General features: G+C 41.1%; 6 protein-coding genes and 1 long non-coding RNA gene across 15 annotated transcripts; 5 read left to right on the forward strand and 2 right to left on the reverse strand.

Annotated features, from left to right (window-relative positions):
• Positions 1-4,069: 4,069 nt before the first annotated feature.
• On the forward strand, positions 4,070-37,595 carry LOC124131208 (ralA-binding protein 1-like). Of its 4 annotated transcripts, none has more exons than XM_046494310.2 (14): positions 4,070-4,167; positions 7,486-7,612; positions 12,218-12,362; positions 14,381-14,459; positions 15,794-15,923; positions 17,867-17,989; positions 19,091-19,294; positions 20,291-20,409; positions 23,185-23,315; positions 25,605-25,806; positions 26,292-27,087; positions 27,559-27,648; positions 31,318-31,520; positions 32,075-37,595. In XM_046494310.2, exons 2-14 carry the CDS (start codon positions 7,534-7,536, stop codon positions 32,219-32,221), a joined length of 2,448 nt encoding a protein of 815 aa, XP_046350266.2. In that variant the 5' UTR covers positions 4,070-4,167; positions 7,486-7,533; the 3' UTR covers positions 32,222-37,595. The 4 variants fall into 4 exon arrangements, with proteins under 4 accessions (XP_046350266.2, XP_046350267.2, XP_048251127.1 ...); XM_046494311.2 differs by having other exon boundaries at positions 7,486-7,573; XM_048395170.1 differs by lacking the exon at positions 4,070-4,167 and adding an exon at positions 5,212-5,264.
• A 2,024-nt stretch (positions 37,596-39,619) lies between these two features.
• LOC124131292 (dynein light chain Tctex-type 5-like) lies at positions 39,620-42,036 on the reverse strand. Its single transcript, XM_046494480.2, has one exon. It carries the CDS (start codon positions 40,552-40,554, stop codon positions 40,030-40,032), a length of 525 nt encoding a protein of 174 aa, XP_046350436.1. The 5' UTR covers positions 40,555-42,036; the 3' UTR covers positions 39,620-40,029.
• A 6,139-nt stretch (positions 42,037-48,175) lies between these two features.
• On the reverse strand, positions 48,176-202,115 carry LOC124131209 (centrosomal protein of 78 kDa-like). 2 transcript variants are annotated; one of them, XM_046494315.2, is made up of 15 exons: positions 202,014-202,115; positions 200,471-200,665; positions 198,698-198,798; positions 197,914-198,083; positions 194,136-194,208; positions 192,036-192,139; positions 57,406-57,580; positions 55,577-55,690; positions 54,321-54,385; positions 53,945-54,052; positions 53,104-53,216; positions 51,982-52,177; positions 51,316-51,393; positions 50,555-50,751; positions 48,176-49,657 (listed from the first exon to the last, which is right to left on the reverse strand). In XM_046494315.2, exons 2-15 carry the CDS (start codon positions 200,620-200,622, stop codon positions 48,640-48,642), a joined length of 2,664 nt encoding a protein of 887 aa, XP_046350271.2. In that variant the 5' UTR covers positions 200,623-200,665; positions 202,014-202,115; the 3' UTR covers positions 48,176-48,639. The 2 variants fall into 2 exon arrangements, with proteins under 2 accessions (XP_046350271.2, XP_048251129.1); XM_048395172.1 differs by lacking the exon at positions 202,014-202,115 and adding an exon at positions 201,802-201,883.
• LOC124131211 lies at positions 147,528-156,574 on the forward strand. Its single transcript, XR_006860616.2, has 2 exons — positions 147,528-148,009; positions 156,320-156,574. It is a non-coding gene; the product is annotated as an uncharacterized LOC124131211 (long non-coding RNA).
• LOC124131210 lies at positions 157,758-159,757 on the forward strand. Its single transcript, XM_046494316.2, has one exon. The coding sequence runs from the start codon at positions 158,825-158,827 to the stop codon at positions 159,737-159,739; it is 915 nt and encodes a 304-aa protein (XP_046350272.2). The 5' UTR covers positions 157,758-158,824; the 3' UTR covers positions 159,740-159,757.
• An 8,630-nt stretch (positions 202,116-210,745) lies between the features above and the next one.
• LOC124131214 (dnaJ homolog subfamily A member 1-like) lies at positions 210,746-231,774 on the forward strand. Of its 2 annotated transcripts, none has more exons than XM_046494317.2 (6): positions 210,746-211,022; positions 219,309-219,481; positions 220,783-221,071; positions 223,752-223,979; positions 225,312-225,542; positions 226,830-231,774. In XM_046494317.2, the coding sequence occupies exons 2-6, from the start codon at positions 219,350-219,352 to the stop codon at positions 227,147-227,149; spliced, it is 1,200 nt and encodes a 399-aa protein (XP_046350273.1). In that variant the 5' UTR covers positions 210,746-211,022; positions 219,309-219,349; the 3' UTR covers positions 227,150-231,774. The 2 variants fall into 2 exon arrangements, with proteins under 2 accessions (XP_046350273.1, XP_046350274.1); XM_046494318.2 differs by lacking the exon at positions 210,746-211,022 and adding an exon at positions 217,866-217,884.
• A 17,179-nt stretch (positions 231,775-248,953) lies between these two features.
• LOC124131216 (ras-related protein rab-11.1-like) lies at positions 248,954-271,955 on the forward strand. 4 transcript variants are annotated; one of them, XR_006860619.2, is made up of 8 exons: positions 248,982-249,093; positions 249,312-249,486; positions 253,435-253,546; positions 263,745-263,828; positions 264,577-264,770; positions 265,955-266,035; positions 266,957-267,177; positions 267,213-271,955. XR_006860619.2 is itself a non-coding variant. In XM_046494321.2 (7 exons), the coding sequence occupies exons 2-7, from the start codon at positions 249,429-249,431 to the stop codon at positions 267,082-267,084; spliced, it is 657 nt and encodes a 218-aa protein (XP_046350277.1). In that variant the 5' UTR covers positions 248,954-248,974; positions 249,312-249,428; the 3' UTR covers positions 267,085-271,955. The 4 variants fall into 4 exon arrangements, 3 of the variants coding, with proteins under 3 accessions (XP_046350277.1, XP_046350276.1, XP_046350275.1); XM_046494321.2 differs by lacking the exon at positions 248,982-249,093 and adding an exon at positions 248,954-248,974 and having other exon boundaries at positions 266,957-271,955; XM_046494320.2 differs by having other exon boundaries at positions 248,974-249,089; positions 266,957-271,955.
• The last annotated feature ends 13,736 nt before the right edge of the window (positions 271,956-285,691 follow it).

Consider the following 285,691-nt stretch of genomic DNA (forward strand, 5'->3'; position numbering starts at 1 on the left):
CACAATTCAAGACATATACATGGTCAGTCCTTCAAGACATACGTGGCCAGTCCTTCAAGACATACATGGTTAGTCCTTTAAGACAAGTGGTCAGTCCTTCAAGACATACTTGGTCAGTCCTTTCAGACATACGTGGTCAGTGCTTCAAGACATACGTGGTCAGTCCTTCAAGACACACGTGGTCAGTCCTTCAAGACACACGTGGTCAGTCCTTCAAGACATATGATTATTTCTCTGAAAGGAGTAATTATTAGGGGACCAACTAGTTGTTCTTCAGTTCATTCAGCATGTTCAGTGAGTAGTTTTCTTTTTTTGTTGGTAAAACCAGGAACAAAATGAACTGTTTCTGCTGTTTCCTCGAACTCATCTTCAGAATTCAAGATGACCTGTTGCTCTACATATGGTTCCTTTGCTTTCAAAAAAAGACAATGGGGTTCGTGGCCTTGCGTGCAAACTCCCTGGTTCTTGCAGTGAAGTCGTTCCATGCTGGCGCCATTAGTCTCTAGCACCACATGCCTCACACACGCCTTGACAAAGCAGATATGTGAACACACCAGCTGGTTATCCTTCTCGTCTCTCTGGGCAATAGTGTCAGGGGTTAGGCTGTGGTGCAACATGTATGCTATTCTGTGTGCCCTCATTTCCTTGCGACCACGCCAGTTCACCCACATTCGGCCATAACCGGTCTTGTCCTTACACCCAGTCCAAACACGACACCCCTCGTCTGTCTCCTTCGATTTCTTCGTCATCATGGACTTTAATTTCGTCCTGTAACTCTGATCCCAGCAAGATTCCTCGTGGGGCAGTTCCTTGCTCCCGCCTTCTGCCATCTTGACATACAAATCTTCCTGATATTCCGGGACAAGCTGATGAGGATGTGGAACAAGTCGCGGAGATTTGCTTGCACCGCCACTGTCAATCTAACACGCGCTCCAACCCAGCGTGTGCTACATAAAGCTTTATTGATGTGCGGAGTTTTAAACCGGACGTCAAGATAAAACTGGTCTTGGGTGTCATTGACGATGTGTGGTTTGCGCCTGAATTGCCGTGACTTTATCTATGTGTCCCACTCTGGGAAAGGGGAATGGGCATTATTACCTATATGGATTATATATGGGTAATAACTATGAAATAACTTTACGACAAAATAGGTTGTGACGTTATTCACATGGCGTCATTTATAACATTATGTCACATTTGTCACTTCGAAATTGACATGATTCCACAGACACCCAGCTACGGACTGATTTTACTCTTTCACCTGTGTTTATGATATACAGTAGACATCTTATTTCATGACGAAATTCTACCGCTCACCAGAATGTGCATTATGTACTATATGGTCACTTGGCTAGACTGACATTTAGTCCCCAAAATAAATTTATCTTATCTCAAAATATATATCTACAAAATATAAAATAAAATAAAATTGGAGCCCAGAACAATGTTTAATTTCAATCTAGACTTGCAAAATTATTCTGGATTTTTTCTTATTTTTTTACTCAAAAAACACCTCAGACACCTCAATAATTTGAATAAAGAAGAAAAGATTGAAAGATAATTTCAATGTAACCACTGTAAGTGTTATTTACTTCAAGCATTTTGGTCACCGCAAAGTGTTTAAATTTCAGTTCAATTTACATAAATTTCGAACATTGTCACGTTTCCAGAGACACCAAGTGACGTCTAAGAAGTCACATCTCAGACTGTCACATTCCACGTTTCCAGGCGAGATGGAAACTCCCAGTTGACCAAATATTAACTGAGTTTGACACATACATCATAGCTCTTTGAAAAGCTCTCAAAACTCGAAGACTTCGCATGTAGATCCGATATACAGTATAGGCTCGGAGTCAGTATAGTGTCTGAGAGGGGTATCGATGGTGTCATGGTATCCCAGTGGGCTAGCACTGATAAGACAGTATCAGTCCGGACTAGTACAATCAATCGCACACGCGCACGTATGCACGCACATATGCATGCACATAAGTCCAATAATCTTGAACGCGACGTCAAACCCCATTTGACCTCGCTTTGAATCTAGGGATTTCACATAGAGGCTCTGAGGAGCCCTTGATTTTCACACTCAATTTCGAGCATTGTATCAAATTTAATATTGTAGTAAAATAATACCACTGTAAGTCCATTGAATGCAGAAGAGGGTGAGTGTTAGATTGGTTGAAAATACTTAATGGCATGTATGAAAGAGTTATCTGATATTTCTGTTCTGATGAGTGAGTGAGTGAGTATGGTTTTACGCCGCTTTTAGCAATATTCCAGCAATATCACGGCGGGGGACACCAGAAATGGGCTTCACACATTGTACCCATGCCGGGAATCGAACCCGGGTTTTCGGCGTGACGAGCGAACGCTTTAACCACTAGGCTACCCGACCGCCCCCTGTTCTGATGAGAAAAGCAATCAACGTTCGAACAGTACGTCCATAAGATGGTACTTGTTGTTATCCTGCCTGACGCTCGGAATTAAGGGGGTAAAAGAAGGACTTGTCGGCTCGGAGTCAGTATATACTGTGTCTGAGATATCATGAGTGACTCCGATTTGAACGTCACGTTCAACCCCATTTGGCCTGATGATCACCTACAACAACCGTGACATGGAGAGACAAACCAGAGATTAATGGTGTCTTCCGAATCTGCCCACAACCCTGTATGCCCGCACTAAGGTTGGAAACGTAATCACATAACGGAACGTATCGTAATTCCATTAGAGAATATAAATTCCTTTTTAAACGAACCAAAATGTTTTGATTGAAATAGTCTAACAAATGCAACACAATTTACCAACCAAACGTGTTTATTCATAAAAATGTTAGCAACCAGTCATATCGCATTTTTTCGTTACCCCCGGTATATTTTGTAGATATTTTAAAGAAGATAGGACATAATTGCAAAAGGAACTAATACCTTTTGTGTGAAAGTTCCCAATGGGATTTTCTTTTTATGATAAAAGTTCCATTATAATCAACACGTATATCGGAGATGAAAATAAATAAATAAGTATTTTTCATGTCGGGAATGCTTTGAGTGTATATGTTGCTGAAGACAGGAAGTTTTTATTGGAACCTCATACATGTAGCAACCGAGATGAAATAACTGATGGGAATACAAGTGTGTATGCCTAGTGTCTGCAGGTTTTGATAAGAAAATAGAAACACACATTTAGTCAGTTTGGCAGCATTGCGACAACAATTTGACGATTCATTAAATAGCTTTATTTAGTTCCCAGCGATACAACTATGTTGTAATATATATATTTTTTAAGAACCAATGTTTAGAGTTTTCAATTTGTGCAATTTTATTCGCCTATAAACGCAACAACACGCAGACTGGCCTTTGCCCGGAATTTACACAACAAACGAGGGCGGTGGGGTAGCCCAGTGGTTTAAGCATTCGCTTGCCACGCCGAAGACTGGGTTCGATGCCCGACATGGGTACAATGTGTGAAGCCCATTTCTGGTGCCCCCACCGGGATATTGTTGTATTATTGCTAAAAGCGGCGTAAAATCACAATCACTCACTCACACTACACAAGTTTGCTCCTTCGGCTTCGTACTTGGTTCAGGGGCGGAATAAATCCTATGGGGTATAAATAAATACATATTCACATGTTCAACGTGACATTCCAGTGTGTCATTTCTAAAGTTATATTTGAGCAAGGGCCTCATATGGTGTTGTTTTAATATTTCCCTATAAGAGTCAATCTTGCTCATCATTTTGGGATAAAATATGCCTCTTCTCATGAAAAGGAGAACATGCATTTACGAGTGGCGGTCACGCGCGCTATAACGGGGTTTGACGATAATTGGTCTTCGGCAATCGTCTTCTATTATGATCATTTAGGTTTGGGGAATTCTTTTTATATTGATTTTCTTTTTATATATATAAAAATAAATTACGATACATCCTTAACAGACGTCAAACTGTGTCACACGGATGGTCTGTACAATAGACTTGACCTTCATTTTGTGTTTTGCTTCTAAGCGACAAAAATCATTCTTATTCGAAACACAACTCAAACCTTTTCCTTCCGTCATGTATTCAATATAACAATTCCACTTTCGTTTCATTGAAAAGGTGTGGCCGTTCTTTTTGTACAACCCGGGGATTCCATTGTTATTTCCGGGAAGCGAAGAAATCACTTATTCTGGTAAATTATTTCGCCGATTTGTACTGTTATGGAAATGTATTTGCAGTTACGCTCCATGCAAGTTACAGTATCTGTATCAGTAACATTATGCACGTGAATTTCTGTGCATGTTTGTCTTTGTCACGGTGTATTCTGTGAAAACGTAATGTGACGTCTGCTAGGCAGGTCCGATGAAGTCACCAGCACCTCCAGTGACTCATAAACTTACACACTCAGCGATCGATAAGAAATGCAAGACCTGTACTTATTTTATAACAAAAGGACGAAACTCATATATTGGAAGCAGAGTTGTTAGAAATAGTATGATGTCACGTTGAGAGGCTAGCCTGTGACAGCCGATGCTGTTGTGGCGGCAGCATCGTTTCAGGGCATATTGAAGAGACGTGACCCTCAATAGAAATACTCCCAACTATGAATATTCGATCTCAACTAGACAGTTGTTTGGAGCTTCCTATATCGCTAATGTTGGCTTAGGCTGTGACTATCGTTTCATAAATCTTGTGTGCCTCTTCGAACATTAGGGTTAGTTGTGTTAGGGTTTGGGTAGGTTATCCCCAACTCTTTCCTTAGCTCTTGGATCCCATTCCCGAAAAAACACCCCTTTCTGATCAAACACCCCTTACGATCCTTAAGGGTTGGGCGATCCTCCTCGCAGTGCTAATTGAAATCCAAGAAAGTGCGCTCGCCAATACTCCCAACGTATGTTAGTTTATTGTATGATATTATTAAACTCATATAATTTTGATTGTATTAACACTGCAGTGTCTACATCCAGTTTGCATTGACAATAATCATATGATTGTAACACAGATAAAGCTGATTCTTAACTTCATTAGGCCTTGCTTCTCATGTTTCCTTGTTCTAAACTGATGTTTCAAATTCCAACATAAACAAATTATCAATGTTATTTTCTTTCTATTCACACCAACAGATATATCTGCATTGCACAATGACTCTTATTATTTTATTTAATATCTCGGCATACTTGTGCATGTGTACTAGTCTTTGATTACACATGCATGACTTTTCAGCAGTCATCTGTTTCTGAACTGATGGATCGATGAATTAACACCTGTGATGACTCAGAGCACTTAATGGTGGGACACATGTTATAAGGGGAAGAATAATATGGGTAAATCTCTTTTTGCAAAGTATGATGACTAGTATGTATATTGCAACTGAGTAACTGAGTGCTTAATAGATGCATGGTAGATTTTCTTTTGGCCTATTTCTAAAAAATAATATAAATTTAAATATTCAGATGCAACTTTTATTTTTGATATAAAAAGTAACATTTAAAATCAGTTGTTTTATTATTTCGAACATTATTTCTTCTTAAAATATTTGTAAAGGCACGGATGTAAACTTACTATATAGATCATTGGTAAAGGCCTGTCAAAGATGTCTGTGTGCTGCAAATGTAGGTATATCACTGATTTTATTAAATTGAAGTCCATGGTAGTATTTGTTGAGATTTGAATGCTTGAATTGTTGTGGGAAATAACACAAATGCTGATAAATAAAATGAGTTTGCATCATTTCATCGATGCAATATGTTAGCCCAGACTGACAGAATGCCTGGCTGTTTTCTGACGTAGAAAATACCGTGGCAATATACCGTTTTTCATGACGTTTTTCCCGCTATCTTCCATAGTGACAATTCGTCTTGTAGTTGAAGACTCAACAAATGTTGATAATATAAACTAATAATCACTACAAAATATGTGCTAGTTAAAAATATTCAGTTGTAAACGACCGTTTTTGAACGAAGGTGCAACAGGATAACTCTTTGGCTGCGTCTCTACATGTCAGAAGTTGGCGCAGCGCGCATAGATCCGGGGACCAGACCGGAAGCGACAGTTTGGACCGTCGCTTATATCATTTCAAAAGGAGAGTTATTGCCCTTTGGAACAAAAAGATCGCCCATTGCATGGTGTTAAGATGGCTATGACTATGAGACTTGGGGCTGCCCCCACAACACTCTGTGATTGAGATTGTAATGTAGGCATGGTAAAAATCCTCTGTATGTCCTGTTATAACATAAAACAATCTAAAGAAGTGGTGCAGCTCCTAGGCAATATAAATGTATGTTTTAATATGACATTGTAAAAGAATTAAAAAAGATTCAAAATTGTTAGAAAATGGCTGTTCTATTGAGCGGGGCATAAGGGATTTATTCTGCCTCCCAGAAATCCACACACAGCCTGACTTGCTCGTGGCGGGGTATAAGAGATTTATTCCCCCATTGAAAATTTTATTTCCCTCCAAGCTGGGATACATAGTATGTTATGAAGATCACATTGACCAATCAGATTTCATGATTCTGACAATGAGGTATTATAATATAGTTTGTGTGTGTGTTTTCACAAAGGGAAGACGACTTGATACGAAGATGCCACTGGTGGTGTAGTAGTGATCTTTCTTCAAATGATTCAGGTGGTCATAGTGTTGTGATTTTAATTTATTGAAGAGTTACATCCCTTAGAGAAGCCAGGATTTGCTGGTCATGTTTCCGATCTTTTTCCGATCATCGATCAGCAGGATGCTCATGCTGGGGGGTTTAACAGATGATGCATTGGTGTATCATCCCACTAATACTCCCTACTCACTCATGTCCCTGATGTGCCCCACACAGCAATATTCCAGCTACATGTATATGGCACTGGCCCTGAAAAAATCTGGGCCAGACAAACCAGTGATTAATATCATGAGCAATACACTGTCAGAGTATGACATGCGCGGGGGACCTGTTCTAACCCAGATTCCCAATGGGGCCCATGCTTGTGAGTAAATCAAAGTAATACATCACTAGACTTCCAAGTTGCCAATTTCAGCCATTAAGTCATGAATGTTTTTTAAACTTATCCTATCTCACACTTTGCATTTTTCATTCTTCTTTCGATCCTAAGTGTAACTGTGCTTAAACTTTGGTGTTGGGTTGCTATTTTCCCTCAATTACTAATGTCAATTAGACACGATAGTGGAGGGACCTGTATTCTCTAATATCATACACGTCTCCACAGCATGGCGATAAGGAAGAGAATGAGCTGGCTGGAGAAACCATGTGTTCAGTGCGTGTAGGTTGACTGGCATGAAAAGCATGCACTGCCCAGAAGGTTCGGAGGTGACCATAGTAATGCTACGTGTGTTCAGGTGGATTGCATTTTTAGAAGCTGGAAACCTTTGTTTAGGCAGGTTTCCACTTAGGATCAAAAGAAGAATGAGAAATGCATAGTGTGAGATAGGATAAGTATATAAATATGCAATTTATTGTAAAATTTACAATTTTATTACTCTGACTGTATTGTGTTTTTTCAGCACCAGACATGTCTTTGCTGTAGATGATCAACGCTGTCATCTACCAAGATGAGTTTTGAGAGTCCCGACAATGAAAAGAACTTCCCTGGTCTGTATAAAGCAGGGTCGCTTAGCGACCAGACGTCAGGTATACCACAGGCTTGCTGTCGCCTCCCTCGGTGCATGCGGACTTGTGTTATTACCGTTTGATGTCATGGTGACCTCTGTTGCACATGTTTTGTTTATTGTTCTTTTTACCCATAGATGCCAACTAAATCAGGGATATATACAAAGAAATCCGAGGAATATGTCATGAAATCAGAGAAATATATCATGAAATCAAAGAAATCTGTTATGAAATTAAATATATTTTGAAATCAGAAATATGTAATGAAATTGCAGACATCTGTCATGAAATTGCAGACATGTCATGAAATTGTAGTAATCTATCATGAAATTGTAGAAATCTGTCATGAAATGGTAGTAATCTAGAATCATGAATTGTAGTAATCTATCATGAAATTGTAGAAATCTGTCATGAAAGTAAGTATATCATGAAATCAGGGATAATCTATAATGTTATCAGAGAAATCAATTTCAAGCACTGTCATGATGACAATACAAAAGCCATTTGGAAACCTGTTAATAGTTAAATGGACAAATAAAGACAGTCATAGGGCCAGAACATTTTGTTCTTGTTTCTTTTTGATAAAAAGATCCTGATTGCTGGGTGAGGAAATAAGTAAAATAGATACCACAAAACAAAGATCTGAGGACATCCCATTACGTGTCACGTCAGAACGACCTTTCATCTGACCAATTAGAGATCAAGAGATCATAGCCAGTGGGAAGTACTGCCATACAACTTTGGACGTGTATTAGACATTCTAGAATGTTGAATGGAAGTCACAATGTTTGAAACTACTGTAGTGCCGTAAAACATAAGAAAGCTGCTTTCTGATTGGCTAATGTTGACCTCTTGTTAGTCATTTCATTGGTCGGTCTGAGTTCCCGAAAGGTTGTTCTGACGTGACCCGTAATGGGACGTCCTCAACTAAGATCTGACTTTAATGATACTGACAATATATTTGTTTTGATTTTTTCAAAGAATAACCTGAGTATGTTGTAATATGTGCAGTGTTAGTTAAGCTATCTTTTCATTTTGTCACTTTTAGTGGCGGTTGGATAGCCTTGTAGTTAAAGTGTTCGCTCATCACACTGAAGGCCCGGGTTCGATTCCCAACATGGGTACAATGTGTGAAGCCCATTTCTGGTGTCCCCCGCCGTGATATTGCTGGAATATTGCTAAAAGCGGCATAAAACCATCCTCACTCATACTGACTGGTAGTTCAACAACTTGTTACACAGTTTATTTATAGTGAACACGTAAGTCTGCTTTGCATCGTGTGTATTCACCAATATAAGAAACAAGTCCTTTACGATAAAAAAAATCACTTTTTAAATATGTTTTGGGCTACTGGGGAATCTTTAAAACATGGAAAAAAGGTTTTCAGCAACCATGTTAACAGTCAGGGGGCTGTTTTGTGTGTTGAAATTCAGATGGATTATTCCAGGCTTGTTTTTACACATTTTGTACCCTTTGTGTTGTCAAAGACATGTAAACTGACCTCAAGAAAGACAGAAATAGTTATATATATTTATGGTAATTGTATTTATTTTATTTTGAATTGTTTTTGTAATCTTGAATGGAGGGGAAAATGTTTTTAAAATCTTACATTAAGTAGAATCACTTCATCTACTAACTGCAGCGCTCATATGTTACATTTTGTATTTAAATTTATGTTGTTAGAATCTCAAATGGCTAAGGAATATGAAAACTCTATAATTGAATAAAGACGGTATGTTAGGGACATTGTGCCATGGTTACCAGAAACACAAGTTGGGCTTTGTATAATAAGTGGTATCATATTCAATGAGACCCTCATATGATTCAAACAAACAGACTTCCTGATCCACAATTTCTCAGTAATGTAATGTCCTTTCATGTGCATGTGCATGGGATATTGTGACTCATTTGTCATACAGTGTTGGTGCCTACTGTTTCAGTTTCTGTCATTTTGGTGATGTTGGTGACTGTTGTAGTAAATCTTACATTTCATCCTCATCGTTATCTGGGATTTATCTAGGATTTTAAACTAAGCACCCATGGTGAACAAATATGGGGAAAAAATATCGAAATTGAATTTTGTAATATTCTTATGTTCTTACATCAGCATTCAAAACTAAACATGCAAGTCAATATATGCTGTAGTGGGATCTTTAATGGTACATGGGGTTTTATGCGTCCATGTGACTACAATTGATCTAAATCCCGTGTTTGGATATGACATTGTAAAAGAATTAAAACAAATTCTTCAAAATTGATAGAAAACATATGTTTGATTGAGCTGAGTTTAACTTGTGCTATGTCACGTGACTATCACTGACTCAGAAAAAGCAAAGTTGGGAATAAGGGATTTCTTCTCCGCTAAGAAATCCATGTGCAGCATGTTTTCTCCACTGTGGGGTATAAGGGATTTCTTCTCCGCTAAAAAATCCATGTGCAACCAGTTTTCTCCATGAAGGGGTATAAAGGATTTATTCTCTGGCTGAGAAATCCATGTGCAGCCTGTTATCTTTATGGTGGGGTATAAGGGATTTATTCTCCCACTGAGAAATTTATTTCCCTCCAAGGCAGGATATATACTATTTTATCAAGATCACATGAACCAATCAGATCTCATGATTCTGACATGGAGGTATGATAATTAGTCATAACCCTAATGTTAGAATCTTAAGATTTAGGGGTCCCTAAATTCATGTGCTACTGCAGCAAACCCCAAGGACCCCCGGGGGCATGGGTGGGCCAGAAGTCTAAGGGGCCGCAATTCGCTATGCAGAGTTACGTCCCTTTGGCATGACTGAAACCTGATCCTGGGTTTGATTCCAGGTTTGCCCAAGTTTGTTTCTAGATATGTCAGCATTATACCCGTGATTGTGGGTTTCACCAAACTGTAAGCATCTGGAACCTGCATCACTTCGGTCTTTCCATCCACATTAAGCTGGGATACTGTTCAAAGCGGCATTAAACCTCTCTTCATCATTCACTCACTCAAAGACCCCAGGACCCCGCTGAATTTCGAACACTGCACATAGATGGCTATTACATTCAATGCAATGATGACAAACTGAATGTTATGGGCAAAGCTTCGAGGTTTTGAGTTAAAAGGTCTGATAATCTGAATTGGCACTTTTTATTCAATGGGGAAGTGTTACCAATATTTGCTTCCGATTTGGGCCAAATATCATCCTCTGAGAAGGCCTAGATAAATCCCTGATCATTTTTATCTGATTCTATTATAAATTTCAAAGGTACAAAATCTGTTTGATTAGGATTAAGAAATTGTTTAGCCTCAATGACCTTATAAGAATAATATATGAACAATTAAAGTGTTTGCGAAATTCTTCTCTCAGCTGAAACCCAAGTGTTTTAAGTTTCTTTCCATCTTGTGAGGTCAGCTAATCACATATATAATGTTCCATGATTTAAAGGGCTACTATGCTCCATGATTAGGTGCCCATTTTCGGGTTGGTCTGAATGTTTTACTTAGTGACGTGTGTCAGACTGAGACATTGTCTGTATGTTCGGTAATTATGAACTGCTATCTTAAGCCTATCAGCCCCCGCTGTATTCCGAGATTCTGTGGTCACAGTTATTTTGCAGAAATGCCTACTCGGTGCAGAAATATTTTTACCTTACAGAAAATAGCATTTTGTGCAGAGCACGTGTCGAATTTTGCATTTATCTGCTGCATAATTCGTCAAATACACTGCGGAATTTCAACTTGTTAGTCGAAGCCGGTTTTAACCTGTAATCGGATATTTATTTCGTATTAAAGTAAATTTGACTTTTGTATTATTGCTTTCTGAAAGTGCATGCCACAAGACTTATTAAAATTTGGTTGCAGAATTTACAATAATTACTGCAGAATTTAATTTTTTGGGCCATAGAATACAGTGGGGACTGATTTATATATGATCTAGATGAATTGTCCTCACCAGCAAGGGTTGGAGGATTGTATACTCCACATGGAGCTGAGAATGAAAATTTGCGTGCATACTGGTAAAGGATAGGCATTACAATAGCCATGTTAATCATACGCTGATATGTACAAGTAGGCCCAATTCTCTATCTGGAGCCAGTTAGCCAGTCCCATCAATTTTTATTCATATTACCGGTAGTTCAACTTAATTTTATTTGTCTCTTTGGGGCAAAATATTTTCTCCCTATGGAATAAGTATTTTGCGTTTGGACATTTCATGATTTTAGCAACTTGATAGGATATTCCTCTATATCATTATGAAATTTGAAACAAATCTTTAGGACATTTTGGTTAGTACAGTTAATCCCCTAGAAACTGAACCAATTAGAAACATTGTATTCAACAATGATCAACCTGATATTGTCTTGACTGTTTGTCTAGTCATGCTCAAGCTTGTAGAATTTAATCATGTTATTCATATAACGAGTTTAACTTCAATCACAGGTAAAACTATCAGTCAACTTTTCTGATAGTTCTAGTTTATGTTGAGAAAGGATTCCTGTTGGTGTCCTAGCTTAGTAGCAAGACTAATAATCAAATCTCAAAGTTTTGTCAAGGGAATGAAAATATTTATCACCAGGAATGAAAATACTTATCATCAGAAGTGTTGTATAGATCAGAATCTGATATTTGAACTCTGTTGTGTGTAGTGCCAGAGGAGGACCATGACCGTGCCAGCAGGAAGAAGGACCTGGGGAAGAAGAAGGATGGCAAGAAGGACAAGAAGGAGAAGGGCTACATGATGTTTGAGGAGGAAGACTCTGAGGAGGACATGGTGTCCCTGGACGATGTCAAGTGGGTAGTCTGTTGAGGGGTGGATCCTGTAGTCTGCTGGGGAGGACATGGTGTCCCTTGACGATGTCAAGTGGGTAGTCTGTTGAGGGGTGGATCCTGTAGTCTGCTGGGGAGGACATGATGTCCCTTGTCGATGTCAAGTGGGTAGTCTGTTGAGGGGTGGATCCTGTAGTCTGCTGGGGAGGACATGGTGTCCCTTGACGATGTCAAGTGGGTAGTCTGTTGAGGGGTGGATCCTGTAGTCTGCTGGGGAGGACATGGTGTCCCTTGACGAAGTCAAGTGGGTAGTCTGTTGAGGGGTGGATCCTGTAGTCTGCTGGGGAGGACATGGTGTCCCTTGACGATGTCAAGTGGGTAGTCTGTTGAGGGGTGGATCCTGTAGTCTGCTGGGGAGGACATGGTGTCCCTTGTCGATGTCAAGTGGGTAGTCTGTTGAGGGTTGGATCCTGTTTTTTTCAGTCTATCTGAAGATAGAAGGGTGGATTGTCTGTTATATCTGGGAAGGGGTAGATTGTGTAGGCTGTCAGTGGAAAAAGAGTGGGTGAGATTTAGTGGTGTAACGATACAGAGATACAGTATTGTATCATGATAGGAGGCCCATGATACAATACATTGATTTACATCTCATATTTCTCTGCCCTACAATATCCCATCTTTGATCTCTGAAATTTAAAAACATATGATTCAGGGTTGTGATTCACCAAGAGAAAGAATATCAATATATGAAATGAAAGTACTGTATCGGGATACAAATTGTATCACACCCATAGTATCGAGATACATATCGTACCCGTTACACCTCTTGTGAGGTTATGTCTGGGTAGTGTACCAGGGTTTCACCTAGGCTTTGAATATATTATATAGTGAAAGATTTACTTCTGTGAAGAACTTGTTTGGCGATTGCTGTACTTCAAGCGACATCATAGACCAAACAATCAAGTGACGTCACAGACCATGTACATGATGTAATGTGACCAAACCATCCTCTGACCATGACCTGACCACTGTTCTCTTACTTGACCATCCGCCCTGCTGACAGCGTTAGTGATTGTTTGTTAATCATAGCCAACTCTTTGTAAACTACAGACAAGATTTCATATTTCTTGGGAAAGTTGTAAACTGTGTCTGTTCAAAATTCTAGACAATATGGGCGTCTAGTTTTTGAGCTAGAGTGCAAAAAAGCAGTGTATGAGATTCTCCAAAATTACAGTCAAACAACCAGACTTGCAACTTTGCAAAGTTACCAGACCAGATAAAATGTTGCCAGTCCAGAATTTTCTAGACTAACCAACAAAAGTAACGTTGAATGTTAGTTCTCAGAAAGTAACAATAAACTGGTGGATTGTCAAATTAGTAGCTTTACTCCCAACCATCAATACTGACCGTCCCTCAGTAAAATAGACCACCTCAGACAGTTGGGCAGATGGGTATTTAAAACACTGAAAAATAGGGTTACACTTCATGAACTGCCAAATTATAATGAAAACAGTCAAGGCAAGATATTTTGTGGATGACAACTTGTTTATTTTATTATGATGCAACGTTTTGGTTAGGTCCTTATACCCTTGTCAAGCATTCTTCCTTGACAACTAACAGCATAAGGATCTATACCAGACGTCACATCATTACAGAATAAACAAGTTGTCATCTGTAAAATATCTTGCCTTAACTGTTTACTTACCAACTTCTAAAAATGGCAACAGTTTATGATGAAAAACATTCAGCTTGTGAAACTGTGCACACATGCTATGAAAATCATAATGCACAATACACAGCCTACTTCCACCATGAGGATCCAGGTTAAAATAGGTTTCAGCAACCCATGCTTGTCGATTGACGGGATGGATGGTCAGGCTCACTGACTTGGTTTGATGCATGTCATCATATCCCAATTGCGTGGATTGAGGCTCATGATACTGGCGTTAATCAACAAACAAACAAACAAACAAACAAACAAACAACCACAACCTATGGTTATGTTATCTACATGTGAGGGGATTGTGTGTCTCATGTTCCAGGAGTCCAACCAAGGTGAAGAAAAGCAAACCAGGCTTCAAGTTCCCAGCCAGGAAGGACATTTTCCCCAAGAAAGAAAAGGTAGATTTGTTGTCGGTGACATTCCATTGCTTTGCATAGGCAGATCCAAAGGAGGTGTCCAGGGGTGGTATGTTGTAGCCAATTCCCAGCAAAGTGTCACGACTTTTCTCAGAAGACTGAGGGAATCAATTGCAGCCAAATCTGAACATCAAGGACAAGGGACAGAACTCTGACAGAACAATTTGGTGAAATATAAATGTCAAATTGAGTGTCTATCTCATTAAAATCAGATCTTTTACTTTTATGTGTCGTCACATCTTGATGCAGAGAGACATTGTACAGGAGCAAAAGAACTTATTTTAATGAGATTGAGCATCCCAATGGGCATGTCAATGATCCTGTTAGTTCCCATTATTTGGGACAATCAGGTCTATGGATTTCTGATTCAACAAGTAATAATGTCCTAAATACTTTAAGTCTGAGGGACAAAAAACCGATATGGGTTTCCTATTCCAGCCCATTAAGAATTAGTTGGTATGTCAATTTTGGGTGGGTTTTTTAAGTAACAAATGTTATATTTGGGATAACACTTTCTTAGTAAAGTTCAGATTCTCCTACTTTTGGGTTGAGTCCTATCCAGGATTCGAACCCACACTGCCAGTGTAGGGCACCTAATCGCCAGCACACAACCCAAAACATACGAGAATCTGTACTTTACTAAGAAAGTGTTATCCCAAATATAGCATTTGTTACATTTGACCACTTTCTAAATGGCATTGTGAATTCATAGGGTTTTTAAAGGTTTTTTTCATTGAATTTTGCTTTTTTATATTTGCTTTATGTCTGTAAAAGCTTGCTTTCAAATGGCTGTTGTTGAAGATATGACTGGTTTGTCTATTGTCTGTAGTTAGGCATACACATTTATGCAAGTGACACAACTACAGACAATACCAGGATGCTGATACATGCCATAGTGCACCAAGAGAGAAAAAGGTTGAGGGTTGGGGTTGCAGATTAGGGTTGGTCTGGAAACTGGAAACACAGTTTTTATATTTTGGCCTTACAAATTCAAGAACTCACACCAGTCTGCCACCTTTGCCTCTAGTTTCAAGCCTAAGTGTAGTAAACTGTCTTTCTATGTAGTAATCTTGACAAATAATACTGCATGTGTTACTACTATTAACATCTAATTACATGAGGATGCCAAAATATATGTTTGGGTGTGTAGACTTAGCAAACCAGGTTCTGTGTCTGTAGCCTCTATCTGGAGGTCACAAAACAGTTAACTTTAAATCTCCGACCATCTACATCCAGGAAATATTTTCCTTAAATAATTAAGACAATAACAGTTTCCAAGTGTGCACATAAAAACTGAGATTGTTTCATTGTTTCAGGAAGAAAAGAAGGAGAAGGAAACAAAGAAGGAAGAAAAGAAGAAGGAAGTGAAAGAAGAAAAGAAACACAAGAAGGAGAAAAAGAAACCCAAACATGCACTCCATGAGGTCCCGGCTGTCGCAGTCCAGAGTGAGTTGAATTGTCTGTATTTCCGTGGGGGCGATCCATGTAGGTCCGTATTTCCCTTGGGGCGATCCATGTAGATCTGTATTTCCCTCGGGGAGATCCATGTAGATCTGTATTTCCCCAGGGGAGACCCATGTAGGTCAATATTTCCTTAGGGGCGATCCATGTACATCTGTATTTCCCCAGGGGAGACCCATGTAGGTTCGTATTTCCCATGGGGCGATCCATGTAGATCTGTATTTCCCCAGGGGAGACTGATGTAGGTCCATATTTCCCATGGGGCGATCCATGTAGATCTGTATTTCCCTTGCGACGATCCATGTAGGTCCGTATATCCATAGGGGAGATCTATGTAGGTCAGTATTTACCTAGGGGAGATCTATATACAGTCAAGTCACGTTAATCCGACATCGTTGGTTGCACATGATTGTGTCGGATTAACGAGTATGTCGGATTAACGAAATTAATTGATTTGTGATCGAAAATCGGACGTCTTCACGATAGATAATAACCGTGTGTACCTTGTAATAAAATCATTAAAAACAAAATATATATATTGTTATGTTGTTTATTCATTCATTCCTTAATTTATAATTAATGACAGTGCAAAAATAATAATAATTTTCCCATTTATACATAACAATAGACACATTACTCACTGAATTTATCACAATTTTTTGGTGGCAAAAAGTGACATTTCACATTAGTTATGTCGACAGTAGCATTGGATGGGGCGTTGTCCAACAGCAATACCACGTGGCATTGCTCCAATCGCATTTGCCGATCCACGATCAGTAGCCAGGCTTTGAATATTAATGAAGTCATCCATGCTTTCTTGTTTACATACCAGTCGACCATGGTGAGTCGACCATGTTTTATATACCTGTTCGTATTTTAAACTGGCTTCATGCACATTAATCTGGCTTCAATTTGTAAACTACATTTGTATAGTTTTGTACATACAGGTTTGAATAGCTTTTCCTGTTAATTGTTAAGTTAATCTCTGCAGCCAGTGCGTGCCAAAACACAGGGTTGTGTACTCGCGGGCAGATGACCACGGAGTACGCTGACCACTGTGTCGGATTAACGAGACTGACTAATGAGTGATTTCGGTAATTCGTTGCAAATTAGGTGTGTCGGAGTCGGAGTGCGAGAATGTCAGATTAACGGGACTAAATAGCACTGAATCAATCGGTTCCCATCATTTGCGTCGGATAAAGCCGAGTGTCGGATTAACGAGACTTGACTGTAGGTCAGTATTTCCCTAGGGCAGATCTATGTAGGTCAGTATTTCCCTAGGGGAGATCCATGTACGTCATTATTTCCCTAGGGGAGATCCATGTGGGTCTGTCAGTATTTCCCTAGGGGAGATCCATGTTGGTCAATATTTCCCTAGGGGGGTTCTATGTAGATCGTATTTCGCTTGGGGAGATCCATGTAGATCAGTATTTCCCTAGGGGAGATCCATGTGTGTCTGTCAGTATTTCCCTAGGGGAGATCCATGTAGGTCAGTATTTCCCTAGGGGAGATCCATGTAGGTCAATATTTCCCTAGGGAGGTTCTATGTAGATCATATTTCGCTTGGGGAGATCCATGTAGGTCAGTATTTGCCTAGGGGAGATCCATGTGGGTCTGTCAGTATTTCCCTAGTGGAGATCCATGTAGGTCAGTGTTTCCCTAGGATGGTGTGAGATATTGCTTATAATATCAACCACTGGTTTTTCTTGCCAAGACTTGATTATTTTCAGGCTGACATGATATAGCTGTAATATTGCTGACTGTGATGTAGGGCATTATTAAATGTCTCATATGTTGCCCACTAAACCTGAAGTAGGTCACAGAGGTTAGCCTGGCACTCCCAGTTTCATGCCTTGAACCAGCAAAAAGTATTGCTCACTTATAGATTTGGTAGGTTAATCCCTGATTGACAATGTTGATCATTTCAGGTGAATATGACAAGCCAATATTTGGCGTACCTTTGGCGCTGTCCGTGGAAAGGAACAAGTCACATGATGGAATAGAACTCCCGGCAATATTCCGGGAATGTGTTGACTATATAGAGGAACATGGTGAGTGACAAGTGCTTGTGAGGATGTGTGTTGTATTCTTTGACAAAATAACTTACCCCCCAAGTTTGAGCAATATTTATTCACCTATAACTTGGAAAATCTTCTATTTTTAAACTTATCCTATCTCACAGTATGCGTTTCATCCTTCTTCTTTGATCCTGGTGTGGAAACGATCCATAAACAAGTTTCCTGCTTCAAAAAAACACCTCACCAAAACACATCCCAGTTGTCCCCATGGCCACTCCCATAAACTATGGGTTGTGCTGCAACTGGATCCTATGCGACTTGATCACATAACGTTCCCAGCATACTCATTCTCTTCTTCATCTGCTTGGTTTGAAGACGTGTTTGATTTGAAGAGAATTATATTTAGTTTTGTTTAGTCTGTCTCAATAAACATCAAACGAGAAGGTTACTTTGGACAGTACACTATTATCCTACTTGTCAGAAGTCAGAAACCTCAGCCCTTATGTTGCGATTGTCGTGGCCAATGCACAAACAAAGACTATTGTAAACAGTGCATCAACCTCTCTGAGTCACACTTTCGACTTTACACTCGTAAATGTCAGAAACGGACTACTGATCACCATTCTAAGTCTATATCTAAAGAAATGGCCCATCATCGGCTAAGAAACCTAAACAAACTATGTTATCAGCTATAATATCCCCTGTCTCGTCATCGACTAAGACTTTCCGTAGAGGTGGATATTGTACTGTCTCTTTCCTCATGGTTGATCTCTCCACCTCCTCACGGAGGTTTAGGGGACTAGATCGTCGGCAGTGTTCCCGTTTACAGGTAGTTACAAGTCTTTAACCCAAAAGACCAACTCACTCACTAACTCTAGGTAAGGCAGCACTATTCCCATGCTTGTGGGTTTGAACAAAATGATAAACAACTAAAACCTGCAGCATTTAGGGCCTTCCTCCCACATGAAGCTGACATGCCATGATATTACTGAAATACTGTTCAACGTGGCATTAAACCTCACTCACTCACTCACTCACTCACCCACCCGCCCACTCACTCACTCACTCACTCACTCACTCACTCACTCACTCACTCACTCACTCACTCACTCACTCACTCACTCTGCTGTGCAGGTCTGTCGTGTGAGGGCATCTACCGGATCTCTGGCGTCAAGTCGAAGGTGCAGCACCTGAAGGACTGCTACAACAAGGGGGTGCCGGCGTACCTCCAGGAGCATGAGCCCAACGTGGTGGCCAGCCTCCTCAAGCAGTTCCTCCGTGACCTCCCAGAACCCGTCCTAACTACCGCCAGCATGCCCAAGTTTGAAGAAGCTTCAAGTAAGTATTTAAAGTACACTTATAGTGATTGATCTGAGATTCCAAACTACCAGTCAGTTTCTTTTGCAAGCCATTGCCATCGTGCCATTGGGAAACAATTGTTATTTTGTTTAAACTTAGGATTTTTATTTGTTCTTATTATACCCCCAACCTAAAAGAGTATATAGTTATACCAAGGAATTCCTTCCTTCCGTCCTTCCAATGACATTTTTTGGGGTGACCTATAACTTGAAAACTACAACATAGATACTTTTCAGACTAGGTGAACACTTTTTATACATACAGGAGAGGTGTGGTGTGAGGTTTGGTTTCAATATTTGGGTTTTCTGAAAACATACAGCTTGTTTCTCAGTTTTTGACTCTGAATATTTTTACTTTGACATTTGTGTGACCTATAACTTGAAAACTACTTGAAAACTAGATTCTTTTTATTATTTAGGGAACAGTTTCCATACTAATTAATAGAAGAGGTGCAATGTGCAAAGTTTAATTTTGATATGTGTATTTTCTGAGGAAACAACAATCAAACAGACAAACATACTTAAAGTGACATTTCTTACTACAGAATTTATTACAAAGGTGTTTCAAAGACTTTGAAAGCATTTTTATTGAAGGAACATACATGCACACATCCAATAGCAATATGGCCAAAGGTATCCGGTAAAATGTGTTCCCAGGCAATGTCTTTTTAAATTTTTTGTGGAGCCTATTTTGATTATAACAAGTTACTTTGTTGTTAATTTTCCACCCATAGGGGGAACTATAATGTTTTAGTTTGGGGTGGCTTTTCTTTAACTGATATGGAAGGGCCTGAGAGCAAGTAATGTGCTTGTTCTTTAGTTGTTAGGTTTGTCAGCAGCAAACCCATGCTCAATGATTTCGCCAAAGTGGCATATGTCTAATATCTGCATCACTTTGTGCTCTCCTCTCACATCAAGATAAAACACAGTGGTATAATTTAAATACTGCTCTACCAAAATAGCTTTTACATTGTAGCCATCAAGAATGAGAAGCGGCGTATCGAGCAGTTCAAGAAGTTGATAGAGGAGCTGCCTATTTGTAACCGACTCTTGCTGTCCTGGATGATTGTACACATGACACACATCATTGAGCTGGTGAGTCACACACATTGTACACACGACACACATCATTGAGCTGGTGAGTCACACACATTGTACAAATGACACACATCATTGAGCTGGTGAGTCACACACATTGTACACACGACACACATCATTGCGCTGGTGAGTCACACACATTGTACACATGACACACATCATTGAGCTGGTGAGTCACACACATTGTACACACGACACACATCATTGCGCTGGTGAGTCACACACATTGTACACATGACACACATCATTGAGCTGGTGAGTCACACACATTGTACACATGACACACATCATTGAGCTGGTGAGTCACACACATTGTACACACGACACACATCATTGAGCTGGTGAGTCACACACATTGTACACACAACACACATCATTGAGCTGGTGAGTCACACATTGTACACATGACACACATCATTGAGCTGGTGAGTCACACACATTGTACACATGACACACATCATTGAGCTGGTGAGTCACACACATTGTACAGATGACACACGTCATTGAGCTGGTGAGTCACACACATTGTACACACGACACACATCATTGAGCTGGTGAGTCACACACATTGTACACACGACACACATCATTGAGCTGGTGAGTCACACACATTGTACAGATGACACACATCATTGAGCTGGTGAGTCACACACATTGTACAGATGACACACATCATTGAGCTGGTGAGTCACACACATTGTACACATGACACACATCATTGAGCTGGTGAGTCACACACATTGTACACACGACACATCATTGAGTTGGTGGGTCACACACATTGTACACACGACACATTATTGAGCTGGTGAGTCACACACATTGTACACATGACACACGACACATTATTGAGTTGGTGAGTCACACACATTGTACACACGACACATTATTGAGCTGGTGAGTCACACACATTGTACACACGACACATTATTGAGCTGATGGTTCACACACATTGTACACACGACACATTATTAAGCTGGTGGGTCACACACATTGTACACACGACACATTATTGAGCTGGTGGGTCACACACATTGTACACACGACACATCATTGAGCTGGTGAGTCACACACATTGTACACACGACACATTATTGAGCTGGTGGGTCACACACATTGTACACACGACACATCATTGAGTTGGTGAGTCACACACATTGTACACACGACACATAATTGAGTTGGTGAGTCACACACATTGTACACACGACACATCATTGAGTTGGTGAGTCACACACATTGTACACACGACACATTATTGAGCTGGTGGGTCACACACATTGTACACACGACACATTATTGAGCTGGTGAGTCACACACATTGTACACACGACACATCATTGAGTTGGTGAGTCACACACATTGTACACATGACACACGTCATTTAGCTGGTGAGTCACACACATTGTACACATGACACACATCATTTAGCTGGTGAGTCACACACATTGTACACATGACACACATCATTTAGCTGGTGAGTCACACACATTGTACACACGACACATCATTGAGCTGGTGAGTCACACACATTGTACACACGACACATTATTGAGCTGGTGGGTCACACACATTGTACACACGACACATCATTGAGTTGGTGAGTCACACACATTGTACACACGACACATAATTGAGTTGGTGAGTCACACACATTGTACACACGACACATCATTGAGCTGGTGAGTCACACACATTGTACACACGACACATCATTGAGTTGGTGAGTCACACACATTGTACACACGACACATTATTGAGCTGGTGGGTCACACACATTGTACACACGACACATTATTGAGTTGGTGAGTCACACACATTTCACACACGACACATTATTGAGCTGGTGAGTCACACACATTGTACACATGACACATCATTGAGTTGGTGAGTCACACACATTGTACACACGACACATTATTGAGCTGGTGGGTTGACACATAGCATTGAAAGTCAAGACCTCTGACATAAATAGTCATGTACTGTGTAGCAAAAATAATTTTGTCATAAGATAATTATGAGAACAATAATTTATATGAGATGGCATGTAAGCAGTAAAACTATTTTACTCAAACAAAATAATTTTCAATTATACCTCTTGCAAAGACTAAATTGAATTATTTAAGCATGCCCAAAATATTCCATGACATGCAAATGTGTTTTTCCTTCTTTGTTCTGATACAATATTGGCATTGCTGTTTTCACATGTTCCATCAGTCAAAAGCTTTCATCTTCCCGAAGCAAGGGCGTTAACTGACTGTAAAAGTCCAGTTACCACCCTTGCCGAACATGGCTGGAATTATTGAGTCATATTTTGGCTGGACTAACAGGTCATAGAAGGGACATAACTCATAATCGCCACTGGTGGCACCACGATCAAACCCAGAAATTTCATCCTAGTTCGGCAAGGGTGGAAACTTGACTTTTATAGTCAGTTTATTCCCTTGCCTTGGGAAGATGAAAGCTATGCACCAATAATACTTGGTAAATATTCTTAGCGAATTGAAACTATGAAAATATTATTGCTACACTCAAATTAAATGAACGTCAGCAGAGATAAAATTGTATGTCCCATGACTGCAGGTCAGGAATGTGTCATCAGTCAGACTACTAGTCACCTTCATTCAGCTTGTGATGCTATGTTTTACACTCACTCACTCACTCACTCACTCACTCACTCACTCACTCACTCACTCACTCACTCACTCACTCACTCACTCACTCACTCACTCACTCACTCACTCACTCACTCACTCACTCTGATATTTGCAGCAAAAGCAGAACAAGATGACGCTCCAGAACGTGTCGATCGTGCTGAGTCCAACCATGCAGATCAGTCACCGCGTCCTCAACATCCTCTTCACATATGCCGGACAGCTGTTTGCTGACACCATCGTCAAGAGGTACGTCACTCCCTAGCCAGGCAGTAACTGTAGCAGATTGTATCTTGGTTCCATGGTAATATGACATTTTGTGCGAATGCTGAGATTTGCTCACACCATTTCTCAAAAGGTACATGCTCCAATTCACTATCCATACATTGTTTGGTTGCCCCTGCAAAATATGACTTTCCCTATATGTCCGAGATTTGCCCATACAATTTCTCAAAAGGTACATGCTCCAATTCACTATCCATACATTGTTTGGTTGCCCCTGCAAAATATGACTTGCCCTATATGTCCGAGATTTGCCCATACAATTTCTCAAAAGGTACATGCTCCAATTCACTATCCATACATTGTTTGGTTGCCCCTGCAAAATATGACTTTCCCTATATGTCCGAGATTTGCCCATACAATTTCTCAAAAGGTACATGCTCCAATTCACTATCCATACATTGTTTGGTTGCCCCTGCAAAATATGACTTTCCCTATATGTCCGAGATTTGCCCATACAATTTCTCAAAAGGTACATGCTCCAATTCACTATCCATACATTGTTTGGTTGCCCCTGCAAAATATGACTTTCCCTATATGTCCGAGATTTGCCCATACAATTTCTCAAAAGGTACATGCTCCAATTCACTATCCATACATTGTTTGGTTGCCCCTGCAAAATATGACTTTCCCTATATGTCCGAGATTTGCCCATACAATTTCTCAAAAGGTACATGCTCCAATTCACTATCCATACATTGTTTGGTTGCCCCTGCAAAATATGACTTTCCCTATATGTCCGAGATTTGCCTATACAATTTCTCAAAAGGTACATGCTCCAATTCACTATCCATACATTGTTTGGTTGCCCCTGCAAAATATGACTTTCCCTATATGTCCGAGATTTGCCCATACAATTTCTCAAAAGGTACATGCTCCAATTCACTATCCATACATTGTTTGGTTGCCCCTGCAAAATATGACTTGCCCTATATCTCTGAGATTTGCCCATACAATTTCTCAAAAGGTACATGCTCCAATTCACTATCCATACATTGTTTGGTTGCCCCTGCAAAATATGACTTGCCCTATATCTCTGAGATTTAACCCCTCAGTTTCTCTAAAGTTACATGCTTTCTTGGTGCCTCCTTAAAATAGGCGCAGATAACTGCAGGTTTGCTGATGCTACTGTAATACTAATACATTACTGTTTTGTTATAGTAATACAATGGAAATCACACAGAGACACAACTTTTTAATGAGCAAAGTCAGACCATTTGTTTGAGGCACTGCAAATCCCTACACAGAGTTAAATCCTTTGGCCCCAAAATATCCTCTTGTAGTAAGTTATAAATGATCCCATATCTATGCTTGTGGGTCACCTGGAAATGTTATGTTTGTGCCAAACTTCCATCCTACTTGAAACTGATAGGCCCTGATATACTGAAATACTGTTCAAAGCAATGTTGAACCTAGAGTGCCACACGGACTTGAAAGGTCCAAGGTTGAATTTGGAATCTGTCTTGAAACTGGATGTTGTGCCTTGAACACGTTGAAAAGGCCTTCAATTTTCTTAACTTGCCCCATCTCAAGAAATAACTTACCTTAAATCATAGTTTGAAAAATAACCTTTGAAATCTTTTAAATCTGTATGAGAACTATTTATGGTCAGTAACCAGAGTTATCTCCCTTCCAGTTAATGGAGTTATAATTTAAAATCAATAAGTAATTGAACAGAAAGCCAAGAGTGAAATGAAGTTATGTGTAACTAAATGTTTAGTTTGCATGGCCTTGAATTTTTAGGAGTGAGTCTTGGACAGGTCCTTGAAAAAGATTACAATGTTAGGGAATGAGCCTTGCAAAGAACGTGAAAAGGCCTTGAGTTTTGTGACCAAAATTCTGTACAAACACTTCCGTCTGTCACCCTAACTGTAAATGTGTCCAGCAGCAACTTGTCTGTTAAGGGGCAGTAGGGTAGTCTAGTGGTTAAAGCATTTGCTCGTCAGGCCAAAGACCCAGGTTCAATTCCCACATGGGTACAATGTGTGAAGTCCATTTCTGGTGACCCTCACGCTGGTATATAGCTTAAATGGTGTAAAACCTTCGGACTCTCTAGTTTATTAATGTGAAATTCTGCATGGACCCTGCCAACTCACTCACCCTTGCTCAGTGTGACCAGCATTACCTTCATCACTTGAGGCGATGGGGCAGCCTATCCATAGTCATAAAAGATTCCCTACATGGGTGTCCCCCACCGTCATGTGGCAGGAATATTGCTTGAAGTGATGTAAAACTCTACTAACTTGTTTCTTACAGATATGTACCCCCTCTGAAGCCGGCAACGTCCCGCTGGTCGCTGGAGCTGCCAGACAATCCAGCTGCCTTGGAAGAAGAGCTGGCCAAACAGGAGTCGCTGCTGAATGAGCTGCACCGCGAGCTGAATGCTGGCGTCACTGACTCGGACAAGGAGGAACAGCTGTGGGAGGTGCAGAGAGTGGTCACACAACTCAAGAGGAAGGTAGGACCAGCTTTCCATGTTGTCCCCACACCAGTAACCCTTTGAGTGTTCTATACAGTGTGTATTTGGAATGCAGAGAGTGGTCACACAACTCAAGAGGACTGCAATACTAGCATTCCAAATAACTTTTGCCTTTATCAGCAGATCCCCATTTATTACAGAGGTGATGGGGTGCTTGATCATGCTATTGGTTCAAGCATTTACTTACCATGCTGAAGATGTAAGTTTGATTCTACATATGGGTACAGTGTGAGAAGCCCATTCGTCCCAGGGATTATATGCCTGGAATACTCCTTAAATTTGAAACAACAATGATTGTTTGAGGGTTTATGACAAACAAAGAAATAAGATACAATTAGAAGTTGATGACATGCACCAAACCTTTTCCTGAGAAACTATTGCATGTTTTTTCAGTCTGTCTAAGGGCGTACCTAATGAAGATCATACAACAACATATTTAAGTCAACAAACATTTTCTCTTTCAGATAAAATTCGCAAAGAAAGCTGTTGAGGCTGCAGAAAAGAGAAGGAAAGACATTGAGAGCAAGAAACTGTCCACTCATCTCCCTGAAGAGGAGGAACTTGACCTCAGACCCAAGAAAGCTGAACCCAAAACGTCCACAAAAACTATGGAAACCGAGGAGAAAGAACAGCCAGATGAACCAAAGTCAAAAGAAGGAGAGAAATCTAAAAATGAGGCTCAAGTTCAGAAGGAGGCTGAATCTGAGAATGAGGATGAATCTCAAAAAGAGGCTCAAGCTCAAAAAGAAGCTGAAAAGGAGGAGAAAAAGATCAAAAGGCATTCTGGAGTGAAGGCAGGTACTAAAATAACAGTCGAAGCTGATGTGGTGAAGTCTGCTGAGGAGGAAACAGAAGAAACAGCAGAGGAAACAGTCGAGGAAACGAAAGAGGGGACAGAGGAAGAGCTTAAAAGTGAGGACAGAGGTGCGGAGGAGGAGAAAGATGAAGTCGAGAAGGTTGAAACGAAGGCTAAGAAAGTGAAAGAGACTGAGAAGGTGTCCCTTCATCCACATATTCACTTGTCTAGTGAGCCACTGAAGCCTATCAAGGCTGAACAGCCAGTAACGCCAAAGAAGGAAGAGACTGCGGACGACTCATTGAAGAAGTCCGTGGAGCTGAGGGAGTTGGAGGAAGAGCTACTCGGGGATGGGAAGACGGAGAAGAAAGTGAAGTTCACGGAGCAGGCGGAGGAACGGGTGATGGAAGAGGAGGAGGAGGAATCCGACCTATCAGAGACGGAGGTGGAAGTTGTTGATCAGGGTGAGTAGGGAGGGAAGAAAAGTAGTTATGAATCTTCACCTGCCTTGTGGGGATAGAATAGGTCCCAAGTTGCTATACGTAGTGACAAAACAGATCTTTTTCTCAGGCTCGGTGACGTGTGAGATTCTGTGTCATTGTCCCCCTGACAGGGTGGGTTATATTCCCATGGAGATTCTGGGCAAGAATATAGGTCCCCCGCAACCTATGCTTGTCATAAGAGGCGACAAAATGGAACGTGTGGTCAGGCTTTGTGACCTGGTTGATTGCATGTCATTGTATCTCAATTGAGTGGATCGATGCTCATAATCTCATTCACTGGATTGCGTGGTCTAGACTTGATTATTTACAGGCTGCCATCATACAGCTGAAATATTGCCGAGTGGAACCAGGGTCAAACAACAATGTAGCAGGAATGTTACTCTGTAGTAGCTGTATGAGTCTACTTGTCACACTTTGCTGTGACTGTTGTAGAGTGGGAGCCCATCGATGACGAGGAGATGCAGCGTCTGCTCGAGGAGGAAGAGGCCATGAAGATGGAGGAGGAGGAACTGCTTGCCATAGGTCAGTGGTGGGGGGAACTGCTTGATATAGGTCAATGGTAGGGGAACTGCTCGCTATGGGTAAGTGGTAGGGGAACTGCTCGCTATAGGTCAGTGGTAGGAGGAACTGCTCTCTATAGGTCAGTGGTAGGAGGAACTGCTTGCTATAGGTCAGTTGTAGGAGGAACTGCTCTCTATAGGTCAGTGGTAGGAGGAACTGCTCTCTATAGGTCAGTGGTGGGGGGAACTGCTCTCTGTAGGTCAGTGGTAGGGGGAACTGCTCGCTATAGGTCAGTGGTAGGGGGAACTGCTCGCTATTGGTCAGTGGTAGGAGGAACTGCTCTCTATAGGTCAGTGGTAGGGGAACTGCTCTCTATAGGTCAGTGGTAGGAGGAACTGCTCTCTATAGGTCAGTGGTAGGAGGAACTGCTCTCTATAGGTCAGTGGTAGGAGGAACTGCTTGCTATAGGTCAGTGGTAGGGGGAACTGCTCTCTATAGGTCAGTGGTAGGGGGAACTGCTCTCTATAGGTCAGTGGTAGGAGGAACAGCTCTCTATAGGTCAGTGGTAGGAGGAACTGCTTGCTCTAGGTCAGTGGTAGGAGGAACTGCTTGCTATAGGTCAGTGGTAGGAGGAACTGCTCTCTATAGGTCAGTGGTAGGAGGAACTGCTCTATAGGTCAGTGGTAGGAGGAACTGCTTGCTATAGGTCAGTGGTAGGAGGAACTGCTCTCTATAGGTCAGTGGTGGGGGGAACTGCTTGCTATAGGTCAGTGGTGGGGGGAACTGCTTGCTATAGGTCAGTGGTAGGAGGAACAGCTCTCTATAGATCAGTGGTAGGAGGAACTGCTTGCTATAGGTCAGTGGTAGGAGGAACTGCTTGCTATAGGTCAGTGGTAGGGGGAACTGCTCTCTATAGGTCAGTGGTAGGGGGAACTGCTCTCTATAGGTCAGTGGTAGGAGGAACAGCTCTCTATAGGTCAGTGGTAGGAGGAACTGCTTGCTCTAGGTCAGTGGTAGGAGGAACTGCTTGCTATAGGTCAGTGGTAGGAGGAACTGCTCTCTATAGGTCAGTGGTAGGAGGAACTGCTCTATAGGTCAGTGGTAGGAGGAACTGCTTGCTATAGGTCAGTGGTAGGAGGAACTGCTCTCTATAGGTCAGTGGTGGGGGGAACTGCTTGCTATAGGTCAGTGGTGGGGGGAACTGCTTGCTATAGGTCAGTGGTAGGAGGAACAGCTCTCTATAGATCAGTGGTAGGAGGAACTGCTTGCTATAGGTCAGTGGTAGGAGGAACAGCTCTCTATAGGTCAGTGGTAGGGGGAACTGCTTGCTATAGGTCAGTGGTAGGAGGAACTGCTTGCTATAGGTCAGTGGTGGGGGTAACTGCTCGCTATAGGTCAGTGGTAGGGGGAACTGCTCTCTATAGGTCAGTGGTAGGGGGATCTGCTCGCTATAGGTCAGTGGTAGGAGGAACTGCTCGCTATAGATCAGTGGTGGGGGGAACTGCTCTCTATAGGTCAGTGGTAGAAGGATCTGCTCGCTATAGATCAGTGGTGGGGGGAACTGCTCTCTATAGGTCAGTTGTAGGGGGAACTGCTCTCAACAGGTCAGTGGTAGGAGGATCTGCTCGCTATAGATCAGTGGTGGGGGGAACTGCTCTCTATAGGTCAGTGGTGGGGGGAACTGCTCTCTATAGGTCAGTTGTAGGGGGAACTGCTCTCTATAGGTCAGTGGTAGGAGGATCTGCTCGCTATAGATCAGTGGTGGGGGGAACTGCTCGATATAGGTCAGTGGTGGGGGGAACTGCTCTCTATAGGTCAGTGGTAGGAGGAACTGCTTGCTATAGGTCAGTGGTAGGGGTAACTGCTCTCTATAGGTCAGTGGTAGGAGGAACTGCTTGCTATAGGTCAGTGGTAGGAGGAACTGCTCTCTATAGGTCAGTGGTAGGGGAACTGCTCTCTATAGGTCAGTGGTAGGAGGAACTGCTCTCTATAGGTCAGTGGTAGGAGGAACTGCTCTCTATAGGTCAGTGGTAGGAGGAACTGCTTGCTATAGGTCAGTGGTAGGAGGAACTGCTCTCTATAGGTCAGTGGTAGGGGGAACTGCTCTCTATAGGTCAGTGGTAGGAGGAACTGCTCTCTATAGGTCAGTGGTAGGAGGAACTGCTTGCTCTAGGTCAGTGGTAGGAGGAACTGCTTGCTATAGGTCAGTGGTAGGAGGAACTGCTCTCTATAGGTCAGTGGTAGGAGGAACTGCTCTACAGGTCAGTGGTAGGAGGAACTGCTTGCTATAGGTCAGTGGTAGGAGGAACTGCTCTCTATAGGTCAGTGGTGGGGGGAACTGCTTGCTATAGGTCAGTGGTGGGGGGAACTGCTTGCTATAGGTCAGTGGTAGGAGGAACAGCTCTCTATAGATCAGTGGTAGGGGGAACTGCTTGCTATAGGTCAGTGGTAGGAGGAACTGCACTCTATAGGTCAGTGGTAGGAGGAACTGCTTGCTATAGGTCAGTGGTAGGGGTAACTGCTCTCTATAGGTCAGTGGTAGGAGGAACTGCTTGCTATAGGTCAGTGGTAGGAGGAACTGCTCTCTATAGGTCAGTGGTAGGGGAACTGCTCTCTATAGGTCAGTGGTAGGAGGAACTGCTCTCTATAGGTCAGTGGTAGGAGGAACTGCTCTCTATAGGTCAGTGGTAGGAGGAACTGCTTGCTATAGGTCAGTGGTAGGGGGAACTGCTCTCTATAGGTCAGTGGTAGGGGGAACTGCTCTCTATAGGTCAGTGGTAGGAGGAACTGCTCTCTATAGGTCAGGGGTAGGAGGAACTGCTTGCTCTAGGTCAGTGGTAGGAGGAACTGCTTGCTATAGGTCAGTGGTAGGAGGAACTGCTCTCTATAGGTCAGTGGTAGGAGGAACTGCTCTACAGGTCAGTGGTAGGAGGAACTGCTTGCTATAGGTCAGTGGTAGGAGGAACTGCTCTCTATAGGTCAGTGGTGGGGGGAACTGCTTGCTATAGGTCAGTGGTGGGGGGAACTGCTTGCTATAGGTCAGTGGTAGGAGGATCTGCTCGCTATAGATCAGTGGTTGGGGGAACGGCTCGATATAGGTCAGTGGTGGGGGGAACTGCTCGATATAGGTCAGTGGTAGGAGGAACTGCTCTCTATAGGTCAGTGGTGGGGGGAACTGCTCTCTAAAGGTCAGTGGTGGGGGGAACTGCTCTCTATAGGTCAGTGGTAAGGGGAACTGCTCTCTATAGGTCAGTGGTGGGGGGAACTGCTCGCTCTAGGTCAGTGGTAGGAGGAACTGCTCTCTATAGGTCAGTGGTAGGGGGAACTGCTCTCTATAGGTCAGTGGTAGGAGGAACTGCTCGCTCTAGTCAGTGGTAGAGGAAAGCTGCTCACCTGATAATTTGTTTCTGTTGTGTGTTGATACATGGACTGTCTCATTTAACTGAGAGGTTGGTCAGCTTTTTTTAGTGTAGGTAGAATCAGCTGTAGGCAGAATGAGTGCCACTTTAGGCAGAATGAGTGCCACTTTAGGTAGAATGAGTGCCACTTTAGGTAGAATTTGCTGTAGGCAGAATGAGGTGTCTCCATGATGAGTGGATGACAGTGTTGTATTTTGGCGACTCTTTGACTGTATTGTATATTGATGAATGGGCGATAGTGTTATATAATTATGACTGTTTCCCTGTGTAGGGGATGAGCTGAGACAAAAGATCGAGACCGAGCAGAGCGAGATCGAGCGCCTCCACCAGGAGATCCAGGAGTTACAGTACCTCCGACAAGACTCCGACCTCGAGGACCTCAGCTCCTCCTCCGAGAGCAGCTACGATAGTGAGGATGAGGACGACCTGCAGGACAGTCTCTGTCAGCTCATCCACGACAATGAAGACCTCGAGGTCAGTCACTCATTGAAGTAGGACTTAACATGTTATGTATTCAATGATATTTGGCATCTAATGATCTATTATACATAAGAAGAACAGGTTTATCTCAAGATTTATCTGTTTAATCCATTAGTCAGACAAAACATTTCTGTCACCCTTCTTCACACAAAATCGGCTGCCCCAGTGGTCTAGTGATGGAGTATCTGCCCCGGCAGCAGAAGGGGGTTCGATCCTCTGCCGCGTCATACCATAAGACGTTAAAAGATGGTATTTGTTACCCTGCCTGGTACTCGGCATTAAGGGTCTAAAACAAGGACTGGTCGGCTCAGAGTCAGTATACTGTGTCTGAGTGGGGTATTCATATAGAACTGCTGCATGGTATCCCAGTGGGTTAGCACTCTAAAACCAGCACAAGTCTGAACTGGTACAAGCAGCCACACACGCACATGCATGCATGTCAATATGAACATGCAAAAAATTTGAATGTGATTATTTCAATAATCCATCTGTAGCAAATTGAGGTGATTAGAAAGCTTGTCGTGAACCTTTGGCTCTTTCCATTCCAGAAAAAGAATGCCGAGTTATGTCAGAAGATCCACGAGGAGCGGATGATCTGCCTGAGCGTAAAGCTGCAGATCCGGCTGCTGCAGCAGAAACAGCTGGAGACGTCGCAGACCAGTGTAGGAGGCACTGACAGGGAGACCTTCCTGTAGCAGTTGTCTCCCCTTCTGCATCATGCTACACTGCCAAAGCCTATTAATACCAAGCAGGGAAAAGATATTAAGAGTTATTCCCCTTGGATAGTATGGGCTGAATGAGTTATCTCCCTTGGTGTTATTAGTAGGTGGAGCTGTATCTACACAGGGCCTGTCTACATGAAACACACATGCAGGTGAAGTCGGTTGTCTGGTTCTTCACAGTAAACCCTGTTAGAACAAGGGGTCACTATTGAGGACACTACTGGGTTAAACACACTATTGCTATGCTATTGCAATGGAGGTACAACTGGTACAATAGTTTGATGAGTACATTTACCTTCCTTGTGTTACTGGACATGACGACAAAGCCAAAGTTAGATGCAGCTGATTGGTTGGGAAGTAATTTGGAGTCAAGGCAGGTAACTCTGGTTATTATCTGCTATGTTTTCAGAATGGATGCCCACATCTATGTGCACATGTGTAGTTTGGATAAACTTACGGAAAACTTACGGAGTGACAGTAGATTTCTGTTTGTTTTTTTGTCTATACTGTTGAAAGTGTAGCATGAATTATTAAGTTGATATTTGAATTTGATATATAGAGGATATTTCATGTGTCAAGTGAAATATCATGTTTCTCTCATCGAGTGATGGGGAAAAGGAGATATTTTCATGAGTGGTGTTTTCATGAGTGGTGTAGCCACGATTGGAAATATTTCCTTTACCCCGTTACGAGATGAGAGGAACATGATATCTTACGAGACACATAAAATATCCTCTGTATATCAATTACCCTGGAACATTTTTTATGTGGTTGATGTCACTTGATACTGTCCAGATAAACAGGGTTTCTCTTCATGTAGTTGAACAAATATGTCTTGTTAAGCAAAGTTCTTGTATCGGGTAAGCCATATCTCAGATAGTATGACCAACCACTTACAGAAACTTGACAAAACAAAATTATGAATAATGTCAAAAATTAAGAAATTGTTGCCATAGCGACAAGTATGCCTGTGTTGAGTGCTGGTACAGTGAAGTGGATCTAGTCAGTGATGGAAGTGTGAGAGATGTATAATACCCAGTAGTTGTAGCGATCACTCTACCTCCAGGTGAAAGGGAAAGTCAGTCGACAGTGTTGGCCTCGTAACTTTTCTCAATTTTCTTAATTAATTGGGCACTGGTGGCCCAGTCATATAAGGTGCTGTAAATTGATTTTCACTTTTGCGTCTGTGTGGTGTGCCAGAAACTTATAGTTGTGCGTTTGGATCCAATATTGGTTGATTGCATCATTATTACATCCCATTGACCTAGGAATGATGCTCGTGATATCGACCACTGGTCTGAGGTTCAGACTGGATTATTTACAGGCTGCCATCATATAGCTGGAATATTGCTGACTGCAACTTTGAACAGCAAACAACAAAGGATTAGAATGGATGATTGGCATACCTGAACACAAGGGAGTTTATGACGTGTGTGATCCTAGTGTATTATAAAGGTGCTAGTTTGTGTTGTAATGTCAGGAAACCTGTAGATCTAGCTTCTTGTTCAATGTGTAAAACATTTCAACCGGGTAGAATGTTTGTTATGAGGACATTGTTTTTAAAAAAAATGTTTTCGTTCGAATGTTCATAAATTTTATATGTTAGATATATTTATCATGTCTATCTATCTTGATATCACAGGCTTTTGGGAATTAATAAAACAAATTGTATCTGGGATCTATTAGTACTTATCTGTGGTTTTCGGATCTTTCAACCCCAAATTCACTTATGGGGGATAAATTTTTTTTTTTTTTATTGTTTTTCATGCTGTTTTGAAAAAATATACCAGTAATCTCCAAACAAGATTGCCATTATCGCAAAGGGAGGTAACTCTTAAAATTGTAATTTATAGAAACACTTCTCTCCTGTGGTTCTGTTAAATCGGGCAGGTTTTATTTCATTGTTTTTGTCTTTAATACAGTGTTGGATATTGCAACCATTTTGGAAGATTTTCTTCCTCTTTCAAAGTAATATACAGAACTGCCCTTTTGTTTAGCAGTCCCAGTGATGGTTGCAATAAGACCTACACTTTCAACAACAATTTGATTTTCAGTTTCCTTGTGTTTCATGACCATAGAGTTGCACCCCATTGACGTGGGATCGATGCTCGTGATTTCGACCACTGGTCGGAGGTTCAGACTGGATTGTTTACAGGCTGCCATCATATAGCTGGAATATTGCTGACTGCAACTTTGAACAGCAAACAACAAAGGATTAGGATGGATGCTTGGCATACCTGAACACAAGGGAGTTTATGACGTGTGCGATCCTAGTGTATTATAAAGGTGCTAGTTTGTGTTGTAATGTCAGGAAACCTGTAGATCTAGTTTCTTGTTCAATGTGTAAAACATTTTAACCGGGTAGAATGTTTGTTATGAGGACATTGGTTTTTTTTTAAATGTTTTCGTTCGAATGTTCATAAATTTTATATGTTAGATAATACAGTGTTGGATATTACAACCATTGTGGAAGATTTTCCCCCTCTTTCAAAGTAATATACAGTATTGCCCTTTTGTTTAGCAGTCCCAGTGATGGTTGCAATAAGACCTACACTTTCAACAACAATTTGATTTTCAGTTTCTTTGTGTTTCATGACCATAGAGTTGCTTCATGGTTCAAGGATCAGCTTGTCAGTATGAAGACCCAGTTTTGTTCCCCACATGCTACAATATGTGAAGCATACTTCTGGTGTCCTATTTTCTTTCTCTTTGTTAAGAAGGTACCACATTTGCTGTAATAAGTGCTATTGGAGATTAGAAAATTTAGAAAGGGGGATGCTTATTAAAACTATACACATGCTAGGTTTTTTTTAGAGATCAATCGGCTGTGAACAAACGTCCTTAAAATGTTGACAAAACAAACACTAGTAACTTGCCAATTGTACGCCTCTTCTGTACTTCTGTACTGCTGTTCTGTAATATACACATGAAAATACAGATTGTGATGGAACTTTTCTGTCTTAGTCAGGGGCTGTTATAAGTAGTACTTACAGACTGATCTAGAAGTTGGTCTGGAGGGCTTACTGATGCAGGGCGCTTAATGTGGCAAATATGGTAATGAAAAAAGGCTTACAGATTGCAAAGCATGCTGTTGCAATCATTGGACAAATACTTTTGAACTGTTTTGAAAAGTGTCCGTAACTGAACAACACAAAGACTGACTGTATGGAACAAAGGCGTTCAGAAACTGTGAAAGGCTTGCTCTGTGATGCTGTAGAATTAACCTCATCATGACCAAAAGCCTGTGACAAACAAGCATTCCAGACATACCTGGAGGAAGGAATCCTGAATGACTGCATGTGGAGCTTGTGTTGAGTGTGTCATGTGTCCTTCAGTTCTGTAACTGTCTGTGTGTCCTGCACTGCACATCCTCGATAACTCCCTGGCTTCCATGTACCCATCGCATGTGGACATGTACAGAACTGTGCAGGGGGGACACTTGGTCCACAGCAATCTAGGATTGTCATGAAGCGAGTTAACGGTTCAGGTATTCAATCTCGGTGACTTGGCTGTGTTTGATTGTAGCCCGATGACGTGGATCTTTGCTCATAATATCAGTCATTGGATTGTCTGGTCTAGAATCAGTAATTTTCAGGTCATTTAGCTGGAATAAAAACACAAACAAGTGACTGAAGCCACTGTGTGGTGTAGTTGCTATATTATACCACAGAATTGAGGTACGGCTGGTTGGAGCGGGAGGAGAGCCCTGTGCTCAAATCAATGAGGTCTCAGTTTACATTACATACAGAAATTTTCTGAGCTTACAGCATGTGTGACCATTGTCTCATGCAAATTCATGCATGGAGTATTGTTTGTTTGTTTGTTTGTTTGTTTGTCTTAACTCTGCAGGATTCCAGGTATATTATGGTGACCAGACAATCCAGTGATTGATATTATGAGCAACGTTCCATGTCGTCCGGGTACGATCACATGCAATGAACCAAGTCACCGAGTGTGACCACTTGATCTATTCAGTCGCCTCTAGCAACCAGCATCAGTTGCTGGGGACCAGTTTGACCTGAATCCCACCTCTGTACATCCTAACATCACAGGTGATGGGGAACGTAGTGTACACAAACTCATCACGTACTGACGGTGCACAGTACATACAATATGATTATGATGATTACATCAGCGTTAGCAGCATCATTAATGTGAGGAGGAACATTATTTTGCTATATTTGTAGCTCTCAGAACATCTTCGCCTTGTCTTGTACATAGAAAAGGAAACAGGTGAAGCTTTAAAAAGTTTTTGAAAATACTCAAAGTGGCACATTTTTGTACTGTCCAATCTGATATTGAGGGATATCCTTTCAGCAAATGTTTGGATGTGTATTTATAAAAGTCTTTCTTTGATCACACTGAAATTACCGTATTTGACGTAATAAGCGCCCCGCTCTAATAAGCGCCCACGGCGATATTTGTTAATATATTGGCTAGTGAACAATCCCAATTAGCACCCCTTCCGATTGATCAATTTACACAAGACTTATTTATTTGTGTATAATACGCACTCGTGTGTTATATGCACCCTTAATTATGGGCAATTAAATTCTGGAAAAATTTATCTGTCGTATAGAAACATTTCAGGCTAAAAACATTACTATTCTAATAAGAGCCCCCTATTTCTAATTTTGAGAGCACCCTGGGCGCTTATTACGTTGAATACGGTACTCTTGTTTCAGTTGAAGGAAAATGAAGTAATCAATATTTACTGAATGAAACAATACACATCACCAAAATAATATATTTAATTGATTTTTATTATATTTTAAGGCCACAATAAAGTAATTGTTAGATTTTTATTCCCGCAAATTGTTTTATTGTCCCAAAGTACGTACAGATGAAGAAAATGTATATGCGTTTCACTTCTTTCTGTACTTGTTGAAATACAGTCACACTTAATGAAATAAATAAGAAAATGTAGACTGATGCCTTGAACAGCTTGTTTAATATAGTTACTAGTGAAAACAATTTAAAGAACACCCACATGTGGAACGTTGTGTTACAATACCCACCACCAGACAGATTAACTATAGTCATGAAAAAGTCGCGAGTTGTCTAACTTCTTTTGAGTAGCCTATAATATCTCTTTACATATATAAAAAATGAAAAAGGGATAATGCATTTATTGTGGCCTAATTGTGCTATGATGTACGCACTCATCAGTTGACAAAGATACTTAAGACTATCTTCCTCCCTGATCACCCATCACTGTCATCTTCACCATGTATAAGACATCCTTGTTGATCATAAATGTAATTGTAAATTAGAAATGGAATTATGTCCATGGATCATATTATGGTATATGTGTCAAGTTTCTCAACATAAAGATTATTGTATACAATGTTGACGTTTGTCTTCTGTTATTGCTTGTTGATATATTTATATTGTCATTAATATTTAATAATAATATAATCAAGGTGCATGTGTATTCCTGCCCTGAGTCATGGGCATGGCACTACACGAATATTACTCTGGACATTGGATCAGTGTGTACTCAAAATTACATTCTCAGCCCAGGTTTTACATAATATTACAGTTTCATCGACCAAGTATCAATTCACTGCTGGATGTACAGAGCCAAAGTTCGAACAATTTTCAGCTGAGGAGACACCACATGAAACGTGCAGGGCACAGTCGAAGCTAAATCGAAGCTAAATAAGCTCTCATGTGTCATGTTTGCCTAGACCGCCTCCGTGGCCTAGTGGTAGAGCGTCCGTCTGGAGAGTGGAAGGTCCAGGTTCGATCCCCAGTCGCGTCATACCAAAAGACGTTAAAAGATGGTACTTGTTGTTACCCTGTCTGGCGCTCAGCATTATGGGGCTAAAACAAGGACTGGTCGGCTCGGAGTCAGTATACTGTGTCTGGGTGGGGTATTCATGTTAAACTGTGGCATGGTATCTCAATGTGCTAGCACTATAAAACGGCATCAGTCCGGACTAGTACAAGCAGCCACACAAACACACACACGTACATGCACGTCGCTATATAAGTGCAATAATCTTGGACGCGACGTTAAACCCCATTTCACCTCACCTCACCTCACCTCACCTCACCTCACCTCACCTCATGTTTGCCTAACATCGCCACCCATGCACCTACTTCTGCCACACATATCCCGAAGATTTTATATCACTTCAGGTGGTTGGTAAGGATGATGTGCCAATCTGTGAGGGGTTATCGCCAGTGAAAATAAAGTTTGTCAGATGTTTAACACTGCTTTCAGCAATATTCCAGCTGTATGATGGCAATATCTATATAAATAAGTCAGGACCCCACAATCCAGTGAGCAAAGTTGTGAACAACGATCAACACCATCTGGGTACCATGACACGTCAACCAAGTCGCCGATGCGGACAACCCCTTCCATTTGGTCGCCACTTAAAACCAGAAAAGGTTGAAGTGAAGTAGGATTCACACTGCTGTGAGGAGTCACTGGTAATACACAGGAGACAGGGTGTGCCAAGCTTGCTGGATATATATCAACATTGGGGTGGGGTGGGGATATGTCAAGACCTTTGGATTTGTTTTTCTCCTATGTTCACCTGTTGAATGCTCCTTTAATGTCATCGCTACATCCCATTACATGAATACACAAACTATTTGATTTCAACTGTTTTGTTTCACAATCCAATTAATATCAATGTACTCTATATTAGGTTCACAAACAACACTTGATAAGTTACATGGCAATGGCAGTTTCAAACACACAACACAATACTTCAATGACAGGATGTGATGATACTTTTACTGTTTCAAGAAATATAACTATACCATGACATCTGTTGTCCTCATTACTGATACATCAATCCTGATGCCAGAACGTCACCCATTGTGGCAGAAAGATTATATGAAACAACTTTCCGATATTTGCACATGTGCACTGCAGCGGTTCTCAATGCTGATTGACCAGCTCAAGCGGTATCACATCACAGTGCTTCATTGTTGGTAACAATATCATCTGACGTCATCCAGTGCTGCTGAGGTCACAAATTAATAACATTACATAATCTGAAACATAGGCTGACCTCAGTCTTGTTTCTCTGTAGTCATCTTTCCGAGGCAAGGGAGTTAACTGACTGTAGAAGTCCACTTTCCACCCTTGCCGAACTGAAATTCTGGGCTCGATCGTAGCACCACCAGTGGCTATTATGAGTTATGTCCCTTCTATGACCCGCCTATTGACAAAACAGATCCCACCTCTCATATGACTTCCATATACTTCTGACAAAATGGCGGCACCCGATCAAGACAATCTGATCGATAATCAAGATCTATAATTGTAATAAAACGGGTCTTATTTCGTGAAGTGCATCAAATCACGTGAGCACCTTGATTAAAAACATGAAATGATTTGGAAAATATCTGTTGACACTAAGTTGACAGTAAACATGCTTTGCAAATTCTGCAATCAACTGAAATCTGCACGGCAGTTTACAAACCAGATGTCGATTTTGTTATGCGATTTTGATTGGACTATGTATAGTCTTGTTAGTTGAGCCAAAATATTACTCCAGAATTTCAGCCTAGTTTGGCAAGGGTGGAAACTGGACTTTTATAGTCAGTTAACTCCCTGGCCTCATTCACACAACAGCAAGTTCTTCCTGGACTCAAACAGCGAGTTCACCATGGCCTCACTCACACAACAGCGAGTTCACCATGGCCTCACGCAACAGCGAGTTCACCATGGCTTCACTCTCACAACAGCAAGTTCACCATACATGGCCTCACTCACGCAACAGCAAGTACAAAACTTTCACATAAAGTACACAACTTTGTTATTCAAACAACAGTGAATACACCATAGCGACAGCAAACAGTGAGTCATTTGCGTACTTGACGCTGAGGAAGGAGTCTGATTCCTTGTTCCACAGACACCGGCTGCCGAACTGCATCCCAGACTGCTCCTTGATGTTGCCGATGCTTACCACGGCAACCATCTTGTAGCGGCCACACGACAACGGCTTTATTTTCTCCATAATCGTCCCGGCGAGAGTCTTTGAAAGACGAATGCAAGTCTCGGTATCGTACATCACATCCTGCAGACAGGTTACCATGGCGTCTTCCACCGTTCTCTCAATGGTGCCTGGATTTACCACTTTGGGACTTGGTTGGCTGGCCCCTTGAATCGGTGGCATCCGGTTGCTACGGTTACCAGACTTAGACTTCCTCTTGGTTGGTGTGCTTTTTCTTAATTCTGCAAGTCTGAATGGGCCGTTCTGGCTCATGGTTGAATACACAGGGCCAGACAGTGAGTTGTCTCCCCTTAATGGAGGCATCCTGTGGCCCGACAGACCCTCCATTGGTCAGAGACAAGGGAATCGGGGATACTGTATCTAGTACGACCCTCACTCTAGACAGTGGAGTTATGAAGCCTTGTAGTTTTCAACTTTTGCAGGTGGTCTGAAGTTTTAAAAAAAAGGCACAGCTGAAAATGATCCTGAAAATATGTTCTGGGCAGACATGATGTTTTCAGAACAGAGTAAGGCAATATACAGCTTTAGCCACTTGTTCCAAGCTCAAGTCAAATAAACTTTCATCAGCCTCTATTAAAATTAGACTAACCTTCTTCTGAAAATGATACAAAAAATTAAGGCTAGTAGCCTCAACTGATATTTTTGGGAATAAGGGTTAATTTTAACAGTCCCTGTTTGAATATTTGATGAGGACCACGGTCTTGTCTCACTGGCCAAACCCCAAACTTGTTTGGTCGAGCAAACTTAGGAAATACTGCACGGCACTGAACAACACACTTAGGGGAATGCAAATGTTCTTTTTTGTTGTACCTTCAGTTAATAAACAAGCTGTTCCGTAAACAGTTCCAGATCTGATTTTGGTCATTCACAAGAATTTTTTATGTCATTTAGAAGGTATAAATCTCCAGACAATTACTCCAAATGGTGATGAAAAATTTAAAATTATCCATGTATTAAAACACTACACACATTATACTAATCCTATAAAGTATACTATTACTGATCCCAGAAATCAATACAAGATGTCAACCACAGGCTTCATAAATATGAATGTTCACTATCCCAAATCACACATATTCTGTGACACAATTCAAGACACAAGGATAGTTCTGTTTAAGAGGGCCTTGTTGTCTCTTTAGTAAACATGTCCTGTTGTCTACACATCTGGTGCTCTCCAGCACTGAGTGACTTGGTACAGCCAACATGCAGATTGACCATCACCAGGTCACTTGTCTTCCTGTCTACAAACAACACAACACTTCTGGGATAATTTCCTGCACAATTATCTTCTTTAAGAACAAAAAAGAATTGATGAACAGTACTGGATTGTTCTTGGACCATTCACTTGAATCAGGATTTCTTGGACAATTTCATTTTAAAAAACAGGAGCGTTGTTGAACAATACAGGATTGTTCTTGCACAATTTCCTTGAATCGGGAGATAAAAGACAATTTCATGAAGTGTTGTCCAATTGAACACTAACCGGCTCTGGTTTAACACTTGCTAGTCCATCACTTTACTGAATGCTAAACAAAGCATTCTTCCTTGATTCATCCTTGAATTGTCTTAAACTGCACAGGAACACAAGTCCATCGATTTACTTCCAACTGTCACATCAAGGCAGCATTTTTACCAACAGTCCAGCCAGATCACAGCATCTGACACCAAGAATTTAGCAATCCAACTTTGAATGAGAACATATATTAAACAACGTTTCCTGACAGTTCCCAAGCCTCACCCAGCAAGGCACAGGAGGGTTGTGTTTAGGGGGTGAACAGTGAGAGGGGACTTGATAGCATATCAGATCAAGGTCATTGCAATGGTCAGTGGTAACTTGGCCTGTGGTATGGGACAACAGCTGACCAGGTGTGGACAGTGTCCAGCTCGTTACCAGGCTCGGTGTAGCAGTAACTAAGGCTCACTGGATTAGCACAGTGATTATGCTGGATTCACACAATTACTGAGCTGGATTAACACAAGCTTATCTTGAACCTTATCCCTGAACAGCTTCTTAAGCTACTTAAATCAAATACCATAATCGACGTAATACATGCCCAGGGCGCTCTCAAAATTAGAAATAGGGGCTCTTATTAGAATATAATTTTGGTGAAAGAGTTGAAAGATCGTAAATTTCGTGGTTTATGCTTACAATCTGAAATGATACAAAAGAAAAGTCTGTATTATACACGACAGATGTATTTAATTTCCGAAATTAAGGGTGCATATAACACACGAGTGCGTATTATACACGGATAAATAAGTTGTGTGTACATTGATCGATCGGAAGGGTGCTAATTGGGATTGTTCACTAGCCAAAATATATATAGCAAATATTGCCATGGGTGCTTATTAGATCATGGCACTTATTACGTCGAATACGGTAGGTATAATCTTAAATCTCTGTTATAGGTTATGTACTATTAGACCAAAGTTTATTTACAGATGAAAATGTTTGAAAAAAATGTTTATGCTTCATATTGTTGGATAAAAAAGATATTTTCTGCCACAAAAATTACATTTTTGTAATGTGTTTTTTAGAATATTTTGGCTCATATTTTTAATTTAAAAAACATCTGGTTTTGCAGCTGTAGCTGAACAAATATCTGCTCCCAGGACAACATCCTGGCCCAGTGGGACTCCGGAGTAGAATTGTTCCCAGAAACCTATGTTTGTTATAGGAGTGTAAACAAAATGTGTGGTCTGGCTTAGTGACCTTGTAAACTGCCTGTCATCACACCCCCATGTTGCAGACAGTGATTTGTCTGGTCTGGTCTGATTGGTTTGATGCCTGCACTCAGCAATATTCCAGCAATATGATGGTGGCCTGTAAATAAGCAAGCCTGGGCCCCACACAACAGTGATTGATATGAGCCTTGTCCAGCATGACCCAGCAGTGAGCCAGACCAAACAATCCATCCACATAGTCACTATGTACAGCAAGTACAGGTTGCTGGGGTAAGGGTACAGGTTGCTTGGGTTAGGGTTAGGGTAAGGGTTAGGGTACAGGTTGCTGGGGTTAGGGTTAGGGTACAGGTTGCTGGGGTAAGGGTACAGGTTGCTGGGGTTAGGGTACAGGTTGCTGGGGTTAGGGTTAGGGTTAGGGTACAGGTTGCTGGGATTAGGGTTAGGGTTAGGGTACAGATTGCTGGGGTTAGGGTACAGGTTGCTGGGGTTAGGGTTAGGGTAAGGGTTAGGGTACAGGTTGCTGGGGTTAGGGTTAGGGTTAGGGTACAGGTTGCTGGGGTAAGGGTACAGGTTGCTGGGGTTAGGGTACAGGTTGCTGGGGTTAGGGTACAGGTTGCTGGGGTTAGGGTTAGGGTACATTGTGCTGGGGTTAGGGTACAGGTTGCTGGGGTTAGGGTTAGGGTTAGGGTACAGGTTGCTCGGGTTAGGGTACAGGTTGCTGGGGACCAATAATAACCTTGTCTGGTGCCATCCTCGATTATCAAGGGTATCATATCTCCTTTCTGTTTGGATATAGACCCTGGACCCTTTGTTTTGAGCCCGGTTTGAAGGACACGATCAACTGTTCTTTCTTGATTTATACAAGCGTGGATATCACTAGCAATCTCTCGGCACTTACTGTCACAAATACATCAAGCATGTCCCTGTTTAGTCCTCACAGGTCAGGTGAAATGGGGTTCAACAATGCATTCAAGATTATTGCATTTACATAACGACGTTCATGGACGTGTGTGGCTGCTTGTATCAGTCCCGACTAATGCCAATTAATAGTGCTAGCCCACCGAGATACCATGCAGCAGTTTATCATGAATACCCCACTCAGACACAGTATACTGACTCCGAGCTGACCAGTCCTTGTTTTAGCCCACCAAGATACCATGCAGCAGTTTATCATGAATACCCCACTCAGACACAGTATACTGACTCCGAGCCGACCAGTCCTTGTTTTAGCACACTGAGATACCATGCAGCAGTTTATCATGAATACCCCACTCAGACACAGTATACTGACTCCGAGCCGACCAGTCCTTGTTTTAGCACACTGAGATACCATGCAGCAGTTTATCATGAATACCCCACTCAGACACAGTATACCGACTCCGAGCCGACCAGTCCTTGTTTTATCACCTAATCTTCGAGTGCCAGGCAGGGTAACAACGAGTACCATATGTGCCCAGGGAATCAAACCGCCGACCTTCTGTTCTTCGGACAAACACTCTACCCACTAGAAAAAGAAGTTAAGTACAGTAAACTACGGTTATAACGAACTCAAAGGGACTACTAATTTTAGTTCGTTATAACCGTAATTCGTTATAAGCATATATACAGCATAACTACAGCATATAGTCGGGACTAAAAAGTTATTTCGTTATATCCGTTAGTTCGTTATAAGCGTGTTCGTTATAAGCGTAGTTTACTGTACTCAGAAAAACATGTTTTTCAGCTGAAAATCTTTCACAAAAATGATTCACACATCAACAGTGCCTTGTCTTTGAATGTACATCTGTGCAGAATCCTGTGCTAAGTTTGCGACAAGAAACAAAACAAAGAATGGGTCCAGGGTATTAATCATAATAGTGGAAAAATAATACACTGGATAATTGAGGATGGTATGTTTCAAGCTCACTTAAACAACGTGTACCAACTCACTCACACATAGTCCTGTGTGTCTCGCCCACGTCACAGCATATGTGGCATCTCCTTAGGCAGGTGACTTTATTCAATTATATCTCTGTTCACCCAGCAGTGAGTGGGTACCCGGTAGGATGAGGTGAGGTCAGGTGAAATTGAGTTTAACGTCGCGTCCGACTGAGATACCATGCCGACCAGTCCTTGTTTTAGCCCCTTAATGCCGAGCGCCAGACAGGGTAACAACAAGTACCATCTTTTAACGTCTTTTGGTATGACGCAGAATATCAAAGTAAATGCTCTTGTGTTTAAAACTTAGATGCTTTTTCATGGAACTCATCGAACTACCTGCGTAACTGATACATATGCCACAGAGACGGCATTTGGTCTTTTTCTTTGTGTCATCAAGGTCAAAATACGCCCAAACATTTGAACGTTTGTCCGCTTTGTCGTCCATTTTGAAGTGACTTACGAGTTATCTCCCCTGCATGGGTACTCAAGTCCTGAAAATTGGACTCGAGTCCTAGGCTACCCGACCCGTTATCGGGTACTCGAGCACCCGTCGCAACCCTAGTAATAATGCAGCACTTTGAGCAAACATTGCGTATGGCAGACAATTATTCTTAATCTGTTACACACTGCTGCCACACCACAAGGCACTGCATATAAAGAAGAAACATGTATATAAAAAAAGAAGTGTATTTATTCCCCAGATCAATACACAGACTATATACAGTTGGTGTACTAACTTGTACAGATCTTACATTGTTATCTAGAACACTATCTCACACACAGTGAAAACCGAAAACTGCACTTTCAAACACAAAACTACAGCGGAAACTCATAAGGTTCAGAGCTGCTAACCTGCAACTTGACGACGAGGAATATCAGGAATAAATGCGTCTGAATATATTCTCCGAAATAAAATTGGTAACTATCTGAAGGATTGACAGTATGTTTTGAAACAGGGTCATTGCAAAATCAAGGGGACATAACTCTGTATTGTACAAATCACACTGGAAAAGCATTGACAACTGAGACCAGTTTCTAATGTCAAGATTTTCAATCAAACAACAAACTAAGTTTATGAGGTGAAGGAGGCAAACAATTAAAGAAACTTATTTAGTAAACACAAAACCAAACTGATTGATTCGAGATTTCAATGACAAAAACTGACATATATTTTTACAAAATTTGTAATATACGAGCGTATTTCACTTCATCATATTGGCTGAATTTGGAGCCAACTGCTTCTGACTCCGCCAACATCGTCCTGGTTGGTGTCACTGATATTTTTCTTCCAACCGAAACACTCGATATTGCTGGTATTGTAACGTTTGTTTCCATCTCAGCTGTATCACAGCAGCATCAACAACAACTCATCATGTGATGTATATTTATATTGACTGCAATGCAATAAAGCAATCTGGTAAAGTTGCTTCCACGATCTGATAAATATACAGATGAAGTCCCCTGGGAGGAACTACTTTTAATCAGATCAATACACTGTTGGATGCCTATTAGGAATAAAATATATCTATCATGTTCGCCTATTTGTCACACAATTCAATTTCTATTTCTAATACGTACATCTGGTAAAAAGGTAAGCTTGGTATTTCCATTGAAAACAGCATACTTTTATGAATCCTCTCCTGTAGGGTCTATTTGTTGTTTAATACCGCACTGCTATATTCCAGGTATTGACAGTGGTCTGTAAATAATCGAGCCTGGGACCAGACAATCCAGTGATTGATGTCATGAGCATCGATCCACACAATTGGGAAATGATGACATGCCTCAACCAAGTCAGAGAGCCTGACCACCTGATCCAGTTATCTACAGCAATTCCCCGGGACTGGTTGATGCCTTTGTTATTGTTTTTTCCCCGTTAGTACCCGGATGAAACAGCAGAAATCTAGACCATTTTGCGACCTGTGCTGCACCACTTGTAAGCACATTTGTCACTTTTATTGATAGTATAAGGGCGATGGTCGCATTGATCAACAAAATGAAATACAGTTTTGGAAATAATAAGGAAATGTAGGTATCTTTGTGGGTAGCATTGGTAATGGTGACGAAGTTTTGATAAGTCACTTGCTTTGTAATTGTGCGATTTTCGTTTACACTATTTTGACTTACAGCACAAAGTAAATATTTCACCTCAGCATTGCTTATTTTATTATGTTTATATTCTGGGCAAAACTTTCACTTGAGAAATTTATTAAATGCCAAAATATTCAGTTATTTTACAAATGGACTGAAAATATGTCCATCTGTATTATTAAGATAACAAGTTCCAAACATTTTTATGTTATATAACATCACCAAGTGACTGAAAATTATAGGATTAAAAGTACATTTCTATATTGTTTGGCTTCTAATCGTAGCATAATTAATCTATTGTTGACCGTCTTAATCATTTTTGTTGTTTAATACAGTTGCGTTAGCGAGCAAATCAACTCACGGCTCCAGTAGCCAGTGTCAGAGAGCTGAGGAGAACTCAGAGATTAGTGCCCCTTTAAATTCAAAGCCAATTTGATGGAATCAAGTTGTTTGTAAATAAGTGAAATTTGTTACTGTAGACACCTTATAATGTGGACAGTGTGTTCAGTGTGGATTAACAAGGTTCCCCTGTATCCAGTGTTAGAGTTCCTACCTCTTCAATACATACAATAAAACATAAAAAAAGACAACCAAAAAAAAAAAAAACTTGCTACACATGGAATGAAGAAAATTCAAATTTAAATTCCTAAATATTCAAAATCAAAATATTTTGATTTCACTAAATCTAAATCTCACACAAAAAATACATGAAATATAGAGTATCACAGACATGGCTCCCAATACACAGGACCTGATTTGATTATTTTGAAACTATGATACTAAAACAGCAAAGAAATACATCATGCTACTTGGGCTTTATACTCCCCAGGAAGTTGAGAGTCTCTTTATCCTTAAAAAACACATTCTACCTTGACATTTTACAGTGTCTTGTTTGTAAAAAGTACTGTTAACTACTTAACTAGTCTCAGTGGCAGAGATTAGTGATGTCATTTGACAGTGACATCATCGTAGTCCATGAGCTATGGTCACACAAAACCTGCAAAGTTTAACAATATTGCAAAATAATATACCCCCTCAATGATGGATGCCCATTTTCACACACATGTTTTTGGCTGTTTGAGAGAGTGAATATTGCTATGTTACAATGATGATTACTTGAGATACTTCCCTACTATTGACTGCATGTCCCCATACATTGTGTACTACCCCTCGTCAATAGACTCAACACCTCCCAGGTCTGTCTACACGCTCCCTCCATCACCGTCACACATACACTGATAGGCCATGGCCTGCATCTGTTTACTGAAGCCAGTGTGTATGAAGCACTACAAAGCAGCCAAACGTATTCATGGCTGAAGCTGGAATGTAGGGTAAACAGACCTATGAAATATTATCAATGAAATATTATCAATGAAATATTATCAATGAATATCAATGAAATATTATCAGTGAAATATTATCAATGAAATATTATCAATGAATATCAATGAAATATTATCAGTGAAATATTATCAATGACTACTACAAGGCTATGTGTACATTGCATCTGTTAATAGTTTTGCAACTGGTCATGGTGACCTGTCCTCCCCCTATGTACACAAACAATGTTATTTACACTAAAACATTTTCTACAAACAAAAGCACTAAGCCTGGGACTTGGATACCACAAAATGTTGGAAGGAAACATACAAAGAATAAAGAGAAAGGAAAAGATTGCTCAAAACAGAGTCGAGATTTACATATTCAGCAGCCAGTCTAAAAATCTTCCTCGCTTTCAACAACCTGTGGCGGTGGTGATGGTGACCCCCCAAGGTCAAGGTCATCTCCAAGGTGAATGACCTCTTCCCTCTCACTGACATATGACTGATCAAAACTGTCCATACTGTAGTTAAAATCACTCATTTTGGATCTGTGTTCTGGAGATTCTTTTTCAGGAGAGGCCGCTCGATCAAGCACCTCCATGATATCAGACTGCTCTGAGACATCAAACTGTTTGGAAGCATCCTGACCTTCACCTTGTGACCTTGCTCTGACCTCTGACCCAGTACCATTACCAAAAGGACCCTGGTCTTTATCTGTTCTGGGTTTCCTGTCTTCGGGACGATCTTTCTCTTCCCCTCTTCCTTTCGAGTCTTCTTCTATTTGCCCTTTCTTCTGTCCATCCTGCCCGGTTTGTGCTGACTTCACTGGCCCAGCCTTGCTCTCTGTGCTCTTTACCACCGGGGTCGAGGTCAGCGATCCAGCAGGGGATCCGGCCCCGCCCTGTCCGATGTGTGGGAACACCCCACTTGTATCCTGCAGCAACTTCTCATAAAGGTCATCTGTCCTTGCCGGACCTCCTATCATAGACTCGTTGGTCGGGAAGGGCATCCTTGACCCTGCTGCTTGAACTCTGGCACCAGGTCGAAGGTTATTCTCAGACATGACCGGACCGTAAGTAATGGGAAGCTCCTCTTCAAATGAGCCGACAGTCGGGTTGGCACGGTAGCTGGATGAAATGTCACCAAAATAGGCTGATGTGTTCGGTACAAAAGGCTTAGCACCGAAAGCCATCTGTTCCTGTAACCCTTGAGATGAGGAAGGCTCAGCTTTGGCGATGGGCATGGCTGACGTAGGGACGGACAGGTCCACACCGTTAGTGTGGGCAGGTTTGCTGACGGGAGTGTTGTGTCGCGCGAAGGAGACACCCGACAGCCTGGTGGAGGACAGGTGGTCGAAGGGGTTCATGATTTCAGACTGGTCAAGTCCTGCCATTGTGATCAGCTCACTCAGTCTGCAAAGACAACACAAGCATCAGAAACAACTCACTGAAGGTATTCAGGAGGCACCTCAATTTGAACTAGATATATTTACATCATTGAGCATGCAGCAAGTCCTCCATGCAGCATGTCCTTACCCCTACATGTCCTTATGTCCTAACCCTGCTTCATGCAGCATGTCCTTACATCCAATGCCCTTACCATGCTTAATGCAGCATGTCCTTACACCCAATGTCCTTACCCTGCTTCATGCAGCATGTCCTTACCCTGCTTCATGCAGCATGTCCTTACACCCAATGGCCTTACCCTGCTTCATGCAGCATGTCCTTACACCCAATGTCCTTACCCTGCTTCGTGCAGCATGTCCTTACACCCAATGTCCTTACCCTGCTTCATGCAGCATGTCCTTACACCCAATGTCCTTACCCTGCTTCATGTCCTTACACCCAATGTCCTTACCCTGCTTCATGCAGCATGTCCTTACACCCAATGTCCTTACCCTGCTTCATGCAGCATGTCCTTACCCTGCTTCATGCAGCATGTCCTTACACCCAATGTCCTTACCCTGCTTCATGCAGCATGTCCTTACACCCAATGTCCTTACCCTGCTTCATGCAGCATGTCCTTACACCCAATGTCCTTACCCCCTTCATGCAGCATGTCCTTACCCTGCTTCATGCAGCATGTCCTTACACCCAATGTCCTTACCCCCTTCATGCAGCATGTCCTTACCCTGCTTCATGCAGCATGTCCTTACCCTGCTTCATGCAGCATGTCCTTACACCCAATGGCCTTACCCTGCTTCATGCAGCATGTCCTTACCCTGCTTCATGCAGCATGTCCTTACACCCAATGTCCTTACCCTGCTTCATGCAGCATGTCCTTACCCCCTTCATGCAGCATGTCCTTACCCTGCTTCATGCAGCATGTCCAGAAACTTGTGGAACTTCTTAAATGAGGCCTCCACTCCCTCCAGGAAGCTTTCATCGACGAAGGCGCCGTGTCCGCCGTTCATGCCCAGGTGGACGTCACTGACAATGCCCCCAGCGCTGGCCTTGTGTCGGAGGTACTTCATCTCCTCGCTAAGACGCTTGTTCTCAATACTCAGCTGACAACACAAAGATTACATATGACACAACACAATAGGAGAGGACCAACAGACTCCTATAGTGGCATCATCCTATTGTTTTGCTGGTAAACCTCAATAGTAGTCAAGATGCTGCAAATCCCAGCCTAACCATCAGGAGGAATTCTGGATTTCCCAGATCTTGGATGTTCGTCAACACTTTGAAGAACTTCTCATTTATAATCATCCTTTAAAAAGGCATCTAATGTTGATTTTTGACTGGGTAAAAAACACATTTCTTTATGAAAGGGTCATACAGACATACAACAGGCAGCACTGAATGAAAACAACTGCCGTTGTCTAATTGGTTCATGCGACAGATCAATGATGGAAACTGTTGTATACTCCCCAGGGAGCTGAGAATGATAATTGAGTGCACACTGATCCACTGAAGGGGGTAATAATAATGTACTTTGAGCATCATGTGCAGCATGGAAAAGTGCAACACAAGATTGTTATCATCACCATCATCATCATCATCATCATCATCATCATCATCATCATCATCAGGGATGGACATGGATGCTGCAACATTGGGTGACTCACCCTGAGTTCTCGCTGCTCCGCCTTCATCCTCGCCACACTCTCCTCCTTCACACTCCGTCGCAACATCTCCATCTCCACCTGCAACACAGACACACAGGTGTACAGCCACAGTGTGCTGAACACAATCACTCACCACACTCGCAGGAATTCCAGGTCTGGCAACTGGGATAGGATGACAAGCATCAACCAAGTCAGTGAGCCTGACCACCCGATCCCGTTAGCCGCCTCTTACGACAAGCATATTATCCTCTTACGACAAGCATAGTCGCCTCTTATGACAAGCAATATAGGTAAAGGTATTCAGCATGACCATTGCAGCTGACAATAGTACAACTCCTGCAAGACTAGTTTCCAGATTCTTGAACATAGAAATAGATAATCTGAAAAGCATTTTTATTTGCAAACTTACATGTTCACCACAAAAAATATGCATCCAATTAAATGCAAGAGATAAAAACTACCACTGCTCACTTGGCGAAATATTCATATACATTTTTGAAGAATAAAAATAAAATAATCCTGTACGTCTCTTCTATTTTATTGCTTCCACACCTACTGATTAAGATTGTCAAAAATAACAGAACATGGAACACAAAACATCTGGACAAATGCTAGAAGCTTTCACTGTTTTCTTAAGTTACCACAAAAGAATGTCATTCCACTGACCTTGACCTCTTTTGGGTTGGTCATGTCGATGGAGAGGTTGCTGAAGTCGAGAGGCTGCAGATCCTGGAAGGTGTTGTTGGTCTCGTCGAGGATGCTGTCGTCACGGGTGATGATGACAGAGGCGCTGCGGTTGGTGTCCATCTCGCTGTTCTCGTCAATACTCAGCTTGCCAGGCGTGTGTTCAGGTGGGTAACCCCTGCAAGACATGACAGGGAATTAAAGTCAGGGAGTCCACTTCACTGAATCCAAGAAACTCCAAATTGTTTTAAGGATGTACGCTTATCTGTGAGGTAAAATGGGGTTTTACATCCCGTCCAAATATATTGTACTCATATAGCGACGTGATGCGTGCGTAGCTGCTTGTACTAGTCTGTTCTGATGCTGATTTTATAGCGCTAGCCCACTGAAATATCATGCCGCAGTTTAACATGAATACCCCACTCAGACAGTAGACTGACTCCAAGCCGACCAGTCCTTGTTTTAGCCCCTTTTGCCTAGCTCCAGACAGGGTAACAACAAGTACCATCTTTTAACGTCTTATGGTATGACATGGCTGGGGATTGTACCCCGGACCTTCCGCTCTCCGGGAGGATGCTCTACCATTAGACCACATAGGCCGTCCACTCATCTGTATTAACTCATTCTAAGACATCTAACCTTCAAATTGTATTGTGCATTCTATTGTGTTAGGTGCACTCTTTGACTATCTCACCAACTAGACACTTTACTTGAGGCATATAGGAAATCACACTTTTGCAATATGGTATAAGTACTACCATTTAACTTTTTAGAATATTTTAACAACATACAGATAAAATGTCAAATCTGGAACATAAAAGATATTTTGCAAATATTATAGCAAATGTACTACCACTTTTACCATTGGTTAGATGGCAATTCTGTAGCAGACCATATTTGTGGGGCAGGAAAAAATAGGAAATACTTTCTAATCCTGTCAAATGTTGTGATTTTCCATAAATCTCTGAATTCATGTCCTGCCTTGTTACTTCATACAAAGAATAAATATGCCTTTCACTATTTAGGAACCCATTTATCCAGCCATGCCTGTTAAGAAGGTCTGTATAACTGAGGTCATGTTTATAAAGATCTGTATTGTCTCACTTGTATCTGTTGGCTCTAGCTGCGGTCCTCCAGGGCAGACCAGGGCTTGGGCGGGACGTGTTCAGGAACCCGGTACCTGGTCGGGCTCGGCGCCGGGCGGAGTTGGAGCTGATCTGAAATGAAGTCTGTGTATCAAAACTGGGTCAACTGTTCGAGATTTTTGTCAAGGAGTGGCAGCCACAGAGGCCCAAATCTGTACCATAACCAGTTATAGGTGTTCCAGGACAGCGTCCTTACTTACCAATGTAAACGAAAAGAGATACGTCTACACCTCGAAAGTTTGATTTGGGCGATAAAAATCATAACAACCTGCTCTGCAGAAATGACAAGCAATTTTACTTCCTAAGTCCCCGGTAAGCTACGCTGGTTGTTTGAAGTGACTGAATGGATAGGTGGAGCTGGGAGTTGTGATTGATTTTGTGACCAGACAATCCTGTCATTGATATTGTGAATAAAGAATGTGCAAAGATATTTTTGAAGCTGGATGTGTGGGAACAATTTGTGAAGTATTTGAACAGGTGGGTTCAGAGGAGATGATTGCTGACGACATGTAACCTTAGAATTGACAATATGAAAATCTGGAATCCAATATGGCTGCCACATCACATTTAGATAAGCTGCTGAGATATTGTTGATTGTTGTTTAACGCCGTACTCAGCAATATTCCAGCGGTATGACAGTGGTCTCTAAATAATCGAGTGACTGACATCATCAATGACATGCATCAACCAAGTCAGCGAGTCTGACCACCCGATCCTGTCAGTCCCCTCATATGATAAGCATCAGTTGCTGAAGACAAATTCTACCCCGGGGAAGAAGATGATGGAGTAGAGAAACTCACCCTGATCGTGGTTTTCTTTGCCACGCTATGGTTGAGGCCACGCGTCACACGTCTCCGGCTCCGAACCTTCTTCGGATCAACAGGCTCCTCTGCCTTTATCCATTTGTACTGAGACGAGAGAAGGCAAATATGGAGTAAGAGAGAGGAGTTTCTATGGCAACCTATAGGCCTTTGCTTTCAGTTATATGTAGTTTTAGTTAGAACATCTGACCATCAATTTCTCAATTTGGTCATCCGAACAGAATAAAAATGAGCAACCAAATTCAGCATGCAAACATTTTTCAATTTCAGGATGGGAAAATTTTAAAGGATGGTTTGTAATGAGAAACAAGGAGTTTTTATGTAGTGAGTGGCTAAACATGACGGAGATGCTGACCTCGGTGTCCTGGCCGTTACTGTTGATCATCAACTGCTCCATGATAGAGTGAACCAGGTCTCGGTCTGCAGCACAAAACATGTGGTATACTCCCCAGGGAGCTGAGAAGGCATTTAGAATACTGACTGATTTAATATTGGGCTGATAATATGTAATGTCCTTTGACCACATTGTGTGGTGCAACATAAATATACTTTTGTTGTGAGGGACAGAGTGAACCAGGTATTGGTCTGCAGTATTTTATTTAGCGGTATGAATCAGATTTCAATCAATTAGAGTTGTCTACCCCGTTTACTTTATGTCTCTTAGAGTAGCTAGCTAATGGCGGATGTTTCTGTGACATGAGCAAGTCTCTCACCTCCCCAGTATTACCTTGGCAGTGTTTGTAAGTGCCTTGTATCTGTGTCATGTTACTCTCTGTCTGTTCTTATTAGTTAATCTTGGAGCGTGTATTGGAGCAGGGTGGTAAATACGACGAATATGGTACCTTTATTAGGCATTACTGGCACACTGCTATCATTCATGAAGTTGTTTGTTGTTTTACGCCGCACTCAGCAATATTCCAGCTATATGATGGCGGTCTGTAAATAATCCAATCTGGACCAGACAATCCAGTGATTAATATCATAAGCATCAATCCAAGCAGTTGGGATACGATGACATGCATCAACCAAGACAGCGAGCCTGTCCACCTGATCCCATAAGTCGCCTCTTACAACAAGCATAATCGACTCTCATGACAAGCATGGTTGCTCTCGAACTTGCTGAAGACCTATTCTAACCTGGATCTTCACAGAATGAGGGATTGAGTGAGTGAGTATGGTTTTACGCCGCTTTTAGCAATATTACAGCAATATCACGGCAGGGGGCACCAGAAATGGGCTACACACATTGTACCCATGTCGGGAATCGAACCAGGTTTTCGGCGAGACGAGCGAACGCTTTAACCACTTGGCTACCCGACCGCCCCTTGGATCTTCATGTATCATGCATGAAACAGTAACCTTAATTGTGCATATGGTAGCTTTACTTGCAAAGTGTATGCTGCAGTAAATGTTGGCCAGTTACTGTGTTTTGAGCAGGAAGTGCTTCTGTTTACTGATGGGTCCACGGTCAGTAAATATGAATACTGCCCAGTGCTATACAAGTATACTATTCTTATCGTTATTTTATGATTCAGTTAATCCTATTTTATGTCAGCAAGAAGTTTGCAGTAGTCTGTGAGACCAGTCTGTCATTAGGCTTCTGGTACTGACCGATCATGGGATTGGCTCGGACGTCGAGCACCACGAGGGTGGTGTTGTACTTGAGGACGTCAAGGAGGACGCGGGCACCACTGGTGGAGATACCGCAGCCTTGCATGTCCAGTGCTGGAACACAGGAACATTGTTATAAGACAGAACATTGTTTTAGCACGAGAACATTGTTAAGACAAGAACACTGTTTTAAGACAAGAACATCATTATAAGACAAGAACACTGTTTTAAGACAAGAACATCATTATAAGACAAGAACATCATTATAAGACAAGACTACTGTTATAAGACAAGAACATTGTTATAAGACAAGAACATCATTATAAGACAAGAACATCATTATAAGACAAGAACACTGTTATAAGACAAGAACTCTGTTATAAGACAGGGTCATGATAATACTATGGGTATATGTTGTTGGTACTTGACATCCAGTGATTCACTTCACCATCCTTTGCTCTGTAACATCTTTAGTCAAAGAACAGTGTTAGTCCTGGACCACAGTAGCTCAGGAACGCCATCAGTCCGAGAACACCATTTACTTTGGACCTCATTAGTCCTCAACCCCACAGCCCTGAATCTCTTTAGCCCTAGAACCCCATGAGCCCAAGAACCCTGTTACCCCATAACCCTAGAACCCCATAGCCCTAGAACCCCATAACCCTAGAACCCCATAACCCTAGAACCCCATAGCCCTAGAACCCCATAGCCCAAGAACCCCATAACGCTAGAACCCCATTAGCCCTAGAGCCCCATAACCCTAGAACCCCATAGCCCTAGAACCCCATAGCCCTGTAACCCCATAACCCCATAACCCTAGAACCCCATAGCCCTAGAACCCCATAGCCCTGTAACCCCATAGCCCTGTAACCCCATAACCCTAGAACCCCATAACCCTAGAACCCCATAGCCCTAGAACCCCATAACCCTAGAACCCCATAACCCTAGAACCCCATTACCCTAGAACCCCATAACCCTAGAACCCCATAGCCCCGTAACCCCATAGCCCTAGAACCCCATAACCCTAGAACCCCATAGCCCTGTAACCCCATAGCCCTAGAACCCCATAACCCTAGAACCCCATAGCCCTAGAACCCCATTACCCTAGAACCCCATAGCCCTAGAACCCCATAGCCCTAGAACCCCATAACCCTAGAACCCCATAGCCTTGTAACCCCATAACCCTAGAACCCCATAACCCTATAACCCTAGAACCCCATAGCCCTAGAAACCCATAACCCTAGAACCCCATAGCCCTGTAACCCCATAACCCCATAGCCCTAGAACCCCATAACCCTAGAACCCCATAACCCTAGAACCCCATAGCCCTAGAACCCCATAGCCCTAGAACCCCATAACCCTAGAACCCCATAGCCCTAGAACCCCATTACCCTAGAACCCCATAGCCCTAGAACCCCATAGCCTTAGAACCCCATAACCCTAGAACCCCATAGCCTTGTAACCCCATAACCCTAGAACCCCATAACCCTAGAACCCCATAACCCTAGAACCCCATAGCCCTAGAAACCCATAACCCTAGAACCCCATAGCCCTGTAACCCCATAACCCCATAGCCCTAGAACCCCATAACCCTAGAACCCCATAGCCCTAGAACCCCATAGCCCTAGAACCCCATAACCCTAGAACCCCATAGCCCTGTAACCCCATAACCCTAGAACCCCATAGCCCTAGAACCCCATAACCCTAGAACCCCATAGCCCTGTAACCCCATAACCCTAGAACCCCATAGCCCTAGAACCCCATAACCCTAGAAACCTAGATTACCATAAGTCCCAGATCATCAAGTGGTTACTCTGCCTCCTACTTACCTTTAAGCCACAGGTCGTCCTTGAGAGCCTCCGCCAGCACCGTGGCGCCCTCATCCCCCAGCATGGGGTTGCTGTTGATGGTGATACGGCGGATGCCGGGCATGCGGTCGAGGTCGGGGCGGCGGTACCGAAGGCTGTCACGCCAGGCTTCATTGTGTCGCTTCACTGCCTGGTGCTGCAATCAACACAAACACATCAACACAGGCAACCACATCGACAATTGGGACATGGCTGTCAATATCTTCTGGAGAATCTGAAAAACTTTCAAACTTTGTTGCTGAAATTAATTCCTCATGACCTCAGTTGTCCTCATGACCGGTGAGTGAGTGAGTGAGTGAGTGAGTGAGTGAGTGAGTGAGTGAGTGAGTGAGTGAGTGAGTTGATGAGACTTCACACTATGGCAGTCAAGTGACAGGGTTATAAACTGACGGGTACCCAGGTGGTGACACTGGAAACGACAGCTGATCAACTAATTACCGTAAACTCCCTGCGAGAAATCAGGAGATTTTGTCAATGCACAAGAAACTGTCATGGAATTGTTGTTTATGCTGAAAATTAACATAAATTCTTCAAATAAAATTATTTCAACTGAGCATATTTTCAGAAAATATTGCTGAACATATTCAGGTTACAATGAACTGGCATAGCTAGCAACAGCCATATGACAACTTGAAGTGAGTGCATGTTGTTTTCTGCCTCAAACCAGTGGCTGACGCTGCACATTCAGTTCCAAATTCAATTTAGTGCGGTTAAATCTACAGGTAACCTAGCTCTACATTGAAAACACAGTATGTTTATCTCCATTCTACCATGACTAAATAAAACGCGAACCTAGCTCTACATTGAAAACACAGTATGTTTATCTCCATTCTACCATGACTAAATAAAACGCGAAGTCTTGGGTGTTAGCAAATATATTGAGTAAAGCGGCATGGGTTTAGTCCAGTGTTTTGAGTAGGTTGTCGATGTGAATGACGGAATCACCAAAACAAAATATGGCGCTGTATATACTCAAGCAGTTTGTTTACACCATAATACTTCACTCGAACATATGACAGGCATTGAAAGCATATAAGCACGGCAACTTGGTAAGCTAACATGAGGTGGGCATCCCTAAAGAAAACAAAGCAAGCTTTGCAAGGCGTGAGTGAGTGAGTGTGTGAGTGAGTTTGTGTGAGTGAGTGTGTGAGTGAGTTTGTGTGAGTGAGTGAGTGAGTGAGTGAGAGAGTGTGTGTGAGTGAGTGAGTTTGTTTGAGTGAGTTTGTGTGAGTTTGTGTGAGTGAGTAAGTTTGTATGAGCGAGTGAGTGAGTGAGTGAGTGAGTGTGTGTGAGTGAGTGAGTTTGTTTGAGTGAGTTTGTGTGAGTTTGTGTGAGTGAGTAAGTTTGTGTGAGTGTGTGAGTGAGTAGTGAGTGAGTGAGTGAGTGAGTGAGTGCGTGCGTGAGTGAGTGAGTGAGTGAGAGTGTGTGTGTGTGAGAAAGAGAGGGAGTGAGAGTTTGTGTGAGATTGTGAGTTTGTGTGAGTGAGTGAGTGAGTGAGTGAGTGAGTGAGTGAGTGAGAGTGTGTGTGTGTGTGTGTGTGAGAAAGAGAGAGGGGGAGTGAGTGAGTGAGTGAGTTTGTGTGAGTGAGTGTGTGTGTGTGTGTGAGATTGTGAGTTCGTGTGAGTGAGTGAGTTCGTGTGAGTGAGTGTGTGTGTGTGTGTGTGTGTGTGTGTGAGAGAGAGAGAGACTTGGCCCAGCCTTCCCTTGTGTCATTGACATGTTGATGAAGTCAGCAGTAAACATAGCAAAATCATTCTAACCATAAATTAACATTGACCAGCATGTCTCTCTGTTAATACTCTCTGTAACTGTCGGATTGAAACCTCTTTGCTATCTATCTACAACTGATGAAAATAGCTGTATCAGTGTATTGATCAAACAAAAAATGGACAACTTCGGCAACTTTACACGTTCTGCCAATATTTGTAATCCAGGCAATTCCTAACTTTCTCAGTAATCACAGAAATCTCAAGTCAATTCTTCAGCTACATTTAAAGATGGGCATGTTTCTGCCGGGAGTGATGAAGTTGGTGAAAGTTGTTTGGTGTTTGAAGCTGCTTCGAACGGTCCTTCTGTAATGTCACAGCAATCAGCTAAATGTGGGAGGAATGTGTTAGGTGCTTGTATTTTCTAATACATACTTAATGGTTTTGTCGACCCAAAATTTCACAAATGTGCAAAAAAACTCAAAATTTATGAGGCCAGGCTTTTTTCCTTTTCTTCTTTTATTTAAATCAAAAGAGCAGTTTTTAGAATAGTACTTTTTGTACATGTCAGCAGTACAACATTGATCATACTCGGGTATTTAATAGAAGCCTTGACTGGAATCGGCCGATTAGAAAGTTCACCGTCTGTGACATTCTTTGATGCAAAGAGCGATCAGTTCGGAGTACATGACATGCATAAAATCATACATCAAGTTGTTATTGTTTTTATTCCAATCACTATCAAGGCCAATCCTGAAATTGTGTAATTTCTGTTTAATACAGCATCATTACTGAATTTTCAATTTGAAGAGCCATAAAATCTCTTTGACCGTGAAATTCAGGAAGTTTAGCACCAAAGGCACTTTTGTTCACCAGTAGTATCGAAGCGAGCTGCAAGTTACATGGATGATATTGTCAAGTTTCAACCACCACGTAATAAACCTGTGACTGCTCTTTGAGGCATAGTAAGATGCATGTTATCTAGGTGTTTATATGTATCTATATCTCACTAATTAAAGTGGAACCTGTCAAAACCAGACTCTGACTAATCCAGATCTCTGTAAATAAAGACCAAAATTACAGTCCAATATATACAACATTAATATGACCTTGGCTACACAAGCCTTGGTCCATACTCATTCACAGCGACAGAGAGAGACAGAGAGAAGAGAAGAGAAGAGAGGGAGGAGAAGAGAGAAGAGGAGAGAGAGAGAGAAAAGAGAAAAAAGAGAGAAAAGAGAGAAGAGAGAGGAGAAGAGAGAGAAGAGAAGAGAGAGAAGAGAAGAGCGAGAAGAGAGGAGAAGAGAGCGAGAAGAGAGAGGAGAAGAGAGTGTGGCTTTAAACAAACAAACAAACAAACACATTTTATGATATTCCCACTGGAGCGCCTGGAATCCCTATCAGGAACTTGTTTTAATAATGCTACTGCATCAATTGCATCTGGCAACAAAACACCCTCCCACAGAGCAAAAAGATAACCAGAAAATGTTTTGAAATCTGATCCATTTTGCTCCCGAGGACTCTAGATTGAAATCTCTATCTAAATCCCAGGCAAATATCTTCATGAAAAAACAGTTTTCCACAAGCATCCCCCAACACAAATCCATAATATTGACTTTATAAATTTCCCACTATGACTCCATTGAACCCAAGCACTCTCGGCTTGTTTGATCCTGAACTCATTTTAAGACGACACTCGAGTATTTTACTTCCCAAATGCCCAACCATGGCAAATATTTATTTTTCATTACTTTAGGTGTAAACGGATCGATTTCCTTCGCACAAGGATTTGATAGCAGTGAATCTAATCCACTCGATTCATGAATTGAACATAAAGCTCTGGTACTGGGGCTTGTGGTCTGCTGGGTTTCAACAACTTGGTGTTCCGAGATTCTGTTCTGCAGTCAGGCTGTTTGACAGGATTGTTGTCGGAACAACAAATACATCATTCAAAACCTAGATCTACAATGTAGATCCTGCCTTGCAAGACTTATGTGTTTGTTTCTTGCTTAACGCGGCACTCAATATTCCTGCTGTAAACAGCAGCTTGTAAATATTCAAGTCTGGACCAGGAATTCCAGTAACTGATATCATTAGCCAGCGGTAGAAACTGGCACTTTCCTGTAGTCCTTGCCAAACTGTTAACTAGTAAAGGCATTATAAGGCTGAGTAGAAATTTGCCACTTTAAGAGTATCGGTATATGTTATCATTATAAGGACCAGAGAACTTAAAATGTTAGCTTCTATCGCTGTGAGCAACGAGGGGACGGTGGGGTAGCCTAGTGATTAAAGCGTTCACTCATCATGAAGAAGACCTGGGTTCAATTCCCAACATGGGTACAATGTGTGAAGCCAATTTTCTGGTGTCACACGCCATGATATTTCTCACTCACTGTGAGACAACTATCCACACCTTCAGGGTGAGACCATCTGGGAGTGAGACCACCTGAGAGTGAGACCACCTGAGAGTGAGACCACCTGAGAGTGAGGCCACCTGAGAGTGAGACCATCTGAGAGTGAGACCACCTGAGGGTGAGACCACCTGAGAGTGAGACCACCTGAGAGTGAGGCCACCTGAGAGTGAGACCACCTGAGAGTGAGACCACCTGAGGGTGAGACCACCTGAGAGTGAGACCACCCGAGAGTGAGACCACCTGAACACCTGAGAGTGAGACCACCTGAGGGTGAGACCTCCTGATCTATATAGTCAACTCTTACGACCAGAATATGTTGCAGGGGACCAATTCTAACACAGAATCCATGGGACTATTTATCCAAATACAACATAAACAGATTATATTTGACTGCTAGACTGAACTCACTGAAACTTCTACAAATGAATAGCGAACCTTTCTAAATAATTATTCAGTCAATGGTTCAGCGCACCAACAAAATAAAAATGAAGTCAAACTAATTCAAATTCATAGCGTTTCAAGTAGTTCCTCGTATTGCAGAAAACTAAAGGACATAAAACAAGCGGGGCTTGGGACACATTCTACCGGAGTCCCCACAGGGATCTCATATCAATTTAATAAAATAAATGAATTAAATTCATTTGAGAGTCATCCAAATCAAAAGCCAGCGACAACTTACTTTCATAAAACATGTTGGCAAATTTATATCAAGTCGACTCATCGATCACATTTCAAACTGGTCGTCGTTGACATTCAGAAACAAACGTAAATTTTCTCAGAGCTTTATATTCATCTTCATCACAAACATCAAAGTGGTTTAGTGTTTCAGAGCAAACAATAATCAGCCATCCATTTGGGTCAAGGCTGCCGTGAACTAAAGGGACTAGGGCGGGGGGGTAGCCTAGTGGATAAACCGTTTATTCACTAGGAAGATCCAGGTTCGATTTCCTACATGGGTACATTATGTGTGGAGCCTTCTTCCATTCCTTCTTTCATCCATTCCTTCCTTCTTCCATTCCTTCCTTCTTTCATCCATCCATTCCTTCTTCCATTCCTTCTTTCATCCATTCTTTCCTTCTTCCATCCATTCCTTCCTTCAACCATCCATTCCTTCCTCCATCCATTCCTTCTTCCATTCCTTCCTTCTTCCATTCCTTCCTTCATCCATCCATTCCTTCTTCCATCCATCCATTCCTTCTTTCATCCCTTCCTTCTTTCCTTCATCCATTCCTTCTTTCTTCCATTCATTCCTTCTTCCATTCCTTCTTTCATCCATTCCTTCTTTCATCCATTCCTTCTTCCATCCATCCCTTCATCCGTTCCTTCTTTCTTCCATTCCTTCTTTCTTCCATTCCTTCCTTCTTCCATTCCTTCCTTCATCCATTCCTTCAGTCTTCCATTCCTTCCGTCATCCATTCCCATTCCTTCCGTCATCCATTCCTTCTTCCATTCTTTCTTTCATCCATTCCTTCTTTCATCCATTCCTTTCTTCCACCATTCCTTCTTTCATCCTTTCCTTTCTTCCACCATTCCTTCTTTCATCCATTCCTTCCTTCTTCCATTCCTTCAGTCTTCCATTCCTTCTTTCATCCATTCCTTTCTTCATCCATCCCTTCTTCCACCATTCCTTCTTTCATCCATTCCTTTCTTCAACCATTCCTTCTTAATCCATTCTTTCTTCCATTCTTTTCTTCATCCATTCCTTCCTTCCTCCATAATTTTCTTCTTCATCCGTTCCTTCTTTCATGCATTCCTTCATTCATTTATTCTTCATCCATTCCTTCCTTCATCCATTCCTTTCTTCCACCATTCCTTCTTTCATCCATTCTTCCTTAATCCATTCCAACGTTCATTCTTTTCTTCATCCATTCCTTTCTTCAACCATTCCTTTTTTCATCCATCCTTCCTTCATCCATTCCCTTTCTTCATCCGTACAAACATCTTTACTTGTCAACCTTTTCGTATGACTAATCGTAATGGACTAGTACATTGTTCAACTGAAGTCCTGCTGCCTCACAGCACAAACTACACACATCACAGGCTGCAGCGAGCTACTGTTGTGTATCAAGGTCCACAAGTCAGTCCATGTCCCTCGAGCTCATCTGGCAGCATGTCTCATGTGTGCTAAGACTATTGAAGACACAGGCTGCAGCGAGCTACTGTTGTGTATCAAGGTCCACAAGTCAGTCCATGTCCCTCGAGCTCATCTGGCAGCATGTCTCATGTGTGCTAAGGCTATTGAAGACACAGGCTGCAGCGAGCTACTGTTGTGTATCAAGGTCCACAAGTCAGTCCATGTCCCTCGAGCTCATCTGGCAGCATGTCTCATGTGTGCTAAGGCTATTGAAGACACAGGCTGCACCGCGCTACTGTTGTGTATCAAGGTCCACAAGTCAGTCCATGTCCCTCGAGCTCATCTGGCAGCATGTCTCATGTGTGCTAAGACTATTGAAGACACAGGCTGCACCGAGCTACTGTTGTGTATCCAGGTCCACAAGTCAGTCCATGTCCCTCGAGCTCATCTGGCAGCATGTCTCATGTGTGCTAAGACTATTGAAGACACAGGCTGCACCGCGCTACTGTTGTGTATCAAGGTCCACAAGTCAGTCCATGTCCCTCGAGCTCATCTGGCAGCATGTCTCATGTGTGCTAAGACTATTGAAGACACAGGCTGCACCGCGCTACTGTTGTGTATCAAGGTCCACAAGTCAGTCCATGTCCCTCGAGCTCATCTGGCAGCATGTCTCATGTGTGCTAAGGCTATTGAAGACACAGGCTGCACCGCGCTACTGTTGTGTATCAAGGTCCACAAGTCAGTCCATGTCCCTCGAGCTCATCTGGCAGCATGTCTCATGTGTGCTAAGGCTATTGAAGACACCTCCAGACATCTCAAGGAAAGCTTGAGGACCAATTAGGAACAAAACCCTAAGCTTCTCACTCCAGACTCGAGGCCAACGAGTGAGTTGGTTTGGTTTATCGCCACTTTGAACAATATTACAGTTATACTCGGACCCCATGGTACCGCGGCATTCATCGTATCGCGGCATTTGTGATTTCCGGTAGTTCACGCGGGACACGCCTCTTAGCGGCTGTCTATTAATGCAAATCAGTAACCAGGAACTGCTGACTTCGTAAACAATTTCAATTTCTTCGGAATGTTCCGTCTGCTGTAAGTAAGGAGTTATTAATCCGTTGATATATATTTCTGGCATCTGTTGTAATATTGCCTTACCCCCATCTATCAATGGCCAACGATATAACCCGCAGTTCCCCAAGTAAACTTTCTCTATCGACCTGAACTAGATCATCTGCATATTCATGGCGACTAATGAGGTGACGGAAGTTACGTAGTCCGCACAATTTTTCCCGCTCTGTGCCCAGAAACTATTGGGAGATCATAAGGGCCATAATGCCAAACTTAGAAATACGTTCTTCACTAGTAGCCAAAAGATAAATACATACTTTGGGCATACTATGAGTGCTTTTTATATATTTATTGTTGATTATTGTCATCCAATTTTTTTTAAACAATCTTAAAATATCATTTCTGATATTTTGATGTTGACTTATAAAAATATTTTTCTCTTACTTTTCGGTAAATATGCATTGAATACCTATTGCTGATAACACATTTAGAATTTTACTTGTGCTGTCTTTGCACTTGTCTGGACAAATCACTGATGTCTGGCATGATCATACCAAGTGGTTGGTAGAATTATGTCCTCTTTTTGTCCAATTCGGACCTCCATACACAACTTTTCTCTGTACCGCGATACGATGGAGTTCTCTCCCTTGTCAAACAGAGCGCGAGGCCTGGGTTTTACTCGGAGCTACCAATGTAAATAATGAACTTTTATCAGTAAAATATGCATTGTTTGATAACATGAATGATATCTGATACAGAGAACACGAAAAAACATAAAAGTTAGTGAGTGCATTTTGTTCCGTTTAGCGTACATGACAAGTACCGCGATACCCCGAGGTTGCAGGCTACACAATATTACAGTTACACAGTATTACAGTTACACAGTATTACAGTTACACAGTATTACAGTTACACAATATTACAGTTACACAGTATTACAGTTACACAGTATTACAGTTACACAGTATTACAGTTACACAGTATTACAGTTACACAATATTACAGTTACACAGTATTACAGTTACACAATATTACAGTTAAACAGTCAGTTACACAGTATTACAGTTACACAATATTACAGTTAAACAGTATTACAGTTAAACAGTATTACAGTTACACAGTATTACAGTTACACAATATTACAGTTACACAGTATTACAGTTAAACAGTATTACAGTTACACAATATTACAGTTAAACAGTATTACAGTTACACAATACTACAGTTAAACAGTATTACAGTTGAACAGTATTTCAGTTACACAGTATTACAGTTACACAATATTACAGTTAAACAGTATTTCAGTTAAAAAGTGTTTTAGTTGAACAGTATTTCAGTTGAACAGTATTTCAGTTGAACAGTATTTCAGTCAAATGGCATCTTCCCAAGGCAAGGGAGTTAAATGACTATGAAAGTCCAGTTTCCACCCTTGCCGATATAGGCTGGCATTACAGAGTTATATTTTGGTTGGACTGACGAGTCAATGCATAGTCAAATCAATAGTGCGGATATTTTGTTTGAAGCAAATGCAAGTAATATGATAGGTGGAATCTGATTGGTCAATAAGAGGGACCTTTAAGGGACATAACTTGTAATTAGCACTGGTGGCGCTATGATTGAGCCATAATATTCGGCAAGGATTGAAACTGGACTGTTATAGTCAGTAAACCCCTTTGCCTCGGGACGATGGCCAAACAGTATTGCAGTTACACAGTTTTTCAGTCAAACAGAATTTCAGTTTTGTCGGCTTGATGTGGGAGGAAAGCCTGGAGTGATGTAGGTCACCACAAAAATGGATGCTGACAAACCAAGAAACAGAATGAGAGTGGATATGGGATTCAAACCCACAATCATAGGTGTCTGAAATGCCTAAGGGACACAATCCTGCATGACTGAAGAGGACAGATAACTAACATCTGTTGTGAATTAGTCAGCAATATACCCAGCAAGGTTACAAGAGCTGGTCAGCAGGTCAGCAATTCATCCAGCAAGCACCTGTTGCAGGGAATGAGCTATTACAGTACCACCGCCAGTTTGGTCAGCCCCAACAATTACATTAAATCACACAGATCAATACTTTCAATCAACAGCCTTGTTCTAGCGAACCTAAACCGATTAAGTGTGATTACTGACAATCAATCAGCCAATCAGACAGTAGACACAAGTTGGCAGGAAATCCGGACATTGGCCACACTGCCCTGGATTGAGTGGGCAGGACACGTGGCTGGAATAGCCAGGACGCTGCGTCACAGTGCTGTCATACAACATCCTTCCTTGGACAAAGAGCCAGTAGGGCCAGCAGCACAAGTCTGTGTACTAAGGGATCGGCAGTCTGTCCCTTGTAAAGTTATACTTAGGAACCAAATAATTATATTCATATTTTCGGGGCATTTTTGTAGAAAAATTAATTTGTTCCAGAAAATGCTTGAAATAAATAATTTGGCGTATGTGAGTGATTGGGTGATTGGGTGAGTGGGTGAGTGCGTGAGTGCGTGAGTGGGTGTGTGAGTGTGTGGGTGACAACTTGAAGTGAGTAAATGTTGTTTTATGCCACAGCCACCAGAACATAATCAAGTCTGGATCAAACAAACCAGTGGCTGACAGCATGAAGACCATATTTTCCCTTGATACCCTTCTGTTAGTGAGTGAGTGAGTGAGTGTGTGAGAGTGGGTGAGCAAAAGTGGGTGGGTGAGTTTTATCAATTTATCAAAAGAATAGAGATCACATACCACCCTAAACGGGTTTGAATAAAGTGGGTGAGTGAGTGAGGTTGAGAGATAGTTTAACCCTGCTTTTATATAGAACTACAATTAATTGTTGTATGGCTGTCAGTGTAAACCTGAAGTCACACTAAAGGCCATTGTGTAAACATCAATCCAGCTATTAAATAGATATCAAAGCATGTCAGCTCATTTGACAAATCCCAAAGTGTGGGTCATAAACAGTAACCAAGCTCAACCCAGAAGTGATGGACAATCAGGGCAACTCTTGAATTAAAAAACATGATCAGAGGATCCTGGCATGCCCAAGGGACACAACCCAGCACAGTAAATTCCTCCCCTCCAAACAATGAGAAATGTTGCCATCACAGATACTGCATCTGTGCCAGGCAGATGTGCCTGAGATTCCCCATCTATTCCGCTCTGATCCCTTCAGTGGGTGTTCTTCCATGTCTGCCAGTGTCTGGTCTGCCACGGAGAACACTGCTAAACTGCCCCCATACTTCCTTGTGAGTGGGGGAATTCTGTCCAACAGATGTTGGATCATCTCTCAGGTTTTGCCTATTAAAACTTTTCCCCAGTCAGGAAATAAACAAGCACCAACATCTGCCTTGTAAGCCTGCTGATTAAAAACTAAACGACTTTTTTACAGATTTGATTTCTTTTGTTCTGTCAGCTGTATTCTTAACGATTGCGTGATAGATTGTAAAGTGAAGAAAAACTCTAGAGTGGGAGAAAACCGAACAATTGAATAATAACAGTGGGTGGATATATTCTTTAAGAAATACAAGATTTAAATGTCAGAAGCTTCATATTTCAATCTCTGGAATATTACATATTACAGCAACTGCACAACAGCAGGTGTTGTGAAAATAGTGCCTAAAATTGATCTTGTTTAGAGTAAGTATGGGTTTACTGTATGAAGCACACACTTAATGCCCCCTAATCAATTTCTACACCCACAACAAGTAATCTCTGTAAGAGTCCTGAACAAACCCTGAAAAAATTCTATAATGACCGTTGTAATCGTGGCTCAACAGTGGTCACAGGTCACTGTCTTTCAATCTTTGCACGAACAGCTAGTGTCAGTGAATATGGTTTTACGCCACTTTTTTAGCAGTATTCCAGACTTATCACATGTACCCATGTTAGGAATCGAACCCTTGCTGAACTACGCTGGAGTTCCGGAGTTACACTGTGGATGGATTTAATGAGTCAATGCATAGTCCAATTAAAATCGCATGACAAGCATGACATCCAGTTCGCAAACACCATAGATTTCAATGTGCAGATTTCAGTCAACTGTAGGACCATCAACTGGGTGTCGACAGATATTTTTCAAATCTTTTCATGTTTCTAAGTCATTTGATGTACTTTGCTAGGTAAGACCTGTTTTATTACAATAAAGATCTTGATTATCGATCAGATCGTCTTGACTGGGCACCGCCATTTTGTTTGAAGCAAATGCAAGTGATATGAGAGATGGAATATGATTGGTCAAGACTCAAAAGGAGGGACAAAGAAGGGACATGACCTTGTAACAGCCACTGGTGGCGCTTCGATCAACCTAGTTCGGCAAGGGTGGAAACAGGACTTTTATAGTCAGTTAACTCCCTTGCCTCAGAAAGATGGATCTCTGAGATCAAAATTAACGTGTGTATGATGTTAATAAGTGCCCTCCTTCATCAATCTGTTGCGACAAATATGGTACACCCCTTTCAGCATTATATTCTCCAAATACAACAGCAGGTATAATTACAGAATGGGCATACTTTCTGGCAACTGAAACGGTCTTCAGCGTAATACTTTAATCAATAAAAATTAAGCTAGTTCACTGTCCTGACCTTGCTCTCAGAAAAAGTCAGTTTCAAGAATGGGCCCCTAAAAGGTTTTGGGTTTCCAGTCTTTTGGTGTTGCCTAACATACACAGATACGAGAGACATTGTACATCATGTGCAGTTTGTACCTTTGTGTTGGGGAAAACAGGTTAGAGTTAACTGCCCTTGGTTAAAAAAATCAGGAAAACAAAAAGAAAGTGGGTGGGGGCCAGAAACACAATACTTAGAACTAAAGTGTGCCACCTTGAACAACAAGTTTGATCCATCTTCAAACTCAGTGTATGTATTTTCACAATGAACATGGAGCGGTGGGGTAGCCTAGTGGTTAAAGCGTTCACTTGTCACGCCGAGGATCCAGGTTCGATTCCCTACATGGGTACAACGTGTGAAGACCATTTTCTGGTGTTCCCTGTGTCGATATTGCTGGAATATTGCTTAAAAGGCGTAAAAACATACTCACTCACTCACTTACTCACAATGAGCTACCTCCAAAGGGGTAGTAAATTAGAAAGTTTATTTAATAGAGTATTTATAACTGGCTTTGTATAATAATCTGTATCACAAATAATTATGGTATTTAAAAAAATGATTACTAACGGTCCCCTTCAGGCACCAGGAACTTATTTTTACTCTGAATTTATTATTTTAATGCTGCCATCAGCACACGAATACAAGAAATTTCAAACCATGAAAACACCCACAGAAGCCTCAGGGTCTTTTGGTGTCATGAACGTGTTCGAAATATTCAGTATCCCCAGCTCTGACATTATGATACATCTCTGAACATGAAACCTTAAGGTATGAGAAACACTTTCATGACAAGGACCACACATAGCTGGGAGCAACTGACACAATCGGATCTTGATACACACAGAGTGTTACATCTCACGTCATTGTCATGTATTTCCAGATCTATAATCCCCAGGTAGGAGACAGCATGCCAATCAAATCACAATAACCCTGGCATGCTGGTTGCAGGAGGGATTTCCACGTATTACACAACATTTCCCAGTCATTATCGCTAATGAACATGTGTGGCACATACGGAACATTCAACTACGTCCGAGCCAGTAGGGCAGATGACAGTGGGAAGGGACAAAACAGAAAGAGATTTGTAAACAAAAGGACAGGAAAGACATGACTTTGTGGGAGATTGTTTTATGAAACATTTTATTATTGAATTCAATGTTCATCAAAACAATTTCATTCTGTCAAGCCATGGAAATTGTGATGCATTGAAAGTTCTGTCAAAAGTGACCCTTAAAGTTGACGTCTGGATTTTGACCCCTACATGACCTTGAACTGACCCTTGCTTGTTGTCCCCTGAACACTGACCTAAAATACAGTAACTCTGACTCTAAAAGTTGACCCTGAACTCTGACCCGTGAGTGAGTGAGTGAGTGAGTGAGTGAGGGAGTGAGTATGGTTTTACTTCGCTTTGAGCAATATTCCAGCAATATCACGGCAGGGGACACCAGAAATGGGCTTCACACATTGTACCCATGTGGGGAATCAAAATAGGGACATCGGCGTGACACTAAAACCACAAGACTACCCCACTACACTCTGACTATTGAACACTGACACCTGAATGCTGCTGACCCCTGCCTAGAACCTGTTTCATCTGAGCACTGCACTTCTCCTTTAGACAAAACTGGTTCGATGAAAAACAGTTCATTAGTCACAGATTTCGTTCTTTGGGCAGAGTGTGTGCAAGTGACCACATTCCTTGATTAATATTAATGAGTAATGGTTAGGATATGACAGGTTTACTCAGACCTGTGAGCCGTGCACTGCTTTCTAAACCAACAGTTATCCTATTACACAAGGACCAGTAGTAGCGGTCTCTCTCTGATGGCTTAGTAATCATTCCAGGCAAATATTTGTTGTGTTTTATCTGTTTCATAACATGCTTAGCAAAGTAAACCTTTCTTATAAAAGGAGCTACTATTTCAGGAAGTTTATTAAACATGAAGCCATTTCCTTCCCAATGATAAGGGAAGTGAGAGTTTCAAAGATACTGGTGGACATCAACAGAATCATTTCCTTTTATTTGCAGTCAGTGTATTCTTTGTGGTAATGTCTGGTATCATTTAATGTAGTGTTTTGTTTGTTCTGTTCTTGTGAGATGAGGTGAAATTTGGTTTAATGTCATGTTCAAGATTATTGCACTCATATAGTGTGTGTGTGTGTGCGTGTGCGTGCGTGCGCTTGTGTGTGTGTGCGTGCGTGCGCTTGTGTGTGTGTGTGTGTGTGCGTGCGCTTGTGTGTGTGTGTGTGTGTGTGTGTGCGTGCGCTTGTGTGTGTGTGCGTGTGCTTGTGTGTGTGTGCGTGCGTGCGCTTGTGTGTGTGTGTGTGTGCGCGTGTGCTTGTGTGTGTGTGCGTGCGTGCGTGCGTGCGTGTGCTTGTGTGTGTGTGCTTGTACTGGCACAGACTGCTGTAGGCTTTATAGTGCTAACTCGTCCACTGAGACAAAGCGTACTGATTCCGTGCCAACCAGTCTTTGTTTTATTCCCTTAATTGGACATTAAAACCATTAATATTGCACACAACTTGCGTGTCTACTCAGTTCCTCCTCTTTTACTTGAATCTTCTATGGAAAACTCTGATATAATAAACACATGAACTGACAAAAAGGATTTCTGACAATTTCTTACATGACAAAGTGAATGAGGTGCTGTTGCTCACCGGACTTTGTTTTTGTAATATCATAGATACAATAATAGAAAATTGACAAATGAGTTTACAAAACAAGTTAAAATGTTAAAGAAACCTTTTTTAATAATTGACCATTTAGTGTTTGTATTTAACTCATAGCTAAAATGACTTGAGAGTTACCTCCCTTGTAACAGCTCCGATGCACTTGATTTTTGGTAATTCAATCATGAAGCAAAAATTATATATATAAAAAAGGTCATAATATTGCCCTTGTAACAGATGCTGTTCAGCACTGGAACCAACATGTAACTAAGACCCTAAAAAGGTCCTAAACTGTTACAAAACATGCTAAAATGTACATTGCAAGTTAAACTACCCATTTTTTAAATAGGCTGTCTAAAAATTGTAATTATTTGCATTAAGAGTTAAGAGTTCAACTGCACTCAATTTTTTTAATTTTGACCACTGACATTTAAATATGAAGCTAAAAAATGTACAAAAATGGCCTAATCTCCTCCACAGCACATTGGGTGAATTCTTTCACCAAAACATTACTTTTCTCCTTTCAAATTGAAATTGATTCAATTCAAAGTGATATTAACAGGGTCTCATTTCCGTGACTGACACACACCAGGAGATGGTGCCTTGTCAAACAATTCAATCTCAGCAAGAAAAAGTTCATTTAAACTCACTCCAGTCAAATTACATCTTTAAAACATGTGACACATAGGCTTAGGCTTAATTGAAGACATTGATTCTCACAGAAGCATTGTCAATTACAGGCAAAGTGAAATTGACGTATTCGACACTGAATACACACAACTCATACAGAACCTTGAAGGTAACTTAGTTATACAATTGACTTCTTTAGAACAGCACTGGTCCAAAGCCACCCCGACAAAATTGAAATAAACTAAAAGTGAATTTCCTCGTCAATTTCACTTCAATCTGTCTCATTCACGTCTATTTCAGTTGAAGTGAAATCGACAACCGTAGGTGACTCTGGGAAATTTAATTTCAGCCATCGGCGCACCTACAGAAGAGAATCTCATGGGGTCTGTATGAGTGGACGTAGTGTCTTGTAGGGGATCTCATTGGTCTGTATGAGTGGACGTAGCGTCTTGTAGGGGATCTCATGGGGGCTGCATGAGTGGACGTAGCGTCTTGTAGGGAATCTCATGGGGTCTGTATGAGTGGACGTAGCGTCTTGTAGGGGATCTCATGGGGGCTGCATGAGTGGACCTAGCGTCTTGTAGGGAATCTCATGGGGTCTGTATGAGTGGACGTAGCGTCTTGTAGGGGATCTCATGGGGTCTGTATGAGTGGACGTAGCGTCTTGTAGGGAATCTCATTGGATCTGTATGAGTGGACGTAGCATCTTGTAGGGGATCTCATGGGGTCTGTATGAGTGGACGTAGCGTCTTGTAGGGAATCTCATGGGGTCTGTATGAGTGGACGTAGCGTCTTGTAGGGGATCTCATGGGGTCTGTATGAGTGGACGTAGCGTCTTGTAGGGGATCTCATGGGGTCTGTATGAGTGGACGTAGCGTCTTGTAGGGAATCTCATGGGGTCTGTATGAGTGGACGTAGCGTCTTGTAGGGGATCTCATGGGGTCTGTATGAGTGGACGTAGCGTCTTGTAGGGGATCTCATGGGGTCTGCATGAGTGGACGTAGCGTCTTGTAGGGGATCTCATGGGGTCTGTATGAGTGGACGTAGCGTCTTGTAGGGAATCTCATGGGGTCTGCATGAGTGGATGTAGCGTCTTGTAGGGGATCTCATGGGGTCTGTATGAGTGGACGTAGCGTCTTGTAGGGGATCTCATGGGGTCTGCATGAGTGGACGTAGCGTCTTGTAGGGGATCTCATGGGGTCTGCATGAGTGGATGTAGCATCTTGTAGGGTATCTCATGGGGTCTGTATGAGTGGACGTAGCGTCTTGTAGGGGATCTCATGGGGTCTGTATGAGTGGATGCAGCGTCTTGTAGGGGATCTCATGGAGTCTGTATGAGTGGACGTAGCATCTTGTAGGGGATCTCATGGGGTCTGTATGAGTGGACGTAGCGTCTTGTAGGGGATCTCATGGGGTCTGTATGAGTGGACGTAGCCTCTTGTAGGGAATCTCATGGGGTCTGTTTGAGTGGACGTAGCGTCTTGTAGGGAATCTCATGGGGTCTGTATGAGTGGACGTAGCGTCTTGTAGGGAATCTCATGGGGTCTGCATGAGTGGACGTAGCGTCTTGTAGGGGATCTCATGGGGTCTGCATGAGTGGACGTAGCGTCTTGTAGGGGATCTCTTGGAGTCTGTATGAGTGGACGTAGCGTCTTGTAGGGAATCTCATGGGGTCTGTATGAGTGGACTTATCGTCTTGTAGGGAATCTCATTGGGTCTGTATGAGTGGACGTAGCATCTTGTAGGGGATCTCATGGGGTCTGTATGAGTGGACGTAGCGTCTTGTAGGGAATCTCATGGGGTCTGTATGAGTGGACGTAGCGTCTTGTAGGGAATCTCATGGGGTCTGTATGAGTGGACGTAGCGTCTTGTAGGGGATCTCATGGGGTCTGTATGAGTGGACGTAGCCTCTTGTAGGGGATCTCATGGGTCTGTATGAGTGGACGTAGCGTCTTGTAGGGGATCTCATGGAGTCTGTATGAGTGGACGTAGCGTCTTGTAGGGGATCTCATGGGGTCTGTATGAGTGGACGTAGCCTCTTGTAGGGGATCTCATGGGTCTGCATGAGTGAACGTAGCATCTTGTAGGGAATCTCATGGGGTCTGCATGAGTGGACAAGTGTCTTGTAGGGAATCTCATGGGGGCTGCATGAGTGGACGTAGCCTCTTGTAGGGGATCTCATGGGGTCTGCATGAGTGGACGTAGCGTCTTGTAGGGGATCTCATGAGGTCTGCATGAGTGGATGCAGCGTCTTGTAGGGGATCTCATGGGGTCTGCTTGAGTGGACAAGAGTCTTGTCGGGGATCTCATGGGGGCTGCATGAGTGGACGTAGCGTCTTGTAGGGGATCTCATGAGGTCTGCATGAGTGGATGCAGCGTCTTGTAGGGGATCTCATGGGGTCTGCATGAGCAGACGTAGCGTCTTGTAGGGGATCTCATGGGGTCTGCATGAGCGGACGTAGCGTCTTGTAGGGGATCTCATGGGGTCTGCATGAGCGGACGTAGCGTCTTGTAGGGAATCTCATGGGGTCTGCATGGGTGGACGTAGCGTCTTGTAGGGGATCTCATGGGGTCTGTATGAGTGGACGTAGCGTCTTGTAGGGGATCTCATGGGGTCTGTATGAGTGGACGTAGCCTCTTGTAGGGAATCGCATGGGGTCTGTATAAGTGGACAAGTGTCTTGTAGGGGATCTCATGGGGTCTGCATGGGTGGACGTAGCGTCTTGTAGGGAATCTCATGGGGTCTGTATGAGTGGACGCGAGTCACGTTTGGCTTCCAGCTGATTCCAACGGAGCTATCCACTGACCCAGGCACATTACTGGACACTGGGCGTTGATTGCAGCTTCCTGACGGCAGTGTTGATGTTCATTTAAGTTTGTGTCACTTGGAGGTTCAGGAAATTATGGTCATATTGGAACCCACAGAAATCAATTGACAGTTTTCATTCCAAAGTCTTCAGAAGCTCACCAGAGAATAACCTGCCCCTTGTATGACTATGTGTTATATGAAGAATAATCTATGAGCTACAAAGAATAGCGACTTATCTGTTCCGATTTAGTTAATTCTGTTCCTTGGCAAGGAACTTACATGTTTAATTCACAGATGATCTGCTATTCCTCGTAGGATGTTCTTTTAATACCCATAGTCCTTTTTTGTTAGTATAAATGTAGAAAACCTGCAGATTATTAACTTTATTGTTGGAATGTCACATAAAATCTTAGTGACATCATGAACAAGGGATGACATCATCTTTAGTTATTTTGGTGGAATACATTCATCACATTGTAATGGGTCTTCCCAAACAGTGAAAACAACGGAACAATTGAAACAAACTAGCCAATCAGCATGAAGGAAAACTAATAAGCTCTCACTAATTTCACGCAATCTGTCCCCCTGTGGGTAATATCTCATAATATTGCCTCTTTGCAATTTTGTTGTTTAAATCAGCAGTATTCTAGCAATATGATGGCCAAGGGACACAAGGTATGGACTTCACACATCGTAACCATGTGGGGGGTTAACCTGGGCCTTGTATGTGACAGACTATCATCTAAACCACAGACTACTGTATTGACCCCTACAGCCGAGTATGTCACTCCTGAATGAACAAGCATAAAATACACTTATCCCCCGCCAATATGCCACACCCGGTTGTGTGCAAAGCAAGAAATATTGTACAGTTTACAAGAACTGCTCAGGAAACGGGCACTACAACCATTGTTAAAGTCGTTGCTTGAAATACATTTTTCAAAAATCTCAAACTATCAAAAAGGTACCAGTTCACCACTAGGCCTATCTATGTGTCAAGTTTGGTTAAGATATCTCTCATGGTTTTTGAGTTCTGCTCCTGAAACAAAATATGATGGATGGACAGCACCTTTCACTTTGTAGTAGCTAGGGGATAATAACTTCTTGAGCAAACTTATGAGATTTTTCTTAACATAAACAGGTAACATATATCAGAACTATATACGTCCGTTATTGCACAAAAGTAGAATCACTGGTCTTCAATCAGTTTGTGGCAATATTAACTTCTGTCAATATGTTATTGTAATATATTGTACATGATTGTATTCTTGTATTACATTGTTGTATTGTATTCCTATATTATATTGTTGCAATTTGTTGTAATGTATTGTTGTAATGTATTGTAAGGTGAGGTGAAATTGGGTTTAACGTCGCGTCCAAGATTATTGCACTTATATAGCGACGTGCATGCACGTGTATGTGTGTGTGTGGCTGCTTGTACTAGTCCGGACTGATGCCGATTTATAGTGCTAGCTCACTGAGATACCATGCCGCAGTTTAACATGAATACCCCACTCAGACACAGTATACTGACTCCGAGCCGACCAGTCCTTGTTTTAGCCCCTTAATGCCGAGCGCCAGACAGGGTAACAACAAGTACAATCTTTTAACGTCTTTTTGTATGACGCGGCCCGGGATCGAACCCAGGACCTTCCGCTCTCCGGGCGGACGCTCTACCACAAGACCACGGAGGCGGTCGTAATGTATTGTAACATTTCATCTTTTTGAATTGTATTGTAACATATCACGTTGTTGAATTGTATTGTAATATACTGTTCCTGTTTTTTAATTGTATTGTAATACTTTGTTGTACTGTTTTTTTTAATTGTATTGTAATATATCACATTGTTGAATTGTATTGTAATACTTTGTTGTACTGTTTTTTAATTGTATATCACATTGTTGAATTGTATTGTAATACTTAGTTGTACATACTGTTTTTTTAATTGTATTGTAAGATATCATGTTGTTGAATTGTATTGTAATACTTTGTTGTACTGCTTTTTTAATTGTAATGTGATATACTCTTCCTGTTTTTGAATTGTATTGTAAGATATTACATTGTTGAATTGTATTGTAATACTTTGTTGTACTGTTTTTTTTAATTGTATTGTAATATATTGTTGTAAGTCTTTTTAATTGTATATCATATGGTGTACAGACTTTTTAATTGTATTGTAATATATAGACGTTACATTGTATTGTATAACATTGTTGAAATGTATTGCTGAATTGCATTTTGGTGTTGTATTGTTTTATCATCGTTTGCACTGTATTGTTGGACAAAACATTGTATTCTATATTAATTGTATTGATGTGTGGTTTTGTGCCATATTGCTGAATTATATTGTTGTGTCATATTGTACTGTTGAGTTGAATTTGTGTTCAGTTCTTTTGTCATGCATCAACCAAGTCAGCGAGCCTGACCACCTGATCCCATTAGCAGCCTCTCACAACAAGCATGACAAGCATGAGGTCTTGTGCAACTTGTACTTTGAATGGAGGTGCATTAAAGGTGACGCAGGTTGTAGACCTTCAAAACTTCAACCAAACCATTTGACAAGGCTTTTAAACTGACACACCAATCAGTAGATCCTGCACATGTAGGGGATGCAACTCTGCAGCAAGTTACTACACATTCGGATGCTGAATCACCCATGCCCAACAGAAGAAACACAAAATGTCTCAGAAAGGCGGAACTTTATGAGCCCAGTGATAAAAATGGGATAATTGGGAGCTCCAGTACCTAACATGGATACCCAAGCAGCAGATCCTGGCACAAGTAAGGGAAGCAACTTTGCACAAGTAGCAACACCTTAGACTTCTGGGTCAACCCTACACAATCCACATAACTTTAAGAACTTGAGGTCAAATTGATAAATGGGAGCTCCAGTACCCACCAACACATCAAAGTCCATGATAAAACCCTTATCTGTGCTTGATCGTCGGCATCTCTATGCTCGCACAATGAGACACCAGAGCAGCCCTATGTCTCCAGGAAATGAGATCTCTTAAGACACCATTACTGTCCGTCAATGGAGGCTATATTCAGAGATCTGAGAGCACCATTTTGCTGGCACAGCTTGCCTCCCTACCACAGGCTGCATCCAGTCCTGGAGTAATGTCCTCATCTCGTGGCCGACATTATGAATAGATGATGTGTCGTGGAGGGGATTTACTGGAGCCATTTCACTGCCATACCACTGGCAACCCAGCTGACGACATTGATGGAAATGAACCATTCTCAAACTTAGACGAGACATTTTTTTATAACTTTATGGGAGGCATTATATTGTTAAAATTTTCTTTTCTTTAAGAAACTGCCGAAGGAATCAGTATGCATTTACTGTCGACGGATGTGGTCTTGATGAAGCATGAATATTTGGTAGAATATTGTGCATTTCATCTAGTCAAAAAACAAGGAAACGGAGGAAGTGACTTTCATACTCTGTGTTTCTCAAATGGGGACAAAATAAATTCATGTGAGGAAGTTATTTTTCGTGAACACCTGATGTCATCACTGATTTTCAGTGATCAGTTCATATAATTGTCACCACTATTTTGCTTTTTACACCCTTGAATCCACGGAAAATCAAGACTGATGTTATTCTCGGGCGTTAACGTTTTATAAGCAATTAATATATTTTGGTCTAAACTTTGAAGAACTGTCCTATTCACATAGGCTGACATCCCTGTTATGATCACAGCATCAGTGAGTTTTACATCATGACGGAGCAGCTTTATGTGGGAAGCCCGAAGTGATGCAGGCCATTGTCGTTTACCACTTTGGTGAAACCACGGGTAAGGTGCAGACAAACCTAAAACATAATCAGGGTGAACGAGGATTCGAATCTATGATCACAGGTTTCTGGCATTCCGGAAAGGGAAGTATCTCTGTACAGTGAACTAGGATGCTTCAAAACACTAAGGTTTCAATGGTAGAATGACTTAATGCCTTAAGCCTCCCCCAAAGTTCCCCTCCTGTCTGAGATCATGAGTGATTCCTTGTGGTGTGAATGGTGTCCTCTAAATATTTAATTGTGAGGGAAGCAGGGACTTGCAGCCTTCCCCTGGGGTTGGTTGGTTGGTTGGTTTGTTGTTTAACGCCGCACTCAGCAATGACGGTGGTCTGTAAATAATCGAGTCTGGACCAGACAATCCAGTGATTAATATTATGAGCATCGATCCACGCAATTGGGATCGATGACATGCATCAACCAAGTCAAAGAGTCTGACCACCCGATCCTGTTAGTCGCCTTTTACGACAAGCATAGTCACCTTTTACGGCAAGCATGGGTTGCCGAAGACCTATTCTACCCTGGAATCTTCACGTTCCCCTGGGGAAAAGGTGTCAGTTTATAACATGCTCACAACTCCATGAAGCTATCTGTGAGTTTCTGGGTATTGGGGCACTCCATAGGTTGTTGTTTGTTGTTTAACGCCGCACTCAGCAATATTCAAGCTGTGTGACGGCGGTCTGAAAATAATTGAGTCTGAACCAGAAAATCCAGTGATTGACATCATGAGGATCGAGCTACGCAATTGGGATACGATGACATGCATCAACCAACTTGTCGAGTCTGACAACCCGATTCTGTTAGTCGCCGTTTATGACAAGCATGGTTGCCTTTTAGGACAAGCATGGATTTCTGAAGACGTATTCTAACCCGGATCTTCACGGGTGGCAGTCCGTAGGCAAATAAGTTAACCGATGGGTGGGTGATGGGTGGGTGATGTGTTATTGGTGGTTGTATGGGTGGGTTCGTTAATGGGGTGGGTTAATGGATTGGGTGGGTGATGTGTAGGTGGATGTGTGGGTGTGTGGGTGGTTGGGTAGATGGGTTAAAGATATGTGTTCGTGGACGGGTTATTAAATGGGTCGATTAGTCAACGTGTGGATAGATGGGTCAATGGGTAGGTAGATGAGTTAAGGGTGGGTGAGTGGGTTGGTGGGTGGGTGTGTTAATGGATGAGTATACGTTAATAAATTGGTTAACAGAAAAGTGATTTGGGTAATGGCTATTCACACGTAATCTCATTTAGCTTAGTTTATTATCAGGATTGCTTGTCTTTTCATCTTGAGTTCTAGAGCTCAGATCCGGGGTAGAATAGGTCTTCAGCAACCCATGCTTGTCGTAAAAAGCGACCATGCTTGCCATAAGTGGCGACTAACAGGATAGGGTGGTCAGACTAGCTGACTTGGTTGATACATGTCATCATATGCTCGTGATGTCAATCCCTGGATTGTCTGGTCCAGACTCGATTATTTACAGACCGCCAGCATATAGCTGGAATATTGCTGAGTGCGGTGTTAAACAACAAAAAAACATCATCTTAAAACTTAAAGTTAAAAAACTTGTCAACATGGACCTCCATGTCAAAATGCTGTGATCTGATAGGTCAATGTGATCTGATTGGTTCAAGTGATCTTGATAAAATACCTTATCAAACCTCCATGTCAAAATAATGTGATGTGATAGGTCAATGTGATCTTGATATGTAACAATGTATCCCGCCTTGGAGTAAAATAAAACTTGGGGTACATGTGGTTTAATGTGTCCCTATGTTAGGTATTATACCAATGCGGGAACGCATAAAACCACTTGTGCCTTGTGTGATTAGAACTGCTACATGTTGTAATGTAACCTGCCTGGGAGCAAATAAATTTCTGAGCAGGAGAATAAATCCCTCATATACCCCTTCAAAGAAAACAGGCTCTACGTGAATTTCTGAGCAGGAGAATAAATTCCTCATATACCCCCACAAAGAAAACAGGCTGTACTAGGATTTCTGAGCAGGAGAATAAATCCCACATACGCTGCTAAAAAGCCAAAAGTTTCACATTGCTTATCAGTCACGTGACACAGCGCAAGTTAACCTTAGTTCAATCGAATGTCTGTTTTCCATCAATTTTCAATTTGTTTTAATTCTTTCACAATGGCAGATTGAAACATGTTGGCAAGATAAATTCACTCGGGGTATCTGTGATTTAATGCATCCCTCGTTAGGTTTTATGCAATGAGACGAAGCCAGTGGAATAAACCTAACGCAAGGAAGATAAAACCAAATACCCCTCATAACACTGCTGCAACTTTCATTCTGCCTAATTAGAGCTGCAGCTATACTGGGAAACAAGGTGCTGTTTTCCCCACCGCTAAAACAGTTTAAAGCAGAACCACTCAATCCAAAGCCATGATGAATATTTGATGCTGACTTTCATCCCACCTCGCCACAGGTTTCAAATATAATTGAACACTTCTAAATCTGGAAGAGGCTGACACCTCGTCCACAGATACTTGGTTGAAGTTGTCGTCCGCAGTAAAAACACGTTCAGTTCTTCTTTCTAATCTACGCTCATCTGATTCTGACACTGTTATCACGAGGGACGTCAGAATACGAGATTCCCGATGGGCAGCGGCACTGGCACGAGCAGATCTGGTTTCATCATGGCCATCAATAATTAAGCTGTGTTTATTCTGGGTGTTTTACTGACAGTGTTACTTCATCTGGTGGCCAAACCCAACTGACCCAATTATCCATGGGGTTGTGGTTGTGACTGACAGAGGGAATCACCCCACATCCTGGTAAGGGATCGTGTGATAAGAACGTGGGGCAAAAAATGTTTTAAGGAATTTAACTTTTGATAGTTATTCAGTTTGGAATTTGGAACAGGCAAATCAATGGTTGATAACAGGAACTGCTATATTTGGAAACAAATCATAAGAGTCAACACTTGTACCATTAAGCTACCCAAATTTCCCAAGGGATTTGACTTTCTAGGTTTATCTTTTTGAACAAAACAGGAAAAAGTTGCTTTTTTCCACCTTTTGTGTCTGAAATAATTTTAACACTCAAGCAAGAAGGGCTGGGACTCAAACATGTAACTGGTCCTCCATCTTGAAAGTTGCAGGCCTGTATTTGTAACACATACTAGAGTAGATAACAAACACTTGGACTGAAACTTCCTTTCTCTCCAATATTCATCAAAATCACAATCTCACTCTTTCTTTTCTCTCCTTTTCTTCTGTTATCACGACATTATGGCCAATAACATTTCTCAAAAAAATACCTTCGACTGTGGAATCATAAATCATGAAAAAACGCCTAAACCATAGGGCTTAGAAAAAGAAGAAGAAACAAAGCGACTGCCATTTTGACTGAAATGTAACAGGCAAGGTGATAGCAGGCAGGGTGCTATTGCACACACCGCTTCCTTTCAGAGATAAAAAACTACATCTAGAAAAACATCCTACAACATTACTGCCAAAATAGTGCTGTGCATGGTGTTAAACAACAAACAAACAAGGTCTTAAGTGAAAGCAAAGATTATGGATATCATGTAGCAGGGTTAGAAACTAACAGTTTTTATCCACTAGTCCTTATAATGATAACATATAGCAAAAACCCTTAAAATGGGCCAATTTCTACTAGTCCTTAGGATACCTTTACTATTGGGCAGTTTGGTAAGGACTATAGGACTAGTGTCAATTTCTAATGCTGACGTAGGCCTCAGATCATAATCAGAGGAAAATCTTAGACCTTGGAAAGTACTCAACTCTGGTCAGAGGTTTCAAATCACCATAACTACCTCTGATGGGAAGGGAACATTGGTCAACAGTGAGCCCCGATCACATCACTTCAGCATGAATGGAATGCACTGGCTATTATGTGACATTTGACCAGTCTGCAGATAAAGGTTCAGAATGAGGTCCTCTCAAATATATATCTCACAAAATTCAAAATACTAAATATTTTCAATCAAGTTGATCATGCCAATCAAAACGTATCAACATTACTCAGCAGTGTCATTAAAATTTTGTCAAATAAGGCAGCAAATACAACCATGAAAAGAAAAAAACAAAATGGTCGCTGGAAGAGCAGACGCCAACTACTCAGTGAGGTAAAACAGTTTTTGAACATTTAGCATATACAAGGTGCCTGACTGGCAGGACAGGTTTAATTGAAGAACATTTCTCACAACAGATGAACATTCCTGGCTCAGGTGGAGTGAGAAACTGTGATTATAATCCAACTGGCAGCTGAACAATTCAGTCCCTGAGGGGGAATAAGCAATGTTTTTCGACTGCCACAAGCAGATTTCATCAGTGAAATTTGTTAAAAATTGTTGACAGTTTTACATTAAGGTTGATATAACACTGCGTATAATGCCACTGGTTGACAGCAAAAGCTAAATGCTGCATGACACTCACACCTGATTTACTACATTTTATCGGCAGTTGCCTGCATTTGGGTTGGAGGTTCTGGAATATTTCATGATGAATGAATATACATCCTGGGACTATGGGAACAAACCATAATGGTGCTAGATCTTGATTTTCATCAGGTCAGTCGAGCTGTCAGCACAATTTCCAACATGTTTTGACACAAAAATTACATTTCCCTTGAAAACCTAATACAATCCATTCCAAATGGTTATTTTCAATTTAATTTTACGAGCAACTGGAGCTGCAGGAAAACATGTGTTAATTAATCAGACTAAACTTAAGGGAAGTTGTTACTCTTCTGCGTAGCACGAAGGATTAATTATAAGGTGGGATTACAATATCCCTTCCATGAAACACGAGATCGTAAAATGTCGAAGCTTAAACTGACAATGATTCATGAATATCCGACCTGCCGCAACGGAAATAACAAAATGTCAGCCCAATGAATAAACATCAGTTTTGCAGTGTTAGTTCGTTTAATCAAGTCTTCATCAATGTAGATTGAACAGCTATTCTCATCCAGCATTCAGATCCCTTCCTCAAAATCTCCTCAACATGATGCAGGCATGACCTGGGTCCAACAACGCCAATATTCCCCCGTCAGAATTAATTTGACCAACGTACTTGGGCAAATATCAGCGACAAGGTCGATGCTTAGTGTTTAACGTGATCAACTGGATCCCGAAGTCATGAATTGACTGCTGTCCTTTGGCTTCATGTAAAAAATGGTGATCAATGTTGTGGCAAGTGGACAGTGATTAATCTGACAAGTGTGTGATACGCCCTGACCGCTGGCCAGTCTAGGGCACTGGCACCTTATTGCGGTCAGTCTTGTTTCATAGCTGGAAGATTGCAGACTGCAGCATAACACAGAATCTCATTCTCAGAGGCCAACATATGTCCTCCAGTCAACAGCAAATGTCAAAAAGAGAATTGTCAATTGGAATGAAAAAGTTCTCAATTCTGGTTATGCTAGTGTTAAATCAACCCTAAACAATTGAAAAGTGTGGAAATTAACTGAGGGGTTTGAGTTGAGCTTGAGATGGAGGGTTTGGGTTTGAGATGGAGGGTTGGGGTTGGGGGGTCGGGGTTAGGGTTTGGGTGTTGGGGTTGGGGTTGGGGTTGGGGATGGAGGGTTTGGGTTGGAGGGTTTGGGTTGGAGGGTTTGGGTTAAGGTGTTGGGTGTTGGGGTTGGAGGGTTGGGGTTGGGGTTGGAGATGGAGGGTTGGGGTTGGGGTTTGGGTTTGGATGGGATGTAGGGGCTGGGTTTGGGTTTGAGATGGAGGGTTGGGGTTGGAGGGTTGGGGTTTGAGATGGAGGGTTGGGGTTGGGGTTGGGGTTGGGGTTGGAGGGTTTGAGGGTTGGGGTTGGAGTTGGAGTTGGTATTTTTATTGGAGTTAGATGATGGGGTTGTGGTTTAGGGGTAGGTTAGTTATTGGTGTTTGAGTTTGAGTTACGAGTTTGAGTTACGAGTTTGAGGTTGAGGTTGGGGTTGGAGGTGCCCTCACCCAGGCCCAAGAGAAGCAGGGGTTACAGGTGGAAATCTTTCCTAAAAATTAAATTGATGCATTATTGTGCTGAAGAAAAATAGATTATTGGCTGATTGGGATAAACTAATTTACATAGCCAAATGTGAAGACATTCCCACAGTGAAAGCATTTGGGTGAAAACATTTACAAAATAAATCAATTGGAAGAAAACATTATCTGTTCACTGAATGTAATGGGATCGAGTGCACAAGTACTTGATCAATGAATGCCCACTGGGAAGTTTTCAAACAGAAGGAAAATGTCATGAATCAAATCTGGACAAGATAATCCACAGTCTCATTACAAGCACATCTTTGACTCTGATACTATACGTCCCTGCAAGAAGATTAGCGGACCCCTCATATAGGAGTAAAAGATAAGATTTCAATGAGAAAATGGATTGTCTGGTCCTGATTTGAATATTTCCATACCTCTGTCATATTGCTGGAATAGTGCAAAAAGATTGATACAATCCAGTGATCGACATCACAAGCAATGTGTGCCAGTGAGATGAGGCTGACATCATGGTGATTGACATCACCTTCTTATGTAGTCAACAGTTGACTTTTCAATATGCCTGACGAGGTGGCCATATTGAAAATCAAATTCAAAGCTCCTAAACTGATTCTAGTAAAAACATTCAGGAACGATCCATGTGATATCGCAGCTTCTGAGGAGTTGACGTTAAGTGTGTGAGGACATCCAGTTTGAGAGAGGGTTGGGGATGGTCAAAAAGCAAAAGTCAAATAAAGGTCAAAATTTAAAATATCACGAATAACGGAGCATTCATATTGTGCCTATGAGCAACTACAATGTAACAACTTTCATTTTGATTAAAAATGGTTGAGAAATGGCCAGAAGTAGTTTCAGCTTTCACCATGGTCAAAGTGCAAAGGTCAAATCAAGGTCAAAGTTTACAATATTGCAAAAAACGGAACATGTGTTGAATCCCAAATCCCGGCAAATTTCGAAACATTTTGAACCAAAAATGGCTGAGTAATGTCCATGAACAGGTATTTGTGGCTGCCATGGCAGATTTACACATATGTTGACCAAACAATTTAAGAAATGATTGTGTTGCATTCTGATATAAAAATATACTTAACAGTTCAGTTAGAGTCAGTGAGTTTTAATAAGTAAGCGAGTATAATGCCACTTTGAACAGTTTTCACGGATATCCCGACATGTCGACCTTATGTGGGATAAAAACCTAAACTGAAGAAAGTCTGAGGGGAAAGAAGAGGAAAACACACAAACATGGTGCTGACAAACCTACAAACATAATCAGGGCAAATATGGGATTTAAACCCTGATTGTAGGTTTCCGGCAGGCCTAAAGGACGCAACTCTGACAGCAAATTGTGACGCTTTAGTCGGCTGTATTTGTAATGTAAAGGAGAGATATTCATGAACACGATGAATGAGCACTGCTGCATGAATCCCCCGACAGTATAGTCAAGCTTCACTCCTTCAGGCGACATTAAATCACACACCAATTGGCAAACACTATTAAATCATCACCACGATCCCACGTGCTGGAGAAATCTAATTACAGTTATCTCCCCTTGGGAATCAGCCGTCTGGCAGAATCATACAGCATCGGAACTACCACAACTGCTCTGTCAGTGAGCAAGACTAGGCAGAGATCACAAGGAAGCAGAAGTCCCTGTCACAAACCTTGTGGTAAAAGTGAGAGAATTTTGAGGTTCCTATATTTGAATACCATATTACCACAAGGAGCCGAGGACCTCCCTTCATTTTGAATACATGAAAGTCAAGGGGTCCTTATCTAAGGAAGACTCTGCTTTTTTTTGGCTAAGTTGAAATTTCAAGATGTTCAGTGGAAATTTCAAGACATTTAAGTTGAACTTTTGAAGATAATGCGCTACCCTTAAATACATTTATACAGTGTTTTGTAAGTTTACTACACTGGTGATGGCAAGTTGTTTACAAATAGCAGTTGTGACAAAATGTCAACTTATTTTAGCATCTTGAATTTTCCAAAAAAAATGTGAAAAAGCAAATGGCCCCCCAAAATGGCTGCCGTGATTATCAGAACCCTCCCATTAAAAAATTAAGATTGAATGAGTCCCCAGATTCAAATACAATAAGGGGATTCTTATCGTCCAGACAGGATGAGGTATGTCCCACAGGAAATGCCATATTGAAATATTGGAGATAAGATATGGGGCTTAATCGCATTCTTGATTATTTTACTGACAGCAACGTGACGTTCCTGTTTTATTCCTAAATGCCTAGTGCAAGGCTGGGTAACAACAAATACCATCTATTAAAGTCTTCCAATATGACACGACCAGGAACCAAACCACTGACCTTCCACTCTCTGGATAAATAGACATGTTCATATGACTGAGTAGCCCTTTAGTCTTTCTTTGCCCCCCTCCCTCAATGCATCTTATTCTTACATGCCTAAAAATATTCATCGATTGCATTGAATTTGGTATAAAATCAAAATATTTACAATCAATAAAACCAGTTTGTGTCATGTCCGATGATGTTCCAATTCATTATCTTCACAAAGGCTCCCAAACTTCCCTTCCAATCTGTCCATGTTGTTGTCCTGGCCTGTAATCAGTTCTTCCCGATGTCGACGGCCTGATGGACATTGCTTGTCCTCCTGATTGGGATTTCCAGTCCAGAGTTGTCAACACGGCCCCAATCAATACACGTGAGACATTGTCAATTCCACTCAAACTTCTCGAGTGACGGCTGCAATAGGCGATGTAGGTTTCGGTCCTGCTTTCCTGTCAATCAAACTTGTTTGAAAGCGTCGGACCACGTGGATACGATCAGACTATCGTGGGCTGTCGATTTTCAAGCACCCTCTTACAGCAAGGGAGGACAAATTAAAGTTTATTGGTCGTTGCCTGTTGGATCTGGAAGTGGAAGAGCTTATGCGAATGTCAATCAACAGGGTTTCTGAGGGGGGCCTCTGTTTTTAATCAGGGGTCGGATCTCCTTAAAATAGTGGGTCGAAGGTAATGGTTCACATATTGACTGACTTTTTTCTGGACAAGTTTGCATGTTGCAAGCAATGGTGTGGCGTTACTGGAAGCCTGTGTCACTGTCTGAAAGTGCTTTTGTTCAACTGTTTGCAAAGGGGTACCCGGTAGGATGTCTTAGCATGAGTGAGGGTGATTGATTTAGATGGTGATTGATTGAGTGAGTGAAGTTTAATGCCTAGTGCATAGATGAGTGTGCAGATAGGAAAAAGGTAGAAAAGGTAGGTGTATTGATACATGAGTGAGTGATTGAGGTTTAATGCCTTGTGTGTGCCTTGTCAGTGAGTGAGAGAAAAGGCAGATATATTGATAGATATATTGAGGGGGGGAAATAATTTGATGTTGAGAGCTTCATTAAGTAAATATGCCAAAGAAACTGATTAGGTGTTTGATAAGTCAAATTGACTGGCTTTTTTCATTCATAACATATTTCTGTTTATATACTGGCAGATTGACTGGCTTTATTCCTTCATAACATATTTCTGTTTATATACTAGCAGATTGACTGGCTTTTTTCCTTCATAACATATTTCTGTTTATATACTGGCAGATTGACTGGCTTTTTTCCTTCATAAAATATTTCTGTTTATATACTGGCAGATTGACTGGCTTTTTTCCTTCATAACATATTTCTGTTTATATACTGGCAGATTGACTGGCTTTTTTCCTTCATAAAATATTTCTGTTTATATACTGGCAGATTGACTGGCTTTTTTCCTTCATAAAATATTTCTGTTTATATACTGGCAGATTGACTGGCTTTTTTCATTCATAGCATATTTCTGTTTATATACTGGCATATTGACTGGCTTTTTTCATTCATAACATCTTTCTGTTTATATACTGGCAGATTGACTGGCTTTTCCTTTATAACATCTTTCTGTTTATATACTGGCAGATTGACTGGCTTTTTTCCTTCATAAAATATTTCTGTTTATATACTGGCAGATTGACTGGCTTTTTTCATTCATAGCATATTTCTGTTTATATACTGGCAGATTGACTGGCTTTTTTCATTCATAACATCTTTCTGTTTATATACTGGCAGATTGACTGGCTTTTCCATTATAACATCTTTCTGTTTATATACTGGCAGATTGACTGGCTTTTCCTTTATAACATCTTTCTGTTTATATACTGGCAGATTGACTGGCTTTTCCTATATAAGATCTTTCTGTTTATATACTGGCAGATTGACTGGCTTTTCCTTTATAACATCTTTCTGTTTATATACTGGCAGATTGACTGGCTTTTTTCATTCATAACATATTTCTGTTTATATACTGGCAGATTGACTGGCTTTTCCTTCATAACATATTTCTGTTTACATACTGGCAGATTGACTGGCTTTTTTCCTTCATAACATATTTCTGTTTATATACTGGCAGATTGACTGGCTTTTCCTTCATAACATATTTCTGTTTACATACTGGCAGATTGACTGGCTTTTTTCCTTCATAACATATTTCTGTTTATATACTGGCAGATTGACTGGCTTTTCCTTCATAACATATATCTGTTTACATACTGGCAGATTGACTGGCTTTTTTCCTTCATAACATATTTCTGTTTATATACTGGCAGATTGACTGGCTTTTCCTTCATAACATATTTCTTTTTACATACTGGCAGATTGACTGGCTTTTTTCCTTCATAACATATTTCTGTTTATATACTGGCAGATTGACTGGCTTTTCCTTCATAACATATTTCTGTTTACATACTGGCAGATTGACTGGCTTTTCCTTCATAACATATTTCTGTTTACATACTGGCAGATTGACTGGCTTTTTTCCTTCATAACATATTTCTGTTTATATACTGGCAGATTGACTGGCTTTTCCTTCATAACATATTTCTGTTTACATACTGGCAGATTGACTGGCTTTTTTCCTTCATAACATATTTCTGTTTATATACTGGCAGATTGACTGGCTTTTCCTTCATAACATATTTCTGTTTACATACTGGCAGCATCGGGTGCATATACAGTAATGGTCCAAATCCTACTGGTCGGCATCTTTGCTGCTCCGATGTGTTCTGGGTAGTATCAGTGTTTTGTCAGCATCACATACACCCATGCATGACACTGTTCAATATAGTTTTTAATTCTGAAGACAAGTGTGCAGGACAGATGTCCGTCATCAATGGATAAACCATTCTCCGGTAATAAACAATTTAAAACCTTTCCCTCCAGTAAAACAGAATGTATTTCCCAAAAGAAATGTTTGTTTTTTAAAGAACATTTTCATGATTTGATTTCTGCTGAAAATTATGTCTGATTCATTGAAAAAAAAACTTTCTCTTTTGCGGTAATTGATTTATGTAAATTATATCAGGAGAAGCAAATCTGATTACAAAAGTAGGAAATACCATTATAGCAGCTCATTACAGAGACAACCTTGAAAAATAGCAGAAATTAGAGGTGAACAGCGGCACCATACCAAATCGGTATGGTGTCTAGTATAAAGTACAAAATGGATCTAACAGGAACCTGCTGTTTCACAGTCAGACTGAGGCTGACTGAGGCTGACTGACTGACTGACCGACCGAGTGGGTGGGTGGTAGGGAGGGAGGGGGAGTGTAGGAGGGAGGGAAGGGGTGTGAGAGAGAAGGAAGAGGGAGAGGGAGCCAGGGAAGAAGATGGAGGGAAGGAGGGAGGAAGGGAAGGAGGGATGTAGGGAGGAAGGAGAGTGAGGGAGGGAGGCAAAGAAGGAGAGGAGGGAGGGAGGGAAGGAGGGAAGGAGAGGGAGAGGAAGGAGAGGGAGGGAGGGAGGCAAAGAAGGAGAGGAGGGAGGGAGGGAAGGAGGGAAGGAGAGGGAGAGGAAGGAGAGGGAGGGGATGGTGGGAAGGAGGCGAAGGAGAGGAGGGAGGGAGAGGGATAGGGAGTGAGGGAGGGGAAGAAAGAGAGGAGGGAGGGAGGGGAAGAAAGAGAGGAGGGAGGGAGGGAAGGAGGGAAGGAGAGGGAGAGGAAGGAGAGGGAGGGGATGGTGGGAAGGAGGCGAAGGAGAGGAGGGAGGGAGAGGGATAGGGAGTGAGGGAGGGGAAGAAGGAGAGGGACGGCGAGGGAAGGGGGAGGGAGGAAAGGAGAGGGAGGGAGAGGGAAGAGGGGGGGGGGGGGGGAAAGGATGGAGCCAGGGAAGAAGAGGAGGGAGGCAGAGGTAGAGGGAAGGAGAGGGAGGGAGGGAGGGAGGGAGGGAGGGAGGGGAACGGGGGGAGGAGGATGGAGCCAGGGAAGAAGAGGAGGGAGGCAGAGGTAGAGGGAAGGAGAGGGAGGGAGGGAGGGAGGGAGGGGGACGGGGGGGAGGAGGATGGAGCCAGGGAAGAAGAGGAGGGAGGGAGGGAGAGGGAGGGAGGGAGTGAGGGAGGGGAAGAAGGTGAGGGAAGGGGGAGGGAGGGAAGGAAGGCGATTGAGGGAGGGAGAGAGTATAAAATGCAGTCTTCGAGATTAAGGAAATAAAATCCAAGATGTCATTATAATATTTTTTATTTGTAAAATCTAAGATTTTGAGCAACCACAAAAAATATATATTAAAAAGACCCTACTTTTTCACTCTTATATCACCCGATCATGTTAGCCTTGGGCACTCGCGACAATGATGAGGTATATAATAGCCAGGCAGTCAATCAGTAAAAAACATTTTTGATTAATCAGCCATTAGACTAATGCCATTTCTTTAAAAAAAACACTCTGAGGAATCTTTTTGCTTCAAAATGCAGACAGAAATAAACTCAAAGGACATTAAAGCGGTCGTGAACGTCCACTTTGGTGATTAAACATCAATCTCGTGATGGCATGCTTCATCCCAAGGCTGTCCCCGCCTGCCTGTTAGGTAACTGACAACAAGCTCCATGCATTCAAATCATTATCCTTGTGCTCCCTTCAGTAAATTTATTTTAGAAAATGTACGATGATATTATTTTTAGCTGTGTGGTGTAGGGGTGAACGGCAGCTTGGCACCTGAGAGTTTCTGAGGCTTCGTTCCTGCCCAGCACTGAAGCAAAGGTTACATGTGGCGTCTCCTGAGGCAAGTGACCTTGTTCCAAATGTGCCTTTGTTCATCCAGCAGTGAATGGGTACCCAGAGATCATGTAATTTGTGAAGCATCTAGTGCCTCATACGGCTGTGAAATGTGAGTGCACACATCCATAGCCAAGTGTCATATATCCTATTGACTTAAACCTCACTTGTTACATTACTTTCTGTGTACTGATACTAACAATACTACCACTCGCTGCTGCTCAACAAAGATCTGAGGACATTCCATTACGGGTCACGTCAGAACGACCTTCTGTTTTGACCGACCACTGACGCGACTAACAAGATGACGACATCAGCAAATTAGAAAGCAGCTTTCTCGAGCTTTACAGCACTCGTTTCAACCTGGGACTACACTTGAAAAATATGTTGAAACAGTTCTCGATTACAATTTGGAAAACTGAACAAATGAATATTCCGGAATATCTAATATATGGTTGAGATTGTATGGCAGTGCTTCACACGTACTGTGCATCGACTTCTCTGTTCAAATGTTTATCCCCCGGACACGAGAGATAGACGATTATTTTGATGGAATCAGTTGTACGGGCCGTATCTGTCATTCAGAATACCCCGTGTTAACATTTTCAAGGTTGCATGATTAGAAAACACATTCTTGTCACTTTCATGATCTGGTAAGCGACCCTTTGATTGGTCGCTTGAAAGGTTGGACTGACATGACCCGTAATGGGATGTCCTCAGATCTTTGTTCAGCGAGAACTAGGATCTTATTTCAATGAGATTGCCTCCATCATAGATAAATACAAGATGGCCCAACATACGGATATCAAGACAACTAACTCTTTTCAGAAATTACAAAAAAGAAGTGATACAAAGCTTGTGATTTTGTCATGGATTAGGTCTCAACAATAACAAAGAAAACAGCCTATCACTGTCCCCCGCCATGGGGCACATTACAACTTTGCTTGTTCATATAGGAGTGAATATGAACAATGAAAAATAATTCTATGAAGCGTTAACAAGAGATAGGCATGTGGGGCGCTCAATGTCAGAAAAAATGATTAAATGGAAAATAATACACACAAAAGGCCCCTTCTCTGGTAAAAATAACTCAGTCTTGATAAGTATCTCTTGGATAAGCGAACTTGAGTAGTTTCTGAGAAAACTTATCCCCATTGCACACACGATGCATAAGTGAAATAACATGTATCAAGGGCCATGCTTGTAAACTGAGTCTGCAGATAATGACTCAATAACAACAATAATAACATAACCCCAGCAGGATTGTGTCTCCACAATGGCTCCTACAGACTGAAACTGTCAGCTGGGACAAGACGATATAAATCAAGACAATTAACTCTGCTCTGTGCAAAAGCTAAAGTCAGAAGAAGCTTGTAATGGAGTACACAGATTAGATCTTAATAATAACAACAATAAGAATATAACCCAGGTCATTCTGGCTCCAAACTCCATGATAGAGGAAATATCCGCCCTTACAAGATGTCAGCACAAGAGAAATCAGAACATTTAACTCTGTTGAGGGAATGTAAGAATGGAAATAATGAGAAGGTGTAATGGACTACTTTTAAACAATTACAAAAACAAAAACAAAAACACCAGCTACATAATGGCTCCAAAATGGCTCCATGATAGTGCAAATACCAGCAGGTACAACAAGTCAGCCAGACAAATTGATACAATTAACTCTGTTCCGGAAACATAAAAAGGAGCTTGTAATTGAGTCCATGAGTTAAGTCCCAATAATAATTACCAACAATAAATCTGTATAACCTAACTCCATACCGGCTCCACGATGACTCTCAAACACCTCCAAGACAGTGGCAATATCAGCAGGTACAAAATGACAAGGAGGGCAATCGAAACAATTATCTGTTGAAGGAATGCAGAAACTCAAATTGTGATTGTAAACTGAGCACTGGAATATTAAATGAGACTTTTAAAAGTGACATGATTTTGTGTCCAGCTGTGGGATCTTGATCAGTTTGCCGCTGATGGAGAACCGTATGACAGATTATTGGGGTCACATCGTCAAAGATACACATATTCATTATCATCCCAAACTGGCTTACAGTAAGACAGGAGATATCGCTTGGGAAGTGAGTTAAAATTTATCGTAGCATTGGCATTATTTCAGCAACTAGGTTACAATGAAATGTCATCACAATGCTTTACAGACCATTGTGGCATCGGTTACCATGACGTCACAATCAAATGACACTCTGCAACTGAAGGCCATTAGCTGTAATGTTTTACACTCAAACCACTGGTTATAACTGTTTCTAAGATGCTTTGCTAAAGAATCAAAGGCACCGACTGTACTTTATCCTGCAAAAAAGTATACTTTTTGAGTTACATCAGGATGCACTGAAGTCACGACTGTTCAAATTATCTCCCATGTGACCTAACGTATCCTTGGTAACATCGTTCTTTCATTACTGTCAAGCAGGATGGCGTATCCACATAAGTTATCTGTGAAATACTTTCTTTAAAATTGTTGAATATTTGAATATTAGTACCTGGGAAGAAAATCTGTCAAGATGATGTCAACGATCTCTCAAGCTGCAGGGTTTTCCCAAGCATATTCAAGCTACTCCCTCCTCGCCTCAGCAGCCACAAAGGTGTCTGAGGCGGGTTTAATGCCCTAAGACATTGTGTCTGTCTCTGGACACAGGCCTCAGCATAACCACATATACACCCGTTGCTCAGTGGAGGGCCCTTAGCATCATACTGTAGTCAAACAAAATGACCACTGTCGGTTTTCTTTCTCCATGTTCATCCACTGATGCCTCAGGATGTCAATTCACATTGCAATAGAGTGAGTGAGTGAGTGAGTGAGTGAGTGAGTGAGTGAGTGAGTGAGTGAGTGAGTGAGTGAGTGAGTGAGTGAGTGAGTGAGTGAGTGAGTGAGTATGGTTTTACGCGGCTTTTAGCAATATTCCAGCAATATCACGGCAGGGGACACCAGAAATGGGCTTCACACATTGTACCCATGTTGGGAATCGAACCCGGGTCGGGTCTTCGGCGTCATGAGCGAATGCTTTAACCACTAGGCTACCAGGCCGCCCCACATTGCAATAGAGCAGACCCCCCAACACACCCCAATGGTTAGTCCCTATGGCAATATGCCTCTGTTCACCCAGCAGTAGATAGGATGAAATGGTAATGTGACTGTTAAACCTTTGGGTTGTATACTCCCCAGGGAGCTGAGAGTGAAAATCGGGTGCACACTTATCTTTTGACCAGTGTAATAATATTAGTGCTTTGAGCATACTCCTTGTTTATGGAGACTAGCGCACTTTAAGGACTCATATTATTTATTAAATACTTGGAGACTAAGCAGACAGATACAAGATATTCACTAGCAGCCAGGAGAAGACTCTAGAGCAAGAATATTGTTTTACAGCACATCAGCATTTTCCTACAAAAACTAATGGTGAAACTGAACGCTGAAGGCACAGCCTTCAGGAGAAAGTGAGTGGCAGCATCGGTAGCCCGGACTCCATGGCACAGACGTCACTGATCCAGTCTGTGAAGCAACAACAAGGAGAAGAGGAGAAGTGGTAGACATGCTGGAACTGCTGTCTCGGAAATGTGTCCTTGAAATAATGCCCTGTGTGAACAGTAAGTGAGTAAGTTACACTACATCCAGGAGTGGGTGGGTGGTTGAGTGAATGAGACGGTGGTTGAGTGAATGACTGGAAGGGTGGATGGATGGATAAGTGGGTGAGTGGGTGAGTGGATGAATGGGTGGGTGAGTGGATGGGTGGGTGGATGAGTGTGTGGGTGGATGGGTGGATGGGTGAATGGATGAGTGGAAGAGTGAGTGGGTGGTTGGATGGGTGGATGGATGAATGGGTGGATGGATGAATGGGTGGATGGATGAATGGGTGAGTGAATGAATGGGTAGGTGGATGGGTGGGTGAGTGGATGGATGGGTGGATGGGTTGGTAGATGGATGAATGGGTGAGTGGATGAATGGGTGGGTGGATGGGTGGATGGGTGGGTGAGTGGATGAATGGGTGGATGGATGGGTGGGTGAGTGGATGGGTAGATGGGTGGGTGAGTGGATGGTAGATGGGTGGGTGAGTGGATGGGTGGGTGGGTGGATGTGGATGGTTGGATGGGTGAGTGGATGAGTCGGTGGGTAGTTGCATGGGTGGATGGGTGGGTGGTTGAATGGGTGGATGGGTGAGATTGGGAGAGAGGGTGGGTGTTGAGTCAGCAATAGTCATGCCCCTTCTATAATTATGCCTGCTGTGACATGGCTAGGCTAAAAATGGTATATCATATTCACCTTAGTATTTGTTTGTTGTTTAACGCAGCACGCAGCAATATTCCAGCTGTATGATTGCAAATAAATAATTGAGTCTGGACAGACAATCCAGTCATTCATATTGTGAGCAAGGATCTCTGCTATTGGGGTACGATGACACACAATAAGCCATGTCACTGAGTCTGACTACCCGATTCATTAAGTTGTCTCTTACGACCAGGATAGGTTGCTAAGGGCCAATTTAAGCTGCAGGTTCCTGATTTAGATGTCTCTTTTGACCAGCAGTTGTGTGCTGAGGACACATTCTACAGTAGATTGGCAAGGGCATCCTAGACAATGTTGCTGGTGACCTATTCCAGTCCAGAATCCCAACAAGGGATGAAGCTACATGTGTCTGTAAAACCATAGAAGTAAAAAATAGGTCAAGCGGACACAATGGCTCTTAGCAGCTACAATCTAAACAGTGTGAAAGATCATTGTAACAGACCTCAGGGACGGATATTAGAAAAGGAAACAATAGATTAAATTCTAAATGAATAACTGGATTGTCTGATCCAGACTAAATTATTTACAGGCCACCATCATATCGCTGCCACCATCATATCGCTGCCACTCATCCCACCCCCACAGACAGACAGAGAGAGGCCTGGATACAAAAAAGGCTGAACCTGTATTGGAGGTATTACGACCATTTTAGACAAATGTAGGAAAGAGTCTTGACCAAAGAACTGTAGACTTTGTCGCCACCAAGTCTGAGGACAGTGCCAGGTTTTCTTACGCGAAACATTCTTGTTCTTGTTCCAATACAAACCATTGCTTGGGACATTCTGAACAATCAGAATGGAGTCTATCAGAGACTTAATGATACACCATGTCTTAATTTGTTTAGGGATCCAGTTTTGCGATCTACTGTCAATGATAATAGGATTCCTCTTGTGCATCTGTGTAATTTCCAAGCTCATGCTTTTGAGACAGTAAAAGTAATTATTCTCAGGACGCAAGTTAATATTATTACTCAAGACCAACAGGATCACCTTCAGGCCAGGAGTGCTGTTTTCAAAAGAGCAAGATTAAATTCGTGTAATATTCAGCCAAAGTCTGAAAGCTGAGTGACTTGGGTACTTCAGCCCTGTCACTGTGTGGGAGGCAAGGTCAAAGGGATGCTGGTCTTAGAGATGTTTACTGCCTTGGCAAAACCCACCAGCACGGGTAAGAAAACCAGATCAGGGCAAGTCGGGTCCTTGAAAGACACTTGGAAGTTGGTGGATGAGATCGGCACAAGGTACATGGATTTCAACGAGGTCTTGGACGGGTAACTCGGGTTCTCTGGTCAGGTGGGTACTTAGTAGGACCCGGGTACCCACAAGACTACCCAGACCCATGGTTAGTCACGTGATATACTGTTTAGTGTATATTTCTGGCATGCCTTTGTAAAATGCTCAGTGACTTGGAGCAACATAGACGACTGGCTACAAGTATTTTAGGAGGTAATGTCAACATACCAAACTTACATTTGGCTTTCTTGAGACTCCTGTGAAGTAAAAAACCACAAGCACACCCATCATGAGGTTTATCTAGGATTCCAAACTAAGTGCCCTTGACAGGCAAATTGGGACAAAATTGGGATTTTTCTAAAGTTCATATTCAGGGATATTTTAACACTTTCAATGCAATAATATGACACTAAGCATTAAAATCTCTTCCTCCTTTTTGGTCTTGTTGCTGAAATACATGTCACCGCTGCAAGCCATGACATCAGTAATAACTATATTCATATGTATCAGCAATTTTAAATTCCAAATTGGAAACTTTTACTGACATTTGCAGAAGACTTGGCTTGGGACTGAATGTCGGCCTTGTAGCAGGTCCAGATGCATCATAGCCATCTGTAAAAAACAGGCAGGATCGAAGGGGGAATAAAATTTGGGACCATTACATCATTTACCATTACCCAATGCCATCAATATGCCGCTCAATCTTTTTATCTTATTCATCAATTTAAATGTCCACTTAAAAAGCGATCTTTCAAACCAATCACCTCGTCCAGACAGAAAAATCATGAAAAATGGCAAGTTAACAATGTATGATCATGACAGATGTTTTCGTGAGTGATCCAGGAAAGCTAGGCCGTTTAAACTCAGGACAAAATCATGAGGGATAGTTTGCAAACAACAGGCAAGTAATGAACACTATCAACAAAGTAAACGAGCCCTGGCGGTGGTGATCTATTGTGTTGTCAATATGGAGTCATCCGTCTTCATCGAGGGTTCACATCATGGCAGACTGCTACACCGCTGCTGTCACCAGCGCCATCAATACGGTTTCAAGTTGAACTTCGATTTTTCTGTTTGATTGAGTTTGGATAAATCAGTTCAATGAGGAATCAATAATATTCCATTTTATAGGAAACACTTATGGTTGGTTGATTTGTTTGTTGTTTAACGCCGCACTCAGCAATATTCCAGCTATATGACGGCAGTCTGTAAATAATCGAGTCTGGACCAGACAATCCAGTGATTAATATCATGAGCATTGACCCACGTGATTGGGATCGATGACATGCATCAACCAAGTCAGCGAGCCTGACCACCTGATCCTGTTAGTTGCCTTTTACGACAAGCAGAGTCGCCTTTTACGGCAAGCATGGGTTGCTGAAGACCTATTCTTATGGTAATACCTGTAATTTCCATCAATACCGCTTCAAGTAGAGCTCCACTGCTTTCTGCTTTATTGATTTTACAAATCCTTTAAATTATGTACACTGAATTTATTGTTATTAGTTTTACTAAGATCACCTATATCATTTTGTGTTTGTTGTCTCAAGTTCAGCTTCAGTGGGAGCAGTTAATTGGGAGGAAGACATAAAAACATTATTAAGAAAATGCCTTTGAGAATACAAATGAAAATGTCTGATTGTTATGAAATGTGAAAAAAATTAATCAAATATTTGGATCGTGGCATACGATTTTTGTATTGGTTCTTAAGATCTTAAACTCGGACATGTTCAGGTGGTTGATTACTGTATCTTCTTTCTCATGCATGATTTTGTACTGTAGACATCATTGAGTACGTAAGTATGGCTAAAATGAGTGAAAATAGGAATTTTCCGTGACTATTGGGAGTTTTTGTGTAAAACAAGATATTTTTTCAGACACTGTTTGTAAACAAGTAAATTGTTTTCAAAGGAGCTGAAACAATTTCATTTGTTTTCCAAACATTTTTTTTTCAGGACATCCAAGATTTCCAGCGAAAAATATATTTTGGGAGAAAAACTTCAGGACAAATTGCCTTTCTTTTCAATTTTAATTAAACACATAAAGTCCCAGGTTCCCCCATTCTCTATGTTTTAGTAGACTAGCAAACTATTTTCTAAAACTTCCACGCCAAAAAATTATAATGATCTGGCCTCGTGACACAGAAGCACGAGTCCAAACCAAGTCGTTATTGTATTGCACCTTATATTTCTTGTAATAAACTGCTATGTACCCCATACAATCCCAACAATCCCTTCCATGTAATAAACGACAATACCATTCCCTCTATGAAACACCATCTCACGACCTTTGAATATCTTCGTTAATTTCGCCGTCGTTAATATCCGTCACCCATTGATCTGAGCAATGAGCATGCTGTTAACCATAGATTTCAATTAAGTGTTAATAAGATGAAGTGCCAGATCGCCACCTTCCTAAGCCTCATTTACGATCATCGACATAATATGCCACCAGAGTTTACAACCACGATGAGTGATATTGACGATGTGCTATTAACATGACTGCAAAGGTCACTGAAATTGACAATATCTGTCAATAAATCGATATCTGCATGGCACAAGTAGCTTCATTCATTTGGTAAGATTCATAAAATGTACACACTAAGAGCTCAAATGCAACTGATAATATTTCATAGTTTATTGCAGACAATACCGACAGGGTTATGACAGAAAACGTGCATGAAGTTCACAAGCTTGTGATCACTTCATTACCTCAGACAAGTAAAAGTAATTATTTATGTTGGCAGGAACTATTTGAGGGAATCGTATTCTATAAAAAAGTAAAGTAGATATCTTTCCTGATTCTAACTCTTTCATGTGAAAAGACAAATGAATGTTTTTCTTAGAACTACAGTGCCATAGCAATAAAGTATCAAAGCCAAATACTTGAAAGAGTTGAGGCAATGTTTATGAGAATCAGCCTCTGACAGAGAAAACTCCTCAACAAGGCATGTGAATGAAAGTTTCACAGTTGCCTTCAAACTGTTAGTTTGTCAAGAAAGATCAATGGCGATCAAAGTAGAATGACAACCAGTTCATTTGAAAAGAAGTACATGTCAAGGTGGCAAACGACATCAGAAGTAACTTTTAAGGTTGTGAACGCCATCTGAAGTAAGTTTCAACGTGGCAAATTATGTCAGAAGTACATTTCAAGGTGTCAAATGATATCAGAAGTATCAGGTGGCAAATGACATCAGAAGTAAGTTTCAATTTGGCAATGACATCAGAAGTAAGTTTCAATGTGGCTATGACATCAGAAGTAAGTTTCATGGCGGCAAATGACATCAGAAGTAATTTCAATGTGGCAATGACATCAGAAGTAAGTTTCAATGTGGCTATGACATCAGAAGTAAGTTTCATGGCGGCAAATGACATCAGATGTAAGTTTCATGGCAGCAAATGACATCAAATAAAATTCAAATAAGTGCAAGGACAAGACAGTAAATATTGAGAGATGGCTTTGAAAGTAAATTGCAACAAAGAAAAGCAAGGTAAAATATGATTAGGATTCAATTCATTTCCCCTCTAAAATTCTGGAACTTTTTCAGACCTCAGAGAACCCCCTGGATTGAAACATCGGAAAACAAAACTAAAAAACTTGCCTCATGTGTCTCATATTTACAAACTGAGTACTTCTCACAGCAAGACAAGTGTAATATCACATGCGAAAGCCTGCATCTTATACGCATAAAAACATGACTGGGACACACAAATTGTATATATGTTAAGGAATGTATCCTCGTTTCCATTATTTGGTACAACTAAAAAATCAATTTCCATAAATAATCATTTAAGAAAAAACATACATAGTCGAATGCTTCATGATCTTCTTGTGCTACTTGTAGAAACGTTTCAGATATGGAATCCAAATACATTTTTGACATTTGGGCCCCCATTTTTTATAATGGGACTCCTAAAATTAACAACCCTGCAAGTCAACACCATCGCCTACTCATCTCTCTTCTTTGTATCTTTTCTTCTAACAAACTTTTAGTTATAACCTCAAACAAACCCTGATAACAATTCTTAAACATCTGAACCTCCATGGTCTGGTGGACAGAGCGTACGTCTCCCCGAAAGTGCCTGGTCAGTGGTCATATAACCTGACCACATCATAATGATATACAACTAATTACTCTTGACAAAGTCGACATGCAAAAATAAGGACCCGACCCTCAGATGGTCATATTGCCGAAGGGGTCGGGTCCGAATGTCCTTGCTTTTGCATATTAACCTCATCAAGTGTAATCATTCGTTCTGGACTGGCACATGCACATGCACACAAACACACACAGGTGCATGAACCGTTCACCTCAGCGCTCACCGCTGCTAGACAAAAACAGGAACATAACTAGGACCGATCTGATCCTCCACATCGCATCTCAACATTTGTCTTCCACAAACAATATGAAGTTCAAGGAATAGACACACTCCAGGACGGAATCAATGCCCAGAACTCATCATATCAATGTTAACACCTCACCCTCTCACAGACAACAAACCTCATTGATCACTGTCCCAAGAGGCCATGTAGCAAAACCATAGTGTGAAAAGACACTATTAAGGAAAGCAATTCATCACGAAAATCTATTGGTCCTTTTTAGAAATTTCTTGCAAACACAAAAAAGATATCAATACTGAAACCGTTGCAGTAATCCTTCATTTTTCATTGTCATTGTCATGCTATGCTTAAGCTGGATTTACATCTGTAACAACAGAATAGACAGTTAATCAGCGGTTTTGTCCAGGATTTTTAATGTGCCCATGACAGGCGACTTTTGGAAATAAAGTGTTGTGTTGTCAAAAATGTAAAAGGTTATTTACCAAGTGCTGATGCGGCAAAATTGTGTCTAAATATTAGATGCCATTCATTGGAAACTTTAAACCTTGACAAAAGTATCACAATATATCGATATAATGATTAATAACAAAATATATTATTCTGAACGTGTAATACACATTGTGTATAGATAAAAATTACCATGATGCAGACCTAAAATTAATCAACTTTACGCTAAGTATAAACAATCCACAAGTGAATTATTAATTTAGTACCAATATTGATAAATTTGCATTGATACAGTATCAACATTAAGAATTGATCAATACATAGATTTACGATGACATTTCTACTACATATAATAGCCTTAAATACAGTACCTTTAGGCATCATTGTTATCTGTCTAAACGTCACAGGAGTGAGCCTAGAGATCTCATTGATTACTAGTATATCCACAATAAAACATGTATTGAAGACAATCCTGTCATGTCCTGACATGAACTGTATAGGTAAAAATCTAAAATCATGTACCATCCTTAAATATACATTTTTCAGAAAAAAACAAAACTTACTAAACCAAAAATACTTGTGAGAATTATGTGTGAGTGTGTGAGTTGGGTTTAACGCCACTTTTAACAGTATTCCAGTTATATCGCGGCATGTCAGCTTAATGTAGGAGGAAAGCCCGAAGTGTTTAGATGTTTACCACTTGGGTGAAACCCACGAGCACGGGTATGGTGCTGACAAACCTAGAAACATAATGGAGGCGAACCAGGATTCGAACCCACAGTCATAGGTTTCTGGCCTGCCCAATGGACAGAATCGTGGCGCCTTAGACGACTGGGCCACCCGTGCCCCCTTTGAACCAAAGTGGCTGAGTGAGGGCTGCCTTGGTGGCCACATTGAAAAGTAGACAAGAACCCCTTGAGGTGAAGGTGAAATGGGGTTTAACGCCGCGTCCAAGACTTATATAGCAATGTGCATGCACATATGTCTGTGGCTGCTTGTACTAGCCTGCACAGATGCCGATTTTTTTGTGCTAGCCCTCTGAGATACGCAGTTGAACATCAGTAACTCAGATACAGTAGACTGACCAGTCCTTGTTTTAGCCCCTTAGAGCCGAGCGCTAGACAGGGTACAACAGTTACCATCTTTTAATGTCTTTAAGTATGACATGGCCGGGGATTGAACCCCGGACCTTCCGCTCTCTGAGCACTCTACCACTAGACCATGGAGCCGGTCCCTTTAGTATGACAGGCCGGGGATTGAACCCCGAACCTTCCGCTCTCTGAGCACTCTACCACTAGACCACGGAGCCGGTCCCTTTAGTATGACATGGCCGGTGATTGAACACCGGACCTTCCGCTCTCTGAGCACTCTACCACTAGACCACGGAGCCGGTCCATTTAGTATGACATGGCCGGTGATTGAACCCCGGGCCTTCCGCTCTCTGGACGCTCTACCACTAGACCACGGAGCCGGTCCCTTTAGTATGACATGGCCGGTGATTGAACCCCGGACCTTCCGCTCTCTGAGCACTCTACCACTAGACCACGGAGCCGGTCCATTTAGTATGACATGGCCGGTAATTGAACCCCGGGCCTTCCGCTCTCTGGACGCTCTACCACTAGACCACGGAGCCGGTCCCTTTAGTATGACATGGCCAGGGATTGAACCCCGGACCTTCCGCTCCCTGGACGCTCTACCACTAGACCACAGAGGCGGTCCCTTTAGTATGACATGGCTGGGGATTGAACCCCGGACCTTCCGCTCTCTGGACGCTCTACCACTGGACCACGGAGGCGGTCCCTTTAGTATGACATGGCCGGGGATTGAACCCCAGACCTTCCGCTCTCTGGACGCTCTACCACTAGACCACGGAGCCGGTTCAGAACCTCTTGAACATACTGGGGTATCATAATAGGTGGGAATAAGCATGTGGAGTTTCAGCTCAGTCATTGCTATGGTTTTTGGGAAGCACCAACGGACAACAGATACAGGACAACAAAAACTCTGTTGCCTTTTAGCTATAACAGACGAAAGCTAAAGCCGGATTGACAACTGGTTCCACTTTTGACAAAGCTAGGGCATTCCGGATCTCGTTTGCCCTGAACTTCAACAACGTTAATCAGCAAACAACTGTACATGGGTGTTTGGTATGAAGATTTATTCCAGGCTAATTTTCACCTCATAAATATAACATGTCTTCTGCAGCCTCCAACACCGACAAATATTACATGTCTACTGGGGTGCTACCTTCCACACGACTACATGCAACCTTCCTGCACCATACTCTGAATAATACAGGGCTTTTCACACATCTCAAAAACAATCTACAAGTATTCAGGGAAAAGGCTTTCTTTATCTGACGGCGTGCAAATTTGAAAATAGGTTTATTTGATGGAGTTACATGCATTAGCAGTATATTTCAGCTTGAATGAGAAGAAAACAAAATTCTTAATGTTTTGGTTTCAGGAATTTCTGGTTGAGGTGAGGTCAAATGGGGTTTAATGTCTTGTTCAAGGTTATTGCACATATGTAGCAATGTGCATGAGTGGGTGTGTGTGAGACTGTTTGTACTCATCTGGATACCACGCCGCAGTTTAACATGAATTTTGTATTATTGCTGTCCGAAAGTGTCTGTCTGTACGTTTACACTGGTGATCTCCACATTCACTTCATTATGTTACTCTAGCCTTGAAAAGGTTCATCATAAAAATGCCTGTCCTAAGTCAAACAGGTCCAAACTACGAAATGTATCAAATTAAGGTTAAAGTTTGCACCACTGTGTGCAAAATTATCATAATTTGGGTGCAGAAATTACAAAAATTGACCGCCAAACTTTGTTTTGTTTTGGCTGCGGAATACATGACTGTACATTTTAAGAAACCATAATGCTATAAATATGCTGCCTTTACTCTGTGACCTTGACTTGATATACAACATGTTTCAGGCAAATGTGTTAAATGTTCAGGAATCTATCAAGTGGCCACCGTGACTGCATGCAGGAGACTCAGGGCTTCATCTGTGTCTTGGCCGGCCGCCAATAAGTCCATGTCAACCTAGGCAGCAGGCAAATCCAACAGTGAACAGACACACTTCACACACCATGGAGTCATCCGGTCCAACGCAGTGTAACCCAGTGTGGGAAGCAGGTGGAGTTTCAAGATGGGTGAGGTTGAAGAAGAATTTGAATTGAGAGAAAAATGGGGGAAAGGGCTTGTGCCATGATTCCTGGAACACTTTTATCTTGAGGTTGTCAGAGCCTGAAACGAAGACATCTTTGACGATTCCAGGAAACTTTATTTTCATATTGTCTGAGCCTGGAATGAGGACACCCTTGATGATTCAAGGAAACTTTTATATTAAATGATAACCCATGATGACTTCTTTAAACAGTATCGTTAATGAATTATCAATTGTTCATTGATCTGGAGAATGAAACGTGAAACTGTACTGTCTAAGATTAACAAGAGTATTGGTTTGAGTTAGGGACAGTAAATGATGTGTAACACTGAAGTCAGCAATAATATTATTCCAGCTGTATAAGGATGCCTGCATGTTACAAAGTCTAGGCCTGACAAACCAGTGATTGATAGCATGAGCATATATCTACAACATTAGGCAGACCACAAGGAAGGGGACAAGCATGAGGTCATAGAGACATACTCTGTCCCAGAATCCCCAAGGAGACAAGCATGAGGTCATAGAGACATACTCTGTCCCAGAATCCCCAAGGAGACAAACATGAGGTCATAGAGACATATTCTGTCCCAGAATCCTCAAGGGGACAAGCATGAGGTCATAGAGACATATTCTGCCCCAGAATCCCCAAGGAGAGAACCATGAGGTCATAGAGACATACTCTGCCCCAGAATCCCCAAGGAGAGAACCATGAGGTCATAGAGACATACTCTGCCCCAGAATCCCCAAGGAGAGAAAATGAGGTCATAGAGACATACTCTGCCCCAGAATCCCGTAGAAGAGAAGCATGAGGTCATAGAGACATACTCTGCCCCAGAATCCCCAAGGAGAGAAGCATGAGGTCATAGAGACATATTCTGTCCCAGAATCCCCAAGGAGAGAACCATGAGGTCACAGAGACATATTCTGCACCAGAATCCCCAAGGAGAGAATCATGAGGTCATAGAGACATACTCTGCCCCAGAATCCCCAAGGAGACAAGCATGAGGTCATAGAGACATACTCTGCCCCAGAATCCCGTAGGAGACAAGCATGAGGTCAGAGAGACGTATTCTGCCCCAGAATCCCGTAGGAGACAAGCATGAGGTCATAGAGACATATTCTGTCCCAGAATCCCCAAGGAGAGAAGCATAAGGTCATAGAGACATACTCTGCCCCAGAATCCCGTAGGAGACAAGCATGAGGTCATAGAGACATATTCTGCCCCAGAATCCCGTAGGAGACAAGCATGAGGTCAGAGAGACGTATTCTGCCCCAGAATCCCGTAGGAGACAAGCATGAGGTCATAGAGACATACTCTGCCCCAGAATCCCGTAGGAGACAAGCATGAGGTCAGAGAGACGTATTCTGCCCCAGAATCCCCAGGGAGACAAGCATGAGGTCACAGAGACGTATTCTGCACCAGAATCCCCAAGGAGAGAATCATGAGGTCATAGAGACATACTCTGCCCCAGAATCCCCAAGGAGACAAGCATGAGGTCATAGAGACATACTCTGCCCCAGAATCCCGTAGGAGACAAGCATGAGGTCAGCGAGACGTATTCTGCCCCAGAATCCCGTAGGAGACAAGCATGAGGTCATAGAGACATATTCTGTCCCAGAATCCCCAAGGAGAGAAGCATGAGGTCATAGAGACATACTCTGCCCCAGAATCCCATAGGAGACAAGCATGAGGTCATAGAGACATACTCTGCCCCAGAATCCTGTAGGAGACAAGCATGAGGTCAGAGAGACGTATTCTGCCCCAGAATCCCCAGGGAGACAAGCATGAGGTCATAGAGACATACTCTGTACCAGAATCCCCAAGGAGACAAGCATGAGGTCATAGAGACATATTCTGCCCCAGAATCCCCAAGGAGACAAGCATGAGGTCACAGAGACGTATTCTGCCCCAGAATCCCCAAGGAGACAAGCTTGTAACTTCTGTCCAGGAACCAACACAGAGAGACCAGAACCAGCTGAGATGAACCTCAACATCTCAAAGCAATCCTGACTCAAAAGATACTTAAGTTTACATTGAAACTGAAATATCACTGCTCTGGTACAGCCACAATAGGTGATGTGGGTCTGCTTCAAGACTGATGCTGGAATATAAATGAGCATTATTTGCATGAGGTTTGCGATTATCTTGGCCCAGGCCGACATGATAGACGTACAATGATATCGAGATGTGCTCTATGATGAGGGAAAAAACACTATGATCGATTATTCATCAGTGGGGCTCGGCATGTTTTTATGAAGATTTATTGTCATGGAACACAATCTTATCTCCGACTGTAGCCATCTCGAGGAGCGGCTTGGAAAGCAAACATCAGGACCTGTGCTGGCATGAGATGCAGGGATTAATCAAGAATGATGTAGATGGAAGTGTATGTGTCTAAAACGTGGCTCCATTTCCTTTTTTCCCTCATGGAGTTGAAAACTTTTGGAAGAAAAATACATATTTTGTTCAGATAGATTTTGAAGGTGTGCCTTACAATTATAGACAGGCAATTCAAACAAGAATCAGAAAGTGAGTGAGTGAGTGACAGAGTGAATGAGTGACAGAGTGAGTGAGGGAATGAGGGAGTGAGTGAGGGATTGAGTGTGGGAATGAGTGAGTGAGCGAGTGAGTGAATGAGTGAGTGAAAGAGTGAGGGAATGAGTGAGTGAGTGAGTGACTGAGGGAATGAGAGAGGGAAAGAGTGAGTGAGTGAGTGAGTGAGTGAGTGAGTGAGTGAGTGACTGAGGGAATGAGTGAGGGAAAGAGTGAGGGAAAGAGTGAGTGAGTGAGTGAGGGAGTGACTGAGGGAATGAGTGAGTGAGGGAGTGAGTGAGTGAGCAAGTGAGGGAATGAGTGAGGGAAAGAGTGAGGGAATGAATGAGTGAGTGAGAGGAGTGAGTAAATGAGTGAGTGAGTGAGGGAATGAGAGGGAATGAGTGAGTGAATGAATGAGGGAATGAGAGGAGTGAATGAGTGAGTGAGAGACTGAGTGAGGGAATGAGTGAGTGAGTGAGTGAGTGAGTGAGGGAATGAGCGAGTGAGTGAGTGAGTGAATGAATGAGGGAGTGAGAGGAGTGAGTGAATGAATGAGTGAGTGAGTGAGGTGGTGAGTGAGGGAATGATTGAGTGAGGGAATGAGTGAGTGAGCAAGTGAGTGAATGAGTGAGTGAAAGAGGTTGAGGGAATGAATGAGGGAGTGAGGGAGTGAGCAAGTGAGTGAAAGAGGTTGAGGGAATGAATGAGTGAGTGAGGGAGTGAATGAGTGAGTGAGGGAGTGGGCTAGAGTGCAGTCTTCAGTCTTATCATGGCTACACATTCTGGCATACTGAACATCAAGGATGAATATTCTCTCCACACACTACACCCAAAACTCATTAACATCTCCATTCAGAGAATCAATAAAGCTGGAACTCTTCATACATCAAAATGCCAAGGCCATGTAACAAATTAATAAATTTTCAAATTTTCATAACAATATCTTTTCACTGCAGAAACCCATTCAAGATTGAGGAAGTGTAAAATCACAATCAATAAAATCAGACCAAAAACTGGGCAATTTCCTTTCAGAGGGAAAACAAACATGGATATGAAACTCAAGTCCATCTTTCATTCTGAAATGATGGAAATGACTTAAAAAACACTGTTTCTTTGTCCGTTGCAGAGCGGTTGTAGGGATGGGAAATGATGCAGAATGGGTTGGTTGAGAATCAGCTCGAGCTGCCAATCACAAATCGAGCAGAAAATCAGATTGGAAGTCTGCCCATCACCTTGTGCTCATGGTATAGATCAATTTTGAGTTGACACATCCTTGAGGTTCAATCACTGAGACAAATATCATTTCCATGTGGAGGGGCCAAGGGTTCAGTCATAGTTCCATCAAGAGAACCGTCATCTCCTTCTGTGTGGGGCAAGGGGCTCAGTCACAGTTCAGACATTCTTGTGGTACCATCAAGAGAACCGTCATCTCCTTCTGTGTGGGGCAGATGGCTCAGTCACAGTTCAGACATTCTTGTGGTACCATCAAGAGAACCGTCATCTCCTTCTGTGTGGGGCAGATGGCTCAGTCACAGTTCAGACATTCTTGTGGTACCATCAAGAGAACCGTCATCTCCTGTGTGGGGCAAGTGGCTCAGTCACAGTTCAGACATTCTTGTGGTACCATCAAGAGAACAATCATCTCCTTCTGTGTGGGGCAAGTGGCTCAGTCACAGTTCAGACATTCTTGTGGTACCATCAAGAGAACCGTCATCTCCTTCTGTGTGGGGCAAGTGGCTCAGTCACAGTTCAGACATTCTTGTGGTACCATCAAGAGAACAATCATCTCCTTCTGTGTGGGGCAAGTGGCTCAGTCACAGTTCAGACATTCTTGTGGTACCATCAAGAGAACAATCATCTCCTTCTGTGTGGGGCAAGTGGCTCAGTCACAGTTCAGACATTCTTGTGGTACCATCAAGAGAACCGTCATCTCCTTCTGTGTGGGGCAAGTGGCTCAGTCACAGTTCAGACATTCTTGTGGTACCATCAAGAGAACCGTCATCTCCTTCTGTGTGGGGCAAGTGGCTCAGTCACAGTTCAGACATTCTTGTGGTACCATCAAGAAAACCGTCATCTCCTTCTGTGTGGGGCAAGTGGCTCAGTCACAGTTCAGACATTCTTGTGGTACCATCAAGAGAACCGTCATCTCCTTCTGTGTGGGGCAAGTGGCTCAGTCACAGTTCAGACATTCTTGTGGTACCATCAAGAGAACAATCATCTCCTTCTGTGTGGGGCAAGTGGCTCAGTCACAGTTCAGACATTCTTGTGGTACCATCAAGAGAACCGTCATCTCCTTCTGTGTGGGGCAGGTGGCTCAGTCACAGTTCAGACATTCTTGTGGTACCATCAAGAGAACCGTCATCTCCTTCTGTGTGGGGCAAGGGGCTCAGTCACAGTCCAGACATTCTTGTGGTACCATCAAGAGAACCGTCATCTCCTTCTGTGTGGGGCAAGTGGCTCAGTCACAGTTCAGACATTCTTGTGGTACCATCAAGAGAACCGTCATCTTCTTCTGTGTGTGGCAAGTGGATCAGTCACAGTTCAGACATTCTTGTGGTACCATCAAGAAACCTGTCATCTCCTGTGTGGGGCAGGTGGCTCAGTCACAGTTCAGACATTCTTGTGGTACCATCAAGAAACCTGTCATCTCCTGTGTGGGGCAAGGGGCTCAGTCACAGTTCAGACATTCTTGTGGTACCACCAAGAGAACAATCATCTCCTTCTGTGTGGGGCAAGTGGCTCAGTCACAGTTCAGACATTCTTGTGGTACCATCAAGAGAACTGTCATCTTCTTCTGTGTGTGGCAAGTGGCTCAGTCACAGTTCAGACATTCTTGTGGTACCATCAAGAGAACCCTCATCTCCTTCTGTGTGTGGCAAGTGGCTCAGTCACAGTTCAGACATTCTTGTGGTACCATCAAGAGAACCGTCATCTCCCCCTGTGTGGGGCAAGGGGCTCAGTCACAGTTCACACATTCTTGTGGTACCATCAAGAGAACCGTCATCTCCTTCTGTGTGGGGCAGGTGGCTCAGTCACAGTTCAGACATTCTTGTGGTACCATCAAGAGAACCGTCATCTCCTCCTGTGTTGGGCAATTGGCTCAGTCACAGTTCACACATTCTTGTGGTACCATCAAGAGAACCGTCATCTCCTTCTGTGTGGGGCAATTGGCTCAGTCACAGTTCAGACATTCTTGTGGTACCATCAAGAGAACCGTCATCTCCCCCTGTGTTGGGCAAGGGGCTCAGTCACAGTCAAGACATTCTTGTGGTACCATCAAGAGAACCGTCATCTCCTCCTGTGTGGGGCAATTGGCTCAGTCACAGTTCAGACATTCTTGTGGTACCATCAAGAGAACCGTCATCTTCTTCTGTATTGGGGCAGGTGGCTCAGTCACAGTTCAGACATTCTTGTGGTACCATCAAGAGAACCGTCATCTCCTTCTGTGTGGGGCAGGTGGCTCAGTCACAGTCCAGACATTCTTGTGGTACCATCAAGAGAACCGTCATCTCCTTCTGTGTGGGGCAAGTGGCTCAGTCACAGTCGAGACATTCTTGTGGTACCATCAAGAGAACCATCATCTCCTTCTGTGTGGGGCAAGTGGCTCAGTTACAGTTCAGACATTCTTGTGGTACCATCAAGAGAACCGTCTTGCCTTCTGTGTGGGGCAAGTGGATCAGTCACAGTCCAGACATTCTTGTGGTACCAGCAAGAGAACCGTCATCTCCTTCTGTGTGGGGCAGGTGGCTCAGTCACAGTCCAGACATTCTTGTGGTACCATCAAGAGAACCGTCATCTCCTTCTGTGTGGGGCAAGTGGCTCAGTCACAGTCGAGACATTCTTGTGGTACCATCAAGAGAACCGTCATCTCCTTCTGTGTGGGGCAGGTGGCTCAGTCACAGTCCAGACATTCTTGTGGTACCATCAAGAGAACCGTCATCTCCTGTGTGGGGCAAGTGGATCAGTCACAGTCCAGACATTCTTGTGGTACCATCAAGAGTACCGTCATCTCGTGTGTGGGGCAAGTGGATCAGTCACAGTCCAGACATTCTTGTGGTACCATCAAGAGAACCGTCATCTCCCGTGTGGGGCAAGTGGATCAGTCACAGTCCAGACATTCTTGTGGTACCATCAAGAGCACCATCATCTCCTTCTGTGTGGGGCAAGTGGCTCAGTCGCAGTCCAGACATTTTTGTGGTACCATCAAGAGAACCGTCATCTCCTTCTGTGTGGGGCAGGTGGCTCAGTCACAGTTCAGACATTCTTGTGGTACCATCAAGAGAACCATCATCTCCTTCTGTGTGGGGCAAGTGGCTCAGTCACAGTTCAGACATTCTTGTGGTACCATCAAGAGAACCGTCATCTCCTGTGTGGGGCAAGTGGCTCAGTCACAGTTCAGACATTCTTGTGGTACCATCAAGAGAACCATCATCTCCTTCTGTGTGGGGCAAGTGGCTCAGTCACAGTCGAGACATTCTTGTGGTACCATCAAGAGAACCATCATCTCCTTCTGTGTGGGGCAAGTGGCTCAGTTACAGTTCAGACATTCTTGTGGTACCATCAAGAGAACCGTCATCTCCTGTGTGGGGCAAGTGGATCAGTCACAGTCCAGACATTCTTGTGGTACCATCAAGAGTACCGTCATCTCGTGTGTGGGGCAAGTGGATCAGTCACAGTCCAGACATTCTTGTGGTACCATCAAGAGAACCGTCATCTCCCGTGTGGGGCAAGTGGATCAGTCACAGTCCAGACATTCTTGTGGTACCATCAAGAGCACCATCATCTCCTTCTGTGTGGGGCAAGTGGCTCAGTCGCAGTCCAGACATTTTTGTGGTACCATCAAGAGAACCGTCATCTCCTTCTGTGTGGGGCAGGTGGCTCAGTCACAGTTCAGACATTCTTGTGGTACCATCAAGAGAACCATCATCTCCTTCTGTGTGGGGCAAGTGGCTCAGTCACAGTTCAGACATTCTTGTGGTACCAGCAAGAGAACCGTCATCTCCTGTGTGGGGCAAGTGGCTCAGTCACAGTTCAGACATTCTTGTGGTACCATCAAGAGAACCATCATCTCCTTCTGTGTGGGGCAAGTGGCTCAGTCACAGTCGAGACATTCTTGTGGTACCATCAAGAGAACCATCATCTCCTTCTGTGTGGGGCAAGTGGCTCAGTTACAGTTCAGACATTCTTGTGGTACCATCAAGAGAACCGTCATCTCCTTCTGTGTGGGGCAAGTGGATCAGTCACAGTCCAGACATTCTTGTGGTACCAGCAAGAGAACCGTCATCTCCTTCTGTGTGGGGCAGGTGGCTCAGTCACAGTTCAGACATTCTTGTGGTACCATCAAGAGAACCGCCATCTCCTGTGTGGGGCAAGTGGATCAGTCACAGTCCAGACATTCTTGTGGTACCATCAAGAGAACAGTCATCTCCCATGTGGGGCAAGTGGATCAGTCACAGTCCAGACATTCTTGTGGTACCATCAAGAGCACCATCATCTCCTTCTGTGTGGGGCAAGTGGATCAGTCACAGTCCAGACATTCTTGTGGTACCATCAAGAGAACCGTCTTGCCTTCTGTGTGGGGCAAGTGGATCAGTCACAGTCCAGACATTCTTGTGGTACCATCAAGAGAACCGTCTTGCCTTCTGTGTGGGGCAAGTGGATCAGTCACAGTCCAGACATTCTTGTGGTACCATCAAGAGAACCGTCATCTCCTGTGTGGGGCAAGTGGATCAGTCACAGTCCAGACATTCTTGTGGTACCATCAAGAGAACCGTCATCTTGCACCACCTTGAGCTACTCTGACACATCAAGCTGATACTCTGTGAGGTAACTTAATACTGTACCTCAAACAAATTGAATGAGTGAGTATGGCTTTACGTCGTGTTTTTTTAGCAAAATTGCAGCAATATCACAGCACGTTACACCAGAAATGGGCTTCAAAAATATTAAAGGATACCCAGAGAAAAATTAAAATACTCAATAAGAATGATTAATCAAAAATGAATCAATGGGTGAAAACATTACGTGGTGCCAAGTCCTGTCCCTGACACTCCTCCTGCTGTCTCTCGGCACCAAGCTACCTTTTGCGTTCGTACAATAAACAGAATCACCTGACAAGGTGTCGGACATCCCGGGGAAATCGTGGCCAGATTAGACAAGGTATATGCTTTCTGTCTGCTTTACAAGCCCATTGTGAGATTAGCTTGTCAGTCGGTAATGAAGCCCTGTGAATAACGCGTGAAATGTCGCACGGTCAACGGCTCCTCTCCATCCTCATGTGCTGGAAGAATGCTGTCAGGCCACAATAAATTAATTCTTAGAGTTTCTCCATTATCTTCAATTTGTTGGGCAGAGGGCATCTTATTAATAATAAAAACAACAATAATGACAATAATAATGACAATAATAATCATGTTTTTTACATAGCACCTAAATATCCATCATAAGGAGGTCAACAACATGATGAAAATCACAGTCAGATGTCAAAGGATCTAAATTATGAAATAATGTATACGTTGCTGAGAATAGCTGTCTCATCAAATGATACACATACTGTGCAGGAACCTCACATGTCAACAAGCATCATAACTTGGACCTCTGACCCCAACATGGTTTTGTGGTTCGGTTTGTTTGTTGTTTAACGCCGCACTCAGCAATATTCCAGCTATATGACGGCGGTCTGTAAATAATCAAATCTGGACCAGACAATCCAGTTATTGATATCATGATCATCGATCCACGCAATTGGGATCGATGACATGCATCAACCAAGTCAGCGAGCCTGACCACCCGATACCATTAGTCACCTTTTACGACAAGCATAGTCGCCTTTTACAGCAAGCATGGGTTGCTGAAGATCTTTTCTACCCCGGATCTTCACGGGTGACATGGATTATAAAGATGAGTCTTGTTATGTATCCCTAGACTGACCCCCACATTGGGCCACAGAATCCCAATATTGATTGTAAAGATGGACCTCTAGACTGACCCCCACATTGGGCCACAGAATCCCAATATTGATTGTAAAGATGGACCTCTAGACTGACCCCCACATTGGGCCACAGAATCCCAATATTGATTGTAAAGATGGACCTCTAGACTGACCCCCACATTGGGCCACAGAATCCCAATATTGATTGTAAAGATTGACCTCTAGACTGACCCCCACATTGGGCCACAGAATCCCAATATTGATTGTAAAGATGGACCTCTAGACTGACCCCCACATTGGGCCACAGAATCCCCATATTGATTGTAAAGATGGACCTCTAGACTGACCCCCACATTGGGCCACAGAATCCCCATATTGATTGTAAAGATGGACCTCTAGACTGACCCCCACATTGGGCCACAGAATCCAAATATTGATTGTAAAGATGGACCTCTAGACTGACCCCCACATTGGGCCACAGAATCCAAATATTGATTGTAAAGATTGACCTCTAGACTGACCCCCACATTGGGCAACAGAATCCCAATATTGATTGTAAAGATGGACCTCTAGACTGACCCCCACATTGGGCCACAGAATCCCAATATTGATTGTAAAGATGGACCTCTAGACTGACCCCCACATTGGGCCACAGAATCCCAATATTGATTGTAAAGATGGACCTCTAGACTGACCCCCACATTGGGCCACAGAATCCCCATATTGATTGTAAAGATGGACCTCTAGACTGACCCCCACATTGGGCCACAGAATCCCAATATTGATTGTAAAGATGGACCTCTAGACTGATCCTAACACTGGACCTCAGAATCCCAAAACTGATGTAAAGATGGACCTCTAGACCTCCTAACAATTGACCACAGAATCCCAATATTGATTGTAAAGATGGACCTCTAGACTGATCCCAACACTGGACCACAGAATCCCAATATTGATTGTAAAGATGGACCTCTAGACTGACCCCCACATTGGACCTCAGAATCCCAATATTGATTGTAAAGATGGACCTACAATACTGATATTCATCATTAAGATGGGGCTTTGATCACTGGGTGGATCGCATCCCTGGGCCTCAGATCCCTACGTTCATTATTAAGTTGGGCCTTGGATCGTTGGGTGGATCGCAACCCTGGGCCTCAGATCCCGACGTTCATTGTTAAATTGGGCCTTGGATCGTTGGGTGGATCGCAACCCTGGGGCTCAGATCTCTACATTCATCATTAAGATGGGCCTTGGATCACTGGGTGGATCGCAGCCCTGGGCCTCAGATCCCTACATTTACCTTAAGATGTTCATCATTGGGTGGATCGTAGGCCTTGGCTGAGCCTTGGATCACTGAGTTGATCATAACCCTGCACTGTTCCTTCACGTACTGGAGCAGCGCCATGAGTTCATAACGTCACAAAAAATACAAAATTTCATTAAGTTTCCCCAAGTCTTTTTCAGGAAATGATGCAATGTTAAAACCTCTCCTCAGCAGCATTTGTTTTCTCCTTCCACATAATTAACAACCAAATGAACTCATCCAAACGCCACTCGAGGGACCTGAAGAAATTTCAAATATATTTACAAACGACCCAATCTCTCTACAAACATTGATCAAACAAAGAGATGGAAAGTACAAGTATGGTTGCTGTGGAAACACTCCCCCGATATTTGGAAAAGAACATCTCTTACTAATCGCTCAGTTCTTAAGATCGTGAAATGGATTGGAAATGGACTTGAAGACTTGTTTTTAATCTCATAAATACAGAAACATATTTGTATGCAAGCAAAAATAAAACAATCTTTAACTGGCTAAAAATATAACAAAACAATCTTTAACTGACTTATACCTAATGAAAAGGATAAACTCTGTTTATTCAGTATACAGAAACTGTATTTCCCAAAAAGTCATTTGATATGGTACTAAGTTTCTTTCAGCGATCTCCAATATATGAGTGAGTGAGTGAGTGAGTGAGTGAGTGAGTGAGTGAGTGAGTGAGTGAGTGAGTGAGTGAGTGAGTGAGTGAGTGAGTGAGTGAGTATTTCATTTTCATTATGGTATGCCAGAAGAGGTTTTTTTTTAAAATGTAATTCAACGACTCTCAATTCACGGCAGCTTGTTTTGGAAATGGAACACAAAATCCTATGAGCAGGCAGCCTTGATGTATGTGTGGAGGGCCATTACGTGCCTAATGCCCTGACAGACCTAAGCCTGTTGTGTGTGCGCTGTGCAGCTGCCGCAGGTGCTGCAGTGAACTCTGGAAGCAATGTCCATTTGTCACCAGGCTTGGAAATGTCATTTACGAGGACTGGCATTTCCCGGCAGTGATTGTACTTTCAGACAGACCTCAGCAGACACTGGAGGAAAAAGCCATGAGATTCCAGTGCACTTTCAATTCCAGTACCATATGCAGAGTTCCAAATTAAGCCTGAAAGTGAAGGAATCCTTGTGATAACCGGAATAGCAAAAGTTATCGGGATAAATTGGGATGAACGGGGATGAACGGGGATGAACTAGGATGTTTTGGGATAAATTGTCCGATTATAAGATGTTTAAGAAACATGGTTTCAATAAATAAAGGGTTTTTTTAGGTGTTGAGCGAACTATCATGTTTCCCTTATGTAGTGACGGGGAGAAAGGAGATATTTTCATGAGTAGTGTAGGCACAAGTGAAAATATCTCCACTCCCCCGACATGAGATGAGAGAAACAGGATATTTCATGAGACACATGGAATATCCTATATATTATATACTGGTACTTTTTGTGCAGTCAACCGGATATTTCTTTTTTCAATACAAATGTAAATTCTTTATCATACAGAGCCTGACCACCCGATTCCATTAGTCTCCTCTAACGACAAACATTGTCGCCTTTGACGGCAAGCATGGATCTTCACGGGTGATTATGGCGAGCGGAAGGTCCATGGTTCGTTCCCTGATTGCGTCATACCACGAAACGTTAAAAGATGGAACTTGTTACCCTGCCTGGCGCTCGGCATTAAGGACAAGACAAGAACTCAGAGTTAGTATGAATGCCTGAGTGAGGTATCCGTGGAAAACTGTGGCACAGTATCTCAATTGGATACCACTATAAAAACGTTGTAAGTCTGGACAGAACAAACAGCTACACCAACACATGCATGTACGTCGATATTAACGTGACATTTTCTCAAACATGACGTTAAACCCCATTTCTCTTCCTCCCCTCATAAATAACTGTCATCGGCTACAAAAGAACGCATAGAACTCTGATCACCTTGAGGAATGGTAATCTGGTTGATATTTTTCTATCTAAATTTATCATATCTATAACGGACATAACATCCTTGACCTTCTTATTGACTTTAATCCTTGGCTGCAAGATAACCTCAAGCTGCTGGCAGCAAGAAAATGCATTATTGGAATCCTCATAAAGACTCTCTTTTCCTTCATCAGACACCGAGGCAGTGTTTTTTTATGATCAAATATACAAGCCACTTCAACAGCAAACCATTTCCGACCACGGTTTACGACTTATTCCAATACTTAGACATAGATCTATGCTAGTCAAAGGCAAGCAGGTTCATCAACAAGCCATTACTGACCACATTGTAGATGGTAATCTGACCACAGAAGCTACTGAAACTACAATACCAAAAGAAAGATCTGAGATACCATGGCAGCGTTTTTTTCATTGTCAAATATATTCAGTTTAAACATAAATTCAACCTAGCCCAGATTTCACAATGCCGGTTTGTAGTAATATGTATTAATTGTTTCACCTATAGAAGCTCTAGTTTGAATGGCACTTAACATGAGCCTCTAGTTTCAAGGGCACTTAAAGATGAGCCTCTGGTTTCAAGGGTTATATAAATAGACCTCTAGTTTCAAGGGCTCTTAAGGCGAGCCTCTCGTTTCAAGAGGTCGTAACACAAGTTTCTGGTTTCAAGGTCTCTGAAAGTGGGGTGAGGTGAAATGGAGTTTAATGTCGCGTTCAAATACATTGCACTTATATAGTGAAGTGCATTGCATGTGCATGTGTGTGTGTGGGGAGGGAGGGGGGGGGGGGGGGGGGGGAGATGTACCTGTACTAGTCCGGACCCAATGATGATTTTATAGTGCAAGCCCACTGAGAAACCATGCTGCAGTTTAACATGAATACTTTACTCAGACACAGTATACTGAGTATAACGAGTCGACCAGTCCTTGTTTTAGCCCCTGAATGCCAAGCACCAGGTATGGTAACAATAAGTTCAATTTGTTAACGTATGACGTATAAACGCGCTCCAAAGGACACTCTACTAGCCTATTTCAAGTAAACTGGCCACACAGGTCTTGACGTTGTTCAGGAAGAGGGTCAGGGAACCACCCCAGTGCTCTACGTCAGGGGGGAACTGAAACTTCTTCTGACATGAAAAAGGTAAAATTCCATCAATGCCGTCACCAAACCCTCCCCTGCTGTTAATCTCATTAGCACAAATCAAGCTAAACCGTTTTGTAGGGGAAAAAATATGGGCCTTTTTCTGATACCGTCAAATTTGCCTAATTTGTCCACAGGTGATTGCAGGGCAAAACAGACTTGTGTGGTGTCTCTCTGGAACATCACCAAGTGCTGAGTATTCCCCTCACTTGACAACTTAATTAAATTACGTACCATGCACCCTGTGGGCTTTAGAGGGTAGACCATTCCTCATCCAACACATTGCACTTTTAAATACAGGATTCCAGTCTCAAGTTCTCTAAAAGACAAGATTCTATTGCTTTTATAGACTGCTTTCTTATGTCAAGGACTCTTAAACACATTCCTCTAGGATCAAGGGCTCTTACAGACATACCTCTGTCTTGAAAGGCATATATAGATAGGCTTCTAGTTTCGAAAGTTCGTGAAGACAAACCTCTAGATAAACGGCTTCTAGTAGTTAAGTTTCAAGTGCTCTGAGAGACAAGGTTCTAGTTTCAAGGGTTCTTAAAGGCCAAATTTTAGTTTCAAGACCAATAAGGACAGGAATCTGATCTCAAGATTTGTCTGTTTGTTTCTAAATGCCACACTCAGCAATATTCCAGCAACATGACGACGGTCTGTAAATAATCGAGTCGAGACCAGACAATCCAGTGATTGATATCATAAGCATCAATCAACGCAATAGGGAGACGATGACATGCATCAACCAAGTCAGTGATCCGGTTAGTCACCTCTTACGACAAGCACAGACGCCTCTTACAAGCATGGTTTGCTGAAGACCTTTTCTAACCCGGATCTTCACAGGTATCTGGCTTCAAAAGGTATAAAAGCAGGCCTCTAGTTTCAAGAGCGCTTTAAGATCAGCCTCTGTCTTCAAGGGATCTTGAAGACAAGAATTTAGTTTCAAGCCAATAAAAACAGCCATCTGTCTTCAAGGGCTATAAAGGCCCATAGGTTCAATTCTCTTAAAAGGTAAACCTCTATATCAACACCTCTGTGTAATTAGAACAGTCATCAAATACTTGATTTATATCCATCAAACATTTCTTGCAAGCAGCGAAAATGTGTTTTTTGAATGACTTGAATGTCGTTGAGACCGCCAACAGCAGCATCACGCCACTTGTCTGTTGTCACAGGTTAGCTACGTCGTCCCTGTGACCAGATAACATTAATCCCCACCATCTGAAAGCTCTGCATCTTCTGATTGCATGATCTACAACACAGCCTCCTATTTGTTTGCAAATTTCTTATCGCTTATCTGAGAGAGAAACAAGATGTCTAAGGCTCTCTGCGATCTCAAGTCCTTGAATAATATTTGAATATTAATGCAGGACTGTCATCTAAGGATCTCCGATCAAGATAGGCTGTTGTCTATTATTAAAAATACCGTATATTTTCCAATGAAAAATGTTTCTTTAGTTCAAACAGCCAACTCAAATTTTCTGAAAGTGGAAAAAAGGAAAATAATAAGCAGATAAAATTGATAAAATGTATGTATGGACAGTTGTTCTGATACTAGTACTTGTCCAAACTTGATTGTCTGGCAGGTATATGCCGTGTTAGACATCGAACAGCCCTTACTTCATGCAAATTGTGTGAGTAGCGGTTGTTATCGGTAGAGCAGGACATACATACCCTTTTTGTGAACACCGGATTTTAAGTTATCCATTCATACAATCTTCCCCATTTCTGGTGTCCCCCGCCGTGATATTGCTGGAATATTGCTAAAAGCGGCGCAAAGCCATACGCACTCACTCACTCACTCATATAATTTTCATCACTAACATGCCAGTCCACCAGATTCAAAGGCTCATGTATATATATACTCTTAAAAAAACACTTTTTTAAATATTAATAAAGTAAGTACTTGTTAAAGAGATGTCCTGGACTATTTGGATAAAGTTGTTTCTAGTGTATCTCTCAACTTGATGCTCTGTGATAGGCTATTAATTTCAAACTTTTTTGTAATTAAAGAGATATTTATCACTAAACAAGCAGCCTCTGTACTTAGCACTTTCTTGTGCAACCTGTCATGTAGCTTATGGCCAACCCTGTGAAGATCCAGGTTAGAATTGGACTTCAGCAACCCATAGGGGCCGACAAATAGGATCGGATGGTCAGACTTGCTGACTTGGCTGGTGCATGTCATCGTATCCCAATTGTGTAGATCGATGTAACATCAATCACTGTACTGTCTGCCCAGTCTCGATTATTTACAGGCAACTGTCTTTTCGCTGGAATATTGCTGAGTGCAGTGTTAAGAAACAAACAAAATGAAATGGGAGTTGAAGAAATATTTATCGGTGAACAAGCGGACTGAGTACTCTACATTTTGGTGTGGGAACCAGGGGTCCGGAAAATTTAAAATCCCAATCGGACATTTGCATTTTGGCCACGCCCCCTTCAAATAGCGTATTTAGTACGACTTTTCACACACATTACAAGTTTACGTATTCATAATATGATGAATTATGAATTGTTTCAATTTAAATTGTTTAATTTACCGGACAATTAATAACAAATAATATCATTTTAGATTTACATGGAAAAAATACGTTTGTTTCTGTTATAATAACGATCTGTTAACGTAGTGAACGGTCTAATTAATATTCATGAGTTATATTCATGAGTCTGCTCAAGTGTACGCGTTGTAACATTTGGATCGAGACTATTATCCCATATTTGGTTATCACGTGACCTCACGTGAAAAGTTTTTTTTAAACTAAAGATTTTTTTAAAAACAAGACAGATAATTTAATCACAAATACTAAAATATCGTTGATAGCAATAGTTATTTGAATACTTTTTTCATCTATACTTAATTATTGACCATAAAAAAATTGGATATCGATCGTCCGAGAAAGCAAAATGGCGGTCAATCAAGATTCAATATACAACTAGCTACTGAAAACAATAAAATCTGCAAATCCTCATTGTATGTCAACCAAGTGAAAGTCGTTAGCCACGACTTACAAAATGATTGTCCAGACTTTGAGGGTTTGGCAGATCCGCCCGACTGATCTGCATCGGTCGACTGGCTGTCGTCACGCTTTCGCTTCTTGTCTGAGGTTATATGTATCGTAGCATTGTGAGGATAATGAGGTACATCGATGATGCAAGGTATTAATGTACAGTTGTAAACACCTTTCACTCAAATTAACAAGATGTTCTCAGTAATTAATCCTCGATTAATCAGTGTCAACTCAGTTTATTGCCTATTACAGTGATTGACAGATTGGACTATCATGTAGGTACGATGTATTTACAGCAATCAAAACAAACAAAGCTTGTCAGTGTAGTTAATCTTCATTGTGTTGCAACTGCAGACAGAAACTGCTCAGTCCTAACTGTTGATCATGTCCGGTCAAAATTTAAGAATGTCCGGACAATACTTTTTAAAATGTCCGGTAAGCCATATTTTAAAACGGACATTTGAGATTCCCAATCGGACATGTCCGGCGCATATGACGGTTTCCGGACCCCTGGTGGGAACTAATATGTGGCTAGGTCCGATCTACTTGACATACAGACACTGCTACAAACAGCCAATTGGTCAACATACGTCTGATACAACCACCTGCCATCTGTCCACCAATCTCAAACCACATGCTTTCATCTTAAAGAACACCATCTGTCCATGCAGGAAACAGCACACTTACTGACTCCAAGGTCAGATGAAGGGAACAATTGTAAACATGGTGAAAAACAGAATATATCTTCAACTCCCCTACACAGTACACATATGCCAAATTGGACTTCAGTATCTGCAAAATTAACTGTTCAAGGGACACAAGAAAGTTTTTAATGTGGGTGCCATGACAGACATATTGAACAACAAATCTAAATTTAAACTTACGGTGTCATCAATGATGCGAACATGTGCTACGTTTCATTGTCAAAGATGTAGAGAAGGACTTACAGAAAACAGATGAAACATGACAATTGTAATGGCAGGTATCACAGAAGCGACCCTTAACGTAACGAGGAAATCCACAGATCAACAAATAAATTCTCCTCCTTGGATTGATAAAGCATGTGTTTCGACAGTTTCTAAGTTTAAATGCACAACACGTTGACTGCTCTCCACTTCACTTATTAAGAGAGCAAAAAATTGCATCTTGAGGCAGTGAGCAAAAAGAAATTCTGATACTGATAAAATATCCCAGGTCCCCACAAAAACAAACCTGGCCGGTCGTTAATGAAAGTGATTAATGATGATGACAAGCACATAATGGTGAAATATGATCCTGACTGTTCTCCTGGCAACTAATGAATATTCCTTGTTTCCCTGGTCTTCAACTGTACATGAGCTGAGCTATCTATACATTCATGCATGAGAAGAAATTAGACTTTATAATAAACCTCATGGTGACATGTGTTGGTGTATAGCTTGGAATTGTCGTTCTTTCTGTAATGGAAATTTATGGATGAAAGTTGAAAAGTTACAGGAACTAAACTCTTTCCATAATCATTCGAGATCTCCACTGTGTCCATTTTGAAAGCTTTACTAAGGTTTAGAATGTTGTAACCCTGATCAAACGACCTTTTAACAAGAGTTGTTGAATGAAATATCTTTTGCTTATTGCAGAATTTCTGCCTCATCATCTATATTAAATGGTTATCAGGGTGAGAGTGATGGTTAACCAATGGCAACCCTTGTCCAATGCAACACTGATACTACCAACAAAGAATAAGGGACCTGATGATATGAAGGTGTAATGACGATAAATGTCCAATGTCCGTATGCCTCCTCGTCGGAGATAATCGTTGAAAACCTGGGCACCATGTGGCCTGGAATTGTCATCTTGCAGTTCAAAATTTCTGCCGATAATTCTAACGAAAGGAACAACACAAAATTTCGTCAACATATCACTGGCAGACAAAATCAGTTTGCCTGTCCTGACCACCTCACACCATGACAACCAATAGCGATCATAGTCAAAATTTGTTGCCCTTACATATCACCAACTACGTCACCAACAAGGTTTCTGCCCTCTGTGAGCTGGAGGCAAACCTTTATTACATCTGTAAACATGGTATACCGCCATTGGCGCACAGCCTGTCCCTGGTGTTGCCTAGCCCACCCCAATCTGTGCCACCTTTTGTAAGCTGTTAGGGTCACACCCTCCACAGGTACCCTTGCTTTCATACAGGCTGGTTTTCAAAGGTAGACATTAAAATGTTTCCTGGTATTTAAGGAATTCTCTATTGATAACAGGAGCATTTTGGAATCTATTGCATAGAGCCATTAACGTAATGGGATTATCTTGTCTGGGTGTCGTTTTGTTAGGCCTGCCACGCCCAGGTCTCATTGCAGCTCCACCCGTTTGGAAGTACTTGTCCCCCAGTCGGGAAATTACACTTTTTGATTGGCCATATTATACCCACAATTCGCCTTTATTTCTGTTCATTGAGATACTGTCTCGTAGGCATTTTTTTTAAGTGTGTGCTTAGCTCAATTGCATGAGTGATTGTGAGTTCTCCTACAGACGCCAAACTTTGTTTTCTGTGTGCACACGTCATCTGATGTCTAGAATCTAGGTCCTTCAACCAATTAATTGCAACTATACCCCTGGCAAATAACTGGACACTGTAACTATGTATTTCAATAGTAAATAGCAATCATATAACATCGTGTCTAGCATAGATCTTCTGACAGACAAAACATGTTATTGTTTACAAAGTAACATACTCATTTGAAATACAGAAACCAGAATCAATGATATAGTGACACATTCTGCAATTGTTCCAGGCAATAGTTATTTGACTACCCTTCCATGTCGTCCCTCCCATCGTGTGGATTTAACATCTGGTCCCAAATTTGCTGACTGTCCTAAACTGAATAAAGTGAAGTTGTAGCGACAGATGGCCTGTCTACATTGAAAACATAGTGATTATATAATACATCCCAAATAACTATGACCATATCACTTCATAGAAATCTATCCATTAAGTCAGTGTATCAAGGAATTTTTTAAGCTACTGAATATTAACTCACATGTAATCATTCACATTGGGCGTTGATAGTTTTCTTCAGGTATTCAATATATTTCCACTCTCTTGGGTCCAGTCTAATGGGTATTTTTAAACCAACAAGAGGATTGAAGAAATAATCTTCAGAAACATGTTCATTCATATTTGATTTCAAGCAATTCAAAATGAACTGGGTACCGGTTCTTCCTAGTGGATATTTATGCAAAATACAAAGCTTATCTGGAGATAATATTATGCTGACAAAATGCAATTAATTACTATCACAACATCTGATTTATTCACGACTGTTTAAACTCAACGTACCTAGCAAACTTTCAGCACCACAGTTTCTTCTGTGACACTGGTGCAAATCTTGCTGGGATAAACTACCGTGACAAAAGAATCCTGTCCACAGAACAGTGGAGTGAGTTAATTACGAGCTACACGATAAATCAATGTAAAGGACATTTAATTAAGTGTGGAATGTGCCGGCCATTTCCCCATCAGAGATGGTATCTGTGACACTGTGTATTGTCATTGACAATCAATAGGCACCAAGGACAAGGCCTACCACAAGGCTGACCGTTCCAAACGGAGAGGGAGATAGGGAGATGTGGGTGGAGGTGGGGGGGTGTGAGGGGAGGGGGTTGATAGAGAAAGGGGGTTGTGAGAGGAGGGGGTGATAGAGAAAGGGGGTTGACAGTGAAAGGGAGTGGTGAGTAGATGGGGTTGACAGAAAAAGGGGGCTTTGAGAAGGGGGGTTGACAGAAAAAGGAGGTTTTGAGAAGAGGGGGTTGAAAGAAGAGGGAGTTGATTGGAAATGGCAGGAGGTTGTGAGAGGAGAGGGTTGATAGAGAAAGTGAGGTTGTAAGAGAGATTGAGGTGTCACAGAAGTTAAACTCCATCTGTTCGAGGTTCCTCCCAGCTTTAGAGCAGTATACCAGCGCTAGAGAAATGCTTAGTTATTATTATTATTTAAGAACAGGGGATTTGAGAGAAAGGGTAGCTGGAGAGTGGCTGAGAGAAAAGGGTTGGGAGAGATTATTATCTGCAACACTGTCTTTGTTATCGGCAATCAATACGAGTGCAGCTTGGGAACACCACCAAGTCACATACTGACAGGGAACCAAACACATTGGTGAGAGGCTGAGGTTGAGAAGTTGTGGAAGAAGTCATCATCATCATCATCATCATCATCATCAATAATAATAATTAAACTTCTTTCATTATATGAATCATGAAACGAAACGTTACAGGGCCCTCCAAAACACAGGACACCCCCTACGACACAAGCTCTATTTCCACCTGTCAATGATTGACATCTTCATCTTCAGAATGATGCAGCATCATCTTCACAACTGAGAACCAAGCTCCCTAACACTTCAATATTTCCCCTGGCATGTCACAGCTGTTTCCAGGATCCATGCCAGGACCACCAGACACCATACCAGGATCACAACTGCCGGGTAATGAGTGGGCAGTACAACTAATTAACTTGATAATCCAGTGCAAACAGAGGTTAATTAACACAGGATATCGGCCTCACTGTTTGCCGATTTTGGCCCTGTGATGGTGGAACAACCATTGGTCTTAGCACCGTGGTCACGATACGATGGCTACGCTGGCGATAGCGTGACACCGTTCAATACTATCGACGTGCTATATGGTCAGTTTGCTGTGAGAAGCAATCGTGCGAGCATCGCGCTGAGTTTTGTATCAGCAGCAACGACGGCCCATGTTAGTTCTGCCGATGCTGTGACTTGGATTACCTGATAACGCAGAACTGACAAGGTTTGGATGTGATTATTTTATTTGATACAACCAATATTGCTATTCTTTGCTGTAAGCTGCCAACTGTAACTTGATTATTGCTGACAAGATTGACAAGGTTCGGATATGTTTTCATTTGTTCCACTCAAGACAACTATTCCCAGAGTCAGGCTGACTAAAGTCATTTGATTATTGCTGACAAGATTAGGCAAGTTTAACAATGTTCTGATATGTTTTATTTGATACTCCTAAACTGTTGTTCCTCAAGCTAGTCTGACTATATCATAGCGACAATATTATTGACAAATCAGACACTTGACAATGCTTGGACATTCTTTCATTTGATACTGATCAACTAGTTGTTTGATACTCTTAAAACAGTAGCTTGGTTAATACTAATATGTTCTATTTGATACTCTTAAAATAGTTAATCCTTACGCTAGGCTAATATATCATAGCGACATGATTATTGGAGACAAGATAGGTAAAATTGACAATGCTTGGATATGTTTTATTTGATATGATAGCTTGGTTATTACTGGTATGTGTTGTTTGTTTGTTGTTTGTTGTTTAATGCCGCACTCAGCAAATTCCAGCCATATGACGGCAGTCTGTAAATAATCGAATCTGGACAAGACAATCCAGTGATTGACATCATGAGCATCGATCCACGCAATTGGGATACAATGACACGCATCAACCAAGTCAGCGAGCCTGACCACCCGATGCCGTTAGTTGCCTCTTAAGACAAAAGGCATAGTCGCCTTTTATGGCAATCATAGGCTGCTGAAGATCTGTTCTACCTCAGATCTTCATGTGTCCTTTGATACTCTCCAAATAGAAGCTTGGTTATTACTGATATGTACTGTTTGATACTCTCCAAATAGAAGCTTGGTTATTACTGATATGTACTGTTTGATACTCTCCAAATAGAAGCTTGGTTAATACTGATATGTACTGTTTGATACTCTCCAAATAGAAGCTTGGTTAATACTGATATGTACTGTTTGATACTCTCCAAATAGAAGCTTGGTTAATACTGATATGTACTGTTTGATACTCTCCAAATAGAAGCTTGGTTAATACTCATATGTACTGTTTGATACTCTCCAAATAGAAGCTTGGTTAATACTGATATGTACTGTTTGATACTCTCCAAATAGAAGCTTGGTTAATACTGATATGTACTGTTTGATACTTTCCAAATAGAAGCTTGGTTAATACTGATATGTACTGTTTGATACTCTCCAAATAGAAGCTTGGTTAATACTGATATGTACTGTTTGATACTCTCCAAATAGAAGCTTGGTTAATACTGATATGTGTTTCATACTCTTATAATAAAAGCTTGGTTGATACGGATATGTGTTGTTTGATACTCTTAGAATAGAAGCTTGGTTATAACTGATGTGTTTGATACTTTTAAAATGATGCCGACAGTCAGACAGTCTGACCAGTGTAAAGGGTGTCCTCGTCGTAGAGAGAAGGCACTTCTTTTATTCAGAAGCCGGCCTAATGTTGTGTTGGTGTTATTCATGCGAAGCTGTTTTCCCTGCACTAACACTGATGCCAAATGAAACATGTCATCTACTTGGTTATCAATTAGTGGAAGTGGTCACCTGCTGTATGAAGTGAGGCGAGGTGGTATGGTGTTTAATGTCGCGTTCAAGATTATAGCACTTATATTGCGATTATGTTCATGCGTGCGTGTGTGCATGTCTGTGTCCGCTTGTTCTAGTCTGGACTACTGCTGGTTTTATAGCGCCTGCCACGGAGATACCACGCCACGGAGATACCACGCCACGGTTTAACATGAATGCCCTACTCTGAGACACGGTATACTGACTCTGACCCGTTTTGACTTGTTTTATCCATTTAATGCTGAGCACCAGGCAGGGACATTTGAACAACTACAATCTTATAATGTCTTTCGGTATGGCGAGGCTGGGGATCAAACCGCCGACCTTCCGCTCTCCAGGCAGACACTCTATCCACTAGACCTGTGACGGATGTGGTCTGTTGTATTATGTTTGTTTGTTTGTTTGTTTGTTGTTTAACACCACTCTCAGCAATATTCCAGATATATGAAGGCGGTCTGTAAATAATCCAGTCTGGACAAGACAATCGAGTGATTGATATAATTGATATCGGTCCACGCGATTGGAATACGATGACAGGCATCAACCAAGTCAGCGAGCCTAACCACCCGATCCCATTAAAGTCGCCTCTTACAACAAGCATAGTCACCTTTAAAGGCAAGCATGGGTTATTAAAGACCTATTCTAACCCGGATCTTAACGGGTCCGGTCCATTTAGCCGACTCTTACAACAATCATAGGTTTGTCCAACTCAGAACCCCTTCTTCATAATATTTACATAGGTTTGATAGGATGATTAGTTTCAGGCCTCCATCATACAGGTGGAATATTGTTGAGAGTGGCTGGAACCAACAACCACATAAAAACCAACATACAGTATGTCACTACAATAGGCATTTGAAAATGCTGAAAAACAAATTGTATGTTTTGTGGTGACGGAAAGGAGTCTACATTTTCACAGATTGTTGTTATCATGGAGGGCCTGAAACAGGCTTGAAACAGGAGGGCAAGATTGTAATGGTTTGGATAAAGGATTATTTTCAAATGAACTGGATATAGTTACATTGTTTGAAATCAAGGTTGTTTTGCTTTTTAACTTTACTAGACATTCAGGGGTTCTGCTGTCCTTGAGGTTTGAATAAAGTGTTTGAATCTGGGAAAAACTAATACAAACTTTTCCCATTATAATAGGGGTATGGCAAAAACATAACTACTGTATCAGGTTTCATTTCAAACACTGTATCTGTCCCAATACCATGTCAAGGTCGAGTAAACTTATCCTCTCATAGAGCAGGAAAGATTGACAGTTCGGAGTTAATGCTATATGAATTCACCTCGACTACATATTATCCTCCTGTGAGAGATGTACACCAGTATATCAGTGTTGCAGCTGAGACCATGCTCAAGACAACAGTATTCAACACATCACACGACTAGCATGACATGGGGGGAAATGAATGAATGTGTGAGTATGGTTTTACACTGCTTTTAGCAATATTCCAGCAATATCACGGCAGGGACACCAGAAATGGGCTTAACATATTGTACCCGTGTCGGGAATCTAACCTGTGTCTTTGGCGTCATGAGCGAACGCTGTAACCACTATGCTACCCGACCGATGATTTAACGATGATTGCTTTTGTATAGTGACATGCATGCAGATGTATGTGAGTGTGGCTGCTTGTACTAGTCTAGACTAATGACGGTTTTATAGTTCTAGTCCACTGAGATATCATGACGCAGTTTAACAAAGATACCCCACTCAGACAGTGGACTGACTCTGAGCCGACCAGTCCTTGTATTATTCCGTAAATGCCAAGTGGCAGGCAGGGTAACAACAAGTGCCATCTTTTAACATCTTTTGGTATGACAAAGCTGGTGATTGAACCACCGACCTTCTGCACTCCTGCTATCCACTAGACCACGGAGGCATTCTTTGGGCAGACTCTTGATCCACTAGACCACAGAGGCGGTCTTTGGGCAGATTCCCTAACCACTAGACCACAGTGGCGGTCTTTGGGCAGACTCTTGATCCACAAGACCACAGAGGCGGTCTTTGGGCAGACTCTTGATCCACTAGACCACAGAGGTGGTCTTTGGGCAGACCTCTGACCCACTAGACCACAGAGGCAGTCTTTGGGCAGACTCTTGATCCACTAGACCACAGAGGCGGTCTTTGGGCAGACTCTCTAACCACTAGACCACAGTGGCAGTCTTTGGGCAGACTCTTGATCCACTAGACCACGGAGGCGGTCTTTGGGTAGACTCTTGATCCACTAGACCACAGAGGTGGTCTTTGGGCAGACTCTTGATCCACTAGACCACAGATGCAGTCTTTGGGAAGACTCTTGATCCACTAGACCACGGAGGCGGTCTTTGGGCAGACTCTCAATCCACTAGACCACAGAGGTGGTCTTTGGGCAGACTCTTGATCCACTACACCACAGAGGCGGTCTTTGGGCAGACTCTCTAACCACTAGACCACGGAGGCGGTCTTTGGGCAGACTCTCAATCCAGGACAACCGAGGCGGTCTTTGGGCAGACTCTATATCCACTACACCACAGAGGCGGTCTTTGGGCAGACTCTATATCCACTAGACCACGGAGGCGGTCTTTGGGCAGACTCTCTATCAACTAGACCATGGAGGCGGACTTTGGGCAGACTCTTGATCCACTAGACCACAGAGGCGGTCTTTGGGCACACTCTATATCCACTAGACCACGGAGGCGGTCTTTGGGCAGACTCTCTAACCACTAGACCAGCGAAGTGGTCTTTTGGGCAGATTTTCTATCAACTAGACCACGGAGGTGGACTTTGGGCAACTTTTCATGTCCAGCAGCATAAAAGTTTCATGTGAATGACCAACTTTTCATGACAAGAAGGACCAAGTTTTACAACAAAAACCAAAGGTTTCCTGGAAACGTTTTCTTACTTGGCCTGACATTTTAGTTGGGTTGACGCCAAAAATCTAAACACTGTTCAAAGTGCCATAATGCTGCCACGCAGCCTTAAATAAGACAAGAAGTTCCAACCAAATATACAAGCTGTCAATTATGAGCTGCAAGAATGATGTTGAGCTGAACCAAAGAATTTGCAACACAGCAAAGTCACTCCCTGGTAGCGAGATGACAGACGAGAAACACTCTATTGGGTCAGCTCTTTTTCAAATCCACACATGCTCACTAACAAAAGCTTTCTCTGCGATGGAACTCTTTGGGATTACTCTGTACAAGTGGACAGGCTCTGAGTTCTGTCTCCGCCTAAATTGGTGCTGACACCGAAACTAAGTGAAGTTCTCTGTAGCCAGGTCTGTCTGTCTGTATATTCTGAAAGATTCAGCGACAAGGCTACATACAATCGCCTATTGATCCCTGTGAAAAACTGCTAATCTGTGCTGGTACTCCAGCCATCCTTGTCTACAGAAACACTGTCATAGCGAGCTCCCACAGTAACTGGAGTAGGGCTGACAGTCAAGGACATTTTTGTCTGTTACTGAGTGGGTTGGGTTTAACACTGCTTTGAAAAGTGTTTCAGTAATATCACAGCACAGCAGCTTGATGTGGGAGGAAAGCCCGAAGTGATGCAGATCTAATATTCCCTGAGCGACATCAAAGATGGCATCAGAAGAAGAATCTGTTGTTGTTTTACCTCGGGTTCCAGACTGGCTAATGTGAAATAACACTACAGCCGGGGGTAGAGTGTTGTACAAACAGAGGCATGAAGGTGATGCTGGGTTTTATTGTAGGTTAATACAGGATTATATTGCACATTGGGTCAATATAGGATTTATCTACCAGTAATCGTGTGAGGCGTGCTGAAGAGTGGACTCAAGGGCGGGCTGTTGGAGCGGTGATTGGAAACACTTACACCATGGCTCAGTCAATTAATTAAGTCCTTGCTGGGGGTAGGTTTCAGGCAAGCTGAAGCTCCACGATGCACTGACTTATATTGGAAAATGTATTTTGGTAGTTGTTTTTTTTGTATTGATGATGATGGTGTTGTATACTGAAGATGATGGTTATTTAACTTATTGAGCTGAAACTGGTCAACTCATGGAACACCACAACTTATTGAGCTCAAACTGGTCAACTCATGGAACACAGCAACTCATTGAGCTCAAACTGGTCAACTCATCCAACACAGCAACTCATCGAGCCTGAAACTGGTCAACTCATCCAACACAGCAACTCATTCAGCTGAAACTGGTCAACTTATCCAACACAGCAACCTATGGAGCTGAAACTGGTCAACTCATCCAACACAGCAACTCATTGAGCTGAAACTGGTCAACTCATCAAACACAGCAACTCATTCAGCTGAAACTGGTCAACTCATCCAACACAGCAACTTATGGAGCTGAAACTGGTCAACTTATCCAACACAGCAACTTATTGAGCTAAAACTGGTCAACCTCATGGAACACAGCAACTCATTGAGCTGAAACTGGTCAACTTATCCAACACTCATCCAACACAGCAACACATTGAGCTGAAACTGGTCAACTCATCCAACACAGCAACTCATTGAGCTGAAACTGGTCAACTTATCCAACACAGCAACTCATTGAGCTGAAACTGGTCAACTTATCCAACACAGCAACTCATTGAGCTGAAACTTGTCAACTCATCCAAAACAGCAACTCATTGAGCCTGAAACTGGTCAACTCATCCAACACAGCAACTTATTGAGCTGAAAATGGTCAACTCATCCAACACAGCAACTCATTGAGCTGAAACTGGTCAATACAATTAAGTCAGGAGACAAATGATCTGCAGCTGAAACCGCCCAGGAAGAAATAGTTCAACGATGAAGTTATAATGACCATTATGAAGATTATGCAGACAGCCAGTCACTGCAGGCATGATGGACTGCTAAGGGTGTTTTTGGCTTCGATGTTAACACTATCTGGCAGCACATGCCCTTCATGTTGAGCACTGTGTCAGGTTATTAGAGGAGTCTGATTATTCAAGGTCCAGTCCACAAAGCAATCACGCTTTAATACCCTAACATAGTTCTATGTTCGACATGTGGAGGACATTTCCAAATCTCATGCATCAGTGGCCATTTATGACTTGTACCAAATGTTCCCATGTTTGATCACCAGAACATTTGACTTGCCCTTGCATGTGTTAGTGACATGTGGCCTAGGTAGGCAGGATACGCTCACCTTCTCACAAACACCTGGTGTCATCACAATTTGACAGTGATTCATAACAGATGCTGAGGAGCTGGAATCCGAATCGTACAATGGACTCTGCTTTTATCAGAGATTTCGTAGGATTATGGAAAGGGTTATGTCCCTTTTATTGCAATTAATCTTGAGTCTTATTTAAACCGATGACCTAAAAGAATTTTTTAATGGAAACCAATTGTTTGCAAACAGGGCCTCAAAACTTCAAATAAATCTAAATATGTTTCATACAAGAAATCTGTTAGTGGTAGATCTACAATCTCTAAATCACCCCCCAATCGTTGAGTGAGTAGTGAGTGAGTATGGTCTTACGCTGCTTTAAGCAATATTCACGACGGGGGACACCAGAAATGAGCTTCACACATTGTACCCAATCGAATCCCGGGTCTTCGGCGTGACGAGCGGACGCTTTAACCACTAGGCTACCCATGATTCACATCCAGTCATGTATTGACTGACAGACTGATTAGTTGGATATTGATTAGAAGTTCAATACCGCCATAGCAAATCAATACATCGCAGGAACCGGGCAGTCAAACCCTACTCTCATTCTCCGACAAAGCTGCTCAACAAAAGATCATTTCTTTTCAATATCACAAAGAAAACCTACATGAAGCAATCTTACTGACAGATTCTCTAAGGTGTTCCTTACTTTGTTGACTTGCTAAGCTGTGAGGTGAGGTGAGGTGAGGTGAGGTGAGGTGAGGTGAGGTGAGGTGAGGTGAGGTGAGGTGAGGTGAAAATGAATAATGTATTCAAGATTATTCACTCACGCAGTGATGTGAGTAAGTGAGTTTGATTTTACGCCGCTTTTAGCCATATTCCAGCAATATCACGGCGGGGGACACCAGAAATGGGCTTCACACATTGTACCCATGTCAGGAATCAAACCCGGGTCTTCGGCGTGACAAGCGAACGCTTTAACCACAAGGCTACCCGAATGCCCCTCATACAGTGATGTGCATGCATGTGTGTGGCTGCTTGAACTTGTCCGTAAGCATGCCAGTTTTGGGTGATAGCCAATAGAGATGCCACAGTTTAACATGGATGCCCCACTCAGACACAGTATACTGACTCTGAGCCGACAAGTTCTTGTTTTATCTCCTAAAAGCCGAGCACTAGGCAGGGTAACAACAAGTACCATCTTTTAACGTTTTTTTTAATGATGCAGTCGGGGTAGAGGCTGCTCTTTCCACTAGACCATGGAGGCAGTTTAGTGGAGAGGATATACCTCAGAATTCATGGCCTTTTCAAGCCTGTGAGAGCCCTGCTAACTAATGTGTTAGCTAGGGTAAGATTTCGGATTGTATGTGTGTAGAAACAGCTCCCCTTTCACCCAGCCATCTCACAGCGTGCTTGTCAACTTCAGGCTAACAGAAAACCACTAACACATAACAATGTTTCCGCGAGTAATCCCGAGTGATGTGACGGTCAGAGTCTAGAACCAAAAATGAAGTCACTCATGTCTTACTGTAATGATATAAATAAAACCTGAAAGAAAGAGTTCCGAGAGCCGAATGGGATGAATTCAATATATCAGAGGTGACCTGTGTGACTCCCACAGCACATGTTGAGATGTCTGGGTAGTGTCAGGGGAAATCTGCAGAAAGGGCTGGATTTGTTCTGCTTAAACATTACCCGTTCATTGTGGATCCCCTGGGATACTGGTCTATTGTGACCGAGATCCCTGGGATAGGGGTTGGTTAGGTGAGGTAAGGTGAGATGAGGTGAAATGGCATTTTGATGTCGTGTTTACGATTATTCCACTTATATGGCGACTTGCATGCACATCTAATGCCAGTTTTATAGTTCTGGCCCACTGAGATACCGTGCAGCAGTTTAACATGAATACCCAACTCAGACACAGTATACTGACTCCGAGCTGAAAAGTCCTTGTTTTACCCGACCAATCCTTGTTTTACCCTTTAATACCAAGCGCAAGGCAGGGAAACAAGTACCATCTTTAAGTGTCTTCTGGACTGACATGACATTCTGATCTCCAGGCAGACGCTCTAGTCACTGGTCCATGGAGGAGGTCGGGATAGGGGCTGGAGATACAATTGGGATCCACCTCCATGTCCGCGGAATGAGGATGGGTCCCAAATCCCCTTAAATGTTGTTTGTATACTTGTTGTTAAATGCCAACTCAGCAATTTTATTCCAGCTATGCAAATAATCAAGTCTGAACCACACAAACCAGTGTTTGATGTCATGAGCAACGCCCAATGCCATCAGGGTACAGTGACACACATCTCAACCAAATTCCCGAGCCTAACCCCCAATCTATTCAGTCGCCTCGTACGTGAAGACGCCGGGGTAGAATAGGTCTTCAGCAACCCATGCTTGCCGTAAAAGGCGACTATGCTTGTCGTAAAAGGCGACTAACAGGATCGGGTGGTCAGGCTCGCTGACTTGGTTGATGCATGTCATCGATCCCAATTGCGTGGATCGATGCTCATGATATTAATCACTGGATTGTCTGGTCCAGACTCGATTATTTACAGACCGCCGTCATATAGCTGGAATATTGCTGAGTGCGGCGTAAAAGAACAAACAAACAAAAACGTATGACAAGCCGGGAACCTGTTCCTACCATGAATCCCAAAAGGGTTATTCCAACCTGGTATCTACTCATGTTTATGACCAACATTAGATAGTAGCTTGCACATGGATGTCTGTGTGTAAAAAAAACATTCTAAAAACCAATTATCGTGTGTGGTCACCCTAAACCATTAGGACTTATGTGTAATCACACAGTGATAAGGACAGGCAATCAGTCGTGTACACACCCCTCACTTCCATTCATGAATCTTTGATTGCGACAGTTATTTCAATAAAGGCGGAAATTTATCATAAATATGCATAGCTGATGTTCTTCGTGTGAGAGAGTGTCTGGGACTAGAGAAACAAGGTTTAGGAAACCTAGCACAGTTGTACCATGGATGGCATTTATATTAATGGCTGTCAGTGGTTGAGAGAATTAAAATTTAAAACTGCACAAACCTTTATTTTCTGGTGTTCTCTCAAAAGAATCCTCAGGAAAAGGGTATAAAATAATCCTCAGGAAAAGGGTATAAAATAATCCTCCGAAAAAGGGTATAAAAGAATCCTCAGGAAAAGGGTATAAAAGAATCCTCCGAAAAAGGGTATAAAAGAATCCTCAGGAAAAGGGTATAAAAGAATCCTCCGAAAAAGGGTATAAAAGAATCCTCCGAAAAAGGGTATAAAAGAATCCTCAGGAAAAGGGTATAAAAGAGTGAGTGAGTAGGTAAGTAGGTGAGTAGGTGAGTTGGGTCTAGCACCACTTTGAGCAGTACGCCAGTTAAATCACAGCGTAAAATGTGGAAGTGATGCAGGTTACAGACGATAAGCACTTTAGTGAAACCCACAAGCATGGATAGGGTGCTGACAAACCTAGAAACATAATCAGGGCAAACCAGGGCCCAAGGGACAGAGCTCTGCAAGTAAAAAGTGTTACATCAGATGACCGAGCCACCCATGACCCTGGATATGAAAGAAGAAATGAGACATGTATGACAGACATGATTCAAGTTTCGTAAGGCGCTGTAAAGAGGGTTGACGATTTCAAACAGTTGGTGCTTCATTGAACAACATTAGATAGTAGCTTGCACATGGATGTCTGTGTGTAAAAAAAACATTCTAAAAACCAATTATCGTGCGTGGTCACCCTAAACCATTAGGACTTATGTGTAATCACACAGTGATAAGGACAGGCAATCAGTCGTGTACACACCCCTCACTTCCATTCATGAATCTTTGATTGCGACAGTTATTTCAATAAAGGCGGAAATTTATCATAAATATGCATAGCTGATGTTCTTCGTGTGAGAGAGCGTCCGGGACTAGAGAAACAAGGTTTAGGAAACCTAGCACAGTTGTACCATGGATGGCATTTATATGAATGGCTGTCAGTGGTTGAGAGAATTAAAATTTAAAACTGCACAAACCTTTATTTTCTGGTGTTCTCTCAAAAGAATCCTCAGGAAAAGGGTATAAAAGAAACCTCAGGAAAAGGGTATAAAAGAATCCTCAGAAAAGGGTATAAAATAATCCTCAGGAAAAGGGTATAAAATAATCCTCAGAAAAGGGGTATAAAAGAATCCTCAGGAAAAGGGTATAAGAAGTGAGTGAGTAGGTGAGTAGGTGAGTTGGGTCTAGCACCACTTTGAGCAGTACGCCAGTTATATCACAGCGTAAAATGTGGAAGTGATGCAGGTTACAGACGATAAGTACTTTGGGGAAACCCACAAGCATGGATAGGGTGCTGACAAACCTAGAAACATAATCAGGGACAGAACTCTGCAAGTAAAAAGTGTTACATCAGATGACCGAGCCACCCATGACCCTGGATATGAAGGAAGAAATGAGACATGTATGACAGACATGATTCAAGTTTCGTAAGGCGCTGTAAAGAGGGTGGACGATTTCAAACAGTTAACTGGTGCTTCATTGAACAAGGGCCAAGTGAAGAAATATTTTGCACATTTATTCCTGACAGAAAACTACACATTACCATGTAAAAGTTTCCTGATGTTTTCAGTCATACCAAGGTTAAGACCAAAGTGAACACAAAATTTGTAAACTTTCGTGAACTTGCCTGAATTATGCTATTGAAGGTGGTTTACGTTTCATGTTAGGAGCCTTTTCAAATCGTTAAGATTGTGCAAATTGATTTCAATAATCATATCTCTGATATCTTAATTTTAACTGAGTTGATGTTTTTTATTGGTAAATAACAGTGTGTTGGTAAATTGTGAACCATTTCAGTAAATTTATTATCCAAACGTTAAACAGAAAAAAACAAATCAATTTTCGAGGTCATCATGTCAGTTGCAGAAATACGAACATTCCGGTTAATCTATCATGTCACATTCTAAAATTTGAAGGAACTAATGACTCATAAAATATTCACCAATCCTAATTGCAATTGTTTTGGTTGAATATTTACAATATGTTGAAAATACAAATACTGTGTCATGATTCTAGCAGATGTCCAAAATCAAACATGGCACGCTTCGCCCGACCTCGGCATAACTTATTGCTATTTTAATATCAACAATCAATATGCCTTGGCGAAAGTTGACGATCTTCTAAATTGTAGAATTTTCATTTGTCATTTTCCGTTTAATATCATGAGAGAAAAACAAAAATTAAGACCGTGAATTCTGACAGCAATATTTCACTAAGTGCAAAGGTCACCAGATGTGATGTCACAGACCCGGGTAGTCTGCTGATAATCTTTGGTTACAAAACAATTACAGTCAATTTTGAAATAATTGCCTGTCACATACAGAATAAACACAAATCGCCACATATTATCAGTGATCACCACTAATATGAAATAACACAGCAATATTCACGATATAATTGGCATAGTTTTTAATCCATTTGACCTTGCATGCTCCCGTGACCCGGAAACGGTAAAATATGAATCAACACGCCACATGCAAGTTTCTCGGAATCTTTTATTTGAACATTTGTTGATATATAAGGATCACCATTCGATGTTACGTTGAATATAGAGTGATATGATTCATGTATCTGTGATGTACATGATTTTGTTTTCACTGTAATAATTGTGTCCCAGGCAATATGTCTTCAGTTATCATGGATCAGCAATGATCACCCTCCACAACAGGTGCGCACATATAGAGGTTACAAAACATGTTTCAAAATAGCATTCATGTGATGCCGAATATGATAGGATATACGCAAGTGTGTGATGTAAAAATCAATAAAATACTACATACATATTTTCAGTGTTAGTTTCTTATTCAATGTGGGATAGTTGTCCTTTTATAATACATTTATCGATTCTAACATGATTTTAGAAAATCTCATGGAGCATTTTAAAATTTATTCCATCAATATAGAGACCCCATGATTGTGTATTGATGATAGATTTGTTAATGTTTAATTATTAACAGCTGTTCACAGCTTCTATAATATTAAGTTATATTTTTATATTTAGTAGTTATTTTTTCTACAATGATTGTGTGTATGGACACTAAATATTGGTCAATGCATCAGCACAGTGTTACTGATCAAATTTCAATTATTACCTTTGGTTTAAAGATATTTTATTCAACAATTATTATCCTTCACCTGAACATCAATCATGTGAATAAGTTACTATTTGATGTCATCATTTAAGTTTGGTATTCCATAAAAAATAAAGAAATAGATAAGATCCTTTTGAACATATACACAGACAACTCATATGGACATTAATCTTGTGTTTGAAGTGGTTTGTTTCCAAACTAAACAATTCTAAAATATAACTGTAATATGAATACGATACATTAATTTCTTGTAACAGCACATGAGATTTTTGTTTGTTTAATCACAAAAACCAGGGTGGCACTTAAGCTGGTGAGTCAGCCATATATTTAAAAGAGAATGTTATCTTTTGAAAAAGGAATAGGGCACATATATATACGTACATTGACAGTTCTTGCAGGTACACGGAAATATCCTACCTTGTGTATTTGTTCAGGGTTCTCACCAATGAAATGATGAAATCGATGATGTTACGATTCAGATTGTTTTTGTTCATAATTAATCACATTAAAATTTGCTTATTTTTAGAAATTAAGGAACTTGAGTGTTTTCCTTTCATCAAAAAACAAAAATTTATGATCGAATAAGAAAAATGATAAAATGATAAAGAAAATATCGGACTGCATGCCGCTCAACGTGAAGTGCCAAAAGTCTGCAATGGCCGTTTCTGGTAGTTGTGTGCAGATAAATTGGGTCGATACTTTCTTAACTTGCGATGTTTTCTTTTTGAGGTAAATAAACTACTGAAAGTTTTGATATTTTGCAAGCTGAGCATTTATGCATACCATAAGTAACTTAAAATATACGCAAATCCTACACGTTAAACAGTTATTGCAAGTTTCATGTGGGGGTGTCCTTCGACTATGTGCCTGTCGAATGGGTTCGACAGTAGCATTGAGAGCATTAACACCAGACTCAGCAATATTCCAGCTATATGACGGTGGCCTGTCATAGTCTGGACCAGACAATCTAATTCTAACTGGGTTCCTCACAGGGGAAACAAATATAAAGAAATACATGTATTTTGAAGGTACATCATGACTTGCTACTCCCACTAAGTTTGAAGAGATTTTGACACAAGATTTATCATTCAAAATTATATGATTCAAAATTCAGTGATTTAGGATTCAATGCTCTAAGTTCCAACATTCAATCATTCTAAAATTCAAAGATTCTGCTTCAATGAATCATTGAGTCCAAATGCAATGATTCAAGATGTCACAAGGATAAATCTCTAGCCTTTGTGATGAAAAATTGAAAATGGATAAAACCGCTCAACATCGCCAATTACATGTTCCGTTTGACATAAAGCCGGTGAATGAATCGCTACACATTGTACAAGAGTGGGGAGATTGAGTAGCCCGGGGGGCAAGGTCGGGGGACGGATGCCACTGTGATGGAGTCCCTGGCTGGGCATCTGAGGAACGCTCTGGGTCAATACCACAACATCAGCGGGTCAGTGTTGTACAATACCGCATTGGTCACTGGCTGGACAGACTGTAATTACTTTCCACCATGTTAGATTGGGCGAGAGTGCCAACTGTGGTATTGATGGATGTTGTGTGGTCAAAGACAAATTGTGCAGGGCACCTGCCTGTTGATTGCAGCTCAGATTGAACATGATATATGTTGGTGGGTATTGGCTACTGACTGCAGGTCAGATTGAACATGATATATATTGTTGCTGGGCACTGAATGTTGATAAGAGGTCAGATTGAACATGATATATATTGTTGCTGGGCACTGAATGTTGATAAGAGGTCAGACTGAACATGATATATATTGTTACAGTCACTTGTGAATAGAGGATGGAATGAACATGATATATATTGCTATAGTCACTTGTGATTGGAGGTCAGATTGAACATGATATATATTGTTACAGTCACTTGTGATTGGAGGTCAGATTGAACATGATATATATTGTTAGTCACTTGTGATTGGAGGTCAGATTGAACATGATATATATTGCTTCAGTCACTTGTGATTGGAGGTCAGATTGAACATGATATATATTGCTTCAGTCACTTGTGATTGGAGGTCAGATTGAACATGATATATATTGCTACAGTCACTTGTGATGAGAGGTCGCTATGAACATGATATATATTGCTATAGTCACTTGTGATTGGAGGTCAGATTGAACATGATATATATTGCTACAGTCACTTGTGATGAGAGGTCGCTATGAACATGATATATATTGCTATAGTCACTTGTGATTAGAGGTCGCTATGAACATGATATATATTGCTATAGTCACTTGTGATTAGAGGTCGCTATGAACATGATATATATTGCTATAGTCACTTGTGATTAGAGGTCGCTATGAACATGATATATATTGTTGCTAAGCTGGTTGGAGTCCCCGGCTGAAGTGATCACTCACTCCACACATGCTCCAGGCAGTGGCACATAAACAGATTACACAACAACTGGTTGTTGTCACAGCTGCTAATCTGATCAACCCATGTCCAACTGCCAGACGTCTAAGGAGAAGTACTTACTTTTCATCACGCCATACCTCACAAACTTCCACAAGACAGCCTTCTCCAGTGTCCGACATTAATGACAGTGCTCCAGATGATACACTACTAGTAACTCCATTTATAATGTGTCACATTCCATTAACAAAGTGAATACTCATGGCACTACACTATTATTACCCCAATTTTAAGATCAGTGTGCGCTCAAATTTCATTCTGAGCTCCCTAGGGAGAATACAAAGAGTTGCTAGACAGTTTACAATCACATTTGCATCTCTCTCTACCGGGTACCCATTTACTGCTGGGTCAACATAGGCATATTTCAAACAAAGTCTCTTGTCTATATACCATATGTAACGTGTACCTGTGTATTAAATGCAAAAAGAAATACATTTCAATTAATTTTAAGATGTTTCCGTTCCAATCCGGGGTAGAATAGGTCTTCAGCAATGCATCCGGGAAAAGAATCAACAACCTTCTGCTCTCCGGACAGATGCTCTATCCTTTCGATCACGGGGGTGGTCCTGCTTATAATGTTGGTTTTATAGTGCTAGCCTACTGAGATACCATGCGGCAAACACAGTATACGGAATCTGAGCCGACAAGTCCTTCTCTTAATGACAAGCCCCAGGCAGAGTAACAACAAGTACCATCTTTTAATGTGTTTTAAGATGATGTGGCCGGGGATTGAATGGGCAGATTCAACACTTCAACAACAAACAAAAAAAGGTATACGTAAAAGTGTCCTCGATACATTTTTTTTGGCCATTTTTACAGTAATTTAATTTAAATTATTTTCTCAATCCCATGGAGATACCATGCCAGTTGTCACATGAATACCCCACTCAGACAGAGTATACTGAATCAGAGCGAGCCTTGTTTTAGCCCATTAATGCTGAGCACCAGGCAGGGATACAACATGTACCATCTTTTAACATCTTTTGGACTGAAGCTGCCAGGGGATCCAACCACCAACCTTCCACTCTTCAGGCAGGCGCTTTATCCACTAGACCACAGAAGGGTTGGTTTGTTGTCAATCCAGTGATTGATATCATGAGCACCGATCCTTGCAATTGGGATCGATGACATGCATCAACCAAGTCAGCGAACCTGACCATCCGATCCCGTTAGTTGCTTCCTACGACAAGCATAGTCGCCTTTAACGGATCTTCACGGGTGATGACATCCTTTCTTCAGCTTGTTGATGGGGTTAAACTCTTTGACCATGTGGATTAAACATCTCACCTTGTATCAGAAGGTTTGCAGTCCGAATCACGGGAACATTGTTAAACACTTATCCAGCACTGGAATATTAATACAACTCAAGAAATCTACAATTCACAGAGTGTTTGGGGTTTAACACCTCTTTGATCAGTCGACATATCACTGTATGTCCGATCCAGTTCACCACTGCAGTGAAAGCCACAAGCACGGATGGTAGTATAAATGGGATTCACTCTCCAATAATCTGGTGCTGTATGAGATCAGTGATGTTGCTCAGGGTGCCACAATCAATCAGTCTGTATATGACACAACACAGATCTGCATCTGATCATGACGAGTGTGTCTGCTGACATTCAACACTCGCAGGGAACTGAGATGAATTGGTGGTGCTTCTTTACTTCGTCCCAGACCCATCTATTGGCTAAGCTGCATACTCTTCAGACAGTTCCCACTTCACTCCAATTGACCAGTTTTTCAGCCACCCAGGACACAGGATGGTATCTGTAAATAATCAGGTCTGGACCAGACAGTCCATTGACTGATATCATGAGCATCCATCTAAACCATTGGGATCCGAAGACCTATTCTAACCCGGATCTTCACGGGTGTATTCAAGGTTATAATTAAAATGGACCCTAAAAGTGTAAAACTTCCCAGAAAGCTGAGGTCATGCCTCATCAGCATCTCAGTCCTTTACGTTAAATCAAATTGAAAGTTGCGAAAGTGGTCAGGTGTGTCTCGATCTATCAGTAGTCGTATATTGCAAATGGATATACAGAGCTCCACTTTTTGAGCAATTGTGTTTTTACTCTGGGGTTTATATTTTAATTGAGTTTACTGTATTCAACGTAATAAGCGCCAAGGGCACACTCAAAATTAGAAATAGGGGGCTCTTATTAGAATATATTTTTGGTGAGAAAAAAAACAGAGTTGAAAGATCGTAAATTTTGTGGTTTTGCTGACAGCCTAAAATGATACAAAAGAAAAGTATGTGAGTATCATAAATGACAGATATTTTCCAGAATTTAATTGCCCATAATTAAGGGTGCATATAACACACGAGTGCATATTATACACGAATAAATGAGTGTACATTGATCAATCGGAAGGGGTGCTAATTGGGATTGTTCACTAGTCAATATATTAGCAAATATTGCCGTGGGCACTTATTATGTCAAGTACGGTAAACATTTTTCATTGGGTTACAACCTATATTTTTTCACTCATCTATTCATCACTCTATTGTTTTTCTCTCCAAAATTAGTGAACATTTTAAGATTTTTAAAAAATGAAATAATGTTTTCAATGTATATATCTGTTTTAAATAAATAGGCTTGACTCGGAAAGTAATTAGCTCGTAATTGTAATTGTGTCTCAGAAATAAGCTCCTTTGTACGCATGCTGAAAAAGCGTCATTGGGTATTTACCCATGCTGTTTTTATACATTTGAGTTTTACATTTAATGCATGCATTTCTGTACGCAAGTTAATTGAAAGTAATTGAATTTTGAATATTTTTGGAGATGGGTGGGTGGGTGGTTGGGTGCGTGGGGGTATTTTACGTAAATACTTATCTATAGCTCTGGATATAGCTTGATTACATAATGTCTGTGGTAGCTCTATACATAACTAGTATAGACTGCAAAGCGAATTTCATGCCTGTGACTATCTTGTTTGGTTTAATAAAATGTTTGTAAATGTCTCTCGCTTTCATAAGATTCCTTTAGTTCTGCCTTAAAAATGTAAAAGTGAATGATGTCTCATGATTTTGTCATGAATGAAAAAGGTAGTTCCGGTGTGACAGAGGTCATGGTTATCCAATCAAAATGAATAAAACGAGGTCAACCTTGTACGGCATGCGGTGCTACAATTGGGCTCATCTCATTTGACAGGGATCCTTTATTTCAGCATTCTCTTTTTACATTTTTAGTGTTGTAGCATTTTCAATAATAATAACAATAATTGCAGCAAATAACACTTGAGTAACAGGAGTGGGTGTGACCCAAGGAAACTAGTGGTCGATAGTATGAGAACTAAAAAGTTGTCAGGATACACTCAACAATGGTGAGGTGAAATGGGGTTTAACAGCGCGTCCAAGATTATTGCACTTATATAGCGACGTGCATGCACGTGTGTGTGTTTGTGTGGCTGCTTGTACTAGTCCGGACTGATGCCAATTTATAGTGCTAGCTCACTGAGATACCATAAATACCCCACTCAGACACAGTATACTGACTCAGAGCCGACCAGTCCTTGTTTTAACCCCTTAATGTCGAGCGCCAGACAGGGTAACAACAAGTATCATCTTTTAACAAGTACCATCTTTTAACTTCTTTGGCTATGATGTGCCGGGGATTGAAACCCGGCCCTTCTGCTCTCCGGGTAGACGCTCTACCACTAGACCACGGAGGCGGTCACACTCTACAATGACAAAATCAGGTCAGAAATTTAAGTCGGACCTCATGACAAGTATGGCCGGTCCTATTCTACCCCTGAAGCATGGCACCACTTTATACAACAGAGACGTTCGGGCTGCCCTACTTTCACAGACATCTCACGGGGCTGCGGGATCATGGGCCTTAAGCGGAAAGTGAAAAGTGCCATTTTAGCAAACAGCAAACTTTATAAACACATATGCTGTCCCGAGATACAAAGGAAGTGTTGCTGGAACAAAAGGCCTCACCTTTGTCCCTACAACTGTGCCACCATTTCTGCCACTCATCCTCTGGCCATCACAAAGAGAAATAAGGCTGCCACTTACTCAAAAAAGAGGAATAATGTTATAATCTTTAGACAAGACATCATCATACACTGCACATATATCTGCCTTTGTAAGTGAACGATCCACAGAACATTGATCGATCACTCATCCTTTGATGCTTGACAGAGCACAAACACGCTGACACTTCCTCCCACTACTGCAAAAATCACGATCTAACAATTAAACCTAGCACAAATCCTGCCATATGGCACACCACCCACGTTCTGGAAGTAAATCCTGCCATATGGCACAACACCAATTTTCTGGAAGTAAAAAAATATGGCACAACACCCATTGTCTGACAGTAACAAATAATGCCATATGGCACAACACCCATTGTCTGACAGTAACAAATAATGCCATGTGGCACAACACCCATTGTCTGACAGTAACAAATAATGCCATGTGGCACAACACCCATTGTCTGACAGTAACAAATAATGCCATGTGGCACAACACCCATTGTCTGACAGTAACAAATAATGCCATATGGCACAACACCCATTGTCTGACAGTAACAAATAATGCCATATGGCACAACACTCATTGTCTGGAAGTAAATAATGCCATATGACACAACACCCATTGTCAGGAAGTAACAAATCATGCTGAATCTCACACTCAAGGAACTCCGCAATGCTACCCCCACAACTCTTGTTATTTATGTAATGACAGAACAGATGACAATACCCAACGACTGTAAATTAGTCACGGTAGACAACCGACACAAATCATTTGTCCGTCACTTCAGCGAGTGAGAGAAGCGATGAAGGAAAGAATCAATACCAATTGCAGCTAATTAAGCAGAAACCTCCCTTGCCCAACCACGATCCTCAAACCCAAGAAGATTCCAGCTCACTCCCAGAGCTACCCAACTCAACGAAGGGGACAGAGAGAAAATGAAGAACTCTGTAAGCTGAGAGTGGGCCGCTCCGAGATGTAAAACAATTTCCCTGGGAGGACCGCAGCCAGATCAAAGCCAGGGAAGAACAGAGCAGGCAGTAAACATAGTTACAGCAGGCTTATGCTGGTCCAAGAAAGTAATTACTAGCATCGAGGGCCTGTTCCCATTGGATGAAGCAGATCTATTACATAATAAACTACACAAAGACTCGGACAGACGGCCTCTAACAAGTTTAGTTGCCAGTCGGCAGCTGAGAGAAGGTGACGTCTGCTGCGCTGTGGGAGAAATCGCGGATGAGTTCTGTTGCGGCTGTTTGACAAATTGGATTATTCATGGGAATATGACTGGCTAGTTTGTGTTAACTGCTGGAAGGACCTCTCTTGGTGCATGTAAGTAAGAGTTTGTGAAATATGCAGTGTTAGAAATTAAGGGTGTTTGGTACTTATAAAGAAGTTGAACAGGTCCCCTAAAACTTGGTTTTATTACATTAGGCATATGAAAACATCTCCTTGAATTTTATCGATGATATAAAACACTTGCTATTGACATGAATGCATGCTGTGTTAGAAAAGGAGAGTGTTCAGGTACTTAGAATATTTGGAGAGGCCCCTCAGACTTGATGTTACTACTTACATAAGGGTCATGATATGACTCTTTCAGTTTCAGTCATGGTATCAAACACTGATTGAGCTGTTTTTGAAAAGGGCAAATATTTTGGGATTTTGAAGAAGCTGAAACAAGTTTGTTTAAGTTTTGATTTTTTTTGTTCACGGATGTCTGAGAAATGAGAAGTTTTATCATTTTGGGGATACTGATTGACAACGACAAATTTGTCTCTGAAGTAGCAATGTGAATGAGGAAAATATGAAATGATATTTTTTTGTGTCGACTGATTTACTGAGAAGTGTATCAAGGACATCAAAATGTTTGGATGAAGAGGAAGAAGATTGTTCACCCTTCAGTTTCATACAGACCTAAATTCTGGCATGTGTCACATGTTTTACGAAACTATACTAAAATGTATCACTAAACAGTTTTGATTTTAACAATGGGAAATTTTCTTGTCTTTGATAAGCATTTGAAAGTTTGAAGAAAACTTGAAATTCTTTTGGATAAAAACTTTCTTCTTGTTTGTTGCGTGGTTACAAACTGTAATGAGGTTTGTTATCCATTAAAGTTTTATGTCTTCATTGCACTTTCTATTGCTCATGTCAGGCATAACAGATTTAAATCTCAAAATAAATTGACATTATATGGATGAGACCTGCATGACTTTGGGCTTTCCTCCAGCAGCAAGCTGAGACACTGTGAATTAATATCATGCTGTTCAAAGCGGTGTTGAACTCAACTAACTCACTCACGCGAGTATCATCAGCTGATCATGGATTGTTGATCTACATGGACTAATGGACTAATTATTGAACATTTTCTGAGATATATTAATATTGGGTCACTATCTAAGTGCCATTTTTGACATAAGTTCATTTTCATTATCTTATAAACCTATTCATTGGGTTCACTATTAAGTAAGAGACTTCTTTCTATAGGCATTAAAACCTATTGTGAGGTTTCACTTTCCAGTCGGGTTAAATCTCATAAACAGGGATGTTGTAATGTCCCAGGGATATTATATAATATTCCAGGGATTTTATATAATGTCCTGGGTATTTTATTAACACAACTTCGTGAGCGTGTTTAAAAGTTGACCTTGCACAACAAAAACAGCCCATCTCGGACAGTTGGGTACTTGGAACTATGGCTAAGACAAGTCCTAGTTTACTCCCCGGGTACCCATCCCCCCATGACCTGACCCTACCTGGGTACCCGCTGTAGGTCTCGAGAGATACATCCCAATGTCCAACTGGGAATAGTTTGACCATAGCCTGGCAAAATGTATTTAGATACGTGTATAAAACAGTCTGGTCATGCATACACTGAAGTTGACTGAAGCTTATCTTCATTCAGACATATAAAGTCAGAAGGAATGCGTGCATAGTCAGAAAGAAATGCAAATATTAGTCACTTATACTGTAACCATGGAGTCCTCGATAATTTTTGTCATTAAACAAAATCATGTGATTAACCAGGGGCTGCCCCCGGTAGTCCTGTTGGTACCCTGTTCCTACTCAGTACCCACCCGACCCGGGTACCCGAGGTACCTGTCCCGGCCCTACTTCAAACACTGGCTACTTGCCCATAACCAAGTACATTTCAGATTAACAAAAACTCAAATTTAATCTCGCTGAGTAGAAACCAGATACAAAAAAAATACAATTAAGTACATTCTTTTGTTGAGACCCAACTGCACCCTTCTTTAATTATCACCTTGGAAACTGGATAACTAGAATTATGTTAGTAAAAAAACAGATAGCAGAACATTTGCTTGTCCCCTGAGTGAATTATATTGGCAAATTGGTCATTCAAGGAGAAAGGAAATTCTTCTACAAACACTCTGGTGGTGAATGTTAGCTCTAGATAGCAACGGATCAGATTGGGAAAACATTTGAGGGACAATACAGCAGCATGCTGACACTGACTGGTATTTGTGAGCGTCACTCATCACTACTTACAGTGAAAACAACTCAATAATGAGATAGTCTCTTTGTGAATGGCATTAACTAGATTTCTACCATGAACTTAGAAATATTCAAGCCTGACTGGTTAATCTGAGGTTTCAAATCACAAAAACCACCTCTGGTTGAAATAGTGTAGAAGCTTATATTTAGGTTCTAAATTCAAATTAGTGTGTTAAATTTCCAGTTAACTAAACTCTACAATGCAAACAAAGTATTTGTGTCTCTAGGTGAGGTGAGGTGAGGTGAGGTGAGGTGAGGTGAGGTGAGGTGAGGTGAGGTGAGGTGAGGTGAGGTGAGGTGAGGTGAGGTGAGGTGAACAAGGAATTAACATTGCATTCAAGACAAGCCTATAGTTGACGAAGTTACATGTTCACATGTTATGGTCCCAAACCAGGTGACTGTCCCAAACCAGGTAACTGTCCCAAACCAGGTAACTGTCCCAAACCAGGTGACTGTCCCAAACCAGGTGACTGTCCCAAACCAGGTAACTGTCCCAAACCAGGTGACTGTCCCAAACCAGGTGACTGTCCCAAACCAGGTGACTGTCCCAAACCAGGTGACTGTCCCAAACCAGGTGACTGTCCCAAACCAGGTGACTGTCCCAAACCAGGTGACTGTCCCAAACCAGGTGACTGTCCCAAACCAGGTGACTGTCCCAAACCAGGTGACTGTCCCAAACCAGGTGACTGTCCCAAACCAGGTAACTGTCCCAAACCAGGTAACTGTCCCAAACCAGGTGACTGTCCCAAACCAGGTGACTGTCCCAAACCAGGTGACTGTCCCAAACCAGGTAACTGTCCCAAACCAGGTAACTGTCCCAAACCAGGTGACTGTCCCAAACCAGGTAACTGTCCCAAACCAGGTGACTGTCCCAAACCAGGTAACTGTCCCAAACCAGGTGACTGTCCCAAACCAGGTAACTGTCCCAAACCAGGTGACTGTCCCAAACCAGGTGACTGTCCCAAACCAGGTAACTGTCCCAAACCAGGTGACTGTCCCAAACCAGGTGACTGTCCCAAACCAGGTGACTGTCCCAAACCAGGTGACTGTCCCAAACCAGGTGACTGTCCCAAACCAGGTAACTGTCCCAAACCAGGTAACTGTCCCAAACCAGGTGACTGTCCCAAACCAGGTGACTGTCCCAAACCAGGTAACTGTCCCAAACCAGGTGACTGTCCCAAACCAGGTAACTGTCCCAAACCAGGTGACTGTCCCAAACCAGGTAACTGTCCCAAACCAGGTGACTGTCCCAAACCAGGTGACTGTCCCAAACCAGGTAACTGTCCCAAACCAGGTGACTGTCCCAAACCAGGTAACTGTCCCAAACCAGGTGACTGTCCCAAACCAGGTGACTGTCCCAAACCAGGTAACTGTCCCAAACCAGGTAACTGTCCCAAACCAGGTAACTGTCCCAAACCAGGTGACTGTCACAACATTTCTCTTAGCCCATGTCAAAATAGCTGCAATGGAAATTCTAAAATAAATATTTCTAAAACTCCTTAATATCAAATGGCACCAGTTCTGTTCAGTATATGCTTTATATATAGACATACAATGTTTGGCAACAAAACATTTCTGGAAATAATTCCCAGTAATACCAATTTTTAAAATTCATAAATAGCAAAAGGCAAAAATTCAGCATGTGTCTGCTAAATGTGGAAAATTTCATCTGGAATCGAACCCTACCCTTATTGTTTTCTAAGTCCAACTTGTTGCCATGGAAACATAAAAAATAAAAATGTGATAAATATCAAAAGGCACCAGTTCAGTATGTGCCAGGTAGACATGCAAAGTGTGTATGTGTGACTGCTTGTAATGTTGGTTTTATAGTGCTAGCCCACTGAGATACCATGTGGCAGTTTAAAATGGATCACCTCATGCAAACACAGTATACGGAATCTGAGCCGACAAGTCCTTCTCTTAAGGCAGAGTAACAACAAGTACCATCAACAAGTACCAGATGATGTGTCCAGGGATCGAACCACCAACTTTCCACTGTCTGGGCAGATTCAACATTTCAACAAAATAAAATAAAATGGTATACATATAAGTGTCCTTGATACATTTTTTTGGCGATTTTTACAGAAATTGAATTCAAATTGTACCCTTTTCTCAATCCTTTGAGATTTGTATTAAGTGACATTCGGGATTCAGGAATGAGCAATGAGACTCAGCGTGAAAAATTGGATGGTATTCAGGGTTGATGGGTGGGTGGGGTTGGCAGCCCCAAAAATGTCCTGTCAAATAGGTACATCACAACAACGTCCAAATACCATTTGTCTCCAGCAAAATCAGCACTGGCCTCCAACAAAAGTCAACTGTATTTAAAATATTCACAGAAACGACTCTTGACTTGAAAATGTCCTCAATTTATTGGACACGTCATAAAGGATGAAAACAGGCCCTTTGAAGTTTAAAATACTTGCAATTCATCTGCCCATGTTTTTATTAGGCAACAACTCTCCACAACCAGAGGCGGTATCTTGTCCCTCGACGACCTTCAAGCTAAAATGTTGACAGCAAGAAGGGATTGAACCCTTTCTCTCAGATGCAATCATCACAGAGAGATGAAAGTGGCAGATAATCTCATTCTTAGACAAGAAGATGAAACAGTTCCTAGATTGGTTTCAATTCATAAACATCATTTGCGCAAGTGAGTGAAGGTTTTATGCACCAATCAGCAATATTCCAGCTATATTGTGACCTGTAAATGATTGAATCCTGGCCAGGAAAACTAGTGGCTGATGTCATGCGTGATTTATACATGCTGTGAGGGGTTAACACGTCAGGTCACACGGTCAGTCAGGTCACACGGGCAGTCAGGTCACACGGGCAGTCAGGTCACACGGTCAGTCAGGTCACACGGTCAGTCAGGTCACACGGTCAGTCAGGACACACGGTCAGTCAGGTCACACGGTCAGTCAGGTAACTAGGGCAGTCAGGTCACACGGGCAGTCAGGTCACACGGGCAGTCAGGTCACACGGTCAGTCAGGTCACACGGTCAGTCAGGTCACATGGTCAGTCAGGTCACATGGTCAGTCAGGTCAGACGGTCAGTCAGGTCACACGGTCAGTCAGGTCACACGGTCAGTCAGGTCACATGGTCAGTCAGGTCACTAGGGCAGTCAGGTCACTAGGGCAGTCAGGTCACACGGTCAGTCAGGTCACACGGTCAGTCAGGTCGCACGGTCAGTCAGGTCGCACGGTCAGTCAGGTCACTAGGGCAGTCAGGTCACTAGGGCAGTCAGGTCACTAGGGCAGTCAGGTCACACATTGTAGAATCCCAACAGGGAGACATTCAGCATGGGATGCAGGGGATGTGTTCTACTCTAGAATCCCAACAGGGAGACATTCAGCATGGGATGCTGGGGACATGTTCTACTCTAGAATCCCAACAGTGAGACATTCAGCATGGGGTGCAGGGGATGTGTTCTACTCTAGAATCCCAACAGGGAGACATTCAGCATGGGATGCAGGGGATGTGTTCTACTCTAGAATCCCAACAGGGAGACATTTAGCATGGGATGCTGGGGACGTGTTCTACTCTAGAATCCCAACAGGGAGACATTCAGCATTGGATGCAGGGGATGTGTTCTACTCTAGAATCCCAACAGGGAGACATTTAGCATGGGATGCTGGGGACGTGTTCTACTCTAGAATCCCAACAGGGAGACATTCAGCATGGGATGCAGGGGATGTGTTCTACTCTAGAATCCCAACAGGGAGACATTCAGCATGGGATGCTGGGGACATGTTCTACTCTAGAATCCCAACAGTGAGACATTCAGCATGGGGTGCAGGGGATGTGTTCTACTCTAGAATCCCAACAGGGAGACATTCAGCATGGGATGCAGGGAATGTGTTCTACTCTAGAATCCCAACAGGGAGACATTCAGCATGGGATGCAGGGGATGTGTTCTACTCTAGAATCCCAACAGGGAGACATTCAGCATGGGATGCAGGGGACGTGTTCTACTCTAGAATCCTAACAGGGAGACATTCAGCATGGGATGCTGGGGACATGTTCTACTCTAGAATCCCAACAGTGAGACATTCAGCATGGGATACAGGGGACATGTTCTACTCTAGAATCCCAACAGTGAGACATTCAGCATGGGATGCAGGGGATGTGTTCTACTCTAGAATCCCAGCAGGGAGACAAACAGGGGTTACAGCTGGAACATGCAAGAGTTTATAAAGGAAATCGTATGTTTAGAAAAGAAATTCCCATTTACTTTTATTTAGTTTCTTTTTCATCTCCTCTAGGTCTGTTAGTGACCTTGACATTTAAATCAGTCAAAGGTCAGGACATTCCTCTATGCAGACCATAAAAATATAACAGTAAATACAAACAGCTTCCTTTTCAAAAACTTCTCTCTGAATCATAAAAGTTAAGAATTTTCAGTCCAGTGCTGATGATACACAAGGGGAGGGCAGGGGGGTGAGGGCCTGGGATTTTATTTTTATCAAAAAAATTACTTGTGCCTGAAATGCTTTAAAACAATATTTATGCTTTAAACTATTGGAAAAAAAACATTGTCTGCCACAAAGAAATGTATTTTTGCAAGATGCTTTCAAAAATTGTTAAGGTTCATAGTTTGAATTAAAACTACATCTACTTTATTCAGGTATAACTGAAAAAACATCATATCTCAGTAAAAAAATCTCATCTACGCCACCCATACCCCCCTAACCTAGATTATTAAATGGTCGTTCCTTTAATTTCCAACGTTTAGGTTTTCAAATGTGCAACCATTCACTGAATCTATATTATTATCATACACCATGCAGTGTTGAAACTCAGGCATTGCTTTAAGGGGTCCTAGTCAGATTGTATTCCCAATGTTGAACGCCACACATTTACAGGGTTACGGAATACGCTATTGAAAATGTCAAAATGTGGCAACTTTTAAGATGTTAAAAAAACTCAACTGACTATAATCACTATTTGACTTGTTGTAACAATGAGTGATGATGAAATCCTGACTGATTTCCCAACTCTTGCTCCAAGCAGCTGGACAGGTTTCACCATCTGGCACCCTGAACTGTCACCACTGTACGATCTAACATGGCTGCAGAGCTTGGACAGAGAGATGCAGTCATCAAGTTTTCTCTTCATGTCTCATGAAACTAGAAGCACATGCAGAGTTTTCCCAATGAACAAATCAAAGAATCATGCCAAATTACAAATTGATGAGAGCAAAATGAGAAATCTAAATGAGGACATACTGTTACATGTGGTCTGAGTGGCAAGTACAGTCGACTGTATCTAATGTAATTTGTCATGTCTGTGTACATCAATGGATGAATGGTAGATTTCATGGTGAAAGCACTACTGAACAGTGATCGCTGATGATGATGGGGATGATGATGACGATGATGATGGTGACGATAATGATGATGTTGAGAATGATGAAAAGTGATGATGATTGAAGCGATGGTGATGGTGATGATAATGTTGACGACAATGATAATGATTATTATGTTGATGGTTGAAGTGAGTGAGTGAGTATGGTTTTACACCACTTTTAGCAATATTCCAGCAATATCACAGCGGGGGACACCAGAAATGGGCTTCACACATCGTACCTATGTGGGGAATGGAACCTGGGTGTTGATGACGACAATGACGATGATGAGTCCGTCGGTGGGCACAAGACAGACAAACTGTCACACAGCAACATTTCATCCAAAAAAATGCTTGTAATTTGTAACATAGGACAATTGGTGTTGTTCAGACCTGCATGGACTGATTTTATGTGTAAACCCCGCAACCACCAGTCTCTGGTGTGCATACGAACAAACCATGTTTGTTTGTTTGTTGTTTAACGCCGCACTCAGCAATATTCCAGCGATATGACGGCAGTCTGTAAAATAATCGAGCCTGGACCAGACAATCCAGTGATTGACATTATGAGCATCAATCCACACATTTGAGATCCATGACATGCATCAACCAAGCCTGACCACCCGATCCCTATGGTTTTCTCTTACGACAAGCATGGTCGCCTTTTACAGCAAGCATGGGTAAACATAACCATGAAAAGTCCTGTTCACAACACAGTCATAGTAGAGCATTCACTTAGGACATCCCCACTAAATCCATGACCTTTTTGATTACAGAGGCGGCAAATCCAAGCTGAGAGCAGACATTGTCTTCCAGCATCAACATGACCTTCTCTACGTCACACCTTCAGAAGCAGCAGATGCCAGGCCTCCTTCACGCATAACAGACTCGATACCATCACCATGACTGATGGGGAAACACTGTGCTTCCCTGCCTGTGCTGGCTCCGTGATTCATACACGACACTGAAGGACAGGAAAATACCTGCACCTGTGCTGGCTCCGTGATTCATACACGACACTGAGGGACAGGGGACACAGCACACCTGTGCTGGCTCCGTGATTCATATACGACACTGAAGGACAGGAAAATACCTGCACCTGTGCTGGCTCTATGATTCATACACGACACTGAAGGACAGGAAAATACCTGCACCTGTGCTGGCTCTATGATTCATACACGACACTGAAGGACAGGAAAATACCTGCACCTGTGCTGGCTCTATGATTCATACACGACACTGAAGGACAGGAAAATACCTGCACCTGTGCTGGCTCTGTGATTCATACACGACACTGAAGGACAGGAAAATACCTGCACCTGTGCTGGCTCTGTGATTCATACACGACACTGAAAGACAAGAGACACAGCACACCTGTGCTGGCTCCGTGATTCATACACGACACTGAGGGACAGGAAAATACCTGCACCTGTGCTGGCTCTATGATTCATACACGACACTGAAGGACAGGAAAATACCTGCACCTGTGCTGGCTCTATGATTCATACACGACACTGAAGGACAGGAAAATACCTGCACCTGTGCTGGCTCTATGATTCATACACGACACTGAAGGACAGGAAAATACCTGCACCTGTGCTGGCTCCGTGATTCATACACGACACTGAAGGACAGGAAAATACCTGCACCTGTGCTGGCTCTGTGATTCATACATGACACTGAAGGACAGGAGACCATACCTATACTTGGCTCAGTGATTCATACACGACATTGAAGGACAGGAGGCTATACCCACATTTGGCTCCGTGATTCATACACGACACTGAGGGACAGGAAAATACCTGCACCTGTGCTGGCTCTATGATTCATACACGACACTGAAGGACAGGAAAATACCTGCACCTGTGCTGGCTCTATGATTCATACACGACACTGAAGGACAGGAAAATACCTGCACCTGTGCTGGCTCTATGATTCATACACGACACTGAAGGACAGGAAAATACCTGCACCTGTGCTGGCTCCGTGATTCATACACGACACTGAAGGACAGGAAAATACCTGCACCTGTGCTGGCTCTGTGATTCATACATGACACTGAAGGACAGGAGACCATACCTATACTTGGCTCAGTGATTCATACACGACATTGAAGGACAGGAGGCTATACCCACATTTGGCTCCGTGATTCATACACGACATTGAAGGACAGGAGGCTATACCTACATTTGGCTCCGTGATTCATACACGACACTGAAGGACGAAAGTCTTTTCTGTCCTTTGCTGTTGGGAAATTCTTAATCATGCAATCCAAAGGATTTTATGGACAAAACTGGAATTCAAAAGTATGACTCTTACAGATTGGAATGTGAGCAAATAGCAGTACTTCTGGAGGGAGGTGTCAATTCCGGCACAAGAAATATCAACACATTGCATTTGAAAATACTTGTGTCAAGTGTGTCGTCACTGTTACCATTACTGAAGCAATACTAAACTAAATGCTGAAGAATCAAATTTTCTTTGGTGAAAAAAAACCTGGTGTAAGCTTATTACAGATCCAATCAAGATGGAAGTGATCAAGAATATAACAAAAACAAGATTTGCAATGATGTATGATTCCATATAATGTGCAAATAATATTTTCCAGACACCTAAAAATGACTTGTCAAACATTTGTGTATGATACTTTCCAAAAACCTACTTATATTGTCCACAAGTCAGCCAGTACTGTTTTCCTAACACCTTCCAATGATACAATATGATATTTTCCTAACAACTTCCACTACTACACCAGCAATACAACATGCTTCATGTGTTGATAACAATCAGCACTATTGTGATTTCTTTGCAGAAGAACTGAAATGTAGTATTTCATGCATATAATCTTTGATATAATTCTCAGGGTTAAAATAAATAACCTTAAAAGGCTGAAAGTTTCAAGATGTAAATGTTTGTGTCTCCTGCACAGTACTGGTTTTGTTAAGCTTTTCAGAACATATCTCAATAAAGAGATAAAGTTTAAAGGCTTTATTGAAAGGTCATAAAATAAATTTCAAAATCAGAAAATCAATTCCCATTTTTAAATGTTGATGTGAAAACCATGTCCTTTTAAACCAGTGTGACTTTTAAAAGGATTTCCCATTACTTCAGACACAAAAATGTAATATTCCGTTAACAACTTTAAAAAGGACATGATTGAGAAATAAGATTGAAACTGCTAAGAGGATCTATAATCCTTGAACTTTTGAATTCACAAACTTTAAGGTAAAAAAATCTTAAGTTTTGAAATATTGAACACAGCAACAAGCGTGCCATTAACCATGAAGAATGTTCCATTTGGACGTGACTCCAATTTGGAAACCGAATTCCGCCTGTTTCTCAAAAGAATATTACGGCAGACGCAAGACCCCGGAAATCTCCACCCGAGAAATTCAAACACTGACTCTTTGTCTGGGCTCGAATCAACAAAATTTTTAATGGTGAATTCCTCTTCAGGAAGTGGATATGACAATTCCTTAACAATATTATCAATGGTGGCACCATCATCAACTCTATCCACGAACACGACAGATGAAAGTGGGCCATCCGATTATTTGCATTCAAGGAGTATTACGGCAATATCACGGCATTCCTCCTTAGTGGCCGTGATGGTGATTATGAGTCTGTTCCTTATCATCACAATCTCCACAACTGGTTTATTGCTAGCTTTCTGCAAGAAGAAAAACACTGTCTTTGCTTTGCAAAAGTGTGAGCAGGATTCAGAATATGAATTAGATGACATGGAGCAGACGGATATTGAGATGTGTGACGATTCCGAAATTTCACCCAAGACAAACAAAGTTCGATCAAGAACTTGCCCCACTTTCAATAATATTACTGATTCAGATCGGAGCAGTGAAAGCCCATCTCGGCAGCCTCTCGTTAAACGAGGCTCAGGAAAAAAATTAAACGATGTCAATGCAAAAAAAATGCTGCCACGCTCATTCATAATAAATGTTCTTCAAAATGTTGGCCATGAAAAGATAGTTTTGGAAAATATTGACGATTCTCACAAACCAGCAGACGTCAATTTAGCCTGTGAGAGCAGACGCCTTGGCTCTGCTACAGTGATAGTGGATGTGTGTACGTCACAGAGCGTGTGTGCCTCAGGGGCTACTGTTAAGGATACGAGGCCAAATCATCTCGACTGTATGGATCTATGTGCTGTGGACTTCAACAATGCTTTGTTGGATTAAATCACACATCACCAAAAAGAGAGCTGGTTTTTATTTTCAGTATTGTCACTTTGTGTCAGATTTTTCCCATTAGAAAGAGATTCAGGTCAATATTTCCCACCTTCCTGCAATCAAAATCAAGTAAATCGTTAGATATGCTGCCTGATGCTCACATTTCAAATAAACTTGCCATAAGGAGTGAATTTGAGAAATCAATTCTCAGAGATATTTCTCATGAAATCAAACATGATTCATTGATTGTCATGGAAGCTCACAACTTTTGCATCCACCTCAAAGAGTTATTTCAATAGAATTATAGGACCTCTTTGTACATGTGATATACTGCTCAAAAGAAGTAAAAGAACACCTCCATTCTTTCCTATTACATGGTATGAGAGATGAACTGTAGCAATATGCAGGAATGAGGTGTTCTTTAACTTCTTTGGAGGAGTGTATGACATTAATGACATCTTTGTACAAATAATACCTCATTGAAAACATTTATTGCTAGCCAACAAGCAACCTAGTCTCCAAGTTCACAACCTTTGCTTTCACCCAAAGCTATTAGAATAAAACCAAGACTCTTTTGTACATGCAATACCACCGTATTGAAAGTTATTACTTGCTATCTAGCCAACTTGTCCTCAAATTCAGCTCAGCATTCACCTTGACTAGTTACTTCGATAGACCCTTGCACATAAAATACCTCAAGGACAAACTAATAACTAGCCTATTAGCCTTTTAGACAACTAGCCTTCTAGCCAACAAGCCTTCTAGCCAACTTATAAGCCTTCTAGCCAACTGGCCTTCTAGTCAATTAGCTTTCTAGCCAACCAGCCTTTTTGCCAACCATCCTTCAAGCCAACTGGCCTTCTAGCCAACTAGCCTTCTAGCCAACTGGCCTTAAAGCCAACTAGCCTTCTAGCCAACTGGCCTTCTAGCCAACTAGCCTTCTAGCCAACTAGCCTTCTAGCCAACTGGCCTTCTAGTCAATTAGCCTTCTAGCCAACTGGCCTTCTAGCCAACTGGCCTTCTAGTCAATTAGCCTTCTAGCCAACTGGCCTTCTAGCCAACTGGCCTTCTAGCCAACTAGCCAACTAGCCTTCTAGCCAACTAGCCTTCTAGCCAACTGGCCTTAAAGCCAACTGGCCTAAAAAGACCAGAACCTCAGCAGTCACTTTTCAGAGATATTGCAATAGATTTACTGAGTACTTAGTACATACAATACCTCAAGGACAAAGGCCTTCTAGCCAACTAGCCAACTAGCCTTCTAGCCAACTGGCCTTCTAGCCAACTGGCCTTCTAGTCAATTAGCCTTCTAGCCAACCAGCCTTCTAGCCTTCTAGCCAACTGGCCTTCTAGTCAATTAGCCTTCTAGCCAACTGGCCTTAAAGCCAACTGGCCTTCTAGCCAACTGGCCTTCTAGCCAACTAGCCTTCTAGCCAACTAGCCTTCTAGCCAACTAGCCTTAAAGCCAACTAGCCTTCTAGCCAACTGGCCTTCTAGCCAACTAGCCTTCTAGCCAACTAGCCTTCTAGCCAACTAGCCTTAAAGCCAACTAGCCAACTAGCCTTCTAGCCAACTAGCCTTCTAGCCAACTGGCCTTCTAGCCAACTAGCCTTCTAGCCAACTAGCCTTCTAGCCAACTGGCCTTAAAGCCAACTGGCCTAAAAAGATCAGAACCTCAGCAGTCACTTTTCAGAGATATTGCAATAGATTTACTGAGTACTTAGTACATACAATACCTCAAGGACAAAGGCCTTCTAGCCAACTAGCCAACTAGCCTTCTAGCCAACTGGCCTTCTAGCCAACTGGCCTTCTAGTCAATTAGCCTTCTAGCCAACCAGCCTTCTAGCCTTCTAGCCAACTGGCCTTCTAGTCAATTAGCCTTCTAGCCAACTGGCCTTAAAGCCAACTGGCCTTCTAGCCAACTGGCCTTCTAGCCAACTAGCCTTCTAGCCAACTAGCCTTAAAGCCAACTAGCCTTCTAGCCAACTGGCCTTCTAGCCAACTAGCCTTCTAGCCAACTAGCCAACTAGCCTTCTAGCCAACTAGCCTTAAAGCCAACTAGCCTTCTAGCCTTCTAGCCAACTGGCCTTCTAGCCAACTAGCCTTCTAGCCAACTGGCCTTCTAGCCAACTAGCCTTCTAGCCAACTAGCCTTCTCGCCAACCGTCCTTCAAGCCAACTGGCCTTCTAGCCAACTGGCCTTAAAGCCAACTGGCCTAAAAAGATCAGAACCTCAGCAGTCACTTTTCAGAGATATTGCAATAGATTTACTGAGTACTTAGTACATACAATACCTCAAGGACAAAGGCCTTCTAGCCAACTAGCCTTCTAGCCAACTGGCCTTCTAGCCTTCTAGCCAACTGGCCTTCTAGTCAATTAGCCTTCTAGCCAACCAGCCTTCTCGCCAACCGTCCTTCAAGCCAACTGGCCTTCTAGCCAACTGGCCTTCTAGCCAACTGGCCTTAAAGCCAACTGGCCTAAAAAGATCAGAACCTCAGCAGTCACTTTTCAGAGATATTGCAATAGATTTACTGAGTACTTAGTACATACAATACCTCAAGGACAAATCATATTAATTTTCCACTTGCCTTCAAACCCATGTGAGATATAGATTTGAGGGTTTCAAAATGTTTATATAAATGTGTGTTGACTATTTTCTATTTTAGGTCACTTTATATTTAAACTTTGAACTTCAGAATTTCTTTTACCAAACTGAAAGTGAGGATGTTCATCATTTTATCTTATTTCATAGAAAACATAAAATCTCCAAGACATGGCTATTTCCTCCACATAATGCCAGTCAGAAACTGGATTCCAGCAGACTTTGTCACAGAAAAACATGCCCTCATCAGCTGGAGAGTCAGATAAACTAAAAAACACGAAACAAAAATCTACAGTTGTTAGAATTTAGACACATGAAACACAAATTTTCGGTCTTCTCATGATGAAACAATTGCAAAATAACATAAAAGAAAAACAATCACATTACATTCAAAATAAAACTCATTAAAAACTATTTTCCACGACCTTCAGGACGAAACAATTCCAAAACAATATAAAAATACACTAAAACACTTAGCCGCCAGTACACAACCAAACTTAGCACCAGTCTAGATAAACTGAAGCTGTTTAAACCCGTTCGAACCAAACAGTCCCAACACTGGCGCTGCGGCAACAACTGCACGCCTTGCACCGGACGCTCCCGAGCAGAACACAAAGAACATGGTATTCAGTTCCCTTCCTCAATTATAACATAAAAACTATAATACAAACTGTAAACTTGTTAATTACTGATCAATCATTCAACTGATCAGTGTAGCATTAATTCCTCAGAGCATTGGGAGATATCTTGTATCTCTGGCTACAACCTGCACAGCTGTAAACAAGGAATGGCAGAGGCCATCTCAAAATCTCCAGGAAGAGGGTATATTTTAAAGGTCATAAAAAACTTTCTAACCCCAGTTTCAAACAAAGGTATAATATTGACTTAAGGATGAGCAGTATCCGAGTGGGTTTCTTGCTCATTTCTGAATTATCTCTGAACTAAAATTAAAAAGATTTTTAACAGTGCCCTTGAGGCACCAGGAACTTATTGCACCCACGCCATTACAATTTAACCATGCTATTGTCACTCTGATACCAGGTATTTCCAACCATGGACTCACTCAACTCTACATAAACATCCACGAGTCAGTGATTCAGCCTTGTTAATTACTCCTAACACACATGCTTACCTGGTACAACATCTCGCTGCAGTGTTGCAGAAATCAATATGTCTTATAATGGAATCTGTTGGGTTTCACTCCATGAATTGCAACAAAAAAGCGACTAAACATACCACAATTATTGTATTTAACAAGGTTTGAAATTAACCAAGAATGTCAACTAGCCCGAAAAGTGATGACATCAGCAATACCCCAAAAATGTATTAAACACTATTAGCCAGCAAGCCTGACCACCCGATCCTGTTTGTCGCCTCTTATGACAAGCATAGTCACCTTTTACAGCAATTTTTTTTTAAGCATGGGTTGCTGAAGACCTAATTGACCCCGTCCTGATACGGATCGTATTGCTATAGAAACTCTGGGACAGCATTATGCCGGCTGGCTCTATCCAGTAATCATATCTGGTCCACACAAACCTGTGTTTGATATGATGACAACATCCCATGCTGTAGGGGTAGGATGACACACAATCAACCTAAACACTGAGCCTGACCACCCAGTGATTTATCTAGACCTGCTCAGAGGGTGATGTTCCGCCCTAAGTCTGCAGCAAATGATAGTAAAGAGTCCTAATTTGAATTAAAAATGTCCTAATAAATCAGATTTTATGAAAATAAGATCTTTAAAATAATTAAATTTTGAACAATTGAATGATTTTGTTCGAATGTGCTTGCCAAGGCACATTCAATTTAAGTGCTGGCCCTATAGTTGTAGGCCAGTTAGTATGGAGAAGGGCCAGTAAGTTTTAAGAAGGGGCAAGCCCTGGTGGCTACACACAAATGTGTTGTTAAATCTACACCTGCAAGGACACTTAGTTTGGAACACTAGATACATCCCTGCCACCCGATCCATTTAGTCGCCTGTTACAACCAACACAGGCTGCAGGGGACGGGTATTGGTCTAACTACTATAGTAATACTACAACAATTACAGTGGTCCATGAACACATGGAATGATGTGACAGTTCCACCACTCAGCACTCACCTACAGAGACCGACCATTTAATATTCAAGACAGGACTGGGATTTCTTTCAGAGACAGCTAACATCCTATTTTTTTCCACAACACTACAGTCAAACACTGTTATGTCGAAGCTGAAGGATCCTACGTAAATTCTTCGAGTTATCTGAGGTTCGACGCAGTCAGATACATTCACTGATTGTAGTGACAGTTTAGCAGAGCAGTGTGACACACAACACCGCGACATGCACTCTGAGTTTCACTACCCATGGGAGCACAAGGAACTTGTTCCAGGGCTGTGTAAATACTCGGATAATAAGGAGAATTCTTTGTTGTCTGTAATCAAATCTACAAGCACATTAAATAGCTTAATGCAGTTATTGACCAAGTCACCATCACTTTGTTGACGTATAGGCAGAATCAGGTTTTGGTTATCTATGCATGTAAAACAAATCTGTCACATCAAATCAACAATGGCATCATTAATTAAATTGTACCGCAGTACCGGTCGATTTCAGATTGCATCACTGATAAAATAATGTTCAGGATTTGCTTTGCTTTGCTTTTATAAATGGCAGATTTTTTTTATTTGGAACATGATATCGTTAAAAGACTGGATGAGACTCTGAAGTACTCATATCCCCCCATCAGGACCCTCTTAAAGCATATACCATGTAGATAATTCCCATTATACAGATTCGGTAGTCCTCCAGTTCAGAGCCATATCAACCATCGCACACAATAGCTCCATCACTACGGCATGAAAGTGAAATCTGTGTGAATCAGAACAGTCATCTCCAGGAACAATTGGGTAATTATCACGCCAAGCATATCATCCGCACATCAGTTCAAAAGCAAATTATCCTCTTTGAGCTTGTCAACGCCAATCTTTGTGCCGCTGGCACGCAGCTTATCGGTCAGTTATGGCGGGAGTGATCAGATTGGCTCCCTGCCGACCAGTAGCAGCACCTCAAGGTCGTGGTAGGAGACGGACACATGATCAATGAACGCCTCTTTGTCCGCCTCAATGTAAACAACAAGAGGGCAGGGTTGGCTACTTAATATGTTTAAGATCTCATCTCTGAATCCAATGTGGCATGCCCTTAGGGTAGACAAGCATGGAGACAAGCAAGGGGTACTTGGGTCTCATTGTTCCCTTAATTATCATGGAGACAAGCAAGGGCTACTTGGGTCTCATTGTTCCCTGAATTATCATGGAGACAAGCAAGGAATAATTGGGTCTTATTGTTACCTGAATTATCATGGAGACAAGCATTAGGTACTTGGGTCTTATTGTTCCCTGCATTATCATGGAGACAAGCATTAGGTACTTGGGTCTTATTGTTCCTTGAATTATCATGGAACAAGCATTAGGTACTTGGGTCTCATTGTTCCCTGAATTATCATGGAGACAAGCAAGGGCTACTTGGGTCTCATTGTTCCCTGAATTATCATGGAGACAAGCAAGGAATAATTGGGTCTTATTGTTACCTGAATTATCATGGAGACAAGCATTAGGTACTTGGGTCTCATTGTTCCCTGAATTATCATGGAGACAAGCATTAGGTACTTGGGTCTCATTGTTCCCTGCATTATCATGGAGAAAAGCATTAGGTACTTGGGTCTCATTGTTCCCTGAATTATCATGGAGACAAGCAAGGGGTACTTGTGTCTCATTGTTCCCTGAATTATCATGGAGACAAGCATAAGGTACTTGGGTCTTATTGTTCCTTGAATTATCATGGAGACAAGCATAAGGTACTTGGGTCTTATTGTTCCTTGAATTATCATGGAGACAAGCATAAGGTACTTGGGTCTTATTGTTCCTTGAATTATCATGGAACAAGCATTAGGTACTTGGGTCTCATTGTTCCCTGAATTATCATGGAGACAAGCAAGGGGTACTGGGGTCTTTTTGTTCCCTGAATTATCATGGAGAGAAAAGCATTAGGTACTTGGGTCTCATTGTTCCCTGAATTATCATGGAGACAAGCAAGGGGTACTGGGGTCTTATTGTTCCCTGAATTATCATGGAGAGACAAGCAAGGGGTACTGGGGTCTTATTGTTCCCTGAATTATCATGGAGACAAGCAAGGTGTACTGGGGTCTTATTGTTCCCTGAATTATCATGGAGACAAGCAAGGGGTACTGGGGTCTTATTGTTCCCTGAATTATCATGGAGACAAGCAAGGGGTACTGGGGTCTTATTGTTCCCTGAATTATCATGGAGAGACAAGCAAGGGGTACTGGGGTCTCATTGTTCCCTTTATTATCATGGGAGACAAGCATTAGGTACTGGAAACATATTCTGTCCTGGAATCCCCTTCTAGTTTGTAAGAGTAGTCCAGATATTAACACTGAACTGAAATGTAGCCAGGGCACAAACTCACAGATTGCTATGTTTGTCCATTAATGTGCATGAAGTTCCTCTCCCGTGCTCTGAACAATATAAGAGCTTCCTGCCAACTCTCTGACCACGTAAAAACACCTGAATCTGGCTGTGAGAAACACCTGAATCTGGCTGTGAGAAACACCTGAATCTAGTCATTAACAGACGACAGGCTGCCTGGTCAACAGTGGACAGCTGCAGATTATGGCAACAACAACATCAGCCCCAATCAGTAAATTAACTCTGGCTGTCATCAAAAAGTCCAGCTGGGACCACAGTACAGGTATGATCTTAGTTAATAAACTGTGGCTAATAAACAGTCCACTTAGGATCTTACTTGGGAGTGGCTTATAAACAAACCAGGCAGGATCTTACTTGGGAGCGGCTGATATACCGTCCACTTAGGATCTCACTTGAGAGTGGCTAATAAACAGTCCACTTAGGATCTTACTTGGGAGTGGCTTATAAACAAACCAGGCAGGATCTTACTTGGGAGCGGCTGATATACAGTCCACTTAGGATCTCACTTGAGAATGGCTAATAAACAGTCCACTTAGGATCTTACTTGGGAGTGGCTAATAAACAGTCCACTTAGGATCTTACTTGGGAGTGGCTTATAAACAAACCAGGCAGGATCTTACTTGGGAGCGGCTGATATACAGTCCACTTAGGATCTTACTTGGGAGTGGCTTATAAACAAACCAGTTAGGATCTTACTTGCGAGTGGCTAATAAACAAACCAGTTAGGATCTTACTTGGGAGTGGCTTATAAACAAACCAGTTAGGATCTTACTTTGGAGTGGCTAACAAACAGTCCAGTTAGGATCTTACTTGGGAGTGGCTAATAAACAAACCAGGCAGGATCTTACTTTGGAGCGGCTTATATACAGTCCAGTTAGGATCTTACTTGAGAATGGCTAATAAACAGTCCAGTTAGGATCTTACTTGGGAGTGGCTAATAAACAGTCCAGTTAGGATCTTACTCGGGAGTGGCTAATAAACAGTCCAGTTAGGATCTTACTTGGGAGTGGCTAATATACAAACCAGTTAGGATCTCACTTGAGAGTGGCTAATAAACAGACCAGTTGGGATCTTACTTTGGAGTGGCTAATATACAAACCAGTTAGGATCTTACTTGGGAGTGGCTAATATACAGTCCAGTTAGGATCTTACTTGGGAGCGGCTGATATACAGTCCACTTAGGATCTCACTTGGGAGTGGCTAATAAACAGTCCAGTTAGGATCTTACTTGGGAGTGGCTAATAAACAAACCAGGCAGGATCTTACTTGGGAGCCGCTAATAAACAGTCCAGTTAGGATCTTACTTGGGAGTGGCTAATAAACAAACCAGGCAGGATCTCACTTGGGAGCGGCTTATAAACAACTGACTCCTGTTACAGAGATGACATTCATCAGCTTTCATATTCCCAAACTGCAATCTCGAAACAAACAACCCAAGCTGCCCTTTAAGATACAAGAAACATCCTACTGGGTACCCATTTCTGCTGGGTGAACAGAGGCAAATTTCAAAGAAAGTACTTCCCTAAGGAGACACTACATGCGAGAGAGTGATTATTGCTTACCGCAGCATCAGCAACCTTGCATCTGTTCGCGGTGGGACACCACATGTTCACTGTGTTTCCGTGAGGGTAAGGGACTGACCATTTGATAGTCTGGAGAGGGAGGGCCTGGGATTTTATCCCAAAAAATATATTGTCCCCGAAAAATTCTTGAAAAAAGTAATAAAATACTTTCGACTGTTGAAAAAAGAAACAGAAACAAAAATAACAGTGTTGCAAAGTGTTTCTTTCAACAAAAAATCAGGATCAGCTTTTAAATAAAAATATATCTGGTTCTGTAGCTGTAGCTGAAATGTTATCGTGATAATCCCAGGCTCCCCAAGGATATCAAATGGTCGGTCCCTTAGGACCAAAGCCCAAGAAAGTCTCAGGAATCATGCTTGTGGGCATAGTCACCCATCTGATTCTCAGCGAACAACATTGCTTAACTTGTGTTATGTGCGCTACACACAGGACCACTTGCCACCACAATTTTTCTCCCAAAAGATTTGCCTCCTAACTAATGTGTTCTGTAAACAAGTTTGTAAAACCTCTAACTTCATGTCCAGCAGACAAAGACTGTAATCCTGAATCCATACATAACCCAATATACCAGCTTCCAGCTGCCAAACTGCTAATACCCATCAACTGGGCATGTCTCCATTCCTGCAGCAGCAACCACATCGCTCACTGACGATGTTCACACAACTTGGACAGGGTGTTTTAGTCATTGTCAAATCCATCTTAACAGTTTCGAGTCATGGGGGAGGCAAACGTTCGATGTTTGAATCACTGAAACTAATCAGAATTGTAGATTACATGTTACATGTTACCAACATTTCTATTCTGGTAGAAATACACTCAAAGTTCAGAGTGTCAATGGCCGATCTTCTCCAGTATAACACAGAAATGTTCATCTATAACGGGCATGTGCAACGAAAAGAGTTAAGACCTTAGTAAAATTCTTGGCAATCAAGTGCCACACACCTATAAATAAAGTAACTCAATTTTCACCATAAAAAAAATTCAATCTGCAAGAATGAATGTGAGTGAGAGAGTGAGTTGGGTTTAACGCCGCTTTTAACATTATTCCAGTTATATCATGGTGTGTCAGCTTAATGTGGGAGGAAAGCCCAAAGTGATGCAGATTTCGGACGTTTACCACTTCGGTGAAACCCACAAGCACGTGTATGGTACCGACAAACCAAGAAACATAATCAGAGAGAACCGGGATTCGAACCCAGTATCATGGGTTTCTGAAGTGCCCAAGGAACGCAACTCTGCACAGCGAATCGAGGCGCCTAAGACCACAGGGCGACCCGTGCCCCCGCAAGAATGAATGTACTTTTTCAGAACATTGTTTCAACTCTGAACCTTTTATACCTTTTCTAAAGATGCCATACAACTTTGCTCAATTTATTCACACAAAAAACATGAAAATCCCAATGATTTGAAAAAAACATGATGACAACTTAAGAGCATTACAGTACATTTTGAGCACAGAGGCTTAGCAGTGGCCAGAAATAGGTTGCTCAAAACAGCTGGCATAGCGTCCATTTTGAAAATCAGATTTGAACATCTTGAACGAAATCAGATGTCACCAACCAAGCAACAGAGTATAACCATCCATTTGGTCAACTCTTGGGACCAGAACAGGCTGCCCACAGGGGGATGCAGGGAGGTTGATAAAAAGCCATGGCACCAGTAGAGAAATAATGAGACACACAGTTTGGGGTGAGGGTTCCCGATGAGAAGTCGGGAAACAGGAAGACTCACATTTTTTAATCCTGTATGAAATATCTAGGATCAAAGGTTTTCCACTCCATTAATGACTCCTAATGGCTGATTATTTCTTCAATAGTCCCAAGCTGGGGCATCATAAATTGCAAATTTCAAACCATGTTGGCTTAATGAGGCATTTCAATGACTGGCTGTTGCAACAGACAGGGGGCCATTGCACTATCCATCAAATACTTGTCATTGAGTGAACTGGGTTTATCGTTGCTTTGAACAGTATTTCCGTCGTATCACGGCTGATCAGTAATGTGGGAGGGGAGCCAAGCGTGATGCAGCCAGAAGTGTTGCCACATTGCTGAAACCCATGAGCATGTGAGCGAGTGAGGGAGTTGGGTTTAATGCCACTTTCCATTAATTGTTGCCTCACAGTATGTCAGCTTGATGTGGGAAATTCCAATCTGATGCATGTAATGGACGATTACCCAGTTGGTGAAACCTACAAGCACCGGTATGATGCTGGCAAACCTAAAAACATAACCGGGGGCAACCCGGGATTCAAACCCACAATGATAGGTTTCTGGCCTACCCATGACAACTGGGCCACCCGTAACTCCCATGAGCATGTGTATGGTGCTGACAAACCTAAAGGAATAAACATCGTGAATCTGGGGGTTCCAACCCATGATCATACGATTCTGGCACTGCTAAGGGACACAACTCTGTAGAGACCTTCACCTGTTATTCGCCTCCATTTAAGTATGGAAGTTATGTCAATCTTCCATACATCTGATATAAATCTGTATTACATTTAGAGGGTTTGGACAATCTTAAGTCAACAGAGTCCTACGTCTGTTACAGTAATGAATTAGTTATGACATCATCGTTCTGTTTGTTTTCTAAGTAAGAGAGTTGAAAGAGTCCTAGTGCTGAGAGGTTTTAATAGATGGGGTCAGACCCCTTAGGGGAGATTCTTAAGTCAGCATTCTGATGTGATTTTCTATTTGGCAAACTCAATTTTTCACATCAGTTCACCGACAGCTCTGTGATGATGTGCTATAAGATCAAGCCTTTACTAAACAAGCAAATCAATAACAAAATTCCATGTTCTGTTCAATACTGTGGCCATGTACACATGTTCTGTTCAATACTGTGGCCATGTACACATGTTCTGTTCAATACTGTGGCCATGAACACATGTTCTGTTCAATACTGTGGCCATGAACACATGTTCTGTTCAATACTGTGGCCACGTACACATGTTCTGTTCAATACTGTGGCCATGTACACATGTTCTGTTCAATACTGTGGCCGTGTACACATGTTCTGTTCAATACTGTGGCCATGAACACATGTTCTGTTCAATACTGTGGCCTTGAACACATGTTCTGTTCAATACTGTGGCCACGTACACATGCTCTGTTCAATACTGTGGCCTTGAACACATGTTCTGTTCAATACTGTGGCCATGTACACATGTTCTGTTCAATACTGTGGCCATGAACACATGTTCTGTTCAATACTGTGGCCTTGAACACATGTTCTGTTCAATACTGTGGCCACGTACACATGTTCTGTTCAATACTGTGGCCATGAACACATGTTCTGTTCAATACTGTGGCCATGAACACATGTTCTGTTCAATACTGTGGCCAGATACAATGCTACATGTTAAATACAAAGCCATCCTTTCTTGTTACTTATAAAAGGAGTAAGAGCCCAAGGCTCCATTTCACAAAGTGATCCTAGCGCTTAAAGGATCATAACTCCAATACTTTAACATAGAATACAAACATGCGTAGCACTAATATCGCTGTATGGAACGTGTCCCATGGCTCTGTTAAAGTTGAACCGCACAAATATTCTAATGAACACATTAAAATATAATTGTCATTCAGCATCTTTGAATGACCAATGAGGATCTGAAACAGCTTCTTTATGTCCAATGGCCTAATGACATTTGACGGGACAAGTTGTACGCACCATCAGCAGGCAACAGCCTTGGGTGTCTGGTCAGTAATAGCTACAGTGCAACAAGAATCAATGTAATAGCTACACAATCTATCACAAGACAGATTGCCGGCATCTTAATGACAGCAATTCTCAAAATGGATGGTTATTTATTCTCAGCTGCCTCCCTGCATTCTCCATGTCTACATGAGGGTTTCTTTTGAAGCCAGGCATTTGTCTTCTTTGATTGTGTTTCATTTAGAAGTTGACTCAAAGAGACATCATATGAAACATTAAACGGAACATACCTTATTACCCACAGAGTTAGAAATAATCATGCTCATAAAACTTGAATGTGAACTGGAGCAAATATCACGTCAAACCCATCAGTGCACTGTTTACATCATGTAGAACGCATTGTTGCATCATTCCAATCTTATTGTGACGTCACATAAGAATGACGTCACACTAGAAACAATGCCATAGATGAAGATGACGTCGACGTTAGTTGACAATTGTGTATTTTTGAGACAGTGATCGTGATCAGTGCATTTTTCTAAAGGGGAGCTGAAAAGGATAAAGAAATAATAGATAATAATGAAATTATTCTTCTCACATGTGTGTCAAACTCATTTTTACGAAATTTATGACTGGATTATGTCTATTGCTGTATATTGTCCTGTATACTGCTTAAAAGAAGTTAAAGAACACCTGATATTTACAGATGACTATCATTAATCTGTCCCGACTGATGGATAGTGTAACCCAGCCTTCCAGTTGTGGGTGTTCTTTAACTTGTTTTAAGTAGCATATAAAACCAAATCCTAGGTTTCCGGTGGAGCAGGTGGGCAGGTAAGGAATGTCAATGTAACCGTACATTTTGACACAAAAGATAGAGCGGTCGAGCAAAAAAAAGAAACTTCAACCACCATATTTGACGTATTAAGCGCCCAGGGCGCTCTCAAAACTAGAAATAGGTGGCTCTTATTAGAATATTATTTTGGTGAAAAAACAGAATTGAAAGATACATTTTGTGGTTTACGCTGACAGCCTGAAATGTTTATGTACGACAGATATATTTTCCAGAATTTAATTGCCAATAATAAAGGGTGCATATATCACAAGAGTGCATATTATATGCTAATGGGGGTCAGAAGGGGTGCTAATTGGGATTGTTCACAAGCCAATATATTAGCAAATCTCGCGGTGGGCGCTTATTAGAGCTGGGCGCTTATTATGTTGAATACGGTATTTTTATTACATTTTATGATTGTGGCTTTTTTCTACAGTGGAATCTGTCAAACGTACATAAAGAAATATCAACTTTCTTGGTGTCAATACACTTTGGAGGATCTTTCTTGTGATTTTTTATTTTCTCATCAATTAAAGATGAACAGTCGGGTAAATGAAAATAAACTTAAATGATATATATTACATTTTATGTTTGTGGCTTTTTTCTAGAGACAGTGGAATCTGTCAAACATAAACATAAAGAATTATTGCTGTATTGGTGTCGAAACACTTTGGAGGATGTTTTTTTTTTTATCACCTAATTTTCTCATCAATCAAAGATAGAATGGTTGGACAAATAAAAATAAATTCAAATTATTTATATTTCATTTCATAAGTATTGCTTTTGGCTCAGGATGGTTAAATACGTAAACAGTTAAAATGAAAAATGATCACCTTACAATATACTTTGAAGGACCTCTGTCAGCACATATGTTGACGGGGAAATTAGCTGTGAAAAAGGCTACGTTTCCCTAGCCACATGTAGCTCAACACCATACAGAAATGAAATAGTACAGAAGTTCTAATTCATAAAATATAACAAGCTGTCAAAACAGAGTGCTATTACGTCACCATGACACCTCAATGGTGATCCTTAAGTATCTTAGCAACTAAAGTTGGAGCATCTAGGCAAAAACGGTAAATTTTTATATATTCTTTTTGTTGAATCCGTAAAACTTAAAGAATTGTTAGGGGGACGCTAAAATAATAAAGTAGAGGCATTACACCATTACTTGTAACGTGATAAAAATATGTGTCATTCCTTGACAACATGTTTCTAACAGGTTTTCCCTTATGTAGGAGAGAAATCAATATGCTCTTACAATATTACAGGCAAAATTCTAAAATCTAAAATGAACTCAATTTCTGGACATATTTGGGGAATATCTTTAAATAACATTTAGAAGTTTGAGTTTGAATAACACGATTGGCTTCATTTCAACTTTTTGATTCTTTCATTGTCAATCTTGCCAAAGTCATCCAAGAAAATGAAAAACTCTTTTCCACATGACAAAAAATAATTGAAAGCAAAAAACAAGGCCCATAACTCTTACCTGACAGAGCAATATCTCATCAAAGCCCGAAAAAGCCACAATGACAATCCAAAAACCATTTTATTAAAACCTGCCAATATCCTGATATTACCACGTTATTAAATCTACTTAACCAAACCAACATAACAAACAAAATATAGGGCAAGGTTTCAGATTAATCCAAACTGATTAAAAAAACCTATCAATCCTGAGATCAAAGAAGCTTTTTAAGAAACTGGCGTATAAAACATTACCGCAAGTTCTGGCGTGACTTGAGTTAATGACAGGAGTCACAGGAAGCGGTTATCCCGACATTACCATCTGCGTGTGCTTACAACGCTCTCTGCTCCCGCTGTAATAGGCCTCTCAAATAATTTCCTGCAACAGCGGGCTAATTAAAAGACGGATTTACGGAGCATGTTGAAATGATGGACCAAGGTGGACCAGGATTTGGGAAAAAAAGACATTTAAAAAAAATGTAATTAACGAGAGTGCTCAATTTCTTTGTAATCAGCTGGTAAAATTAGTAGGGGGTAATCAATAGCAGTGAATACTGGAAGTGACAGGAGGCAGGCACCTGTGAAATTAACACCGCTGTTGCAGACCTGCGTCCATGTCGCCAAAATGCAGCGCGGAGTTCAGCCTCTTTTACATAGTGGAGTGAGTGAGTATGGTTTTACGCCGCTTTTAGCAATATTCCAGCAATATCACAGCGGGGGACACCAGAAATGGGTTTACATAGTGGAATATATTACCTATTCAAGAAAGGAATACTGAACCTTTCCTCTATCTACATCCGTTTTTAGCATCGACATACAGTTATAAAGTTTCTAAGAAAACAACACAAGTTGAATGGGGAAGAGTTTTGGAAATACGTTTCTCCATTTCTTTTGTTTCTTTTATCATTGAATGCATTCATTGTAGATAAACAATGTTGGGAATTGAGGGGTTCCTGGGGTTCTCCACTAGGACTATAAATCTTTCACTTTTAGCATTAGGGCTTTGTCATGGGCTCCTTGACTTTAGTGCCCAACCCCAACACTGAGAGGCACACTTGCATGGGTACATGGTAATGCTATGGGAGAGGGCAATCTAGCCTGTTGTTACCTTGTGCCTTATCTCATACATGTGAATAATAACTGCTTCAACCAAAGGGGGTTCATTGAATTTTTTCCAGAACAGCAGCTTTTTTGGGAGGAGGTCAATTATGCAGGGGAAATTCAATTATTGGACACCCAGGGCAATCCAAAAACTAGGATGGGATTGAGAATTTTGGATCCATGGTTCATTCCAAACTTGAACCTTTCAAGTCAATGATTATGCAGGGGAAATTCAATTATTGGACACCCAGGGCAATCCAAAAACTAGGATGGGATTGAGAGTTTTGGATCCATGGTTCATTCCAAACTTGAACCTTTCAAGTCAATGATGGCACTTTTCAAGTCAATGATGGCACTTTTCTAGTCAATGATAACACTTATCAAGTCAATGATAACGCTTTTCAAGTCAATGATGGCACTTTTCAAGTCAATGATGGCACTTTTCTAGTCAATGATAACACTTATCAAGTCAATGATAACGCTTTTCAAGTCAATGATAACACTTTTCTAGTTAATGATAACACTTTTCAAGTTAATGATAACACTTTTCAAGTTAATGATAACACTTTTCTAGTTAATGATAACACTTTTCAAGTTAATGATAACACTTTTCTAGTTAATGATAACACTTTTCTAGTTAATGATAACACTTTTCTAGTTAATGATAACACTTTCCAAGTCAATGATAACACTTTTCAAGTCAATGATGGCACTTTTCTAGTTAATGATAACACTTTTCAAGTCAATAACACTTTTCTACTTAATGATAACACTTTTCTACTTAATGATAACACTTTTCAAGTTAATGATAACACTCTTCAAGTCAATGATAACACTTTTCAAGTCAATGATAACACTTTTCTAGTTAATGATAACACTTTTCAAGTCAATGATAACACTTTTCAAGTCAATGATAACACTTTTCTAGTTAATGATAACACTTTTCAAGTCAATGATAACACTCTTCAAGTCAATGATAACACTTTTCAAGTCAATGATAACACTTTTCTAGTTAATGATAACACTTTTCAAGTCAATGATAACACTTTTCAAGTCAATGATAACACTTTTCTAGTTAATGATAACACTTTTCAAGTCAATGATAACACTCTTCAAGTCAATGATAACACTTTTCAAGTCAATGACAGTACTTTTCAAGTCAATGATAACACTTTTCATGTCAATGATGGCACTTTTCAAGTCAATGATAACACTTTTCAAGTCAATGATAACACTTTTCAAGTCAATGACAGTACTTTTCAAGTCAATGATAACACTTTTCATGTCAATGATGGCACTTTTCAAGTCAATGATAACACTTTTCTAGTTAATGATAACACTTTTCAAGTTAATGATAACACTCTTCAAGTCAATGATAACACTTTTCTAGTTAATGATAACACTTTTCAAGTCAATGATAACACTTTTCAAGTCAATGATAACACTTTTCTAGTTAATGATAACACTTTTCAAGTCAATGATGGCACTTTTCTAGTTAATGATAACACTTTTCAAGTCAATGATAACACTTTTCAAGTCAATGATAACACTTTTCTAGTTAATGATAACACTTTTCAAGTCAATGATAACACTTTTCAAGTCAATGATAACACTTTTCTAGTTAATGATAACACTTTTCAAGTCAATGATAACACTTTTCAAGTCAATGATAACACTTTTCAAGTCAATGACAGTACTTTTCAAGTCAATGATAACACTTTTCATGTCAATGATGGCACTTTTCAAGTCAATGATAACACTTTTCTAGTTAATGATAACACTTTTCAAGTTAATGATAACACTCTTCAAGTCAATGATAACACTTTTCTAGTTAATGATAACACTTTTCAAGTCAATGATAACACTTTTCAAGTCAATGACAGTACTTTTCAAGTCAATGATAACACTTTTCTAGTTAATGATAACACTTTTCAAGTCAATGATGGCACTTTTCAAGTCAATGATAACATTTTTCAAGTCAATGATAACACTTTTCAAGTCAATGATAACACTTTTCTAGTTAATGATAACACTTTTCAAGTCAATGATAACACTTTTCATGTCAATGATGGCACTTTTCAAGTCAATGATAACACTTTTCTAGTTAATGATAACACTTTTCAAGTTAATGATAACACTCTTCAAGTCAATGATAACACTTTTCAAGTCAATGATAACACTTTTCAAGTCAATGATAACACTTTTCTAGTTAATGATAACACTTTTCTAGTTAATGATAACACTTTTCAAGTCAATGATAACACTTTTCAAGTCAATGATAACACTTTTCAAGTCAATGATAACACTTTTCTAGTCAATGATAACACTTTTCTAGTTAATGATAACACTTTTCAAGTCAATGATAACACTTTTCAAGTCAATGATAACACTTTTCTAGTCAATGATAACACTTTTCAAGTCAATGATAACACTTTTCAAGTTAATGATAACACTCTTCAAGTCAATGATAACACTTTTCAAGTCAATGATAACACTTTTCTAGTTAATGATAACACTTTTCAAGTCAATGATGGCACTTTTCAAGTCAATGATAACACTTTTCAAGTCAATGATAACACTTTTCAAGTCAATGATAACACTTTTCTAGTTAATGATAACACTTGTCAAGTCAATGATAACACTTTTCATGTCAATGATGGCACTTTTCAAGTCAATGATAACACTTTTCTAGTTAATGATAACACTTTTCAAGTTAATGATAACACTCTTCAAGTCAATGATAACACTTTTCAAGTCAATGATAACACTTTTCAAGTCAATGATAACACTTTTCTAGTTAATGATAACACTTTTCTAGTTAATGATAACACTTTTCAAGTCAATGATAACACTTTTCAAGTCAATGATAACACTTTTCAAGTCAATGATAACACTTTTCTAGTCAATGATAACACTTTTCTAGTTAATGATAACACTTTTCAAGTCAATGATAACACTTTTCAAGTCAATGATAACACTTTTCTAGTCAATGATAACACTTTTCAAGTCAATGATAACACTTTTCAAGTTAATGATAACACTCTTCAAGTCAATGATAACACTTTTCAAGTCAATGATAACACTTTTCTAGTTAATGATAACACTTTTCAAGTCAATGATGGCACTTTTCAAGTCAATGATAACACTTTTCTAGTTAATGATAACACTTTTCTAGTTAATGATAACACTTTTCAAGTCAATGATAACACTTTTCAAGTCAATGATAACACTTTTCTAGTTAATGATAACACTTTTCAAGTTAATGATAACACTCTTCAAGTCAATGATAACACTTTTCAAGTCAATGATAACACTTTTCTAGTTAATGATAACACTTTTCAAGTCAATGATGGCACTTTTCAAGTCAATGATAACACTTTTCTAGTTAATGATAACACTTTTCAAGTCAATGATAACACTTTTCAAGTCAATGATAACACTTTTCTAGTTAATGATAACACTTTTCAAGTCAATGATAACACTTTTCAAGTCAATGATAACACTTTTCAAGTCAATGATAACACTTTTCAAGTCAATGATAACACTTTTCTAGTTAATGATAACACTTTTCAAGTCAATGATAACACTTTTCAAGTCAATGATAACACTTTTCAAGTCAATGATAACACTTTTCTAGTTAATGATAACACTTTTCAAGTCAATGATAACACTTTTCAAGTCAATGATAACACTTTTCTAGTTAATGATAACACTCTTCAAGTCAATGATAACGCTTTTCAAGTCAATGATAACACTTTTCAAGTCAATGACAGTACTTTTCAAGTCAATGATAACACTTTTCAAGTCAATGATGGCACTTTTCTAGTTAATGATAACACTTTTCAAGTCAATGATAACACTTTTCTAGTTAATGATAACACTTTTCAAGTTAATGATAACACTTTTCAAGTCAATGATAACACTTTTCAAGTCAATGATAACACTTTTCTAGTTAATGATAACACTTTTCTAGTTAATGATAACACTTTTCAAGTCAATGATAACACTTTTCAAGTCAATGACAGTACTTTTCAAGTCAATGATAACACTTTTCTAGTTAATGATAAGACTTTTCAAGTCAATGATGGCACTTTTCTAGTTAATGATAACACTTTTCAAGTCAAGTCAATGATAACACTTTTCAAGTCAAGTCAATGATAACACTTTTCTGTCAATGAGGGGCGGTCGGGTAGCCTAGTGGTTAAAGCGTTCGCTCATCACGCTGAAGACCTGGGTTCGATTCCCGACATGGGTACAATGTGTGAAGCTCATTTGTGGTGTCCCCCGCCGTGATATTGCTGGAATATTGCTAAAAGCGGCGTAAAACCAAACCCGGGTCTTCGGCGTGACGATCGAACGCTTTAACCACTAGGCTACCCGACCGCCCCACATAGCTTTGAAGAAGTGCAAGCTGAAGGCAGTGCACTGTGTACTTCCTTGTTCTGTGTTCTCCCTCTCACTGGCTGAGAAGGGCATCATGAAGCCATACTGGGCAGCATATCGATTGTACGGAAGCTCTGGCTGCTCAAAACAAACAGTTATTATAGAATACAGCCTAGCAATAAACATTTGAAATACATTTACATCTTTTACTTTGTGACAGAACACCATTTTGGGTCAATAATCTGGACAAGTTGTATTTGTGTCCAGACAACGGAGTTTTTATGGTTCATTGTTCATGATATGAAGCCTAGCTGCGATAAATGTATGTGTGATTAACACCAGGGGCTTATCTAGGATTCCAAAATAAGTGCCCTAGGCAGAAAAATTGGGAGAAAAACATACTTTTGTTTAAGTCCTTATTTTCTTAGATTCAGGGCTATCTTATCATTTCATTCAATGCTAAAAAACAATAAAACTAAACATTAAACAAGATGATCCACCAGCTCACCACTAGTCTGATCTGTATAGCAAGTTTCAACAAAAAATATTGTACGGTTTGTTTTGGAGGGGCGTGCAGTCCTGATGATCGCTACATCCCCCTGGTTTTTTTACCCAGGGAGATAAGAAGATTTTTTCAGCTATCCAATTACTGTTTTTATCACAGCCATAAGCCATGTTTCTAGCCACTGTTCATCCAGAGAAGTAGAGGATGAATACCATGTCTTACCTATATGTGAAACGTATTCCCATTTAAGATATAAATTTCTCGACATGTTGCAGGTATTTTTAAAGACCGTCAGTTAATGATAAATCTGCTAAACTCTGAAAATCCGGATATGATCCATACTGTTTCTGTATTCTTAAAACATGTCTTTATAATGATGAATGTGTAACTTGATTTAAAATCTGATCATGTACATCACGTGATAAATGTTAAAATCCCATCTGCATTGTACTATGGGCCTTGATGCCTTAATTACTGAAATAGTCTGTCTGTCTGTCTGTTTCTAGCCACTATCTAACAATACAAGCTGACTCTGTAACTGATGAATCAGACTGCCCTACTGACGACCACCCAGCCCACTCCAACATCCTTTGCAACATCCTCGCCAACACACACTTGACCTTCTCACCAACATCCTCCCCAATGTCCACTACAACGCCCACGACAGCCCTCACCATTGACCCATCAAATGAAGGCATTTGTGTTACTTATCAGATTTCAAGGACAAAGAGTTATCAGTTGAAAATATCTAACACAGTCATCTTTCCCCACTGATGATGCTCAGGTGACATTCTGTAATGAGAGTAAGTCGAGGCTTCAAGGGAAATGGCAGCATCAGCCTCTCAATGGGTTCTGTTCCCTGTCATCAGCTGACAAGCTATCACCACACATACTAGAATCCACCCTTTTTCAGCTTGCCCATATATATTTTTTTCCTTTGTTTGTTTGTTTGTTGTCCAACCCCGCACTCAGCAATATACCAGCTATATGACACCGATCTGTATAATCGAGTCTGGACCAGACAATCAAGTGATTGACATCACGAGCATTGATCCACGCAATTGAGATCGATGACATGCATCAACCAAGTCAGCGAAACTGACCACCCGATGCCATTAGTCGCCTTTTACGACAAACGTTGCCTTTACGGCAAGCATGGGTTGCTGAAGACCTATTCTACCCTGGATCTTCACGGGTCCTAAATATTACAGACTTTTCGCAGAAAACAGCAATGTTGAAAGAGTATATACTTGACATGGTTCTGTTATAAAAAATGTTCGGGTTCCATCAACATTTTAACAAGGTTTGTTCTCTACCCCACAATCTCAGACACCAATTTAACATGTGTATGGTTGTAACAAGCGCCTGCATGGTAATGTGTTAAGCACCCTGGGGGCTTATGATGCCAAATATATAGATTCATGTGATGTTAGTTTGTAAATATTCATGTTCTTTCTCAGTGGGGATTACAGATTTCTATTTATATAATACTCACTCCCCAGAAACCTGTGTCATGTTGTTCTCGGTGACTCAGTGACTTGTGTGTCATTGTACCGCAATGGCATGGACTTCTATCAAGAAAATGTCAGGTCTGAGTGTTCAAAGTAACTTTATCCTTGACCCAAAAAAAACCATTTACAGTCTGAAAGTTAAGTATTGTGCAAACATGAAAAACAAGAATATTTTGCGAATCTGTCAAGATCTGTAAAATATCAATTACAAAGTCGAACCAAATGATGATTTCAACCCTAACATTTCTCTGCAAGATTATACACGACATGACAGATTGTATAGCATCAGCTTTCACCATTCCTTGTCAACTATAGCATGTTCTGCAGGCTCACATCACGACACAGTGACATGGCATATCCTACAAGTCACAGTTACCACCTGTCTGCTCAACACTTTATTGACTAGCAAAGCAGCTTAGATGTGGCTTACACTCCAACATGACATCACGACAGCCTGGCAATACAGCACGGATATCATCTGACACTGCAGCCTGGCAGTGTAGTGACAGCCTGGCAATACAGCAAGGATATCATCTGACACTGCAGCCTCGCAGAGTAGTGACAGCCTGGCAATACAGCACGGATATCATCTTGTACTGCAGCCTGGCAATACAGCACGGATATCATCTGACACTGCAGCCTGGCAATACAGCACGGATATCATCTTGTACTGCAGCCTGGCAGTGTAGTGACAGCCTGGCAATACAGCAAGGATATCATCTGACACTGCAGCCTGGCAATACAGCACGGATATCATCTGACACTGCAGCCTGGCAATACAGCACGGATATCATCCGACACTGCAGCCTGGCAGTGTAGTGACATGGTGACAGCCTGGCAATACAGCCTGGCAATACCGCAAGGATATCATCTGACACTGCAGCCTGGCAATACAGCACGGATATCATCTGACACTGCAGCCTGGCAGTGTAGTGACATCATGGGGGCGGTGGTCATAGTTTTTTTTGAAGTTCTCATCTCTACAGTCATCATCCATAAAGTTATCTATAGTTATATATTAAGTTATCCATTAGTTATCTAAAAAATTATATATAGTTATCTATAAATTATCTATAGTTATATACAAAGTTATCTATAAGTTATCTATAAAGTTATCTATAGTCATCATCTCTAAAGTTCTCATCACTAAAGTTATCTATAGTTATCTATAGAGTTATCTATTGTTATCTATAAAGCTATCTATAAAGTTATCTATAGTTATCTATAAAGTTATCTATATTTATCTATAAAGTTATCTATAAAGTTATCTATAGTTATCTATAAAGTTATCTATAGTTCTCTATAAAGTTATCTATAGTTATCTATAAAGTTATCTATAAAGTTATCATAGTTATCTATAAAAACTGTAAAGATGTTATCTGTAGTTATCTATAAAGTTATTATTTATTAAGTTATCTGCAGTAATCATCTATGAAGTTCCCATCTATAAAATTTTCTGTAGTTATCTGAAAGGTTATATATAGTTATCATTTATGAAGTTATCTATGGTTGTCATTTATAAACTTATCTATGTTATCATCTTTGAATTTATGTAGATATCTTCTATGTAGTTATCAACAGTTATCATCTATGAAGTTATCAACAGTTATCATCTTTGAAGTTATCTAGTTATCATCTATGTAGTTATCAACAGTTATCATCTATGAAGTTATCAACAGTTATCATCTATGAGGGGGCACGGGTGGACCAGTCGCCTAAGGCGCCGCGATTCGCTGAGCAGAGTTGCGTCCCTTGGCACGCCAGAAACCTATGATTGTGGGTTCGAATCCCGGTTCGCCCCGATTATGTTTCTAGGTTTGTCAGCACCATACCCGTGCTCGTGGGTTTCACCGAAGTGGTAAACGTCTGAGACCTGCATCACTTCGGGCTTTCCTCCCACATTAAGCTGACACGCCGCGATATGACTGGAATACTGTTAAAAGCGGCGTTAAACCCAACTCACTCACTCACTCACTCACTCACTCACTCACTCACTATCATCTATGAAGTTATCAACAGTTATCATCTTTGAAGTTATCTAGTTATCATCTATGTAGTTATCAACAGTTATCATCTATGTAATTATCAACAGTTATCATCTATGAAGTTATCTAGTTATCATCTATGTAGTTATCAACAGTTATCATCTATGTAATTATCAACAGTTATCATCTATGAAGTTATCTAGTTATCATCTATGTAGTTATCAACAGTTATCATCTATGTAATTATCAACAGTTATCATCTATGAAGTTATCTAGTTATCATCTATGTAGTTATCAACAGTTATCATCTATGTAGTTATCAACAGTTATCATCCATGTAGTTATCAACAGTTATCACCTATGTTATTATCAACAGTTACCATCTATGAAGTTATCAACAGTTATCATCTGTGTAGTTATCAACAGTTATCACCTATGTTATTATCAACAGTTATCACCTATGTTATTATCAACAGTTATCATCTATGAAGTTATCATCTACAAAGTTTTCTTTACGTATCATTTAAGTTCTAGTTATCATCTGTAAGTAATCATCTATGAAGTTATCAACAGTTATCTGTGAAGTCATGTATTTAGTTTTCTACAACATTATGTATGGTTATCAGCTATAACTTATCCCCTTTACTATTATCTATAGTTATCATGCTTAAGTCATAATCTATGAAGTTATCTGTAGTTATCACCTATAACTTATCCCCTTTACTATTATCTATAGTTATCATGCTTAAGTCATAATCTATGAAGTTATCTGTAGTTATTACCTATAACTTATCCCCTTTACTATTATCTATAGTTATCATGCTTAAGTCATAATCTATGAAGTTATCTGTAGTTATTAACTAAAGTTATCAATATATAGTTATTAACTATAAAATATCATATATAAAATTATCTTCTAAAAAATATGTAAAAAAATGAAACTCATAAATCCAGTCATCACAGACAAATTCAGCATGCCCCGTCTTAACTGACAAAATGAAAACTGTGCACAGACTTGTCTCCACATCACCTGTGTCACGACACCCAAAGCAAACCCTTGTGGAAACCACAAAAAAGTAGTTCATTATTTCTGTCACACAATTCCTCTTTGTTGGAACTCCGTCTAGACAGTAAAGTGCAAGCCTAAATTACTATTACATGCCAAACAATTTACCCAAATCTGAATTCAGAAGAAAAAACCCTATGCACTTCCTCCACGACTTTCTTGAGGGCATCAGCGAAACGTTTTCAACATCACGATGTATTACAAATTGACTGGGCGGGGAACCAGTCAACATACTGTATGAAAATAGCCTCTCTTATTGAAGATTTCCTCATACTCCAATGCTTCAGGGCTGGCTAAAAAGCACTTTCCTTAATTGAATGTATCCTAACAAACGCCTGTTGGATAGACGATGGACTATTGAGTGTGTTAATGAGAGATATTGCCTCGTTCTGGATGTGAACATACTTCCCGGGAGCTTGAAAAAAACGCAGATTTCTTTACGACACACTTCAAACTCTGACACTGGTTCAAATTGGGCTCAAACAAAACTTGTTGGAGAGGTTTGAAGTGAAATTTGCATACCGTTTCATTTAATGGTTTTGTCAAACTTTGTATTGATTGAAAATGGATTTTCAAATTAGTTTTAAATATCAGGGGTTGTGATACGCTAATAGAATAGTTTGTGTGTGGAACGCCAAAAGGCTGAAGGATTCATGTACAACGCAGACACTGAAAGCTCGTTATGGCAGAGCCAATCATGTTACTGGTTCACTTATCGCTACAAAACACATTCCTTGACAATATCATATCCATTCAAGCGCTATTAGTGCTCTACTAAAAAGTTCCATTCATTGGATTCCTTGTTTTTTAATGTTATCTTGCACTGAATGGTTGAACGACTTGCTGCTTTACAGAGTACCATCACACTGAATCACAAGCTTCTCTATGCAGGATGAGGTGGTATTGGGTTTAATGTCACGGTGTAACATCACACTGAATCACAAGCTTCTCTGTGCAGGATCAGGTGGTATTGGGTTTAATGTCACGGTGTAACATCACACTGAATCACAAGCTTCTCTGTGCAGGATCAGGTGGTATTGGGTTTAATGTCACGGTGTAACATCACACTGAATTACAAGCTTCTCTATGCAGGATCAGGTGGTATTGGGTTTAATGTCACGGTGTAACATCACACTGAATCACACGCTTCTCTATGCAGGATGAGGTGGTATTGGGTTTAATGTCACGCTGTAACATCACACTGAATCACAAGCTTCTCTATGCAAGATCAGGTGGTATTGGGTTTAATGTCACGGTGTAACATCACACTGAATCACAAGCTTCTCTATGCAGGATGAGGTGGTATTGGGTTTAATGTCACGCTGTAACATCACACTGAATCACAAGCTTCTCTGTGCAGGATGAGGTGGTATTGGGTTTAATGTCACGGTGTAACATCACACTGAATCACAAGCTTCTCTGTGCAGGATGAGTTGGTATTGGGTTTAATGTCACGGTGTAGATAATTTCATTTATACAGCGATGTGTGTGCATGTGCGTGCATGTGTGTCTGTGTGTGTGGCTGCTTATACTAGTGCTAGCCCCCTGAGATACCACGCCACAGTTCAACAGGGATACCCCTCTCAGACACAGTATACTGACTACAAGCTGATCAAGCTGATGTGTCATTCCTAAAGGCAAAGCACTAGGCAGGGTAACAACAAGTACCATCTTGTAACGTCTTCTGGTATGATGCGGTCGGGGATAGACTAGATCACTGAGGCAGTCTCCGGGCAGACACTCTATTCACTACACCACGTAGGCAGTCTCCTGGCAGACACTCTATACACAAAGAATGGTAACAACGTGAAGGCAGTCTGTAAATAATCAAGTCTGGACCAGACAATCCAGTGATTGACATCATAAGCATTGTTCTAAGCAAATGGGATATGATGACATGCATCACCCAATCCCATTAGTCGCCTATTACGACAAGCATAGTGACCTCTTACTGCAAGCATGGGTTGTTGAAGACCTACCGGGTATTCCCTGCCCGGATCTTCACGAGTCTACAGCATTAATATAACTGAGTGTGACGTTAAACAGAAAACAAACAAATAAACAAACAAACAAACAAACAGGCTTTTATGACAAAAATGAGAACTTATGTTAATTTCGAACTTGCAAATTGAACCTGCTCCGATCAGGAACCCCAGGGATATTGTTACCACCAATCACAAGTCATCTGTATCAGGTTAAGGATGTCCGCAATAAGCTCAATGGGAACAGGACTCTCAAACAACTCAACAAAAACAATCAAAGACATTCATACTCTTCTCACGGAAACTTTCTGTCAAGATCCTCTCACTAAAAACCTCCACAGATGTAAAAAGTGACGTGTTCTGAATGAAGACGGACAGAGACCCGAATTCCTTGAGGAATGTTCACCCTCAGACTGCCATTGATTCTGTTTAAGCAGCTTAACCCAGAGACATTGGTAGTTCAAATTTGTTTAACATTGTTAACAACCTTAGAAGAAAAGACGCTTACGGCTAAGATAGAACCTGCTTTACTACTTAAACGTCAAATTGCCTCTTCTTGGCTCATCTTTTCTTCAATGAATGGCCGTACATCCAGGGAGTGTGTCTTGACAGAACACCACCAATAAACAGGCATCACTCCTGGGGGAAACTTGCGACCATTGTGGTAACATTGCATGATGGTCCTGTACATTCGTCTTGGGGGGGTAAGAGTTTTAATTCCGTTGCAGCTGCGCCAAATTGACTTAGTGGTTGGTAACCCTGGCTAATTTGGAATTATCAGCAGGTGGAATTACCGTATTTTCTTGAGTATAGTGCGCACTTTTTTTCGAAAAAACACAGCTGTGTAGAAGGGGGTGCGCATTATACACGAATTATGAGTTTAGATGTTTTTTTCCCCCATGGAAAGACATTACGTGAGCACGAAACACCGGGAATACCATGTCAACAAATCCATACTGAAGTACGCAAAATAATTATGTAATTACACTGTCTGGCTATAAAAAGTGTTCTTTGTATATCTGGACTTATGTTTGTAACTTATTTCATTGATTTTTTTCAAAATTCCTTATAATATTGTTTTTATTAATTTCAGCGAAATCGTGTGTGAAGCGATCGGAAGATCGCACAACTCACCGTTATTAACAGCAACCACGGTCAGAATACCGCTATTGACGCCTTGGAACAAACTTTAGTTGACAGAGAATGGATACATATATCATAAATGACATACTTTGACTCGTTAAAAGTCATATTTGTTTTTGTTTGACGATTCTATGTCAACATGAAATTCTCGCGATCACGTGATCACGTGCGCGTGAGCCTTGACGGTGACTGGTCAGACATGTTCCATGTAAAAAATAATACCCGGGAATAGCGGTCAGCTGCTTCGCTTAGGGTTATTATTATTTGAAATATGTTTAGTAAAGGTTGAATATAATTAAGAAAATAATGGAATATATTATTCCTGATAAATAAAATAGTTTCAGATACAATTGTTGCCGATCCTTGCATTAAAAATCTTATAAAGTTATATCATTGGGTGTCTTGACCGAATCACCGGTCGATTCCAAGAAAACGTGTGTACAGCTGATTGCTGTTTCCAGCTTAGTTTACGAGAAAATACGCAAGGTAATCTTAATCCCTAAATATAAAACAATGCCTAGCAGAACAATAAATACTATTTAAACGGTAAATAAACATGTCTGGTGATTTTTTATCTCAAATTTCGAATTTGTACTGACAAAGTTTCTCAGCACCCATTCGTTTGCCGGACTTCGCTGAAAGGGTACGGTGTAAAAAATTTCTGCGCATAATATTCAAATTTCTTTTTTTCCAAAATATTGAACCCGCTAGAGGGGGGTGTGCATTATACATTGGTGCGCACTATACTCAAGAAAATACGGTACCTTTATATTCATTCACTGCACAGGAGATAACAGAGACAAGACCGTAAGTAAGTCTGAGTTAAAGTATGGGAGTTACAATCGTCTTAGCACTGCGACTGTCATAAGTCTATGTTAATGCATGGGAGAAATGATATCATCTTTGCACTATGAATGTCGTAAGTCTGGGTTAAAGTATGGGAGTTACGATTGTCTTTGCACTACGACTTTCATAATTTTAAGTTAAAGTATGGGAGTTACGATCATCTTTGCACTATGAATGTCGTAAGTCTGGGTTAAAGTATGGAAGTTATGATCATCTTTGCACTACGACTGTCGTAAGTCTAAGTTAAAGTATGGAAGTTATGATGGTCTCAGAGACGCAGGATGAATCTGCTTCAAGTCTAATCAACATGTGACCTTAAGGACCAGTTTGTCTTTTGGGAGCTCAAAACAGCAAAATGAGTTCTGGGAAATCAATTCAGTTCTTGAGCAATCAGTTTTGAAAGGAAATGTCAACACCTCTCCAGTGCTCCCCAAATTGCCATGGATTATATACGGCGTTCATTATTACAACCGGCACAAGGAAATGGAGTTAAATGTGTTTTTATTCAGCAAAAATAACCTCCTTATTTGATACGGACAACTTACTACAATTATGTTATATATTCAATCTCCTTTCAATAATGATATACAGCCTGGAGCCAATCGCAACCACAGCATTGTTCTGAATCCGCCCTGGGTAACAGGAAGCTGTCCACTCACATGATCCTGTACATTCAGGAGGGAAACAAGCAGTGGTATCACCAGTACTTGGCTTGACTTGTGACCAACACAAACACAACTGGAGGTGAGGTGAAATGGGGTTTAACGTCGCATCCAAGATTATTGCACTTATATAGCGACGTGCATGCACGTGTGTGTGTGGCTGCTTGTACTAGTCTGGACTGATGCCGATTTATAGTGCTAGCACACTGAGATACCATGCCGCAGTTTAACATGAATACCCCACTCAGATACACTATACTGACTCCGAGCCGAACAGTCCTTGTTTTAGCCCTTTAATGCCGAGCGCCAGACAGGGTAACAACAAGTACCATCTTTTAACGTCTTCTGGTATGACGCGTCCGGGAATCGAACCCCGGACCTTCCGCTCTCTGGGCGGACGCTCTATCACTAGACCATGGAGGCGGTCCAAACACAACTGGAACATTTTGTAGCATAATGACTTCCCTCCCCACGTCCAGTACTTGGGAAAACATCTGCTCCAGTAAAAACGTCATCAATAACAGCCATTTGATCTGATTACAGCAGGGATGGAAATTGGCACTTGTCTCCTAGCCTGGACCAGTCTTCATAATGTTAAAGGTATCCTACGTGCAGGCAGAATTTCAAACATTGGGGGTATTGCTAAATGTTATCACTATTCAGGCTAGTAACGTTCTTCGTTAATTTCTATCCTTCTATGGAGATTAGAAATTACCAGCTAAGAACTGACTTTACCAGTGGTTTTCTTTTGGCTACAAAACTGCAGCTAAAACTCGAATCACAAACCCATGTTGCCAAATTCCACCCCAGACTAAGCAAATCCAGTGATAGGACAATTTAACTGTGAAAACAGGCAATAAAAAGACATTACAGAGTACACTCGTCTCCAAATAACACCATCAAGAAATGTGAGTCTACAAGAGTTATCTCCCTTTATGAAATGGCTGATTTTACTGCCACAAAATCTCTCCTATAACAGAGAAAAGACAACATCTGCTGCAACACTCACACAGAGACTGAACTGAGTTTGAACAGTATTTCAGTTACATTATAGGGTGTCTGTTTGGTGTTGGAGAATGCCTGGTCTTAGACGTTCATAACTCTCTGAAACCCACAAGCACTGGTATGGTGCTGACAAACCTCGAACCAAATTAAACTTAAATTACTGTATTCAACGTAATTAGCGCCCCACTCTAATAAGTGCCCACGGCGATATTTGCTAATATATTGGCTAGTGAACAAACCTTAGTAGCACCCCTTCCGATTGATCAATGTACACAAGACTTATTTCTTCGCATAAAATACGCACTCGTGTGTTATATGCACCCTTAATTATGGGCAATTAGATTCTGGAAAACTTTCAAGCTGTCAGCATAAACCACGAAATTTACGATCTTTCAACTCTGGGTTTTTTTTCACCAAAATAATATTCCAATAAGAGCCCCCTATTTCTAATTTTGAGAGCACCCTGGGCGCTCTTACGTCAAATACAGTATATATTATAACAGGGTTTCAGATGGCTGTCGTTAACCTGTCATAGACCGATAAAATTTCAATTTGACAGATGGATTGTTTAAGTAGTCAGACTTTTCATTGATAGAAATACTGAGCAAGGATTCACAATTCACAAGCAGTTTTCCCCAAGATAAGGTGTTGTCCTTGTGTCTAGGGGATGGGGGTGAAGTTTAAGGCAGTGTTCCCCAAGATCGGGTGGGCAGCCTGGTGCGCGGAAGCTACACCAGATTTTTTTCAATGGAAATTATTTAATTGGATCTCTGATACGAAGACACATGAAACCATCACACATCTGAGCAGACGGAATTCCTCATGCAAGGAATTTCACAGTTTTGTGGAACTCAAAGGAAATATTAAAATTATTGGAGATGGTCTTTGAAATAAAACCACATACAGTTGAATACACCAATGTGCAGATGCATGGAATTCCAGTTCAATCTGGAATTCCCCGAAAAATAAAAATACAGATATTGAGGCTGAAATGAAGACAGAACAATTCAGTGCAAATGCATGGAATTCTGGATATACATGACAAATGGAATTCAACAGCTCTGTGGAATTCCATGGAAAAATAAAAATACAAATATTGAGGCTGAAATGAAGATAGGACTCATCACACTCCTGTGCAGATGGATGGAATTCTGATTAAAAGTAGAATTCAACAGTTGTACAGAATTCCAGGGAAATATCAAAATACAAATATTGAGGCTGAAATGAAGATAGAACTCATCACATTCCTGGATATACATGATATGGGAATTCAACAATTTTGTGGAATTTCTCGGAAATATCAAAACACAATTATCATCCTGCAAAAGAAACAGCTGACAGCATCAAAGACACAGCATGTTGTCCCGCATTATCAGGAACTGACAGACGGAGGGTGGCAGTCGTAATTGGATTTAACCCGGCTATGAGGAGGCTGATTTGCACCCAATGACGGTGTGTTAAGATATCAAGAGTTGCCTACCTTGATGACCTGTGCGAGACACTCGGCCCCCTGGGAGGTGAGGCTGCAGGCGGTGAGGTTGATGGAGCTGAGGTTGGTGCAGTTCTTGATGCCATGACCCAAAACTGAAACAGTTGAGTTACCTCTTTTATCACATCAACAGATTCATTTGTTGTTGAACACCATACCCAGCAATATTCCTGCGACATGATAGCAGTCTGTAACTAATTGAGTCTGAACCGGACAATCCAGTGATTGTGAACAACGGTTGGTTGGATGGTTGGTTGTTTTATGCCACACTCAGCAATATTCCAGCTATATGATGACGGTCTGTAAATAATCGGGTCTGGATCAGACAATCCAGTGATTGACCTCATGAGCATCGATCCACACAATTGGGACATGATGACATGCATCAACCAAGTCAGCAAGCTTGACCACCCAATCCCGTCAGTCGCATCTTATGACAAGCATAGTGGCCGTTTACAGAAAGCATGGGTTGCTGAAGACCTATAAACATTTGTAGTTTGTTTGATGTTTGATGTTTGATGCCTCCCTAAGCAATATTCCAGCAATATGACAGCCACCTTTAAATAATCAAACCTGGACCAGACAAACCAGGGATTGATATTATGAGCAACGACCCACGCGGCCGAGATACAATGACATGCAATCAACCAAGTTATCGAACCTAACCACCCAATCCATGGTTCGGCTCTTATGACACCAGTACAGATTGCTGGTGATCTACGCTAACCCAGGATCCGCATCGGCTTACCATTTGTAGATTGGTCGGAGTACATGTAACACAAAGTAACACACAGAAGAGTAACAGGCAGGTGACAGTACCATGATACAGGACTACAGCTTGTAATACAGGGATGTATCTAGGATTCCAAACTAAATGCCCTTGGGAAGCAAATTGGGACAAAATCATGATATTGTCTAAAATTTGATTATTTTCCTTACTATATTTTCTTAAATACTGAGGAATTGGGAAATTTTTAATTCAAACTGGAAATTTTTTACTATCATATGGTACAGACTTGGAGCCAAATATCCGCCTCTAGGCAGGCCTTGATAAATCCTGGACAAAGGTACTCAGTTGACCATAGAAGCAAATTGTTAGACCGTGTTGATTATTCAGAGTATCATATCTCCAGTCTACTGTGCTAGATACCCTGGAGTCATTCAGACCACCATGAGTGAGTGAGTGAGTTGGGTTTAACGCCGCTTTTAACAGTATTCCAGTTATATTGCGGCGTGTCAGCTTAATGTGGGAGGAAAGCCTGAAGTAATGCAGGTCTCAGACATTTACCACCTTGGCGAAACCCAAGAGCACGGGTATGGTGCTGACAAACCTAGAAACATAATCGGGGCAAACCGGGATTCGAACCCACAATCATAGGTTTTGCGGCACCTTAGACGACTGGGCCACCCTTGCCCCCTCAGACCACCATGGCTGTGTGTCAGACATCACCAGCTCCAGCTCTCTAATAACTTACCTCCAAATTTATCTTGCCCTTGAACTTGAAAAACACTACCAATCAAAATGCATCTTCTGAACACAAGTTTGGTATGGATCTAAACTTAAAACTGCGGGCTTGTACTTGCAAGCCCTCAATATATTTACCCAAATCAGAAAACTGTTATTAATGTTGTTCGAGTTAGAAAAAGACGTTTTACTGAGTAGTTTGACTGGAGGAAGGAAGTAATGTTGTATTCGAGATGTCACGAGTAATGGTGATATTGTGGCGGTATCCATGAAGAACAAGGTAATTTGACTGTTTGGAAGGAGTGTCATATAAGATGATTTACACTTTATAACCTGAGGAGGGGAGGGAGGGAGTATGGTTTAACGCCGCTTTTAGCAATATTTAGGCGATATCACGGTAGGGGACACCAGAAATGGGCTATACACATTGTACCGATGTTGGGATTCGAACCCGGGTCTTCGGCGTGACGAGCGAATGCTTTAACCACAAGGCTCCCCGACCACCCTTATAACCTGAAGATGAATAATATTTACCAGCCTTATCGTAAACGGATTTTGTTCAAATCCCAGTCAACACAATTTTTACATTTGTCTCTCACATAATGCAAACAAAACCAACACCTCACCTTCTATACCTGGTCCTCCTACTCGGCAGTATTCAAGAGAGAGATGGTTCAGCGTGCTGTTCTTTGACAAACCCTGGAAATACAAACACATTTACAGTTCAGTAAAACAAGTACCACGTCACATTTTGAATATTCATACTGCAGTTTTAACTTCAAATCAATATCTTCTGCATTTAAGAGTTTTGACAATTGTAGAATATTTTTATCATCTTAAAAAAAAACCTTCGGTATTCCCCTTATTTATATACTTATCCTGACACGACAGTATACAATATTCCTTCTAGCTTTGATCATATAACAGTGTAGAACACACCCTCCGACCACCTCGCTCCCAGCATGCTCCTGTACTACTCATCACTTTCTCCCATGATCACCCACAGACAGGTGACCAGCGGATCCAAACGATGAGGGGATGGACGGGCAGGCAGTCATGACCTGTTGTTTTAGGTTGGTTTGTTGTTTAACGTCGCATTCAGCAATATTCCAGCCATATGACGGCGGTCTGTAAATAATCAAGTCTGGACCAGACAATCTAGTGATTGACAATATGAGCATCAATCCACGCAATTGGGATCGATGACATGCATCAACCAAGTCAGTGAGCCTGACCACCCGATCCTGTCAGTCGCCTCTTACGACAAGCATAGTCACCTTTTATGGCAAACACGGGTTGCTGAAAACCGATTCTACCCCGGATCTTCACGGGTCGTTGTGTCAGGATAAGTATATAAATAAGGGGAATACTCTGATCCCCAATATTTGTTAACTTATCATTCCACAACAGTATGCAATTATCCCACGGTAGGATGGTGGGTTGAGTCAACTGCATACCCACTTTTGTGATATGGTGATTGGGCCAGAGCACAGACTAGACTAGACTGCCAGTTTGCCTTCAACCCATGGGTGTGTTCAACTTCACTAGTCCGGCAATACATGACCACCATGCCTGAATACAGGTAAGGCTGGGTCTGAAATTACATTGCAACTGGTGGTACTGGAAATATCAGGAACCGTAGTTACCCTCACTATACGCAGTACCCTCGGTACGGAGTTTAATGCTATCGTACGGAGTTTAATGCTATCATTCCGCAGAGAGAAAGAACAAACATGCAGGCGTACCAGCATGAGTGCCCCAACGAATTTCATGTGGATGGGAAGCTCCAGGTGGATCCAAACCAGCATCGGCGAAAGCCTTAAGAATGGTGGAACATAACCAAAACAACAGGGTATTCTTGAAGATATTCCAGCGACCCTCCATAGTTGCCGAAAATGACGAGTGACGTCAATATGACATAATGCACACACAGGACATAGGGAGACATCCTGTGTCACCAGACCCAACGATGCTAGAACACACAGGACATAGGGAGATATCCTGTGTCACCAGACCCAACGATGCTAGACTGCGGGGTGATAGTAAAAGTGCAATCCGCCAGACCAGGAAATTGATTTTGGGCAACAAAATCCCACATTAGGCCAAGATGTACCTCCACATGTTGACCACGATGACCACGGTCTAACATGATTTGGGTGGCATTGAGAGCATGTAGTTCACTGACACGTGCCACAGTGGCCAAGGACAGGAGAAAGGCAGTTTTCTGCCTTAAGAGGCACCAATTCTGCATCAGAGAGAGGTTCGTAGGGAGAAATGAGGGGGTGGCGTAGAACCAGTCCCAAGTCCCAGGCCTTACAGTCACCCTGTGGGATAGTGGTGAGTTCGTGAGCAGCGATGATATGGGCAGAACAGAAGACCAAGTTAATGGCCAAGACATAACTGGCAATGTACCTGGCATAACTGGCAATGATAGACCACGAAATCAGCTATGAATGGAGTATCAGTGATATGAACGTCTGAAGTTGGTGGTTGTAACGTGTGGCGAACAAGTCGACGTAAGTGTGGCTGAAGATCTGGCAAATCGTCTGGAAAACATCCAGGTGTAACTGCCACTCCATGGTGGCTACCTGGAATGGCTGTGGATGCGGTGTCTGGTGAGGCTCGTGGAGAAATGCTTAAGGAGGTGCCAGCATTACGTGAGGGGGTGCATGCGCCACGTGAAAAGGCCCCGGAAGTGGAGTCGGGAAGGTGGGCGGCACCTGGCAAGGCGCATGTAGATACGTCCAAGGAAGCACCTGCGTCTGATGAGGCGCCTTAAGGATCCAGGTCGACTGACTCGATGGGATGTGAGGTGGGGCTAGCCAATAGGCATCAGTGGCAGACGACAGAAGGCGAAGTGACGTCACAGCCGAAGAGGTGCAAGTAGTTATGGCAGGTGCCATCGTAGTAACTGTTGGACAAGTTCAAGAGCAGACACACTGTTATATGATCGAAGCAAGAAGAATTATTGGTTACCATTGTGGAGGGATAAGTTAAAAAGTAACCTATTTTTCAAACCCAGACTCCTGACCTTCAACATGTTCAATGAGGTCTCTATGTCCCTAAGTTCTGACCTTCACCCATGTCTCCATGTCCCTGAGTTCTGACCTCACTAATGTCTCCATGTTCCTCAGTTCTGACCTCACTAATGTCTCTATGTCCCTCAGTTCTGACCTCACTAATGTCTCCATGTTCCTGAGTTCTGACCTCACTAATGTCTCTATGTCTCTGAGTTCTGACCTCACTAATGTCTCCATGTTCCTGAGTTCTGACCTCACTAATGTCTCCATGTTCCTGAGTTCTGACCTCACTAATGTCTCTATGTCTCTGAGTTCTGACCTCACTAATGTCTCTATGTCCCTCAGTTCTGACCTCACTAATGTCTCTATGTCCCTAAGTTCTGACCTTCACCCATGTCTCCATGTCCCTGAGTTCTGACCTCACTAATGTCTCTATGTCTCTGAGTTCTGACCTCACTAATGTCTCTATGTCTCTGAGTTCTGACCTCACTAATGTCTCTATGTCCCTCAGTTCTGACCTCACTAATGTCTCTATGTCCCTAAGTTCTGACCTTCACCCATGTCTCCATGTCCCTGAGTTCTGACCTCACTAATGTCTCTATGTCTCTGAGTTCTGATCTATAGTAATGTCTCTATGTCCCTCAGTTCTGACCTCACTAATGTCTCTATGTCTCTGAGTTCTGACCTCACTAATGTCTCTATGTCTCTGAGTTCTGATCTATAGTAATGTCTCTATGTCCCTCAGTTCTGACCTCACTAATGTCTCTATGTCTATGAGTTCTGACCTCACTAATGTCTCTATGTCTCTGAGTTCTGATCTATAGTAATGTCTCTATGTCTCTGAGTTCTGACCTCACTAATGTCTCTATGTCTCTGAGTTCTGATCTATAGTAATGTCTCTATGTCTCTGAGTTCTGACCTCACCCATGTCTCTATGTCTCTGAGTTCTGACCTCACTAATGTCTCTATGTCCCTCAGTTCTGACCTCACTAATGTCTCTATGTCCCTCAGTTCTGACCTTCACCCATGTCTCCATGTTCCTGAGTTCTGACCTCACTAATGTCTCTATGTCTCTGAGTTCTGACCTCACTAATGTCTCTATGTCCCTCAGTTCTGACCTCACTAATGTCTCTATGTCCCTCAGTTCTGACCTCACTTATGTCTCTATGTCTCTGAGTTCTGACCTCACTAATGTCTCTATGTCCCTCAGTTCTGACCTTTACTAATGTCTCTATGTCCCTCAGTTCTGACCTCACTAATGTCTCTATGTCTCTGAGTTCTGATCTATAGTAATGTCTCTATGTCCCTCAGTTCTGACCTCACTAATGTCTCTATGTCCCTCAGTTCTGACCTCACTAATGTCTCTATGTCCCTCAGTTCTGACCTTTACTAATGTCTCTATGTCCCTCTCTCGGAGCGGCAGACCCTGGAGTTCAAGACACCGCAGGACGGATGACACTCCAAGACACTCCTTGAGTGCCCGACACAGACGGAATGTGATCTCCTTCGACCTGATTGCTGGCGTCTTCCGTTTCTGGAATGCCACCCTCTTGTCTGAAACAGGAAAAGAGCCATGTGTTAGTGAATGTTGTTGAACGCTGGAGTCACAGGGTCACAAAATGGCCTTTTCAATGGTCCCTCCCCGGAAATTCAAGGCCTTTTCAGGGCTCATTCACAAACATTCAAGGCCATCACTACTGAAACCATCCTGAGATTTGCTTATGAAAATGTGGATAGCCTAAAAGTCTTCAGTTCAATTTGTCTTGGATTTGAGTATATTTGATTCTTGACGAACCAAAGCAGCCAATCTTTGGAACGGAGATAACCCTGTGATTACGGACCATAGAGATCCATACAAATCGTATTCTTCATTGTTTAACAGGTTGGTTTCAAAGTGTGAAATTCAAAGCTTTTTCATGGCAGATTATCAATTTTCAAGCCTGAAAGAGAGACCTCAAAACTGAAGGCCTTTTCAAGTCTTAAGCAGACAAACCAGTGGTTGATATTGTGAGTAAAATCTCATGCCGTGGGTAATGCAGACACACTATCAACCAAGTGACAGAACCTGGCCAAAAGCTCAATAAGTTGCCTCATGAGATGAACATGGGTTGCTGGGGACCTATTCTATCCCTGATGTTCTGCAAGTGAATCCTGTCTGTGTCACTCACTTTCATCCTCATTGGGTGGTGTGTAGTAACTCCGCACAGCCACAAACTCAAGGCTCTTGTTGATCCGCAGTGTGTTCACAATGGGCATCCAATCATTGGCCCTGAAACATAACATACAGGTAAAGACATTGACATTACATATCGAAGCGAAGCAACAGGATGTATTTTATCTTTATCCTGTTTGCCAGTCTATACAGTTTGTTACAGACTTAGGTGCAAGGCTATGGTCTTAATCCAAAGGTGAGGCGGTTCTGCAAGGGGTGGAATAACACCAGACTAGTTCTCGTGAGTGTCCGGGCTGAAATCAGTCCCGGTCTCAACTCCCTAGTTTCAAATCTTACCATTAGCCACCAGTATCCACAAATTTGCTTTCCTAGCTTCTTAAAGGTAACTTGGTGTTCTTGTCACTCTAGGGGGCACGGGTGGCTCAGTCATCTCAGGCGCCGCGATTGGCTGTGCAGTGTTGCGTCCCTTTGGCACACCAGAACCTATGATTGTGGGTTCGAATCCCGGTTCGCCCAGATTATGTTTCTAGGTTTGTCAGCATCATACCCATGCTCGTGGGTTTCACCGAAGTGGTAAACCTGCATCACTTCGGGCTTTCCTCCCACATTAAGCTGACACGCCGTGATATAACTGGAATACTGTTTAAAGCGGTGTAAAACCCAACTCACTCACTCACGTCACTCTATTAAGGTGCGGTGAAATCAGTGTCCAAAATAACTGCCTGCCCACCTGCCCGTGGCTGGTAACTTTTCTGTCAGGCTGCATGAAATTTTCCTCCACCTGCCGACTGTCTGGCAGACTACTTAGTATTCCGTTTTATCATAATTCCTCGCCTCAAGTAATTGTTTGCATCATTTCAACTGAATGTTTATAATGTCTGAGTGCGGGGAGGTAACTCTGAAGATGGGCAGGCAACATTTATGGGTCACCTGCCCGACTATCTTGTTGGGTTTTAAATTTGTTTCAAACACACGGGGTGAAATGGGGTTTAATGTCAGGTTCAAGATTATGCTTGTACTAGTCCAAACAAAAGCTGGTTTTATAGTGCTATCCTCCTGAGATACCCTGCCACAGGCTAATATAGATGCCCCACTCAGACACAGTATACTGATTCCCATTCAACAGTCTTTGTTTCATTCCCTTAATGCCAAGTGCCAGGCAAGGTAACAACAAGTACCATCTTTTTTATTCTCACAGCTGGGGATTGAACCACCAAAACTCTCTTGGCAGAAGCTCTTTCCATAAGACCACGGAGGCTGTTTATAGTTTCCAGGAATCAGATCCCAAGAATTGCAAAAACTTCCAATAAGCCAAAAGAATACTATCTGGTTAGTTGTTTACAGATTGTTTTCTGACAGTTATTCCTGTCAAGGTTTGTTAGTTTGCCCTACTTCCCCAACCCATGAAAAAAAGTGCCAGGCTAGAAAGTGGGAAGTTGCCCTCGGGCAAGTATGAAAATCAGTGGTATTAATGTTGAAACTAAGAAGATGCAATGTGTGTTTGTCAACTGCAGATGAAGTACCTAACTAGTCATTTTCCTATTTTGCACATCTCGCATTACCTGTTGCGTCTGTTATAAAGTTTTGTTGTCAAATGAAAGTTTTCTCCTATTCTCTGATTTGGCAGGGCAAGTTGAAAATTAGGCTAGGCAAGTAGAATTTTTAAGTTTAAGTAGGAAATTCTGGTATTGGAACACCCCTGAATAGAATGGAACTGTTATGTTTTGACCCATTCTCACATTTGAGTCATCAGTCAGCAACATCTCACCTGACCCGATCTCCGTTGATGTCCAGTACACCTTGACACAGGTGGGCCTTGACCGCAGCCAGCGGCACCGAGTCTTGCAATGCACACAGGTTGTCATAGTGATTCTCAAAGTCGTAGGCACCACTCTGTCTCACCTGGACGCTCTCAATCATCGTGAGCGACACTGATTGCACAGGCGCAAGTCAAAACGCACTCCTGTCAACAGCAAGTACAGTCATGGTTAGAAATTCCTTGCATTTCAGAACAATGGCACAGTTTAACCTGCAACGGCATGGTGAAATTGAGTTCCGGGTTCTGGTCAGTATTTTTTTATACATTGTATTATATGAAGCCAAACCAAATCCTACTAGAGCTGAGTTTGATAGAAATTGATTTCAAAACATACCGCGGATGACCTGTTGTGAGATACTCATTGATATGATGCATTTTATATCAAATATGTCACCATGGAATAACCATTTCTTGTTTGTTTCATTTTTAGCAACCATCAATGTATACTTTATTTGGCACTTATTTTGCCAGGCAAGTTAGTGTCTTTTGCTTGTGTCTTTCCTATCCAAACTAAACCCATAGCACATCAATTCAAATTCAATCAAAGTATTAATTCATATTCTTTACTATAATTCATATTCTGGTAGATGCTCAACAAAAAAACATCAGTAATGAAATAATGATGACATATCAATCAAATTCAAATGACAAGATGCCTCATAAATAAATATCTGTTACAGAATAAATCAAAATGAAAGTTTAAGTCAATTAATTGACGCTGATGGTGTCATTGTCAGTACACCTTATACTGTTATGTACCTGTGTACCTTTGAGCATCCTAAAAAGTGTCCATAGAGTCTCAAAACTTCCCCCACAGCCCCCACACTTTACGGCAGATGGTTGTCACATGAATCCCTGTATGAGAGTGGGTACATTTCAGTGCACAGGGGTAGTTTTGAGATCCAGTGGGCACTTTTTTGCATATTCAAAAGTAACCAGGTACATATAGTAGTCTATAAGATGTGCCGACAATGACCCCCGTCGGGGAAATTTACAACTATTCAATCATACACCAATTTTCTTAACTACTTTAGCTAAAAATTAACTACAACAACAATCAGTACGATCATAAAATACTGACATTTTGATCATATCTTAAAAAAACCCCGAGAAAACATCATGTCAATATGAAAAACATTCCTTTCCTATGAAGAACATTGATCTGTTTACATGATCGAAAACCGGACGATATCGTTAACCGATACATTCCATTCAGACCGAAATATCATTGGAATTAGACTCTGAGGTGTATAGAAGTTTGTCAGTTACAATTAACATACAGTTTCCGCTCTTATTAATTTCGTGTTCTGAAACTGGATTGAAGGAACAGTTGTCACTTCGTGACACCGGTTTTCGTGTTCGTGTTGGTGCTTGCACATGGACTTGACAGGTGCTTGTCGGCCTGTGCACTTGTCTCTCATTTCAGTTTCGATTTAATTCCAACTGATGTCAAACAATAGTTTGTATATGAAGCGAGATGTGCGTGATTTACCTTCACTTCGTTTGTAGAAACGGGAAAATAAAGTTTATAGCAGGCTTATTTTCACATTTGAACACCTAAACACTGGCGCCATAGTTGTGACGTCACTTCCTGGACATTATGAAAACTTCCGGTGTGGTGAAAAGCCGTCCACGTTATGAATTATCCTGGGGACGCCGTTTAATATGCCAGCGTGTGTGATATTCTTTCATATTACACACACACACACACACAAAATGAAAGAGTGAGTGCAATAATCACCGATGTTTGCAAGTGTGCATGTCAATGAAAAATATAATTAAGAAGCAATATACTGCACTGAAGAGAACAACAATGAATGCCGGCATTGATGCCACAATTAACATTCCCATTACGTCATGAAAACACAACACTATTCTCCGTAGCTGATGAAACAATCTGTTTTATTAATAGTCTTGACACATTTCATGTTTTATATATTGCCAGAGAGGCTTGACTTGAAAACGCTCTAAATTAGCTATATAAATTCTGATACCTAGGTATGGTTAAATTGACCCACGCAGTTGGCTTTATAAATCGGTCAGTAAATTTGTTTCCACAAAAAAATCACCTTGCTGAGAATATGTTATTAGTAATTATTTTTTGCATAATATGTCTATTCTTATTGTGGGGCGGTGGGGTAGTCTGGTGGTTAAAGCGTTAGCTCGTCACGCCGAAAACTCGCGTTCTATAATTCCCCTCATATTGCAATCCCTTTGTGTCAAAATTATAGATAAAGTTGATAGGAGAAACACCGACGAACAAAGAAAAACTAAATTGTCGGGCAAAAGAAAGTTTAAACCCATGTTTGATGGTGGCTAAAAATGACACAAACAAGAAATGGTCATTCGATGGTACCGTATTTCATTCGGGTATCATAAGCGACACTACATGCACACCATATCAATGAGGTCTCACAGAAGGTCAGCCTGGGAACGTTTTGAAATCATTTCATATCAAAATCAACTTTATTAGAATTTGGATTCGAACACGACATATTACCAATTCATGTAAAACCAATCGTAGAAATGGAACAGTGCACGTGCAGTATATCCTGTATTAATCCACTGAATTTCGTTGAAAATGACTTTGTTCACTACAGTTGTAAATGCACGTGGGTGCATATAGGTATACAAACAGCTCCCTATTTTCGTCAATTCATGATCGAGTAGTCCAGACATTAACAGTGTAACGTGCACATTTCGTGCTCTTTTTCTTAGGCAGTACATTGCTTTTGTCGCGTTTGCTCTTAGTGATTTTATACAAGTTTTCTATTTCTGTGAAGATTTATACCTAAATATGTATAATTATCAACAAACTCCAGTATCTTTCCCCCAAAATATGAATGAAATATTGATTTGGTTGATTTGGCTGGACCCCCTCCAAAGATTATTATTTTTGTCTTCGAGATATTTACGTTTAGCTTCCATTGTAAGCAATATTGATTAAAGGAGTGTAATGATTTTTGTAACCCAGACTGGGTATCGCTAAATATGACTGTATCGTCTGCGTAGAGTAATACTAAAATATGTAACCAACTAACCAAACTGTGACGTCATTCCCTGATATACAATCAAATGAGATCCCTTGGCATCCCTGTTTTGTAAGATACGATTCAAGATCATTTAAAAATATTGAAAACAGTAGTGGTGATAGATTTTCGCCCTGTCTAACACCTGATTGACAAGGGAAATACTCCGATTCTGCGTTATTTGATTGAACCATTGATTTTATATTACTGTACATATTTTTAACTAAAGTTAGAAATCGGCCCTCAATTCCACTGTTTTGCATTTTAGACCACAATCCTACTTTCCAGACAGTATCAAATGCTTTTGTAAAATCTATGCACGAACAAAAAAGTTTTCTTTTTAATAATTTCAAAATATGCATCAACAAATGGATAACGAACATATTATCAGCAGTTTGAAATTGTTTCCTAAATCCCGACTGTGCTGGAGTTAGGATATTATTGGCATCTAGAATCTTTGTCAGTCTTCGTTTAGGATACTGGTGAATAGTTTTCCGAAACAGCTTAATATCGTAATGGGTCTATACGAGTTTGGATCAGATGGGTCGCCTTTATTTTTTAAGATAAGTTTTATAATTTCCGAAATCAGGGATAACACCACATGAGAGTACAAGATTGAAAAATTCAGAATATAGTGGGACAAGTACTCCAATGCTATCTATTATATGATCATTCTCGACAAAATATATCCCAGAAGCCTTATTTCTTTAAAGTTTCTTTGCAGCCTTTATAATTTCTTCAGTCGTTATATCATCGTTTAAGATTTAACAATCATACACCAGTGTTGCAGTTGCACATCTTTCTAATTCAAAGTCATCAATTTTGTTTTCATTTAAGTTTGTATAAAAAAAATTTAGAAGGAATTTATATCAGGAGCTTTCGGATTTGTTTCTTTCTTACATCCTGTTAGGATCTGCCAAAATTCTTTAGGCGAGTGGTGAAGATTTGGTCGAAAAGTCTTATTTAAATTGTCTTTATATTTACGTATATTCTTATCCATACATTTCTTGTAAGCCTTTGCTTCTTGGTGATATGCCAAATTTTATTAAATACTGTTTTCGATTTTTTTAAGACGCCGTTTTGCTTTATTAAATTTCTTACCGGATCGTCTGCATTCTATTCCGAACAAAGGTTTATCTTTTTCGCGTTGTCTGAATTTAATACTGTTTTCTCTGACTCCGAATGTTGACCATGCAGCGTTAACAAGCACGTGCGCGATTTCATTCGCGAGTCTGTTTACACTCGACGGGTCGCCGTGACCTGTCCGTGCTTCGTGCACAGTCTTCATCAGTTTATTTATCTGTTCAACATTTATATGCTTTATGTATATATCGGATTTATCAAGTTTGTAATGTTTAGGTTTGTTAGCGGCATTTGTATAGATGCGCGGTAGGCCTTTACATGGATTACTTACAGGATTGACTATAGGTGAGTGGGCAGTGCACGTCTGAGTAGAGGGGTGAGTAGTCAATTATTTTAAAATCAGAAAAGAGCGGCAGGCAAAATACCTTTCCGTCTGAAGTATATGAATAGTTGAATACATATAGATCTAGGCGGTGGGTATTTCAGAAAGAAAACACGTTTTATCTTCGGGCAGTGTTATTGAAGTCAGATGTTTCACTCCCACAGGACACCTCCCTGTGTGAACGCTGTTGAAGATATCATATTGATGACATTGATCTTCCGGCTGCAGGGAAATGTCGAGAAGAATGACTAGAGACAAACCTAAACACTTAGCTAAACATGAATCATTCAAACTAATAACTGATTCTGATCTCTTGCCCACTCCATCAGGTCCTAGCATCCATGTACACATCAACTCTGTGCGGGCGGTCGGGTAGCCTAGTGGTTAAAGCGTTCGCTCGTCACGTCGAACACCCGGGTTCGATTCTCGACATGGGTACAATGTGTGAAGCCTATTTTTGGTGTCCCCCGCCGTGATATTGCTGGAATATTGCTAAAAGCGGCGTAAAACCCCACTCACTCAACTCTGTGCCCCCGCCATGCAGTAATGTGGTAATGTAACCACTGTCAGAACGATCTATGCAATGCCTTTTTTAAGAGCACGTGTGGGCTTACCATGAGTTATAGAATGAGAAATACATTATTTATGAACTGCTCGAAAGAATATCCCAGTTAGATCCTCAGTTAAGTATGCTCAGCAATCATTAGAAGCTTATGAATGTCATACTTTCCTACTCCTCACGTCACACATCAAGCAATTCTCGTGTTCTTCTTCAAGGGTGATTGTCTGTGTTCCGAAATATATTTTACATCCGCTTCAACGACTATTGAACAATGGTTGGTTGGTTGGTTGGTTGTTTTACGCCACACGCAGCAATATTCCAACTATATGACGGGGCTCTATAAATATTCGAGTCTGGACCAGACAATCCAGTGATTGATACCATGTGTGTCGATCCACGCAATTGGGATCGATGACATTCTTCAAACCAAGTCAGCGAGCCTGACCACCCGAGACCGTTAGTCGCCTCTAACGACAAGCATATTCGCCTGATTGAAAAATGAGTAGAGCGACTTTCTTGAAATGTGCAACCGTTTCCTCTAAGAATTTGTTACAAGTCTACAACGGTACTCTAGATATTGTTTGTGCCATTGAGTATTTACTCACGTCTTATCATTATTTGGGTATCTTTCACAACCCTAGAGTTCATATCCGTGATGCTTGAATTCAATTAGTAAATAAAGATCGGTAAAAACATACAGGCATGCACAGTGATGTTACCATTTGGGGGCACAGATGGCCCAGTAGTCTAAGGCGCCGTGATTCGCTGTGCAGAGTTGTGTCCCTTGAGCATGCCAGAAATCTATGATTGTGGGTTTGAATCCCGGTTCGCCCCGATTATGTTTCTAGGTTTGTCAGCACCATACCCGTGCTCGTGGGTTTCACCAAAGTGGTAAACGTCTGAGACCTGCATCACTTCGGGCTTTCCTCCCACATTAAGCTGACACGCCGTGATATAACTGGAATATTGTTAAAAGCGGTGTTAAACCCGACTCACTCACTTTACCATTTGGTTTCTGAATAAACGAGTATTCGCGTATTAATGCATATTTGTACGAAAGCAACTTAAAGTTAATTGGGTTGTGTTGATTTCTCATCCGAAGCTCTGCCTACAGCAATACATGCGTGGTAGAATATCACATGGTAGGTGCCTCAGATAACATCGTCTAGCTTCTGGGTCTTGTTATTTGATTTTGTTTCTTGATAACGTAGTATATTCGTTGTTCTATATTATAGCGACCAGTTCCGTCTCATGAGGACAAGTACATCTATAAGGCCGACCAAACGTTGACCCGACTCGTGACCATATATGGTCGACTCCAGATGAGACTTCCTGCCATCAAATACTCACTAAGTTGTAAATGCGTAGTGTGTCGAGGTGATTTCCTTTTGAAACACGGTCAAATTCAGAAATTGGTACCTACAGATCGAACTGACTTGCGAAATCAGTAAATGTCCACACGAGATCGATGAATACTCAACAAATTCATCTTCCCGGGGCAAGGGAGTTAACTGACTATAACTCCCTTGCCTCGCGAAGATGCTACAATTTCTATTCAGGCACACAGTCGTAGATTTACAATGAAAACAAGCAATACACTGGGTCAAATACATGGCAGCAGCATTAGGTAGCAGGACACATATGTTAGTGCACTCACAAATGTAAACTTAAGACTGTTGTCACTGGTGAATGTCTTGAAACAGGCCTGTCTCCGTTTTTGAATCCGCAATAATGTTGGAAGCTGGCTGGAATTCGTTATTTTCGGAAAGGTATCCAATCCGCACTTGGGAAGTAGATAAGACACAGTTCAGTCCTCGAATCACCCTCGTGGCGCTCTTATATAGGTATATCGATCCAGTTCACCCTCGTGGCGCTCTTATATATAGGTATATCTACCCAGTTCGCCCCGATCAGGTTTCCGGGTTTGTCAGCACCATACCCGTGCTCGTGGGTTTCACCAAAGTTGTAAACGTCTGAGACCTGCATCATTTCGGGCTTTCCTCCCACATTAAGCTGACACGCCGTGATATGACTGGAATACTGTTCAAAGCGGCGTCAAATCAAATTCACAAACTCATTCACTTACGGGACAAACTAAACGTCACCAAAGTTGCCTGGCAAAAACAGCAGGATTTATTTATAAGGTTACAGTTAGGAATAGAGAGAGAGGAAACAAACGAAAAATTCACCATACATTTTTTCACACAGACAATATATTCTCAAAGTTTTGGTGTTTTTGACACTTGATTAGATTTGAGTTATGAAATGAGACTGTCTATTTTTACACTATGATGTTGATTTACAACACTGGACCCAAATTGGATACTATACAGATGACGAAACTGCCCGGGAAACGAAAGTATACATCCATGTTTGATGGAATAACACAAACATGGTAATTCGATGGTGAAATATTTGATACAGGTATAACAGTTGTGTTATGGAGTTGAGACTGCCTAATTGGACTTAGTGATGTCGATTTACACGTTGGTGAACTTGTATTTTGTTTATACCCATACAGGTGCGGTTGTCGCCAGGTCAAGGGTTTTCGCCAGGTGACGTATTGCAATTTGCTGCAATTTTCGATTTGTGGCGTTTTACGCATGCATGCAGTACATTTTTTTCCCCGTCAACACTCTCTTTGGACTTGGCTCCCTTTACCAGCTTAGGATAGGCATAGCTGCTTGCATGTCCATTTAGTGTTTTGTTTCATGTTCTGTCTGGATGCCGATACACGTGTTGATAGCGATACTGAAAGCTCAACACTTGAAGGTGTTGGTGTATATTGTTAATTGTTCTTTTATTCATTCAACATGGCAGCAAACATACGCACCGGGACAACATGCAGTCGGAGACTCGCGCTAAGTCTCTTAAAATAGAAACAAAGTACTATAGTTAAATTGAAAAGGGGCCCCAGATAGATGGGAGATTCAGAGCCTGGGGGAAATCTAGACTTGCTTTATTTAGGACTGTATCATCACACTTAGGGCGGGGCGGAATGGAAAATAATATGGTTTAGGGACTCTTAGACCGACTACTGCAGTCGGTACATACAGATTTCACTTTTCTCTGCAATAACTAGAACACTGGTTGAAGATCCGATTGTCCTGACACACAGCCATGAGAACAACTGTGTCGTGTTCATGGTCCTCTCTATTCCCGACGTACGATTACAGAAGGCTTTAGGTTGAACTATGATTGGACTGTGGTGTATAAGAACGATATCCAAAGAAAAGGACACACATTCACTTTCAAATAAGCAAAGTGTATATCACTGTCTATAGCCTACCATGCTAAAACCACTTGCCCCTTTCCGTAACCAGCAAGAAAAAGCACGGGTGAAATGGAGCAAGAAAATGTTCGAGACTGGTTGCATTAAAGATCGAAGCACGATTTGAGGTAAGTATTGTTTTACGCCGCTTTTAGCCATATTCCAACAATATCACGGCGGGAGACACCGGAAATATTCTTCACACATTGTACGCATGTTGTGGAGCGCTCACAGCAAAGAGAGGTGACGAGCAAACGCGTTTTCCACCAGGCTACCCCACCCCCCACCACCCCAATATGTACCTCCGTGAAGATTCCGGTTAGAATTGGTAGTGTATCATTTGAATTCAATTAAATTAAGTCAGTGGCACCAATAATTGAGTTGTAGAGCCTGCATTGCTCCTGTTCTATATCCAATCCTACAAGCTGGTACTATCTCTGCAGACAGTGTTCCTGGGTTGTATTTGCGCTATTGAAAAAAAAAAAAAATGGGTAACGTTTTGTCTTTTTGGTAGTAATTTCTGTCCTTCGTGTGTTCTAAAGTACTTTGGCATACGGGAAGCGTAAAACATTAAATTAAAAAATTATAATATACCATTATTAACCTCCTCTGAGTCCTCTATGGAGCCGCAAATTCTCACGCAGCGTTGCTCGCCCCGTGAAGATCCGAGTTTGTCTTCAGCAACCCAACCTTGTCGTAAATAAAAGCCACAAAACCCTTTCCATTTTTATAAGAATTTTAAATCTCTGCCAAAAGTGTCGATAAGAGCTTCGCAACCAACGGGATCAGGTGGTCAGTCCCGCTGACTTGGTTGATGCATGTCACTGTTGCCCAAATGCGTAGATCGATGCTCATGATGTCAGTCATTGGATTGTATGGTCCAGACTCGAATATTTACAGACCGCCGTCACAAAGCTAGAATTTGGCAGTGTGCGGCGTTAAATAAGAAAAGTGAGGTGACTTCATACCTATTGTCGGAATTACTGAAGTCACAATAAAGTTTTTTGAGATAAATAACGTCTTCTGCTGTTGTATTTGGCTGCTTTACATCCATTCTTGGATTCTTGGATCGTTGTTTCCTTTCTTCACCCTCAGAAATGGACCCCATTGCTGAGATAATTGGTGGGCTTTAACGTCGCGTTCAAGATTGTATTTGTAGAGCGACCTACATGCACGTGTGTGTGTGTGTGTGTGTGTGTGTAGCTGCTTGTACTAGTCCGGACTAATGCCGATTTTATAGTGCTAGCCCACTGAGATACCATATGCCGCAGTTTAACATGAATGCCCCACTTAGACACAATATACTGACTCCGAGCCGAGCTGTCCTTGTTTTAGCCCCTTAACACGAAGTACCATCTTTTAACGTCTTTTGGTATGACGCGTCCTGGGATCGAACCCCGGACCTTCCGCTCTCCGGACGGACGCTTTTCCACTAGACCACGGAGGCGGGCCCTGGGGTAATGGTATCAACTGAACTTGAAATCCAGTGATATATACGTTTAGTATGCATTATGCTTAAAAAATAAACAAGTTAAATACATGTGCATGCTCTAGCTATTACGTTCACTTTTGTAAACTGTTGGAGGTCAAATGGCGTTTTTCATTGATGTTGAGTGTTTACCTCAGACACGTTTGATTTGCCGCCCATGTTATGAGCAGTGTTAATAACAACCCCAAATCGCTCAATGAAAATAATGTTGTTTCTTCCCTTTCGACGATTTTTGCCATGTGCGTGACCGGCTTGTTCCGGAATTACCCGAGTGAGCACGAAAGGACTTTTCTTGGTTCAATCAAAGTGCACGCGAGTCATTGGAGTAACTGGGCTCCGTCTCTACATGTTTTAACAACGCAAATGAAGCCGCGAACCAGCTTAGAATGGTCCATGGCTGCAAATACAAACTTCCTGTTGCTGGCTTCCTGTAGCGAACTCATGCGCGAAGGTTCGAGAATTTTGTACAATAACCAACGAATATAAAACCGAAAGTACAGCGGTAAATTTAGCCACAACGCACGTCCTTCTGGGTAAGAGGAGTTGTATCCATTAATACACAAAATACACAGCAAGATTCCCACTGAATCTCTGACCCGCTGACGCTGTTCAGAAAGTCCCCGTCTTCGCTTGCCTAGAGAATCAATTATCGTGACGAGTTGAGACCGACTCGGATTTTACACAGGTAAGTGGGCGATCTGTCTGAGATTCTTTGTGACTCCCGTGACTACAAATACTTTATTTATTTGATACTTGAAGTGTTTTACGAGTAATTTTATTCTCACATAAAATGTGAAAATAAAATAGCATGAACAATGTCGTGCGTATTGCGAAATATGGCTGTGGTCGAGGATGAAACCATAACATGTACTGTCCATTCTGTATACGCCTAGAGTATATCAATCCCTACTTCTGGTGAACAGACTGACTGGAATACATCAGAATTTGCCTGTGAGTTAATTTATAACACATATTTATAGCTCAAACGCAAACAGATCCTTTCATTTAACCTTGCTTAGCCATCTGAGAATACTCTTCATTCTATCCATGTGTTGTTTCTTAAAATAGCCCAAATAGGTGTATACAAAGAAGGCCAAGTAGGCAAGGTAGGTCAGTGGTTTTCAGTCAACATTAACTACTATGAAGCCTCCATGTGGAAACCTCCCATCCTGAGAATCACTGCTTTCTACTTCTAGACTTACATGTACACAGAGTGCACAGACTCCATAACCATGATTCGTTAATTTGGAACTTTGTTATCTTGACAATTCATTATTAACAGGGTCTCACTGCTACTTGAAGAAATCTTTCAACAGGTCTGCAGGGTTTACTGAACACAATATTACAGCCTGTGTAATGTTATGTATGTATTATAGCAGTGCTCAAACTTCCTAAATCCTTAACGTGTAACATTATAAGGAGCCATTGACTTTCAAACTTAATTTCAAACACTTTAAAAATGAGTGTGTAGTGTACATGGTGTAGGTGTGTGTATATATCCCCAGTGTACGCGTTGGCTATAACCCACAGATTTGCCAGGTACAAAATACTGCATTCTGTGCATGTAAAATGAAATTTAAATTGAGTCCTAAAGATGCCCCAGAATGTATTGTTTGAATTATTCTTAGTGATTCCGATTATCTGTGTCCAATTTCTACACTTTAATCACAAAGTATCTTTTGAACCCAGAAAATCCCCATTTATTGTCACTGTAAAACAGGCCGCATGTCGATCCTTGGTTAGAATATGTTCCCAGCTACCTGTGCTGGCTATTTGAGGTGATAAGTCTAAATGGATCAGGTGCAGTGACTTGGTTGATAAAACAACAAACAAAACTCATTAAAATGCAAAAACAAAAAAACATAATAGTGATAAAAAAATAGCGACAATAATCATGATAATAATCATTATAATGTCTAAAATATAGAGAGAAGTAAATTATGTCTTGGCAGATTCCCTCAAGTCTTTGTCATAGACATGCCCACCACTCCTATAAATAGAATGATGTGTTGATAGGAAATCCCTGTCACTGTCACCAGGATGTCTAGAGTCCAGCTAACACATAAACATGTCTGATTATAGTTTGACGTAAAAGCGCCCCGCTCTAATAAGCGCCCACGGTGATATTTGCTAATATATTGGCTAGTGAACAATCCCAATTAGCACCCCTTTTGATTGATCAATGTACACAAGACTTATTTATCCGCATGTAATACGCACTCATGTGTTATATGCATCCTTAATTATGGGCAATTAAATTCTGGTAAAATGTATCTGTCGTACATAAACATTTCAGGCTGTCAGCAAAACCACAAAATTTATCTTTCAACTTTGGTTGTTTTCACCAAAATAATATTCTAATAAGAGCCCCCTATTTGTAATTTGAGAGCGCCCTGGGCGCTTATTACGGCTTATTACTTAGAGTACGGTATTAAGCAGCAGAACACTATACTCTGTGGAGTAATTACATGTAGCAATTGGAGTTGCCCTCTAAATTTGTGCTAAAACATTGACATCATTAAATTGATAATTTATCAACAGTGAATGGTGACTAGGGTTGTTATGATTCACTCGCATATTCGGTGAATCGAACTGTATCCATTCATGAATTGAATTTGTTATTCGTTGTCACCATAATCGAATATTTCCGAATATGCAATCATGTTCTTTTACATACCCTGTACCTAAAAATATCCATAAGAACTTATTACATGCAAAGATTTCTTTAAAGACAACACTCCCTTATTTAATTTGACAGTATTGTGGTCACTGGTTATTGTCGTATTTGAGCAGATACTAGTACCTGGATAAGTGCAGTTTGTGAATGTATTATATATTAATAATTAACCAACCATGTCAAATAATTTTTGTTGTTATTTTTCACTGAATATAACAAGTAATACATCAACAGCTGATTTGTTGTCATGGTTATTGTATTAGTTACCCTTTATTTGTGATACGAATCGTATTCGCCTCATGGTGTATTCGTTGCAGTCCTTATGATGGCAAGTCCTTAAAAGTTCAGTATCATTGTTGTAAGTATTTATTTTTATGCAGTTGGAATAAACTACCACCCTTTACCATGTTTACAATCTCATTAAACATATTGTTACAATTCCTCTCTGAGCATGATCAGTGAAGATGTGACACATTTTTGAGAGGTATCTGAATGCAATACAATAAAGGGTGCACCATTACATTGTTGGTATTTCATACACCTTGTCATTGGCGTCTGTACCCAGAAGAGAGTACCATTGACATGATTGAAGGAATAGTTGTGTTGTGTCGAGGTGGTAAAGAAATGAAGCCTAATCTATTTAGAAAGGTGATGTCTGCTTGGCTCAAAATACCATGAATCCTTCATTTGACTTGCATGTGGATAAATACGAGTGGAATATTTAAAAAAACAATACAACACTAAGCATAGTAACCAAATGCTGACATTTAAGCTTGGGTACTTGTTTTTGTTTACAGATCTATGTTTAATGCTTGAATGCAGGCCTAAATTATTGTAACTTAGGCAAGTATGTCCCCCGTTGTTAGCTGAGCATACTGATGTTACAGGTGACACACTTCAGGCAGCACATAAACAGAGGTGTGTTTGAAGTCACCCCAAAACACAGTGTAAGGAGAATTATTAAAGAATAATTCATCAGTTTACATATGTCCATTTAGACTGTACCCAAGGGAGTGAAAATATATTGAATAACCCCCCCCCCCCAAAAAAAAACACCCCCCAAAACAACAACAAAAAAACAAACCAAAACAGCAATCCCCATTGTGAATGATAACAAATGAGTACATACTCAAAGGCTGTCAGGAGCACTGGTGTGGTGACTTGGAGCGTGTTTTGTCACATGTAAAACCGGTTAGGATTAGGGAAAGACTTGTAAGACCATTTTAATAGCAAGTTAGGAAACACGTTTCAGGTGGAATTGCTCGCTGTTTTCAGTGATTGTGATGTACAGTGATCCTGAAATAAGTTCATTGATTGCAGTGTTTGAAATTAAGCATGAAAGTCAACTGGTCCTTGCCGTAACCCTATTGGAAAATGTTACAGATTTAGGGGACCCCTTGATTTATCATGTTTATAGGAGAAGGCCTCAAGGACCTCTGGGCACCTTATTTTAAAACTTGCTAGGAACAAGCATCAGACATTCAAGGACCTCACCTTATCCTCACTGTGATCTAACTGGGGATGATTTTAAATATATTCACGGGTCCAGGGATTTTCAGCAATGTTCAGAACAACAACCTCTATACAATAATATCTGGAAGGCCTGTGTTTTAGGCATCATGAACAAATATATTAAACTAATAAGTAATAAAATAATATGTGAGTGAGTGAATGAATAAAAGAAGGAATAAATCCACAGATGCCAAGCGCCAGACAGGGTAGCAAGTACTAACAACAGGTGAGGTACCACAGCGTTAGAAATTGGCACGACTCCTGCAGTCCTTGCCATACTGCCCAATAGTTTAGGTATCATAAGGACTAGTAGAAATGTGCTACTTTTAAGGGTTTTACTATATGTTATCATTATAAGGACTAGTGGACTGAAACTGTTAGTTTCTACCACTGTATCACCTTTTAACGTCTTTTGGTATGACAGAGCCGGGGATTTAACGACTGACGTCCATTCGTCCTGTTAAAGCGTTCACTTGTCACACCAAAGACCAGGCTTGATTTCCTGCATGGGTTCAATTTGTGAAGCCCACTTCTGGTATCCCCCGCTCTGATAATGCTGGAATATTGCTAAATGTGGCGTCAAACCATACTCACTTACTCTCTGGGCAGACGCTCTACCCACTAGACCACAGAGACGTGTGAGTGAGTGAGTGAGTGAGTGAGTGAGTGAATGGGCCTCACTTATTGCACACACTTTGTAAACATTGAACCTGTGCCATAGGCAGGATGAACCTACAAGTGAGGGACTGATAGAGTGAGTGAGTGAGTGAGTGAGTGAATGGGACTCACTTATTGCACACACTTTGTAAACATTGAACCTGTGTCATAGGCAGGATGAACCAACCTACAAGTGAGGGACTGATCGAGTGAGAAGAGTTTGACACCTCGTTGGTCTGAGTCGTACCATCCTGCTGGGGTATCATGCAGGAAGCAGAGGTACTGTAAGTCCCCATGATCCCCAGCGAGGTGGCCTAGCTTTGGTTGCTGGTGGCCTATAGCCCGTGTTTTAAAACTATTTTATTGTTATGCTCAAATATGTTTTATTAATTTTTTTTTAAAAATGGTATGCATGAATTGATTTTAAATATTCCTGTGCTAAATGATTCAATTGTTAACATATTAAACTTGGTCTCGTCGCTATATGGCTGAAATAATGCCGATGCGACGTTAAATTTTAACTCACTCACTCACTATTTTTTTGGATCAAGAAATATCCAGATTAACAAATGCTTGTAGATAGATTTAGACACCAACAGAAGTGTCTTGTAGGCAGTGTTTCCAGACTAATATGGTCTGGACTGTTGAGGCGTCACTGTATTTCAGAATCTATGGTTTGGGTGGTGTGGTGGCTTCGTGGGTGGATCTGTTAATGAGTGGGTTGGTGTAAGTGTGTCATAGAATTGGTGGCTAAGTATGAGTAAATGGGTTGTTTTGATTGTGAGACACTACCTGATAAACATCCGAATGTTGTATACTTATAGGACCCGTGAAAATCCGGGGTAGAATAGGTCTTCAGCAACCCATGCTTGCTGTAAGAGGCAACTATGCTTGTCGTAAGAGGCGACTAATGGGGTCGTGTGGTCAGACTTGCTGACTTGGTTGATGCATGTCATCGTATCCCAATTGTGTTGATTGCTGCCGATGATATCAATCACTGGATTGTCTGGTCCAGACTTGATTCTTTACAGACAGCCATCTTATAACTGGAATATTGCTGTGTGTGGTGGTAAACAAACAACTGCACTGTTAATATAAGTTCCTGGTGCCTGGCAGCACACTTAGAAATCACATTTTAAACAAAAATAGGTCATTGGAAAGTAAACATGTAAAAGGACAAATAGCATAAGTAACAACTACCAGTCAATATGTATATCTTGTTGGTAAAACACAGAAGGGCACTTTAAGTCATGATTATGAGAGCCACCTGGCACACTTAAAAGATGTATTTCTGACCCTATTACCATGGTAACTAGAAGTGTCATCTCATGCAAGTGTGACATCTGTTGTGACAATGTATTTTATCCTACATGGATGGTGATATCGATTTGATGAATCCATACGATAAACTTATATCCTGCTCGCTACACATGGGAATGAGGTCATCTAGCAGGAACTACTTTCAAGCTCCATAGTGTGATGGTGCTTCACACCTTCTTTCTCCATACACTATTGACTAATGATCCCCATATCCTCAGATTGGACTTTTCCTCTGTGTCACCGTGTTTCTGTAGATTACATGGCTGCAACTGCCTTGTCACTATCATGACTATTGGGCAGAGCACTAGAACACTATTCATGCACGGTTTCTAAGGTTTCTCCAGTGGGTCAAATTACACTTAAGACATGGATTATACGTAAGACTGACATTATATGACAAAGAGGTTATTACCCTTGTATCCATATTGTTAATATCATATATTAGGAAAAAAGTGACCATTTTGGTTGCCATAAAATCTTTGATATGTGACTGAATTTAATCAACTGTTTGCCACTACAGCTGGATAATAACTGGTGACAGTATCTACTTGAGTATAGTGCACAACCGAGCAAAGTGTGCACCCCATCTACATTTGCCCTGGCGTGTCTAGGGGAAGCAGTATTTGGAGAGAGAAAAAGATTTCAGACTTCACCATGTTCACACAGTGAAACATATGCTAACACATGTCCTATCTCCGACTCTTACTCAAGCTGGCTGATGGGTAGCCTAGTGGTTAAAGCGTTCGCCTGTCACACCGAAGACCCGGGTTTGATTCCCGACATGGGTACAATGTGTGAAGCCCATTTGTGGTGTCACCACTGATATTGCTGGAATATTGCTAAAAGCGGCGTAAAACCATACTCTCTCACTTCCAGTCTAGCTCCTTGCACAAAAAACAGGTTGGCTCTGAAAAATGTAGTTTTGGCACATGAAGTCATTGTACAATTTTTATTCCCAATAATGACTCTGCTAATAATCTCTGTTTGTATTTTGATTTAGTCTATATGCAACTGTTGTGCTTAATAAAGAAGTAATTAGGCCTAATAGTGCTGATCTTTGCATCAAGCTCCTCACCAGACAGCTTAAACAACTGAGACAAAGGGCCAGGTTGACATCTATTGTGTTAACTAATAGGAATTAATCCGCTCAGAGGTTCATTAAGCTAACAAATAGGTTGTAATTATGTTGCCATGGTAACGAAAGTATCAATAGCCTTAACATGCTTAACCTCCTTATAAGTTACCTGTATGAGAAAGAATGTTGGTAGTTGTCAAAAAGGTTTTGTAGAGTGTTGAATATGTTGAAGTTGGATTGAATCGATTCAGGGTTGTATCGCATTACTGGTAGTTGTGAGGACGGCGGTATCTGAAGTTGAGAGGGGTAAGACACTATGCTTTGATTATGTTACTAGACTAGCTTCTGTAAGTCAGGAAGTTATCTTGGATTTCATACCACTTTCCCTTGGCAGGCAAGTTGCAATTATTTTTGTGGTTTTGTTCATAAATTGGGATTGTTTTTCATAGTTTTATTTTCTTAAATTCAGAGATATTGTATCATGCATTCAATGAAATAATGTGAAAATAACTTCTTTGATAGGCATTTAGAAGTTGAAGTACTACGTACACATGACATAAGGATAAGATTTATGGATGAACAACTTCTTTATTACAATTAAGAGCAACGCTTCAGTGTAGGTTCTAACACCATCCAAGTGATCATCCATAAAACTTATCATTACCTCATGTAAAAGTAAGGGTTACTGCCTATTCCACCATGTTTACTAGTCTTGGTGTCGGTGACATACAGTTCACTTCAGTAAAGCCATCTTGACATTAGTTAGAACTTGCATATTTTTAATTGGGAAATTCTGGAATTTGGGGAATGTTTTCATTTCATTTGCTGCAGACTTGGGCGGAGTCAAGATAAAAGCAGTCTAGATATATCCCTGTAAGTCAGGCAACATCACAGCATCTATCTGTTAGATTGACAGGTTTCTGGATGGTAACTTGAACCTCATGAATGGTTCTATATGAAATTTGATTGCTGAATTGTGAAACTCAGTCCAAGAGCAGTTTCACTAACTTTCAGGGATGATAACTTTGGAAAGAATTCAGAAGTGTGTGGTTGTTGACAGGAGAACATGGACAGTGTTGATTATCACACAAGTTAAGACTATATTAGTAGTATGAGAAGGCCTATGATTCCATAGAATAACCTTATTATGGGTGTAACCATTGATTTAATTATTGATGCATCACAGTTAAGGATGCACGGTATTACCGATGTATTGGTAAATTGAAGTCAATTCTTTCCTCGATACATATCACAATATAAATTTTTCATGCTCAGTATATCAGATGATTTCAAATAGCGTCTTTTATCATGTGTTTCCTGTCATACTGGACAGTATTGCGATGGTAGTACACCAACTATTGCAATATCTAAAGCTTGATAATTATATTAAGCAATGTAATAGAAATGAATAAAGTATTTCTGACAATTTCAAAGTCGGCCACAGGCAGGTTTGAAATTGGCATAATTTATGTTTTATTACAACTAGTTGCAACGATTGAAACTATTGGTTGTTCTGTAGTCTGTTGACAACATAACTGCAATAGTTCAATGTATCATTCCACTCCCAGGCCTCAGCCACATTGCAAGAATATTGGGGAGTTTGGCTTAAACTATTCAAATACAGTTCAAAATGACATTAAAACAGACCCTCCGTCACTTATGTATAAAGAAAAACAAGACAAGCTATTTCTCAGATTTGTGTTATTCAATGGGATGTTTTTGTTTTGTAGGAGTCTGTGACATATTCCGGTAACAACTCACACAAGTCATCATGGTTAAGGAAACTGCATTCTACGACTTACTGGGCGTCAACCCGTCATCCACACCAGATGAGATCAAGAAGGCGTACAGGAAGTTGGCTCTCAAGTACCATCCTGATAAAAATCCCAATGAGGGAGAGAAGGTCAGTGACATCATAATTATTACGTCTTGCCGTAAAAATGACTATGCTTGTTGTAAGAGGTGATTAAGGAGATCGAGTTGTCAGGCTTGCTGACTGGGTTGCGGCATGTCGTTGTATCCCAACTGCGTAGATCTATGCTCATGATGTCAATCTTTGCATTGTATGGTCGAGACTTTCAAATTCACAGACCACGGTCCTATAGCTGGAATATTGCTGAGTGCGGCGTTTAAAAACAAAATAAAAATAAAAACCAGTAGAATCAAATCAAAATATGAATTTATGGATGTTATTACTTATCGTATATATACATCGTATTTTATCATCCAAAACTGGCTCCCACAGGAGATATCGCTTGGATGAGATCAAGCGATATCTACACTGTAGATATCGCTGCAATGAAATTACATCACAATGCTTTGCAGACCATTGTGACATCACTGGTTACCATGACGTCACAATCAAATGACATCACTAATGGCTCTGCTACTGAAGCTGTTTGCAGTACTTTTTACACTGAAGACACTGCTAATTACTGTCTACAAATTGAAAAAGTTGAAAGAATGATGTTGGATGATAAATAAAATCTCACCCGAGTGTCTTTTGATATCAAATATATCAACACTCGTTGATAAAAGTGGCAAAAATCCTCGGCAAGCCTCGGATTTTTCCACTTTTATCAACGAGTGTTGATATATTTGATATCAAAAGACACTCGGGTGAGATTCTCTATGTATGATCAGATACATAAAAACAATCAATATAGGTTCTGGCAAGTTGATATTCTGGTAGGGAGAGGGTGTAGGCCTGATATGTTTATTAAAAAAAACACCTTCCCAATAATGCAGGAAAAAATGGTTGGTCCTCAGGTTTTATGCCGAAACCAATTTGTTCACTTCCCATTCTGGATGCTCTGTTTATAATGTGTTGATGAAAAAAGGAAGAAATAATATCTTTAAATACTGACTAACAAAATATTCTGTGCCACCTGGGCCTGAAATGTTATTGTCGACATACATCAATCAAACTGTCCATAAATCAGGGCACCCCATCTCAAAATTTGGTGGTTTTGCCAGTTTGTTGTCAATATCAATATGGCTGTGATATTGCTGACGCGATGTATAATTTTAACTCACTCACTCACTCACTCACTCACTCACTCACTCACTCACTCACTCACTCACTCACTCACTCACTCACTCACTCACTCACTCACTCACTCACTCACTCACTCACTCACTCTGTTATCATCTGATTGTATGCTATCTAATATGGACACTCAATGGAATGCTGTCTGTTTACAGTTCAAGGCGATCAGCATGGCGTACGAAGTGTTGTCCGACCCAAAGAAGAGGCAGATTTATGACCAAGGAGGGGAAGATGCTATCAAGGGGGGAGGGACGTCAGGAGAGGGTTTCCATTCCCCCATGGACATTTTTGACATGTTCTTCCACGGAGGAGGGCGGAGGCAAAGGGGGCCTTCGAAGGGCAAGGACATTGTGCACAAGGTCAAGGTTACTCTGGAGGAAATGTACAATGGTGCAACACGGAAACTGGCTTTGCAGAAAAATGTTATTTGCGGAAACTGTGAAGGTATGTTATTGTATGTTTTAACAAGAGTGGTTCAATACAACTGAAGTAATGTTCAACCAAACTTCTCTCATGAAGTATAATACATATTGCCAGAGTGTATCTAGGTCTATTCACAGAGCTCGGTTCTAAATATAGGCTTGACTCGGAAAGTAAATTTGCTCGTAATTGTGTTTCGGAGATTAGCTCTGTTGTACACATGCCGAAAAAGCTTCATTGGCTTGTTACGCGTGCTGTTTTTATACATTTGAGTTTTCCATGTAATGCATGCGTTTCTGTACGCAAGTTAATTGAAAGTAATTGGGTTTTGAATAGTTTTGGGGGGTATTTTACGGAAACACACTGCATATCTGTAGCTCTGTATTCAGACAGAGGCCAACACATGAAGAATTGATCTCCACCAACCCATGCTTGTCATAAGAGGTGACTAAGGATCAGGTGGTCAGGCTCGCTGACTTGGTGCATGCCCCAATTCCGTGGACCCCACCATATCCCCATTGGGTGGATTGATGCCTATTCATGTAACTGGAATATAGACAAAAAACAGGCCCCGTGATTGTTGTATATGTCAGTAAAAATTCCCAAATTGGTAATGAGAGATTTGCCAAGTCATGTTAGCATGGTAAGTGTAGGAACAAATAATGTGCAAGGCTCGGTGACCGAGTGTGCTGTCGATTAGGTGCCTCATTCTGAGAGTGTGGGTTCGAATCCCGGATGGGACACAACCCCAAAGAATACTAGAATTAGTACTTTACTTGAAAAGTGTTTTCCCAAGTATAACATAAAGGAATTGAGTATTCCGGAATAAATAATGTGATTGCTTGGCAGTGTTGACTTGCATTCACCGACAGCCGGGACAACAGGGCTAACATACAAGAAGATGCTTTAATGTTTAGTTATGCATTGGATGTTATATTAAAATATCTCTATATTTAAGAAAATAAGGGATTTAAACAACATTGTTTTTTGCCCCAATTAGTCTGCATATACTTGTTAAATATACCATGTCGCATACCATATTCGACGTAATAAGCGCCCCGCTCTAATAAAAGCGCTCACAGCGTTATTTGTTAATATATTGGGAGATGAACAATCCTAATTAACACCCCTTCTGATTGATCAATGTACACAAGACTTATTTATTTGCGTATAATATGCACTCGTGTGTTATATGCACCCTTACTTATAGGCAATTAAATTCTGGAAAAAAAATTCTGTCGTATATAAACATTTCAGGCTCTCAGCTTAAACCACGAAATTTATCTTTCAACTCTGTTTTGGTTGGTATTAACTTTTCGTTAGTGGGCCACTGCTAAATTGAAATGGGTGACATGTGTATGTATTTGAAGAGGATAGAAATGATACAGGAAACAAAACTAAAACTGAAACAAGCAATTACCATGACAACTACAGAAGTAGGGAGATGCACATGTGCTTTGTTGATGTTCAGGAACTATTAATGTGCTCTTCCTTGACCGAGTACGAAAGGTCTGATGGGCCATTAATTAGGTCATGTGTTTTTGAAACAGTGTGAAAATATTGCCTCCAGAAAGTATGCATATGTCATTGTAGGTCTTTGTTAGAACTACAATCATGTTGCTCACCACAATAGGTCGAGGTGTTAGTCTCTGTGACATGTTGATTGCTTGATAATGTACCCTTTTGGGTCTGGGATGCTGCTCATACTCTCAACCACTGGTTTGTCTAGCCCTTGATGACCGCCTCCCTGGTCTTGTGGTAGAGCGACCGCCTTGTGTCTGAGTGGGGTATTCATGTTAAACTGAGGCATGGTATCTCAGTGAGGTAGCACTGTAAATTGGCATGCGCACGCACGCACGCACACAGGCACGCACACACACACACACACACACACACTTTGCTATATAAGTGCAATAATCTTGGACACGACGCTAAACCCAATTTCACCTCACCTCTGGCATATGATGACATGAGGCTTTTTTCATGATATCAATCACTAGTTATCCTGCATTTAAAGGCTACTCTGATATAGCTTGTTGAAGACCACTCTCACTGAACCACTATATTTTTAACATATGTGATGGATCTTTCTATTCTTATGCCATGCTTGCCGTAAAAGGTGACTATGCTTGTCGTAAGAGGCGACTAACGGGAATCGGGTGGACAGACTCGCTGACTTGGTTGATACATGTCATCGATCGCCGTCATTAGCTGAAATATTGCTGAGTGCGGCGTTAAACAACAAACAAACCAACCAATCTTATGCCATAATGAAAGAAGCTGTTTTTTCAGGTAACCCATCTCACTCTGCAAAATAGTTCTGACTGAAATTGTTTTAAACATATTTTTTTTCTTTTAAATATCCTTTTGCCTATAAATTGCCTTGTCCGATTGTCCATCTGTATTCATATGATAATCTAAATGTAAAAAAACACCAAATAAAAACACTACCTACCTAATTTCAGTTTGTTCAAACAACTGGGGGGCAGTCAAGTAGCCAAATGTTGATGTGTTCGTTTGTCACACCTAAGAGCTGGATTTCGATTCCTCCATATGGGTACGCTATATGAAGCCCATTTGTGGTATCCCCTGCTGTGATATTGGTGGAATATTACCAAAGTGGCATAAAACAATACTCACACACTTAGTTTGCATTGTGCTCAATAGGCCTATTTCTATTGAATGCTGTACTGTGTTTGATCAGGGCGCGGTGGAGCAGTGGGGGCTGTGATCACCTGCAGCAGGTGCGATGGTTCGGGCATGATGATCCAGGTGCACCGCCTCGCACCCGGCATGGTGCAGCAGGTGCAGTCTCGGTGCTCCGAGTGTCGAGGTCAAGGGGAGATCATCAACCCCAAACTGCGTTGTAAGACGTGCATCGGCAACAAGGTGATCAAGGAGAGGAAGATACTAGAAGTCCATATAGACAAAGGCAAGTACAGATCATGTTGGAGATTTACTGGGAGGGTTGAAAGGTCTGTCATTGATCCACACAGTGTTGTGTAGTTGATGTCCCTTAGTGATCCCCACACTGTTGTGTAGTTGATGTCCCCTTTGTGATCTTTAGGTAACGTCCCCTTTGTGTTCTGCAGGTAATGTCCCCTTTGTGTTCTGTAGGTAACATCCCCTTTGTGTTCTGTAGGTGACATCCCCTTTGTGTTCTGTAGGTAACGTCCCCTTTGTGTTCTGTAGGTAACGTCCCCTTTGTGTTCTGTAGGTAACGTCCCCTTTGTGTTCTGTAGGTAACGTCCCCTTTGTGTTCTGTAGGTGACATCCCCTTTGTGTTCTGTAGGTAACGTCCCCTTTGTGTTCTGTAGGTGACGTCCCCTTTGTGATCTGTAGGTAACGTCCCCTTTGTGTTCTGTAGGTAACGTCCCCTTTGTGATCTGTAGGTAACGTCCCCTTTGTGATCTGTAGGTAATGTCCCCTTTGTGATCTGTAGGTAATGTCCCCTTTGTGATCTGTAGGTAACGTCCCCTTTGTGTTCTGTAGGTAACATCCCCTTTGTGTTCTGTAGGTGACATCCCCTTTGTGTTCTGTAGGTGACGTCCCCTTTGTGTTCTGTAGGTGACATCCCCTTTGTGATCTGTAGGTAACGTCCCCTTTGTGTTCTGTAGGTAACGTCCCCTTTGTGATCTGTAGGTAACGTCCCCTTTGTGATCTGTAGGTGACGTCCCCTTTGTGATCTGTAGGTAACGTCCCCTTTGTGTTCTGTAGGTAACGTCCCCTTTGTGTTCTGCAGGTAACGTCCCCTTTGTGTTCTGCAGGTAACGTCCCCTTTGTGTTCTGTAGGTAACGTCCCCTTTGTGTTCTGTAGGTAACGTCCCTTTTGTGATCTGTAGGTAACGTCCCCTTTGTGTTCTGTAGGTAACGTCCCCTTTGTGTTCTGTAGGTAACATCCCCTTTGTGTTCTGTAGGTAACGTCCCCTTTGTGTTCGGTAGGTGATGTCTCCTTTGTGTTCTGTAGGTGACATCCTCTTTGTGATCTGTAGGTAACGTCCCCTTTGTGTTCTGTAGGTAATGTCCCCTTTGTGTTCTGTAGGTAACGTCCCCTTTGTGATCTGTAGGTAACGTCCCCTTTGTGATCTGTAGGTGACGTCCCCTTTGTGTTCTGTAGGTGACGTCCCCTTTGTGTTCTGTAGGTAACGTCCCCTTTGTGTTCTGTAGGTAACGTCCCCTGTGTTCTGTAGGTAACGCCCCCTTGTGATCTGTAGGTGACGTCCCCTTTGTGTTCTGTAGGTGACATCCCCTTTGTGTTCTGTAGGTATGAAGGACCAGCAGCAGATTCGATTCACAGCGGAGGGGGACCAAGAACCAGGCCTGGAACCTGGTGACATCATCATCGTCCTGGACCAGAAACCACACAACACCTTCGAGCGCCATGGCAATGACCTCGTAATGAAGATGAATTTAGAACTGGTAGAAGCCTTGTGTGGGTTTGTCCGCCCTGTTGAAACACTGGACAATCGAGTTCTCAAGATCACAAGTCATCCAGGTGAGTCATACATGCTACACACCCAGGGACTTGGAGTGTGGAAGATATTTATTATATGGAAAGAAAACCCAATCTAGATACGTATACGAAAGCAGGACGCTCTAGCTAGCTCTATTCCACATGAAATCAGCATCAGGAAAATTATTTGTTTGAATTTTAGAGGAGAGAAGAGTATTGTGTAATGTAAGATTTCATAGACTAAATGTTAGTCTACCAGAGACTTTACAAAATGTTTTGGGGGCCCAATCTTTTGGATTCAAGTCTAATTAGGCTCTGTGCGCTTATTTCTTGTCCAGTAGTGGCCTACATTGGGAAAGAAGTGGCCTGGCTGGGACTTGGCACTATTTACTCTCACAAACGTTTTCTTTCAATTTTTAATCAAAAGTAATATGTAACGGGTTATATCAATGTTCATTTTGCCTTGTCAGATACCATGTGTTTCAAATTTGACATGTAAAAATTAAATTTATCAAGTAGACATAAAATCTTATTTTCTCAAACAAATAAATTCCATCCACTCTCATTTATTTCAAAATTATGTAGATTATGAACCACACCAACCTCTTTGTGGGGAGGTTTTGTTTGTTTGTTTTCAACGCCACACTCAGCAATATTTCATTTATATGATGGCGGTCTGTAAATAATCAAGTCTTGACCAGACATTCTAGTGATTGACATCATGGGGATCTATCTACGCAGTTGTGATATGATGACATGCATCAACCTAGTCACCCCTGACAACAAGCATGGGTTGCTGAAGACCAGTTCTAACCCCGATCTTCACGGGTATACTGGGAAGGTGGAGTAGCCTATTGGTTAAGGCAGTTTCTTGTCATGCCCAAGAGGCTGGTGGACCCAAAGGAGTACAATGTGTGCGCGATCCTGCTCAGAATTTGTTCCCAGCAGCCTATGCCTGTCGTATGATGTGATTAGATTGCTGATGGCCCAGGTTTTATTATTATATCTTTTATATATTTTTGAGATGTGGGCATGGGTGGCCCAGTGGTCTAAGGTGCTATTGTGAAGAGTTGCGTCCCATGGACACACCAGAAATCTATAATTGTGGGTTTGAATCCTGGTTTGCCCCAATTATGTTTCTAGGTTTGTCAGCACCCTACCCGTTCTCGTGGGTTTCACCGAAGTGGTAAACGTCAGAGACCTGCATCACTTCAGGCTATCCGCCCACATTAAGCTGACACGCCATGATATAACTGTAATACTGTTAAAAGCGTGTTAACTCCAATTGACGGAGAGGGTTTATTTTACATCCTTTCTTCCTCTTTCCAGGTGAAGTAGTGAAGCACGAGGATGTGAAGTGTATTCTCAATGAGGGCATGCCCATCTACCGGGATCCCTTCTCCAAGGGACGTCTTGTTGTACAGATGGTTGTTAATTTCCCAAAGAGCAACTTTGCATCAGAAAAACAACTGAAGGTTATCGGCAACATTTTGCCCAAACCCGATGAGGTCCTTATATCTGACGATGCAGAAGAATGTGATCTGGTGAACTTTGACCCCAATGCTGCCAAGAATTCAAGGCATCGGCAGGCTTACGAAGAAGATGACGATCACCCCGGCCAACAGCGTGTACAGTGTGCTTCTCAGTAACCATCAAGATGATTAACAGATGAACAAGTGAACATTTTTCAGGACAATATGATATCATGGATATCAGATGTATTGAATTAGATTGTCTGTTGTTTTGGGCTTATATTATAGTATATTATATAGTCTGTGAAGACATGAAGTGGAGTGTACGTGATAAGACCAGCCTGCAAGTTGGTGACTGATTTGGTGACTATTTGATAGATATTATTGGGCGTTTCCCAGCTTCAGAGGGAACAGGCGGGAGCAAGGAAATAGAAAAACCAAAATAAATAACCTGAAACTGATATGTTTTCTGTTGTTAAGGATATGAACAAGAATGGTTGGCATCGTGAGACACCTCCATGACAGGGAAAATGGAGGGCTGGGAGGGAGAAACCAAAAAAACAGATTGGTTCATATGTTTTTTTCATTGCTGAATGGGTTGATATATAAAAGTCGTGTTTTAGCTGGATGTTTATCTGTGTCTGCTGACAGACACACAAAAGTTCAGACGTCCCAGTCATTGTAACCCAACTTGCAAGCTGAATCGCAAATATAATTTGGATTATTTCTTATCCTGACACAACACATTTCCTTTTCCTTCTGGACCTTGATCCTATATCTCAAAACTAGTGACTGTCAAGACTGTCTTGACTAAAGAAGTTGGCCCAGAATTAATGTGATTAATGATGATTTTATGTTTATTTTTAATGCTTATTCATGAGAGTCAAGGGGTCCTTAAGTTGGTCCTAGATTATCATCGAGGCAATTTCAAGGACCCTGTACCTCCCTCAATTTGAGGCACAGTTCATAAGTTGACGACATGCTGAGAGAGTTAACTCCCTTGCATTTGGAGCCATTGTTTGCGATACACCCTACACCCAAACCTCCCTCGGTCGACTGGGATCCAATGCAGTATTTGAGAATCTCTGTTCTACAGTGAAACCTTGTTAATCTGGAAACCCCTCCTTCCTGACAAGATTCGGGGAACACAATATATTATTAAAGGGACATTACACTTACTTACGATATGTGTTTACCTGTTTTTTATTTAGACGATTTCACTGGCAACGAAACTGTCCAGGTTAAAAGGGTTTCAATGTATAACAGCCACAGGTAACTTTTAAGGGTGAATTGGGAGATGCTTGGCCAAGAACTTTGTATCCAAGCAGTAACCGAGAAAATACTGTGCAGTATGGATACACAATTATGACATTTTCTTGTGTGACTATCTAAATGTGCCATTAAAAACGTAGAAATGTTGTTGTTTTTATCCATTCCTTCCCGAAGAAATAAGGTAGAATCAAGGTCTGTTTTGGCCCATTTTAAATGCTGTATTAAGGCGAAGGATTGATTTATCAAACTTCGACAGTAACTCGATGAGCAGGGCCGTGACCCAAGATGAAGTTTGTACCATGTCTTTGTTCTGATGTTATTTACATCAGTGAAGAGAACTTTGGATCAATGATTTGCTCATGTTCAAAAATAAAAAGGCTACTTGAAAACACCTAAAATCAGCCTTTTGGACACATTTGGTCCAAGCCTTTACATTTTCTGTTCTTTATCTGAAAATGGCAAGTGTTGAAATGAACATCTTGTTTATTTTAATTTTTTGGTTTTATTTAAACAAATCAAATAAATTTCACAACAATTTCCAAATGTTTTGCTTGTTTCTTAAATTATGCACATTTATGGGCCAAAACAGGTCTAATTAGTCCTTGTCATTTATGTAATATAACTGATTGCTATGAGGCATAACCACATCAAACATTGTCTTGTGTCAGTACCAACCCAAAGCACAGACATGACTATTGTAAGTTGTGCTTTTTTATAAGATTTTTTGCTAGCATTTTGATAATGTGATCCTGCTGGTCCACTTAGAGTAAGATAAGCAGATTGATAGCAGTTATCCTGTTCGACTTTGATATAAACTTATGTAACATAGATTTATGACAGTTGTATGTGTGTAGTTGGTTTATGTCGCCTTGACTGGATCAGTAATAATGCCTTCTCCATGAAGATTATAGATTGGATTAAAGATTGGATTAGTCACACTTGGTGTTCAACATGAAGAGGGGTTAACCCGGCAAGTTTTCCTCGCGACAAAATCATCATACCTTAATTCTATTTTTTATGTGGTAACTAAACTAAGCCCATTGTGGGATTTTGTTATTTAGTCATAGAAGGGCCAGCAGCAACTCACACGAACTAGCCATTACAATATTTCATTTACCCTTACTATACATGGCATACAGAAAATATACAATATTTCTTGCTTTTGTTTAACAGTCTTGTATGTAGTATGTTGATTGCCAATTTTAATTTCTGTGTGATGATATCTTCCAGGATGTTTACTCATGTGCATGATGCAATGTCTCCATTTAGGATATTTGACCACACATATAATGTGTCCGGGGAGATAAGTTTCCGTTTTGCTAGATGGGAGTTCCTACAAAGTATCAGTTCACAGGAGATAGTCTGGAAGTCCTGAACACAGAACAAGGAAACTGATACGCAGGATATTTACCAAATCACATTGTAAGTGGCAGTGTGGGTTTCACGATACCAAAGATTAAAGATTTTTAATTCAAACTTTCTTCAGGGTTTGTATTGCCAATTTAATGTTAAGATGCTCAGAAACATGCTGGAATAACCTTGTTCTGTGTTATGAAATCAGTATGTTTATGAATATTTAATCAACTGGTATAATAGTGTCCAACAAGTTTTGACAATTTCTTGGTATTTTTATCTAACCTTGAGATAGCATTAGTGTATGTTACAGTCAGAATAATGTTGTATATTGTTGACATCAATTGATATATCAATGATCAACATTTTGACAAGTCAAAAAAAATTGTGAACCTGTAGTTGATAATCAAAACAGAACAATCTAGTGGCATGTCAGGTTTATGCAAACTTCCCTTAGAGCTAAGACAGTGGTGATATGTGTCACAAGCTTGCCATGCATCACTGACTTATGCAGCATACCTCTGAATCTCATGCAGGGCTTAAATTGTCAAGTGTAGCTATGTGCTGTTATAGCTCTAACAGGGGCGGTCGGGTAGACTAGTGGTTAAAGCGTTCGCTCATCATGCAGAGGACCCGGGTTCGTTTTCCGACATGGGTACGATGTGTGAAGCCCATTTGTGGTGTCCCCCACCTTGATGTTGCTGGAATACTGCTAAAAACGGCGTAAAAACTCACTCACTCACTATAGCACTAAGATTACTGTGAAGCTATGGAACACTATTACAACTACTCTAGCACCAGTGTAGTAGCACTCGTCTATTTCAAAGTAGGGCAGTTATGATGGTTGTCGGGGTAAAACTGGCACACTTCTATGTTGAGGTATCGGAACACCGATCTACAACAGTATCACACTGTAACTGGTGTAGGTCAGGTATAGGAATTACAGCAGTTGTGCCAAGACTGTTGTAGATCTGTGTAAGTACTTTTATATGTGTTGAACATTCATTTTTTATAACCCACAAATATTACTTACTGAGGGGATACTTTCTTTTAATTGGTTTACAGATCTACCAACCTGTTAAAAGAATTTTTTTTTAAAAACAATTCAGAAATGCAAACTTCCATCATCACGACATAATAAAACTACTTTGTACCAACAGAAAAAGAGTTTGATGAAAGTGAAACCTTTACATAGGCCGACCCCTTTCTACAGAATCTTTTTTCTGGTCCTCAAAATTTGGCTACAGTCATATATGGTATATAAAGAAGTCATATTGAACTGTCAGACAGACAAGACCAGCTTAACTGACACTGCACACACATCAACTTATGCAGATAAAATAAATCTGAAATGTTTCGTTAAGAATAAGTAAACCCAAGCAAACAAATGGTTTGACTTAGTATCTGTATCTGGTTAAAACTGCTACCATTCTCTGTGAATATATCTCATGTTGTTCGACCATAAATCTGCAATCAGACAGCTAGGAGTGGGTGAGTGAAGTATATAGCATCTGCTGGCCATGATAGTTATGACAATGGCCAAATCCACAGAACTAACTCACTCTAAGCCTGGGATGACAAGGTAGAAGAGAGGTAGAAACATATTATGGAAGACATCATTGTATATACACTCATGTCATTCTTGTGTGTTGTATATCCATAAGACCACATCACACTAAGTATATCTTTCTGCTGAATGTAACAATTCCCTTATTTAGGAAAGGGTGGTTGGTAGCCTGGTTAAGTGTTTGATTCCCAACCTGAGATCTTGTTTCGGCGCCTTGCTGGGACATTGTTGGAATATGGTAAAAGTGTGGTAAAAGCCTAAGATTGGGGATCCTGATATTACAATCTTTAGACCTTATGTCACCAAAATGTTTGGCAATAATTGTAAAAAATTATTCAGAAAATAAACCTAAAACGTATCATCACTAGTTTACTTATTAGTTGAGAAAAAATAAGGTGTAATATTGAATATTTTTTTTAACAATGTTGCTTTTAAAATTTTATCTTCCTATCTTTGTCAGGAAAACTCATAAGAAATAATCATTTTGTTGTGGTCAGAGTGGTTTTTAAGAGTTACATTTTCATCAGTATTTATTTATTGGAAATCTATGACATGTATGTGTTTAGAATCTACTTTAAGGTTGTCATAAATAAATAAGTAATAAAACGTTTTTGATGTTTCATTCCATTCTCACTTACTACTTCATCAGTTTTGTTGAGTATTGTTCAGATTATGGATTGCTGTGAGATTAGGCAACTAGCTAAGAGCAAGATCCCATTATTGGATTGGGACAATTATAAAGACGGAGACTCCACTACACGATTAGGATACCTATAAAGAGGGCAACTGGACAGTTGTAAAGGGCTGGTTACTGGCAGAGAACGAGGCTCCACTATAAGAGTTGGTTGTTTCGTACACGTTCCTTGGTTTGTCACCACTATGCCTGTCACACTGGGCTTTCCTCCTGATTACTGTTTAAAGCAGCGCAGACCGAACTCGCCCACTTTTCTTTCATACCACGAAACAGGAGTACAATGCATACCTCAGAAGCATTGGAGGTTAAATCAATTTTATCATCTCAAACCATTTTCCACAGGTGATATCGTTTTTTTATTTATCTGCTAGGGGGTATTGGCTGCTATGAAAGTGCATCACAATACTTTGCAGACCATTGTCACATTACTAATATCTCTGCAATTGAGTGAGTGAGTTGGGTTTAACGCCACTTTTAACAGTATTCCAGTTATATCACGGCATGTCAGCTTAATTTGGAAGGAAAGCCGGAAGTGATGCAGGTCCTTTCGGCGAAACCCACGAGCATTGGTATGGTGCTGAAAAACCTTGAAACATAATCGGGGCGAGTCGGGTTTCGAATCAAACATCCGAGGTTTCTGGAGTGCCCAAGGGATCCAGTTCTTCACAGCGAATCGCGACGCGTTAGATAACTAACTCTGCAATTCAAGCTGGTTAGCTGTACTTTTGATACATGGAATCTCACCCTCACCCTCGGCACTCACACTCGTCAATAACTTTAAATGTCCTGGGAGTTTAAAACTTTTGTAGACCTGTGTTTATACATCTGATATCATAAGACACTCGGGTGAGATTCTTTGTCTATTCATTCTTTAAATGCCCTGGACCCATTCGACACCACACCTGTATTTTTCTGTTTTTGTTCTAATGAGGGAGTGAGTGAGTAAGGTTTTACGCCGCTTTTAACAATATTCCAGCAATATCACGGCGGGGGACACCATAAATGGGCTTCACACATTGTACCCATGTCGGGAATCGAACCCGGGTCTTCGGCGTGACGAGCGAACGCTTTAACCACTAGGCTACCCGACTGCCCCTTGTTCTAATGAAACAACAATCAAAAGGGACAGTCCAATTCAGTTTATTGTCCTTTCAGGCCGCCTCCGTGGTCTAGTCGTAGAGCCTCCATGGTCTAGTTTTTAAGCGTCCGTGGTCTTGTCGTAGAGCCTCCGTGGTCTAGTCGTAGAGCCTCCGTCTGGAGAGCGGAAGGTCGGGGGTTTGATATAGGGGCTAAAACAAGGACTGGAGTCAGTATACTGTATATCTAGTGTATATTTAGTATATCTAAGTGGGGAATTCATTTTAAATTGCCGCGTGGTATCTCAGTGGGCTAGCACAATAAAATCGGCATTAGTCCACATTAGTACAAGCAGCGACACGCACAGGTGCATGCACATTCGCTTTATAAGTGCAGCAATCTTGAATGCCACGTTAAACCCCATTTCACCTTTCTCCATTGTCCTTTCATGGTTGAAACAAGCGACAATGTCATCAGCATACTGGGCTGGACTTTTGCTGCCTCTTCAAGCCAACAGCAACATGTTTGTAGCATATGGAGTTACCTCCCCTGTTTTTGTATAGGTGAAACACATTTTTAAGCTGAAAGTTCACGAATAAATGTCTTCTGATTTGACTAAATGCATCCAGTGCTTGCTTGGAAATTGCGTCAATGTTGAATGTAGATCTATGTCGAACTATACATTTTGATTGGTTGTTGATTTCAAGCTCTTGAGAGACAGAAATACTGTGCTGAATTAGTGCTGAGAGAGATGGAGCTGGTGACTTCTGAAAGAAAGCTGGTGTGACGAATTGGTCAACAGTTTTTATCGTAATAGAACAAAGGTGTAATACACTGGAAAATCGAAGATGAGATGAGATCACACGACAAAGAGAAAAAATATCTATGTTGACGGTGGGAAAGCTGACTAAAGCGTTCTTTCCCCGCCCGATGGTGTCAGTATGTTGTTTTAGGCCGCTCTAACCACAGAACCATGTAACTAATAATAGTAACAAAAAAAACCTCGCAGACGAGGGCAAAGGCCTTCGGCCTCGTCTATGATTTTTTTTGCGACTTTTTTATTGTTATTATTAGTTACATGGTCATGTGCTCTAACCAATTCTCAAGCGATTCAAGGCGGGTACAACCAGAGTACTAAACGCTTTAAGCACCTCCCTTTACTATTTCATAACTTATCCTTTCATTACATAAAGACAGAGCTTCAAACACGATCAGTATCCATGACCTTGACCTTGATCCTCGAAAAAGGAGTGAGTGAGTGAGTGAGTATGGTTTTACGCCGCTTTTAGCAATATTCCAGCAATATCACGGCGATATTTCACCAGAAATGGGCTTCACACATTGTACCCATGTCGGAAATCGAACCGAAAAAGGAAATCACCAAGAAGTAGACCAGTGAAGATTCGGGTTAGAATAGGTCTTCAGCAACCCATGCTTGCCGTAAAATGCGGCTGTGCTTGTCGTAAGAGGCGACTAGCGGGATTGGGTGGTCAGTGTCGTTGACTTGGTTGATGAATATCGTCGTATTCCAATTTAGTGGATCATGATGTCAATCACTGCATTTTCTGGTCCGGACTCGATTATTTAGACAGCCGTCACATAGCTGGAATATTGCTGAGTGCGGCGTTAAACAACAAACAAACCAAGAAGACAAAATGATTTATCATAGTTAAGATGGCTTCAAACGGCCACGTGTGTGAAATAATAATTCTTTTTCGCCACAGAAAAACAACGCTGCTATTACCGACCGATCCTAAAGTCGGCTTGAGGCTGCAGTTCATTGCATTTGCCACATGCTTAATTCGTGTCCAGATTCACAATTTAGCGTTATTTTCCATTCCGAAGTTATAAAATCAAGATATTTTACATTATTGTTTTCTTTGAGTACAACTGAAATTTAGGTAGGAATGTTTTGAAAATCTTAATCTTAAATAAAGTTAAAAGTATAGCTATACATTTATTTTTTAGACTGTGGCAGAACCAGTCTCGAAAGCGTCGGTCTGAACGTAAAATTGTATCTTGTTCAGCTTGTGTTGGGTATACGGCTCTCTAGTATGTAAACCTGCCGTCCGAGGCGCCGCAATTCGCTGTGCAGAGTTGCGCCCCCTGGGCGTGTCAGAAACCATTCGTCACCACTCGCCCCTTTCCGTAACCTGAAAGACTCGTCCCCTATCGATGAATCTTATTTGCGAAAATACGACGTACCAAATGCGCGTCAAAGAATCCCTCAGGAATAATTTGTTATTTTACATATGTCTTGCATCTAAAATTATAGCCAAGATAGTGTTGAAGATACAGTTAAATGTATTCAATCATACTACAGTAGACTACGGTTATAACGAACACGCTTATAACGAACTAACGGATATAACGAACTAACTTTTTAGTCCCGACTATATGCTGTAGTTATGCTGTATATATGCTTATAACGAATTATTGTTATAACGAACTAAAATTAGTAGTCCCTTTGAGTTCGTTATAACCGTAGTTTACTGTATATAGTACTGTAAGTGTCGGTGTGTTTTAAATAGCGTCTGGTATATATATGATATCTGGTGAAAATATACGTGAATCATTACGCAACAAGTTTGCCCGTTTGCGCTTAGACGGAACTAACTCACTCACTCGAATGTATATAATATTTACCGTATTTCCTCTCATAAGCACGTGGGAATCTGCGACCATACCCTCAGAGCTGAAGGGGTCGTTGTCGGCACACGTACTGCAGATATGCACCCCAGTACGTTTCTGTATACACAAATGTACCCTAGCCAAACTTCGAATACATAGAGGTTATCACGCGAGTGTTTGGGGATGGTAAATATCCTGCATTAGGAATAAACATTGTATTTAGCGAGCCTTGGCTAATACAGGATATGTACCATCCCCAAACACACAAGCGGTCAGATGTTGTTGACAGTCGGTCTGCCCTGTCATAACGTAAAGAAGTGTAGTCAGATGTAAACACAGTGACAAAGCGAAACAAGGTAACAATTCAAATATATTTCGGCTAAATCCAACTATTTTAATTTGTGGAGAAGGTTTCAAGCCGCAGAGGTCTACAAGCACAGATATGGCTACTGATCAGGCCTCGTGCCCTCGCAAAATTGTTTCGAAATTTATGTCTCCAAAGTTGCCAAAACTTATAAAATGCCTTATCTACGTCACAGTTAGACACTGATTTTCAGTATATTAGACTGTTCTTTTGATAATGATAGCAATTATCCCTGTAGTTTATCCAGATTCCCGATGGTTAATTCTGACTCGATCGCCCTATGTTTGTTTATAAACAGTGAAAGTAGTCTCTACTTGACCTTTGATATTTGCATCACTATCCGCATATGACCCCAACGGATATCGTTTTTATCCGTTGGCTTTATCCTGCCGAGAAACCTACCCATTATATGATAAAGAAAGATACCCTAGGATGAGTCCACCTCGCCGCCAGGACGTATTGCGTAATGCGCTTGAACCGGTTACCTGAACGCTTACAAATACGACACGTCCTAGATACCTAACCGCGGTAAAATTCAACATGGCAGTACACGTTGTATATTTTTCTCTCGGTATTTCCATAAATGGATCGGAACTGTCATACAGTTTTATAGGATGCATACCAGTGGGCTATATAAAAACACAGGTATGTACTAATATTCCGGGGCGCGGACGGCCCAATCGTCTGAGGCGCCAGGATTCGCTGTGCAGAATTGCGTTCCTTGGGCACGCCAGAAACCTATGATTGTGGGTTCGAATCCCGGCTCGCCCCGATTGTTTCTAGGTTTGTCAGCACCATACCCGTGCTCGTGGGTTTCACCGAAGGGACCTCCATCACTTCGGGCTTTCCTCCCACATAAAGCTGACACGCCGCGATATAACTGGAATACTGTTAAAAGCGGCGTTAAACCCAACTCGCTCACTCATTCACTACTAATTTTTCACGATGCACATCATTATTCAACATTCATCGTCATCAGGCGAACCAGAACTACAACTAACCGGATCCGGTTTCGGGTTGAGGAATTGCCGATAAGGGTACCGGGTACCTCTCTGTATTCTGATCTTGGCTAGGGTACATTTCTGTAACGTACCTGAAGTACATACATATATCTGGAGTACCCGTGCCGACAATGACCCCTTCAGCCCCAGTGCTTATTGCAGGTCGGTGTTTGTTAGGTGTGTGTGCTTCTTGACAGTTCAGCTTTAGAGGGCAAGAGTGAACCAGTCTACTAAGGCGCCGCAGTTCGCTGTACAGAGTTGCGTCCCTTAAGATTGCCGGGAACCGATGATCGTTCGCCCTGATTTTGTTTATAGGTTTGTCAGAACCATACCTGTGATCGTGGTTTCAGTAAATTGGTTAAAGGTGCATCACTTCGGTCTTTCCTCCCCACATCAAACAGTCAGTGGAGTGGAGTGTACAGAAAGAGAATTTAATTATGACGTTTTAAAGTCACGTGTCCTTAGATTTTCAAGCGTTTTAGTATTGCTCGGTGGCTATCAATCTCATTAAAATCAGATCTTGGTTCTCGGTACCGCTAAACAAAGATCTGAGGACATCCCATTACGGGTCACGTCAGACCGACCTTTCGCGAACTTTGACCGACCAATGGAATGACGAACAAGAAGTCGACAATAGACAATCAGAAGGCAGCTTAATCAACTTTTACGGCACGAGTTTCAAACTGGCGACTACGCTTCGAAACATTTTGACATCTACTCGATTAACAAAGTAAAAACTGAACAATAGAATGCCCTGGAATGGGTAATAGATGGTCTAGATTGTATGAATACAGTCATAAAGCCCATAACAGTCGTTCGGAATACACGGTGTGTGATTGTTTCGAGGTTGCACGATCAATAATCACATCCAACTGTCACTTTCATGATCTGAAAAGCGATGCTCTGATTGGTCAGATGAAAGGTCGTTCTGACATTACCCGCAATGTGGTGTCCTCAGATCTTTGTTTAGCGGTAGCGAGAACTAAGATCTGATATTAATGAGATTGGGTGGCTATCTTCAACAGAGAAAAGACGGTATCATGAATAACATGACCAACGTCAATGGCAGCAGGGATCAAATCAATGTCAAACCGGTATGAAGTATGAAAGAGGTGTTATTAGCTTTGTCTTAAACGGCAATCATCTGGCTTGGATCACAAATCCGATTACAAACGTCCAAGACTGACCATGTTCGCCCTCACCTCCATACAAACATATCAAACACATGGACAACTAGCCTAGCTTCTGCTTTACAGCGTGCATGTTGTGTAGAATTGGTAAGGTTTTTCTCAATGATGCCAAGTCATCTCTCTCTCTCTCTCTCTCTCTCTCTCTCTCTCTCTCTCTCTCTCTCTCTCTCTCTCTCAGAGAGTGGTCAGGCTCGCTGACTTGGTCAGTGCATGTCATCGTATCCCAATTGCGTGGATCGATGCTCGTGATGTCAATCACTGGATTGTCTGGTCCAGATTCGATTATTTACAGACCGCCGTCATCTATATAGCTGGAATATTGCTGAGTGCGGCGTTAACCAAATCACGCAGCCAAGATATCCAACGGGACTTGACCAGAGAAACGTGAATCAGAGGCGTATTCATAAAGAAGAATTAAGAAGAAAAGGAAGCAATGGTTTATAAATAATGCGTCACATATTGTTCGATATGGAAAATAATTCAAAATAAAATTGAATCAAAATACAAGATCCGGCACACTTCCACACAATCAAGGCTCCGCAAACTCACACACAATTAAGTTACTAAGTATAAGGCGTCTGGATATTGCCGGGCAGCGAGGCGTTTACAGTCATTATATATCATTAAGCAGACAAATTGGTCAGCTGGCGAGCCCTATATAGGAAACCCCAAAAGAATAAAACAACTTCAATTTCTTTAAGGAAACATATCTTAAGCCAGAATAGGTTTGTTGAAATTGTTTTGACGCCTCAGTCAGCAATATTCCAGCGGCCTGTATAAATAATGGAGTGTGAACCAGACAATCCAGTGATTGATATGGTGAGGAACGATCCACGCCGTCGGTGTGCGATGGCGCGTCAACATCCAAGTCACCAAGCCTTACTCCCTGATTCATTCGGTCGCGACCAGCATAGGTTGGTAACTATTCCTGCCCGATTATGAAACAGCCGCTGTTACAGAAATGGAGTATTGCTGAGTGCGGCGTTAAACAAAAGAACACAACAACAAATTACACAGTCATTAAACAGGCAAACTGGTCAGTTTAGGAAACAAATCAGTATCAAGGGCAGACATTTGGTTTTTTAAAATGTGCCTTAAAATAGAAAATAAAACAACAACGGGTAATTCAATCCAATACTGTTAATGTCACGGGTAATTTACACATTCTTCCCAAGGGGAGTGGCTGAAGCGCTGGTCCGCCATGCCGAGGCCCGGGTTTGATTCCCCACAATGTGTGAAGCCATGCAGTTTGTGGTGTCCCCCTCTGTGATATTTCTGGACTTTTGCTAAAGGCGGCGTTAAAGCAGGTCGTCGCTATTTTACATACTTATCCTCAAGTTACTGTTTAAACATACACCGCATCATATGGTCTCTGAGCAAACATATAGCTGACAGTGGTAATACCGTTTTACGGTAGAGCGCCCTGCTTCAATCTGTATAACGTTAAAAACAACACCATGAATACCACAATGTTTCAGCTCCACAGAACAAACAAATAGCATCGGGAACAAACACCCCCTGACCCGGTTAACCTGAGGGGAGAGGGGCCGATACTGTTTGATAGATATGAAGCATAGCCTCAGCCCTGTGTGTTGACATGAAGATCAAACACACCGTGCGGTATTCAATGTCCCGCCGGATTCCCGGATGTAAGGGGCACTGTATGGGATGTGTTAGCACAGACATCACAGGTTATTGTCCCAAACTAGGTCGCTTCAGTGCGAGACTTTGCTCAAGCTCATCTTGGAAAACATGCTTGGGTGGGGTGACAGGTTGTGCTAAATATATAGCCTCATAAACATTAGGCCGTAACGAAGTGATTAGTTGCTTGAGTGTTGATGCTTTGTTGGTTAACGCCGCACTCAGCAATATTCCAGCTATCTGATGGCGCTCTGTAAATAAACGAGTCTGGACCAGACAATCCAGTGATGACATCATAAGCATCGCTCTACACAGTTTGCATGGATACGATGACATATACATCAACCAAGTCATCTAGCCTGACCACCCGATCCCGTTAGTCTCCTCTTACGGGTATTGTCAGTGTGAGTCATGGGTGTGTGTTATAGGGTATGGGGTGGTTTGTATCGGGGGCCTGAGAGTTTGGGACTTGGGGTCGGTACTTGCCTGCATGGTACCTGGCTTTGTACTTGGAAAAAATGGAGAATAGGATGGGGATCGAAATGGACTTGGGATCTAGTAAACTTGGGGGTGTGGGAATGGACTTGGAGATTTGGGAGTGGACTTGGGATATGGAAATGTACGTGGACTTCTCCGTTCAAACAAACTTTGGCCCCTTGTTTAACGTGTATTCATGGATATTCTATGGGCTTGTGAAACCTCTATATACTGTTATTTGATGTACGTGCACAAGAAATTGAGATATGTATGTGTTCTGCATGTTACATTTCGAGAAGGAATTCCGCTCGCCCGTTGATCCACACAGCCAACACGAGATGCTCAGATTTGAACCAGTTAAACACTTATATTTTAGTTTATCATTCTTCAAACATTAAGCGATTAAGCACGTGCTTTTTATATGTACGTATTTTGTACAATATCATATATGTACAAATAGCATTAAAGACATGGTGGCGGCTTTGCCAGGTCAAAGTTCCGTGTCCCGCAAGCCAGGTGCCGTTATGACTACCTGACGTTTTTGTTTTGATTTTTTTACGAGGTGCCGGTTTAGCCACAACACATTGGATTATCCATCACTGGAAGGGATTCAGGATTAGACTAGAAACAGGTCCCCAGGAACCAGTGCTGGTCGTAAGAGGCGACCTAATGGATCTGGTGGTCAGGCTCGGTGACTTGGTTGACACAGCGTACGTGTCATTCTACTCCGGATGCAGAGGCATGGCTTGGAGCTCATAATATCAACCACATAAATGTCAGGCCCAGAGTCGATTATTTATAGTCCATCGTCCCATAGTCTGGCGTCAAGCAACAAAAAAAAGAAAAGAAAAAAGAAAGAAAACAAATGAATAGACCATATGTGTTGAAATCAGTTTAATTGGAATGATTAGAGCCTTTGTATAACCTAATTAAAATTGTAGTACCCCTGCCCATATATGTCCTACAATTGTAATCGCAGTGTCTTGGATGGTCTCCGCTCACCTTGACTTCGTCGATTAGGTTAGTATCAGAAATTACCATCCCAAACTGGCTCCCACAGGAGATATCGCTTGGATTAGATCAAGCGACACACTGTAGATATATAGAATACTAAACGAGCTCCCGTGTGATACCAATTTTATGAAACGAGTGAATAGTTGTGGTATCTGACGAGCGAAAGCGAGTCAGATACCACAACTATTCACGAGTTTCATAAAATTGGTTTTACACGGGAGCGAGTTTAGTATTTTATTTATTACTTGCCATTTATAACGGTTTTTTTAATTATACTGTTGAGTACGAGCGTATGAATAGGCTGACACCTACACGATCCACGGCATAGTCCAATTGAGTTTAACAGAATAATACTTCAAACACGTCAAAAGTTTAAACGTATGAATATAATACCATACAACGGTCCACCTTTAGAATTCACAAAATTATCGTAGGGCTAAGGCTATCGCAACTCACATACTTTAACAGACTGACGACTGTCGTTGCGCTACAATACGATCGCCTTGTGGAACGGGGCCTTGCACCTCAAAGTTTACAATCACGTCACAGTACCCGATGGCGTCATTTTTGGAATTTTGTTTCAAGATCCATCGGCGAAACAATGCCATGTGACGTCAGCCTAGCAACAAGGTTGCTGGGGTCATTGAGTGTGCATAAGCTCCTCTCAGTGATCTTTCATCTCCACCCGCAATGTCGTTGAATAAGCCAAAGGATGTCGAGAGCTTTCAATATTTATTCGTAAAACGTGTTCCGAAAGTACATAAGCACGCGTTTTGGTATTACACAATACAGTTGTATGTTTATTAAACGGCTGATCTCTTCACGGGCAAGTAATAAATCGCTGCAATGAAATTACATCACAATGCTTTGCAGACCATTGTGACGGCACTGGTTACCATGACGTCATAATCAAATGACATCACTAATGGCTCTGCTACTGAAGCTGTTAGCAGTACTTTTTACACTGAAGACACTGCTAATTACTGTCTACAAATTGAAAAAGTTGGAAGAATGTGTTGAATGATCAATAAAATCTCACCCTCGTTCCTTTTGATATCAAATATATCCATGTCCAACTATTTGTGCCATGGCTCACTTGGCGCTTCATGCACACATATGTGCAACCAACCGTACAAACAAGGGCATGTTACTCGTCTTGTCATAAGAAGCGTGGTTCTACCCTCTGATTATTTTAATGCCCTTCAATATAGACAACAGCACATGTGGTTTGGCTTAGGATCAAGAGCCCATGACCAGACCCCTGCAGTGTGCTTCATCACGGGAGCTTGTGGTTACATTTAGTTCTCGAAAACATTGTATTGGTAGTGGAATATATTTAACAATGAATAAGATTCTACTCCTGCTATATTATTGATAATACCAGGTTGCATACTCAACTGAATAAAGCCATCAATATGCATACTCATATTGCTGTTTATTATAAGATATTATTAGCTTAAATATTTCTCGATAAATGGCTTCCTCCATTGTCGCAGTTTTGTTAATAATTGCATCACTGAAATGTTCAGATATCGCAGCGCTCGCTAAACTGTTTAATAATTTCTGAACTGGTGTCAAGAAACCTATTTGCGTTTGAATGTTTAGGGAACAAAGAAACGATTATGATGTAAATGAAATAAGCCTGATCACAATCTAACATTGAATGTTAATACAGATTACATTTACAAAAGGCACAGCAACGATTGTATTTATTGCGTCATCTGAGCCATTCTAAAACCAGTCTATAAGACCTTCATACAAAGTATCATAACCATTAATATCCACTGCTGTCGTTTTTAACATTACAAACAATGTTAATTTAGCCAGGAAATGTTGATAATCTTCGAATTTATATATACACGATTATGTGTACCTGCACTATCCTTTATTGATATGAAAACATGACTTGGTCCATTAGAGTTACACCTGTCCTACTCTAATTTCTATGACAACAGTATTTGTACTGTTATCCTCGTTACGACATAGGGGACAATGAAAGCACTGAAATGTTGTTTATGTTGTGTTCAATTGGATTGAAAGAATAAGCTCTACAAGCGTGTGGAATCTCATTGGTGTGTGTCATCAGTTCGCCAAATGTTAAACATGGAACTTCGCCCTCGAATTGTCACAAACTACAGAGTGCTCCATGAAGGACAGACTGTTTCTTTCAACAAATCTGTCAGCAATCGTGTCACAGTTGGAATCTACCCCGTAGAGAGACTTATTTGGAAGCGCAAGTCTCCCCAGGTATGTTGATATATTAACTTATTGATTTTAATATGTATTTTATAGTCTATACTTTCGACAAATAGTTTAAGTTGTCTGGTTGACAAAACATGTCACATCTCCGAAAACAAACCATTCAAAATAGGAAATTGACAATCCGCAATGCAGGATCGGTTATTTTATGCATTATAACAACTGGAACTTTTGCGAAATGTACCAAAAGCCTAAATTATTGCGTAAAAAGTCTATGAAACTAAAATAAAAAATTATCAAGATAAGAAGTTCTCTGTTTATGATATCAACCAAAATTTGTCAAGATTTCTGTCCGACTTGCGATAAATTGTACTTGCGTTTTGAAAATCTTCTTGATAATTCCCATAGTTATGCTCATATCAGAAATATTCAGACAAAGAAAAAATATTAAGAGCTATATTTATAGATACTGCATTATGTGTTCATGTAAGATATTTATTAATTATTATGGTTAACGGTTATCCAAACGTGGTGTTTCAATTAATTGTTTTCGTAAATATTATGGGGGCACGGGTGTCCCAGTTGTGTGGGTCTCCGCAATTAGCTGTGTCGACTTGCGTCACTTGGGCACACCAGAAACATACAATTGTGAGTTCGAGTGCCGGTTCTCGCCGAGTATGTTTCTAGCTGGCCAGGCATCACTTCGGGCTTTCCTCCCACTTTAAGCTGACACGCCGTGATATAACTGACATACTTTCATAACGGCGTAAACCCTACTCACTCACTTACCAACATTATTTAGAATATATGAATAAGATGAATATTTTGTATTGAACATTAACTAATAACTGGATTGAAATCAACTCAAAAACCAAACAAGCCCAAAGGGCTAGTATAAAAATGAAATATATTTATCTGATTATATTTAATGACTACTCACTTCATTGTATTTATATCCTCATGTTCTAAGAGAGGGACCATCAGACATGGAGATTATTAAAATTATGACATACAATGTGTTTCCATTCAACTTATCCCGCGTGTTACCTGAGTGTATCAAATATTAGCTTATTCCTGAGGGAGGTGATATGAATCGAAATTATACTTTTCATTATTTATTGCAGGGTCTTCTTTATCTAGTGAAGTGGGCGGACTACCCCCTAGAAGACGCAACCTGGGAGCCCTCCTGCCACATCCCTGCCCATCTCCTGGAGGACTACAACTGCCCTCCCGTGTCCGATGAGCGCCTGAGGCTCGCTTCAGCTACTGTTGAGAGGTTACTGAAGACAGCAGTCAAGTCGCCAGGTGGCCAACTATCTGCACACATAGAGCTTGACGTGTACAGACACGCATTTGGTCACCTGCCCAGCTATGACAAGGGGATCCTTCTTGAAAAGAAGGATTTCAGTAAACTGTCTCTGTCTACACACTGGTGGTATACCCTCAACCAACATGGCGAGGGTCATCAGATTAACTTTCCCGTGAGAGTTTCACCGAAGTTGTCGATGAAGAAGATGTGGACGGCGACTGGAGGAGTTTTGACAATGCGGAATGTACCGGTGGAGAAGCTTGTTATGTTTGTCACCAGTAAAGTGTGCAGTTTGAGGACACTGGACTCCTAGTAACAAACACTTAGCATGACCTATCTTTGGCTCATATTCTGGATATTAAATGTGTGTTTGACTAGGTACACGGATATAGCCATGGCAAACAGCAAAGAAGTTAGGGGTACTTCTTTGAGTAGTAGAATTAAGATATCATTTTTCAGTGCGTCACCAACTCCTAAATCAGGCGAAAAATGTCTCTTTTTAGAAATTTCCCATAAATGTTTGCGAGAAATAGACAGTTACTCAACCGCACATCCGGATTCAACTTTCGTGGACATTCTAAATGCAAATCTAAATGTAATACAATTACAACAATCCGTCAGAATAGAAAAACGCATACGCGTAACAATTTCAAAAGTAAACTCAAAATTCAAAAGGCTTACTGGTGTGAAAAAGCAGGCATACGTAAAGCAGTCTTACAAATTAGGGTTATTAGAGAATGAAGTTGTAAATGCTAGGCAAATGAGCGAGACTGTTGTGGAGCCTGCTGAAACGCCACCTCAAACACCACTCAGTCAGAGTAGACAGTTTGACGAAATGAGCAAACGCCAGGCCTACAGAACCCTGAACAATGTTCAGGCATCTACATTAAAGGCATTAGATGTCGTTAGAACACTTGGACTTACACCAACAAGTCTCAAACTAAAGTCATCAAAGGGGGAAAAAATTACTATAAATTATGATCAGGAGGAATCAGTAGATGGGGAAAGAGAAAATTTGTCGCAGATCTTGTTTGTACTTGATAAATTTGGGGTAAGTGACTCAACTTATCATGAAATTGCCCAGATCAACAAAGACCTGCCCAGAGTCGGGGCAGTTGCAGAATATAGAGCTAAACTGTCACGCGAGTTCAAAATACATAGAGTACCAGGCAATGTCCCAGGAGCAGTGATGAGTTTTAAGAAAGAGCTAGAATCTCGCGTTGGGGAGTACTTAGAGTCTAGGCCAAATGTGGAAAAAGTTAGAATAAAGTTTGGTGGGGATGGGACAAGAGTTAGTAGCCTCTCAAATTTCGTTGTTTTCTCATTCAATATCATAGATGATGCAATCAAACAATCATCAGTAAATCAATATACGTTAGCAATTATCAGCTGCAAAGAGAACTACAGCAACCTTAGAATGTCTCTGGTCCCGTTGTTCGAAGAAGTCAACTCCATCGTTAAGGACAAGTTCATCCAAATTGGGGACAGATGTGTAGAGGTGGATATTTTCTTTGGGTCTGATATGAAAATGATTCAGTTAGTTTTAGGCTTAGGGGGTTCGACGGGAAATTATGCGTGTCCACTGTGTAAAGTACACAAAGACGACCGACACAACATGACGCATGACTGGATGTATTTCTCTACCGACCCTATGTGCAGGACAATTGACGAGATAAGATCTCACTCAGATAAGCTTCAGTTCGGCGTTCAACACACACCACTGTTTGAAATTGCTATAGACAACTTTGTCCTTGACGAGCTACATCTGTTGATGAGAATCACAGACGTTCTGGAAAGACTAATCATTCAGGATGGGGTAGCAAGGGATAAAGAGTTAGCAAAATTAAGGCAAGGGAAACCTAAATATTTGGATGGGATAGTAGAAAGCATCAGAAGTTGTGGGGTGTCGTTTTATGTATGGGAGGATAGGGACAGCAAGGGTCTACAGTGGACCAGCCTTTCAGGGGACAACAAGAAAAAAGTTCTCAATCAACTGCCTGACAAACTTCACGGTCGACTAACTCCAGACACGGAGACAGACTTAATCAACGTTTGGACAGGGTTCAGGGACATTTTCAAGTTCGTAGTTGGCGGGGAAAGAAGTGACGCACGACAGTTGCACGACATGGCTAGGGAGTGGATACAGTTACTTCTTAGAGTAGGGGAGAAAAGGAGGGGCTGCTTGAAAAAGAACATCACTCCCTACATGCACTGCTTAGTGTACCATGTTCCCGTTTTCATGTCGAGGCACGGGAATATTGGCAAATTTAGTGGACAGGCCCTTGAAAAAATAAATGACGATATCAAAAGGATTCACCAGCAGAAAACACAAAAGTGGGACGGTCCCATTGAGACTATGACTGTCAGAAAGCGTGTTGAAAGTCAGTCACACTTGGCTAGGACAAAACGACCTTACACAAAACGTAAGCTTGAGTACTGGGAATCTGAGCTACAAGAGGCCAGAAGCGCAAAGAGGGCCAATATACAAAATGACATCAGCAGCGTTGCTCCCAGTACTCAGTCACATTTAGATGACATGTGTGTGGCTGACTTGCGAGACAAACTTGTCTCACTTGGAGTACACACTAAAGTGTCTTCCAGGGAAAAACTAATTGACCTGATCCATTCAGCAATGCATATTTAATCTGCCCGTCAGGAAACTGACAAATGTATAATCATAACTAATGATATCTAACCAACATTTGTTTTCAAGTTCAAAGATGTGTGAAAAACTTGTCCAGACTAAAATGTATTGTGTATAATGCAATGACCTGTGATAATGATTTGTGATTGTTTAAATAATGTGGTAAATAAACTTCTTGGAATACTATATTTACTTTGTATATATCATGTCCCCTCGTTATCCCATGAAATAACATGTGGCTTAGACTACTTGCCAACCTCTGCCTGGGTGTTCCTGTACATGACCGGATGCACCGGCTTAATTGCCTACCCCCACTGAGCGTCCTCGCCAGTGGATACTGACCTATACATATATTTGTGCCCCGAGTAAAGGGATGTAACTCTACATAACTTTAAACGTCCTGTTATTATGGTTAATAAAAGTTAAAAGTTAACTGTGAAGGTGTTTATTTACACCTCTGATAATTTGCATATACATAGAGAAAAGGTTGATTGTTATGATATCGGTTGAAACGTTTACGTTTCTACATTAATTAACTGTTAATCGATCACTGAAGTTCGGTGTTTTTACAGAAATTGGAGAATTACACATACACGTAGAAGCATCGAGTAACATATTTCAAACGTAGTTTTAAATGTTTCCCAAATGTTTTAAACATTTGAAAATTATTTCACTATGAAGACATGTAATCCAATCATTTAAGTCCAGTGGAAACTTTATTGAATATTTCAACCTTACTAACGTACAGAACTTTGAAACTACGCGTCCTCTTTATCTATCACCATTTTACGGTTGAGTGATTTCAACGTGGGGTGATACTCATGGCACAGATTCTTGGGTATGCAACACCCGTTGATAAAAGTGGCAAAAATCTTCGGCAAGCCTCGGAATTTTCCCACTTTTATCAACTCGTGTTGATATATTTGATATCAAAAGACACGAGGGTGAGATTCTCTATTTATCATTATTCGATATTTGATTGGTTTACATAATCACTGCCTTTTCATGAAACAAATGATTACCGCTGTTGAAAATTGTAATGCTTTCGGAATTCAGAAAAGTGATTAGTTTAATGATAAACAGAGTCGATTTCAATGTTTTAACAATAACAATTCAAAAAGACATTTAACTGAAAAATTGGACAAAACTGCGTCAATATTAACTGACATATATTAACTTCTTTGGACTTTGAAAACAATAACATCTATCGTGTGGACCGAAACAAATATATTTAATGTGTTGGCCTACTATGTAGACTATTTGCCCAACTGTCCCGCATTCACGTGTTGTTTTGGATGATGTCACCACATAAACCCGTTTATCCAGAATTACTACTGCAACATTGCCACGCTGGTTTATTGAGGCCCACGCACCTGCTTTGGTTTTCACAGTTTCGCACAAACTAAAGTCAGTGTTTATATCTAATATCAACTTTGACAAACTATAAATAGTATTTTCGGTATGCTGTGTAGTTTATAGCTTTAGGGACACTATTAGTAACGAGAAGTCAAAATACGCGTAACATACGAAACCAAACTAAAAAAGCTGGTCTATTTATAGTTGTGACAGGTGAGTATCCGACTTCCGTGCTTGTTTCTCCTAAAAGTCAAATAAATGTGCCATCTTTTACATCGCCAGTGTATGCTACTAAGTCTAATGTCATCACCGTAATTCATCATCAGCAGTAGGTGACAATTACGTGCTTTTTATCCTCGATCGCATTCAAATCCCTGCCACAAGCAAAGCTCAACCGGAGTCCCAGATTTCGCGAGTCCCAATGTCGTACTCGATTTTCCCACGACTTGTCGACCGACAACAATAACAACGATAGCCCCCACGTCATTTTTATGTAAATCTTGTGCATTTGTTTTGTATTATGCAGACTGACAAGTTCGTTCTTTTTCAGAATGATTCACAGACTGCAAACGTGGACTTGATTTTCAAGAAACACATTTTTGGACGTTTTGATTGAGACAGTATTTCCTGATTTCATGTGCCTATATAACCGAAGCTTACATCAAGCATGGCGAGCGCAATGAACTCTTCAGCTCAGGATGAGCATTATGATTACATTTGGAAAGGTAATTGATTAAGTTTTTGAAGTGATACAATATATTAGTATGTAGTCAATCTGGACTTTTGAAATATTTCAGTATAACCATGACAACAGTTACTAAGCATGTTAAATTATATGTGTTCTTAGTGTTATTTACCAATGATTGATCTACTGTATTTTTGTACAAATGTTACAATAGGTGGTCACTTAGATATGATACCATTGGCCTACTATTGACAGGCAATTTTAAATGTTATTTAAGAATTGACTTCAGTATTTTTTGTGCATATCAGTTTTTACTTTTGTAATTTGATGTAAAAAACATATTGAAGTCAATATATAACTACGTGTACGTAAAAAGTAATAACTTGCAGTTCTGTTATAATGTGCTGTTGTTCTGTTGCCATTTGTTGCAGCAGTTCTCTTGCTATTTGTTGTGGTTCTGTTGCAGCAGTTCTGTTGCCATGTGTTCCAGTTGTTCTGTTGCTATGTGCTACAAGGGGCGGTCGGGTTGCCTAGTGGTTAAAGCGTTCGCCTTGTACGCCAAAGAGCCGGGTTCGATTCCCGACATGGGTACAATGTGTGAAGCCCATTTGTGGTGTCCCTCGCCGCGATATTGCGGGAATATTGCTAAAAGCGGCGTAAAACCATCCTCACACACTCGCTATGTGCTGCAGTTGTGTTGCAGATGTTCTGTTCCCATGTGTTGCAGTTCTGTTGCTATGTGTTGCAGCTCTGTTGCCATGTGTTGCAGCGGTTCTGTTGCTTTTTGCTGCAGTTCCGTTGCTATGCGCTGCAGTTTTGTTGCTATGTGTTGCAGTTTTGTTGCAGTTGTTCTGTTGCTATGTCCTGTGGTTGTGTTGCAGCGGTACTGTTGCCATTAGCTGCAGTTGTTCTGCAGTTCTGTTGCAGTTGCTCTTTTGCAGTTGCTCTTTTGCAGTTGTTCTGTTGTCATGTGCTGCAGCAGTTCTGTTACAGCAGTTCTGTTGCCATGTGCTGCAGTTATGTTGCTATGTGCTGCAGCTTTTATGTTGCCATGTGCTGCAGTTCTGTTGCTATGTGTTGCAGTTGTTCTGTTGCCATGTGCTGCAGTTCTGTTGCCTTATGTTGCTGTTCTGTTGCCATGTGCTGCAGTTCTGTTGCCATGTGTTGCAGTTGTTCTGTTGCCATGTGCTGCAGTTCTGTTGCCATGTGCTGCAGTTCTGTTGCAATGTGTTGCAGTTGCTCTGTTGCTATGTGCTGCAGTTCTGTTGTCATGTGCTGCAGTTATGTTGCCATGTGTTGGAGCTGTTCTGTTGCCATGTGTTGCAGTTGTTCTGTTGCCATTTACTGCAGTTCTGTTGCCATGTGTTGCAGTTGTTCTGTTGCCATTTACTGCAGTTCTGTTGCAATGTGTTGCAGTTGCTCTGTTGCTATGTGCCGCAGTTCTGTTGTCATGTGCTGCAGTTCTGTTGCCATGTGTTGCAGTTGTTCTGTTGCCATGTGCTGCAGTTCTGTTGCCATGTGCTGCAGTTCTGTTGCCATGTGTTGCAGCGGTTCTGTTGCCATGTGCTGCAGTTCTGTTGCAATGTGTTGCAGTTGCTCTGTTGCTATGTGCTGCAGTTCTCTTGTCATGTGCTGCAGTTATGTTGCCATGTGTTGCAGCTGTTCTGTTGCCATGTGTTGCAGTTGTTCTGTTGCCATTTACTGCAGGTCTGTTGCAGTTCTGTTGCCATGTGTTGCAGTTGTTCTGTTGTCATGTGCTGCAGTTCTGTTGCTATGTGTTGCAGTTCTGTTTCCATGTGCTGCAGTTGTTCTGTTGCTATGTGCTGCAAGGGTCTGTCAGGTAGCCTAGTGGTTAAAGCGTTCGCCTTGTACGCCAAAGACCCGGGTTCGATTCCCGACATGGGTACAATGTGTGAAGCCCATTTGTGGTGTCCCTCGCCGCGATATTGCGGGAATATTGCTAAAAGTGGCTTAAAACCATCCTCACACACTCGCTATGTGCTGCAGTTGTGTTGCAGTTGTTCTGCAGTTGTTCTGTTGCCATGTGTTGCAGCAGTTCTGTTGCTATGTGTTGCAGCTCTGTTGCCATGTGTTGCAGCGGTTCTGTTGCTATTTGCTGCAGTTCCGTTGCTATGCGTTGCAGTTTTGTTGCTATGTGTTTCAGTTTTGTTGCAGTTGTTCTGTTGTTTTGTCCTATGGTTGTGTTGCAGCAGTACTGTTGCCATTAGCTGCAGTTGTTCTGCAGTTCTGTTGCAGTTGCTCTTTTGCAGTTGTTCTGTTGTCATGTGCTGCAGCAGTTCTGTTACAGCAGTTCTGTTGCCATGTGCTGCAGTTCTGTTGCTATGTGCTGCAGCTGTTCTGTTGCCATGTGCTGCAGTTCTGTTGCTATGTGTTGCAGTTGTTCTGTTGCCATGTGCTGCAGTTCTGTTGCCTTATGTTGCAGTTCTGTTGCCATGTGCTGTAGTTCTGTTGCCATGTGTTGCAGTTGTTCTGTTGCCATGTGCTGCAGTTCTGTTGTCATGTGCTGCAGTTCTGTTGCCATGTGTTGCAGTTGTTCTGTTGCCATTTACTGCAGTTCTGTTGCAGTTCTGTTGCCATGTGTTGCAGTTGTTCTGTTGTCATGTGCTGCAGTTCTGTTGTCATGTGCTGCAGTTCTGTTGCTATGTGCTGCAGTTCTGTTGCTATGTGTTGCAGTTCTGTTTCCATGTGCTGCAGTTGTTCTGTTGCTATGTGCTGCAAGGGTCTATCAGGTAGCCTAGTGGTTAAAGCGTTCGCCAAAGACCCGGGTTCAATTCCCGACATGGGTACAATGTGTTAAGCCCATTTGTGGTGTCCCCCGTCGTGATATTGCTGGAATATTGCTAAAATCGGTGTAAAACCATCCTCACACACTCACTATGTGCTGCAGTTCTGTTGCAGTTGTTCTGTTGCCATGTGTTGCAGTTCTGTTGCCATGTGCTGCAGTTCTGTTGCAATGTGTTGCAGTTGCTCTGTTGCTATGTGCTGCAGTTCTGTTGCCATGTGCTGCAGTTCTGTTGCCATGTGCTGCAGTTATGTTGCCATGTGTTGCAGCTGTTCTGTTGCCATGGGCTGCAGTTCTGTTGCCATGTGTTGCAGCTGTTCTGTTGCCATGTGCTGCAGTTCTGTTGCCATATGTTGCAGTTCTGTTGCTATGTGCTGCAGTTCTGTTGCCATGTACTGCAGTTCTGTTGCCATGTGTTGCAGTTGTTCTGTTGCTATATGCTGCAGTTCTGTTGCCATGTGTTGCAGCTGCTCTGTTGCAGTTGTTGTGTTGCCATGTGCTGCAGTTCTGTTGCCATGTGTTGCAGTTGTTCTGTTGCTATGTGCTGTAAGGGGCGGTCGGATAGCCTAGTGGTTAAAGCGTTCGCCAAAGACCCGGGTTCGATTCCCGACATGGGTACAATATGTGAAGCCAATTTGTGGTGTCCCCCTTCGTGATATTGCTGGAATATTGCTAAAATGGGCATAAAACCATCCTCACACACTCGCTATGTGCTGCAATTGTGTTGCAGTTGTTCTGTTGCCATGTGTTGCAGCGGTTCTGTTGCTATTTGCTGCAGTTTTGTTGCTCTGTGTTGCAGTTCTGTTGCCATGTGTTGCAGTTGTTTGCAGTTCTGTTGCCATGGGTTGCAGTTGTTCTGTAGTTCTGTTGCAGTTGTTCTGTAGTTCTGTTGCAGTTGTTCTGTTGCCATGTGCTGCGGTTCTGTTACAGCAGTTCTGTTGCCATGTGTTGCAGCGGTTCTGTTGCCATGTGCTGCAGTTATGTTGTCATGTGTTGCAGTTGCTCTCTTGCTATGTGCTGCAGTTCTGTTGCTATGTGTTGCAGCCGATCTGTTGTCATGTGCTGCATTTCTGTTTCCATTTGTTGCAGTTGTTGTGTTGTCATGTGTTGCAGTTGTTCTGTTGCCATGGTTACAGCTGTTCTGTTGCAGCTCCGTTGCAGTTGTTCTGTTGTCATGTTTTGCAGTTGTTCTGGTGGGAGACAGTGGAGTGGGGAAGACGAACCTACTGTCCCGGTTCACGAGGAACGAGTTCAACGCGGAGAGCAAGAGTACAATAGGAGTGGAGTTTGCCACGAGGTACGTACCTCACTGGGGACAAGACAATGCTGCAATATAAATAGTTTTTATACCCAAGAAATAACTGTTCGCTGGACGTGCTTGATGATGTCGTGAAAAAAACCATCTTATTAAAATCAGATCTTAATTCTCGTTACTGTTCAGCAAAGATCTGAAGACATCCCATTGCAGGTCACATCAGAACGACCTTTCATCCGACCAATCCGAGTGTCGCTTACTAGATCGAGAAATTGACAGTTGGAATGTGTTTTGTAATCATGCAACCTCAGAGGTCAACAGGGTGTATTCCGAACGACAGTTATGAACTTACGACTTACTCTGTGGAAATCATCTTCTGTCTCTTGCTTCTATTGGATAAACAACTGAACAGAAGATACTTTACATAGCCCATGGGAAGTACTGCCATACAGTCTGGGCCATCTATTAGAGCATTAGAACATTTCAGAATGTTCCTTTGGTCAGTTTCAAATTTTGAATTGAGATCTGTGTATAGCCTGATAAAGCTGCTTTCTGATTTGCTAATGTTGACATCATGCTAGTCATTTCATTGGTCAGTGAAATTTCGTGAAAGGTCATTCTGACATGAATTGTAATAGGATGTCCTCAGATCTTTGTTTTGCACTAAGACATGATTTGTGTGAGATCGTGAAAAAAAATGTTTTAAGAACATTCGCCTCCTTCTTTCAGCAGTGTTCAGAGTTAAGAGATCTCCCTTACCAAATACCAAGAGACTACCATTCAAAAAGTCTTCACAAATCAATGAAAACATTTGCAAAATCTCAAAGTATTCTACCCAGAAATCTGAGGCAGAACAAGCCATAGTAGACTTTAGGGCAGGCTTGGACCTCTAAAAGGTTTACTTGTGCTAAACTCATAGCAACATTTTAGTGCAATTTTTAGTTTTGCTATGTGACTGTTCACTGTAGTGTAGACCATGCTGAGATTAGGTCCATGATAAGTTTCTAAAACTTGAAATACATCATACACACAAATACATGTCACAGTTTTAGATTCTGTGGGAAAGTATCTATAATATGATGCCATTAACAACTATTTTAGCCAAAGCATATGTATCACAAACAACATCTGAAAATAGTGTACAACGAAAAATATGCCATTTTCGCATTTTACCAATTCACTGTTCTAAATGTGATTATTTATTCAAATAATGTAAAACTACATGAGAAGTTCCATTACAAAACCATTGGGTGTCGGCTCTTTGTCAAAACACCAATCATCATTCCGAAAAGACTCCAATAACCCTATATTCGTTTTCGAAATATAAAAACTCTGGACCGAACCTCCATGTTGGATAGCGTTGCAAAATCACGGTTCTTTTTGCATCAGGCGAGATGCCTGTCACATCACATGTATTTCACACTCAGCTACCATACATACATCTCTGAATTCATCATACCATTAAGAATCAATTGACATTTTGTCTAAGTCACTAATACAAAAGGTCCAAATGAAATCAACCGCAATATTCAAGTGTGAAACCAAACCCTGTGCTCTGAAACCTACCAGTGGGCCTTCTCATTTAAAAATGTAAACAAAGCAACCTTCTAGTTTTACTAATACTTTACTATTCCAGTAAAATAGTAAATTTGTCAATTTGTTGCATACATTAGCTCAGTTTATTACGAATATGCATGGGTTGATAATCGTTGCAAGAATTGAGAAATTAATAATTAGAGTCCAGATACTTATTTGGAAAAAGTCAACAGAAATCGTTCAACGTGCCGCCATGATTGACGCAAAATCACGCACACTGACGACGGTATTGGTCTGCCTTTCCATGTATTATCAAGGCAGGAATGGAAACATAAAAACAAACAGAACTTGTTGATTTCAGATTAATTCTGATTACTTAACTTACATGACTCATTTATGTATGTATGTGATCCCAGCATCACGGTAAAACCTACTCCAAACATTCCGCGTACTGCTATCAGTGAACTCGCTACGTTATGACGGGAGGTTACCGGTAGTGATGTCATATTAGTATACGTCTGCATCAACATCGTTGTACATATTTGTTATTTTCTTTGAGGTGCAGGTGAACTAGTACACAACGCATTCAGTTCATGAAGTAGTTTACTGTTTCAATCTTGAATTATAATTTGAATATCTCTTCAATATCGTTTCACCCAGCAAAATAATGCACTGCTGCAAAATGGATACATGTATGCAGTACTGTTACTAATATAATCTAAAATGCCATAGAATTTATGAAACTCATAATAATCAGCTGTTTGTTTGGTCATAGACATTCATCGTGTTATCCTTCCCAAAAGATGTTTTGTAAATGTAACACACCGATGCATATACATATTTCCTTTGGAGAATTGTGAAATATTCATTGTGGCAAATTTATATAGATAGGTAAAATAAAACAGGCACTTCATTTCTTAAGTTAAAGTAAATGTATACCTGAAGGAAATTCGCCACGTTATATTTTTATTAATGTATAACTCATGTGTGGACAACTACTTGTCTTACATTTGGATTTTAACGTTTAATTGGCGGAACATTGACAGCTGAAGATTGCATCAGGTGCGCGTTTCAAAATAGGGGCTGACCATTTGAGAATCATGGTTGGAGGTGGGTCATGGTCTGTTGGGGTTTGGGTGTGCGTTGCTGGGGTGGTGGAGGGGTTGTGGAGCTGTTGTAGTGATAAGCACAACATTCTGTTCTTTTAATCGAAATTTTCCATACTATAACCAAATATAATTGGTAATATACTGTTACTTTTTTGTGTTACCAATTTCAACGTTTCTTATAAATTTGGAAATAAGGTAAAAGTATCTGATTTCAACTGGCCAAAGGGCACTTTGAGGATTTTTATAGTTCATTCTTCTATATTATAACAAAATCTGAAATATGTCTTCAGGACATTTTGGATGACAATCATTCAATGTCCCAGAAAAGGAACCGATGTGGTTATTAAAATCGATAGCTGTGTGGGAACTTTGTAAATACACATAAACAAAAAGATACTAGAATGTATTGTCCTGAGACAAAGCAGATGCTCACCACGGACATGACGGTTACTGAGTTTTGCAATGACTAGGAATTGCATTTTTTTTGGTCTTTGCACATGTGGGCATCGCCCTCGTGTTTTGACGTCATGTAACGGAAAATTTGTTTTCGACACATAAAACAAGTACGTTTTCGTATCGAATGTGTCACGTTATACATTTAATTTTCCATCATGGGGTTAAAAATTCAATAATATACAAGTCCGTTAAATTGCAAAGTCAGAGGTTGGTCAAGTACCGCGCGACCGCAATTCTCGCACAGCGTTGATTTTTCAAAGCAATGCGTCTGAACATTAACTCGGCAGCCAAGATTCCAGCGATAATGTAGTAAATCACAAGCTTTTTGTCAGAGATCTCGCGAGACCAAAGTTGTATGCAACTCACCGCCGTGTGAATGCCGAGTTGTATACAACTTCAGTTTGTGCAACTAATTGCATACAACAAATTGTATACCACTAGTTGTACCGTGTGAATGCCCCTTTAGCTTAGCATGTTTCTAAACAGTGCTAAATGTTACATTGACTTGATTATTATTATTATCATAACCATGATAATGTTTTAAAACAATGTATACAATGGCACATACAAGTAAGCAAAAATGATCTCAAGTATTCGCCTGAAAAAATCTTGGGGAACATATGGTACAAGTCAAAATAGGGAATTGCATCAGACATCATTTTTGTCACAAATTTGGAAATGTCCTCAATATGTCTAGGTTACACACAGCCAAATGTTTTCCCATAGACTTCTATAGTAACGTTATTTTTTTTTAAAAATAACTAAGCATTCAACAGCTATTACCTGTACGTGTGTGCACAGTTTGGCCTTAGAGCAGCAATAAAAAAATATAAAATGACTAGCTTAGCCAGCTCCTTTTCCGAGTACAGGAAGCTAAACACACCACCCCCAGTTTCGCACCAAATGTCACCTACTTGAAAATAGCAGTGGTCACATTCAGCATAAGTCATCATGTTGAAAAAGACAGTACTAAATAAAGAAAAACATGGTCAGTTTTAATAACTGGATGGATGTACATTTGAAAGACATAAAAATCTTACAGAATATCCTCCAATCACAGCCTGCAGATATCTCTCGATCTGCACTGAAGGCTCCCTACGAAAACCGCACTGTCCAAACTGGTTCTGATTTGGTGTAGTAGAACCTCTACCATCATCTTCCCGAGGCAAGAGAGTTAACTGACTATAAAAGTCAAGTTTCCACCCTTGCCGAACAAGGCTGGCATTATGGAGTTACATTTTGGCTGGACTAACGAGTCTATGCATAGTCCAATCAAAATCTTGCACCGAAATTGAAATCAAGGTGCACCACCAACTCGTTGTCAGCAGATATTTTCCAAATCTTCTCATGTTTTTAATCAAGGTGCCCACGTGATTTGATGCATTTTGCGATGTAAGACCCGTTTTATCGCAATATAGATCTTGATTATCGATCAGATTGTCCTGACCGGGCGCAACCGTTTTCTGTGAAGCAAACGCAAGTGATACGAGAGGTGGAATCTGATTGGTCCTTGGGAGAGGCTTAGAAGGGACATAACTGGTAATAGCCACTGGTGGCGCTATGATCGAGCCCAGGAACTTTTAAAGTCAGTTAACTCTCTTGCCTTGGGAACATGGTCTACCATAGAACTGAGTCAGATTTAGAAATGTCCTCCACATGACTACATGTCACATGTTTCGAAAGCTTGACAAAGGCCTGGATGTTGTAACCCTGATCAAACAGCAGGAACCAATGAGCCGTGACACAAGGGGATTTACCGCTGGACTCTCAACTGTGTACAGCGTGTCGTGTCTGGTTACACAAGGTGATTTACTGCTGGACTCTCAACTGTGTACAGCGTGTCGTGTCTGGTTACACAAGGTGATTTACCGCTGGACTCTCAACTGTGTACAGCGTGTCGTGTCTGGTTACACAAGGTGATTTACTGCTGGACTCTCAACTGTGTACAGCGTGTCGTGTCTGGTTACACAAGGTGATTTACTGCTGGACTCTCAACTGAGTACAGCGTGTAGTGTCTGGTTACACAAGGTGATTTACTGCTGGACTCTCAACTGAGTACAGTGTGTCGTGTCTGGTTACACAAGGGGATTTACCGCTGGACTCTCAACTGTGTACAGTGTGTAGTGTCTGATTACACAAGGTGATTTACCGCTGGACTCTCAACTGAGTACAGCGTGTCGTGTCTGGTTACACAAGGTGATTTACCGCTGGACTCTCAACTGAGTACAGCGTGTCGTGTCTGGTTACACAAGGTGATTTACCGCTGGACTCTCAACTGTGTACAGCGTGTTGTGTCTGGTTACACAAGGTGATTTACTGCTGGACTCTCAACTGTGTACAGCGTGTTGTGTCTGGTTACACAAGGTGATTTACCGCTGGACTCTCAACTGTGTACAGCGTGTTGTGTCTGGTTACACAAGGTGATTTACTGCTGGACTCTCAACTGTGTACAGCGTGTTGTGTCTGGTTACACAAGGTGATTTACCGCTGGACTCTCAACTAAGTACAGCGTGTCGTGTCTGGTTACACAAGGTGATTTACCGCTGGACTCTCAACTGAGTACAGTGTGTCGTGTCTGGTTACACAAGGTGATTTACCGCTGGACTCTCAACTGAGTACAGCGTGTCGTGTCTGGTTACACAAGGTGATTTACCGCTGGACTCTCAACTGAGTACAGCGTGTCGTGTCTGGTGACACAAGGTGATTTACCGCTGGACTCTCAACTGAGTACAGCGTGTCGTGTCTGGTTACACAAGGTGATTTACCGCTGGACTCTCAACTGAGTACAGCGTGTCGTGTCTGGTGACACAAGGTGATTTACCGCTGGACTCTCAACTGAGTACAGCGTGTCGTGTCTGGTTACACAAGGGGATTTACTGCTGGACTCTCAACTGTGTACAGCGTGTCGTGTCTGGTTACACAAGGTGATTTACCGCTGGACTCTCAACTGAGTACAGCGTGTCGTGTCTGGTTACACAAGGGGATTTACTGCTGGACTCTCAACTGTGTACAGCGTGTCGTGTCTGGTTACACAAGGTGATTTACCGCTGGACTCTCAACTGAGTACAGCGTGTCGTGTCTGGTTACACAAGGTGAGTTACTGCTGGACTCTCAACTGAGTACAGCGTGTCGTGTCTGGTTACACAAGGGGATTTACTGCTGGACTCTCAACTGTGTACAGCGTGTCGTGTCTGGTTACACAAGGTGATTTACCGCTGGACTCTCAACTGAGTACAGCGTGTCGTGTCTGGTTACACAAGGTGAGTTACTGCTGGACTCTCAACTGAGTACAGCGTGTCGTGTCTGGTTACACAAGGTGATTTACCGCTGGACTCTCAACTGAGTACAGCGTGTCGTGTCTGGTTACACAAGGTGATTTACTGCTGGACTCTCAACTGAGTACAGCGTGTCGTGTCTGGTTACACAAGGTGATTTACTGCTGGACTCTCAACTGAGTACAGCGTGTCGTGTCTGGTTACACAAGGGGATTTACCGCTGGACTCTCAACTGTGTACAGCGTGTCGTGTCTGGTTACACAAGGTGATTTACCGCTGGACTCTCAACTGAGTACAGCGTGTCGTGTCTGGTTACACAAGGTGATTTACCGCTGGACTCTCAACTGAGTACAGCGTGTCGTGTCTGGTTACACAAGGGGATTTACCGCTGGACTCTCAACTGTGTACAGCGTGTCGTGTCTGGTTACACAAGGTGATTTACCGCTGGACTCTCAGCTGTGTACAGTGTGTCGTGTCTGGTTACACAAGGTGATTTACCGCTGGACTCTCAACTGTGTACAGCGTGTCGTGTCTGGTTACACAAGGGGATTTACCGCTGGACTCTCAACTAAGTACAGCGTGTCGTGTCTGGTTACACAAGGTGATTAACCGCTGGACTCTCAGCTGTGTACAGTGTGTCGTGTCTGGTTACACAAGGTGATTTACCGCTGGACTCTCAACTGTGTACAGTGTGTCGTGTCTGGTTACACAAGGTGATTTACCGCTGGACTCTCAACTGTGTACAGCGTGTCGTGTCTGGTTACACAAGGGGATTTACCGCTGGACTCTCAACTAAGTACAGCGTGTCGTGTCTGGTTACACAAGGTGATTAACCGCTGGACTCTCAACTGTGTACAGTGTGTCGTGTCTGGTTACACAAGGTGATTTACCGCTGGACTCTCAACTGTGTACAGCGTGTCGTGTCTGGTTACACAAGGTGATTTACCGCTGGACTCTCAACTGTGTACAGCGTGTCGTGTCTGGTTACACAAGGGGATTTACTGCTGGACTCTCAACTAAGTACAGCGTGTTGTGTCTGGTTACACAAGGTGATTTACCGCTGGACTCTCAACTGTGTACAGTGTGTCGTGTCTGGTTACACAAGGTGATTTACCGCTGGACTCTCAACTGTGTACAGCGTGTCGTGTCTGGTTACACAAGGGGATTTACTGCTGGACTCTCAACTGAGTACAGCGTGTCGTGTCTGGTTACACAAGGGGATTTACCGCTGGACTCTCAACTGAGTACAGCGTGTCGTGTCTGGTTACACAAGGTGATTTACCGCTGGACTCTCAACTGAGTACAGCGTGTCGTGTCTGGTTACACAAGGGGATTTACCGCTGGACTCTCAACTGAGTACAGCGTGTCGTGTCTGGTTACACAAGGTGATTTACCGCTGGACTCTCAACTGAGTACAGCGTGTCGTGTCTGGTTACACAAGGTGATTTACCGCTGGACTCTCAACTGAGTACAGCGTGTCGTGTCTGGTTACACAAGGGGATTTACCGCTGGACTCTCAACTGAGTACAGCGTGTCGTGTCTGGTTACACAAGGTGATTTACCGCTGGACTCTCAACTGAGTACAGCGTGTCGTGTCTGGTTACACAAGGTGATTTACCGCTGGACTCTCAACTGAGTACAGCGTGTCGTGTCTGGTTACACAAGGTGATTTACCGCTGGACTCTCAACTCAGTACAGCGTGTCGTGTCTGGTTACACAAGGTGATTTACCGCTGGACTCTCAACTCAGTACAGTGTGTCGTGTCTGGTTACACAAGGTGATTTACCGCTGGACTCTCAACTCAGTACAGTGTGTAGTGTCTGGTTACACAAGGTGATTTACCGCTGGACTCTCAACTGAGTACAGCGTGTAGTGTCTGGTTACACAAGGTGATTTACCGCTGGACTCTCAACTGAGTACAGCGTGTCGTGTCTGGTTACACAAGGTGATTTACCGCTGGACTCTCAACTGAGGACAGTGTGTCATGTCTGGTTACACAAGGTGATTTACCGCTGGACTCTCAACTGAGGACAGTGTGTCATGTCTGGTTACACAAGGGGATCAGGCAGTCACAACAGCTGCCCACCATGTGTGTCCGTGCCTTGTTCCTGCCAACCTTTAGACTAATCTTTTCATTGAAGGCTTAACACTGCTTATCCATGTGTTGTCAAAATGTATAGTACAGTGACACCAGACGTGGTGCATACATAACACTGCTTGTTCCTGAACACACAATGCCATTAGAAAGTGGTCAAATGTAACAAATCTTAAATTTGGGATTACACTTTCTCAATAAACTACACATTCTTGTACTTTTTTGGATTGAGTCCCATGTGGAATTCGAACCCACACTGCCAGAGTGAGACATTTTATCGCCAGCACACAAAGTCAGCGATGTAACCCACTCTGTCGCCGAGTCTTCCACCAAAATGAAAGTCTGGCAACTGGTAGTCTAGATCATGTACTTTGTGTACCCCTCTGGCAAGTGTTAATTGGCAACGGTCCCTTGGCCAAGAGCTATGAACACACAATGCCATTTAGAAAGTGGCCAAATGTTAAATTTTGTGATAACACTTTCTTAATTAAGTACAGATTCTAGTACTTCTGTGATGGGTGCACATGGAGTTCATGCTATGTGTATAGTCTGTGTCATGCGGTGGAAGAATCCATTTTCATTGAGCAGGGGAGTATGGTAGTGTGTGATCGACCTGCACATTTGCTGTGTATGCACACTAATCATTACAGTTGTATATATAGCTACAGTGCGTTTTGAACAATAAATACAATTTCGGGCTAGTCCTTTTATTAGTAGTTACATATAATATATTGGCATAGAATTTTATTTACTCATTCAGTTAACATGATTAACAGTGTTTTACCAAAATTGGTCATTGGTCTAAAGGACCAGCACAAGAATAATCTACTGGTCCTGTTGGATCTCTGCTAGACACTTAGAATGAGAAACCAGTCACGACGGTAACCAGTGCACCATACAGGCTTGTGTAGGGTGCTGGTTTTGCTTTAAGTTTAACGTTGATCTGTCGCTGATTTCTAAAGTCGTACAAACTTTGATTACAATGTTTATCCACAAAATAACACTAGACCAATGGCCAAGCATTTATCTAGTTATACTGGTCCTTTATATAGGACCAGCGAACCAGCGGACGTGTCGAAGTCTGATTAAACAACAGACAACTTGTTACAGCGTTAGAAATTGGCACTAGTCCAATAGTCATTGCCAAACTGCCCAATAGTTAAGGTATCATAAGGACCAGTAGAAATTTGCCCTTTTTAAGGGTTTTGCTACATGTTATCATGATAAGGACTAGTAGACTAAAAGTGTTAGTTTCTACCACTGCTTGTTAACGAGGTGATATCTTTTAGTTGTCGTCTCCATGTCGCAGGAATACAACTCGATAATTAATTTACTTGCAATTAGGATTGTTAATTATCTTCTGTATCAGTACTCACAATGGCTAACATGGTTAAGTCCTCGTCTGGTTAGTCTGTGGGTTTTGGATTAATTTACCTACTTTGAGATTGTTGACCACATTCAGAAGTTTAGTATTTGGAATTATTTCCCTCCAGTTATAAATTTACTGGTTCACTGGACCGACAGGACTTAAAAGTACTGGTACATGCAATATATTGGACTGATAGGGTTTAATTAACCAGTACATGGTATGTTTTACTGGTAGACTACTGGCAATTACTTGTAAACAGAAACACTGATGTTATGAGCATATGTGTCAATAAAAACGATAACATAAAACAGATATGTCTCCTCAAATGGATAGCCAGATTGTGGATAAACTACTCTGGTGATGATATGGTCAGTGTTTGATTGAGTTGTTTGTGATTTAGGAATGTGACCATCAAAGGGAAGACCATCCGTGCCCAAATCTGGGACACTGCCGGACAGGAGCGATATAGAGCCATCACGAGTGTGTGAGTATATGTCGTATACACTATGTATACACTATGACTACACAGTATTACTGGTAAACAGGTTTAATGCAATACAGGCGCGATATAGAGCCATCACGAGTGTGTGAGTATATGTCGTATACACTACATATACACTATGTATACACTATGTATACACTATGACTACACAGTATTACTGGTAAACAGGTTTAATGCAATAAAGGAGCGATATAGAGCCATCATGAGTGTGTGAGTATATGTCGTATACACTATGACTACACAGTATTACTGGTAAACAGGTTTAATGCAATACAGGAGCGATATAGCGCCATCACGAGTGTGAGAGTATATGTCGTATGCACTATGACTACGCAGTATTACTGGATACGCTTTTTAAGCAAAACATATTGCAATATTATTACTGTCTAGTGTTTATAATAATTTAAGAAAATATTTGAGTTTCGTTATTACTTACATCATTAAACCTAAAGGCGTCTCAGGCGCCGCGATTCGCTGTGCAGAGTTGCGTCCCTTGGGCACGCCAGAAACCTATGATTGTGGGTTTGAATCCCGGTTCGCCCCAATTATGTTTCTAGGTTTGTCAGCATCATACCTGTGCTCGTGGGTTTCACCGAAGTGGTAAACGTCTAAGACCTGCATCACTTGGGGCTTTCCTCCCACATTAAGCTGACATTCCTTGATATAACTGGAATACTGTTTAAAGCGGCGTTAAACCAAACTCACTCACTCACTCATTATGCTGGTGCAGGTACTACCGGGGAGCCGTTGGGGCGCTGGTCCTGTATGACATCACGAAGCCCCAGTCCTTCCAGAATCTGGACAAGTGGCTGCAGGAGTTGAAGGATCACGCCGACCCCACGGCCTGCATCATGCTGGTCGGCAACAAGACGGACCTCCGACACTTGCGAGCTGTCACCATGGAGGAAGGCAGGACAGTGGCAGGTAGATCATCTTCTGTTGTGTCCAGGGGTGGTGGGATAACCTTGTGGTTAAAGTGTTCGCTTGTCACCCTGAAGACCCGGGTTCGATCTCCACATGGGTACAATGTGTGAAGCCCATTTCTGGTGTCCTCTGCCGTGATATTGCTGGAATATTGCTAAAAGCGGCGTAAAACCACTCACTTGCACTCTTTTGCGTCCAGAGTTGTGTCCCTTAGTTTCCCTGGTTTGGGTGGCAATCTCCTTTCCAGCGAGTGACACCTTCCTTACTCTCCCAGTAACACTGTTACCATCTTTGTGGAAGTGGCCATTACAAGAATCTTTCATATTTGCCCTCTAACCCCAAATGTAGTGATATTTTTATGTTCTTTGTATGTCTTTAAGAATGCTACCATAGTGAATTTTGTAAAGGTTGATTTACTATTTCCAAGATGAATTTATATTTTGTTTGGTTGATCAGCATGAACTGTCTGGTTTGCATTACCATTATTCTTTACATTCTTACTATACCAATTACATGATAGTTGAAATGAAATAGAAGTTCAAATCAACAAACTAAGGCTAGGTTTAGGATAGGCAGGGTACAGATAGAGTTGTGTCCCTTAGCCATGTCAGGTGGGAGTTGTGTCCCTTGGTCTGGATTGAGCACGGAACAGATAGAGTTGTGTCCCTTAGTCTAGGCTACAGACAGGAGGCTCAGAGTTTGTGTGTGTTTGTGTTTGTTGTTTAACACCGCACTCAGCACTATTCCAGCTATGTGACACTGGTCTGTAAATAATCAAGTCTGGACCAGACAATCCAGTGATTGACATGAAGAGCATCGATCCATGCAATTGGGATATGATGACATGCATCAACCATGTCATCTTGACCACACGATCCTGTCAGGTGCCTCTGACGACAAGCATAGTCGCCTTTTACAGCAAGCATGGGTTGCTGAAGACCTATTCTACCCTGGATCTTCACGGGTCAGCTCACAGTTTGACAGGGTGGAGTTTGACTCATCTGTCAAATTACCAGCTACAGCCATGACTGTAGGAAACAATCGTGTGAATGCTTCCTACATATCTTTCTGATTATACTAATCGCAAATTAGACAATAATTTATTCAGATGAGAAAGTGCCAATTCCATCAGAAAATATTTTTATACAACTGATTTATGATTTTGTTGGTGCTTTGTTTTTCAGAAAGGAATGGTTATTCCTTCATAGAAACTTCTGCGCTAGATTCTACCAATGTAGGAGAGGCATTTAATAATCTTATTGTTGGTAAGTTGTCTATGTTACAAGAAATGTTACCATAGTAACAAGACATATTACTATGGTAACTAATTACAATGTTTACAATGGTAGATCAGAGATTTATCTAGATCTGTTCAGAGGCTGATAATTGGCCCCAAGTTCCAATTTGAATGAAAAATGTCCCAAATCCAAAGAAATTTACAAAATTAAGAACATGAAAAAAATCCAGTTTTGCATAATGCCTCTATTTTTTCCCAATTTGGCTGCCAAAAGAACTTAGTATGGAATCCTAGATAAATCTCAGTAGATATACTGTTGACAGTTTACACAGATTTGTAAAGTACTTACATTCGTGATGTGAAAAGATGGCTGTTATCCATGGATGTGTTTTTGTACGCATGTTAATTGAAAGTAATTGGGTTTTGAATATTTTGGGGGGTATTTTATACAAATTTGCTTCTCCGGATGAGTGGTCAAAACATTCAGACAAGCATATATGATATCTGTATCTCAAAAACGAACATAATCAGGGAGTTCCAAATGCAAACACAAAACTACACTATTTTAAGGTTGATATTTTAATAGACAAACAAACAAACAACACTCCATGCATGAACGTCCATCAGACAATGCTCACACATGTTGTCAGCTGAGAAAAATGACTGTAATATGTGTCCCGTCTTTTTGAGCACCATGGCATCTTGACCTAAAAGGGTTTTCTGTTGAGAGCATATTAATGTTCTGTGGCTGAAGTGAAGCTGAATTCTTATTGAAAGTTGACAACTGATTGGCTCAAAACCCCTCGCATCCTTCATTTGATTTCAAATGTGACTTGTGGAGGGGTCATCGAAACTTGATGCAGAGAGGTATCATATCAGAGTATAAGAATTGATTGGCGCCTATCAGCTTTATTATAAAATGCTGAGTCACACAAGTTTCAATTTCCAGATATTTTCAAGATGCAAGTGGAAGAGCTTGCCAACGCTGGTAACTCGACGGCCAACTCCCCCAAGCCTGATAATCAGAGGTTAAGCGCAACAGATGATGAACAGCAACAGCAGGCTTGTGGATGCTAGCTTCTCTCTCTTCCACAAGCAGGGACTGGTCTCAGACCATACAGGGTTGTCTCCCCCTACATGCTTCATTCGTCACCAGGGGGAGTATTGGCTGACTTGGAGCTTGGATTCAAGACACACAGCTTTGAGAACTTTCACATGTCTTGTCTTAAGGTTAACCTGGCTTCCATGTTCAAATTGCAGTGTTGATGTCTTGGACAGACTCGATCAGTGTCAGGGAATGGTCTTCCTTTGGATGGGGTATGTTGGGAGGGTTCACGAAACGGGGAGAGAGATGGTGAGGCCCAGGTCTATCACCAAGCCTATTGTAAGCCTCTGGGACAAACACAGGAAATACACATTTGAGCATCACTATTTAATGGATTTTTACTATTAGAAAATTGAAACATTTGTATTAGTATTATCCAATTAAACATTGAGCATGTTATTACTTTTCTATAAAGTTTTATTAAAAGGGTTGTGAAAACAAAAGGATAAATAGCTGATAAAAACATAACATAAATTAAAAACATTACATACATTTTATATGGTTTGTCTCCCACACAGAAAACACAGCCAGCTTATCGAAGCTTTTAAGTTCGGTATTGGGTATCATTTGACAAATAATTACCTGTGTTGGAAATTGTTGATAGAATAACCCCATCTTATGATTGGCTGTTCCTTAAAATTTCTGAAAAGTTGAAGTGACCTGCGAGTCCAATATGCCATTTCTCATGGTTATATTCTCGACGATGAATATTGACCTTGTGACAATGTCATGTGTATGTTCAACTCAAGATGGCCACCTGTATGAGTCTGATTTGCACGTCTGATTGATGATATCTGCATGGCCGATGTACAATTTCTTATGGTTAAGTCCTTGACCTTCATTCGACCTTGAGAAGTCAAGGTCATGTGTACATGAAGTTGTCCTCCTGTATGACTACCTGTGTGAGTCTGATTTGCACAACCGATGTACAATTTGTTAAATTCTCGACCTTGAGTCAAGGTCATGTGTATGTGAAGCTCGAAGATGGCCGTCTGTATGAGTCTGACTGACAACAGTCCTTGCATCCTATTCCTTCCAGTCCGTGGGCTATATTTCTTTGTTATATCCCTCACTTTCATATTACACAGAACAGGGGGCGCGTGTTGTGTACATTTCAACTTTTATTGTATTGTTGCAAATTGTGGCGTTATGATTTAGGACAACACTTTTGTTTTTGTGTTTCACCTATCTTAAGAATAGCTAATTATAAAAAAATAATCACTTCTTTATATCGAGGAAGGTGCAGAGGCAATAATGTGTTTTCGTGAAGGGGATGTAACTCTTTGTTTTCTTATCCCAATGTCTTTCTGAGACTCAGAAGCAATGACACGATAATTTGGGCGGCAGTTATCAGAGACAGGAAAATATACAAATTTCTCTCTCAGGCCACAACAAATTTATGATGTTCTTTTATCAGACTTTTTGGTTGCTGTTGACTTTGCTTCATTTAAAAAAAAGTTTTAACTACAATTAATAAATTTATTTAGAAATGAAATTTCTCATGGTTGATCTGTTAAACATTTTTTTATTCCAAAACTATGTTTAACACTTATTATGGCTTAGGTTTTCAAACAGTTTGAATGAGAGTCTTGTTTAGGAATATACTTTTGAAGATTTTTTCTGAAATATGGCAATACTTATAAATAAAACAAAAATGACTTAATTTTTTAAAATTTGTTTAAGACTTTGCTGTGGCCTTATGGGGAGGTAGGGGTAGTGTTATTCTGAGTAGGTGAAAGAATACTGAAAACTAGGAGAGGAATATTGAGATGCCCATTTCTTTTTTATGACATTTTTCAGACAAATCAGATTACCTAGTTACTTGTTTTGCATTTTTTTTCCTAAAATTACCTGACTTCAGGAAGAAAAAGAAATAAGAATGAAAATCTCTTTTTTATGATGTGAAAACTCTGTGATGAAATTGATTACTGCAATGTGCCTATTACCTTATTTTCTTGTGAATAGTACACACCTACCTTTCAGGGATTCATTTTTTCAGGGGGCGGTGGGGTAGCCTATTGGTTAAAGCATTCACTCATCACCCTAAAGTCCTGGGTTCAATTTCCCTCATGGGTCTAGTGTGTGAAGCCCTTTTTTTTAGAGTCCCCCGCCGTTATATTGCTGGAATATTGTTAAATGCAGCATAAAACCATACTAACTCACTAACTTACTTATTTTAGGTAGATACTATTCGGGAAAATTTGATATGGTGAAGTGTTGCTGCAGCAGACTAACAGTCCAAATGTCAATAGAACTATTAAAATAAAAAGACCCAACTACCGGGTATCTACAGTTACCAGGAGGGTGTTTCAAACAAGTAACTACTGTGCCCTAATGAACAGTAATGTACTGGTATAAAGTTGATTGATACTGGTTCAAATTATAGGACATGAAAAAGTTTTTTTCTACTTTTGAATTAACTATTTTGCTGTTCTGAAAGCTGTGTGGGTTGAATGTTCATCCTGGAATATATTATAATGTTACAAGTATTTTGCTTTAAATCAGTTTGCTTTGGATTATGTTTGAGGTGGTTGTAGGTCATCAAAGCATGAAGTAGTTTGTCATACCTGTTATCATGCCTCTTATGATATCAATGACCTCTTGATGCAGAGGTCTGGGAATAGAAATATTTCATTTTCTTGACTTTATCTGATTAAAATAATATTTCTTAATGCCACAAAATTAATTATTAGATTTTCATTTTTAAACAAAGAAATGTGACAGGAGGCATGTATTTTCTTTATATTTTATTTTCCCCTGTCAATGGTTGTGCTTGAAGCAGAGTTTGGACTAAGTATTTGGTGTATTTCACTTGTTAAAGAAAGAAGGCCACACAATGATTTTCTTTGTTCGTAGGTATTGTTTGTTGTTATATGCCACACTCAGCAATATTCCAGCTATATGACGGCGGTCTGTAAATAATAGAGTCTGGAGCAGACAATCCAGTCATTGACATCATGAGCATCGATCCATGTGATTGGGATATTATGACATGCTTCAACTAAGTCAGCGAGCCTGACCATCCGATCCCGTAAGTCGTCTTGTGTGACAGCATGGGTTGCTGAAGACCAATTCTATTCTGGATCCTCACAGAGGTAACAGGTACTAGGGTACAGTAGGACGATGTTAGGCAGATGTTTTCTCATCTTCCCGAGGCAAGAGAATTAACTGACAATAAAAGTCCAGTTTCCACCCTTGCCGAACTAGGCTGGTATTATGGAGTTACATTTTGGCTGGACTAACGAGTCTATGCATAGTCCAATCACAATCACACAACGAAATCGAAATCCGGTTCGTAAACTGTCGTGCAGCCACTGGTGGCGCTCCGTAGAGCCCAGACATTCTTGCCTAGTTAGGCGAGGGTGGAAACTGGAGTTTTGTAGTCAGTTAACGGCCTTGCCTCGGGAAGATAATGTTTTCCAGGTGGAGGGGAAAATCTAATGATTTATTCTGAGACTTGATATGTTGATGGTTTTCATTTCTTAAACATTTGCCTTATGTAGTATCAACTGGTTGTAGATGTTTTTCCATTTATTTTAGTCATAGATGTTTTTTTGCAAGGTTTTTCTTACTATAATGGTGCATATTTTGTAAATAACAATTTTTAATTCTTATTAGTACCAGTTTTAGATAAAAAATAATGTCCTTGTCACCAGCAATAGATAGTTTATGTGATGAAAAATACTTATACTCAGTTCCTGTATTTGTCAGCGTAAACCTGACTAATTTTGCAATCTTGATTTTGGGGAAACGCTGTCACATATCGGTTAACAAATTAATTACATTTAACCATATTTAGTCTGAATTTCACACGTTTCAGTGTGGATAAGGTGTTTGATAGTTGAAATGTTATAAGATGACAGAAAGAGTACTTGCGTATTTGAAATGTTGTTATGGCAAATAATCTATTGCTTGTTATATAATAGCATAACATATGGTATGATTGCCATCTCCACTATACAGCGAATGTACATTTTCTTGCTTTGATGTGAATGGAAGTTTATGGAAATGAAATGATGCTTGACAGGATGTGAAGGTATTGTCCGAGTAGTTTCATGACTTGGGTTAATTTTGTATAGCTATTTCAACTACCGTATTTGACAAGGCAAATGCCTGTGTCCATATAAACCCCAAGGCCAAGGTATGGCCCACTGGAAACATCCGATTTTTGAAATATTGTCTGACAAATAACTGATTTTCATGAGCAATTACATAAATATTGAGAGAGAAAGCTGATTTTTCAAACTTTAAGAGTAAATCTTATAATCAAGTCCGTTACCCAAGGAAAAGATTTTTGGACTTACTCATGGTCAAAAATAAAAAACACGCTTCCTGAAACCTCAGAAATCGGCTGTTTGAACGTATTTTGTCATAGTCTATATTCACGGCAGTACCCCCTGCTGGTGTGGGGGGAGAGGTGGCCCAGTTGTCTAAAGCACAGCAATTCATTGTGCAGTGTTGCATGCCAGAAACCTTGGATTGTGAGTTGGAATCCTGTTTATCCTGATTATGTTTCTCAGTGTGTCAGTACATACACGTGTTTATGACACTCAGCCATGGGGTAAACATCCAAGGCCTATATCCCTTCAGGCGAGGACCCGTCGTGATATAACTGGAATACTGTTTATCCTGATTATGTTTCTCAGTTTGTCAGCACATACACGTGTTTATGACACTCACCCATGGGGTAAACATCCAAGGCCTATATCCCTTCAGGCGAGGACCCGTCGTGATATAACTGGAATACTGTTTATCCTGATTATGTTTCTCAGTTTGTCAGCACATACACGTGTTTATGACACTCACCCATGGGGTAAACATCCAAGACCTATATCCCTTCAGGCGAGGACCCGTCGTGATATAACTGGAATACTGTGCAAGGAGATGTGAAACCAAATTCACTCACTGTACTCCGGTACTTGTTTTTGTATCACACATGATGTATTCAGAAAAGGTTTTCTTGGATGAACCCCCACCCATGGCCATTTTTTGAGGTGTCAAATACGGTATTTGAATGCTGCACTTTCATAATATTGAGCCTAATCCTAGACAATGTTTCACAACACCCTCATTACCTCAGTGACTGGTTTCTGGAATTGTGACTTTTTGGGTTCTCTTTTATGTCTACTGCATCGACACATGCAGGTCTAGTTGTCCAGTGGTTAAAGTGTCGGCTTGGTATGCAAATAGTCAGTGTTTGATTCTCACAGGGACGAGCAGACCATTGTTATGATATATCTGAAATATTACCATACAGTGTTTGAAATAATAAAATTGCCAGGCAGCCATCAGGACCCACAGACTTTAGAAGCTGCAGGGGCCGGTCGGGTAGCCTAGTGGTTAAAGCGTTCGCTTGTCATGCCAAAGACCCGGGTTTGATATCCGACATGGGTACAATGTGTGAAGCCCATTTCTGGTGTCCCCCGCCGTGATATTGATGAAGTATTGCTAAAAGCGGCATAAAACCTTACTCACTCACGTACTAGAAGCTGCCAGCCCTGACTAAACTATTCAGGCTCTCATTTAAAAAAACTGCAGCTTATTGTGACCAATAAATCAACACCTAGGGACACATACAAATTTGAAACTACAGGGTTGACACGAAATGTACCTGCCTATGGGCAGGCACTTCGAACACTGTTACCATGAAATACACATAAATGAAGTTGGCCTAGTCTGTGGCGCCACAGAATCCACTGGACGATGCATGCAAGAATGCTGTGAATGTGGCGGTGTCCTACTTGGCTGACAGGATCCTGTGAGCATGGGTTTGAGTCACAGATCGGCTGGGTTGTGATTCTTGCTTTTACTGTCTACTTTCATAGAATCCTTGTATGGTTTAATGAAACAACACTGAAACACTGTTTCTTATAAAGTAAGAATGTACTGCTTGATGTGAGCGTCAAACACGGACAAACAACCTGAAATGACTTGTTCTTGGCACCATTAGGCTATTAAACTGCATTTGTATCAAAAGCATTGAGTGGTCAAGGATCTAGCTGTATGAAAAAAAAATGTTATTTTTCAAAAACAGTCCCCGATTTCATTGATGGAGCAAAATTGTTACTACCAACTGGCTATAGGTCCAAATTCATACTGTCTACTGACAAACAAGCCTAGCTCTTACTGCCTACACATAGGGGCGGTTTGGAAGCCTAGCGGTTAAAGCATTCACTCGTCAGGCTGAAGGCCCGGGTTCAATTCCGCTCTGGGATACACTATGTGAAGTTCATTTCTGGTGTCCCCACCATGAAAGGTTGGATTATAGCTAAATGCAGGATAAAAAAACAAACTCACTCACTCACTCTTTGCTTTTTTGTGTTCAAGTCTGATCTCCAAAAAAAAGCAATTTGAATCCAGATATCTTTGTCACAATCCCAGAAAACACATGTATAACAATGGCTCATTTGTGCTTTCCTTTTCAAGCTGTAAATATTTTGCTTCGGTAGTTACCCATTTCTGTAAATACAGTTTTATGTCTTTGTACATAGAGCATCCGCTGCCAGTGACCTTGACCTTTACATATCAGTCAAATATTGATACCACTAAAAACTCACTTATTTTAAGGTCTCTTGACATTGATCTTGACCTTCACCTTTGTATTGATCCTGTTGTGACATACCACTAAGAAATAACACTTCTTAAAATTCATGAATTTTTCAATGGTTGTGTTCTAATTTCAGCAGTTTTATGAAGTGTACTTTTTGTCAGCACACAAAATACCTACTTGTTAAGTTACATGTGAAAATAGGACGTATATTATTCTGTGCTGCATTTAATTTTGTGGTATATTTAACAATATTTTCTTGACCTTCTGAGTTTTGGCTAGACCAATATATTTTCTTGGTTCACAAATTGCCATTACAACCAATAAGACATAGATGTTGTCAGGGTTCATCTGAGACTAATTTCCTTTAACCATTTCTGACAATATAAATAATATCAAAAATCCAATCAAAATTGTGTTAAAAAATATGTCTGTGTGTCTTTTACTTGGAAATATAAACTATGCTTGTAAGCATGCGAGGAAAATAAGTGGTCTGGCCTAAAGAATATTCCAAGAAGGGTGTCATTGAAAGTGTTACATAAAATTTCTGTTGTGTGTTGCCGTCTGTGTTTCATATAATCCCCACTAATATTCCATTTCTTTAACTGTGATATTCATAATGCAAGGAAGAATTGGCATTCGAGTGAACACACCATCTAGCTGTGAAGTGTGTATACAGACCTGGTTAGCCATTACACAGCAACACGAACACAAGTAAAATGATGGTGATTTTCTCAACAAGTTTTCATTTTAAAATTATATGTAAGGCCACAATAAATTGATTATTAGATTTTGATACAAATGTGTAAAAGAAAGTCCGGAAGCATTGTATTTTGTATACTTTAACCAACTTTCCGAAATAACCGTGGACATTAACTGTTAGTGGAAGTACTTCACCTGAAGCATGAAAGCTTGGAAGGTATAGGAATATGGTGTACGTCATTAAGTAACCACGCAGATTCCTCGGTCTGCAGGTACTCGAGAAATGTAAAATGAGGTATGTATTTGCTCGAGGCTCGGGGATAAAAATCTAATAATGGAGTTATTATGGCCTTAGTTTATAAGGATATTTGTTTAATACAGTGGGACTGTTAGTGTGCACGGCTTTGTTCTGGAAACCTAAACATCCGGGATCATAGCTCAAGTTCCGGTTCACGAGATGTCCCGCGATTATGACTGTTGGTAATCATGTGATACTGGACACGCTATATGACATCACAGCCTGTCTACCCACTGTTTGACTCTTCTGTCCACAATGTAGACTTTGTAACTTATCCAGATGTCGCCATGATATACAGAACTGGGTGCATATATGTGACTCTGAGTGTGACAGTAGCTCTTTTGTCCTATGGCATGCCCCTTGTCACATGATCACTGAAGGGTGCGGAAAATTCAGTATCACTGGCAACTAAAGGGACATAACTCTGTATATCAGACATTTGTCATTCCAGGAGTAAATGGTGATATCCGGGTTAACAGTTTCACTGTTTGTATAAAATTGATACTAAATTTTGTCTGTGATTAAACTCAAACTTAAGTTAATGAAAAGCACCATTGCCCTTGTATAATTATTTGATAGCTGTAATTGTATCATTAAAACATTACACATTTTAGGCTGTTCATGCTGATTAGATGATTGCTTTATTGTTGTGTTAGACATTCTAGTTATTACATGCTTATCTGTGTGATATTTACAGAAAGATTTAATTAAATTTGATACTTTATCATCCAAAACTGGCTTCCGCAGATATTGTCTTGGTGAAATCAAATGATATCTCCTAGTTGTTATTGCGACAGTGAAATTATGTCAGTGCTTTGCAGACCATTGTGACATCATTCACGTTACAATGACGTCACAATCAAATGACATCACTAATTTCTCTGCCTCTGAAGCAGGTTTTTACACTTAAGACTGATTATCACTGTTTACAAACTGAAAAAATTGTATAAACGATTTTGGATGATAAATAGAATCTCATCCAAGTGTCTTTTGATATCAAATATATCAACCATTGTCAAAAGTTTAAAACTCCTCGGAGTTCATATTTTTAAAACTATTATTGTTGACTTGTGTGTACATATTTCATATCAGAAGACAAGAGGGTCATATTCTCTATTTATATACTGTTTAATTGTGTGCCTTTAATCAGAGGAAATATTTTGCTATGTGTTATTAATATGGTTTGAGCCTGCCAAGTGCTTTGTGCATATCATTATGTTTATTATGCATCTATTATATATATTGACATATTTATACAACCTCGTGTGTTGTGAAGAAGATTGTCCTGTTGATGGGGTTTATTCCTGAATGTTGTGGACAGTGACTGTGTGTTCATGTTCGCGTCGACAAGATCTGATGTATTGTTAATACTGTGACAAGAGTTGTATTTAGGCGGAGAAAATAAAATAGTTGTGGTTCTCAGGCATATGAGTAAGACATTTTTATCAGTAAGACATTTTTATTTGTAAGTCATTTTTATTAGTAAAACAGTTATGTGATTGAACCATCTTATCAGTAAAACAGTCCTATCATTAAACCATCTTATTAGTAAAACAGTCCTATCATTAAACCATCTTATCAGTAAAACAGTCCTATCATTAGACCATCTTATCAGTAAAACCATCACATCAGTTTAACAGTCCTATTTATGTAAAATTAGTGAAACATCTTTATCAATAAATCAGTGATATCAGTAAAATATTAATCCCTATATTACTAAACAGCCACATCAGAACTTCATCAATCAGTCATGTATTTGTACAATGTGTATCCATAACATCATCTGTCAGTAGACATCCACATAGATATCAAAGATGTCTTTCACTGAATGTGTGAAGCAGCCTTGTCAGAAAGACAACTTTGACAGTAGTACAGCCATATTGATAAAACATCTGTCAGTAAAACAGCCATATTGATAAAACACTTATCAGTAAAACAGCCATATAGATAAAAAATCTATCAAACATACATTTCGTTCAAACATTTCTCAGTAAACATCCATATCGATGAAACTATCAAACAAGCCTTTTCAGAAAGACAGCTTTATCTGTAAAACAGTCCTATCAATAAACACCCACATGGAATAAACATTCTTCAGTAAAATATTGAGTGTCAGAATTCAATATCAGTAAACATCAAGAACATAAGTAACTATGTCAGTAAACATCAAGAACATAAGTAACTATGTCAGTAAACATCAAGAACATAAGTAACTATGTCAGTAAACATCAAGAACATAAGTAACTATGTCAGTAAACATCAAGAACATCAGTAACTATGTCAGTAAACATCAAGAACATAAGTAACTATGTCAGTAAAAGCATGCACATGCATAAAACATTAATGAGTAAAACATTTGTTTGAGTAAAACATGTATATCAATAAAACATTTGTACCAGTAAACATTTGTATCTGTAAAATGTTTGTATCAGTAAAAAAATTGTGTCAGTAAAATGTTTGTATCAGTAAACATTTATTTCAGTAAAATGTTTGTATCAGTAAACATTTGTATCAGTATGATGTTCATACAAGTAAGATCCCACATCACACTATGCTATTTCCTCTGCCATGCCTGAGTTGCCAACTTCGGACACATTCAAACAAGTGGCGTTTGAATAAAGTTGCCACCAGGGAACCAAATGTACCAAGTATTTACTGTTGTACTGACCATGGAAATTGGCTTTTCTGATACATGATACAGATACATGAAGTGTGTGAATAGCAAATAAAGCATTGACTCCCTAGGGCAGTACAGTGTATGAGTTCATAGGAGAGAGTGGAATAATTATACCCAATACATTTGCACCTGGTACAAAATGCCAATATAGTTGCACCTGGTACGAAATGCCAATATAGTTGCACCTGGTATGAAATGTCTGTATGTTTGCACCTGGTACAAAATGTCAATGTATGTGTACCTTGTACAATTTATCAATCTTTATACCTGGTACAAAATTTCAATATATTTGCACCTGGTACGAAATGTCAATATATTTGCACCTGGTACGAAATGTTAATATATTTGCACCTGGTACGAAATGTCAATATATTTGCACCTGGTATGAAATGTTAATATATTTGCACCTGGTACACAATGTTAATATATTTGCACCTGGTACAAAATGTCAATATATTTGCACCTGGTACGAAACGTTAATATATTTGCACCTGGTACGAAATGTCAATTCATGTGTACCTTGTACAACATATCTATCTTTATACTTGGTACAAAAATTCAATATAAATGTTATCTACTACTGAACTTTATTTGCACCTTGCACTCATTGTGAGTATATTTACACCTGGTATGAAATATCCCAATATTTGCAATGATGTACTTCCCGAGTAGCACTGTTTACAGAGTTTATTTGCACAGAGCTGTTGTGGCTGGTGTAGCTCACGTAGATACAACCTATATGGAATGTGAACCATATCAGTTTAACACTGTATGAACAGACAAGCAGATTATAGTGTGGTGTGATTCTTACTACCACAGGACATCCTAGATCTGTAGTGTATGATTTGCTACTTCCATCCAAAATATTCTTGAAGATCATTAGATGCTTTAGAAATGTCGGGGTGGTAGGACAGCCCAGTGGTTAAGTGTTAACTCATTACGGCGAAGTCCTGGGTTTGATGAGGTCTGTGTTCGTGGGTTTCACCAAAGTATTAAAAGTCTGAGACTTGCATCAATTCAGGCTTTCCTCTCACGTTGGGCTGACAAGCCCTGATATAACTGGAACGCTGTTCAAAGTGGAGTAAACCCAACTCCCTCACTCACTTAGAAATGTCTACTGTGTTTACGGCTCTGGGTGGCGTTGTATACAGCGATCTTAGCGCTGAGGTGATTTTACCCCCCATACTTTAACATAGACTTATGACAGTTGTAGCGCTTTTGTTGTTTTGTACAACAGCACCCTGACATCAGTATCTTTTGTCAGGTGCTTGATGCCCGATGCTGATTAGAGGGTGGAAGAGGTCCCTCAGAACCTGTGATTGTGGGTTCAAATCCAAGACACACAATGGTCATGTTCTAGGTTTGTCAGCAGCATACCGGTGCTTTTGGGTTTCACCAAAGTGTTAAACATCTGAGATCTGCATCACTTCAGGCTTTCCTCCCATATTAAGCTGACACACCCTGATATAACTGGAATTCTGACCAAATGTGCATTAAACCTCTCACTCACTCACCCCTCACTCACTCACAGATGGGCTGCAGACTAGCATGCTTGTGACTAAATACATGACTGGCTGATCTAGTGTGTGATCATACATGGAAGGCAATGGGGAGGTGCGGTAGCCAAGTGGTTTTAAGCGATCGTTCATCATGCAACCAGTATACGATTCCAACATGGATGCAACCAAATATGCTAACTATTTTGATTTTAGGAGAATCATTAAAATATTTTTTACAAAATTCAGACATAACAAAATAAATGTGTCAAGAATTTTCTCAAAATCATCACTAGTAATTTGTAGTTATTGACAACACTAAAGAATCATTTTCTTTCACCACATTTACTGAATAAAACTTGTATGTTGCAGGGTACACTGTTCCAATTCGCTTATCAGTAGTAGATGACCATGGTGATAATAAAATTCTTTCGAACATTACTAATTTTTGACTAAAATTATTAAAAGTATTCCTAATGTGCTCAATTTGAGAGTAACATCCATGATGCTATCTGTGGTGTCCATTCTTGGCGCTACCAAAATTCCAGCACATTTGAAGGTGATGGTGCCCGTGTTGTTTTCATATGTACCAAAGTTCCATGTGCCTTATGGAAATTTCTGCACATAAATTCGACCTTATTTGGATAAATGTCTAAGGTACTAAGAATCTCAGATGAAAAGTTGGTACAAGGACACTACATGTTAACGTGAAATATCACATAAATCAATTTGTGTTGAAAAGAGGATTCATTGTGATGTTGACAGCAAAGTTGGAGCCATGTAGACTGATAAGAGTTATGGCCCTTTGATACGACGTCTGGTTGCGCAGTTCTTAAGCAGGAAATTGGAAACGCTCATGTGCCTCATGACAATTTCTTTTTTATTTGCGACCACCGACATTGTTAGAACAAAACAAACTTCTATAAACAAAGAACTGTGTCACAGCATTGCATGAGAAGCAGATGAAGCAAGAGTCGGACAGTCAAAACTACCTTGGAACAGTTACAAAACGTCGCGACATCACTCATGTCAGTTTCTGTATTGCAATATAAGACACTTGTTGATTAAAACAAATCTTTTGTCAGGAAATAAATACAGGATACAAGTTTTCAAAATGGCTATTTTTTATGGAAATATATAGTTAGTGTGTTATTATTTTCCATGTGAATATATTATTTACCAGGTATATGTATATATACATGAAATAAATTTTCACATGGTTTTCATTCGCTGCATGAAGCTATTTTGTAGGGCACCGTTTTTGTTATGATCTTTGTTGAAGTATTTCATCAGCCTGACATTCCTACATATTAGTAAACCACACTTTGTACATTGTGCTTTCCTTGCAACTATTTAACATTTATAAATCTGGTCCCAATATTATTCTATATGACCACAGCAGCAGTGGGGTAGCCTGCTGGTTAAGGCGTTCACTTCCGATTCAGGTTCGATTCCCCGCATGGGTACAATGTGTGAAGCCGATTTCTCGTGTCCCCCGCCGCGATATTGCTGGAATATTGCTAAAACCGGCGAAAAACCACACTCACACACTCACTTTATAACCACACAACTATTTTTATTATGCTTATTACCTTTTTTAATTATTATTATTATTGATTTCTGAATGATGTATTTGTACATATAAATACTGCCATTAAGTATAGGCGTTTTACTGGATGTAAATCTAAAGAAAATAGTGGAACATTCATGTGTAAATGGCTCTAGGAAGTTAGGTCAAATTAATAGAAAGTGTGACATTAAATGATCTCTTGTTACATAGACACATGTCCCACATGGGTGAAATGTGTGAAGACCATTCTGGTGCGTGGTTATGTTGCTGTAACATTGCTTAAAGTGGAGCAAACCCTGACTTCCTCCATCCCGTTTCCTGACACACACTCCATTCATATGTTTCATTGTCGCAAACTGTGGTCGACAAATTGTATCGACCATCCTAATACTTCACTCACTGCGGGACAGTCTGTATAAGCCAGTGAAGTATTGATCCTGTGATGTTGACAAATTGTGTCGACCATCCTATTACTTCACTCACCGCGGGACAGTCTGTATAAGCCAGTGAAGTATTGATCCTGTGATGTTGACAAATTGTATCGACCATCCTAATACTTCACTCACCGCGGGACAGTCTGTATAAGCCAGTGAAGTATTGATCCTGTGATGTTGACAAATTGTATCGACCATCCTAATACTTTACTCACCGCGGGACAGTCTGTATAAGTCAGTGAAGTATTGATCCTGTGATGTTGACAAATTGTATCGAACATCCTAATACTTCACTCACCGCGGGACAGTCTGTATAAGCCAGTGAAGTATTGATCCTGTGATGTTGACAAATTGTATCGACCATCCTAATACTTTACTCACCGCGGGACAGTCTGTATAAGTCAGTGAAGTATTGATCCTGTGATGTTGACAAATTGTATCGACCATCCTAATACTTCACTCACCGCGGGACAGTCTGTATAAGCCAGTGAAGTATTGATCCTGTGATGTTGACAAATTGTATCGAACATCCTATTACTTCACTCACCGCGGGACAGTCCGTATAAGCCAGTGAAGTATTGATCCTGTGATGTTGACAAATTGAAACTGCCAATACTTTAGGAGAGTGCAAAATTTTGTATTTGAAAATTAACTTTCCTAACAAAAAGACAAAGGTATGTGTGTTCACATATTGCTTTATTGCTGACTGGAATGCTAACATCGACTCACTCACTAGATACTACATCCTGGGTGTTCATGGGGATTTGCTTGCCAGGAATAGTTTTGCGGTGGTTATTTTGAGGTGCTGTTGGTAAGACTAACATATGTACAGTAGAACCCACAAGTTCAGACCTTCATAGTCTGGACCCTGTTAATCCAGACACCTCCATATTGGACATGATTAGGGATGATTTCATATCCTGGATGTGTATTTTTACGATCCAGGTTATGTTGCCCGAATCATAACCGGGTCGGGATTCTACCCCCAAAATATTTGTTTGCTGGAGATGTGTTCAACAAAATGTGTTGTGTAAAAAAATGAAAATTATTTAGCTGATGGAACATTTTTTTCAACATGTTCCAGCTCTCTCCCTAAAGAATCTTAAATTGCCAGTCCCCTCTGCCCTTGATTTGGTCATTGGTAATCCAGCAGTGAATAGGTACCAGGTAGGATGAGATGGTAATGTCACTATTAACCATCTAGCATCTCACAGGAGCTTGGGTTGTATACTCCCCAGGGAGCAGAGAATGAAAATGGAGTGCTCACTGATCCATTGACCGGGGTAATAACAATCTCGGTGCTTGGAGCATGATATCCAAATTGGACGACTACTATTACTACAACTACTACTACTACAACTACTTTTGTTATTGTTAATAATTATAATAACAATAATAATAATAAAAGATTGATAAATACATAAAAAAATTATAAAAAAATATTTCTCTGGGGAGGCATAGTCTGGATTAACAGGGTTTTACTGTAGACAGGTGTGACAAGTGGGACGTTTTCTGAATGAAGGCTGCTTTGGCTCTTCTCATACAAACAAAACAACAGAACACAAAATGGTTAAACAATACCTCAGTAGGAAAGGTATTTTGTGTCTTGAGGGCCTGTGCATTCGACAATGTCTGTATTATGTGCTTTCAAATGCCATAGTTCAAACTGTGCAGCAAACCATTCATGCTGTTGCATAGCTTATCCAACAGTTTTGTCTTGGTGTGCATTTAGTGGAATGTATAAATATATACAAGTGCTTGTGTGATGTTACCATGGTTACTCCTATGCAAAATACTGGTCCATTGTATTTTTTTTGGAAATAAATATATATTCTCCAGCTTAGTAGTGAATGATGTACAAATTTTATGCAAACCTATGTGGGCTATGTGTGCCTTTGTAAGGCTTTGATGTAGCCCAGTAGGTAAGGTGGCTGCTTTTATATAGAGCTGGTTTGTATCTCGGACATGGATACAGCACCACTCACTAGCGGTAAAGCCATAATTTATTAGTTTGTTTGCTGTTTAATGCATACTCAGCAATATTCCAGCAATGTGGCGATGGTCTTTAGATAATCTGGACCAGACAATCATTGATTGATATCATGAGCATCGATCCAGGCAATTGGGATACGATGACATGCATCAACCAAGTCAGCGAGCCTGACCACCCGATCCCCTTAGTCGCCCCTTGCGACTAGCATGGGTTGCTGAAGATCTATTTTAACCAGGATTTTCAGGTGTGCTCCATAAGTTTGTTGTGCCCTCTGGGCAGTGGAGTAGCCTAGTGGTGAAAGCATTACCTTGTCACTCTGAAGGCCTGGGTTCAATTCTGACATGGGTACAATGTGTGAAGCACATTTCTTGTGTCCCCCACCTTGATATTGCTGGACTATTGCTGAAAATGATCTTAATTTACCATACTCACTTTTGCCCCAAAGAGGAAAAAAATCACTTCCCTGCTTTTTTCCCCCGTTTCACTCAACAATATACCAGACATGGGAAAGTGGACTGTTTGTTGTTTAATTCCGCACCCAGCAATATTCCAGCTATATGATGGCGGTCTGTAAATAATCGAATGTGGACCAGACCGTCCCGTGATTGACATTATGAGCATTGATCTACCCAATATACATCTATCAATCTGCGGGCCTGACCACCCGATCCGGTCTGTTGCCTCTTACCACAAGCTATTCTAGCAAGACCAATTCTAAACCGGATCTTCATGGGTCCGGCAGACTGTAAATAATCGAATCTGCACCTCCCAATCCAGTGACTGATATTATGAGCAAGTTACCACCCAGGCTTTTGGCTACATTGACAACCAAGTCGGAAGTCTGACTACTTGATCCATATACTTGTAGTTGCCACTTTCATTAAGTGTAGGATGTTGGGGAAATATTCTACCCTGGCATCTTTCTGCATGTAGGTGTGACATCTGCAACACAGTCATACTGGATGAGAAATTGGACACTTCGTTTCAAAGGGGAACAGTTGCTACAAGTAGCTACATGTTTCATCCATTTGGTTCAAGACCAGCCTCCATCTTGGGTGAGGTGAGGTGAGGTGAGGTGAGGTGAGGTGAAATGGGTTTTAAGGTTGCGTCCACAATTATTGCTCTTATATAGGGAGGTGCAAGCATGTGTGTGTGTGGCTGCTTGTGCTTGTCCGGACTGATGCCGAGTTTATTGTGCTACCCTGCTGAGATACCATGCTGCAGTTTAACATGAATTCCCAACTCAGACACAGTATAGTGACTCCGAGCCGACCTGTCCTTGTTTTATCCCCTTAATGCCAAGAGCCAGACAGGGTAGCAACAAGTACCATCTTTTAACTCTTTTTGTTTGACACAATCGAACCCCGGACTTCGCACTCCAGGCAGATGCTCTACCACTGGAGGCTCGGTGAGTTGGTGAAATGCGTCTCAGTCGAATGGCATGGGTCATTTCTCATAACATCAATCACTGGTTTATCTGAACAATTACAGGGTACCTGCCTGGGTTGTCTCTAATAACACCAATCACTGATTTGTCTGAACAATTACAGGGTACCTGCATGGGTCGTTTCTACTAACATCAATCACTGGTTTGTCTGAACAATTACAGGGTACCTGCATGGGTCGTTTCTCATAACATCAATCACTGGTTTGTCTGAACAATTACAGGGTACCTGCGTGGGTCATTTCTCATAACATCAATCACTGGTTTGTCTGAACAATTACAGGGTACCTGCATGGGTCGTTTCTCATAACATCAATCACTGGTTTGTCTGAACAATTACAGGGTACCTGCGTCGGTCGTTTCTCATAACATCAATCACTGGTTTGTCTGAACAATTACAGGGTACCTGCGTGGGTCGTTTCTCATAACATCAATCACTGGTTTGTCTGAACAATTACAGGGTACCTGCATGGGTCGTTTCTCATAACATCAATCACTGGTTTGTCTGAACAATTACAGGGTACCTGCATGGGTCGTTTCTCATAACATCAATCACTGGTTTGTCTGAACAATTACAGGGTACCTGCATGGGTCGTTTCTCATAACATCAATCACTGGTTTGTCTGAACAATTACAGGGTACCTGCCTGGGTCGTTTCTCATAACATCAATCACTGGTTTGTCTGAACAATTACAGGGTACCTGCGTGGGTCGTTTCTCATAACATCAATCACTGGTTTGTCTGAACAATTACAGGGTACCTGCGTGGGTCGCTTCTCATAACATCAATCACTGGATTGTCTGAACAATTACAGGGTACCTGCGTGGGTCGTTTCTCATAGCTTCAATCACTGGATTGTCTGAACAATTACAGGGTACCTGCGTGGGTCGTTTCTCATCAATCACTGGTTTGTCTGAACAATTACAGGGTACCTGCGTGGGTCGTTTCTCATAACATCAATCACTCGATTGTCTGAACAATTACAGGGTACCTGCGTGGGTCGTTTCTCATAGCTTCAATCACTGGATTGTCTGAACAATTACAGGGTACCTGCGTGGGTCGTTTCTCATCAATCACTGGTTTGTCTGAACAATTACAGGGTACCTGCATGGGTCGTTTCTCATAACATCAATCACTGGTTTGTATGAACAATTACAGGGTACCTGCGTGGGTCGTTTCTCATCTATCAGTGGATTGTCTGAACAATTACAGGGTACCTGCGTGGGTCGTTTCTCATCAATCACTGGATCGTCTGAACAATTACAGGGTACCTGCGTGGGTCGTTTCTCATAGCTTCAATCACTGGTTTGTCTGAACAATTACAGGGTACCTGCGTGGGTCGTTTCTCATCAATCACTGGATCGTCTGAACAATTACAGGGTACCTGCGTGGGTCGTTTCTCATCAATCACTGGATTG

The sequence above is a fragment of the Haliotis rufescens genome, unplaced genomic scaffold (assembly GCF_023055435.1).
Source record: "Haliotis rufescens isolate VD_foot unplaced genomic scaffold, xgHalRufe1.0.p SCAF_14, whole genome shotgun sequence".
NCBI lineage: Eukaryota > Metazoa > Mollusca > Gastropoda > Lepetellida > Haliotidae > Haliotis > Haliotis rufescens.

Coding starts and splice junctions, on each gene's coding strand:
- LOC124131208 (XM_046494310.2), top strand. CDS start 7,534: ATGAGTTTTGAGAGTCCCGACAATGAAAAGAACTTCCCTGGTCTGTAT. Junction 20,410..23,184: donor TGACACACATCATTGAGCTG/GTGAGTCACACA, acceptor TGATATTTGCAG/CAAAAGCAGAACAAGATGAC. Junction 27,649..31,317: donor GGAGGAACTGCTTGCCATAG/GTCAGTGGTGGG, acceptor TTCCCTGTGTAG/GGGATGAGCTGAGACAAAAG.
- LOC124131292 (XM_046494480.2), bottom strand. CDS start 40,554: ATGGAGGGTCTGTCGGGCCACAGGATGCCTCCATTAAGGGGAGACAAC.
- LOC124131210 (XM_046494316.2), top strand. CDS start 158,825: ATGAAGAATGTTCCATTTGGACGTGACTCCAATTTGGAAACCGAATTC.
- LOC124131209 (XM_046494315.2), bottom strand. CDS start 200,622: ATGATTGAGAGCGTCCAGGTGAGACAGAGTGGTGCCTACGACTTTGAG. Junction 52,178..53,103: donor GCTAGAGCCAACAGATACAA/GTGAGACAATAC, acceptor CATGTCTTGCAG/GGGTTACCCACCTGAACACA. Junction 51,394..51,981: donor CCAACCCAAAAGAGGTCAAG/GTCAGTGGAATG, acceptor TCTGTGTTGCAG/GTGGAGATGGAGATGTTGCG.
- LOC124131214 (XM_046494317.2), top strand. CDS start 219,350: ATGGTTAAGGAAACTGCATTCTACGACTTACTGGGCGTCAACCCGTCA. Junction 219,482..220,782: donor ATCCCAATGAGGGAGAGAAG/GTCAGTGACATC, acceptor GTCTGTTTACAG/TTCAAGGCGATCAGCATGGC. Junction 223,980..225,311: donor AGAAGTCCATATAGACAAAG/GCAAGTACAGAT, acceptor TGTGTTCTGTAG/GTATGAAGGACCAGCAGCAG.
- LOC124131216 (XM_046494321.2), top strand. CDS start 249,429: ATGGCGAGCGCAATGAACTCTTCAGCTCAGGATGAGCATTATGATTAC. Junction 253,547..263,744: donor GGAGTGGAGTTTGCCACGAG/GTACGTACCTCA, acceptor TTTGTGATTTAG/GAATGTGACCATCAAAGGGA. Junction 263,829..264,576: donor TATAGAGCCATCACGAGTGT/GTGAGTATATGT, acceptor ATGCTGGTGCAG/GTACTACCGGGGAGCCGTTG.